The sequence below is a fragment of the Melospiza georgiana genome, chromosome Z (genome assembly GCF_028018845.1).
Source record: "Melospiza georgiana isolate bMelGeo1 chromosome Z, bMelGeo1.pri, whole genome shotgun sequence".
Taxonomy (NCBI): Eukaryota; Metazoa; Chordata; class Aves; order Passeriformes; family Passerellidae; genus Melospiza; species Melospiza georgiana.
Window position 1 is genome coordinate 28536849 of NC_080465.1, and position 288358 is coordinate 28825206.

The following is a 288358-nucleotide window of genomic DNA, read 5'->3' on the forward strand; positions in this document are numbered from 1 at the left end:
GCAACGCTGGTGAAAAATTATCATGATAATGATGATGATAAGCTAGCAGCACTCTTACCTCTCACAAAGATCAAATTTCATCAGAAGAGTAAGATTAGGTTATGAGGCCTGTTATCAAAATTATCATTAATTATTTGCCATAATAACCCTTCTTCATCTTCCCTCAACACCTATACACATGTACCCATTTATATATATACTGTCATTATCCTGTTTAAATTTAAAAATATTAGCATCAAATCAAAATTTTCAGTCCTCTACTACTCTCTCAGCATTGGTTTATAAGAAAATCAGCAGTAGAAGAGCTTCTTACAGCTAGAGAGTGTTGTATTAATTTCTTCCACTTTGTATGTCTTATGTGATCATTTCACTGTGCAAATTTTTTAGAATTCCTCTCTTTACCCAACCACATCCATCAGAATTTTTTTTAACCAATGCTTTCAGCAAGGTTTGGTATGTCACCTCCTGTCTGTCACAGAGCTCCTGCATCAGAGAGAGTGGGGGCCTTGGCACAGGGCTGTGGGTGTAGCGTGTCACTCACTCACTCACTCACTCACTCACTCACTCACTCACTCACTCACTCACTCACTCACTCATTCACATCTCTTCCTGCAAAATCCAGTGGCATCAGCTGCTCTGATCTCTTACCTGTCATAATCTAACCTTCCGGGCATCCCTTGATTTGGTAAACACGCTGTGATCCAGGTGCTTACCTAACCCAGTTCACACGAAACTGTACCCCTGCACTGTGCTGAAGGCATAATGGACCACAGATGCATACACTCTCTAGCTCTGTGAGAACAGCCATCAAAAAGAGATGCCAAACCTGCTCTTCCTGGGACTGGGTAGAAAATGTAAGTACATAAGTACACTTCCTATGTGGTATAAATTAATTCTGTACAAGTCATGTTGCTTATTTCTACCTGTTTATATTCTTTTAGTGTTTTGCTTAATCCCATTGAGAATTACGTACAAGCTATGCTTTTAAACCATAGCTTCAGTTGATTCCTATGAGTCATTGTCCTGAATAAACTTTGATTGGAAACATAAGGGCCACATAACATACCTGATGTGCAGTTCTAGTGAACCATATTGGAAAAGTGAACAATTTTATGAGTCAATACGCTGATTCTTTAGCCAGAGACACTGTCAAATCCCATCTAAGATGGATGGTAGATCAAAGAGATTGAAGGCTCAGCAAAGTGAAGGTTAACCACACCTCAAAAATGCTTTGATAGTACATTAGTTGCTTTGTTTAGTTTTTCTAGCAGAGATTATCTTACATAAACTCAATTAAAAACACAAAGATAAATTATTGTGAGGATAGTATAAATATTTGAGAAGTTATAAAATAGTTTTTTGTCATTAGGCTATGCATATTACACTAATAATTCAGAGCGATGTTCAAGAATATTTTTTCAACTAGAGGAATCACATTAATTTTAAGATGTAAAATAACAAAGACAGAGCTCACTGTTTCAACTGTAAGGTACACTCGGTTAAAATCACACATATGTGATCACACCTCTTCTACAAATGACATTTCTTGATGAGAATGCATTAAGTTTTGTATAGAATGTGATTTCTTAAGGCTTATGAATTCATCTTTTCCATCTCAAGCTAATACCCTGGGATAGTTCAGGTACAGAGTATGAGTTCATGATAACTCTCTGTGCACAGTACCCTGGGTCATGACATAAAAATCATGTTTTCACATATGATGCACTTTGGAAGAAGAATGTGCTCTGAAGGATGAGTTTAACTTGCCAGATTAAAGGAAGACTTTTTGTAAGAATCTAGGAGAATAAAGCAAAATAATTGGTTGCCATTTTATTAAACAGAATAAGCTTCCTTATTTTTAAAACAATAACTTCCCCTTTTTTTCCCAAATACTGACCTGATTACAGGATTTTGCAAACTTTGAACAGAACTTCAGAATCTGAAGTTTCTGTTGGGAAAGCTTACATGAAAAATTTTAGTGTGTTGAACCAGGGAAAAAAATCTTTCATTTGGAAGCAGTTCGACAGCACACTGTGGCCAAACTCTGTGGCTTTCAGAAAACTGTGTTTTAGTTATATCTGTTTTAGTTATATGACCCATCTACTCCCACACAACAACTGTATGTCTGTGCTACAATACCTATCACACACACTAATCTGACTGGTCCCTCATGGCATATCACAGAGGGATTGTATCCATTATGCATCCCACCAAAAGGTCCTGGCAGATGGGAGAGGATATGTGGCAGCTGAACCACAGTTTCCATGAAGCATCATAGCAATGCAGAAAGTTTTTAATGTTGGATGGAGCAATAAGGTTATGTTTCCCATAGGGAATGTAGAAAAAATTCCTTTTGATTAAAAGTGTTTTGATACTTCCAAACTGAAAGAACTGAGCCAGACTTCATCCCAACCTCCCAGGCTCAAATTTTCACTTTTGGAACAAAATATTTGCTGAAAGTTAACTCTTGACATATTTTAAATAACTTCATCAAATACCAGCTTCTCTATTAAAAATGTTTCTAAGGTTGAAAATCCTAGTTCTAGGTTAGAACTCACCTTTCAAGATTTAACCTACATTTTTTTAAGAAATTAAGTTGAAATGTGTTAATGTAGTTTACTGGTCAGTGTGTGCTAATGTTTTGGGCCCATTAATGCTGGCCAGTTCAGCCACTTCGAAACTGCTTTATTCTGAATTAGTGCTAAATCACAGTACATTTGAACAACCTCAGAATACAGGGTTTGGCCCAGTAAAGATATTGGTTAATAGTTTTGTGGTGATGTAAAAGCCCAAAGCTATGCTCAATATATATACCAGTGGATTGCTAACATTAAAAATGCACAATCTCTCCCTTTAATGTAAGAAAACTATGAAAAAGCCACCATTTTCCTAAACCTCATGAAGATGTGAGAATCACTGAAACTGTTTATAAGCACCACAGTAGCCACACTAGATTTTGTTGCAAGGCATCCACGTGGGGCTTTTTTAGAACTGCTGGGAAAGGAAAAGGAGTTCTTCTTCCAGACCAGGTCTCAATCAGGGTCTGCATCAAAGGGTACTTGTCCAAAGCCATGTCCATAGCCTGATGATATGAATCTCCCCAGGGATGGAGGAGCAGCCCTCGTCTTCAGCCTGCTAAAATGTCTCTCCTTAACCAAAGAACCTCAGTCTAGAGATGGGACACATTTAGGCCCTGATTGACCTCCACTCACAAGGCACCTTCACTGGTCAAGAGAGGACTCCTCCAATTTTTGGCAGTATGGTTACACAGTGCATAGCTGAGATGGGGAGAGAGCAACTTGAATTCTGGGTACTTTATTTCATGTCTCACTATAGCAAGCAACTGTGTAAATTCCTGCAGGGAATACATGGTAGGCTGACTTGGTCAATACAGCTGCATTTCAGTTTGCTGAGCCTGACCTGGTGCTGTTCACTGGCTTGAAATGTAACAAGAATGATTATGCACAGAGCCAGCCTGCCAGAAGCAGATCCTGAAGTTGCTTTGCCAAAAAGGCAAAATATCAATTCTATGAAGAAGCTCAGAACAGTAGAGAAATACACTGCAAAATTAAGTCTATCAATAAAATGCATGAGGCAGAGGGGGAAACTATCTGCTGTAGCAATCATTGAGAACTAAATGCTTTACAGTCTAGGGTGCTGGATTGGGCTTGTTCCTTCTATCTCACAACTCCTCTCTAGGAGTTTTCTACATCAGGATCTCAGCTGATTGCATCTAGAGTCAGCAGAGAACTTCCAACTGGCTTTAACATGAGCTGAATCAGAGCAAAGGGGAACACTGCAGCACTGTCAGGAGCCACATGATCATGATCTATACAGAACTGCACCAACCATCATCATCTTTTTTTTCAAAGTAAAAATGAGATATTTCAGAAGTGATTATCTTGCACCATGTAAATCACCCATCAAGAGGGCATTAATACTGCACAGGTACATCCTGTTTATATCTGTCTCAACACAGTCAAGCAGAGCTGATATCTATCCTCTCAACCTATAGATCCACTCAGATTTAGACATGAACATCCACATCATTCTGCACCAAAATTAGGATCAAGGCAGAATCATCAGCTAGGCATTCAAAAACTTCAGTCAGTTGTTTTTTTCCATTCCCTTCAGTACATAAAGATTTTTTTATGCTAAATTGGCTTCTCCAAATATGTAAATGAGAAATGTGAGATATTTTAGCCTACTTTAAGATTTTTAAAACAACAAGAATTTCTTATTGACAAGAAAGGAGGCTGCAGAGGCTTATAATTTCCTTGTAAAGGGACATTATTTTTACTCATGTAAAAGCAGAAAAAAAATACAGAGCTGGACTTCTCTCTGTTAAAGTAAACAGGCCTAAGTTTACAAAAAAGGAGATCAACAAGGGCTTTGATCTATCCCCCAAACAATGTCACTTCTTTTAGTGTGAAAAGAAGCTATAAAGCTATAAGGCAATGAAACGTCTGCTGTGGGAGCATGGACAGTTTATGCAAGACCCCATTTCTCCTTCTTGCATAGGTGCACCTTCCTTCCAGAAACCTGGAGTAAGTCTAGAGTGTTGCAGAGTGCACGTGTGTCTCTGAGCGTGTGTGTGCACGTCCTGTGTCAGACATGCATGTGGCTGCCCTGATGCATGGCCCATCCTGCAGGGCATGCCACACTGTGTACTGCTGATTTCCATTCATGTCTGTCTTTGCAACAAGGAACTGACAGATAAATAAATCAATCTAACATTTCTATTTAAATGACAGTACAGTGCCAATAGGATCTATTCTAACACTCCTTCACTACTGCAAAGTGCTTTTTTGGAACAAAATATATACAAAGGATTGATGGAGAATATGAAGTGTATTGTGTTAAGGTAAAACACTACAAACAAAATGTTCCTAAAATGGCTGGTTGTTAAATTGTCACTTTTAAAATAAGACACTGTGATAGAAGCTGGTCTGAGGCAAAGTTCTGCGTGACAGTCAAGACCATTTGAAACAGTGCTGCAAGTGTTTCATGCTCAGTGATGAGTACAGAGGAAAGCAGAGAGACACCTCTGTGACAGATGGACACACAAGTCAGTGCTCAAGCTCTTCTACTAGACAGAGTGCACAGGAGTTTTATGACCTGAGCCATTTTTAATGCAAGAACAGCAGATGTACTAACAGCATTTTGGTGATTCCAAAATTTAGACTTTAAATTTTACTCCAGTTTTAATTTTATTTAATGGCAACAAAAATTTTAAAAGAAGGGTTGAATGAAGCACCTCATTCCACAAACAAATCATATCTATTTTTTCACCTACCCAGCTTGATGACAATCTTCAGAGTTGGCAGAGAATATTTTTTCTGTTTTTACTGCTGCATGTTAGTCACAATCATGGAATGGGTAAGGCTGGGATAGACCACAGGATGTCACATAGTACAACCTCTCTGTGCAGTCAGGGTCATTCTAGAGATTGTTAATCATGCTTGTGTTCAGATGGTTTTTGAATATCTGCAGTGAAGAAGCCTCCACTGCTTCTCTGGGAAATCTGTTCCAGCACTCACACTCAAAATAAAGAAGTTATTTTCATATTCAGACATGTCCCAGTTTCACAAATCCTGCACCAAACTTGGTGCAAGACATGCATCAGTAAAAGGCATTACTAGACAAGTGGAAAGGGACAATTTTTTAGGGCTTGGATGAGTAAACTGCATATTTTGAGTTAGAAGGGTGTCAGAGTGGCATAATAAATTACCATGCAAAGACACCCAGGGTTGTTGTGAAGGAAAAACAAAGGAGAGCTGGACTGAGTAGAGGAGGGATAGATTACAAGAGATGACTCTGAGCAGTTATGACTATGCTGCTCTTAATCCACAAACCACTTCATTAAGAGCCAGTCTGGATGGACACTGAGATGTACAGAAACCCATGGTGACATGAGGAGAAGATTCTATGGTGATTTAGGGGATGTCAGCAAAGACACTTAAGGATAGATTTTAGGTGATGAGAGTGGCAGGAAAGGAGGAGAGATGTAGCATGTCCAGAAGCCTATCCCTAGGCATCTGTGCAGGTGTGGGGACATAAGGAGGCAGCAGGCAGCACAGCAGGAGCCAGGGAAGGCCCTGACAACTCTTTGCCTGAGAAGAGAATAAAGAGAAAGGTGCCTCTTCTGGTGTGAAGGAAGATTCAGGGGCTGAGGTACAGTCCCAGGGGTTACAAGTCAAGACAAAAGTAAGACAAAAAGCAGAAGAGAAGATGGAACCAGGATATTACTCAATTCACAAACTGCTGTGCAAAGAAATGGTGGTGACATCATTAATGGCAGAGCAGAGAGGAAAAGCAATAGCATGAGGTCTCTGCGCAGATGGTATGACCCATCACTGTACTTTGTCCAGTGACAAGGAAACTACTCCACCCTGACAGTCAAAGGCCATAGGAAACATAAACTCTTCACAGTAATCAGGGCAGGAACGTGCATGCAGTCCTCTCCTAATAGCTGCCTATCAGTTAATCCTGCAATTTAGTATGGGGCCCACAAAACTGAGAAGATGTTAGCTATATGGGTATAAAAAATGATCTTTAAATCTATGTGAGAAAATCCTCACCCTAAAAATACATCCATTTCCATGCCACTTTTTATTCCAATACAATAGTAATACTTTCATGAGATTTAACTTCCTGTAAATGAAGATAAAATTAGTCTTAGTATTTGCAGCCCATCACTAAGGCAGTAAGAAAACAGACGCACAGCCTTGCCAGAACTGTTGGGGGTCTGGCTATCCTGGGCAGGCCTAGAAATCCATATGCAAGTGGGTAATGCTCAGACATGTGTGTTACCCCAGTAACAAGTTACACAGAATTATTATGAAGTCCTGGAGACTTGCCATCTTGAATATGTAAAAACTGAAAAGGCATATTTTCTCAAAGTTTGCATTTGCGTATTTTCAAACTCAGGTAAAAATATGCCAGCGAGTATGTGTCTGGGTTTGAGACCATTGTCCGCAGTAAGATTGAAAGTTTGCTAGGTTGGAAAATACATGTTTCTTTGTCTTCCTTCCAGATTTTCACATCATTCTTCTTCTAATAGTCTCCTTCCACCAAAATTCCAACAGAAAATTTTCCAAATATTTCAGTCCAAAATATCTTCAGAGCAGTATTTTGCACAGCTCTAGCCAAAATCCACATTTCCCAAGGAAATTCTACATCTTTAAGTTCCTTTGCCAGTCATCTAAACATGAAGGAGTTAACTCTAGACCCATTTCTGTGTCTTAATTCCATTTCAGAGAAAATGCTAATCCTTTAATTATATAGCATGTTCAACTGACAAAATTACTTTCCTGTTGAAAATCTCCCTGTTATACTGAAGGCTTTTGATAAAACTTGGCAATGGGAAAAAATATAGATTTTATATTGACATGAATTTTATATAGAAATTTAAAGAAACATGCAATATTTTAAGGGGATTATTATGTAGCCACAGTGGTTTCCCACTATGTATAGCTAACTTCCTCCCTTCCCAGAACCACAAACCTCATGGTAAGCAAGCTCTGCTATCAGAGTTAGGGATTTTCAATCATGAAATGGGGAATTTTCAATTAAATTGAAGGAATTTAGCCTTTTGTCTTTAGTCCACCTCTTTGAAAATTGTGTCCTTTATCACGATGGTAAGGTTATAAGGGGCTTTCAACAGAGGAATAGGTCCCTCTGAGGACAGATGCCTGGGAAGCACATGGAAGAAACCACTCCATTCGATTTGCTGAAATTGTGCTCTAGGGCTTCAGAAAGAGTTCACTGAGAGCTTGGTTTTTTGGGGGATTGTTTTTGTTTTTGTTTTGGTTGTTGTTTGGTGTTTGGGTTTTGTTTCTTTTGGGGAGGGGGGGGGTGTTGGTTTTTGGGGGTTTTTGGGGGGTTTTTCTTTGGTTTGGCCGTTGTTAGTTTTGGGTTGTTTTGGTTGGTGGATTTTGTTTGAATTTTTTTTAGGGGATTTCTGGGAATTTTTTTGTTCATTACAATGAGATACAGATAAGAAGAACTGGCAACATGGAACACTGTCTCCAACAAAAACTGAAGTTACCTGCCCATCATTTCTTAATCCTGTATGCAAGGTAATCAGATCAAACCTCTCAGATCTCAGGACCTTACTGAGTCTTGTCCACTTATGTTGTCCAACCATTTGACACCCATTTATCCTCTTAAATTAAAGAGCCTATATCTGGGTGGAGCAGCAAAAAATGCAATGCACAAGAAATAATTATTTGCAACTGGTTGCTTTTGTGAAAAATAAAAGTGAGTTTCCTACTGTTCACAAACATGTAATCAGTTTCCAGTCTACTAGCTCGTATTCCATTTTCTAAATGAGGGAAAATTTGTTAAAAAATAGCACTGGCTTAAGCTCCTGCTGTCTAATCTTATTACATAGGGCTGATTGTGTTTCACACTAATAAGCTAAGAGGTTAGGACATTAATGTACTGTAAACTAAATGCTCCAATGAAATGTGAGAGAAGAGATGGTAAAGAGCTTGCTGTGCAGCTGACTTGTATTGCACATTGTGCTTTTTTGTGAAGACAAAGTTACAGATCATGTTATCTGTGCCTTAAAATTGTTGTTCAAGCTCTTGGGGTTTTCCTTCAAAATGTAGGGACTTATCCCTGAGAATACTAACAATTTCATTAAAAAATAACTTGCAACATCTTTTTGTTATTTACAAACTCATGATCTATCAGAGGGACATCTTGATCAATGACAGAGATAGACAAAAAATAAAAGCAAAAAGACAGAGCAAGCTGCATGTGGTTTGGGGCATTGATTCTTGCAGCATGAATGTTTGATTGCTATTGAGCTATTTATCAAACCTGAGTCTGCATTAGGTCCGAATTCACAAGTTACACACTGATGTGCATTGTGCAAACACAAGCATTATTTTCCCCTCTGACTCAAAACCAGCACCTTTTATTTTAGGCTCTTTGAGATGAATAGATGATTGCCTTATGGGTCAAGAGTGCAGGTAAACTGAGCAGGATCATTAGCATTCAGTTCTTTGTAGACTTGAGAACAACTTAAAAACTGGGATTAGCTAATTTAGATGTTGCTTGGTACAATGGTGCCAAAGTAATGCTGGGAAAAGCACTTTGAGCTCTTTTTATTGATGATCACTGCTGGTGCATAATATTACCATTGATCATCTGAAATTATTTTAATAACTACAAATCTCTATGATATCACTTTGAAGAATAATCATAGTGTTTAAATGGAAGTGCTAGGAAAGTGGTAATTTTCTAGCTAAGCAGAACAAGTAGTATTTATTGTCCTTAAGTTTCTGTGATGTTTAACTCATTAGGAAGATATTTTCTTATCAATACATAACTCAGCAAAGCAACCTGTGTCACCAGTAAAAAAAACCAATCCCTCCTTCCTTATAAATGATGCAGCAAGAGGTATGCTGGACATGATTCAAATTGAATGAGATCACAGAAAAACTTGAAATTGGAATAGTACTTCTTGTTCTTAAAAACAAAAATTCCCCATGTGGATGTTAACTATGGTCCCAAGAAATAAGCCAAAAATTAATCTCCAGATGTCACAGCAGTACATTGCATAACTTGGTCCACACCAAATATCCAGAGCCAGAGCCACAGCCCTTCTGAGGTCCCCTTCACCGTGCTCCAGAGGGATTTAAGCTGATGTTCAAGGGGACCTTTCCTGCACAAAAATAAAGCAGATAAAGCAGATTTCCTCAGCAGTGCATACTTTTCCATCACCTGCTTGTCTTAAAGGAGTTGTTGGGGGACCTCAGGCTGAGACCAGATGCAGAGCAGCCAGGGATGAGACATATCCTGGGAAAGACACTCTTCTAGTGGACACAGAACAGAGAGGACAGGAAAAGACCCTGTGAGAGCAAAGGATTTGTGTAAACTCCTGTCCAGGTGATGGGTTAGTGGGGGTATAAGTGCAACCTTGCCTTCCCCTCTGGCCTTAGTAGAAGGCAGAACCAGATCATGCTGGTATATACTCAGTACAGTTACTTATGTACTTCAACATTCTCCAAACTAATGCTCAGGCTGTTTGAAGGACATATTCTGGTGTTTGTCAGTAACATGAACTGAGATAAGGAAAAATAAAGAATGCACAGCCAGGGAATGATCCAATAATAACTTATGACTTAAAAATCAAATCCACCCAAGCTCATACCAACATCGTTTTAGCATGTCGGTGGAGCAGGCACAGAGATTTCAGTGTTTATATGTGGTACTCATCATATCTGCCTGCTACTGCTTCATTTTATTGCTTCAAAGGCATGTAAACCTCTTCTTGCTACATAGATAAGCAAACCCTGGATGGCACTACCCAGAGTGATGGGAAAGGAATGACTTAGCGGCTAACCTTACCACAAAACCAAAAGCCTGTGGTACAGAGCAAACAGTTTCTGAAGTTAGGGCCAGTCAGTCAGATAGCTGGTGAACAACCAACTCTTAAGATGCAATCCCAACCTCAGAATAACCCTCATCTACACCCTTTAAAGTTCATAAACTCCTGCAGCCAGAGAGCTGCAGTAAGCAATGCCTCAGTAGCAGGTGTGTGCTTCCTGCCACCTAGAGGAATCCCAGAAGGCTCCTGACGGCTGGAAAATTCATGGCGCTGGAATTTCTTCCCCCCAAAGGGCACCTCAGCAGCTGGTAAAAAGAGCGGCCACTTCTGCCACTGCCAGCCTCAGACTCCCAGGGGACTGTGGACTGCTGAGCAGAAGCTTTCCAGGCACAAAAGAATTTCTGTGACCTCAACAGCAGTGCCAGGAAATAGACTCTAATCCCTGGCAATTAAGTTTACAAGAAATACACAACCCATGGGGAGATGTTTAAGTGCGGCCAGCAAGTTTTGTGTGCAGACTGGTTATTGCTCCACCCTGCCCCAGTTCCCCAGAGATTTACAATGCAAAAAGAGCTATATACCTTCTAAATCTGGACACCAGTTTGAATGTACCTGCCATTTTTCTGTGCCCCACAAGACTAAACTGGCTGTTCACAAAATATAAGAAAAGCAGAATTGTTTTCACAAGGAACCTAGGCAGGTTTCTGGGAAGAAACCCCAGCTCGTGGTTCATGTTTGGCAGAAGTGATACAAAAAGCTAGGTAGAGGAGCTGGGGTGTAGATTTCCCATTAGTTAATAGAGCTATTGGCTTGAGGGCCTCTGCAGTATTTTTCTGACATGCACCCAGACCTGCATGTAAATCTGCCCTGGTGGAAGACATGTCAGGGCCTCCTCCCTCCTAGTTAGATGGTGATGACAAAAGGATTTAAAACCATCTATCACTGCTTGCAGAAAGCAGAACTTCCACAGAAAGGGTGTGCTCATCTGCAATTACAATGGCCAGCTGTAATTCATTGCTGCATGTAGTTAAAATGTCAGCTGAGACTTGGCATGTCAAGTTCAGGGGTGTTTCAAATGGGACAACCAGGTGCACCTGGCAGTGATGCTGCAAGCCAGAGTGGGAAATGAGTGATGTTCAGCTGTGTGGGTTGTGACAGGACACAACCACAGGCCTGAAACAGTGAGGGAACTCAGGCAATGGGGGTCTGGAGCTAGAGCTATGCAGGCATGGAGACTGGGCACGAGGATTTAGGAAAGCCAGTGATCTAGTGGGGTGGGGGCTCGGCCAGGATTGAGATAAAACAGAGGGCAATGGAAGAAGACTCAGGAAAACTCAGCAAAAAATTAACTCATAGATGTGGGAAAAGCCCTTGCTCATCCCACTGGCCACTCCAGCTCCAGAAGACTGGGGAATTGCAGCTTCTGCTGCTGAACTTCCTTTGCTGGCAAACCTGCTGGAGAGAGGGTGAGCAGTGTGAAGCCAGGGGGAAACTCACAGCTGTGAGAAGGAGGGCATGCTTTCTTCAAACACCAAATTCCCCATATCTTCTCATCCCGTCATTTCTCTTCTCTCTGCTAGATTCATCTTACTTCAGCATGGGCTCCACAAGGGAGAAAAATCTGCAACTGCCATCAGTTACTTAATTGAAAAAACTGGCAGCGGTTTTCAAGCACTTAGAGACATAAGCTTTTTACCTAGAAAAAGCTTTTCAGTTTCATTACTGAGTGCCATGATATAACTGCCCCAAAAGTCTGCAAAGGAGAGCATCTGAGTTCTCAACACCCAAAGTACAATTCAAGTTCTGAAGCAGAAGGTGCAGCTAATTCTGAATTAGTCTTAAATAACATAGAGAAACTATTTCACCAAGATAAGGACTCAGGCCACAACAAGCAGCAGGCTGTTACATTTAGGTTCTACACCCAGGAAAGGAACTGGAAAGAAGCAATATTTGATAATGAGGAGACTTCACTAAAACTCAAGGCTAGTTACAAAAGACAGATAACTTACAGGGAGTAAAACCCTGAAAAGTAGTTTAGATGTGAAAGATGACTACTGAGACTCAGAAAATGAATGTACAACCAGGAAAGGAAACCAGACAGGCAAAGGTCTTCCAGCATAATGAAAGCAGTAGGGCTCTTTGAAGAGAAGAGAAAGTCTTCATTATTTAAAAATTTGACACAGATTAAGTCAACAAACAAGAATATAAATTAGAGGAGGAACTATGAAAGAAAATGGCAAACAGCATAAAGCCTTAAAAGAAACACTAGCAGATCAGTTAGGTGTACCGGACTCAGCAAACCCATGAAAGAAATGAGCAATGTCTGATACCTATTCATGAGATGTGCAACTTCTTGCAATAATCTTTACTGCTTCAATAATGTCAATAAAATATCTGTAAAGTCGGAGGTGTCAGAATGAAAAATGGAATGAAATTTACCATCTGAACAGTTCTAGATGACATACATCAGAGGTTTATGACAGCAATCAGGAATAAAGGTAATGAAAAAAGTAAGACAAGATAACAAAAACAGCAGTTACAGTCCTGGAGGTTGAAGACTATATAATATATCTGTATTTAGGCCATAAATGATAAAATATGCTTATCCTAGCCTTAACCACTTGCATTATATCACTGCTAACACAGCTAGAAATAGTTTGCTTCTTTTTGTATGCATTTAGAAGTCTGAATCTAGATTCCTTCTCAATGTAAGGATGATCTTGATTTATGAGAATGATGTGATGACATTACAGAGGTAAGAAGAACCTTCCTCAGGTTGAATTTTCCTAGAGCCCATCATCCTCTTTGGGACACTGATGGAGACCCAACTTTTGAGTTCCCTTTTCTTTCTACTGAAAGGAAATGCATTCTACCTTCAAATTGCCAGAGAGAGAAAACTTGTAAAAAAGTGTCTTCTATTAGGATTCCATTACTTCTGTATTAAGTTTTTTCTCTCCTCTCACCATTCATTTTTTCTTTAACTCTTAGTCCTTTATTACTTACTTGGTGGTTTATTGTCAATTTTTTTACCATATTGTCTCCACTTCCCTCTTTTGCCTTTCCTTCTCTCCCCTGACAGCCTCTTTCCGTAACTAAGAAATATCTTTCTTTGCAAAGTCTGGTACAGTACTGAATAGACAACTCATGAAACATCCCACTCTTACTGTTTGTCCCTGGACTCTTGAGGTGCTCCAGCATGACCATCACTTGGGTAGTAATCTGTGGCATCATACTCCACCCTTCCTTGCTCTCTGCTGCACCATGCTTCCCAGGACAACATTCCAAGCAGAGTTCTCAGACTTCCAATCCCCACATCTCACCCAGATTGCTGGCATGTCTTCTTCTCAGCTAAACTATTACATGTCCATCTAGCATTGCAATATCCCTACTGACTCCACCTCTCAAGTCTTCCATGAAGCCACATGTGTAGCCTAATTCTGCTGTCAGTAGGGCTCATTCAAAACAAACCCCCTTGGACTCCTAAGGGGTTTGGAGCCAACTTTTGTTTATGCTACAGCTCAGTGTAAGCCAGAAGCAGTACGATTTTGTGCAAACAGTAATGCAGTTGTGCAGATACAAGCTGTGCTAATGTGCTTATCTGTGTGGGCCTCGCACATCCCGTGGGAAACTCAGCTGGGCAGCAGCCAGCAATGGCAGCAGCAACTGGATGCAGGCAGGGACACAGCAGTGGGAGGGGGCTGATGTGCTTCTCCCTCTGCCTTGACTTTCAATGCAACCAGCTAGGGGACCCTAGGCACAATTTAATCCTTCCAGTACACACGAGGGCTTGCTCTCTGTTTCCCTGCAGTCATGTTTCTGAGGAGTTATCCTTCTCTGGTAGCAGGCATTGAAACCCGCGACTTGGTTCTGCAGGCTTTAGGGGAATATGTCATCACACCCACATAAAATCCCAAAATGTCAGAGGAACAAAAGGACACAAACAGCAAGAGCATTCTCATGCCTCCATTCCAAGCATGCAGTTCTCATTCACAGCTTTGGATCTGAAAGCTCCCTGGCAAGCATCCTTTTTACATTTTACACCCACAGATTATGGGTGTGAGCGTGTGTGTGTGTGTGTGTCTTACTGCAAATACCCAGTGAGAGCCCTTTTTTTTGTATGAGAGAAGCCTTCTGAACTAATATTTTGGAAGCCATCATGTGATGTTAGCCAAACGCTAACATTATTCTATTTCGCCCACATACTGCTGGAAGCCAGAAAATGAGGCAGCTGCCAGCTGCTGCTGTAAGTTTGCCAGGTTGGCACTACAGAACTTGCAGCCTGCCATCAGCTCCAACCAGCTCACAGGTAGCAACAGGCACATAATTCACATTTATGTCTCAAGAACAAATTGAGCTCAGCAGTTGTAAGGCTTTCAGCAAAATTCCCATACAGTCTTTTGTTTCTTTGCTGAACTAGAAAAACACTTGTAGAAAGAGCATCAATTTAGGATGAAATGTGTACGCATTTCAGGATGAAAGGCTCTTATTAAAGCTGAAAAATCACTAAGTGGGATGACCTCCCTTTTTACCAAATAAAATTTATATGTATGTTTCTCTTCTGCTTTTAGTCTAGCCAGGTGTTTTGGGCTGTCAAGATTACATGGTATTTAGTACCCTTGAGACAGCCATATTTCCAAATTGAGCAATTTACTTGGAGCACCTAGAGATTCCAGCTTTTTTTTTATTATTATTCTTACCAAAAAAATGTTTGAATTACAAATAAACAAAGCCATTTCCCCACTATTGCTGATGCACGTGGCTCACTTGGTATTTGCATTTCTGACATGATTCCATTGTTGTGCCTCTTCTGGGCAGGATATTTTCAAAAATTAGACAACAGGAAGCAATCTAGCGAGGTTTCTCCCAAGATCTCAAAGACTGGAACACAGCTTTTTAATGACTTTGAAACGAGAATTTCTAGATATCAATCATGCTGACAGTTCTTTCTGACAGAGAGTTTTAATAGTCCATAAGGTTCCAATTTGTCTTTTTTTTTTTTTTTATCCTTCTTTAAAAAACAAACTTAGTCATTTTGGAAATAGTTGTGGGTAGTACTGAAAAACATTTCCAAGAGAACATCTTACCTAAGAAAACCAACCAAAAATGTGAACAGAAGGAGAAATCATTTCAGTCTTTAGTTCCTTAATAGCACATTTTGGAAAGCAAAAAAGCATAAGCCCCAAACTGCTGTCACTACCGAAAGGGGTAAGAAACAGCTGAACAGCATATTTTGAGACAGAATTTTCTGCACATTTTTACAGCCATGGGCCAAGCTCTGAGCAGACACAGTCAACCGGAGCTTTCATTCCTATAAATCGGCCCAGCTGCAGACAAATCACCAGAACTGTCCCAGGGCACACAAGAAGAGGTCTGGAGCCTCAGTATTTCATAAACATGTATTTCAAGTGTGAGATTATTGTGTGCTCTGAAATCTGAAGGACAGGGAGGAGTATTTGGGGGAATGACAGAAGGAAGGAGTGATTGTAAAATAGAATAGCAGCATCTTCCAAATTCTCAGATTCAACTGTCTTTCATTCAGATTAGACTTCCACCTCTTGAGTCTGTCCCATGCAACTGCAGTGAAGGTTAACTCTTGATGCTCCTTCCTTAGAAACCTTCTGGGGCCACCTGACTACCTCTGCATGATGAATTACAGCTAGCTGTTCCCTACAGCACTGTAGTAACAGCAACATAAATCTGCTGACTTTCAAAGAGCCACTTCAGCTTTACACAGCCCTATGGTGGTAGGGAGGGAGAGATTCAATGAGTGATTTATTTTATTTAAATTCACCCTTTTCTGCACTGAGACAGTGCTCCAGGATAAAGCATCTTCAAACATCATCAAGTTTTTCTTCATGCATCTCTTCTCTTCATGAAGAGATGAACAGGACATGGAGGTTGGAAGCAGGGGGGAAACAAAAGAAACATCCTCCAAAAGGAAATATCCCCAGACACGTGCACACAGACCTAAACTTGAGGACTGTGCTTCTCTCCTGCACACTGCAGCCAGCAGCTGAAGAAGCACAGTGGCCTTCCAGATTTGCTCCCAGCAATTTAAAAATAAAGGTGAAACCTAGCAACTTTATTTATTCTTTTAAGTGCCGAAAACTTTCTTCCTTTAGCAAAATCAGTTCTTAAGCCATTTTTACATTTTCATTTAGATATTGATCTATCCTACTCTCAAGACCTTGGAAAGATTTCTCTTGGCTTGACTAAGAGTTAGATCATGCCTTTAAAAATGCATCAGTGAGAAAAAATTCAGGGGAAAAGAAAGCAGAGACACACAGGAAGTAATTTCACATTTTGTTGAGTTTTGAATTTAAGAAAAAAAAATTGTCTTCAAGAGCAGACAGCTTTCCAGCAGATTCCCTTTTCAAAGAGGGCTTGGCACAAGCTTGGAGAAGGGAGCACAGGGGGAGGGCAATCACAATACTGATGCCAAAGGCCCTACATAAGGTGGTGCTGCATTTCAAAATCCTTCTCCAGATGATAGGACACCAAAGAACACTCCTGTATTCCTTGTTTGGGCAGCTGTTGGTAAAAACAGCAAATATTGTGACTGGACAGTCATTCACAGAGTTATGGAATCACAGAACCATCTAGACTGGAAAATACCCTTAAGATCATTGAGTTCAACTGTAAACCTAACACTGCCAAGTGCACACTAAACCATATCCCCAAGTGCCATATCTACAGGTTTTAAATACCTGCAGGGATGGCGAGTCAATCACTTCCCTGTTCCAATGCTCAATCACCCGTTCAGTGAAGAAATTTTCCCTAATATCTGATATAAACCTCCATTGGCACAACTTGAAGCTGTGAATATAGATATATATATAATTTCAATTCTCAGTGACAACTAAAAACTGGTAATGATAAAGGGCTGGAAGATGGTGTTCACCTGTCTACACTATTCCTACACCACTCATGCTTAGTAGGGCACATTCTCCATTGATAACAAATCAACAGAAGTTTGAGGAGGACTTTCTTTTCCACTACAAGCAAAACATATGACTTTGTGTGCCTTTAATCCCACACCTTAGAGCAATGGGATACTCTGGAGCAAGTTATCTGCTTGAGCTTCTCATTTTCTGGACAGTGGTGTAAAGGCAGCATGAGCTTTTAGATGGATGTGAATACCACATGCAGCCTTGACAAAAGAAACATGACAAGCAGTCATATGGACACCAGACTCAGAGAAGCTATAGTAATTCATAGTTTACAAAGCTATTTACATTTACAGGATGAACAAAAGGCCTGAGTGTCTTTGTGTGATTTACTGGTTAAATAATACCTGTTAAGTACCTGTTTGCTAGAGTAAGTAGCCAGTGTGATCCTCAAAAACCAGAAGTGCCCTAGTTCTAAAAATCTGAAAACTAACCACATTTACACTATTTTTAGTACAAGAAATGCCATTGTGTCTAAATCCACTTAACTACCTAAGTAATATTCTTGAACTTGAAAATCTAATTCATTTTACACTTAAATAGGTAGATGCAGTGAAAAATTCAGATATAGAAGCAGACATGGCATTTGTAGCTAATTAAGGAAAACTGGATTGAGCCCAGATGTGGATTATGCAAAGTGATTACTGGTGTTCTTTAGAAGCTGATAATTTTGAAAGCATTTCCTTGTGTTTGTTCACTTTTTCCAGTAAACCAAGATAAAAAAGATTCTGAAGGGAGTAAAATAGGTTTCTACAAAGTAAAACTGTCAGTGGCAATTATTTCCATCATTTCAAATTGACATGTATGGTAGTTAACGATTGGGTCACAGCCATTCTTTCAATCAAAACTTGTTGTTTAGCTGTAATCCAAAGTAAGAACTGCATATAGCTTTCAAAAACGGAGTGACATTAAATGTGGAAGTCCACACAATAATAACCACTGGAAATGTCTGTGAAATAGTAATATTTCTTTTGTGTTGGGAAAAAACAGGCAAGATAATAAGCACTAATTGTTAATGCTTAGAATGTACTATGTTTAATTCCAAAAGGTGTTGAGTGAAGATGTTTGTCAAGTAAGAAGCCAGTCAGCCTGAGGAATAGAGACAGAAACAGAATTCCTAAGAGTGCCAGTGCTGTGCCAGGACCTTTGATACAGCATTAAGAAATACAAAAAATGTGTTGCACAAATAAGCAGCAAAATACTTGTAAATCTCCTTTTGAAAGAGAATTTATTATAATATTTTCTCATGGCTCATCAAATTTCCATAAGAATATTGGGGTGGAAACTGCAAAAAAAAAATTTAAATAATTTGGAAATCAATTCATGTTGATTTTTCCCATGTGCTTCATTTTACAAAGCTGAGAAGTGGTTTGGCAGTATCCATAGTAGCTTCTGCTTTCTTTCTTTTTCTCCCTGTTTTTAAGGTCTACTGATCTTATTGTTAAATACTAGCAATTTGGCATAAATGAGCCTTAGAATTGAGTAAGAAAGTTTCCAAAGATAAAAACTGCCATTCTGCAACGCAATCATTACAAATTAACATGATTTTTAAAACATTCTCGGTTTTTGCAATCATTGGTTGAATTACTATCCTCTATTTGTTGTAGTTATGTTGACAAATATTGCGGCATAAGTATGAAATATATTTTGATTACAAAATAGATGGAATTTTCCATTTCCATTCTGCCATGGTGAACTAAATTGGACTCTCTTATATTTTCTGCTTCTGTTCCTAAAGACATGTAAGATGATTACTGTCCTATAAACAGAAGGAGTTTTAACGCTGCTCAATTTTCTCAGGCTACTGTCCCTAGTAGCAGAAAATAATTTGCAATTCTCATTCCCACCAGTCACCTCCATCCTGTTAAAGCCCCAGGACACCCGTGCAGCACTTTGCTCACATTGTATCTGAGACTCTGATAAAGGATGGCATAACCAGATGTGCACCTGTTTCATGCCATGTATAGAACCAACCCCATGGGCCTGGGCAGCGTGAAGACAAGCAAGACAAGGGAGCAGACTTCCATGAGCCAGTAGATGCTCCTTCACTTCCCACTGCAGTGGGAAAAGCAGCCTCTGAGTTTGCAGTCAAGCAAACAGGTTAGAAGCAGATGCAGACAATCTGTGAGTGCAGTGCAGCAAAAACTCACTAGTAGTCTCAATATCCCAAAGCTCAACTGCTGTCTTCTTCTTGGAGGAACTACAGGAAAAGATGGTTTTAAAGAAAACAAGTCTGTTTGGGGAGTGTTTCCCACAAGTTCTTTCTGAACAAGAGAAGAGCATCATGACAAAAACCACAAAGGCACTTGTTTGCCCCTTAGGGAAGTGATGAAAACCCAGTCATCTGGGGGATTTTCAGCTAGTTCTGGACAAGCTGAATGTAAGGGCAACTGGGTCTTGGGGAAGCAGGTTGGTGGATGACAGTGCCTACTTCCTTTGGTATTCTTATTAAGAGCAACAACCACAGGCATGAATTATGAAAAAATTGCACACTGTGGACATTTGTTAAGATTCAGAGCAGAACTATAGTGTATTAAAAGACTTGTTAGGGAAAGGGACCTTATCATGTTATATAAAGCCAAAACACAGACATCTGGGGAAAAAAAAAAGAAGTAGTGACAGAGTCATAAATAATTATCTCACACAGGATTGACCTGTGCTTAATCAAAGTAAGTGTGGATGGAAGAACTGGAGCTTTAACGAGCCATATTTCATTTGTGAGCATAACTATTGTCCTCACAGTGCTGGATTCACAGAACTGCACATATAAATTACCATTAGGGAAAACAGGAAAACTATACTCTATACTCATTAGTCTGATATAGAGCTCTTTCCTAATTCACAGACATATGCTGTTTTTCCATGTACTCATAAACCATCTGCTCTGTTCTTTGCTTACATTTTGGCCCCAGCACAAAACAGCTTTTATTTTCACAGTTAAATATTCCCATACAGAGCAATATATGTGGGAGAATGGTAGCTGTGTACGATATCTGTTTATGAGATCAAGAAATAAACTTGTCTGTATAGATAATATTGCATTTTAATCATATTATTAAAACATTGACTATAACTTTCCTAGCCTATTTTCACTTCTTGCAGGGACAGAAACTTTTAAAGTGATAGCAGGAGAGAAAGCTAAAGGTAAGGTTTTAACATTATTTAACATGGTTTAAAAGTCTTACAGTTTCAATAATTTACAGTAGTATTAGTATCAGATAAAGACATTTCTAGGAATGCACAAGAAAAAATTCTGCCCTGATATCTATCCTTGCAATACCAGAATTTAGTTCATAACTTTTACCTTGATAACATCTTAGAGACGGAGGCTGCAGCGTCAACTATTTGACTCATTCCTATACAGAGCTCTTTTAAAAGTGCACAGTTTCATCATAGGTGCCAAGTATTTCTTCACAGTCTTTCATTTGCTTAGTCAGAGAGATTTCTGTAACTAAAATAAAGATGTGTTTTTGATGTGGATGCAGTGATATCCACATAAATCCTACAAAATGCAGTGTAGTGATGAACACAGTCTCAAAGTATTCAGGGTCCCTTAATCTTTATTCTGGGAGTACATGAGAAGGCACAGCAAAGTGTCCTTTGAGGGGTGTGCACGATATCTCCAGGATCTCCTGCTCTAGATGTGAGCCACATGACTTTCTCACAACCATTCCTGACTACAGTTCACTACCTCTGGAGACCCACCTACACTGTGTTTGTTTCCTCAGCCCCAAAGCCCCTGACAGTGGCCTTGCCCCACTCCCCCAGCTGAGACCTCACGTCCCCTCCACTTATGTCCCATCCACAGCAAGTTTCCCTTGAAGCATCAGTGAGATCAGGCCTCAAGACTTCTACCGAGAACTTGCCAAATGCCAAATTTCAGATGTTTTCAACTCAAAACCAGGAATCTGACCAGATTTTCTTGAAAACAGGCCCAGTTTCATTTAAAACGTGTTACAGACTTCAACAAACAGAGTCTGGGTTTTGACTTTCTTGTGAAACTTGAAACCACATGTGTTCTGCATGGTTTAGGTTTTTGTTGTGAATATCTTACACAGCTCTATGGGAATAGCCTTTTCTTGTGGGCTTTTAGCATTTCCTATCCCAGCCAGAACCATAAAAAGCAAAGGCTGGAAAATATGAAAACTTCAATTATGTGGAAAAAAGGGGACTTAACTTTTTAAACCTCAGACAGTGTTTGTGTTCATTTAGAGTGAAGAGTGAAGTTTTGAATTTATTCATGTTTTATTTTAGCTGTTAGCCTTAATTAGGTACATTCAGGGGAAATCACTTCCCCTCTAATATAAAATCATGGAGCCTGTGACACATGGAAATTATAAACACTTTGAGTGACTTGGGAGATGGGTGTTGGTTTTGCAGCAGCCAAAGAGCAAATATTTACAGTACATTATGCTTCACTTCTAAATTATTATCCTCCCCTTTGGAATAATCAATTTGCCAAAGACAGATTTCTACTAATGTTAGTGCCCTCTTCATCCATTTTGTTGCAGACAATTATTTTTCCCACATTTATATGTTGAAATTTCTTGCCCTAGTTCTCTGCAGAGTAAAATGAAAACTGAGGAAATTCTTAATTTGTCATCTCTTTTGTCCCTGATTCACACCATGGCTTCTGACAAGCTCTTCCACTTCTGTGAGTCTGTCTTTCTTTTTTCACAATAAAAACACAAATACTTAATTTCTAAACAGAGATAATAATTAATTCATCTCCATAATAGGATCTTAAAATAAAAATTTATATGTAATGTTAATTAGTGGTATCATAATTACTTATTCCAAAAGCCCAAAGAAGCTGTTACTTTACAGATTACTTAAATTAATGCTAAAATACCCCCATCTTTGGTCTCACAGGGTTCACTTATGGGAAGTTGTATACAAGAAAAGTAATACTATGACATAAAGGAGAAGAAATAATTACATATGCCATTTTTATTCCCCTGATATAACTTCTGCAGAGCATGATGTGCTATTAGGCTTTGCAATAAAAGTGCAGCAACCTGGCTTGGCGCTTACAATAGCTAAAACCATCTGCGTACGTGTAAAACCTTTGCTGGCAGGTTTCCATGTGCGGTTCATGCATTCCTTCGCCTATGCAATTTGAAGCTGTCAAAAACTAATTAAATAATTATGTGGTTGTTACTGCAGCTGTGTGTATTCTTCATTACGTTATAAGGCTGTGGTTTGAGGCACTCTCCTGCTCTAGGTTTCAAAATATTAGTAATGGAAGGTGTGTTGTCACTGCATGTTCAGCTGCTGCCAGAAAAAGCAGAGAGGGAAGGGAACAGCCTTTCATGTCAGTCTATCATTACACTTCATACTGTATGTTCCCTTCATACAGCACAGAGGTGAAAATACAAATTGACTTCTTGCAGCCCCTTCTTGTTGGTCAGAATTTGGCATGGCCTGTCCTGAGTAGAGGACAGAGAAAAGCCTTTGCAGTTCTACCACAGGGGGTGGGTGCATATCTGTAGCCTGTAGGTTGTTCTGTAGTGCCCCTCAGCCTAGCAAGGTGATCTGGAGGCTGACAGCAGGAGAAGAGAGAGGTTGTGGAGAAGAGCACTTCATCGCCTCCTTGGCCAAGATGGACACTGCTGTCAGTCATGCTCTTGACTCACTCCCGGACCCCAAGGAAAACATTCCATTGGCCCAACTGCCCTAACAGTAAATCATGGATAACTTTGTATTACCTCCTCCAAGAACGCAGCAGAGCTTGTTAATGACAGTGATTCAGCTTGATCTAAGACTGAGGGTGCTACCTAGATGCAACATGGTATAACAATATTCTGCCATTGTCAATGATGCTAGATTACCACATCACCACTCAATAGCACTAAATTTTTAGTTGAAGAATAAAGAGCTGTCACTGCAATAAAGTAATCACCAGTCATTCCCCCACCTTCTGTCGGAAATTATTCTTGTACACATGGCTACTATTTACATTGAAAAGAATAGGGTATATGAGTACTGAGAGCCAGCCCCGCCTCATGTCTCCTGCCCACAAGGGGAAAGAGGAGGGTAGCAGTCCCAGTGAAGAAGGGATCAAATCTCTTCACAGAGGAAGACATTTCTCAAGACTGCTTGATGAGTCCACTGAGGCAGCTAAATCCAGGTAACACTGCTCTTTCCAGACAAAACCAGCCCATATCAAAGATGTTTTCCACTACTACAAAAGATATGCCCTGTTTGCACATGCACTGTATAATTTACATTCATCTTTTGGAGGAACAGTGGGCTACTGCAGCAGCAAAGCTGCAGCAGTAAAATATGATAAATTGGAGACATTCTGCAGCAAAGCAGGATGCCTCAAATTTATCATATTTTTGGAGCTACTTTACTTTTGGTAAGTTTTTCCTCTAATTTATGGAAAGGTCTCATCATCTGCAGTTGTTTGCTTGGCTGAATGTTCAAAATACTAATAAAGGGAAAATCCAGATGCTAATTTTCTTAGTATTATACCTGCAGTATAATACATGAGTGAAGATCCCTTCCTTCTAACGTCTTCAGATAATTTATTACTATCAGTGCAGATGCTACATTGCCTTCCCCAGTGCACTTGGCAGCCATGACAAGGTGGCTTAAAATCATCTGTTATCTCTAGCAGCCTTTTTTCTAGAGCCTTTCTCATACTTTCCTTCAGAAAGCTTATAGGTGAGTCATAGTAAAATTCCTGAAAGCTAAAATTAAAAGAAAATAAGCTACTTTTTCTGAAAACCAAGCTGGAAGCTAATGACCCTTCCAGTTTTCAAGGGATACCAGGCAGCAATGCATGTCTTTGGGTCCCTCTTGTGGTCTGGAAGCAACTAGCTGCCATCATCAGCATGATCCCAAACACACAGCACACATGCTCCCAGAAACATGGCCAGATCCAGCACAGATAAAGAAAGCGAAAAGGTGCCAGTAATCTGTGATCCATGTCCGTTCGTTATCATTACCAAAACTATTGAAATTCCAGGGAAATATATGTACTACAGAGCTACTCCCTTTTTTGTTGAAGACTTCTTGATTAATAAATAATAATTATTATTTATGAAACTATTGTAGATTACAACACAACATGTATAAAGGGCATCAGAATATGACTGTGTTTCAGATAACTTCCAGATGTACATCCAAGATAGTATATTTGAGATTTTGAATAGATGTACACTCCAGATTTTGTGCATTCAAGACCTGTATATGGTATATTTCTATACTCAAGATTTTGTAGGCACTCTTCATCTGAAGCATAGCCTTTGGGATTACTACAAAGAAAAGTCTGTTTGGGGCAATATAAATTTAGTTTTGGGGACATCTTTTCAATTATTAAAACATGAAAAATAAACTTACCCACTTTTCAGAGCTCCAGTATGTTGGTAGGATAACCTCAAAACCAGCTTCAACATCTAGGCTATAGCTTGAAATCACAAACTTGGGAAAGACAAGAGAAAGATGGAGTGAGAAAATTTTCTTTAAAATGGGTCGCCCTGGCCAAAGCAGCAACCCCATTTTGGTACCTGGCTCTATCCAAGCACTAAGAGGCAACCAAGCACCAAGAAAGGCAAATAACATCAAGTCCTGGGGATAAGATGCTCCAAAGGAGCTTCAGTAGCGTTGGCTCCTCCCTTCACTGCTCTTGCTACTACTACAGTTACTCAGAAGGCATAAAAGGGTCACAGAGACATAAAGCAGCATCTGGGCAAAGAAACCAGTGCAACATCTGAAGTCATAAAGCACAGCAAAATGTAGGATCAAAGGAAAGTGTGCTTATGAAGGAGGCTAATTCCAGACAAAAGGCTGCTTGTTGCACCCTTGTTTTCTCCATCATCCAGCTGCCTGCTCTGGCCATACCAATGTTCAACCTTGCTAACTAATGGGAAATGTGACAACTTCACATCCTTTTTACTGCCCAAATCCCCATCACCTCAGGGCCTCAGAGGTCTCCCACACCCCCCAGATATAAGTGCGCAGTTTTGCCCATATTCCTAAAAAAAATTATAAATATATGATATGCCACTCTTCCCTCCTTGCCTCTGAACAGCTCCCCAGAACTGCCAGACACTCCTCTGAGCCTCCTTCTCCTAACTCCCACTGACCCCTCCCAAATTTCTTCACCTACCTGCACCATCATACCCACCATCAGGTCTAACACTACCACAAAACCACACTTGTCTGCCCACAAAGAGTTATCTTGCTTTCATCCCCAGGGAAGTAAAATTCAATTTTGCCTATGTCACACAGAAGCCTTTAACTACCCAGCGTTTATTTGTAATGTTGGCTCACTTTTACTTGCCGCAAAGGAAACTTTAAAGAAAAAAACTATTTTCTCCAGACTAAGGGCAAATGTACTAGTACATATATCAAACATCCATCAGTGTAGTGTGGAACAACTTGCATCTCCAATTTTGCCAACCAAACTCCCTACACGCTTTCTTGGGAACTATAAACAGCAATATACATCAATATGTTCAGACAAAACCTCATTGTTTCTTTGCCAATAATCCTTTAATCCACATATCTAGTGACCCAACATTAGAAAGACAATCTTAAAGCTTTTGGCTTAAGACTGTCCACTTTCCTAGATTCCCCATTTCAGAAATATTTACATCTTCTTACATTCCTCATGTACTCAAGGGGCTTTTTAAACTTGCCTAAATACAAATAACCTGATGCATGTGAAAAGATAATACAATATATTTCTAACACTGGACAGTCTGTAACATTGGACAATGCATATTTTGAAAGGAATAAAAACAAAAAAGCAGAATTAGTCTTTTATGCATTATTGTTGTCCTGCTTCCTTTTAGAGGAAAGGCAGATCTTTCTCACATAAAGATAATGTGCCTCCACTGCTTGGAAAACCACACCATAATAATGCTAACAATTCCTTAAATGCCAGAATTATGTAGTCAAGGCTGACTGGAACTAAACCTGAATTTCCTTATGTCCACTGCCCTCTTAAGAATACATATGCTTGGAAGAGGAAACTAGTCCAAAAATGTTACCTTATTTCTCTTCATTCCTTGACATACTGCTTGTCAAGAGAGTGGATCTCATAAGTGAAGTGAAGACTGGCAAACACCTTGGCCACAGACACCACAAAGTGATTGAGTTTAAAATCTCTGTTGACAGGACGAAGAGTGCCAGCAAACCCTCAACTCTGGACATGAGGAGAACAGACTTCAGGCTGCTCAGGCAATTAGTAATCAGGTCCCAGGGGAAAATGTTTTTGAAGTGTTGACATCCATCAGTACTGGCCACTTAAACATTGCCTCTTTTAAGAGCCATTCCCAACAGTCACCGGTCAAGCTGGAGAGGCAGAAAACCAGCCTGGCTAAACAAGAACATTCTCTTGGAAATAAGGCAAAAAAGGAAGGTGTATGCCCAGTGGAAGCAAGGTCAAGTGACATAGGAAGAACAGAGAGGTGCTGCTTGCCACTGCAGGGAGAAAATTCATGTGGCCAAAACTCAGCTGGAGTTGCAGCTGCCAAAACTGTGGGGAACAGTAGAAAGAGTTTTTTCAAACCCATTAGTGGCAATATGCAGTATAAAATAGCATTAGCCCATTGCAGGATGAGGATGGTCACCTCACAAACAGGGGCATGGACAATGCAGGGGTATGTAATGCATTCTTTGCCTCCTGTCTTCAACACAGATGGACTGTTCTGGCTAAGGTTTCTCAGGGAATTTCTTCCCATTTGTTGCCAGAGAAATGGTGACACACTACTGAAATGATTCTGTGGAAGGAAGGAATGGGGGTTTGGCAGTTCTCTGCTGGAGGTAGGCAGTCTTTGCCAGCTTGGTGAGGAGACGGCTGTGGTTCTGGGTGCTCGACTGCTCAGGGGCTCGGTGCTGCTGCAGCATTCTCCTTGCTGCCGGTCCGTGAGCCCGCTGCTTACAGGAGCTGCTGGCTGACTGGGACCTGCCATTCCGAGGGGGCGCTCACCATCTGTGTGAGTGTTTCAGGGGAAGATTGGGCCCTCCCCTCCTCTCTCTGTCCAAAGAGAGGGTCCCTGCTGTTGGTTGACTGGAATGTCAGCAGCTGCCTTTGCTAGGATACTCACACTGTACACATGGAAATTACTCTTACTGCTTTGTTGTTGTTGCTTGCTCTGTCTTCTTACATACATATATATTTTCTAGTAAAGAACTATTGCTCCTTTTCCCATATTTTTATCTCAAAGCTCCATAATTTTGAAATTATAATAATAATTTGGAGGGAGGGGATCATCTTTCCATTCGAAGAAGGTTCCTACCTTCCTTGGCAGACACCTGTCTTTTAAATCAAGACATAGACAAGGAGGGTCTCAGTGCCCTGAGATGGAGGACCATAACTGCAGGAATGATGAACTCCCAGTCAACCCTGAAATTGTGCAGGATGTCCTGCTCCAGTTGTATCCCTACAAATCTATGGGGCCTGTTGAAATTCATTCAAGAGTCCTCAAAGAGCTGGCTTATGCAATTACAAAATCACTCTGGATGATTTTTGAGTGGTCTTGGGAAACCAGAGAAGTCCCAAATGATCGCAAGCTGGAGAACACTGACATGATTTTGAGGAAGGGCAAAGAGGACCCAGGAAACAACGGGCCTGTCAGTCTCACTCCAGTGCCTGGTAAAGTTATGGAGAAGCTTATTCTGGGGCTACTGAAAAACACCTGAAAGACAACGCAGTTATCAGTCACAGCCAGCACAGCTCATGAGAGGGAAGTCCTGCTTATCAACCAGGTTTTCTTTCATGACTGGGTAACCCACCCAGCTGACCAAGGGAAGCCAGTGAAGTTTTTGATGCTGTCTCTCACAGGATCCTTCTGGACCTACTGTGCAGCCTCAGCTGGATAAACACATCAGGGCATGGGTGAGCAGCTGGGTCACGGGTCAGGCACAAAGGGTGACAGTGAATGGGGTGACATCAGACTGGGGACCTGTCACTACTGGGGTTCCACAGGGCCCCATCCTCAGCCCTCTGCTCTTCAACATCTTCATAAATGACCTGGACACGGAACTGGAAGGGATACTGAGCACGTTTGCAGATAATACAGAAATGGGAGGAGCTGTTGACTCTTCCAGGGCAGGGAGAGGCCCTGCAGAGACATCTCCACAAACTGGGGGTCTGGGCAATCACCAGCCATAAGAAGCTCAGCAGGGGAAAGTGCTGGATTCTGCATCTGGGATGGGGCAGCCCTGGATGCATGGACAGACTGGGAATGAGGTGCTGTAAGCAGGGCCATGGAAAGGGACCTGGGGGTCCTGGCAAGTTGAACATGGGTCAACAGCACCCTGGCAGCCAGGAAGGCCAACCCTGTCCTGGGGTGCATCAGGCACAGCATCACAGCTGGGCAAGGGAGGGGATTGTCCTGCCCTGCTCTGAGCTGGGGCAGCCTCACCTCCAATGCTGGGAAGAGTTCTGGGCAACAGCAAACTATTAGAGAGTATCCAAACATGGTGAAAGGCCTTGAAAGGTAGCCAAGGCCACTTGATCTGTTCAGCCTGGAGGAGACTGAGGACAGACCTCACTGCAGTTACAACTTCCTCAGGAAGGAAGGAGGAGGGGCAGGATCTGATCTCTCCTCTGTGTTGATCAGTGACAGGACCAATGAGAGTGGCCTGAAACTGTATCTGGGAGGGTTTAGGTTGGATATTAGAAAAAAAGTTCTTCACCCAGAATGAAGGGTGGATGGGTGCTGGAACAGGATCCCCAGGGAAGTGGTCAGAGCACTAGCCTGATGGAGTTCAAGAAGCATTCAGAAAATGTAATCAGGCACATGGTGTGGCTTGGGGATGGTGCTGTGCAGGGCCAGTAGGTGGACTCGATGATTCTTGTGGGACTCTTCCAATTCAGCTTATTCTGTAATTCTGTGGACTTGTGACCTCCAAAACAAGCTTTCTTCAATTTTCTTAGCTATGTCCTCTTGCCCAATCTGAAATCTTTTTGGGGAAGAGTTGGGGGACTTTGCATATTTACATTAGATTTTCAGGCATCCAACAGCCTCAGCAGAAAGCAGTGCTGGTTCACACCAGACACTACTGAAAATCCTCCATGTTCCACTCGGGCACAAGAACAGCATCCATCCTCCAAGAGGTCTGCAGAAAAAAATCCCATCTTTCCTTGTTTATCCAGATTGACCAGAGACAGAAGGTACAGCTGTAGGGGCACAGGGAGTGTGCTGTCCCACCACAGAGGCTGAGTGCAACGGGACAAAGCACAGGTCTTCTGTGATCCCACAGGCACCACTTCCAACACAGCTCTGTTCATATGTACCTGCACTGTGCAGCTACACAACATACTAAAGATACTGTCCAGAACCAAGTAATTTTCTGGGTCTTGTCCTACTGTGTAACTGTTATTCTCAGTGCTTCAAAAGAGACTTTTGGAGGTAAAACATGGGAAACTTTTCCCCAGAAAGAACATTATTACAAAGTCATATTCTCTCTCATCTGCATGTAGCTTTTCACTTTTAACAACTCATATTACAAAATCACAACTATAACTAATTTACCTTAAAACTTAAGCAAACATTTTCAGTTTAAATACATAAAGATAACACATGGGTCTAAAGATAACACATAAGCAGCCTGATTTTAGAGAAACTAAGGACCATCACTGAATTGAAGGAAGATCAATATTTCTGAGTACACAGAGTGCACAACTTGGGAGTTTTACTGCCCAGTTGTTACAGGCAAGCAACTTGAGAAAATCTTGGTGTAAAAGGGACTTTGGCCCATGCTGTTTGCCTAATTATGGCTATTTTCTATTTTTAAAGTCAATAGAAACATATCTTTTCTAAAGAACTGAGTATCTGACTCCTCATGTTTACACATTCATATATATACACATATATGTAAGTACATGTACTTAGCCTATATTTACTGAAAGCATTTAATTCTTTTTACAAAGCAATGCTTCCTATAAACAGTAAATTAGAGAAACCAATACTATCTATACAACAAGAAATTTGCACAATAAGCAATTTGTCATGTTCTGTACCTAAAATTTATTCTAATATTCAAAAAATCCATTAACCTGGGAACTAAAAAACATGTGGGGGTCGTAAAACTATCCACTTAATAAAAGACTTACAATGTTTTTAGCTAACTGAGGAACTGGGATTTTGGTTAATGGAAAGGATTATTGCTTAATATTTTCCGTAACGTCAGCAACCTTGTCAAAATCCCCTGGTTGCTCTGAGAGTAAGAGACATCTGTTTTACAGGGTGAGCACATATCCTGGAATGTCTGCCATCAGGCAGCATCACAAACAGGATTCATTATACCTTCACATGTTGAGCATGGTTTACACTTCACAGTGGCATGGAAAAATCCCATAGTCAGCTTATTCCCGTATAAGCTTTGTTGTAGACACAGTCTTACAAAGTCCCCCTGCCAGCATCCTTTAACTTATATGGTGAAAAATTGCAGGCTGTATCAGCATGCAAACCATTTTGCCTTTTTCACTGCACCACAGGTTTGACATGTAACTTCCATCAGGAGGATTTGCCTGTGTAGCTGTCTCTCTTGCTCTAGCTTGAAGGTTGTGATCAGTGGTGCAGTCCAGTTGAAGGTTATTTTCTGGTGGCGAGCCCCATGGTTTCATACTGGAGCCCCTACTGTTTGATATTGTCATGAATGGTACACAGTGTGCCCTCACCAAGTCTGCAGACAGTACAAAACTGTGAGGAAAGGCCAATATGCCAGAAGGTCCTGGACAGCCCTGGAGAAAGTGGGTCACAGGAACCTCATGAAGTTCAACAAACAGAGTGCAAAGTCTTAACCCTGGGGAGAAACAACATCAGGGGCAGGTAAATGCTGGGTTCTGAACTGGCTGAAAACCAGCTCTGCAGACAAGGGACTGGTGGTCTTATGCACACCAAATTTACTACGAACCAAACATTTGAAGAAAAACATGTCAGAAGCTTCTGGAAAGGACATTACAGGCAGGCTGAAGGATGTGATCCTTTCCCTCTACTCAGGCTTCATGAGTTAAATAGATGTTTGGCCCAGTTCTGGGCTCCTCAAATCAAAAAGAAGCATGGTCAGATTGAAGCCAGTCCTACAGAGGGACATAGAGATGATGAAGAGACTTCGGCATCTTTCATACAGGAAGAGGGTGAGAGAGCTGGCCTCTTCATCTGTGGAAGACTCAAGGGTATTTCATCAGTGTACACATGTACACAATGTGATAGTGCAGAGATGACAGAGCCAGGCTCTACTCAGTGATGTCCCCGAGAGGACAAGGACATGAGGACAAATCAAAATACTGATTTCCATCTGAAAGTATTTTTTACTGTGAAGACAGTTAAAGTCTGACAGGACTGCCCAGAGAGGCCACAGCATCTCAATTCTTTGAGATACTCAGAATCCAAGTGAATGTGTTCCTCTGTAACTTGTTCCAGGTTACTCTGCTTGACAGAGATTTATAGACTAGGGAATCTCAAGATGTCCCCTCCAAATTCAGCAATTCTGCGACAGTAGTATTGACAAACCTGTGGAACTACACTGAAGTTTACAGATCCATGTTACTGGACAGACATGTATTCTAACTCTATCTATATGAACAGAAGGTATTACCCTTTCAATTTATGAGATTTTTTCATCAGGACTTTTATTTCTCAAATTCTTAATTGTATAACAGATATAGGCATATTTTCTTTCTGAGGGAAGTGACTCACTTCTGAGGAAAAATCAGATATAGAGGTCTTCTAGAGCTTTTTAAGAACATGATAGTTAGCTAAATATGTTTCATCTGCCTCTCATACAGTCTCTGTACTTCAGAGTAAAGAAATTATTCAGGTGAAATCATTAGAATAAGAAACTCTTTCACAGAATGGTAAACTATTCTAATATATTCTGTTAGATGCTACTGACACAGAGGTCTTGGAAGTGGTACATGCTAGCTGTAATCTAGTGATCCAGAGGAATGGCAGAAATCTCAGCCTGGGAGGGCAGGCAAAGCAGAGATTGCACAGAAATTGTGGCAAAAGGCTCTACTTACTGGACCAGTCTGAAGCTTGTGCTCCCATTTCCCCCTGACCATGCACTGTCCTTATCCAGGCCAGTTAAGTTTGTAACTATGTTTTATTATATTAACCATGTTTTATTGTACTTTTATTTCACTGCAAAAGCATGTCTTTACATCACATATTCATGGGTGGTTTGAGCTGTAATTTTTCAGCAATGTTTTGAATCTGCTGCCATCTAGTGAGCAGATAATCAATTTGAAATGTGTGGGCTTTGCGGACAGCAGTGGTCTTAACTTCAAGAACATGCAGGATTTTGTTCTGCTCTCCCTTCATATTAAGGTGTAGCTTGACCAACCTGATCTCCTTCTATGAAGAGGTGATGCACTTAGGATGAGGGAAGAGCTGTGGCTATCTATGCACCTTACTAAAGACTTTAACACCATTTCCCAAGGCATTCTAGCTGATGTCTTCGGTAAGTGCACTTTAATGCAGTTCACTGCATTAAAAACTGGCTGGGCCCATAGGGTGTTTGTGAGTAGAGTTATATTCAGCTGGCATCCTGTCACTACTGGGCTCCCAAAGCTCAGGGTCAGGGTCAGTCCTATTTAATGTCTTTGTCAATTATTTGGATGAGGAGATTAGCTGCACCCTCAGTCATTTCCCAGATGACACCAAGCTGGGTAGGACAGCTGACCTGCTGAAGGGCTGGAAGGCTCTACAGAAGGATGTGGACAGGCTGGATCATGGGCTGAGGTAAACTGTATGAGGTTCAAATAATGTAAACTACCAGGTCCTGCCCTTGGGTCACAACAACCCTATTCACTGCTACAGGCTTGGGGCAGAAAGGCTGGAAAGCTGCCTGGTGGAAAAGAATCTGGGGCTCCTGGTCAACAGCTGGCTAAAACACAGGCCAGCCCACACCCAGGTGGCCAAGAAGGCCAATGGCAACACGGCTTGCATCAGAAATGTTGTGGCCAACAAGGCCAAGGCAGTGATTGTCGCTCTGTACTGACACTGGTGGTGCTGCACCTCGAGTACTGTGTTCACTTTTGGGCCCCTCACTGCAAGAAAGATACTGAGGTGCTGGAACTTGTCCAGAGAAGGTCAAAGGAGCTGGTGAAGGGTCCTAGCACAAGTCCTATGAGGACTTGAGCAGCTGAGGGAACTGGAGGTCTTTAGCCTGGAGAAAAGGAGGGTCAGAGTAGATCTTATGGCTCTCTACAGCTGTCTGAAAGGAGTATGCAGCCAGATAAAGGTTGGTCTCCTTTCCCTGGTAACAATGGGATAAGACAAGAGGAAATGGACTCAAGTTGCACCAGGAGAGGTTTAGATTGGATAGCAGGAAAAATTGCTTCACTGAAAGGGCAGTCAAGCATTGGAATGGGCTGCCCAGGGAAGTGGTGGAGCGACCATCCCCAGAAGTATCTGAAACACATGTAGATGGGACATTATTTAGTCGTGAGCATGGTGGTATGGGTTAACAATTAGACTTGATGATCTCAAAGGTCTTTTCCAAATACAAGGATTCTAAGACTCGTTTCTCATTAAAGGGGGAAGGTACCAGTCTACTCACACCACCACACACAGTGTGCAACCCTGTAGTTCTTCCTGCATGATAAAGAGAGAGAACATGTGGAAGTGGGACACTAAACCTACTTGGAGACTTCGGGTACTGGAAGGAAACGCAACAGCCAGAAAGCATTCACCCAGAACAATTACTGTATCTCTGTCTGTTGAGCCAAGTAGAAGGGACTTCCATTTTGCAGTTCCAAAAATCAAGCAATAAAGACCCCAACCAGGAATAGAGGGGCCTTGTCTTCAGCCAGGCAGAGGACTGGTTTTACTGGACTGTATGCATTCGATGGCCTGTAACATCAGCCCCACAGGAGTCTAAAGATCTATTGGACACTGGTGCACAGTATACACCAAAACCACCATTTACAAAGAGGCAGAATCTGTCTCTGCATCTGGAGTAATGCAAGTATCGTCAGAGCTGTCCATGTTGGAGGCTGAGGTAACCCTATCTTACAAGCAGCAATTGCGACCAGCCCAGAGATCCATGCGTCCTTGCCATAGAATACCAAAGGAGAGAGTATTTCAAGGACCCAAAAAGGTACCAGTAAGCTTTTGGTATAGCTGCCATGAGTACAGAGAGGATTAAACAGCTCTCTGGTTTGCCTGGTCATTCAGATGATCTTTCCATTGTGGGGTTGCTGTAGGTAAGAGAACAGCAAGTGTTAGGACAATGCATCAGCTGCATACTGAACCAACAGAGACTCTGCAGCTCCCATACATAACCCAATCCAGTGACTGGAGAGTCAAGGAATCATCAGTAAGACTCATTCACCTTTTAATAAGTCCCTCTAAGTCAGAGCAAAAATATAACAGAAAGTAGAGGCTAACAGTGGACTGCTACGTCTTGAATGATGCCACACTGCCACTGTATCAGACACACTAGAATTCCAATGGGAACTGGAGGCAATGGCAGCCAAATGGTATGCAAACACTGATATCACTAATCCCTTTTTCTTGATCCTTTTGACAGCAGAGTGCAGGCCATAGTTTGTTTTCACATGGAGGGTTATCCAATACATTTGGAATCAACTGCTCCAAGGGTAGATACACAGGCCTACCAGTTGACGCAGAGAGATCCAGCCTGGACTCAAACAAAGTGAGACTCCTGAAGACTTGCAATATATTAGTGACATTATTATGTGGCGCAACACAGACAAGGAAAAGTATGAGAAGGGGAGAACATTATTGCCAATTCTCTTGAAAGTGGGTTTTGCCATGAAACGAGGTACGGTCAATGTACTTGCACAGAAAATCCAGTTTGCAGGAATGAAATGGCAAGATAGGCATAATCATGTCTCAGTGGATGTGATCAATAAAATAACAGCTATGTTTTCACCAACTAACAAAAAAGAAACACAAGCTCATGGGTGGTGGAGGTTTCTGGAGAATGCATATTCTAGGTTACAGTCTGATTGCAAGCCCTCTCTATCACATGACCCATAAGAAAAACAACTTTGAATGGGGTCCTGAGCAGCACTAAGCCTTTGAACAAATCCAGTAGGAGACAGTTCATGCATTAGCACTTGGGCCAGTCTGAAGAGGACAAGATGTTAAAAATGTGCTTTATACTTCAGCCATGGTTAATGGCCATACGTGGAGGCTCTGGCAGAAAACTCTCAGAGGGACTCAAAGTTGACCCCTAGGGTTTTGAAGCCAGGGATATAGAGGATGTGAAAGCCATTGCACTCCAGCTGAAAAAGAAATACTAGCAGTCTGTAAAGCAATTTGAGCCACCAGTTGCTAATGAAGCACAGTTCCTTCTGGTGCAATTTTGATTGCCCATGCTCTTCTGAATGTTCAAAAGGAGACTTTCCTCTACATGCAACTGATGTGACATGACTAAGTGGGTCACACTGATAATCCAATGAGTTCACATGGGAGGCCTTAACCAGCCAGGAATCCTGGAAGTGATCATGGAGTGCACAGAGGGACAAAATTTTGGAGAGTCACTAGAGGAGGTGGCCCATGCTTAAGAGACCCCACTGTGTAAGAAGTTATCAGAAAATGAACCAATATGCCTTGTTTACAGACAGATCCTGTCATGTTATAGGAAAATATTAAAGGTAGAAAGCTGCTGTGCTATATATTAAGTTGAAGAAACTGCTGATGGACAAGGTAAACTGAGTCAGTCTGCAGAAGAGAAAGCACTGCAGCTGGCTTTAGACACTGCTGAAAGAGAACTGTCTCTGGATTGTGGCAAATGCCCCAGGGGTGGCTATAGCAATGAAAGCAGAGCAGGCGGCAGAGCAGAATTAAACCCATCTGGGCTGTTGAATTTCAGTGAGTTATTGCTGCTCATGTGGTGAACCTGGTTGTAAAAGCACATCACATAAGGGTTTACGTAGCAAAGAGTCTGCCATTGAAGAATATCAAAACAATGAGCAGGCGGACCAAGCTGCTAAAATGAAAGTGACTCAGATGTATCTGGACTGTGAATATAAGGGTGAACTATTAACATTGGGCTGGTATGAAAGTAAACCAGTGTGAGAAATTAAGACCACCCAATTACCTTAACAGACATTTCAGGTCAAGGTTACAATTTCATAGAAAGATTACAATAATGCAATAATACACATTAGAACTGGCTTAGATCCATAAAGTCAGACTACAGCCCAGAATCCTGTTGGCCTGTGGTCACAGTCCTATCAAGTGGTGACTGCAGTCCTGTTGAAGTGATGGTTGCAATCAAAAGTGGTGGTCCTCCTCTGGATCTACCCAGGGGTCGTGGGGATCCCCAAACACCAGAATTATACATAGTCAGGTTCAGATGGGAATGCTCTGTACCTCCCCCAGGGCAGGCAGTTTCACAATGGAATGATGTAATACTTTGAGTCATTGCAGCTGCCTGTTCTGCTAGTGCCGTTGAGTCCATTATGGGCCACTGGCAGACATGATCCCTTCTGGATCGGTGGGACTGTGCTGGTGTTTCCCCAGAAGGAGTTAGTACTGCAGTCATTTGTGAAGAAAAAGAAACACTCCCCTCCTCAGAGGGTTTGGCTCTTCTCCCTTATCTCATTTAACACCCAGCTTGTAGCCTGAGGTGTCAGCTGGGCAACTGCTGGGCATCTACTGCAAACCCATCATTAACAGTTTGTCAGAAATGGTGTAGAGGGCACACCCCAGTGCTAAACTGGAATTCTTCTCCAGTAATCAGGACATACATTCAAGCATTGTGAAATACTTTTAGCAGAAGCCACTTGGCTAGTTAACATTAGAGCATCTGCCACTTGACCGGCTGAATCAAGGTCTCTGTGCACTGCAGAAGAAGAAAGATCCAACCAGTACGTATGAGAAAGTGACTAAAAGAAACAGTTATTCCTTCTTCAGGAAAGGGTAAATCTATTCATGGTATGGTTTTGGTTGGACTTGGTAAATGCAGTAAGATGGGCAAGTGCAATGTGCACCTCAAGGTGATTTAATCCTGAGTGAAAATAATTCACTATTTGAGTTGTAAGATGGCAGTGTTACTCAACACTGTATATCACCACTGCTATGGCTGCAACCTATTGAAGGTATTATAGCAAAAACCTCTTGCTGCTAGCAAAGCTAGAGACAAGAGCAGGAATTCATTGTCTTGTTAAAATTTACAGCCTAGTCCAAAGGGACCTGGAGAATGGATGGATGTACTTTTAAATGATTGTAAAACGTGACTTGATCTGGTTGTTACAGAAAGCCCTACAGCAGAAACTACTCCAAGGATGATGAAAGAATGAATACAATGAAGGATGAACATCATAAGAAGCAGTTGACAGGAAAAGATGTGTGATAATGTCTTTGCAAACAATTTGATGGCTGAGGATATGGTTGTTGTGTCTTTGAAATGGGTCTCAATGTTTCTACCAACCTCAAGCAGCGGGTTTGTTACATAACCTAGACAGATTGACTCTTGAATTTTAGGATAATAGATAAATGGGTCCACACCGAGTGTACTGCAGAACCTAGAAAACTTAAAATTTTGAATTTTGGAGGAAAATCACAGGTTCGAGGGGGGGAATATGTGGTAAGTGGTTCAGGAAACCTGTGCCTTTGTAGTTCTTCAGCCAATGGGGATAGAAAGAGGGCAACATGCAGTTGGGAATCTAGGACAAAAGGAGGTTTCATCCTCTAAAACCTCTAGAGAGAAACCTGACGGGGGTATGCCCCAGTGGGCCCTTTCCCTTTATAAAATAAAGTTGCAGGACTCTTCTCTCTCCTTTGCGGACACTGGCTTTCCATGGTGTGATTTTCCACACACAGTGTGAGTGCAGCAGTGACCTAACCAGAGCTGCCTTCAGTGCCAAATGACTCCAGGCAACACACTACTTCTCCCATCCTGAGTGACCACCATAACAGATGGAGCACAAAGTCAAACAACAAATAAACACAGTGAGCATTTTGCTGATAATTATGGACATTTCACAAACATTTTAAGGGGAAGCTGGTATTTGATAAGGTGGGATCTTAACATGACATGAATTATATGGAATAACTAGTGGAAAATGTTCTAGTTTGGGCTGGGGTAGAGCTAGATTTCTTCATGGTAGCTGGTATGTGAACAATGTTTTGGATGTATGTTGAGAAAAGTTTTGGTAATACAGAGTTTTAGTTACTTTTAGTTACTGCTGAGTAACACTTAGCATCAAGGCCTTTTCTGCTTCTCATACTACTCCACCAGCAAGTAATCTGGAGACACACAAGAAAAAGGACACTGTATTTGGCCAAGTTCTTTTGGGGTGTAAATGGCTATATCCACTGTCTTCCAGAAAAATCTCATCATAAAGTATCAGACAGGTTTTCTGATTTATCTGCACGTGACACAGTCTATCACCGATGAAGACAAAAAGCAACATTGTCTTCATCAGTCTATCACTGATAAAGACAAAGAGCAACACTTCCAACATTCCTTCTAGCAGCTTAGTAGCTTTTTAACATGGAGAGTGTTCCAACACCAAAATGCTGAGGTGACAAGGCAAGTATGGGGCGAGGCTCCAAGAGCTGTCTGAGTCACAGTCAAAACAGGAGTCTACCTCTGCTTCCTACCAACTCTGTGCCTGGGCAATCCCATCCACATTAGCACTAGTATGGCAAAAGTGTAATCCCAAACTGGCCCAGTTTGTCTCACAGAGTCACATAAAAATGCAATCCTTTATTCCTGGGTGAACAAGCTTTCATAAAGGAAAACAGTATCTTTTCCATAACAGCAAAATGAAACAAAACCTATTTAAAGGATATATAAAATATTTGCTTTCTCAAATTGTAGAACAAAATGTCTGCCGCAGATTCAAGACCAGTACTCAAAAAATTCCAGAGACTACATTTCTTAAAAAAAATAAAATTGTGATGCCCAATTCTGTGTTTGTTCTTTAAGCTCAGTCTTATAATTTATATGCATCTGGCTAGTCTTACTTTATTTAGTGAGTTGTACTCTTTTACTATTTCTTTATTTCTCTCTCTTATTTAATTACTGATTAATTCAGAAAGAGCTGCTAGTTATCTTTCTTGTTTCAGTATAGTTGTATTCCACATGCTAAGTTTACTTTTTTAAACAAAAACTGACTAATTGCACCTTCATGATACCTATTTAGGAAAAAAATCTCACTGGATCAAAATTTAGGCTTTCCAAAAAAGCAGCATATGTGTTTAGGACACATGACACTTTTAGCCCATTACCTCTTATTTTTGTCTGACCATAGAAAATGCTAGTATTTGAGTATACAATAATCCATCTAATTGAAATTTAAACGTTAATCACTGACTTTTATAAAAATCATAGGTATTTTAGCATCATAAAAATCACAGAAACTTTAGATAGTCTTGCATGGCTGCATTAGGCAGAAGCTTTCATCAGACCAAAGATTGTTTGACCCACCATAGCCACTATGACATAAGCTGAGCCTGACATATGCTGAGCTATGAAACAGGCTGAGCCTGCAGCCACTCAACAATTTTATGGAAGAAGGAGGCAAGACAGGGTTCAGAAACATTTTCATGTCATGTTTTGGTATCTCAGCCACACCTGCTTACAGCAATTGTTTTGGTAAGATATGCTATCCTTCCATGCCAGGCCCTTTCCAGAAATACGAATGCAAAAGCATGGTAGAAGAAGATCCTTCTCAACAAGCCAGTAAATTAGGCAGTAAATTAAACTTGTTTTCTGGGAGATAATTGCAATGTACATTATTCACCTCTTCAATGACCAAGAAGATCAATGGCTTCCTAGCCTCTATCAGCAATGGTGTGGCCAGCAGGACCAGGGCAGTGATCGTCCCCCTGTACTCCACACTGGTGAGGCCGCTCCTCAAATCTTGTGCTCATATTTGAGCTCCTCACTGCAAGAGCATTGCAGTGCTGGAGCCTGTCCAGCGAAGGGCCATGTAGCTGTGCAGGCCTGAGGCAGCAGGTCTGGAGTCCTTCACCACTCCAGGCTGAGAGAGCCTGGTGTTTAGCCTGGAGCAGGCTCAGGGGAGACCTCTTTGCAGTCTACAGCTGCCTGAAGGGAGGGTGCAGCCAGGTGGGGGTCGGCCTCTTTTCACATCATAAGGTGCCACGACAAGAGGGCAGAGCCTCGAGCTGAGGTAGGGGAGGCTCAAGCTGTACACCAGGCGTAATTTCTTCACAGAAAGGGTGATTACAGCGGCAACGGCCTGCGCAGGGAGCTGGTGGAGTCACCTTGACAGAGGTTTAAGGAAACACGCAACACGTCGGCGCTGGGCCACGCACGTCCTGCAGGCCCGCCGGGCCGGCTCCACCGCCGCGCCCGGCCCTGTGCCCCCCGCCCCGCGGAGGGCGGGCCCGCGCTGCCGGAAGCCTCGCGCGAATCGGGCGCGCCGGGGGAGCAGCGCTGCTTCCGTCGCGCCACAATGGCGAGCTCTGGGCGGCGGGCGGCCCGGCGGTAGCGGGCGGTGAGTGCCCTTCTCTTGGCGGCTGGCGGCGGGCCGAGGCCTTTCCCGGCGGCGGCCTGTGCCCCTCGCTCGCCCCTTTTCCTCCCTCTCTCCCTCCCTACATCTCTGGGTCCCCTCGTGCCTGGCCCTGCCGCCACCCTTCTGCTCGCGGGCTGTGTCCGGCCGAGGCGGCAGGTTTGGGTTATGCTGCGCCGCAGTCCCTCCACCGGCGTCGGGGCTCGACAGGAGGGGGCTGGGGACCCTCGTTAACCTGTGGGAGGCGGAGGAGGAGCGAGCCGGGAGCTGCAGCGTGGCGGCAAGGGAGCCCTGGCCCGCCTGCCCTAGTGGGTTCCCTGCGCCGGTATCCCAACACCTGCGCCCGGGTCCCGCCGGCAGCCTGGGCGACGCTGCCCGGTGCTGCAGGCCCCGCTGGCAGCCGTGTCCTGCCCGTCTGCGACGCCGCTGGCCCCCAGGGCAGCCCCCTGCCCACACCAGGCTCGCACCTCCAGTCGTGGTCGGGAGCTGGAGGCGAACGTAAACTTTGACTTTTCTGTTTCCTTCCCGTGCAGGGACCTGTCGCCATCCAGCCTAGCGGCAGGGTGTGGGCGTTGCTGCTGGGGATGACTCTAAAACAGGCTGGGTTTAGGTCACTCAGGTTTGAAATTCAGGTTTGACAGCGTTTCTTGCCTGAAATGGGAAGCAAGTGCACTTCGTGCGTTTGAAACTTTTCTTTCCGCTCTTGGCTGGAGCAGCTGCATTTCCAGAGATGGACATAACTGGGTAAAATACTGTTCTTTAGGACAGGAATCCTGTTCGTTTTGTTGCTTGTGTGGGACCAAAAAACTACCTTCATTTTAAGAGGGTCATAAACACTAAAAGCCTCAGATCTGTAAAATGCAGACACGGAGATTCTTAAGAGTGCCTTTGTGGCATGTAGAACTTTAAAAAAATTAAAATGTGAAAAATCATGTACCCTACTCCCATATTAATGGCAACAGAAGGACATTTTGTGATATTTAGGTTCTTGCAAATGCTCTTTACAGTTTTATCTGCATCCTTGAGAATATATGTGTGTTTTGAGAAAGAGAAAATCTGGTTTTTTTGGTTGTATGTGTCTATATTTAAATCATAAAATACTCAGTGTTGAGAAGACCACTGCCCCTTAACATGTTTTACACAGTCTCTTCCTGTAGTTCCCTTTTCACAGTCCACATGGTTTATTTGACAGCATTGGAGTTAGAGCTCTGGGGGAGTGTTTTGCATTAAGAAAATGGAGGTAACCAAATGTCCTGGTTTAGGGCAAATTTGTTAAAGAATCTGCAAAGGAGGGCCCCTCCAGAAAGCAAAACCCACATGGCCCCTCCCCCCAACCGGTTCAGGAAGAAATTCCTTGGAGAGAAGTGGAAAGAACCTGTTTATTGGACAGGCACAGCACCCCCCAGCACACAAAATGAACAATACCCGATGACACGGCTCTGAGAAAGATGGCAAAATCAGAGTCTCTTTCGGGGCTGGTGGCTCTGTTCTCAGTCCCTCCAGCGCTGGGGCAGCTGCTGCAGCCACACGGTGCAAACTCTCGATGTTCCCAGGTCCCAGTCCGGAGCAGGTTCGAGATGGTCACAGAAACAGGAGAGGAGAAACAGTCCAGGAAGGAATTTGGACTGTTTAGCTAAACTAGCTAATAAGCAGAAGCAAAAGCGAGAGCAGAAAAGAGAGCAAGCAAAGCAGCAAGCTGGAAGCAAGAAGCCAAAACAGCCCTGTGTACTGCCCCTCTCTGTGTCCCTGATAAGAGAAACCCAAACAAAACTTCCACTCTTCAGAGCCGGTCCTAAAGGCACAGAACAGATGAATGGGGATACAAGCATCATAATGTCACCCCAGGACACCAGATAAAGGGGGATGGATGTGCAAGCAGTTCAGTGGTCTAGATGTTTTAGACAATGCTAAAATAATATGAAATAGGAGTGCTTAATACTGAGTGATGGTCTGCCTGAAATGTGCAGGAGAGCACATTGTTTCTAAGTCACTGTATCGTACTTGCCTCATAGCTAGATTGCAACTTAACTTCGCATCTCTCTGTCCTCTGATGATCACAATTTTCATTCTTAACAAAGTGAACAGTGTCTACTGTAGGCAAAGAGGAATATTCTGATACGTAGAATGGCCTTGGGGACATCCTTCCCTCCTTTTTTGCCTCCTTCAGCCATTCTTCCAAAGCTTTCCTGTGTTAAGCTGAGGCTGATGTAGACTCTTAAAATTTTCTATCTGTCCTAAAGACCCTAGGTCCTGGAAAAGTCATAGGCCATCTCTGCATTTTACAAGCCACCCAAAGGTGTTAAGACATACTGAGAGAAGAGACCTAGCTGAGTTTTGGAGTGCCTTTTCTTGCCTTGGTTTAATCCAGGGCTTAGATTGTTGAGATTTCCATAGCAGTTAATACACAGTGTTCATTCATTGATTGATTTTAAAATACAGCTTTTAACTTTTTGATTTCTAGGTCGGAATCAATGAATTGAACAGCAATAACCATGGGAGATGCTGCAAAACCTTGCTTTGCCAAACAAAATAAGGAACAGGAAATTTTGCATCCAGAAGAATTAAAAGAAAGTCCCTTACAGATAGACTACCAAGTTATGGATGAATATGGAAGTGGCTGTAGCAATAAAATAGATACCAGCCTGCAAAAGAAAAAGGGAACTCCAGGTCATTATGGAAGCAGTCCCAGGCGAGGGCCACGAAGTGTTTTGAGTAGCCCAAATTCGCTTAAAAACACAGCTTACTGTCAAGGGTCAAAGTTAAATGATATCCAAAGAGACCACATGAAGAAGTGGGGATCTGATGATCACCATGGTACTTCTGACACCTGGAGAGAGTACTGTTCTATTGCCAGGATTCCTGGGCATGGCAGGACAAGAAAGGACTCTTTTCACGAGGTTGAAGGTTCTGGACACAGAAATGTAAGACGACAACTTCAGGAAGATTTAATGAGCAAAGATGTGCCAGACATGCAGAAAGGAAGTTCTGGTAATCACATGTTTCTTTGTTTTGCATAGCTATCCAGTAAAGTAGCTTACTACATGTGTTACTGAAAAGTAAACTTTCAAGATTCACTATTAAAGCAAAAAAGTAGTTTTCTTCTGTCATGTATTGCAAACTATTGACTGCTCTGTACTTCTAGCACTTCAGACAAATTATTACAGCAAATAATATAGAACTTGTTTTATAGATTGTGTTGTCTTTATAGTTTAGCCTGTGAGTGATAGGAGTAAGTAGATTGCAGCATCTGTGTAATGTCCCTGTTTATTGTTTTTCCCATACAATCTGATGGATCTGTCAAGGCTGGTGAGAGATCTTTCAATTAAGCTGATAACAGGGTCAGATTTTTGGCGCTACCAATGAGGTCTTTAACAATGTGTTGAAGATTGAAAGCAATGCCGTGTCAGTACTGTGAGAACTCAGTACAGCAATAACTTGAGTCTAGTTCTTCATATATATTTAACTTCCCTGTGAGCAGTTGGTACTAATACTCAGAGTACAAACCCAAAGCATTGAAATGTCAGGAATGACAGCCTAAGGGAGGGTGAAGTGATTGATACAATAGTGTTTTCATTGATTGCAAGTAAAGCAGAAAAAGGAAGCTTAAAAGAATATAGAGAATAAAACTTGTGTGTGATGCTGCTAGCATGGAATGCCGGTTGACAAGAAACCTGTCTTATTTTATTTAAGAGTGGAAGCCAAAGACAATAGTGATCAGACCCTCTGCTGAAAAGAAGAGCTCTGGTTGGTTGACACTAGGAAGTCCAGCAATTAAATGTCCTTTCCTGTGATACTAGCTGTCACTAAAAAGAAACTGCGAACAGGTGTGCCCAGTGTCTCATTGTTGGAAGTAAGCTTCACACAGCTCAACCTCACTTTTCTCATGAGGAGAGAGCAGGATGTTTTCACAAATTTCTTCTTCTGTTAAAGTTTTCTTTAGTTTCTTCTTTTACTGGATGTAATGGACTTTTTTCTGTGAAACTTCAGGAACTCACTGAAATAGATTTTTGGAACAACTGGCAATAATATTGGAAAACTTAAAAGAGAAGTGAGCTACTGATTACAGGAATGGGCATGTGTCTCTTAAAAGAGGAATTAAAATAATAGGTGTGCAGTTTAAATCTTGGGGGGTCAGTTTTGGAACAAATAATATACTGTAAGTATTTGAAAGGTAACAAAGATAAGAAGTAGTAAGTATGCATTTTTTACTAGAGGTATGCCAAGCCCTAATTTAGTTATTTAAAATAAACATCAGTCCCCTGTGGACATGGGAAAGGCAGTTGGTAGGTATTGCTTGTACTAGTACTGTACTACTTTGGATACTCTTATGTGACCGTTCTGTAAGTAAACTAGTGGAAAATTATCTGGATTAAATTAATGTAAGAGAGAGCTAATAAGGTAACTATACCCAGAAAATACTAAAGATTTTGTCAGTTAAAGAAAGTAGTGAATGAACATCTAGTGAGTGAGGATTCTATTCCATTCAGTGTTTGTTATACTACTGCAATGATGAATGAAGACAGAGACCTATTAATTGTGTGCTCTGAAAATTGAATATGCTGTGGAGCTGGTAGGAATGGAATGCAGGACAGCAGGAAGGTCAATTAAAATAACTTTGCACAGTTGGAGAAATGACCTACATATAGGATGAAATACAAAGGATATGTAAATGCCATTGTTTAACGAGGAATATTAGCTGTGCAAATAAAGGAGGAAAAGTTACCATAAAGTAATACTTTTTTTTTGGACAAGAATCTGAAATGATAGTGAATCAGAAGATGATAATGAGTAGTCATTATCATGGGGTTGTGAGGCATGGAAAAAGGCTCACAGTCTGAAGTACCCCTTTTTCTGAGTAGTCCTCCATCTAGTTTTGGCACCCCACTTGTATGAATAAAATGGAAGCTGTGCAAAGAAAAGCAAGAAGGTTGTCAAGATATGTAGGAAACAGAAGCTATTCAAACTGTAAAGAATGCCCAATATTTCTCAAAATGAAGAGGGTAAGGAGGCATAGTAGCAATCATCTGTGTAGGAAGCTGTAAAAAGCTGATTAGTAAACTATATTGTTTCTTTCCAGTAGATGGGGCACAAAGCAATGAGCCTAAAATTGAGCAAGAAAGATTCAGATAAGGAATAAAGGTCAAGTTTCTAAAGGTAAAGCTAGGGAGGTTCTGGAGAGGTTGTCTGGACAGCTCATGGAAAAGATACTTGAAGGCCTTTAAGAACAGGTTAGCTGAGCATTGCTCAGATTTGACAGAGTTTGTTTCATCCTGCTGTGAAGCACAGGCATAGCATAGCTCACCTCTTGAGGTCCCTTCAGAAGTTCTGTGTCAAGTAGCAAAATTACTAAAAATGTTTCTTCTAGCATTTACTTGAAATATTTTGCGCAGTTTTGCTTTTCATTGCCTTCATGTCTTTTTTTATTGTAGCTCATAAGGAAGTTTACGAAATCTCTGAGACACTGGTCTTTAGTACTTTATTTAATCATTAACCTGTAATTAGATTGTCACTGTTGTACCTACCAAATATTAGAAGTATTTATTTAGTTTGTAAATTTTTTAGAGTAATTTGTTGGCTAGTGAAATAATTGATAAGTAGGTAGTTGTCACGAGCTTTTCTGTGAAAACATTGATATACCTCCAGGTTCTATCCACACCGATTAGTTACAAAATGCAATGAAACAGATGTGGCACATCTTAGGAATTTGAGCAGAAATGTTGATGCAGAAATGTAGGATGGATGTGGGGAAGGTTCAGAAGTTCAGACTTCTATTTCTGCTCCCTGGAGATTCCTTCTACACCCTATTAGGCCTAAATTCTCTTTATTGCTGCTTAGCTTGTGCTGCAGCTGAAAGAAAGAAATTATATTACCATCTTTGCCCTGATGCTGTTTACACCACTAATACATGCATGCTGCATAGTGAACTGAATCAAATAACTGGTCACAATTACACAACTCTGTTGCTACCCTTTTGCCAATCAGAGACAAAAATTGTGGTCATGAGAAAGAAATTTTTTAAGGTATTTGGAAGAGGAATTTATCTGTTTGGGTTTTTTTTTTCTTTTTTTTTTAATTACTACAAATTAAACCCTCATTCTATGATGAAAGTTTGGGGAAAAGGGAGCTTTAGAAATCCCAGGCATTGGGACGTCCTGTATAGCTGTAGAAGTGAAAGGCAAGGTGTGAAAATCTGATGTGTATTTTTATTCCTGAGATGATTTTTACAGGGGCCAATAGCAGCTTCTACTTCAAAAATTTGCTTAAAAGTAGAAGTGGTATTTAGCTTAATTTGTTCCAGACCTTTTGCTGTAAACACAACAAGCTTTTAAGCTTTATTATTATGATAATGATGACAGTTTTGCATCTTTCTTAAAGCAATGTGCACATACTTAGCAAGTCCATTCTTTAGTCTCTTTAGCCAGCAGTGGTGCTTACTTTTTTCCACTTGTTCATTTAATATTGTGAAGGTAGTACTGATCCATATACTGGTTTAGCTGAAAGGCAAATTACATTATCAGTGGTAATATTTCTTTGTTAATAAATTGTCATATATGAGCAAAACCACAACAGTGCCATACCAGAGTGCTGCTAGGTCTTACAAATCATTCAGATTGGACTACACTTTTTAATTCTGTCATACTTGTAGTCTAGCTTATTTGGCTACCAAAGCCTAGCCAGGCATCCCAAAATCTTTGGATATACTCTGTATTTTCCGTGTAATGACATACAGGTGTATCTATTGCATTTAGTTCTATTCCCTTTTTTTGCCAGTTTTAGCAGAGGTGTCTAAATGAGGGAATTTTCTTCAGTGGAACAAATAAATTAATTTATTTGTCGTTTGGGACAAAGGTCCTATAGATTGTGATACTAATATACACTTATCATTATCCAACTTGCACAGGACAAATTGTGAAACCAAACCAGGTAGGTGAATTGTGCTTTCTTTGACTCTCAAGTTAGGAATCAAGAAAAAAAATTAATTAAATGCTCTGTGGCAGTTTGCAGTTATTTGACGTGTTTGCTCTCATAATTCTCTATAAGAAATGAAGAAGCTTAGAAAACCAAGAAGACTGAGAAGAACTAGAAAAGATGAGTGCGATCACGATGAAATGGAAGATCGAGTCATAGATGAATCTGTGCTGTCAGCAAAAGAACTTCTGGGACTGCAGCAAGCTGAAGAGCGCTTGAAGCGAGACTACATTTATAGACTGAAGAAGGTGCTGCTCTCTTTACTTGGACAGATAGACCTCTCCTATTTTTTTGTACTTTTGTGTATTCTAGATGGTACACTTTGAGCAATATCTGTGGTTGTTGCTAGAAAGTTTAGCTACAGAATTTAAGTAACGATATTGCTGTTAATGAATGGTAGAAAGAGGAGGGTTTTTCTTTTTGGTTTTTTTGCTAAAACATTGATAACAGTTCAAGCTCAAAAAAATGGCTGCTCCTTTAGTTCTTGAAATGACATCAGATCTTAATTTAATTGCTGGAGTAGTTGTTTCTTCAATTAATATATTCTTCCATGGGCATTGAGTATTTTCTCCTGTAAAAGATAAGATGTTGGGTGTGATTGACATGATATCATTCTTCTGACATTATATTTGATGTGCAAACTTTTTGATGGCAAATAACAAGTGAAGAAAGCTAAAGTGAGTGAGTATACGTTTCAGAGTTAATCCATTGAACTTAGCAAGAGTACTGAATGAAGTGAAAATAATACTTTTATATATATTTTAAGGGTGGTTTTTTACTGTCTTTATTTTAGCAACCTCGAAGCTACCCATCAGCAAAATATACCTGCAAGTTGTGTGATGTTCTGATTGAGTCAGTGGCTTTTGCTCATAAGCATATTAAAGAAAAAAGACACAAGAAAAGCTTAAAGGTGAGTTTAGAACAAGAAAAAAGTATAAACTATAGTTTAATGAAACCTTCCTTGCGCCATTAAAAATTGTGAAACTGCACTACTTTTAAAACCATTCCACATTCAGTTTTTACCTTGTTTCAATCTTTTTAAAATCTATTGTATAGTGATACTAATGAAAACAATAAGCTTGGGACCTGGACTTTGCAATGAGCAGCAGGAATAAGCAAATATAGTTGGTATGGAAGAATTAGAAGTTATAACCTATATGTGAGAATTAATATTTCAGTTCAGAAATACTGCAAAAATGAAGCACCTGTGGAATATTACAGATTTATTTATATGTAAAGGAAAAAGGTTTGTTTTGAGCATAAGCTTCAAAATAACTTCCAGCATAACATCAATTTTACCTTTTATTTTAACATCTTCTACTTTTTCTGCTTGAAATGGACAAAAATATGTCTTATGCAGATTTTCTGTTTCTTCCTCTTGAGCTCCTGCCTTTTCACACTTCATAGGTGATGAAAGAATTGGTGATTTTTTTTTAAATGTGCTAAGTACATGTATATATATCTCTGAATGTTACTGAAGTCTCCTGGAGTATCAGATTATTTATTGCTTCCAATTATCTACATTACCTGGAAAATTTGTGGTGGTAGTATTACATGGGATGAGTTGTTGACATTCATTTTAGTATGTAAAGCAACTCATGAAACTCATTGAAACATTGGTCTTATCTTGAAAGGAAAAGCAAGAAGAAGAACTGTTGACTGCTCTTCCTCCTCCAACGCCTTCCCAGATACAAGCTATCGGTGTTGCTATTGAAAATGTTGTGCAGGAGTTTGGCTTAAGTAATGAAGATCTAGAAGAAAGGCTTAACATTAAAACAATGATGGAAAACTTGCTGCGTCAAAAATTGCCAGGTATTATTTGCAATATGCCAACTTATTAAAAACAAAATAACAACAAAAACTGAACAGAAGGGAAATTGACCAAAAAAAAAATCCCCAACAGCTTATGAAATGAAAACTGAATTAAAAACCTTGGCTCTCTAAATTCTAAAACAGCATGTGTAGTTACTAGTCAGTTGAACAACTTGATGTAGCAATACAAATCTGTTCCAGAATTAAATTACAATGGTCTTCATGGCCCAAACAGGCCTGTAGTAAAAAGTGAAGACAAAAAGGATGTGGGAAGGATTTGACCTTCATGATAAGCCTTTACCAACAGCAGCACTGGAGGCAGGATTTAGTAACAGTTCAGGGCTGCTGAAGACCTTTTTTCTTTGCTTACCAAAACCAGGCGTAGGTTTAAGATCTATTAGCAGTGCTGTAAGTAGCTACAGACTTAGAGTTAGGCATAGTGTAAATGAAGTATAATTCTTTTTGTTGCAGAGTGTTCATTAAGATTGTATGGCTCCTCCTATAGCAGATTTGGCTTCAAAACTTCAGACTTAAACATAGATACCCAGTTTCCTGCCAATGTAAGTAAGGCCATTTTATTAAGTATGTGTTAGTGGTTTTGAATGTGTTTTTTTGGTGTTTTGCATCTTCATGTAGACTATATTGTAAATATATTTTTATAGTGTGGTAGTAACACTTTTTATAAAAGCCCCTTGGGTAAGATAGACGCAGTCTGGTCTTAAAATAACATTCTTCATAGAGCAGTAGTCATCAGGCAGTGTAATACATCTTTGTGTTTTGTTGAAACTTCTTCTGAAAACAGCTAAAACATCTGTACTCTAGCAGTCCTCTGAGACAGATGATTATTTGTATTCCCTAACAGCTGGAAAAAATAACACTTCTGTGATCTTGTTTCAGTACTGATCCTGGTTTTGTATTGATATATTCGCATATGCACATTTTGACTGCTAGATCATATCTGAGCCATGAAACCTCATGGTTATTTGTATGTGGAGTAATTTAATGTTTTTATTTGTCATGTTAATTTTTTTTATGTGTCTTTGTGCTTGAACATTGAAAAGGAATTAAGGACATGATTCCATACTTAAACTTACTCCTTCTGAAGTTGATTTGGCAGTCACATTGTTAGAATTTAACATTTCCTTTAGGAAACCAAGAATGACCTAAGTTCATAAAGTGCATAGAATTCTAAAAAGCCGTAATTCCAGTCTTTAACATGATGTAAGTCCACTGTGTCAGAATTCAGTCATATTTAAGCACACTGAAACAATAATTCTGTTGGTAGGGGTTTTCTTACCATAACCAAATCTTTGATAGAGGTAAAAATAACTTGAGGAACAATTTCCTTCAAAGTAAGCAGAGCTCCTGTTCCTTTTGATACAACTTAATAATAGTGAAGTACAGGTAGAGGTGGTTTTAAATTTGAGCTGTAGAAAATCACTTTCTTGACAGGTGGTTGATACAAAACCAGCTTTATTCCTTTTATTGACAGATGACTCAACCAGATGTTCTCTTACTTGTGCAAGAAAGTCTCCAGAACAGTGGTAAGAAAAAATTGCTGCCTTCTCAATTTCATTAAACTATTCCTGTTTAGTAGTGTTGAATTTCACCTTGCTGAACAGGTATATCACATGCTATTCGTTTTTTAGAAAGATAGGAGACTGAATAATACTGCAGAAAAGAATACATTATGAAAACTACTTTTGGTTTGACATTCAGTATTACAAGGGCTGAAGTCCTCTTATTTTTGATGATGTGAGACGTTTCTAGGGACGCTTTCTTCTACATTATGAGTGAAGATGTCATTGCACATGAGGTAGACTCTGCTGCCCACGTGCTCTATTAGCCATGCCTAGTACAGAAAGTAGCCAAAGTTCTTTAACATACGTAACAGAAACCCAGTAATGTACTTTCACATTGTGGTCTCTTTTCCTGTAATTACCTGCACGTGTCTGTCAGTGCACATGATGGCCTTGATGACATACAGGCACATAGTGTTTTTTCAGATAGCTTTGCGCATTAATACAAGGAAGTAAAGTTTAAGATCCTTTAAGAAACTGCACTAACTCAAACCAATTCAAGCATATGCAGACAAGAAAAAAAAACGAAATATTGGGCAGGGAGAAAGAAAACTCTATTCTTTTTAAATGCAGATTGCTAAAAGTAGCTTCACTGTTTTCTTGCCTTGCTTTAGGCCTGCAGCTGGGGAACCACACCATATGATTCAAAATATGTCTCTTTACTGATACAGATTTTTGCAGTGGCATCCCCATCATCATTGTATGTGCATTTTATTATCTGGACCATTAAGGTCTTTGACAATGGGGTTATTTTAAAATTTCATTAGAGGAAGACTCAGATCTCATAAGAAATTAGGATCACCGTTGTATCACAAAAGCAACTAATATTTGCATTAACATGTTGTGCAGAGTCTTCTCTCTGAGTGAGAAGATACAAGAATAGAGTATTAAGTGTTTGACGTACCTCAGGTGCAAAAGCGAGATAATTTTCAGTGAAATTAGGTGTCCAATTGGCTAAGTAATACCACAAAAATAGTGTCATTTCAGAATTTTTGAGTAAAGTATCTAAAATTGTATGACAGTTTCCTCCCCTCCTGGCCCAGTGACACTGTAGTTTATCAAGAAATAAGTCTAGTTTGGATCAAATCAGCATCACTAAGAGAAGGGACTACGGGGGCTGACAGCTGAATGATATAAAGAATAAGGAAAACAAAAGAAAAAGCATAGCAAAAGGATATCATGTAGGAAAGCCCATTCTGTATTTACATAAAAGATTGTCAGATAACCAGGGGAAAAAGTTACTTTCCATATAGAAGTGATGTAACGCTGGGGTTTTTTTCATTTTTCACACTAATATTATTCCATAGTTGTTGTAGGTCTCTCTGCATGCCTCAATTACTGAAGCCACCGCTTAACCAAAATATACCTCCTTAATTTTACCTACTGTATATATATGAATTTTGAAAAGTATTTTCCTAACAGTCTTTCACGTATAGACCATATTCTTCTTATCCCATGTACTTTATTTTTCTCAATATTAGTCATTATATTAGAAGCTGAAATTTTGCCTGTACTTCTCTAGTTGCATCCAGTTCAACATATTTTTTATCACATCATGCTTAATGTGGCTTCTTCTTTTTCTTTTTCCCATTTAGAATCTTTTACGGAAGTTGATGCAGATTTCCATGCTAGAGTACCAGTGGTGGTGTGCAGAGAAAAGCAAAGGTCTCGGTTGTCACTTTGTGTGTTCTAATAGTATATAGGAATGTAAATTATATTACCACCTGATAAATGACGTTTCTGTACTAAATTATTACAGTTCCATGGATCTTGAAACACAAACTAACACTCATGGGCAAGTCATTCCTAGCCTAGAATAAGAGGGTAAGGGTTGTTCTGTCCTCAGCTGTGTATTTCCCAACCCCTTCAACCATTATGGCTTCCAGCATGTACCCTTACCCTTCCATTTGGGATTATTGCTTAAGCAGAAACTTTCCTTTCTTATAGGTAGAGTAGATACCATATTAAATTATAGATTTCTGTAAGGATAGGAACAGTTTGCTTAGCTTCGCTTGTATTTTGAGAAAAGTGAAAAATATTTTATTTTGCCCATTTGATGAATGTCAATTAAGATTCATGAAACATTCTATAAACAGCTACTAATAAAAATATTACCAGTTATTTGGTGCTACCTTGATTTTTCAGTGTTTAAAAATATTTTATGTTGTGTGAAAACAGCATAGAAACTGTTTGATGGTGGGAGTGGTGTGGGAAGACATTTTTGTTTAATGAAGGAAATGAATACTGTAACTTTTTCAATTCAGTAAATTAATATTAGAAAAATACATAAATTTGAATTGTATCTTAAAACACTTGTACAGAAAATTATAATAATATATTCTCAACCTAATTATAAATCTAATTAGTATTGCATGCTGCTTTTCACGCAGAGATGCTGTCTTTGAGAGGCTGTCAAGTCTTTCCCTACAGCCTTCTGCTACACTGTTCTGTGAGGTGTTTTCTGACCTATGGGTGTTACAAAACCTTAAAGATCTTTCATTTCTTTTTGGATTTTAGTGGCCTTATTTGTAAAGTGAGTGCAGGGAATGAGAATGCTTGTCTGACAACAAACCATTTGGCTACACTTGGAAAGCTGGAACCTACTATCGTACCTTTAGTGATTGCCTTCAGGTACTGGGCAAAGGTGAGAGTCATTTGTACTCCCTTATCTGTGAATAAATATTGAATTAACTTTGATATTGTGCCTGTAGTTATGGTTTAGAAAATGATTGTTGAAACAGCCCTTGGAAAACAGTTAAAATAAGGACATAAGTTTTTATAAATCAATAATAGTATAATTTATAAAATCTACATTTTTGTGTGATAATGTTCCAGTAAATTTCAAAAATGGAATTTTAAGCTTCATTCAGTGGAATGCAGACTGTAAGTATCCTGCTCCATTACCAGACTTGTCAGAGGAATGTATATGAGATGGAATTGCTAGTTTCTCATAATCTTAATCCATCATGAAAAAAAAGAAAAATTGTTTGTCTCTATTGTAGATGAAAACAACCTTGGGAATTAACATAACTTTTGAAATTTATGTGTCTGCAATTAAAATATCAAAAATTGAAATACTACTGTATCTATGCAGAAGGAGCTATCATTTTTTGCAAATGTGGTCTATGTTGTCTGTTTTGCCAGTCTGTGTCCTATGGCTCTTACACCGAAAATGTTATGGTAGCATGGTGTACCATCACTGCAGTAAATATGCAGGCCTTGAGAAAAAATTGCATTGGTAAGAGCTCAAAGATATCTGAGTTTCTGTAGTATTCAATTTGACTTCTGAACAGTAATTAAAACAATATTTTTCATAGTATCACTTGAAGCTTTAATGTCTGTACAATTTGTTTTTACAGTTATGCTGTATTGATCGTCCTGAAGAGGGAGGCTTGTCGCCTTATGTATTCGCTTTAATGGTTATTTTCTTTCTACAACAGAGGAAAGAGCCCTTTCTGCCAGTCTATTTGGGATCATGGGTATGTGTATTAATACACTGAATAGTATAAATGGGAGGATCAGTTCCCTGTGGTGGTATATTATCTGTCAGTTCTATGCTCCTCTGAGCAAGCCATAAGCAAGCCATTTCTGCAGGTTTTAAGAGTGTGAATTCATCCTCTTTCAATGACTACACTTAACTTTATTATGCTTGACTGTAAGTTTGCATTTCACAATCCTAGTCACTGGATTAAGTGCTCTGTTGCCCCTTCTGTGAATAAGGGGAGGTGGGCATTGAATAATGCATTTTACAACAATTTACTTCCTCATTTTTTTCAGCCTTTCCTCCAGACTGTTGAGAACTCAATCCACATAGCTACATCCCAAAACAACATCTTGGAATTTGCCATCTAATTCTCCAAAAATTAGACCATGGTTGGGTAACACACTGGTGCACTGATACCATCAGAAGGGATCACATTATGAGTTTACAGCATGTATTTCTTTGGTTTAGAAACCAAAATGCATCTTGATGTCAGGAGTTGTATTACGGATGCCAATAATGAATCCAATTCTGGATTATGGATTGACATCCGTAATACAACTCCAATAATTCAATTCTAATAATTGAATTCCAATTCAATTATATTCATTGCACCCATTTTTATACTTACAGTCTCTTGTTATGTTCAGCACACATGTTCCATTTCCTGTAACTAATTACAAGAACCTTTCAGTTGGCAATTATATCTACTACGTTCCTGACTCATTCAAAAGCACGTGCACTTTCTGAACTGGATGAGAAAAATGTCCTGTTGTATATGGCCGTATAATTATACATAAAGATACATATTTATGCTTGTCTAATGTGCGAAGAAATGGTTACATGACACAGAATTTTCTGCCAATCAGTTCCAGTGTTTGGTCACCCACACAGTACATGGACACAAGTTCTTCCTCATACTCAGGTGGAACATCTTGCATCAGTTTCTGCCTCTGCCTCTTGTCCTGCTCAGCACCACCTGGAACCATCTTCTTGACACCCTTCCTTCCCTCAGACATTGATGAGGTTCTCTCTCAGTTACCTCTTCTCAAGGCTGAACAAACCCAGTTTCCTCAGCCTTTCCTAAGTGAGGGGCTCCAGTCGTTTAATTATCTTTGTAGCCCTTTGTTGGACCCACTTCAGGAGCTCCATGTCTCTCTTGTCCTGAGGAGCCCAGAACTGGACACAGTTCCAGATGTGCCTCACCAGGGCTGAGTAGAAGGACAGGATCACCCCCCTCTCCCTGCTGGCACTGCTTTTCCTAATGCATCCCAGGACACCATTGCCCTTCCTGGCCACCAGGACACACTGCTGGCTCACGGACAGCTTGCTGTCTACCTGGACTTTCAGGTCCTTCTCCACGGAGCCGCTTTCCAGTAATTCAGCTCCCAGCCTGTGCTGGTTCCTGGGGTTATTCCTCCCAAGGTGCAGGACCCTGCTTTTGCTTTGGTTGGATTTCAGACAGTTCTTTGCCCATCTCTCCATCCTGTCAAGGCTGCACTCCCAACCGTATTGGCCGCTGCTCCCAACTATGTGTGATCATGACCTGCTGAGGAGGCCTCTGTCTCTTTGTTTCAGTCACTGCTGAACAAATTAAACAACACTGAGCCCAGTGTTGACCTTTGTAGGACGCCCCTAATGACAAGCCCATGTTTAGACACCATGCCACTGATTACAACCCTCTGGGATCTGCCATTCATCCAATTTTCAGTCCGCCTCACTGTCTGTATTTCCTGAGTTGTGGACACCAGCACACTCTTCCAAGAACACTGAGCTCTTGGGAGTTTTTTTGTAGAGAAGTATTAGGACAAGAGAGGAAAAGGTTGGGGCATATTCTAGATGTGGAGCAGCTGTTTTTAAACTTCGGTCTACGGCAGTGTGGGGACTAAAATTTAAAGTTCACATGATGTTTAGCTCTATGTTTCTTTTTTTGTTTCCTCTAGATTGGAGGATTCTCATTAAACAAATTAACTAATTTTCATCTGAGAGAAGTCAAGAACGATGCTGTGGTTTGGGAGCATAACCCCACTGATGAATCTGATTTGCCACAAGAAACTTCCCCTAGAAAGGGCAAGGTCTGAACTTCTAAATTTGTTTCTGTAGTAGTCTAGCAGACACTGCTGTTCTCAGAAAAGAACAACCCTCCATTTCAGTTTTGTGCTTATGTTTCAAAACCATGAGCTGAATTAAGAGATTGAGTATCTGCTTGCTTCAAGGTCTGTTGTGCTGAGCTCTTGGTGCTAAGGAGCTGGCAGGAAAATAGATATAATTGCAAATTCTGTGATAAGACCTTGAATTTTAATCTATTCGGGAGAATCTAGTTTACAGAGTTGGAGCAGTTTTATCTTGGAATTAGATTAAGCATATGAAAAATATTTTGTCTTTGCTTTGAACTGTTCTTACAAATTATTCCTCTTATAATAACTTTGTAAGAAACAGTATCACAATGTGATTGCATGTTGTGAGAGTTAAAAATTCAGCCTAGACTTGGCTGAAAAATAGGCTGTATAATCCATTCTGTCCTGTGACATGAGATACGCTTCTTTCTTTGAAATCTATGAATTATGGCATAAACACTTAAAGATGCAATTTTTATTAATCGCTGATGCTACTCTTTACCATTGCTGCACTCTTCCATTTTGAAGCTTTATACTGTGTCTTCCAATTCTTTAATTGCAGTTTTTATTGCAATTGCAGGAGTCAAGAACCAATGATAAATTCTGCCACAGTAGATTGCAGATGACATAAAGGAAGCGTAGCAGTGAAACAGTTAAACACCTGTGTACTAAATATTATTTAAAGTTTTCTTCTGTAATTGACAGGTTCCCTTAGTGTTTGATGTAGGTCAGCAGTGTTCAGCACCTATTGGTCAGCTGTGGCTTGAACTGCTTCGTTTCTATGCTTTGGAGTTCAGTATGGCTGATTTGGTTATTAGCATTCGACTCAAGGAACCAGTGTCTCGTGAATTAAAGGACTGGCCTAAAAAGCGCATTGCTGTGGAAGGTATATAAATATCTCTCAACAAACTTCAAAGAACTGTAACTTTAATTTTTATAAGGTGCTGACTTGGCTGTTAATGTTGAGTGTTACAACTTAGAAATTTTTAATATTGGACTGGTTAGAATATTTTTTTTTAAAACATCTATTTGATATTTCTATTGAGTATTATTTTAAACATTATCAGAAATAATTAAGTGAACTAAAAGATTGTTTTCAGCACAATTTGTAGATCTTGTGTCTCTACACAATGTTTAAGAGTTACTAGCAATTCAGTCTGTGTAAGGATGTAAGTGTATTCTTCTTTTAAGAAATTAACTCTTTCACTGGTGGCTCACTTCTTCTTTTTACTAGACCCATATTCAGTCAAAAGGAATGTGGCAAGAACTTTGAACAGCCAACTAGTGTATGCGTATGTTCTTCACTGTCTGAGAGCAACTTACAAGTATTTTGCCTTGCCTCACAAAAAAAGTGCAAAATGGAGCAAAATACCCTCTTCAAATGCAGATGAAGAGAAATCTCAAATGCTGGACTATGGAAAAGATGCTATAAAGCGTGAAGATTCTGACTTGCAAAACTTGGTTGGTAGAACAAACACAGCCATAATAGAAGATAGCATAACAGAAGATACACCTATTCCCAGGGAACATAAAATTGGTCCTTCAAAACTGTGTGATGGCTCAGAAAGTTTCACAGAAGAAGAATTGGCTGATGATATAAGTAATCTGGGAATTACCCATGAAGACTCAGACTGCATAATTGAGGAAGTTATTTCTGGAGATAATGAGGATTTTAAACCTAGTTGTGAAGAGACAGAGAGTGAAAATGAAGATGAAGAAGAGGAGGAAGAGGAAGAACATGAACAACAAAAAAGACAATGGTGTACTATTTTGGCTGCTGAGCAGAGAATTGATGAAGACAGTGACAGTGGAGAACTCCCTGTTATGTTGAATGAGCATGTAGTAGATACATGTAGGATTTCAGACTTAGAAGGTTTTCAACACGCTGCACTTACAGAGAGTGATGAATTTGGCTTGGAGTGCAGTGGTATAACAGATGATAAGATTGACATTGATGAGTATAGTAGCACTGAAGGTACTGATGAGTTGGATGAATCCCCACAAAAATTCCTATGTTCAGCACAGAGCCAGATATCCCAAATTATTAACTCAGATGATGAAGAGGAAGAAGAGGAAGCACAAACTCTTCTAAACCAGAGAGAATGCAGTGCTACCATTAGAGCTGGAGCTGAACTAGATAACACATATACTGGAGATGATGATGCAGTGTCAGAAGATGATTTTTCCATCCCCAGTAAATATGAAAAAAAACAATTCAAAGAAAGTGTAGGTGGACCTCTGAGGAACAATTTGAGTCAAGAATATCATACTGAGAAGGGAAGCCATTCTGAAGAGACCACAGCAGTAGAGCAGTGCTTAGAATCTGAACTTTTTTATGAATTCAGTAAACAGGCATTTACAAAGGGCAAGGTAAGCAAGCTGTATCAGAGCATAAACATATTGCTTGTGTTCTGTTAGAAGTTATATGAAAGTGTTGCTCCAATTTATTAAAGTACCATAGTTTTTAAAACTAATCTTTCTTCTTGTTCATGCAGTCTCCTACAGTAGTATGTAGCTTGTGCAAACGGGAAGGTCATTTAAAGAATGATTGTCCAGAGGACTTCAAGAAAATTGAGCTTGACCCACTGCCACCACTGCCACCCAAGTTTTCAGTTATTCTAGATGAAGTTTGTGTCCAGTGTTACTGTAAGTTTTTTCCTTTGAATATTGTGCCATAGAAAAAGAATCTGAAAAAAAACGTAATGCCCACAGACTAGTAGTGTTATAATGTGACAGTTTATTTCCTACATTGCCTCCAACTCTTAGATACAATTCTACAATTTGGCTTAATGGTAATGGCTCTTAAAGAGCTGCTGAGTACTTTTTATCTAGAGAACTAGAAAGTGTTTAGATTTTTCTTCCAACTGGTTGGTAGATTACTCATACAGGAAAATACATTTTCTGAGAATTTGATTTTGGGTGGAGTTTTTTACTGATGCTTTTGTATTTGTCTGATTTGAATTATGTTGACTGTTCCTTAACTTGTAGTTTTCATAAAAAAACACTTCAGTATTCTAGAAAAAATTGTGAAAAAATACAGTTTTGTAACATTTCTCCACTTTTGTTCTTTTCAGAGTGACCCAACTTTCCTCCTTTCTCTCTCGCCATTTCTGACCAGACAAAATGCATTATTTGTCTAATTAATGTTTTTCTTTGAGCAGGTATTTCTCTTCTACTTCATCCTTGCTTTCTTTCCTTCACATGTGAATTTTCTCTTTCCCTTCCCCTGCCCCACTGTAAACCCCTCTCTATTTTCACTTGAATCTTTGCTCTTCGTGAAAAGTAGTTGCCTAAATTGTTGTCTTTTTTTTGTTCTTCTTTTTTTAAAGATGATTTTGCTCCAAATATAGTAGAAGATCATGCTCGAGAGCATATAAGACAAAGCTTGGAAATGTTCATTAGACAGGATTTCCCAGGTAATTAGGCCATTTTATCTTTGTATTTATATTTTTGATTGTTCATACTTGAGTGTTTTCCAAGAAAACATAATTTCAATACAACAAACACTTAGTTTTGAATATTTAACCCATATTGTTGCTTAGCATTGGAATGCTTCATTACATTAATTTTTGTTCTAAGTCTTTTCAGGCTTTTTTAAATTTGAATTTTTTTCATTTATTCATATATAGCACACATTACTAGGAAGGAACAACAGCAAGTTAAAAAAGGAAGAAACAATCAAAGCAGAAGTGGAATAGTTTTACATTTGTTATTTTAACTATTAATCAAACTTATTTTTGTAACTGCTCTTACAAATAACAAGGTTATTTTAGTACTTCCTACTGAAACTTACTGGCCTTGGAATATTTTAAAATATAGCCACAAGATCTGGCCTGTTCACAGAACCGAGGCATTTGATTTGTTTTTCCTTTGTTTTTTTCTGGAGTTCTTACCTGTAACACCTGAACTTCAGTTCATGGTCTTTTAAAATACAAAAAAATTTTTTTTTTGCTGGAGCCAGGTATATCCCATTCCCTGAGAATCTCTGTACAAAACATTTTTCAGTCAGATGTCAGCTTGAACCTACATGCTGATGATTTAATTACTGGAAAGCCTAACTTGTTTCTGGATTTGTCAGACTGCTTATTTGAATCAATAACAGTAGATATTCTTTTCTCATAAGCAATGTTAATCAGAAAGTTTTCATGTACTACAAAAATACAATGTTTTCTTGCCTGTATTAGAATACATGCAGTGGTTTGCAGCTACATACAATTTGAGATTCTGTGTTATATATAATTTGATAATTTTTGTTGATATATGGCTGTAATGCAACCCATGCCTTACAGGAACCAAGCTGGATTTGTTTGGCTCCTCAAAAAATGGCTTTGGCTTCAAACAAAGTGATCTTGATATCTGTATGACAATAGATGGTCTGGAAACTGCTGAGGTAGGTTCAGATTTTGGTTTGTGGTTAAATAAATGCAGAATTTTCTTATATGGTGTATTTAGCATAACCAATTCATTATTTTATAAAAGGTTTTAATATTAGAGGGAAATACTAAGGTACCACTGAGGCAGATTATTTTGGGGGTGTTTACTGTTGCCCTAGGGAGGAGTATGAGAATGAAGTAGCTAGTTTTTTCCCACATTCTGCATTTCTAGCTTTATTTGTGCCGATAAGTAACGTTCTTGATTGCATGAACTACTGGAATGCAAAGCAATGGAAGAGCATATCAGTCTCCTTTCATCTCGAATATCAGCTTTTGAAAAGTTTCCATTATTACATTATCAGCTGTTGATTTTACATATGCCATTTTGAAACAATTTATTGTATTCGCATAATTCTGTATAACGTGAAACATTTGATTATACAGCTTTAAGCTTAAGGGCGCATAATAAAAGGTTGCCTGAAATACTTGCAGCAGATACAGCTTTCAGCTTTTTTTCTTAATGTCTTAGGGACTCGATTGCATCAGAATCATTGAAGATTTAGCAAAAGTTCTCAAGAAACAGTCAGGTAATTTTCTGGAAAATTAAAATAAGTTATTATGGTTTCGTTACTTCATTTGCTGTAGTGGCAGGATTCTGGGGCACTGTGGGTGAAAATCATTAAGATACAAATAACATAAAAAAGTTTGTTAGTTAGAGTGAGGTTGAATATTGTGAACATTTGGATTTACTTTTGTTTGTATATATAGGTATTCAAGGTTATTATGTTATTGGACCACATCTGATCTGGACAGATAGTATGTTTATAACTTACACGCATAAAAATAATGATTTAAGACTTGAGGCTTCAGTTTCATAATTATGTACTTGTCTGTGAAGTTGATAGTAAAAGATATTCTGATACAAGTCTGCAGTGTGAATCTTGTTTTTTTCTACAAGAAATCATGAATTTTATAGTGCTCGTTTTGGTGTATCTCCAATGAGTTGAAATGAACTGTCATTTATGTCTTAAGCTTATTTTTCTATAAACAAATTCTGCACTCTTATTTAGACTGCTATTTATTTTTTGAGGGGGCTAAACATAAATTTATACAAACTATGTTTATCAGATTGATGATATTTGATAAATTTCTGAAATCAGTGTTAAAATGTAACTGAAATACAAATTTGGTGTCAACTAAGATTTTCTTTTGTAGCCTTTTGGCTACAGTTGGAAGTTAAGTGATACTGTGTAGGACTGTATTGTAGCCATTCAGTAATAAAACATTTCATCCTAGGTTTAAGAAATGTCTTGCCTATAACAACTGCTAAAGTCCCAATTGTCAAATTTTTCCATGTCAAAAGTGGTCTTGAAGTAGACATCAGTTTATATAATACTCTGGTAAGGTTACCTCCTTTTTTATTTTATGTTATGTAACAAAAAACTGAGAATCTGTTTCTTGAGACTGTGATTGTTTGATTGAGTTTCAAAAAGCAGCTGTTTCCAATTACCTGTTGCAGTTTGATGTTTCAAATAAACCTTTTTGGTTTTGTTTGTTTCACTATGAATGAGTCAGCTGCACAGTTGTCATTTCAGAGTTGTCCTTCCTGAGAAAATCTACTAGTAATAGTAAGAAACAGTGAGTTAAGTATTTTAAGTCTTTCTCAAATGAGAGTCAAAATAAACTAACTTAAGATTTTTTAGACTCTTCTTAGCATCATGGCTCTTGCTTAGCCTTGAGAACTGAAAGAGTAATTTTGAACCCAGCTTGCCTGAACTGTAACATATTAGAAAGTAAAAAAAAAAACAAAACCAAACCACAAAGAAAACCAATCCATGTGTTCTTGGCCAAACTTTTTAAAAACAGATTTAGTTTATTTCAATGTCACTCATTTTCTAAACCCTGTTCCTTGAAACAGCAAAGGAAAGTTAAGCCGTAGAGACAATTTTTAGGCTTTCTGACAGTTTTTTTATGAGCTCAGAGGGAATCTTGAGGAGGACAACCACTAAGTGTGAAAGTGTTCTCCTTGAAGTTATGCTTTCATATGTGTCCGTTGGTAGCTCTCACACATCTGGACTGAAATCTCTGGGTTCAAGTAGTTACCTTCTACCAAATTTTTTGAAACTGTAGTAGGAGATTAATGCTTCTTGTTTTGAAGTCTTATTCTGTGAATGCTACTTTGTACCACTTCCATACAGATCAAGGAAGTTGATAGGCTTTTAAAAGAACAGGTGATAACATCATTGTTGAGTGCTTCCTTTCTCAATATATATTCCTACACAGGGCTTCACATATGTATTAGTTGATGACGCACCTTAGAGTTTTTCTTTTTCATGTTTTCAGCTTATTTTCTTCATAACTTCAGAGCTTCTTTATTTTCTACATGACTTGCTTATTTTTGTAGGCCTTGCATAATACCAGACTTCTGTCATCATACGCAGCTATTGATCCTAGAGTAAAATACCTGTGTTACACAATGAAAGTCTTTACAAAGGTAAGTATGTTTCAGGCATTCTGGAAGCAGTAGTTCCTTCAGCAAGGGATGATCACCATGAAAGATACAAATCACGATTCTTTTTCTAGATATGTGACATTGGAGATGCATCTCGAGGTAGCCTGTCATCTTACGCATATACTCTTATGGTGCTTTATTTCCTTCAACAGAGAAATCCACCAGTCATCCCTGTTCTTCAAGAGGTACAGTATATTGTAAAGAAATTAGTAACTGGACATGGTATTGATCAGAAGAATGTCAGTGCTGAATGTGAAAGGCTCTTCTAATGAGTTTTAATACTACTCTTTCAGATCTACAAAGAACCAAAAAAGCCTGAAATTTTGGTTGATGGCTGGAATGTATATTTCTTTGATAAGCTAGAGGAGTTGGTGAGTAAATCAGGCCAATTGGAAATGTTATCTGTAGCTTGGCAAATGAATAGAAATTCCTTTTAAAGACAGTCTTCCCTAATATAGAGTTTGAATATTGTGGTTTAACCCCAGCTGGCAATTAAGCACCACACAGCCACTCTCCCATTCCCCCAGACCCCTCCCTGGTTGGAAAGCTAATTAAAAGAGGAAAAAAGTAAAATTTGTGGGTTGAAATAAAGACACGTTATTAATTGAAACAAAATAAAATAATAGTCCTCATACTCTTAATTGTTACAATGATGTTAATAATAACAGTAGTAGTAGTAATAATGGTAGTAATTAAAAGAGAGGGAGTGGACTAAAACCCAAGAGAAATCAGAGATCCCCAACACAAGTGCTCAGCAGCTGCTGACTGATGCCCAGCCCATCCCTCAGCAGCAGTAAGTACCTCCTGGCCACTCCCTCTGAGTTCCTGTACATGGCATGGAACATCCCTTTGGCCACTTTGGGTCAGCTGCCCTGGTGGTGCTCCCTCCTGGCTTCTTGTGCTCCTGCTGGCTGGCAGAGCATGGGAAACAGGAAAGTCCGTGACAGTAGGGTAGGTACTACTGAGCTGCAAATAAATATTAGTGTGTTATCAGTGTTATCAGCATTATTCTTATGCTAAATACACAACACAGACTATACCAGCTACTGAGGAAAAAAATTAATTCTATCCAGAACAAATGCAGGAATGGAAGTGGAGTAGCTCCTGTTTTGAAAATCCTATTCCTGTGTCGTAAAGCTTTAGGAGTATGGTCGGTCGTAATTCATCTCTGAAAAAAAAACCTCCAAAATCTGAAAAAATAGATCACAAAATTATTTTAAGCTGTTAAGGATCATTAATTGTTCTTTGTCTCTTTGGATGAACATAACTGCTACCACCTGTATATCTGGTCATATCTGGTTAATTCCCTTGAATAATTTTGTTTTATACAGACTCATAAAGTGAATTGATAAATTCTTTTCTTAAGAGGCAAAGCCTAGTGCCAAAAGTTCTATTAATTGTCCACTTTGGTTACTAATAGACTAAAAAATATACTGTTTAAAATCAATATTGGATTATGAATAAAAGTCATGAAAAGAAGTATTCTAGTGTAACTCCATTGTTTTTCTGTATAAAATAAATGTTGAAAATACATAATGAAAATCAAGAAAATGCTTAATGTAAGTACTGAATGTAACAATATTTTTGTCATTTTAGTCAGTTGTTTGGCCAGACTATGGGAAAAACACTGAATCTGCTGGGCAACTGTGGCTGGGACTTCTCCGATTCTACACAGAAGAATTTGATTTCAAAGAGCATGTCATCTGCATCAGGAGAAAAAATCTGCTTACAACTTTCAAGAAGCAGTGGACCTCCAAATATATTGTAATTGAAGGTAAAACCATATAAAATACAGGAATATACAGAACTTCTTTAACGTGAAAATTCTGCTTTTTTCACAAGGCTTATTTATTTTTCTTTTACTAGATTATAAATATTTTAATGCCCATGTTTTGAAAGCATCTCAGAATTGCCACTGAGTTTCAGTAGTGCTAAGCATTACTCTTAAGGGGTTTTTGGCTATTGAAAAGAAGTTGCAAACAAGCTTCACACTTTTCATTATTAAGTAAATGGCAGAAAAATAGATTCAACAAAATCCTTTGGCAAAGAAACTAGGTGTAATTCAATTGAGATGTTCTCAAAAATACTAGGTTTAGCTGAGCCCATATTAAATGATTCAACTCTGTATGATTATTGTTTATTATCGCTGCTTATTATCACTATGCTCTCTGACAGAGAAAATGCAGTTAGATATTTTAGAAATAATTTGTAACCTGTTTTCTGGCCCATTTCATTTTCATGCAAAGATTTCTACTCTTTTGTCTGCACATTGAGGAATGCCTATCATGTTATTTTCTACAGATCCCTTTGATTTGAATCACAATCTTGGAGCTGGATTGTCAAGAAAAAGTATGTCTTCTGTTAACAATTTCAATTACAAAGTGAAGATCTTGTCTTCAATATTATTTTACATTCTAGTTTGATATTTAAATGATTATTTTGGTTTGGGTTTTTTTTCTTCCACAGTGACAAATTTTATAATGAAGGCTTTTATCAATGGCAGAAGGGTATTTGGTACCCCTATAAAAATATTTCCTAAAGAATACCCATCAAAAATGGTGAGTTACTTCTAAGAGGAGTATGTGTGAGCTCTTTGGCATATAACTTAGCATTTGCAGGACTATGGCTACATCACTGTAAACTCTTTCTCTTAAATTTCCACACTACTCTAAATATCATGGGAGTTACTGCTGAGTACTGTTTTGATGTTACTTGCATGTAAAATATTTTGGTATGCAGAATACTAATCAAGTCAGAGTTTCATTGTACAGATTTATGTATTTTAATCCAAATGAAAAGCACCTTAGCATTTCTTAAAACTGCAGTTTTATAACAGTGTGCAGACCTGGTGGTGAGTAGGCTGCCTGTCAAAGAGGTCAGTGGCCAGTTAATTCATTAGATCTTTCAGGGTTCAGCTATAGACCCCAAGAGTATTCCTTTCTGTAACTCTTACTGCTGTTTTAACACTTTTGTATCCGTCTTGGTTTCCTGGTGTTTGGATTTTCATTTTAAATATATGATTTCTTCTACAGGAGTATTTTTTTGATCCTGAGGTTCTAACAGAAGGAGAATTGGCACCAAATGATAGATGCTGCAGAACTTGTGGTAAAATTGGCCATTTCATGAAAGATTGTCCCCTGAGACGACAGTGAGTATAGCATTGGCATCTGTGTGTAACTTTTTTCCTTAGGTTTGTTTAGGAAAGATTAGAATAGTAATGCTAAACAAAACGTGTACCTGCTGCAGATTATTTCATAACCTGAATTAAAATGTCTCTTTTGGCAGTAGTGGATAGTGTTGCTGCAGAACTGTTAAAGTATCAATACTGACTCTCCATTTTGTTGTATAGGAAAGGAGAAGTCACAGAGAATCTAAATATTCCGTAGAGCTGAGTAACTGTGTGCTGTGAAAAGTACACATGGATATATTCGGTATTTTTATTTATTTAATAGCTTCTACTACCTGAATTTTGCTGCTCCTAGCAAGGCATGAGTTTGTCAAATTCACAGAATCATGCAATTCCTATCAAAAGCAAGGCAAGAATGTCACAGCATTACTTTTCATAAGCACACATGTATAAGAACAATATCCTGTTTTGGATCCAAGAGAATACTTCCTGTCCCTGAGGAGCCAAGTCCAATATACAACTACTCTCTTCTGGCAACAGATGAATGGCTACGTGGCTTTTGCAGTTCTTCCTCTTATGAAATGCCTAAACCTAAAACTCATCCTTTAATTTTTATTTTAGTTTATTTTATTTATTTATTTTATTTTATTTTATTTTAGTTACTAGAAAGCTCTTTAAAGACTTCATGTCTAAAAAACAGTGAAATCTTAAAAACCTTTATGCTCACTTTTAAGGTGGATGGAAAAATCTAACCATTGTTTAGAATCTATTTATGTTAAATGCTGTCATTAGAAATCATTTACACTTTCCTGTAACTAAGTTTAAAAAAAAAAGCTACTAACATCATGTTGGTTGAAGTGGCTGTTCCACCACACATTAGAGACTTGTGAATTACATTGTTGATACTGTTAATTTGGCAATTTACTCAGCGTTAGCAATTGCAAGCATGGCAGCTGATGATAGTTTGAAATTAAAGAATGCTGAAGGTGGTGTGAAAGTCTTCTCAGCATCCAAACTGCTGTCTTGGATCTATGGATTTTTAATCTTGCATTCTGAAGTGAAACACCAGTTCATTGCACATACTCAGCTACATTCTATACAGCATTAGAGGAAAAGTAAATGGAATTGTGCATCTAAGAACAGAAATGCCCTGTGAGGTAAAACCACTGATACATTTGAATCCTCAGTTCAGCCATTTATTGCAAAAGGGAGTGCTGTCTATGAAAGGAAAACTAGTTGTTTTCTGTAGTCTCTTCTGATGCATTCCCTCAGCATCTGGAGTGGCTGTATAAGAGATGTTAGAGCACATACCTGCCCTGCTCTGCTAATGCTCATTTGTGGATTGGACTTGGATTTTGTCCTTTTAGTTTTGGTTGGTTTTTTTTTTCCTGAGCCTGATTGTCTTGGTGTCCTTAGCAGTCTTCTATGGCAACTAGTTCTCTAAGTGCTCTGACTGATCTGCAAAACAGTGCTTTTCTGTATCTGTTTAAAGCTAATCTTAATAATCCAAGAACTTGCTGAGTGTGCATTTAAATCCATTTGCCTGTGTCCCTAACAAAGATGTTAAATAATATTGGTCACAATACAGACCCCTGAAGAACACCAGTCATCACTAGTGTTGACACAGACATCAAGAGATTGACCACAATGCTTGAAGTGAAACTATCCAGCCAATTACATATCCACTGAGTCGTCCACCTATCAAATCCATCTTTCCATTTTGTAGACAAGGATTTTGTGTAAGACAGTGTCAAATGCTTTGCAGAAGTCCAGGTACATGTTATCAGTCACTTTCTTTACCCACCATGTCTGTAACCCTTATTTATAGAAAGCCACCAGATTTGTGAGGCATAATTTGCTCTTAGCAAAAGCATGTTGGCTGTCACCAATTGTGTCTCTGTTTTCCACGTGCCCTAGCATAGTTTACAGGAGGATCTGCTCCATGATCCTACCAGGCAGAGGTGAGAATGACCAACCTATAGCTCCCCAGGCCTTCCTTTTATGCCTTTTTTTAAGAAAAAAGATGCGCACCTTGAAGCTCGTGCCATTCTTTTGCCTTTCGTTCAGTTTTGTGAAGTATTTGCCAAGTTTCTGGCCATTAGCAATACATCCAACTTGCCAAAGGAGCCTGGTATCACCCTGAGATTTGGAGATTTCACTCCTGTCTCCTTTTCTAGTCATGTATGACCTTGTTAGATGAAACAAGTCTGATAGTGGTGGTGTTTCCTCACTACTAGACCTTCAGGTCACATAGAATGTTAGAAGCTTCTCTCAACTGAAGAGACATTTAGAGTAAGTATGCAGTTTCAGAAGGAAAGAACTGAGTTCTGGTTGAGTCATACAAATAGAAAAAACCCAGAACTGTAGCCCTATGTTTTTGTACTTCTTTAGCATTTTGCTTGGCGTTTCTTCTCTTCCATTGTATGCAACTGGAGCAGACAGATTTTCAGTTGTTTTTATATTTTTTGAGTTACCATTATTAGTATTTAGAACTGTATTATCATCTAATTGTAAATTTAAATTATTAAATACATGTAACATCATGAGTGATGAAGAGCAGCACTGTTTGGTGGAAGAGTCAAAGTATGGCAATTCACTTTATTGGTCCCACTGAAGAATTATTTTGTCTAAGGACAGCACATGCGTTTTCTGGGGGTTTTTTGTATTGAGTCTGTGTGTGAATGTAAGAAATCTGAATTTTGCAGACTTTTCTGCTCCTGCAGACTAAGACGGCGTCGTGATTATGAAGGTACACAAAGGTATGGAGAAATCAAGGAGAAAGAAAGCAAAGAGGACAAAGAAATGCAGAATAAACCAACAGAAAAGGAGAACTTAATCAAGGAGGGAAAGCTGCACCTATGTACACCTCAGAAGAGAAAACGAGCAAGGGTAATAGTGGAAACTGGGAGAGAGAAGACTCCCAGGCAATCAGCAGAGAAATGGAAGCGCCCGGAAGACAGAGACATAAGAGAAAAACGTTGTTTTATCTGTGGAAGAGAGGGTCATATTAAAAAGGAATGCCCACTATATAAAGGAGTTGCAGGTATGAAACTGATACAGCTGAGTAGTTTAAATAGCGCTTAAGGGGGTTTTTTGTATTTTTAACATGGTTGACTAACCGGTAAGGTTTTTGCATCATGTAAATGTGGGGGTTTTTTTAATGTAGTCACATTTAACTATTTTTCCTTCATCCTCACCTTCCTTTCAGAAATGTGCTGTATCCTGGGAGATTTGGCATGGTCTCTCTTAGCAGATAAGATAGTTGTAATAAAAAGGGTATGACTATCAAACATGTTGAAATTGCTTTCATTGTTATCACAATATATGAGTATGCCAACATTTCAAATTACTGGAAGCTTCTCTTCCAGTTCATCGTAATTGCAACAGAAGCTAGTGTTACAGCTCTTCACATTACCTAAACCAGAATGATTCTATACAACCCTGAAGTCAATAGGAAAAGTGTACAGATTTGCTCAGATTGAGTTTTGCGAATAAAATTAAATAATGTTTTTGATTCAGCAGTTGAAGGGATACAGAAGTTCGTCTTATAGATCCTGACTGACAGACCTGAATGAAACACTGCTAAGCAAAAGTATATAATCATCTAAATCATCTTTCATATATGATTGATCACTCATCATTTGTGTTGTGAAGGAATACCTTTCTAAGATAAAACTGAGACTTAAGACAGTAGGTGGTATTTGTATTAGCTTCTAAAGAAGCAGAGTATCACTGTTTCCCTGTAGGTAAACCTGGGTGCACTTAAGTTCAGGCTGGAAAAAAATTGTTTTATAAATTAGTCATAACTTGACCTCTTAAAGGAACAGATTGGAGTCTTTTATATAAACATATTTTTCAAACCAGCTTTTCTCTACTTCCAGAAATATCTTGTCTGCCTTAGATCAGGAAACTCTTCATAGTCAGATGCATTTAGTGGAAAAGAGCATAGGATTGTGTTAAAATACTGGAAGAGGGAGGAAAATGGTGCAAGTATATTCAAAATTGTCAATATATTTAGAAGTATTCTTACTTTGATAGACTACTAGAAGTACTGGAGGGACAGAAGAGCTGATTAAAAATTGAAACCATGCTTCAATCAGCTTCTGACCTTTTGAAGGTTTATGTCAAGTCTAAATTTAACTTTTGAGTTTGTTCATCTTTGACCTTGTCTCACTAAACTTCTCTTTCAGCCATTCTGTTTGCTGTGATACTGAGTCTCTTAAGGTGGAGGGGAATATGCCTGACTGTTTCATAGTCAATCATATTTAGCATTCATCACAGGAGAAATATTATTAGGCTGTACAGTATATATGTCTAAAATAGTACATTCTGCAATAGGTGTTTTTATCTATGATTTGTATTTTGGGAATCAATATGTTTCAATTTGAAAGAATTGCTGTAGGTTGGGCTTTGTCTTTTATTGCTTGCTTAGTGCCTCAAGAATTCTTCCTAGTTGAATAAAGTACTACAAACAAATGGATTGACTCTTTGCATTGCTACATTTTGTGAGACTATGGACACTTCGCTTACCACCTTACCTTCATTCATTCTAAGTTCCCCATCTTCTGCTGATTCTGGAGGAGGATACGAAGATTAATTTATTGTAGGTTCCTAGCTTAAATGTATGTCTCCACATTATGTGAGTTTTCCATGTTATAAAGTTGAGGAAAATAACAATGTCCCACAGTCTACATTTTCTGATTCTAGATAGAAAATATTTTGGTGGTTTTCTGTTTTATGATAAGTGTAATGGAAACTAGTTTCCAATTAGCAACTCCTTCTTATGATTTTTTCAGATGGCTCAAAGTCAGAAGTGTGCGGGTCCCCTTTACCCACTGCTGTCAAACATGCTGGTAGATTAAATCAGGTAAACACCAAGTGCCACTTTGGTTTCATCTTTTACGTTTTATATGTTTTAAAGCCTATATAAAGTAATTAAGAGAAGCTTTACCTAAGCTTTCAAGGAGAAACTTCTATGTTGTGAAATCAAATACTTCAGTTTTGTTGGTTTATTGATACGTGTATGTTTTTATAGGGAGTGCTTATGCATGAAGAAAAAAAGAAACAAAAAGGAAAAGTATTTTTGAGTCCCCAGTCAGGTTTGTATATCTTCATTTCAATTCAGAACCTGTGTGTAAAGGCCTGGCCAGCAGAGTATGGGAGGGGATTCTGCCCCTCTGCTCTGCTCTGCTCTGGGGAGAGCCCACCTGGAACCTGCATCCAGCTCTGGGGTCCCAGCACAGGAAGGACATGGAACTGTTGGAGCCAGTTCAGAAGAGAGTCACCAAGATGATTAGAGGGATGGAGCACTTCTATGGAGAGGCTGAGAGGGTTGGGGTTGTTCAGCTTAGAGAAAAGAAGGCTTCAAGGAAAGGCTATTGTGGCCTTTCAGTTATAAAAAGGGGCCTTTAAGAAAGGTGGGAAGAAACTTTTTAGCAGGGGATAGTAAGGGGTAATGTTTTAAAATAGAAAGAGGGTCAATTTACATTAGACTAAAGAAAAAAGTATTTTACAACAAGGATGGTGAAACACAGGAACAGATTGCTGAGAGAGGTGGTGAATGCTTCACCCCTGAAAACATCCAAGGTCAGGTTGCATGGGGCTCTGAGCAACTTGATGTAGTTGAAGACATCCCTGCCCACAGTGGGAGAGTTGGACTAAATGACCTTGAACCCAAATCGTTCTGTAATTGTATGATTATTCATCAGTCATCATAGAAACTCGAGCTAATTTGCTGAACACAGTGGCAGCTTGAACAGGCTGAAGCCACCTAATTTTTTAATCTGGAGAAGTGTAAAAATTTTGAGTCTTGGATTTGAAGCAAAACTTGGGCATAACAATTCTGTGCCTTTATATCACTGACTCTGGTGGATTTATTTTGCAGCAGAGTATGGTGGAGTTGTATCAATCTCTCCTGTTTCAGCTTACATGGGGTAGATTCTCTGATGTTTCAGAGACAAAACTTGGAATGCTTTCCTGTGAGGATTTCTTGCAGTAATTGTCTAGAATTATACATGATAAACTAATTTAGAGATTATCAAACCACATCCTTGTTTGCTAAAATGCAAACAAGTTAAAAATTACATTTAGAAGTAGCAGTGAGATTGTATTTTAAAGGCCTTTATGTACTCTTTCTGAATCAGAAATGTTTTGCTTTCAATGCGTGATTAACAATGTAGCTTCCTCACTGCAATTTCACATGCTTATTAGCAAGTACAATGAAGATTTTAAGAACGGCTGCTTTTGTTTTAATTACAATTTCTAGTACAACTCTGCAAACCTTCAGCACCATGTGTATGTATTATATACACTAATCTCTCTGCAGTTGGAGGAGGACCTAATTAGTTTTCTGAAGTTTGTGAAGACTTGACTGCAATTAAGTATCTCAAATTAAATTATCAGTTTTGTTGGGAAGACACATTTTTTTGTCATTGCTGGAAGGCGTTTTTAAATTTGGTTTGGGGATTTTGTAACCCAAAGTGGTTTGTCATTAGGTGTTTAGTTCAAGAAAATGCTAGTTATCAATTTTGTATCTGATTGTTTCCTACTGTCCTTTATCAGGTAATGATCTTAAGTTGAACTGTGTTTCCTTTCATTGTAGTTTGACTTGACAGTAATTTTCTCCTGTCTTTTTGTTTCAGTTCATTTATGTCTTTCTGGGTTTTTTGTGGGGTTTTTTTTTGGGTTTTTTGTTTGTTTTGTTTTTGTTTGGTTTTGTTTTTTAAAAACCAACAAATAATACCTTTAAAGCACTGTGCTTTTTTCCTCCCAATTTAGGCAGCCTTTCCAATAAATACATGACTCAGGGAAAAGCCTCACAGAAGAGGACCCACCAAGAATCATGAGGGATATTAAGCACTGATGAATTGCCACACAGGCCCATCGTTCACTTAAAAGAAATGTCTTTGGCTAAAGCCTCTGAATTCACAGGACAGCAGCATAGACAACCTTCAGCTTAAGTTCAATGAAATATGGGTGTTTTCTTTTAGATTGCTAGTACAAGCAACTGTGGATTTTAATACAGACCCCTACTCTTTATAATAGATTGTTTGAGCATTTTAATAGAAAGCCATGATGTTTTGTATTTGTTTACTAGGTAATGCATTTAGAAAAGGGCAAGTACTAAAAATGAACTATTTTCAGGGTTTTATTGTTCCACCTGACCATTTAAACTGCACTAAAACTATGTGCTAGCCAAATAAATTATATTTTCTTCAAAAATGAATCTTTTGAAGGAGCAAATGATATTTATTAATGTTAATTGTTTACTGAATCCTTGTGTAAGTGTTTGAGATGTTTGTAGACTGCTATATTCTTGTTTATTTCTCCAGAGAACTAAAAAGATAGACACTAGTCATCATATGTTAAACAATCTCTGGACAAGCAGTGCCACTGAGATTTTGTAAGGTTGTTTTCTGTTCTGTGATTTTATGGGAGTGTATTTGCTGCTGTGCTTGTGTTCAAGAAAGAAAGATTAGGTTACAGGTCAGTCCTGTTTTGTTGCTGCTAAGAATCTTTTTCAAGGCCTTGGGGATACAGACAAAAATGCTTTAAGAAATATGGCAACTGAAGAAAAATACGTGTCCATTTTCATAGAATATGAAGAGGATCCTTGTACCAGTCAAGAATTTACATTCATTAGTAGTACGAACTTGAGTTTTACTTGAAATCCTTCCAGAGGTGGTAACGCACCATCTTACCTTGTTCAGAAGAGAAATAGTTATGTGTTAAAATTGAAACCACTGTTAATTTATGAATCTGAAATAAATTTAAAAATAAAGTGAATAAAATGAAAATCAGACTTAAGTTTCTCTTTTTTTTCCTGAGGTTGTAGTTTTCAATATTCCGGACATGTAGAAATGTAGAATTAATGTTATTTACTATAATTATCAGGATTTAGAACCATCATGTTCAATTTTTTTTCCCTACCTATTTTTATGGAAGCTGAAAGCTAGAATTGCCAAAGGGCTCTTAGGGAACTACTATCCTAAGTCTTGTTCTGGTTTTCACCCATCTGAAGCCAGCTATCCATGAACTTCAGATGTGTTGCTTTCATAAATAATTTCTTCTGTGTTCTTTCCTAAACACATTTTCAAGCCTATTACCTTTGTGCTTTATTTAGTTTTAACAGAGTTACATCCAATTTTGCTGGTGAAATTGAAGTGTATAAACTTTTCTGAACCAGGTGCATACTCCGTCATTCTTAATGGTATGGAGGGACAGGCAGTTGTTTATTTATGCTGCCTTTTTTATTGGAAAAAAGTGCTGTCATCATATTTCACAGGAATTTCAAATGCTTTCGGTGAAAAAAAAAGCTTTTTTTTTTCAAAAGCTGGAATATGTTTTATGCTGTGAACAGTAGGTTATCAGTGCTGAGAAATTTAGAAATATGAAGGCTTTTCAGGTTTGCAACACAGTTAACTGTCTTAAACAGGTAACTCAATGTCATTTAGCTGTTTAACTATGAGATCACACACATACATTTTCCCTAATGTAATTGTTCTGGTGAGGTTTGTTTCCTAGCTATATTTAAAACTGCTTCCCCATCTGTTAAAATTTTACTTAAAGCTTCCAGGGCTTGAAATAGCTGCTTAGAATGGGAGTTTTTTAGCATGGAAAGTTGTTGGCTTTTTCTTCCATACTGATAACTTAACAATATTTCTTGAAATCTAACTTGAAATAGTTAGATTTTAAAACTGATTTTTGCATTTATCCTGTCTGGGAGAAGGCAGTTTTTCTAGCCCTTGTTCAGTGTTCCATGTGGACATATATTCAGCAGGCAAGGGACTAAGGATTGATGATTGGAGGCATCCTGAGGAAAGTTGTGCCTGCATGGTCGAGTGCAAATGATGAAGGAGGTATTAGCTGCATTCATACATGAGCTTTCCCCCCTCAAGTGTACTGACTTGAGCTTTCAGCCCAGTAGAGCATTAAACCCCCCTTGTTCCTGAGTAGTTTAGTTGAGATGCGTTCTCAAGGTGCATGAATTACGTGTGAAAAGACACACTCTTTGTAACTAAAGAAAATACAACTTTTTTATACACCTGCTGTCTTTATATTTGAAGTAGTAGTACTGTGCCTCAGTAAAGAGCATAATTATGTTTGTAAAAAACACCTAACACATCTGACTTACTACCAAGCTCTTCAGAACTACTAAGCCCGGAATCAGGGAAGTAAGTGAGATGATGAGACTCAAATGTGTTTCGTGTGCTTGGACTTCATTAAGAGGGATTTAAGGTATCATCTAGCATATTTAAGGATGCTGGAATGTGGAAATGAAAAATGAGTACTTCTGGCATAGCCATCATTCAACTTAAAGTAACAGCATGAGTCTCCCTGTACCAAGGCTGTTGGGGTTTTTTCAGCATGAAGTTGCTGTAGCCACCAGGAGTTGGGGAATGGCAGCTCAGTTCATCCAGCAGCTTTCACGCTCTCTTCCCACACTGCCTCTGCACCAGGCAGGGATCAAGAAGGGCAGCTGGGCCCTTAGCACTGCATGGCCATCCCCTCACTTGGCCCCAGACTGGCATGAACCCAGAGGAAAGGGCAGGATCCTGCTCAGCAGGAGGGCAAACACAATGCATTGTCTGTGAAGGTTCCAGGTCCTCTTTGCTCGGGGATTTGTCCAAACTGAATTACTCTACACATGCATTTTGCCCTCTGAGCCAAAGCTTCCTATTGAATAGCCATATGCATTATTTTAAAATGTTTGCCAGTGTGGCAGTCAATAAATATTCACATTCTGTGCCTACATTTTGTAGGTGGGAAACTATGCACTCATGGGCCTCCATTGTTCTCTGGTGTGGGAAAATGTCTGGGGGTAAAAAAAATAACTTTATGGAAATTGTAGAGGGAAATAGGATTGCTGCTCCCTAGATGGAATGTTGCCAGCACACCTGACTTCCCACTCACTGTACATGCTAAAGGTGGGTGGAGTAGAGTACACTCTAGCCAGGCTCTTGCAGAGGCTTGAACTTAGTGGTCCTTCCTGGCTGATAAGCTGCACAGCAGCTGAAAACCAAGGGAGATAAAGGAAGGTGTCCTGTTGATGAATCAGCAGCTGTGGTGGAATCACTCTCCTTGGGCAGACACATTATGTATTCTGAGATAGCCACCCCCAACGTACAACCACTCCTCACAGGGTAAGCTATATGACTACAGCCACTCAAGCTCCATCTAAACATAAGCAAATAGTACAAAAGTGAATTCAGAAGGGTGAGAAGTTAGGAAAGACTCCATTGTAACTTCTGGAGTCAACTGACAGACTCAAACTGTCTTTGCCCCTGTGGGGACAACTATGGGGTAAGAACAGTGTTCTGTGAATGGTAAATTATTGTCTTGAGCTGACTTTTGTTAGGGATTAGAGGTTTTTAGTATAGTGCTTTGAATTAAAATGCTCTGAATATATTTTCGGGGTCAGCTACCGTCACCAGCAATCCTTGAACCTTAAAATGTCAGAATTCTAGGTTGCATACAAAGCAGCAGGACCAGGGAGGGGATTCTATCTCTCCTGCTTGCCTCTTGTGTGTGCATCCAGCTCTGGGGCCTCCAACTTAAGAAGCATATGAAATTGTTCAAGTGTGTGGCCTTCACTGATAAGAGGACTGCAGCCACCTCCCATGAAGACAGGCTCAGAAGGTCGGGGCTGTTCAGCTTGAAGAAGAGAAAGTTAACTGAAGACCTCATGGCAACCTTCCCATATCTGCAGGGGGCCTACAGGGAAGCTGGAGACTTCGTCAGGAACTGTAGTGACAGGACAAGAGGGTGATTTAAAGGAGGTATTAGAAGACATTTGTCACTGTGAGGCAGGTGAGGCACTGGTTATGGATTGCCTAGGGAAGTTCTGCACGAGGCCTTGACCAACCTAGTCTAGTGGACAGTGTCGCTGCCCACGGCAAAAGGGTTGGGACTAGATGATCTTTAAGCTCTATTCCAACCCCCTAGCACTCCAAATTAATAAAGATTGTTATTCCGTAACCTGTTAACTTGGACTTTCAACGGCGCTGACAGACTAATCAATCATTAAAGGCTTTCAGGAAAACCTCCCCTTTCCACGTGACACTGGCCGGCTGTTTTGCCGCGGCCTCCGCCAGGGCGGCTGAAGGGCAGGGCGTCCCGGCTGTCTTTGCCGCTTATCTGGGCGCGCAGCCCCGCCGCCTGCGCTGCCCCGCCCTCGCGGAGCCGTGGCCGCAGCGGGACCGGGCGCCTCTCCGGGGGCGGAGCCGCCGCCGCCCGTCCCCGCCCGCGGCCCGTGCGCGGTGGCGTCACAGCGTGCGGGCGGCGCTGCCCTGGCCGAGGGCGCCGGGCCATGGCCTCGTCCGTGGTGCGCGCCACGGTGCGCGCCGTCAGCAAGCGCAGGATCCAGGCGACCCGCGCCGCCCTCACGCTGGTCAGTGCCGCGGGCGGGCAGCGGGCGGGACGCGGGCACCGCGGCACCTCGCGGGTGCGGGAGCTGCGCCACGGGCAGTGAGGCGGCCCCTGGCAACAGCGGGGCGGGCGCAAGGACGGGACGGGCCGGTGTCGGTAGTCCCAGCGGGGCGGCTGCGGCGGGCGGGCTGCAGCGGGCTCCTCTTCACCCTGGCGAGAGCTGAGAGGCGGGCGGTGGCTCCTGCTCCGCGGCGGTCCCGCTGAGAGCAGGCCCCGCGCTCCGCCGCTCCGTCTGCGGAACCGCGGGGCCTGGTCGCATAGACACTCCAAAAAAAGTATTTGATGAAATTTTTCAGAAAAGGGTAATGCGTTACTTACCGAGGCTGACGCGTAGGATCTTTCCAAGAAGGCTTTACATCCTGTTGTTAATAGTAAAGTGCGTGCATTCTGTACTAGCGGCCGTGCTGGAGAGGCCAAACTTGAAAACATGGTGTTTGGTCGTAGGTTGGACTCGGTGATCTCAGAGGTCTTTTCCAACCTCTGGTTCTGAGAGCACCGCAGAGGAAAGTACAGCCATGTCTCCGCAGGAGCAGGGGCAGATCGAGTGCACAGAGCTCAGTCGCTTGTCAGAGCGCGTAATTCCTGCTCAGGAGTGGGTCTCTAACAACAAGAGTGGTAGTGGTAATTAGAAAGGATTTTCTGCTTGCAAGTCTGCTTGAAGTTTGCTTTGTGTGTTTAATTCGGCTCGTGGTAAGAACTTCACATTACTAAAGCTTTTCTTAGTGTCTTAGAAACTTGTGGGAATGTAATGGAAATTTCGACATTTGCATTTAGTTCTTGCATTTCTGCATCAACTAGATCTGCATGAATGGTGAATTTTAGCTGCTGATAAGTCAGAGGTCCCCTTAAGGTTGATGGGGAGAGACATGTAGGCTATAAGCTCTCTATATCTAACTGATTTTTATCTGTAATGGATATGTGACAAAAGTTTTACAAGAAAGAGTTACTTGATTGAATTATGATGGTGATTTTGGAGGAAAAAGTTGCAAAGAAACAACATGGATATTGACAGGCTTGAGAGGTGGACAAACTTCATAAAGTTCAGCGAAGTGAAATGCAAGGCAATCCCAGGCACACCAACAGGTTAGGTGGAGAATGGATTGAGAGCAGCCATATCAAGAAGGACCTGGCTGTGATGGTTGATAAGAGGCTGGACATGACCCAGCAATGAGCACTTGTAATCCAGAGAGCCAAACGTGTCCTGGGCTGCATCCAGAGCTGCGTGGGCAGCAGGGGAGGGAGGGGATTCTGCCCCTCTGCTCTGCTCTGCTCTGCTCTGGGGAGAGCCCACCTGGAACCTGCATCCAGCTCTGGGTCCCAGCACAGGGAGGACATGGAACAAGTCCACAGGAGGCCACAAAGGTCGTAAGAGGACTGCAGCCACCTCGTTTATGAAGACAGGTTGAGAAGGTTGGGGCTGTTCTCCTTGAAGAAGAGAGGGTTGTCTGGAGACCTCACAGCAACTTTCCAGTATCTGCAGGAGGCCTACAGGGAAGCTGGAGAGGGACTTCTCAGCAGGAACCACAGTGATAGGACAAGAGGGAGATTTAAATGAGGTATTAGGAAGAGCGAGGTGTGACACTGGAATGGGTTACCCAGGGAAGTTCTGGATGTGTTCAAACCCAAGCCACTCTGATATTCTAACAGCCAAAACCCCCACTGTTACGGATTAAGGATTGAATTTTTGAGGTACCTGTTTGCTGGCAGTGCGGGTGAGAAGAGGTTGTGTGCTCTGTGTCAATTGGGTTGAGGAGACATCTGTTTTACAGCAGTGTGTGTCTTACAGGCATCAGCTTTAATACATGCAAGCACTCATTGCAAATATACAAATAAGCAACAAAAAAAATCAAATTTATATGTATTCTTTTGTCTTTCAGACCCCTTCTGCTGTCCAGAAGATAAAAGAGCTTCTGAAAGATAAACCTGGCCATGTAAGTGTAGATAGAGTCAGTCTGTAGGGTATGCTAAGGTATTAGTACAACTCATGATTGCAAAGCATTTCTGGCTAACTTAGAAGTTTGAACTCAACACTGAGGTATTTGTTAGAGATGCTGACATATTTTTTTGGTGAGGAATGCATAAGCTTATTTGTATATCCAGCTTTGTTTTGTTATAAAACGAAATGCAGGAAACAACTGACTGTAAAGACAGTTCACTGTACAGTTACTGTTGAGATTAATGAAGTTGGAAAAACTTTAAGCTTCAGATATTTTTGAGCTACATTTTAATGAAACTCTTTAGTATGACCTAGTAATGATTTCTGATAGGGATAGAGCTCTTCTGCTGTTGTTATTTAAGTTCTTGTAGGAATTCTCATTGTGAAATATGCAGTAATAAAGTAATACTCATATGCATTGGAGAATATCCAATTCTTAGGAAACTTGCCAGACAATGTGTTTTTTTAAGTAACCAGTGTTTCACCAAATTATGAGTTTGTCTTTTCTTCTTGAGGGAAAGACACACATAGGCTTCTTTTGTAATCATTGTAAAAACAAGCATTAGGTTTTTTTTACAGTAAGTATTGTTCCAAGAAGAATATTTCTTTTATTAACCAAGGCCATTGTTTGTTTTGCTTCCTGCATGTCTGTAACTAGACTTATTTGTTCTAATGTTTTAAACCATCCTAAGGAAGCCCTGGGCCTACGCTTTATATGGTCATTCGTTTCCTGGCTTTAAATGGTGTCTGTGTTTTCCAACCCATTATTTGTAGCAGTTCCTGTAGAGAAAGGTATTTCGTCTGAAAGGATCAGATGCAGTTTGTCTTGAGAGCCCATTTAATGAAAAGTGTTACATTTTGATACATTTTTATCACAATATATGACATGGAGAGTGAAGTTTGGCTCTTCAGTTAGGAAGCGCTGGTGCGTAGAAGGTGATGTGGATACTTCTTAAAGATTCTTGCACACAAATAGTTTTCTACTTTGTTAAAACTTCTTGATTTTCTCTTTACATGGATGCTCTTCTTGTCCGACTTGTTGAATGCTGTGAATGTTAGAAACGTTGGCTTTTAAGGCCAGTTAAACCAATACACATATACGTACGTTGATTTAGGGAGGGGTTTGCTTCTTGGCAATAGAGGTAATGAAAAATCAATGCATGTTTTTCAGAACTTTGGTTTAAAGTGAGTTTTCTGACGGTGTCAAAATAAGGGCAGTTACTAGATTATCACAGAGCAAGAGTTCTGTGATAATCTAGTAACTGCCCTTATTTTGGCCTCACAGCTTCATAATTATGTTACTGTCATATGACCTGAATTACCATCTGAGTAAACTGTAATTTGAAGTCACAAAATACCTGTCTTTGAAATTTGACTGTCTTTTTGGGACTGTCTTTTTGGTTCGTATATGACTGCCTATGGTTCATTACTTCAAAAATTGAGCATACTGGAGGGCATGATCCACTCCAGCAAGGATCAGATGGGTTTTTTACCTTGGCAGTCAAATTTATAAAAGAAAAAAGAAAAAGTTACCTCTTATCTGTTTACAGTAATTCACTTTTGCATTTAGGCAGTAGAGAAAAATAAATGTCAGCACTTCATTGTTCTGCATACTTTTTACCTTGATGTTCTGAATAGGTTTTAAAAAGGAAGTCGTGTGTGTGGTGGTGTTTTTTGTTGTTTCTTTTTATTTAGGTAGGTGTGAAAGTAGGTGTTCGTACAAGGGGATGCAATGGACTTTCTTACACATTAGAATATACAAAATCGAAAGGAGACTCTGATGAAGAAGTCGTTCAAGATGGTGAGTTTCTGGTGCAGCAGCACAAGATTCTGTTGGGGAGGGCATAAAACCTGGTGATTTTGAGAGAAGACATCTATATTGTCAAAGTTTTGTATCTTCCTGGATTTACAGACTTTAAGAAGGGTATGGAATGGGTTACTGTCTGCTATGCATGGGAATTGCATGGGAACAAAGCTGAGATTTGTTGCTGTGTTCTATAGCTTATTTCCCTCAGCATCATTTTTTATCCCCTGTCAAAAAGCAGATATTCGTCTGCACACATAAGTAACAGTTCCAGACCTCTGCCAGACTTCTATTGGTAGAAAGAAAATAGTGATTGAAGTGCCCCACATCAGGCCAGGGAAACCAAGTTGTACTAGTAGTCTTTATACTTAGCTTCCTCTTTTTTTATTCCTGGTCAAAAGTGAATTTCAAAGTGAATGATGGTTTTGCTGTATGTAATTTCTGGTTTTCTGTTCTTTTCAAGGGGTTAGAGTGTTTATTGAAAAGAAGGCACAGCTGACACTTCTAGGAACTGAAATGGACTATGTAGAAGACAAACTGTCCAGTGAATTTGTCTTCAATAATCCAAACATCAAAGGAACATGTGGCTGTGGAGAAAGCTTTAACATCTGACATCTCAGGATTACTTCTTTGACTTTCAGCAGCCCAAAACACTTACTATTATGACTTTCAGATGCAAATGCATTTTCTTCAGGTTTGTAGGCTGCGTAAAGTGGGGATACTATTAAGAAAAATAAAGTTACATATTCGAAAATATAAGCTGTGTGTTAAATTCCACCCTGATGTAGTTACACTGTAATTTCTGATGAATTGGGATCTAAAAGGTAAGAATAGTGAGTGCTGCAGTAACATCTCTGTACTTCCACTTGCCAAGGAAATAAAATTTCACTGTTCTTTTCCTCTGTCATTTTCTTTGTCAATCCTACTCGTACTTCCCCATTCAAAACCCATTTGAAAGAATACATTGTGTTCTGCTTTGATTTGGGGAAAACAAACAAACCAATGGACAAAAAATCATAACCATTTCTGTGTGAGTATTTATAAAGATTTATATATACAAGCACACAGTCCTTGCTTACCTTGTACTTTTCCAATGCTTTCATCTTTTTACAAGTGCATTTTCTGGTGGTTTATTTTCCCTTAAATTCAGGGAAATAAAAATGTTGTTCATGTATTAATATAGTGAATACATTATGGTAGTGCCTGTTGTAGAAATGCTTGGAAGAGTGCTAGCCTAATTTTAATTATTTTCCTTTCTTTGTTGAAAGCATAGTCCCTGCTGTACTTGGTCATTTTCAAAGCATGAAGTATCTAGATACTGGAGGGCTAAAAAGTGATACGCATGCCTTGTTTTTCACATTTCAGTTTTTTATCTTGCTTCAATTAATTTGCAAAGGTGGTAAAACTGCTTCCACATTCTTATTCCCCATGTTCGCAGAATGTGCTATGTTTGCACCAAAATCTGTGAAAACTTATTGAGAGACAAATCTCAGATTTCTCATTACTTTTTTTTTCTGTAATCATGCATGCTACTAATTTAGAGTTAGAGTTTGAACTCTTTTTCATAACTCTAAGTAGTAGATTTTTTTCACCAAAGCTTGTGGTCCCCTGTGTTTAACTCCTGTCTTGGATTTAACTTGATAACAGGAGAAAAATCATTTTTAATGATGAAAAACCCTTAGTATTTCATATTACTTTAAAATTAATCTAGGCAGTAATTAAAATACTGTAAGAGGCCATTTTTTCTTTGGAATTTACTTAATCATAATTTTGGTTTTGTAAACAAGTGTCTTTCAAGCTTATACAATCTGCAGCAGTTCTTCACTGGTGCTGATACAGAACACTAAGTCTCTCCAGACCTTCCCAACCTGGTATGAGAGAGAAACTGTTGCACCCTTTTATCTCCTCATTGTCCAGAGATGACATTGTGCAGCTCAGGTGCTCACTTGTGCAGAATAGAAGGTGACATGTCTGCTTGAGCAACAGATTCGAACAGCTGGTGAAAATAAAAAAGAGGGGGCAGCAGGAGTCTTGTAGGTGTTGAGATGGGAATGATCTGAGAGCATTAAGGCTGTGTGTTGAAAATCCAGAGATCATCTTGATGTGGACAGTTGTACGCCACATATCTGCACCAACTGCTGTAGATGTGGCATTGCACCTACATTTTGGTTCTTCCCTCTACACCTTTTCCCAGAGCAAAGGGAAGAATAAAAATAAAAAATAAAAAATTACGCTTCATCTGCTTTGTGTAGTGCACAGGAACAGAAGATCAGAATTACTTACAGTCTAATAGTAAACACTTGAATTTTAGTTGAATATCACCTTTTGATGTAAAGACACTATTTCCTTCAACAGTCAACTGTTGCACACAGTTACTCCATATAGTGATTCAGGAATTAGTGGTAATACACTGGTGAAGTGCTTCTGTAGTGATGTAACTCTTTCACTCTTGCCAAACAAAAACATGGAGTTCATGTGACATAGTTGCATTACATCTAAAACTCCAAGCTAAGGGCATTTCTTCAGATTGCATTTCTTTGCTTCTTGCTAGAGATAAGACTTTGAATGTGGTAACACTGATGGTTGCTAAGAGTGCTGGTACTTACTCATTTAACTTGTTTTGGGGTGGAGAGCATTGGTTTGAGGTTTATTTTAGACCTGTGGCATGTATAGTAATCCTTTTTGTGTATTTGTGTATGCCTTGAATGAAAGTTTGCACTTTTGTACTCCCGTGAAGCAATCATCTTAAGTTGTCACCTCACTAAGACAACTAATGCACAATATGTTAAACTGCTAAAGTGCTATTTACAGTTGCATTCAAACTGTATGGTTTTTTTGTTGATTGGTCCATTATAATTTTGTGCAACAATGTATGTAGAGTCCTCAATTACAATAAATATAGCCTGTTGGTAACCATGAAATATTCCTATCTTGAATGATTTTTTAAAGTAATAAAGCACTGGGGGAGAGAACATGCTTGTATGCTGGGGTTACAAAGTAGACACAATGCTATTGTTACCTGACTTAGTATTTCCCCAAAATATTAAACATTTCCAGATATTAGCAGCATTGAAATGGCATAGAAATATATGGCAAAAAAAATTAGTTAACTGTGTACACAAGATATTTATGCATCTGGGAGAGTGCACTGTTAATGCACAGCCTTCTATTAAAATTCATTACACACTATTCTCATGGTAAAAATTCTAGCAGACAAGATGAATGTATCTTGAAGGCTTTCACATACCAAAAATGTTTATGGTATGATTCAATGTAGGATAATGATTTTGATTGAAGTAACTGCTGACATAAAAGGTTTTTGGAACTGGTTAGGCATTTCCAGGATGAGAGTCAAAGGGTATTCTTCACTGTTGCACTTCAGTGCTGTATCATGGCACTCATATTCTATAGTGTACTATGTCCGTGACACGTTTGGGGCTTTCTCTTAGATACAGTCTTTGCAGCCCTAAAGGTTCCTTTTGCTGTTAGATGAAGATTCTGAACAATAGAAGGTGAAGTAATGAATTCTGGAAAAATGTCAGAGGTCATTGATACAATTGCATATTCACGATTCTAGAGAGAGAGACAGGAAATCCTTCATACAGTCAGGAGCCTTTCTGTTGGGAGTTCTCTAAGAACTTGTGAAAAACCACTTGCTTGCTCAACCAGATTGATATCCCTGTTCAACCAAGTTTTATAGCTCTTTTTGAAAGGCTCAGGAAGAATTTGTTTAGGAAAAAAATGAGTAGCTCAATATGCAAGTCAACTGGACATGAGGTGATGGAACAAAATTAAAAGGAGCTACAAAATAAAGATTCAGGGGCTTACTTTTTTATGCAGAAGAAACTTTTTTTTTAACTTAATTCCAATATGCTCTATGTTGCTTCTATTGTTTTTGTTGATTTTTTTTATAATTGTAATTATTATTAGCCCTGTTTCTTTAAATCAGCACCTTCATTGGTGGAAAAAATCTCCACCTATACCACTTTATGCTTAACACTGGCTGCCTGGCTGTTCATGACACAATTTTTTTATGATGCTAAAATTTTGCAGTTTCTTCTTGCAGAAGAATTCCATAGTTGTCTGATATGTCAGAATGTGCACCTCAGTCTTCAACCCAAAATAACCCTCAAAAGAGTGCTTAAATTTTAAAATAAAATCATACTTTGAAATTACTTTTTCTGATGACCCATACAACTTTTTGTCTGTGAAGTAATCTGCCAGCCGCTGAGCAGTTTGGGCTGCTGTGCACGTTACTGCCACTTTTAACACCTAAGAGATGTCCTGCTTCAATATGGTGAGGAAAATGTACATACTTAGTGCAATTCCGCATGCATTTGGGCTTGAACAGCATTTGAATAGCAAAATTTGTATGCAATGTCTGGCGTTTTTCTTAAAGAGAGGTACAGCAAGGGAAGGTTAACCACTCAGTTTTACCAGGGTCTTTATTCTCCCCTCTTATGCTCCCTTTCAGTGGGCTGTGCCTCAGCCTGTCCGTGCCTTAGCCAGCAGCCATGCACCCCAAGCTTCTCACACGAGAACCCAGGGGCCCCAGACCCTATCTGTTTAGGGAGAGGGTGGAATTCCAAGGGCTAGTTCATGGGAATAGATACCTACTGACACTGGGTGGCAGCAAGTTTCCAGTCCACACGTTTCAAAAGGCAAATCGCCTCTTTCCTCATGTCCGTGTTCCAATTTTCCTATTAGATTTCCCAAATACCAGAGTACTTCTGCCTATACAGGTGGAAAGCATTGCTCAGCTCAGCTGTTTGTCTTTCTTGCATTTTTTTCTGTGCGTTATGTCTGTTCCTGACACCTGGCAAATGACCACAGAAATCCAAATTGTCAAACCATTTCCAAGATGGAAAGAAAGCAGAGCAGCTTTCTGACCAGCTTTAAGCTTTTGAAGCATTGGGTTTTTTCACCATTCATGTTCATTTTCACAACTTCCTGCTAAGAGATAGGTTGGCATTTGGCTGACTTGGGTTCTGGACATAAACTCAGCAGAGATATACACAATGTTAAAGCTTCCTAAAGCTCACTTCTTCTTAGTGATCTGTTTTATACATCTACACAGTGTTCCAGGCAAACTACATTTTTTAATTACTTTTGGGCCATTTTATTAACCAAGGCATAATGCAGATTTTTTTTTCACAGAGAAGTTGACATCCGCAGTCTACTACAAATATTTTAGGATATGCATACTACATATGTGTTCAAAGGAAATGTACTCATCATTATTGTGGACTGTTTGGGAACATGGTTGTCTCTCTCTTCTGTGATTTACTTTTATACTCAGCCTGTGGTTATTTTTTGTTTAGATTTTACAGGGTTTTTTGCAAAGATGGTTTGTTTGTGTTGTAAGATGATCAATTGCTACCGAACTGCAAATTTATCAAAACTGCTGGTCTTCAAAAAATTTAAGCAACAGAAAAATTCGGAGTCATCCAAGTTATATATTTTTACAGTCTTGCACCATCAATGTGAAGATTTTCCAATATGCTTTTCAAGAATTGTCATCATCCCTCACAAATACTAAAAATCAGCAGCAAGGTACCCATGTTTTCTGCAGCAAGCACACATCTTTTCTCTATGCTACGTTATTAGCAGTAAGATCTAACAACTGCAGTGCTACAGCATGTAACAAACACAGCTTGCTTTCTAATGAGCCTGTTATTAGCAACTGCTCACAAATAGATGCTGAAGAGCAAAATGCTGAATCAGTAAGAGCAGGAATAAGAATCCCACACAGTTCCATATCTGAAGATGTCAGTCAGCTCTCTTAAAGTGAAAAGTACCTGTTGCTGGAGGACACAGAGAGGTTCGTCTGTGAGCCATTGAAAAAACTTATACTTCCTTAGATGTTACTGCCAGTTTATTTGATCCAAGACAAGTATTTCAGGGCGAGAGAGGGGAAGGAAATGTTGTGCAAAATAAAACACTTTAGGAAAGAAAAAAGGCTCCAGTCAAGATTCAAGATTTCATTCATGTCTGCATTACACAAGCCTGATGGTGAGCAGTCTGTACTGATAATTATTTATGGATGTTTCAGAGTACTACAAATCAAATTATTCAGGAACCACAGAAGGAAAATTCTGATGGAAAAGAAGGAAAGTCTGAATTTGAAAAGTCAGCTAGGATATAGGAGTTCAGACGTTAGACTCTGAAGAAATTTGTCAGTAATAGAAGCATGAATATCTGGGATATGAAAAGATATTTGTCAAAGCAGAGGTAGGCAAACAATCTGCTACATTTTTTTACACAAAACAAGATTTTTTTTTCTACAAAATCATTAAAAACAAATATTAAAAACATATGCAACCCCTACAGGCGTTTGGGAGCACTTTCAGATACATGTGCATACAGGTAATTGATTCCTACAAAAAAAGCTTGTGAGTTGCTCCTATTGCTGAATTCAGTGGGAAACTTGTAGTGGATTTTGGTGGGATCTGGGTTAACCTACACAATTTTCTCCTCTTAAAATCATGACACAGTACACCTATTGTGAAATGTATTAACAGGCTGTTTTTTATGAATCTGCTATAGCTAATGGCTTGCATATACTGTGACCATTTTGTGCAAAGAGGTTACCATACCAGTGTATCTTTAGTTCTACTTGAACAACAAAGGGAGCCAAAGCAATACTTTCCATATATCTTCCCTCCTCTCCACCTTCATTACTACAAAATACTTCAGGGTTGCATATGAATTTTTCATCTATTACCCTCTCTCTGTGTGTGTGTGCCTGTGTGTATGCATGTCTAAGCAAAACACTATAGCTCTGAGTGGCCTTCCTGCATAGCTTGGGAAAAACTAACTAATTGTTTTATCTCTTGGCTTCTCAGATAAAGCATCAAATCCTCAAGGAATGATTTGATGGAGGCTGTTGCAATACATTTGGGTAGGAGAGCCATCATTTGAAGACTGCCATAGCATCCACTTCCTTACATCTCCCAGGGAGCTGACAACTGTTCATGCAGCTGGTTTTGGTTGGTTCTCACACTGTCTCGGCCTAGATGTTCCTTAGAGGCCAACAGCAACAAAATCAGTACCTAGATGAAAAAGTAGGCTTTAATATGGGGACAGACTGAAAAAAGTTGAAATAAGATCTGGTTTTTGCTTCAAATAACAGATGCAACATAGGCAGCATCACTTCAAATCTGTCTTGGACCTGCTAGCAACACACTCTTATAGCTAGAGCACACTCTTGTAAAAGCGTGCAGCTGTTAAGTGCTGACATCTAGCCATTGGCTTTGTGACTGAGACTGGAAAGATGAGTGCCAAGCAGTGATCATGTATTAATTATTTTACATCATGACTTTATAATCAGTAAAAATCACTCCATTCACCCCAGTGAAAGCAGAAGTAGGATTGCTTTTTCTTTTTTTCTGCTTTGTTTTTTTTTTCCTTTGTTTTTTTCCTTCTAAGAAATAACAATAACAAATAAGGTAGATACTTATCAAGTGTAGGTATCTCACTGAAAGTGTTGGGTCCTGAGCACTGGTTTAAATTTCAACATACAGAGGTCATTGTTCTGCCTTCTTACAATGTACTCCCACTTATTATTGGGAAAATGTTGTATTATATGTATGTGTTAAAATAATACTTTTTTTGCCCATGTCACAAATACCTATGTGATTTTCCACAGTCTGAGAAGATGCAATAATTTTTTCTGTTTATCCTTTATATCCTTTTCTGCATCATGAATTTAAATGGAAAATACTGCACTTCAGCAGAGAAAGCAAATAAAGCTGAAGTGCTATAGGCAATTTATAAAGTTACCATTATTTAAATTATGCGTCAGACCGTAGTAGTAGCTGGAAATTGAGTGGGAAGCATGACCTTCTCATGCTGTACAAACACAGCAGAATAATATGACTCTCCCAAGTGTTTTAGTGTTCCTCAATGCAGAGCAGCTGGAGGGAAACATAAGCCTTCAGAAAAACAATATGCTTATATTTCTTTGTCTCTGCTGGAACATAGTATAAATAAAATGTTGTACGCATTTTTCTGTTCAATGTAATTCCTAGTCTAGAGAGACTAGCTCAGTTCACTGCTGTCTGAGACATCCCTGGGTCAGATGTGGTCCTGAGAGTAGGCGTGTTCTACAGTAAACATCCCACTTAACAGGTTGTGCCCTGCCCAGACTAAGGAACTCAAGTCTGCCCTTCCTCTTCTCTCATCCTTTCATTTCTCTCTTCTTACTTTTTTTTCTATTCAGCTCTGTCCACATATTTATTGTCTTCTACCCTCTTTACAGACAATATCTTAGTATTTTTTTGATCACTTTTCCTCTCAATCTGCTCTTACTGGTCATGAAGAAGAAGTCCTAGCATTCAATGCCCAGGGAACAGTCCTTTACTTTTTTTTTCAGGAATACATATCCCAGTTGTATTCCTCCTTCTCTTCAATTCTCCTTTAACTCATCAGACTCTCCTGTTTTATGACATAATTCTCTCAGTCCTGATTACAAAGGAGGTTTCTCTGCCCGATCCACAATATGTCTCCAAGTGTTAGCAACATCTTTGGATTTCCTGGTTGCCATGGCTAACCAATTTGTACAGAAGTGTTGCCTCAGCAGAGCCTCTCTTCTTGCTAGGGACCCAGAAACAACTTCAGGCTACTGGGAAGTTGATCCATTGCTGGGAGCTTCCTGGTAAAGAGCTTCCTGTGCTCTTTATTTCTCTACACCATTCAAATTATTCCCTGGAGACACATATGGAGAGACTGTTCAGCACAGTGATGAAAACAGTTATTTCAGCAAGCATGGTCCTGGCTGGTGTTTATGGAGATACCTGAGAAAAAAAATGCTGAGCTGCCTTAGCTGCCGTCACTAGCTGTTCTCTCAGAAATCCCACTGGGTAGAGCTGTGTAGGAACTTCTCCAGAGAATTACTATAAAACTATAAAGCATTCTCCTCAGATCCATAAGTGGTGTGGTACAAAGCAGACTGAAAACCTCAGCTGGTTCTACCTTGCTCAACTTTAATACTGTCCCCACACAGAGGCTGGCAGCTAGGTGGTGAAGTGTTGCTTTGTGATTTTTTTTAGTTTAGGCTTTTTGCTTTTTAATGATCAGACCTTTCATTCAAAGTTAATGAAAGCCCCCAGGCTTCAGTGAACTTTTGGATTACAACCATGAAGTGTGGAATGGATTCCTTCTGACCTAGGAAAGATAACTATTCAGTGAGTATTCTGGCTATTTTCTGATAATATCTGTTCCTGCTTTGGAATTATAGTTTGTAAGGACACACAGCTTGATTTCCCAGATATGTGTCCTCCCCAGACAAGAGAAGGAGCTTCCTGCAAAAAAATAAATGTACAAAAGAGTTCTATCTGCAAGACAATTATATACATTTGCTGTAGAAAATACTTATTTTAAAGAAGGAGGTGTTTTATTGCTGCCCAAAGGAAAGGCTGTGCCTTAGCTCCTGCAGACTCATGTCTCTCCCTGATATTGGTGTAGTACCGGAGAGTACTTCCCTTGCAAAGTGATCTAATGAATCATAAAGCAAAAAACCTCTGATTCCTTCTGTACATAAAGCCACACTCAAAACATGAATCTTACATGTCTTTGGATGGGTCCATACTGCTGGACTAAAATATGTAACACAAATGACAGCTTTTGCAGATCCTTCAGCAAGTGCTTATAAAACAAAAGAAAACCAGTGCTTGTGTTTCAGTAGTAGCACTCTCATACTTGATCACAGTCTGTAATTTGTAGGACAGACTTCCTGAAATAAAACAGAGATTGTGTAACTTCCAGGAGATCAGCTCAAGCTGTCTTTATTAATAATGTTTAAAATTCACAGACAAGCTAAACCAAATAAAAGCCTTTGGAGAAGCTACTGGAAGGAAAACAAACAAGAATTAGGAATGCACTCTAACCTGTGTTTTGTATGAATGTTTTCATTCATGTAGTATTTTTATAGTAAAGAATTTAGTACAAATTTTTTTTTCTATTATTTTATGTCAGCAACATCTTTGCTGAAACTGAGGAACTAAAATTTTTTAGGAGACACATAGTCTTATTTTTTCAAATTTTCAGTATCTACTACACTTACTGAGGAACAATAAGAACTATTATGCCTCACCTCAGACATGAGACTTCAACTTTCAGTGATGGTTGTGATGCTCAATGTTTAATTCTGAAGTGCTTTATTCTACACAGGGTGCTGGAGCTGGCTGAATGCACTCTGCCTGCTCACTGCAGAGGAAACCTTTCTGTCTATTGTGAGGCTGAATTCTGCTGTGCAGCAAGATGATTAAAGATGATATCTTAAACCTGTCCTCTCTGTTCCCTCTCCTCCCCCAACTAGCTCCAGTTGGGTTTTCTTTAGCTCTCTGATATTTCAGACTCACAAGTGTGGATTCTCGTGAAACAAATAGAATCTGTAAAAAAAAAGGTATGTGGGGGAGGTCCTTTTATGTCCTTTTATGGCTGCCACTATCTGTAATCCAACAATGAAATCACACCAGTGTTATTTGCTTTGTGATCAGTACTGTAACAGCTTGAGTTGCTAGAAATGGCTGGGTTTCAGTGGGTTGTTTTTACTCTCATCTGAAGCACAGCTTCACTGTGCAATTACCATGGAGTGAACAGACCAGTCTCTTTTGTGAATTATTTATAAAACATATAGAAACAGGGGCATTTCTTACATTGGAAAGAAATGGTCCATCCCCATCAGGGGTTTATAATCCTCACTGATGTCTTTCTTTATCATTATGTTTTAAGAGTAAGGTGTAGCAATGGTGTGATGCAGCTGGAGTTTCAGTCTGCACAGAGCAGAGCAATGGAGCCAGTGAAGGGTCTGGAGCACAAGTCTGTTGAGGAGCAGGTGAGGAAACTGTGCTTGTTTAGCCTGGAAAAAAATGCTCAGGTATGACTTTATGACCTTTTACAGCCACCTGTAAGGAGGGTGTAGCCAAGTGGGGATTGGCCTCTTCTTCCAAGCAGCAAGTGGCAGGACATGAGGAAATAGCCTCAAACAGCACCAGGCAAGGTTTAGGCTGAACATCAGGAGGAATTTATTCATAAATGAGATTGCTAAGCATTGGAATTGGCTGCTCAGAGAGTTGGTGGCGTCACTGTCCCTGGAGATGTACAAGAAATGACTGGGTGGGGCACTTAGTGCCATGGTCTAGTTGACAAGGTGCTGATCAGTCAAAAGTTAGGTGTGATAATCTCAGAGGCTTTTTGCAGCTTAAAAGATTCTGTGATTCTGTGATTTTTATGCAGTAGAATAATTATTTGCCTAGTACAGATTTGCTACAACGTCTATCAGTTACAGTATTCAACAATTTATCCTAACATATAACACATTTCTACTGTTTGTTAGTTTGTGTCTAAGGTAAGGTTTGGCTGTGGCAGTGCCTGACAGTGTTCCCATACATTCATGCATGGATTTAGAAATCTGAGTGGGTGGTTCACTGGCAGTCCCCAAGCTCTTGAAAAGAGACACTTGGTGATTGTAGCTGTGATCATGAAAAGGGCAGAGTAAGAGAAAGTTTCAAAAATTTTTACAAGGTAATATAATTTTGTTGTTGTTGTTACTGCTTTTGTTGTTGTTATTTTTGTTTTCCCACTGTGCAAGTCAACATTTCTGTCCTGTTCTTTTAAGCTTGTAAATTTGGATTTTCTATGATGTGGTTTGATGTTTCTCTTGTGTCATATGTTTGGTGCACATACACACACTGGACAACTACCAGTTTAAAAGGATTAGAGCCATTGTAAGGAACAAATACATGCATGGAAGCTCAAATATAGACACTGCTATCCCAAAGTCACATAGATGAAGTAACACAGCTGAAAATAACATTCAAGAGCTATTAACTTTAGTCTCTTTATTTGTGCCTTGTAAATAAATCATGCATAGTCCCAAAGGAAATACAAATTTTCCTTCTCTTGTATTTTTGATTCTGAAGTCCGTGTGCATTGCCAAAGTAGCATGAGCAGAACTATATGTCAAATTCACAGTTGTAAATTCTATGCAATGCAGTTGCAAGACCTTGACTGTGGTTTCCCAAGGCACTGTAGACAACAGACTGGGAGGGTGCAGCCTGTGGAAAAAAACATGAAGAAAAAGTCAGGAGATGGAGATGTGGCATAAACCACAGCAGATACACTGAGATGTGACAAAGAACAACTGCTTGGCAAGTGCTTCAAATTGCATCATGGGGTTTATTTAGAGGGGACTGACTAAATTTGAATCAAGACACCTCAAGACAGTCTGGATTTTCCTTCCCATGACAAATGGCAATCTCTCAGAGAGCAGACACAGAAAAATGTTACAGATCATTCTTGGAAATCCCTATTTTCTCTAAGTTTCAGAGATTTTTTTTTCCCCTGACAAGATGGATTTGTTATAACAGAAGATTGTGAAAATTTCCTTCTTTCTGTGATAGCAGTGTAATATCAGCAGAATGAATAGCACACAGATCATTCTCAGTAGTAAGGCTGCAGGCTTGGAGTACTGCTGAGCAGCCACTGTGGAGAGAGGAGGGGAAAGTGAGTGTTCATGCTCTCCCTTTTTCCCGGAGTATATTGGAACAGGCAAAGTTCTGTTGGCAGCAACAGATTGGGAAATGGTTCTCAAGCATGTAATTGCTTGTACATGCAGCTGATACCAGGGTATTAAAAATCAAATTCACACAATTTGGGAAGAGAAACAATCAAGGCAATTAGTTCCTGCTTACTGTTCCTCAGGCAGCAAAAGAAACAGTCTGTACTGAGTTATGCTCCAGTGGGTTGTCACAGTCTTAGCTGAAGTATATTATTCCAAACACATTATTTTTAGACCCTTCAAGTCTATAAAGGCCTATGGATGTTGTCTCAGAGCCAAGTATGACTGCACTTCTAAAAGTGGTATCCACAAAGAGCTATTCAGGGCAGCGCAGTGGGTGACATGCAGATCTGATGCAGCTCTAGTCTATTTTGGGCCAGCTGTGCTTTTCTGTGCTGCAGAGCTGCTAGCTCATGAAAGGTGCTTGTTTATTGCTGGACCTAAGGCAGTCCATGGCTGTGCAGAGGACTGTGAATTTACTTCAGGAATTATCCTTGGCATGCCATAAACAGGCAAAAGGTTACAGATTTTGTACACATAGTTATGTTTCAAAAGTTGCACAGACTCCTTTTCCAAGATACAGTAGCAGGATTGCATCACCGTGCCAAGGGTGATAAATTTATCACTGCTGTTCCAAACAGCCTTTTGCTGTCTGTTTCCTATACAAATTCAATAGTGGGATTAGCACTGCTAGCATTACACTTTCCACTACTTCTACTGTTTTTATAATTAGTCCCCATGAAATAATTTAAACTACTAAACAGTACCTCTTCTCAAGGAAAACTGCAGCCACTGGTGAAGAAGACAGGTGCAGATACCTGTTAATTTCTGTCATCACAAGGAAGGTAGTAGAAGCAGGAGCAAGGGATTATCTATAATAAGGTTACATCTTCCCAGCTGTCAGAAAATAAAAATGCAATCCAGACAGAACATTATTTAATGTAGAGGCTTTGATGAGGTCTTGTCATGGTGGATGCATACTTGCCCAACTGCTCTACTGGCTGCCTCAGGAGTATCAAGGGAGGAGGTACAAAAAAGGCATCCAAAAAGCATAAGGACCAAAAAAGAACTTGAAGACAGTAATTTTGCAACAATTTATCCTTATATATAAAACCCCAAATGGTTGTTTTCACATGTTTTAAAAAGCAAAGGATCCAAAACCATATCCCATGGTTCTGACACAAAGTATTTTAGAGGCCTGAGACACTTGGAAAATGAAGTAGCATTAACATCCTTTGTGTAGAGATAACAGCGATGTTGCGAGCTCTCCAAAAGCTATCATCCTCTTTCCCATCAATATCTCAATTTTTGAATCAGAGAGTTCTACAAACAAAATAGCATTAATTTTGTGGTGTTGATGGCATAGACTGGAGTGGGGTTGTCTTGTTTGTTTTGGTTTTTGTTTGTTGGTTTGGTTTTATTGCTTTGGTTTGCTGTGTGTTTTTTTGTTCACATCTGGTGGTGATAACCCCTGCAGATGTAAGTTTTGGCACTTCACTCAGAAACAAAGGGCAAAGGAAGCTCCCAAAAGGCCTCATGCAGTCTACCTTATACATACACTCAGCTTTGGAAAGACTTGTTTCTTAAATGTTATGTTGTCTTCATGTCTAGGGGGATTAGAACCACAGATGTACCACGCAGTCCCTGTAGCTGTGTAAATCAGGGTCAGCAGAAATGTAATGAACTACCCTTTCTGATTAGGAAGTCAGTATTTATTTTTCTATGAGAAAGGGTAAATTCTTATATTTGTCTAGAACAGTCTAGAGCCTAGGGTCTCACTGCTGCTTTGCTGAACAGATGGTATTAGCACAGAGTTATGTTTGAAGATCCTGAAAAGGTTTTTTTTCGCTGTACATTATTCACTTCTACAATCTTTATGCAGAAGCGGTTAGGGAGTTAGTAAGCACTGGAGTCTTCTGAGGACAAAATTTGACAATTCAACAACCAGTTGTCTGAAGACTACTGTCAATCATTCTGCTGAATTTTGCAATCATTTTTGTCTCACTTGTCAGAAAGAACACTAAGGATATGTTCTGTTAACAGTAGCAAAGTAACCATGAAGGATATAACTAAATGGTGGGTTTTATGTAGAAAATTTTGAGTGGTTGCTCAAAATTTTATTCATATTTTTATAGATCAGCTTGTTGAACTCAAATGTTTAAACATGTACATGAGTGTTTTCTCTTTCAAGAAATCCAATATAATTGAGAACATCTGACAGACATCTACACTACATGTTTGCTACCATCTGGTGGCCATCTCCACACTCTGTATTTTTATTTGCTAATTATTTTTGTCTCTTCAGGTAACAGTATTGCAAAATTTATTTTTAATGTGCCTGTTGTACAGTAATACTTGTAGGTTTGCAGAAGGAAAAGACTGTCACAGAGGCTGTGTCTAATCTGAAACTTCAGGATTTGCTGTGGTACCATATTTTTGGGTGCAAAAGGTGCAAATGCTGTTGATGTGATGGATTTCAAAGGTGATGTATTCTTATTCCTGCTGTTACGTTGGAAGTATAGAAACATTTGTTCAACTTCAGTGGCATCCTGTACATACCATCTTTGAACTGCTGACAAAAGGAGATTTGACACAGGTAGCCAGGGAGTTAATGTTGGGAGCAGTCTCAGCCCAAGAGCGAACAATTAGCTAGCAGCCCTAGTGGAAATACTTTTCTTTGTCTTGGTACTAAGCCACTGGTAAGGCTGTCACTCTGTACTACCTCCCTGTTGTGATCATAAGGTGACAGATCTGTTTCACACACAGACTGTTGGGCCGCTCAGGCACCAGTCCCAGAAACACAGCATTACCTTCACATAAACAAATACCACTGTATGAAACCTATGTCTGAGCCTCCAAAATTAAACAGAATATACTTCTCCTTTTGTCTTACTGTGCTGAATTTATAGGTAGATTGCCTTGCTGGATACTTCTCAATTTCCCACCTGCATTTCCAAAGTAGTTCTAGCAATTCCCACATAACCTTTATAATTGTTTTCCTTTTTGTGCTGTACCTGCACATGTAGCAGGTGTTATGTACAATGTAATGCAGAATTCATGTAAAGAGGTGCAAATCAGCCTGCGCTTTATAGACACCTGCAGTGGTGCATTCCCCCTCTCCCCTATTCCAGGCTGTACTGCAGTCTAAGAAATGTTCAGTAGGCCTCAGCCTTGGAAACAGCACCTGGGCTTAGCTCTTCCTAAGCTTACCAGAAACATGGTCTGCTCCCAGGAACTGTTGTCTAAGGAGCTCCTTTTTTCCTTGTGAATAACCTTGGAAAGTATTTTTCTTGCCTCAATGGCACAACATTCCTGTTCTCACACATTCAAAGAAAGAGCTGATCCAAACTGTGGCCAGGATGAAACTTTATGACTAAAGCCTAATGTCTTGAGACCCTATAAACAGCAGTCCAAACGAAACCCTTTGAGCTCTCAGTGGGCTGTGACCAGCAGCCTCCCTCTGAGGGGGAAGCCTTTCTGAGACAGCAAACTCTCAAATTTGCTATACTTGGAAGATCGCCAAACAGCAACAAGTCTTGGTCTATGTCCCCACTCCTTGAGGCCTGATCCTTCATCTGTCAGGAAATGCAAAAGCATCTGAAGTGAGTTTTTCACTGATCTCCAAGGGGAATTTTTCACAGGTACCTAGCTTGCACTGACTCTTTCTGTCTTTGTTGCATGCATGTGCGCATGTGCAACATCTGAGAGAAATGCTGCTTTCTTAGATGTTTAAGTACCCTGTAAGTTAGGCCTGTAAGTAAGCTTGTGACTTAAGACTTAACCTTACTTAAACGCTGCTAAGTGTTGCTCTTTTGCTAAGTTGCTAAGTATAACTTTGAAGTTATAAATTAGGTTAAATGCCACTAAGACCTATTCTTCTGTTAGATTATTAGTTACATTATAAATTAAGTTTAAAGTATCATTTAAGTTAGGTATAATTTAAGTTGTTGTTCCAACAACCTTAAATTATTAAGTTTAAGGTATAAGTTAAGTTAAATTACTATTAAGTTTGAGTGCTGTTAAGGTTTTTGGTTGTGTTCCTTTTTATCCTTGCCCTCACTGTCCTTTGTCACACATATCTAAACATATCCACACACCCACCCCCACACACACCCACACACCCAACCCCTGGCCATATACACATCCTTAGAGAATTCTCCATCATGTCTCTTTTGATTTTGGATTTTGTATGGTTTTGTTGTTCTTTGCTGTGCCTTAACTGTCCTGTAAGTAGTTGAGTGAATCTTGCCAATGAGCTTTGTCATTTAATATTAAATCTGGCTTTTGATGATACCCTCACCAATGATTTTTTAAGTGATCTCAAACATTTGTTCGTAACAACATCAGAGCCCTGTATCAAGGAGCTAGAATACTGTGTGCCACTGGAGCTAGAATACAGTCACATACAGTCTATCATTACATTACCATATCCTCTTATGTAACGTGAACTCTGGCACTAAGAAGTGGAAAAAATGATCCTTATATGTTTTATCTTCCTATAAGCTAAGTGAGGCAAGTTAGCCAAAACTGCACTCAGTTACCATGTCAATTAACACTGCCCTTTGCTGCAGAATTGCGGTTTTGTATCACTGACAGTTTTTCTAGAAAATACCACTGTTTTCTGGATAGACATTCATGACCCAAAGAGAATTTTTTCAACTTTAAACTCTGTTTTATGTATTGGACTAGCCATGTGCTATCCCTAATAAGTTAAGCCTTTCAGCACTCTCATTAGGTAAAAACAGCATTATTGTTCTGACTCACTGAAGAACAGAGAAGACTGATTTGCTCTGTAATTGCACAGCAGAGGTCAGGCTATATCCTTCACTTTATGAATTCCAGTCAAATAGTCCTAAGTTTTACAAATACCAGCCCATGCTCCAGGAAAACCAGGTTTAGCCTGTAACCCATGCATGGGACTGTACTCGTATACACAAGGTTGTAGCAAATGCTTGTAAAACTGGCATCCTTCATTGCATATGCAACTGATATAATAGAAGGCTGTCCATCAATATAACAACTAGAGAAAATAATGTGCTCCATTCCTCTTACTGGCTTACACATATGGAATTATGTGTAAGCCAGTAAGAGGAATTATTTACAATTTTTGAAGAGAAAAGGTTGACTTAATTCTGACTCCATAGACATCCAAGGTGAACCACCAAGAGTGAATACAGCCATTGCCTGCAGGTAAATACTTTCCCCAAGAAAATGGCATCAACCAATACCGAAGATTAACATCAACCAATAAACCTCCTAAAGCAACATTTAGAGGCATCTCATGAATGAAAAGCCTATTTCCCAGGACAGGACAAGTTAGCTGCCAAAATACCAAAGACACAGAGAAGAAAAAGAAGGAAAAGAAGCCAATCAGTGAAGCTGACAGGTCATCTGGTAAAGATCCAGCTCTCCAAGTCAACATGTTCTTTTCTAAGGTGGCATTTTATTGCTCTTACAGTAGATGTTGATTTTGTCCTAGCAAGACTAGCCTGCCTAACTGTAATTCCTACAGCTTGTCAGGATTTTTCATGAAGCTCTTTGTTTGCATATCAGAAAATGCACATTGGGCATTTTCTCTGAATGAGGCAATGTAATTAAGCAAGAGAACTGACACTGAGGCAACTTCTGCAGACCTGAAGAAGCCAGAAAAGTGTTGCCATTTGCACAAGTTAAGCCCAGGGGCACCATTCAGAATTGCTCAGAGAAAGCACACAGAATCTGTGACAAGAAAAGAAAACCCCTTATCATTGTCTGGGCTTCAGTAAAGCATGACTGCAGTAAGATTCCATTTGATAGCTTGTTATTCAGTGTTTCAGCCTGCACTCATTTTACTTCAAGATTTTTTGGATATATATTTTCCAAGGCCAAATGACATCACTAAAGTGCACATCCTGAAAAATGTAGGCCATAATTTGACAATCAGTAGGTGGGTGGCCTATAAGGTTTTTTTGATGACAGGTCAGACCTTCAATGTGCCCAGAAGTCACCACACACTACAAATGGACATGCACACATGTTGTGCAGAGGAAGAGAAATCCCGTATATTACTTTTTGTCTGCTATTGAGAAAGTTGTTGCAGATGTGATCTTTCAGATCCTGTAATATGCTCAGTACCTCTGAAGAATGTAACATGGATTTCAGATGTCCACCTTTGAAAACAGAAGACAGCAGCAGAAGACATCATCCATCTTTCAGCTGCTGTCTTCAGCATCCCAGCCCTCTTTGGTTTTGGTGTTTAGCTCTGACTTAGTGAAATTTGAAAAAAAACCAAAACAAAAAATCTCCACTGTCATTCTTTCATGATAATTCAAAGGCAGGATCCCCAAACTCTACAATGCATGACATTGCATGGATAAAGTAGGTCAACAGTAGACAAAGATGTCTGGCAATTTAAGTTAGTGCTATGTAGAAAAAGCAGAATGTGTTAAACATTGAACTCCATTTTCACTATGGGAAGTTAGACTCCTGTTTCTTGGGATCTTTAGAAGTAATAGTATAGTAAAACACTTGACTTTACTCTCACCAACACATGACTAATGTCTTTCTTGAATAGTTTGAATTTTAGTTCGTCTGCTATCTGAAAATGATTTTCTGAAATTAATTTTTACATGGGTGTCCAGAGGGTAATTTCACAACTGAAGAAGGCAGAAGTAGAGGCATAGTGCAGATCAATGTCTGGCTTCATCTCTGGTGCCATCAAGAAGGCTTTGGCTTTTTTACAAATGGATTGAACATCAATGACTGTAGCCTGTTAGGGAGAGATGGGATCCACTTGTCTAAAAAGAGAAAGAAAATCTTTGGCAGCAGACTGGTCAGTTTGGTGAGATAAGCTTTACCCTGAATGGCTTGTGGGGTCCAAAGTAGCAATGCTTATGCCTTTACTTCTTCCTGGAGAGTGGGCCATGCCAAGCAGTGCTACCTTGGCCTCCTCTCAAATGAGAATCATAAGGCTATTCAGATCAAGGGTGTGTACTGTTATGGGGAATCCTGTTACACCTCTCCTAGGGACCCTAGGTGCTAGATTACCTCCCTGATGTGCCTGTACACAAATGCAGAGAGTGTGGGGAATAAGCAGGAACTAGAAATCTCTGGGCATGTGTGGCAGCAACTCTCTGGACACAGTTTGGGTTGAACTGGATGATATCCAGAGCTCTCACAATTCTGTGGTTCTGTGAACTGTTTTAACAATTATATTCTACCGGAACGATGTCAGTAGTTATGAGGGAAAAGAAGTAGTATTGGATTTTCTAGTTAGATATGGTTTTTAGTGAAAGAGTAAGAAGAATTTGATTTGTTTAGCTTACCATTTGGAAAAAAAAAAAAAAAAAAAAAAAAAGGCAGCATGTTATTAAATAAAATATAGTTCAAGGTAATCTATTTTGTCCACAAACTTTTGAGAGTTGCTCCTTCTCTTTCAGATATAAACAACTCAGGAGATACACCTCCAGAAGACTTCTGCTAATTGCTTTACTTCTAGACTTTTCAGGGGCTGTAGTACATTGCTTCTAGTACTGGTCCCAAGAGACCATGCTAAGACCCTTAATTTTTCTGCAGGGTAACATATGTAGATGTGCCCTTGTGTTTTTGTTAGTTCTTTGTTAAAATGCATGGCTATTTATTTTTTAAGATAATGATACCTTTTTTATAATATTTCAGATCCCTCTTGGAAGTCAATTAATTCCCTAACTAGTGGGATGTGATCCATTGTGTACTTGTAAGAAAATTTTCCAGTTCTGGTCTAGACAAAGCTATTGTATGAGTTGTTTTAAAAAATAAATATATAATATACCTTGATCAACTTTTAAACAGTCTTCAAAGACGAGAAGAAAACCTCATATTTGGCATTATGTTTTGAAATGTAGCAGGTTGCTTTTGTTAAGTTTGTGGTCTTTCTTCAGGTAGAAATTTACACACATATATATATATATATATATATATATATATATATATATAATTTTGCTTTTTTCACCACCTAGAATCTAGTGCTGCTTCACTAGATTTTCTATACTGCTTAGATTCTGCTTTTTAAACTTCCACTTGCAAAAGCTGAAATGCAGAAGCAACATGCAGATTGGGTTGAAAAAGCTGCGGCTGCAAAAAAGAAGATTGTGTGGATGTCATAGCAGCCTTCCAGTACCTGAAAGAGGCCTACAGGGAAACTGGAGAGGGTCTCCTCATTAGAAACTGCATTGATGTGACAAGGGGAATGGCTTCAAACTGAAAGAACGGAAATTTAGAAAGGAAATCCTCACAAATCATCAAATTATGAAAGAAATGATTTACTGTGAGAGCGGTGAGTAACTGGAACAGGTTGCCCAGAGAAGTTGTGGATGCGTCACTCCTGTCAGTGTTCAAGGCTGGCTTGGAACACGGCTTTGTGCATCCTGATCTAGTGGAAGAGGTTCTAGGCCCATGGTCTAGAACTAGATAGTCTTTAAGGCTCCTTCCAAGCAAAACAATTCTATGATTCTACCTAGATGGTGGAAACTCCAGCTGAGTTAATGGCAACCATGTAATAAACAGACTGAATAACTTTTCTTCTTTCAAAATGAAGAAAATACTAGCATCATCCATTTGGCTGTCAAAAATAGGTATTGAAACAGCCTTCCTGAGTTTTCTGCCGCTCCACCTCTGATTTCGGACACTCAGCTTCGCCTACGTGCCGCTTTCCAGAACTGAAGCTCCTGTGGTCAAGACAGGAAATCTGTAACTCAGCAGAAGCGCTGCTGAAGGAATGAGCGGCTCGGGCGCAGGGCGGCACAGGCCGGTGCAGACATTCAGCTCAGGGCACTTCTCGGCCGGAGACGCCAGCGGGACGGCGAGGGGCTGGATGGCGAGGGGCGGGATCGGCCCTGCGCCCCGCCCTGCCGGCCTCCTGCCGCCGCTCTTCTTTGCCGCGGGCGGCGGGGTGACGAGAGGCGACGGAGTGGCTTTCGCTGTTCTGCTTGGCGGGGCCGCAGCTGGCGGCACAGTCAGGTGAGGCCGCCGGGCGGGCTGCGAGGCGCCGGGCCGCGGCTGTGCCGGCTGTGCCCCGCCGGGCTCGGCTCGGCTCGGCTCGGCCGGCGGCGGTGGGGGACGAGCGGCGGCCCCGGCGCGGGGCGTGTGCGGCGGGCGGCCGTGGGGGCGGTGAGGGGCGGCCCCACGCGGGCTCCGTGCCGGCTCCGTGCCGCGGGCACTCGCCGTTCGCCGCCGGCAGTGCTCACAGAGGTACCGGGCCGGCGTGGCAGGGCTTAACTGGCGTGCTTGCCGGACACTGATCGCATTTCCTTGTTTCTTCAGCCAACCTTCCCTCTGAAGGGTCTTGAGCTGGAAACATCTCTGAATATTCGCAGAGGAGGTAGAAATAATAATATTCGAAATCAACGCAGGGGTGAGATACCTCCTCCCGGCTACCTTGCCCGGGAAGGGTCGGACTAGGTGGCCTCCCCTGGTTTGTCGCAGCTGGGCTGGTGACCTGAGATTGCTGACCATCCTCGTTTTGCTTCCGAGCTAGCCCTGCTTTCCCTCCCCGCGGGCAGGGCTGCGGAGGCCTTACCGCTGCTCAGGGACTTGGAAGAGTTCGTGCCTCCAGAGGCCTTCCCGCCTCTGCTTGGAAAAGTGTTACCCCTACCTCTTCAGAAATTTTGGTTCGGATATTGGGTACACAGTGGGCGCTGTGTTTATCGCCTACACGCAGGAAGTTTGAGTTGTTTTACTTCATAGGACTCCCTTGTCAGCATGAAGATAGGAGTTGATCAGGTTTTCAGAAAATCTTGCTCTTGAATTGACTTTTTTTTGAATGGCCTTTCATCTTACATCTTGACAGCACTTTGCTTTTGAAGAACTATTTATATAGTGGAATTTTTTTTTTCACTCTTACTGGGAGGTATCCATGTTTTGCAGTTAAACCATATGTGTAGTTTTGTAGTGGTGGGGAAGTGGTAGCAATTTACTGAGTTTTTAATCAAAAATCTAAACTTACTGTAACTCTGTTTCATAATCTCCATTTAAGATACGTGGGTGTCCTGTTAATCGTGATGTTAAAAAGGTGGTTCATGTTGTATGGGAAATATACCAGCAACAAAATATATACATAAAAATAAGTGAGTGGTCTGACTAACTCTTGAGATAGTTCAGGTATATAAGTTTGCTTGTTTAATTTTGTTTTCGTACACATTATTTTCAGTGGTAATACTGCTATCAAAAACTTCACCTGGCCAACATGTCCAGGTGTTCTAGAACATTTTATCAAGTTATTTTTAGTTAGCCAACTTCTGTCATTGGGATAGATACCTACTTTAAACCTCTAGCTTCCGTTTTGCCGCATACCTGTTTGGGAATTCTCTTTAATCAGATAAAGGGCATTGAGGGTATTTGGCTGTTAGCTTCTTGTAAAGCAGTCATTTGAAAGAGGAGAGACTTCTTGAGCTGAAATATGATTAGTGAACAAGTGGTAACAATGACCCTATCCTTGGACAGATAGTCTATTTTTAGGGTTTTCATAGTTTTCTAATCTGTTACTTCTATTTTAGAATGCTTTAGAAAAGGAAGACCTCACACCTGAATTGGCTATCAAATAAATGGTTATTCCTGAGCAGGATGAGAGTGGAGTTGCTGAATGTGTTGTGGTGAAAATGCCGTTCCCTTCTTGTAAAGAGTGTAGCTTGATAATTTTGGTGAACAGTGACTCTGTGATATTCATCCAAAGTATAGAAGTTTGAGTAGCGGCTGTTGCTGAATGTCTCAGAGTGTTTTTTCTTTTCTTTTTTTCCTGCAGTTTGTAAATCCCTGTGAAGGGCATATAGGAAGTTTGTGGTCAGCCGGCTTGAGTTCAGTGCCCAAACTTTAAATCTCCAATGGAAAAATATTTGTTTGATTTTTTTTTTTAACTTGCATATTTGAAAGGAAGAACCTCTCAGACAGTGTTGCTGTGGAGGATGATAAGAAATCTGTATGCTCTGTTTTGTGACCGTGTACAGTTCCTTGAGCCCTGTGTACAGGGTGTCTGTGCAACTTTGAAAGCATAAAGGTTGCTGCTGGCTATAGCTGGTTCTCTCCATGGGGCTGTGAATAGTGGTACTTGTAAGTAAGATCCTGCTGTGAGTAAGAACAAGCTGGATTTACCTTTTAAAGATAATCACTACTGTGTATTAACCATTTATGAGATGAAAACTGAAAGGTTTTGACTCACTTTTTTTCTGCGCTCCATTTCCACCCACTCAAAAAAATGGTCACCTTTATTTTTGGAAGACTGGGCACACAAATGTTTGCTCTCTGATTCACTCTTTTAAGAATTACTTATCTTCCCAGTTTCATGTATTTATTTTTAAAATAAAATTCAAGTTCTAATACCTTTTAGTCTGATTTAGAAGTTTTGATTAACTTTTTTGGTTAATACACTGTGCTTTAATTCAGGCAGTCAGACATAGGAATTTCATGATAATAGCTGAAAAAAACCACAGTGATTTCTTCCAGAAGTTCACTGGGAGGTTGGAAAAGAATTTGCAATAGGTGGGGAAAGCACCACTGTCTGAGGGGCTCCCTTGGTATGGAAGAAGTTTCCCTGTTCTGGTCCAGTGTGGTTGGGACAGGATTGTGTGACCTCTATCCTGTGCATTAGCCCTTAGGTCCTTGTTGGGACTTTTTCTTTTTTTCTCTTTTTTTGTTTCTTGTCTCTGGTTTTTGCAGGGGTTTCAGTAAGGCTTTGTCCTTACTCAGAGTTGCAAGTACTCAGACCTCCGAGAAGCTGTGCCTTCAATTTTCGGTGGCTGCTTTGGCTGTGGTCTGTCCTTAGATGCTGCTCTGGCTTATACTGGCTTTGTACCACGCAGTGGCTGGATGGTGGAGGAGGTGGTTGGTAGGCAGATGTGCTGGTGGGGGGAAAGGGAACATTTTTCCTATACTGTCTGCTGTGTGTCTATTGAATTTTTCACCTTTTCTGGTTGTTTCTGCTTGGTGGGTCTTAAGAAAGTACACAGAGCTGAACCCTGTGAGCAGAGAGACTTGGCTTTCCTTCTGGGAGTCTGAAATGCACCATTTTGTTTTGTCTTTAGAACTAGTGTATTGGTCTTGAGGCTTGGTTGGCAACGTTGCTGCTTAGCTATAGTAAAAGATTGCTGGATACCAGATATCCTACTTCAGCGGAGTACCTGTGGTGGTTTGACCAGGAAGAAGTGGGAATTCTGGGATGCTGTGGTCAAACCAATGGGTGCTCGGATTTTGATATTGGCACCTGATGTGGCCAGTGGGATCTGGACACACCTCCGAAAAAACACAGGGGTTAAAAGCAGAGCTTCGGCCCTGCGAAGTTCTTCTTGGGCCTTCGAGGGACGGAGCTGGAATCTCCCCTGTCAGCTGCTGCTGCTGGGCCGGGGAGGGGCAGCCGTGTGGTAGGCCTGGGCCTGGACAGAGATGGGGGGTGAGGAGGCCCTGGAGGATGGAAGGGTGGAGGAGCCCCAAGAGACATCGGGCAGCCATCCCCCCCCAGGAGAGAGGGAGGGCGAGCCGGCGACGACGAATGTGATAGTAGCCGGCCCAGGAGGAGAAAGGGGGGGAATGCAGCGAGGGAGGAGGTGCCCGGCCAGCCGGAGCAGCAGCGAGTGTGGGAGTGCTGGAGCTCTGGGACAGGCAGAGACTGAAAATTTTAACCCCTTTCTTTCATGATTGGGATCAGCAAAAATGCTGATCCTCCTCGGAGCTGAATAAGAAGGGAGATAAGAGATAAGATAACAAGGACCTGGCCTGAAGGATGTGGAGAAGCCTGGCTGAGTGGGGAGAGGTGATTGGAGTGGCCTTTTGGCTGGACTTTTCTTGTGTAGCCATAGACTCACCCAGTTTTATTCCTGTGACACAGAGACTGCACTTAGGGGGAGGCAGTGCCTCAGAACCAGGAGGGTTCATTGTGGGGACCCCTCAGCCCCAGGGGGTTGGATAAAAATGGGGGGGACAGATGTCCCAAAGCAGAGACTGTGCCTTTTTGGAGTGAGACAAGGCATCCTTAAAAGACAACCCTAAAAGCAGCTCTGGTCCATGCACAGTGGTGAGAGCATTGGCATGGAAGGAAGATGTCACAAGTGGCAAAAGGACTTTCCAGGCGGTGCTGAGTAACAGGGAAGCACACGAGGTTCCAGCGTGTTTCAGGGGAAGCCTATGGTGCAAGAAAGACTCCTCTCCTCTTCATGGACTGAAGTTTGAATATCCAAAAGGGTGGTGCCAGACTGGGCAGTTGGTGATTTTGGGGGAATGTATTGGATTGGGAAATCTTGGTGGTGGGGAGGAAGAAAGTGCTTTTTTGTAAGGTTTTCAATTTTTTTTCTCTTATAGGTTTTTTCTTCTTTTCTTGTAGTTTAGGTAATACAGTTTTCTTTATGTTTAAGCTGGAGCCTGCTTTGCTTATTCCTGGTCACATCTCACAGCAGACGCCAGGGAGGAAGTATTCTCATGGGGGCACTGGCTCTGCCAGGCCCAAACCATGACAGTACCGTAAAAAGAAAGAATTGCTTACTGTGGGAAGTAAAAGTATGCTGTGTGTTAATTTGCTTGAATATCTTGGTCTAAAACATCTCCTTCTCAATGAAGCACCACTAGATTGGAAAAACAGAAGGATGGAATCTTTGTTCAGAAGTCAGGAATTTTACGAATATCCTTGTTTTTACATCTGCCACGGACATTGTTGGATTTCATCTTCAGTAAAATTGCTTTCTTACCCATCAGATCAGAAACTTACTTGAAATCCAACTCAAATAAGCTGTGCCAGACCAGATGTTTCCTGCAAAACAGCATGTGCAGACAGGTTTGCATGTAGATGTGCTTATTGAGCTGATTTGCTTATCTCTCTTCCAAAATATGTGAGTATGTGTACCCTGGCAGAAAGTTAAACAATTTTTATTTTTTAAACTAACAAGAGAGGGAATATTGATATTGCAGCTGAGGTAAAGTTTTGGGTCTGCAGTATGTGAACAGAAGAGCCTTCTGTGTCTTTCATGCCTTTCTTCTTGGTTTTGCTGTTCCTTCTGTTCAGTATAAAAATATATTCCTAATTAATATAAATGATTTATGGGTAAACAACACTGCTCTTTTCTAGAAAGAGCAATGTACTGAAGTCAAACATGCTTTAGTGAAACCAGCACTTATTTGCCTTTTTGTTTTTAACAGGTGGAAACAGCAGAAAAGGTGCTGATGCTGCTGGATTTGTCTACTATTTAGGTGTATTGGCATTTTTTAGCATGGTTTTGTGCCTGTGCTGTAAGCTGCATGGAGAACTCATCATTCTTTCCTTGAACAATATGGTTGCTTTACCTCTGAAAATTTTTGAGCTAAACAGCTAGTCCCATATATTTATCTAGTAGATAACTACAGTGCAAGCTCTTACTGCTGATAATGTGAACTGTTTTCTCTATTTCTGACAGCTATGAGGAAAATATCAGTTATTTTATTCAAGTCACACTTAGAATGAATCACTGCATCTTGGCAGTGCTCTTTGTAGTTTTTCCATCTGTCAAGTGTACCTACTATTACAGCAGACAACAAGATACAGATGACTTCATAATGGGTTCTGACAGACCTTTTTTGAAATATAGTATTGTATTCTGATATGCAAAAGTAAATAGATTCTCTTGTTCTTTGCTGAGATGGCAGTGCTAACTCCATCATGCCCTTTGTGCTCTCATTTTTGCTGCTCTGGAGATTGAGGGTTCTTGGTTTTCAGGGGTCATATGTAAGACATGGTGGCTCTGTCTTCTCAGGTGCTTCTTTTAGGATGACGCAGTAGGATAATAGTCTGTGCAAGATGTATGTGTTTCTGCAATTCATAGCTTTCTGCTGGAAATTTGTGCATGTCTCTGTGTGTGTTTTAATCTACTGCGTGTTAATTTTTTGCATTACAAGAAAAAAAAATCCAAACAACATGGTTCCTTTCCTTGCCTTTACTTCTTAGTGTTGACCTTGCTTATCTGTATGTGGCCCTGTGGGTGTCCTCTGGAGCTGTGCTGCATGTGTCCCTTTGTGCCTTAGCTGAGTTTTCCTTTAGGCAAGAAACTCAAGTCTCAGGTGTTAGACTTCTTTGGATTGTTTTGTGGTGTGCGTGGATGTTTATGAAGAGGCAACGCTTTCAGGAAGCTGCATTTTACTCTTATATGCTCTGTATGTTCCACCCTCAAATTCAAATTAGGAAACTTTTCAAATGAACACACAGATTTGAAACCTTTGTGAATCTGACAGTATTATGCACTGTCTGCTGAGAAATGAGAAGTTATAATCTATCTTGACTGCAGAGAGGGAATTTTGCAGAGAATGCATGTGGACACTGAGGTATAGGTGAGCTGTTGAAGGACTTAAGTGCTGATGTACAATAGAATTTGCATTTCTGGGACCTGCGAAATGCTGGCATCACATTCTTCCCCTGTGCTTACAGTGTCTGTTCACATGTAAATCCTTTGAGAGTTGCTGCCATTTATTAATTTTTAAAACATTGCCACTTGTGTGTTGCAATAGTAGGGAAGAGGTTGCTTTGCTTAAAAATATGTACCTTGAGAGCTTGTACAATATATTACTAGTAAATGTATACATTTTGGATTTAACTAGTGTCTTATGATGCATATATATTTGCTGACTGCCTCGTCTTCTGTGCTTATTTTGTCTGTCTTTTGACTGCTGGAGTGCAGAAAGAAAAAAAGTTAATCTCAGTTTACAAGGAAGCAATCTTCTACAAACTGCAGCCAAGATTCCTTGGAGTTTAAGGATTAATGAAGCTAGGTGCCATTAGGCTTATTAAGACCAGATATCACCACACCATAAAATCAATGTAGCTTATTTCAAAGAGAATTGCAGCTACCCTTTGCCCCTGCCTATCTTTTAAGATGGTCTGTTTCACAGAAATAACACAAATCTCAATAACAACCAGTAGTATCCCTGGTACTGCTAATTCGTGATTTATTTTCTGTAGGAGCAGAGAAAGCAGCTGGGCATCAACATGGAGAACACTTAATGCCATGTAACATTGAAATCAGTGGAGTGTCTGCTTATATTTATAATAATTGTTATTTTTAGGTTCTCCTTTAAATAATTTGGTTCAGTCTTATTTGCGTATTTATTTACAGGCTCAGGAATAAGAAGTTAGAATAGTAGTGCCAGATGGAATAAGTTGAAATAGTCCAATTTTAGAAAGCAAATTACTCTTCAAAGTGAATTACTCTTCAAACAGCAAGACTAAATTAATTTTCTGAGTAAAATAGGTAAAAAGCAATCTGTTCTTTACCCCAGTGTTGTCTGCATGGATTTTTGGGTAGATGTATGATAAAAAAATGGCTGGTTCTGTTTATTGCAGATTTGCATTATATTGTTAGGAGCATTCAAGACATCTCCCTCAAGAACGCGTGAGGCTTTATGTACAAGCTAATAGTGTATATGCTAAGATGACCTTTCTTTGTCTTTCAGATGCAAATATCTAGACAGGTCAACACTAGTACATTTACCTTCCTTGCTGGGTGTAAGCCTGTCAGCTGACAGCTGTTGCATTACTGTTTGCAGTCAGCTGATAGGCTGTATTATACATTATTGTATGTATAAAATAGCTGTAGTTTGGGATGCAGCACAATGTGCCCTTTTTAATTTGCAGGTTTCCCTACTTGCTGTGATTCTTCAGATTTGTTCTCTTCTTGAAATGGTAGGACTTGGAAACAGCTGTCGCGGGATGAAGTCTCCACCACTCCTCGTGGCTGCGCTCGTGGCGTGCATAATTGTTTTGGGTTTCAATTACTGGGTTGCAAGTTCTCGCAGCATGGATCTGCAGGTAATGTTTCTTTTGATCTGCATGTCACTTTGTACTTCTGCAAGTAGTAAACGTAGTTCATGAGAAGGATGATTCTCCTTCATGTGGCGAGCCAGGAACTTCAGCTTGTTGTAGGAACTTCCACAAATTTTATAGTCGTTGCTTATCAGTAGTGGGGAAATGGGACGAATGCCTATTTGTACCTGAGAGGAACCCAAAACTTGAACACACCTGCATGTGTGATACTTGTTACTTCTGCTCTCACAAAACGTTCAGCTGTCTTGTGCTGTTTCACGTTAAAGATGTGATAAATGCCATCCTCTTTTGTCCCCTCCCAAGCACCCTCAACTTCCTTGCCATCATGGCAGTACACAAAGCAGAAAAGACCTTTGCTTTTGCAAGACCTGCTCAGCAATAACAAAAACATCTTTATGTTATCAACCCTGTGTTCATCACAAATCCAAAACAGAGCCCTATACCAGTCACTGTGAAGAAAATTGTCCCAGTCAAAGCTAGCACACTGATATTCCTAGATTTGTCTTTATCCATGACCAATAGCATTGTATGCATACTGTACAAGGAAATGTGGCTATTTCAGAAACGAAATCTGAATTTGTGTTTCTTAGTCATCTTTCTGAAGAAGAACATACAAGTCACATGTAATAATTGCCTTGTCTGATGATAACTATATTTTTCTGATGATAACTGTATTTTTTGTGGCTGTTGAGCTTAGGTTTTAATCCTTTCTGGACCATCTGTTCTGATATAGGATATGTGAGTCTAATTTCTGGTTTGTGACAATCTCTGCAGGAGAGTTTTTCCCCTCTTTTTTTTCTTTTTTTTTTTTCCTTTTCTTTTGTTAGTGTTTTTAACAAGCTGACCTAAAAACTAACAACATGTTGATTAAACGTGGCTCATGAGAGCTCCTTCCCAGTTTATCCAGTGAATTTGTATGCTCTTTGTAACTGAGCCAAATTTTAGTACTGAGTGGACAGCTGAGTACTGTCAACAGAAGGAGTTGAACTCCTGTTTCTTTCACCTCAGAACTGGCAGTATTCAAACAAGGGCACTTGAGTCTGGCCATGTGGTTAAGGGTGTGTCTTATGTCTTCTGAGACCCTGGTCATCCCTTGCTTTCCCTTAAGTCAGTGGCCTCAGGGTGGTGGCTACCAATAGGTAGTAACTGTGTCAGTACTACTGAAGTGTTGCTGCACAGCCATGAAGCAGCTGATAGAGAGAAAAATATGCCACAGATTCATTTTGATCTCCATAACCTAGAGACACAAGGTCCTCAGGTACTACTACAGGTACACTGTGCCATCTTACACATTTCTCCTAAAGTTAGCCTGAAAATTACTTCAGTTTGGCATGGTCACACAGTCTGAATGGAATAAAAGCATAGCTGAACATGGATGGAGCTTCTGAAGCTCTCTCTAGACCCATTTGTTTGTTGGCAGGATTTTGCAGGTGTTATGACTGAAATGGAAGGAGTGTTTTTCCTTGCTATTCCAGCTAAACTGCAAGTAATTTTCCTTTTTTTTCCCTCTGACTCCTCTCTCTTTTCTTTATTTCTGTGGCAGAGAGGCAGGGTAGGTGGGACATGACACGCTACATATGTGGTGTAAGGAGATTTGGAAGATTTTCTTGGAGTCTTGGAACATGTGCAGTTTTTATTATATTTAATTTTTAGCCCACCTGGAATCACCAGGTCTTTTTTCATTCTGTTGATATCCCCAGCCCCCTGCAGGTTTTTGTATTCCTAGTTGCTGTGAAGAACAATTTCAACCCAAAATGTTTGAAACAACGTCCTGCAAAACTAAATTGGTACTTACAAACAAGAGGGGTGGGGGGAGGAGGAAAGAATGCAAAAACATGAGGCTTGATTCCTTAGCGTATGCCTCTTACAGGATGTGATGGTGTTGAATTTTATTCTGACTGTAGCTGTTCTTTAAGCAGTCAAGAGGAATGATGATTTTCTGTTTATGAATGAATGGATTTTTCTCATATATGTCTTTGTATAATAGCTATATGTGAATTGTTCATGTAAAAGTTGGGCAGTGTTGTCCTCCCTCTACTCTTTTCTAGATCTTTCAGGGAATCAGATTGGTTTGAGAACTGAGTTTCCACACTGAGTTAGTTTGGGGTCAACACTGAGAAGTGTAAAGCTGTCAGAATTGTATGGGCTAAATTTAAAAAATTGTTTGACCTTGACTTCAGAAAGACTGTAGTTTCTAATCTTTCTAATGTTTATGTTTTGGGTGGTTTTTTTATGCTCAAGTACTGAGCTTTTAATTTTTCTCATCTTTAACAGAAATTTTAGAGTCTTTACAAAATATGCACTCCTGTTAATTTATGTAAAACCATGGAAGTGTGTGTCTGTGTGTATGACTAGAATCCCTGGCTGACACAGGACTTTTGTGATATCTGCATTGTTAGCGCTATTTGCTATTCCTTGAATATATTGGACAAGATTCGGGCAAGGGGGAAGCATTTTTTGATTGCTTTGGCTAATCTGCTCTTCCTCAGGGTCGCGTCATGGATCTGGAAGGCAAAGTCCGCAGGGCAGCAGCAGAGAGGGGTGCTGTGGAACAAAAAAAGAATGAATTCCAAGGGGAGCTAGAGAAGCAGCGACAGCAGATTGACAAAATCCAGTCCTTGCACAGCTTTCAGATGGAAAATGCGAACAGAGCACATCAGGAAGAGAAGGTAGGACTTTTCCTAGCCACAGTTTTCTGTGAGACTGTAGTTTACCAAGACACACTCTGCAGTGGGAAGTGGTGCTCACATGTTGCAGCTTACAGACAATGCTGGTGTGGCAAAACATTTTATATTGATTGATATTGAGAAAATGGACCTTGAGTGGACATTTTAGCATTTGTTGTATAATTTTGAAATACTAAAAAGTGCAAGTAACAGCAGTTCTGAATAAAACTCTTATCCTCTCTATAAATTGTTACCATACTTGGATTGTCCCTTCACTTTCTTTCCTGTACAGTAATGTTTTAAAAATTAGGAAAAATAGGAAGATGGACTAAGAGATATATTCCCAAATATATTTGTAAGCATAAATGGTTGACATTTATTTCTAAATGCTTTAAAAATTTTGTGGCATCTTGGCTTTCTGCCTCAAAAACTTAATGGTATTGGGAAGATATGAGAAGGTGCGACTTTCACGGCAGTGCTCCTAACAGTTCAGCTTCACCAGGGGAATGGTATTCCTTTGTGAAGAATGTGAACAAATCCATTTAAATAGCAGTGTGTATGATTCCTGCGTGTAGTATTTTGCAAACTGCTTTGCTACGTATTTTGCTTGTGTTGCAGATACCGCTTTGATTGCAGTTGCTAGTCAGTAATATCCATTTTCTCCCTATTCACAGAAGCATTTAGTTGAGAGTATTCAATTGCTTCTCTCATAGAGTCTCGTGACTGAAGTTTATAGATCAGCTTTCCAGGACTATTACCTTCAGAAGGCACATCTTGTCATGGTGATAGGTACTCTTCAGGTAGCAGGTTCACTGTAAGGGAATGGTTTGTTCCTCGAAATGTGTTGCCTGAGAAAAATATAACCAGATTTATCTTTGAAGAACTTAGAGGAACGAAAATTGATTAAAAATGGAAGGTAAAATGCTTGCATCAATGTCATACATCATTAGTTTATTTTGAAATAATCTTTACCCCAAGTCTTCCAGGAAATAATAAACCAATTCTTTTTACCTCTTTTGAGACAAACCTGTATCCTTGATAATTTCTCTCTTCTCCCTGTGTTCAGTCCTTCCATATACTTTTAAAAAGATGAGGTATAGTTTATCTATTTATTTTTTTCAATGTGTGCATTTTTAAAAAAAATATCTCAGAATATTCAGACAGTATTCAAGTAAGTAATCAAATCTTGTCACTTCTGCCTCCTGTTATTGGGTGTTGCTACTGAATGCTGTGGCATTTTCTTGCTTTCTGCTTCAGTCCTACAGGGAGTGAAAACACATGCACGAGTGGAAAAAATAAAATTCAAAGGTAAGAAAAGGGCAAATGTAATGGAGTATTATGCTTCCTTTCTATAGGCAGGTATTGCCAGAGCTACTAAAAGACACTGAAAGGGCTGGCCAGAGAATTTTCAGCACAGGCTAGCAAGAGGGGCAAGTGTTGAGAGATGGTGACAGGACCTCATCCAGGAGTTCTTAGAAAAGTTTAGTGAATGAAATGTTGCTTCTGCCAAGCATGATGTGCCATCTTTTTGCTTCAGATTTCTGGCATCAGATGAGTGTTAGGTGGCAGCACGCAATCCACTTTCCTTGTGGTGTTTTTGAGCCTAGTGGGCATACGGGAACTGTTCATAAAATGTGGCCTCCATGCCAGGAGAAGTAGTAACAGGGGTTTTACAGAACTGCTGTTGGACATGGGGTGGAATGTGGTGTCTGGGGAAGAGTCAATGTGGCTTCTGGAAAAGAAAGTCTTTCTTCTGAGTTATCTTGGAGTTTTCTCTTGAAAGAGCTGGTGATAAAGGCGAGGGAGAGAAGTGAACACGTTCACACCTGGAGTTGAAGTGGCTTGTAGAGATATTATGCAGCCGTGTGGTCAGACAGTGATATTGCAAGGGTGAATGACAAGGCAAAAGTTACAAAGCAACTTAGAATTACACTGGGTTGATTGTTGTACTGTGGAGAGGGTTACCAGTGGAGTTTTGAAGTGCTGTGAAATGCGTTGAGGGGAGCAAAGGTCACCAAATCTGTGCAGTAGTTTCTCTACAGGAATCCAGAGTGCAATTTACAGGCTGTACAAGGGTCAGCAGAGGAGAATCATCACAGTCATCTTCAGGATTCCAAATGGTACAGAAAATATTTGTGGCTGGAGAGGAAAGGCAGGGTTGTCCTGCATTCACTGATGTGCCTCAAATGCCATGATCAAGTTGTAATTCAGACTGAGCAGAAGGTAGTGCTCTTCATGCAATAGGTGGTGTGGCATCCATAATACCCAGTTACAGTGTGTCTGTGTAGGTTAACAAGCAAATGGATGGCCTTGGACAAACACCTTACCCACTTCCAAGGTGTTTGCTCTATCTCCATGTGTTCCTCAGACAGGCAGCTGCTGCTTGGAAAATACTGTGCTTTATGGCTGCCTTGGAATTCATTTGGCTTTTCAGTGTTAGAGGTGGGATGCTGGGAAAGGTAGATTGTGGGGCCAATGAAGTTGAAATTCCTACCTCCTAAATTCTTTTCCCTCTATCTCCCTAAAATACAGTTGTTCAGTCTATAAAGCTTGCTTAGAAACCCCAGGAAGTTATACCCTAGGGAAGTGGTGCATTGGACTAATTTCCTGACTTCTGCTTTCTGTGACTGGAGAAGAGCATGTGTCTCACTCAGGAGCCTCAAGTGGTAGGGTGAGCAGGTATGTGCCTGTGCACCATTTTGTATCAAATTCAAAATTTGCTTTTCTTGTGACACACAGCAAATGTCCTGTGGATATGCTGTTTGTTTTCCAACTCTAGTTTAAGAGTAGGGAGAGCTGTTTTGCTGGAAAGCTGTGCATTTGTAAAAAGAAGACATCAGCCAAGTTGCTATGGATTCATCCACTGTAATTCAGGAATGCCTCGGATAGGGTGGCAGGGAAGATAGGGAAACCTTAATTCTGCTCACTAATGACCTTTATTGGAAGAAGCTGTCTAGGATCAGAGGTTATTTTACAGAGGGATATGGAATATAAGAAAAGTCAGCATCTGAGTGATTTTTTGTTTGTGTGTATCTCTGTCCATGTATAAATGTATTTTGTATGTTCATATCTTGAGTGTGTAAGATATGAAGGTATATAAAGGATATAAGCATATATCCTTGTTTTTTGGCTCCATAGATTCCAGTGGAATCTAGGATTCCTGGGAGGCAAGTAATGAATTCACCCTTTCTGATTGTGGGAAACTTTCTCCTTGAACTGAACATTTACTCTGTGAGAATTAGTGGCCAGTATTTACCTAGTCAGGAAGAATGAATGCAAATCTGAATCCTGATACTCTCAACCCACTTTACAAGCATTTTACAGACTATAACTAACTAAAGTCGTTTTAATATAATATAATAATAATATAATTTGAGTCGTAAATAAGAGTTTGCATAGTTCTTGCTGTTCTTAAAGAAAAATAAAATGCTTTCAGCAGTTCTGTAGGAATGACTGGTCCCTCTCAAACCTTCCACTTTTTGAGGAAGAAATTACGGTTCTTTTGTCTGTAGAGGAAGCTCACATATGAGAGACACACAATCTGGACTTCTAACCAAGAGCAAGTCACAAGTAACATTTGAGACACATCATAACTGCACTTTATCTCTGCTCACTGTGTCTTATTACTCTGCTGATAAAACCCAGAATAATTACAGTTCTGATTTACTTTCATACCAAGCCAAAACACCAGTAAGATGTTTTGCTCAGTTAAAGTCATTGTCACTAGCAGTGCAGTAATCACTTTGAGTTAAATCTGCTTTCTTTTGTAGTAGAACTGTCTCTGTGCTACTTGAAGGATGAGGGCATAGAAGGTTGGTAGTCTGAGCCTGTTATACTGTAATGGAGTATTATGCTTGTGTGGGCTCACCATTCACTGGGGCAGTGTAGTTCTGGAAAATTACTGTTGTAGTTATTTTCTTAGGTCTGAGTGTGTATGAAACACTATTGCCCCCAGTCTATTTTTAAAAACACCTGCTTGAATTTTTAAGGATTAGTGTAGATTTAGGAAATGGCTTCTGCTATTCCATGCAGAAGTAGAGTGATGAGAACAAGTAGTCTTACTTAAACACTCAATAACAACAGTTCAGGAGTGCAAAAAGGCTGTTTCTAATCTGTATATTCTATGTGGTTGTTATTCAGGACTTGCAGCTTCTGGGATTTGCAGAGCCACAGAAGTCTCTTTGAGGAGCATAACAGGGCAACAATGTGTTTAATATCTCTGAAATGCATGAGTATGATTTTGCAGTTGGTAGTTTTCTTTGGATTTACATAAATCTTCTCCTACCCAAATCTTGTTTTACTGAGAAGGGCCAAGATTTGTATGTTCTATGTGAAGCATGTCACTGTCCTGTTGCTCAGTATCTTTTAACACTGGCCACAGCTGCTCTCTGGTCCCCTCCCTCTGGGAAAATTTCAATTCCTAGCAGTCTTCTGACACAAAGTACCTATTGGTATGCAGGGAGTCGACTCCACTCAGAAGGAATTACAGTAGTCTGTAGGAGAGAGTAGAAAGGTACCTTTTCTTTTTCACTGAAGTCTATATCTATTTTGGGTTTTGAATTTTTTTTCCAGCCCAAACAGTGCTGCATGTTCTAGTTTTGGAAAAGTTTTGAGGTAGGAGAGCACTGCCTCATGTCCCATATTTGCCGCAGCACAATATTACTAGATTATCAAGGGAAGTCAGTATGCTTCCTCATAACTGGTACGCAGAAGTCTAGAAGATCACTTCTGTTCAAAATATATCTTCACGTGATGGAAAGAAAAAAAGGGTGGTCTGAGGCTAGCTAAACTAGAGAGGGGGAATTTAGTGCATATGTAGTTTGAAGTTAACTCTTGGAATGTTGCTACCTCTTCACAGCTAAATGAATGGATAAAAGTCAGAAGGTGCATTAGATATACCTGTGGAAGTTTTTAATTAATATTCTCATATCATATTATTTTGTTTTGCTTACATTGCCTACTATTTGGGTTTTTGTTAAATGTAAAATGAGGGGAAATGAATAAAGTGAAGTGAAAGTCCTGTGGTTTCATGGGGCTTTTTTTTCTCCAATCTACTTGCTGTTGCCCAGTACCTGTAATAGTAATTTTTATTTGTGTGTGTCAAATACCAACCCTCTTGTGCTTAAACATTAAGAAACTAACTTTGCAATTTTGGTGGTTTTGGAGGCAGAACTGCAACATGTCATGGTATGCATGTCCTTGTGTCCTCTGCGACTAAACAGAACCTAGATTGCTTTTGTCACAGGCTGTGATACAAGGTTGAGTCTCAGATTTTTGGCAGAACTACTGTACAGAAGTGGTTTTTTGGGTTTGGGTTTTGCTGGGTGCGTGGGTTGTTCATTTGTTTGGGGTTCTTTTGTTGATTGGGTGGGGTTTTTTTTATGTTTATTGAGGAAAAGTGCAATTTCTGAATGGAATTCCTTTATTGGGACATAGGTTTCAATGAACAATATCTCCTCCATTTTGAGCTTGAAGTTTGTTCCAAGGCTTACTTAATTGATGTGCCTCCACTGAAGTATAAGTGAGTGTGCAACACAATGATCAACTTTAAAGAGAAATATTTCCTTAAAACCATATTTATCAACTTTTTCCCCATACACTAATACATAGTTTGGCTGTTAGTCTCTTGGCCTGGAACCAATAAGACTTTTTGTGGTAAATTCTCATGTTTTAACACCAGCTGGCAAGTAAGTATCATGCAGACGCTTCCTCACTCTCCACATCTCCCTCTAGATTTTTGAAGAAAACTCTGTGTTGAGATAAGAACAGTTTGATAACTGAGAGGAATAAAACCCAACAGAGCAAGATATACACAATCCAGTTGCTCAGTGCGTGCTGTATGGTGCTGCCCAAGTTGTCCCCCAGCAGCTATCAATGCCTCCTGGCCAGCTCCCGCACTTTGTCCCTATGTTCTGTGGTAAGTAATGTCCCTTTGGCCAGTTTGGGATGCCTGACAGAGCTTCCTCCTGGTTTCTTGTGCACCTGCTGGCTGGCAGGGCATGGGAAACAGGCCAATCCTTGTCTTAGTGCAAGCGATACTGAACAATAACTAAAAGATGAGTGTGTTGCCAGCATTATTTTCATGCTAATGCCAGGGTAGTGTGGGGAGTTGTGGGAGCATACAAGACAGAGCCGCTCTTTCTCTTTGCTGGAAGGACTTAAATCAGTTTGAGTTAATAATTAAATAAGTGCCCTCCTTTTCCCTGGTTAATTATAAATGTATGTTTCTGCATGTATAAATTTTACCTTCCCATCCTGCTTTATTCACAGTTGGTTTTGTTCTTACCAGTTGAGTTACTGATTCTGTGGCTTATCTTTTTCTCCTTTGTGCTATATTTGTGTATGCAAAGCCCCTTTTTTCTTAAGTTTTAGTGTTTATGCTTATCAAACTATTTCCTTTCTCTTTTTCTGTTGCAATTATGCTTTTATATACATACTAATTATGCTTTTACACCCACCACATACAGTCAGTGTTAGAAAGGACACATGGCAGTTCAATGTGCTTGGGTTAGCTTGGTTCTTGACAGTAGCAAATGCTGGAGGAGTTACTGAAGTAGTACCTCCAATGAATATGTGTATGGAGAATACTGTTCAGCATTATTCAGATCAAATGAATTTACATAGTCCAAAGTATGTGCTCAAAAAAAACCCTTCAAATAATTTATCTCAAAGCTTCCTCATGCATATTTCTGCATTATGCTCGATTATTTTTAAACAGTAGCTTTAGCTTTGTGTCTCTTAACTGGAATAATACTTATGTAGGCATGTTCTGTGGTGAATAATAAACAATTCAGCTGCTATTATTAAAAATTTGCTGTACAGCTGGAGCAGTTTGTTTCCCACACTATTGGTGGAAGTGTGACTTTTGAGTTTTGATGTCTGAAGTGCTGCTGTCCACAGCATTGTCTTCAATCAAAAGATTTGGTTTTTTCCTCTTTGGTAGTCATAAAGACTTCTGTGCAAACATGTTTACGAGTAGAATAAGCTGGAGCTATATTATAGATTTACTGTATCACAGAATATCAGATTTTGGTGTGGTAATAGGGGAATTTTTCCAAAGCTGGATTTTTTGCTCCTGGGGATTATAGCTATTGTTTTCTGGGCTAAATGAAGTTTAAAATGTGATTTTCTTTCTAGAACTGAGTATTGGCATGTGTCTGCTGAGTACTTCCCAGCAGTTTTCATTCTTGACCAGCATAAAACCCCAAAAGTAAATAATGTTTGCTTAATTTACAGCCACAAATTGAAAATTCGTTAACACTTGAATGATAGGAGGAAGAATGGAAAGCCTGATGTTATTGACTTAGTGTGATTGGAAGGTGGCAGTTGCAGTGCTGTGCTGTAAATTATTAAACAGTGTTTCCTGCTCAAGTTAAACAGCTAACTAGGATTTAACAGGTTTTTGCCTGGACTGTTGCCCACATTTTCAAGGAGATAGGTGTGGCATTGCCAAAAGGAAGTTTTATATGCAATCCATGGAGGCCAAGGCAGACTTATTTTTTTCCCTGCTGTGATTCAAAGAGACTTTTTTTTAATGTGGAAAGTAATTTTTCTTACTTCAGCTAATCACAGTTATTATTGTCCTAATGTTCAAAACATGTAACACTTGTATGTTTTACTGTCACATAAGTGATCCTGGCATTTAGGAGTTTGATTTTAAGGACCCCCCCCATTCAGTCCCACTCGTCCCTCCCCTTTCCCCCCAATAAATAGAACCAAAACAAACAAAGCCCCACAAAAAACTCTAAGAATATACAATTATAAATTGCTCTATCATGCTGATTTTTCTAGTCCACTGATAGTTTCTGGTAGTGGCCAATGCTGTATTATCCTGAAGGTAGTAATCCTGGAACAACCTGGCTACATTGTCCACACAATAGCAAAACTTGGAATTTCCAGTGAAACATTAATTTCCTTTTCCTAATAAACCAGTGAAAAAGAGTGAATTTCTTATTTACCTATCCTATGAGAAAGGAGAGGGAGAGATAAACGATCCTACATACAAGTTGTTACTGTTTTTTGAATTTCTTTTTGCTACAGCATGACCTTTTTTTCTTGAGGTTTCATGGTGGTGTTCACAAAACAGCTGTACATACAGAATGGTGTAGAAATACTTAGCAACAGCTGAATGACCACCTCTGTGAAGTGTGACTCTTTAAAGGGTCATTCGAAGACAAATCTACTGCCCTGCTGGGTCCTGTTCCACTCAGTTTTATTGAACGCTGCACTCATGCAATCAGCTGGCTCTTACTACTGTAGCCTTGGGAAGAAAGGCACCAACAATGCTGTCAGTGTTTCAGGGTGACTTGGGCAGACAGAGTGGATGCAGCAACTTCTTTTTGGGTGTGGACATACACACACATCAATACTAGAGCAGAAACTTTGGGCAACAGAGGAGTTGATTTCTGGGACCATTGAAGAACCCTGAGGGTTCTCAGGACAAGGATAGTAGGGAAACTGACAATGAAGCCTGAGAAATGCCTTCCTAAGGCTGGACTGGATTGTTTCTGAAGAGTCAGTGGATCTCTTTTTGTATTCTTAAGAACTCTTGTGCACCAGACTTGCTAAATTATGCATGTGAATCTGAGTTATCCTGGCATCTGCCTCACAGGAATAATTTCACTTAGCTGTGACTTGATTCAGTTTTCATGTGTTTTGGGGGATGTGTGTATATGAAATGGTAGATGGAGATTGATGAAAGAATAGACGAAACGTGTTCCTATGTTGACTGCCTCTTCAGAATGAGAGGGCGAGCAAAGTGAAGGAGTGGAGGAAGGCCACTCCAACATGAAAGCAATCGAGAAGAAAGGTACAAAAGGGATACAATGCAAGGGTTTCACATTGCTTTCATGGAGTTGCTTTATGCTGAATGATGAATGCTTTCATAGCTTATTTTTGCATGCCTGAATACATGTGTATTGATTCCTGAGTGAGAGGGTAATTGATTGTGAGCTGTGATGTTGTGTTCTTCCTTCAAGAGATAAATAAAGTCTGACTGTGACTCCAGTAATGAGATGAAATTAAAATAAAGTGACATGCAATTTTAGTATCTATAAATTCCTTTACATTTTTCCTCTTTTCATTTGTGTGGTGATATCTTCCCTCACTCCCCTATACTGGAAAATCTGGGTTAAAGTGAATGTTGTTTGCAGTAGGAGATCTCTAAAGCAGCTAAAAGGTTTTGTTCAACTGTGACACTGTCAAAACTGTGGCGCACAAAAGGTAGATCTTGTTACAAGTGCTTTGATAGGTGTTGTTTATAATGGTAATACAGGTCCTTTGCAATTAAAACACTGGACTTTTTTCTGCTTCTTTCAGGCAGTGCTGATGAGTAACATCACAGTAAATGATCGACTGATTCAGAGTCTACGAGGTATGTTGTGGTACCCCTATGACTCTCTCATACTGATTTTTAGGCTCCCTGTTTTTAAGACTTGGATTTTTCTGTGGTTTTAGGTGAATGCTGCCTTTCTTCAAGTCATGGGGGTGGTACAGAAGCTGCTATGACTTAGATATTTCATCTGCAAGGTTCCAGTTAAGTGTCAGTCTAATCTGCCACAGTAGTAGGAGGATTTGCCTATGTAGTGCTTGATGTAGTACTCCTGACTCTTATGATAGAATATAAATAGAACTAAGTTACATAATTTTTTTCTTCATTTTACCTGGCAACATATTCTTGCATTCTTCCCTGAGGTGTGGGGTCATGCATTTTAGCACCAGAGGAATTCACAAATCCTATATTAAATTTAAAAAGTCAGTCTAAATAATTTCTAATCATGGTAGTGTTTCAAAATTGTTGTTAGCAATGTATTCTGGGGGAATACATTGGGAATGAATCCTATGAAGTATGTATGTTGTGGTGTTGTCTTCTGATGCCATCTCACAGAGGTTTCTATCAGGAAGAAAACACTAAATCATAGATGCCTCTGTTGCTAAGGAACATGGGTATACATTACATATTATTCAGGGAAGCATTGCAAGCTTGATAAATGTGAATGCTGTTTTATATTGTGCTGTGATTATGATTTCACAAATGTAAAGGTTTTCCAGACTGCAACTTAGCAGGGTTTGCATATCAGTTCTGTGTATTCCTTAAGAGGAAAAGTAGGTAAAAATATGTATTATACTGTTTTGCCAATATATTATGCTGAAAGGTTATTCTTACCAGATCCCATGCACCCTTGTTGAATAAATTCAACAATTATCTATGCATTTGTTTATGAAAAGCAGTTTGCATGACAGATGAATAAATTTAGCATTGTTATTGCAAATTTGTTTCTTGATGTTTCTGGTTTAGAATCTATATGTATATATGTATCTTAATGTGTATTTTAATCCTGCTTTGACCAGAACACTTGAAAGAGTTGCAGACGGAATATGGAAAGCTACAGCTGGATGTTTACTGGTTTCAGAAGAACCAGACTAACCTTCAGAGGAAGTTCTCATATGATCTGTAAGTATGTTCTTTAGGAAATTTTGACTTCCCAAATTGTAGGTGACTTGGTTATAACCCAGAGTACTCCTGTGTTAGCCATAGCTCTGTTAGTAAATACATGTTTTTAAAGAGACCAGTAACATCTGACTCATCTAAAATTGCTCACAGTTGATCTTGGAGAATAGCATTAACTTTCCACAGTTTTTCTTCTCTATGCCCGGAAACTTCTTGATATTCCTTTTATTGCAAGAGAATAAAGGTAGCAATATTATCACTTAAGAATTGTGTGGGAAAATTGAAACAGCAAGAAGTTAAACTGTGAAGAAGTTTGAATTGAGGTAGGGGAATACCTGATGAGAAGCTGTACCTTATTGAACTGACAGAGGTCTTGGGAATTTCTGGTACCATCAAACTCATGTATTCTACTTTACATGACATACCTAGTTATGGCTTTTTCTTAATATTTCCCACTGAATTTTAAAGCATGGATAACTGAAAGTTACTTATCAGTATCCTTATACTAAACACACATTTCTGGTATTTCTAGGAATTTCTCCTCAGTTCTTTCTGCTCAGTAATATTCTTGTTTCTTCTACCTGCCTTCACAATCTGTAATATCTTCCCCCATGTGCATAGATATAAAAAATCATTAGAATTTACTGTTTGTATGTTCTCATAATGATGTTCCATCAAGAATGTAATTGTTGTGATAGGTATTTTTTCAGCAGCCATTATTTAGCCAGGTTTGTAGGAATTATAACTGAAAGTGGAACATGACACTCAAATAACTTGAATTCTGCAGGCTACACTTGAAGTAAATATTTTCTTATTTTTATTTTTCCCTCCACCTTAGAATTGCAGATTAATGCTAGTGCTTCTGTGATACTTACTGATTACCAGTTGGTTGTCACCTTTTTTTGGATTATTACTCATGCAATAAAGATTACCTGGATGGATTACATTAGTGGAAAATTTAAGACTTCTAACAGAAAAGGAAAAGGAAGAAACTTTAGTTTGTACCTGCCTTTCAATAAGCTGTGTGTTAAGGGGCCTCTCCCCCCGAGTTTGTTGTGTACCCTGGTTGTTAAGCACTGTCTGTTGGCTGTTTAGCTAAATGACAGACCTGAGACCCATGGACCTCTGTTAATCGTTCTGTGCTAGTCACTGAGTCTGTTTTCCAGTGTTGTCTTTTAAGTCTGAGATCAGCAGGAACTAATAGATCTGTATATAGCACAGATATCTCTATCTGCTGGACAGTCATGCTCCACATGAGAGGTACACCTGTTAAGCACTGGATTGATATACACGTACAGGGAAGTGCTGCGTGGCAAATGTCGTTAGTCTGGCTTACGAAAACTTGGAGGTTTATTACCCATATCTGGTGAAGTGTTTACAAGCATGGCTGTGTTGAGGAAATCACTGACAGAGCACCCCTTGCTTGTGGTAGTGTACCATAAAGAATCCCTTTTGTTTAACAGAGGAAGTTTGTATTCAGACAGCATAGCTCCAAGGTGTGGTCTGGCTCAAGGTGAAGAGCTAAGCATGATTCAGTGGTAAAAATGGGTTTGCTTTTATGAGGGTAAGTATAGAGACAAGTGTGATAAATCAGCCATGTGGTAGTTGAACAGAGACTCAGCTAGCTGGTCCGTTTCTGGCTGGTCTTGAGGCAGGTGCACCATTCCCTGCAGAGCCTCCATGGGAGTCTGTAAAGGCAGTTATCTCAGCCAAGGAGCAATGCTGCCTTCACTAGCTTTGCTTCAAAATACTTAAATGTTCATTTTCTGTTTCTAGACTTTTTTCCTAAGAGTACAAGTGAGGAAATTTGGAGTCAAATTCTCATAAAATAATTTATAGCTTCAGTACTGTGCAGTACTCACACAGTTCTAGGAGGAGCATGTAATTTTAAAACATTGCTTGTTGTTTACCTTTAGGGAGGATGTTGCAATGTGAATATTTCTCCGCTAAACTAATTTACACAACTAACTTTACATTGTTTAAGTAATTGCAGAAATGGATATGTGGTGGTGCTTGGCTACATATGTTCCTCTTTGCTACATGCTCGCTTAATACTGTCACTTTAAATGCTTACAAACAGCCTTTTCCCAATGTGATTGTGGGCTTAGAAAAATAAGAATTATTGGAAAGACTCCAAATGTTATTTTTAATCTGTCTTCCTTCCTCCCCTCCCAATTAGGAATAAACTGCTGTGTTGCCTCTCTGTTCATCTGCCTTGCCAGGAAGTGGCATTAGACCTGATTATGTGCTTCGTTTTACCTGGATTTGCATGGATGAAGGTTTTGCACCTTAGGTAGCAAGTACACTGTGCCCAGTGAGAAAATAGAGAGACCATATTATTTGTATAAAAATAATGAAAATGTTATAAAAAGATGACAGAAGTCAAATGTCTTTTTCAAGTGGCACATTGTAAATTACTCTTCTTAAACATTCAGTTACTGTTCTGTAGAAGACAGTGGTAAAAGCAGTTGTGCATGTGGAATGCATAAGAACAAAAATCTATGAACTTAGAAGGAAAAAAAAAAATCATTGTGTCTTTTTGTACTGGAGTCTTGAAGTTTCATCTTAGCATTTTTTGGAGCAAGCTTAGTGTTTTCCATGCAGAAGTCAGCAGGAGCTCTCTTGCCTTAGTGGTGTTGTGTGCAAAAGGAGTGCACATTCCTCCGCAGTCAGCTTCACAATGTACCCTTGGTGTGCACTGTGCCCAGTGCTGTCTGGTCATGGTTAGAGCTGCTACAGCAAAGGCTCACTGGCGCACTGACCCTTCTCTCCTGCAGCAGCCAGAGTGAAACAGAAGCCTCTGGACTCATTTTTTGAAATTGTTATTGAATACATTCCAATATTCAAATGCATTTTTGTTCCTAAAGAGCTTTGTTTGTTACATAACTGCATGGATAAACTAAGGCTATCCGTGTACTCTAGAAGCTGTTGTAAGCATGAGTAGAGTGTTCAAGTCTCATTTAAAAGAAGGGAATTCTGTTACAGATAATAAGCTTAAAATGCTGAGGGTTTGTCACAGATGTTAACTGAGCTTTATTTTCATGTGCACTGTGGGATCAAAGTGCAAGCTTTCTCAAATACTCTGTCTCTGACATCAGGTTGTCTGTGTACTGCATCTTTTTCAAACTTGCAAATTGTTACACAATTAATATGTTCTTTTATTTCTTAGAAAATAGTGAATGTGAGTATAACTCAAGCCTACTCTGTTTTACTGTCTTTGATGTTCACCAGTTTAAAGCATGGCTTATTTCGTGACTCTTCCATGTATTAGCACTGTCAAATCAGATGTTAGAATAATGTCTGGTCTACAAGAAGTCATAATAAAGGTAGTAAGTCAGTTAGCATATCTATCTGCTACTGTTCTTCCTTTCTGGTGTGAACTACAGAAGGGATTTTTTGCCTTTGAAAGGCAGGGATGGAGAAGGGTGAAAGTGCAATAAAAATGAATCATTTGCTGTGATAAAGTGCACGTAGCCTGGAAACTCCTTTGGATTACACAGTAGTTTATTTTCAGCTTGAGAAACTGCAGCATGCCTCTCTCAAGCAGCTGCTGTTGCGCGGAGGGTATTGACAGTGTTAGACCAGTGTTAGAATAAGACTGGTCAGAGCCAGAATAAGGAGAAATTCACCCCCCTTCTTAGTCTTAGTGATGGGGATGAGAAACTTGCAGTATGTTGACCATGCTGTTGTATAAAGGTTGCTGGAAAAGGTTTTGAATTCAGAAAGATGTGTTTGCAAGGCCTGTAGGTGATTGTATATATAAAAACTGGAAGTTATGTTTGAGTGGAAAAACAGATGAGAGAGAGAAAGGAGAAAAGGTTTAAAAATCCCATGAAACTTCTTTGTTGCTAGATTAGATTAGATGGAAAAGAAAATGTGGTCCCCAGCCAAGAGCCTGCTCTTCCTTGGGCAGGCTGTCCAGGGCAGTGGATACTGAGGTTGATGTGTTTTCCCCTAGTGTGACACATTTGTTATTGGGATCCACTCAAATTGCTGTTCCTGTTCACAGTGGGGTCAGAACATACTTGGGGTCACATGATGACTAGTTTCTAAGGCTTCTGCGTGTGTATTATGGGATAATGCTTGTCTTGGTTTGTTATTCACTAGGTCTTGTTCTACCTTTGATATAAACTGAAAGCTATAAAATGGCTAATGAAAAGAGTGGGAGAGAAAGGATGATCTTGCCCTGACTGCAGCCTCTTGCCCTGACTGCAGCCACTTGCCTTGAGAAACAGATTGACGAAACTCCTGGGCTTTGCACAGAATCTCCAGCACATCCACAGAAGGGGAGAACACTGCCCTGGCAGCTTTAGGAAAAGCACTGCTGCAAACAGCAGACCTTAGCTAGGAGTTAGGGAGCTGTGAGGGAAAGGCAGGCTGCATGGATGCAGATAGAAGACTGCTGTCACAAAGGTTGAGATCCTGATGGTGCTTTGTAACTATTAAAAGTTTGTTAAAAGATACACAGTGCTTGCATCTTTAGAATATATTCCTTCTGGAACTTACAGTAGCTACTAGTGAACTCCACATCTGTAACATATGTTTTGTTACAACTTGCAGCGCTGCACTTCGCTGAAATACTGAGGAGGTGTGTTCAGTTTGCTAACACTAGATTACATCTGTTTTCTATTTCAGCTGGTACTTTTCTGTTTTGTCTTTCTGGCTAAAATCAAAATATGAATTTCTGTAATCACACTAGAAATGCTTCGAGAATCAAAATTGATTTTAACTTACCTGGACTTGACCGGTTAGCAAACACACAATGGAAAAATCATGTAGCTTGTTGAGCTGGTCAGACAAAATAGTTTAAATTAATTTCTTCCAATAGAACTTGCCTGCTCTATGAATTTGTCCTTAGGACTTAGGTCAGTGCTTCATTTTTTCCTAGTGACTTCTCAAATGTAAAACCAGGTAGTAGAATTAAGGCAATAATAAAACGTAAAGAAAAGCATAAATATATGAAGGAAAAAAAAATAGATAATTTTACAAAATCACCCTATAGAAGAGTCTTGATGAAATTTAATCTTCTTGTTCGTGTTTTTTTCAGCTCACAGTGCATCAACCAAATGAAAGAATTAAAAGAACAATGTGAAGAAAGGATAGATGAACTTAGAAAAAAGAATAGTGATGTACCACAAATCAAAGAAAACAAAGATGTCGCAGAAGATAGTCGGGTATGGTTTGGATAATTTCTTGAAAATACTTTTTAAAAAATTCTTAACTGATTCTTCACCTTTCTGCTATGTCCTATTAGCATTTCTCCATCTCATTAAATTTTTCACTTCTTCAGCATTTGTTGAATGTTTCTGATCCGTAGGAAATGGGGTGATTTCAAATTCAGAACAAAGAGATGTCCTGCAAGAGATTCCAAATCACCGTGTCTCTGAGATGGTCAGAATTTGAGAGGTGATGCCAGAAGTGGTGTGGGTTCCATTAAGGAATATTTACACAACTGAACTTTAGTTAATAATACCTTTTGACTTTGTTGAAGTACTTAGTTGCTTTGTGTGTTAAGGATGAGGATAAGCTGTGAATCACTTCAGAGAAGCAGCAAACCCTGAATATTGTAGTCCAAAGATCATCAGCTATGAATTTTCACAGAAGTCCTTTATGTCAGCATTTTACTGTAGGAATAAAGAGATAATCAAATATTGTAGCTGTTTGATGTCAGATATTCTGAGCCAAAGAATCATGAATTCATTGCTGAACCTAATGAAGGTTCAGCAATGCAGTAGGTCAGGCTTGGCAAATAGGTTGGCTGCGTGTTAGCTGGCTTTTTCTCCTGGGGTGCAGAGGGTGGCAGAAAATCCTGAGAAAAGGTAATTTCAGTTCATTCTGTTGTCATGACATGTGATTTATTCATGCTTCTTCACTGATACGGGATTTCGTCAGGGATAGGATTTATTAAGCTTGATATGGATGGCCCTGGAGAGAGGCAGTCAAGCTCTTGGGTGGGAAAGTACCCAGTTTATTTCTGTACCAAAATAGCTCTTTCTTCAGGATTACTGAAGAAACAAAGGTTTTAGAAGTTAGACTTTTCACACGTGACTGCAGTGGGGCCTTTCACGCTACCTGAGTGGCCTACTCTCATTACAAAGGCAGTGGAGGTTTAGTGGAATATACCCTTTTTTATTTGGCTAGGAAAAGGCTGAATTTGATGGCTTCAGAAGTGAAAAGGGTAAGGCAGTGAGGAATGAATCTTGGTTTTACAAAGAGGTGAAAAAGCGTGTGAGAAGACAGCTAAAACATCTGCCCACAGATTCCCATAGGTAATGGTTTCAGTATGTGTCCAGTCCTTTATGTAAAATGGGGGAGACAGAACTACTCAAGTGTTGTACTGAAGTGACCTTTTATTCTGGGAACCCGCACTATGTGAAAGCTGCAACATGAAAGAAGCATTAGAAACAGGAAGTGCTATCCAGTTATACCTTAAAATAAAAGTTACAGCTCTTGTTGATAGTTTTTATAAACAGTATCAAATAAGTAGATAAAAAGTAAATGATAAATACATCATTGTAAGTAAATAGAACTTGCATCATTTGGAGATGATATAGTTAGTTTGTCAAATATATCTTGTTTAAGAAAGTTTACCTAGGGAAGACCCTAATAAAGAGGTGGTCAACGTAATTTTTAGTGTGGCTTTGCAATAGGTTTTAGTTACAATTACTTGCACTAGATTCCTTTGTTTGTTTCTGCATTTTGGGGTTTTTTTACCATTTCCAGTTTGCAAGATAAATTATCTGAGAAGGTACTTGAGGAATTTTACTGAAGCCCCTCTGCAGGACAACTTCAGTCTCCTGCACAAAATGAATAGTTGGAGGCAATTTTTACTCAAAGCAGATTATCTGTGAGGCAGAGCAGGTTCTCTCTTATGCTTTTTATATATAAAATGGGTTGATCTCAAAAGAGCTAATGGATAATATAGGTATTGCCTAAATAATTTCTGTCTGTTTGTGTTCCCTACTATGTGGCAGTGTTTCTTTGGCCAAGCTGTAACTTTCTCAGTTTTTTGCTTGCCCAAGAGTATCAACCTTTTGCTTTTACAAAAGCATACTTATAGTTTGTGCAAGATGACCCTGACAAATCTATGTATGTTTTTGTCCAGTGTTTTAAGCTGGAGTAATTCCTATTTTTAAGATGTATGTGCTTATGTAATAGAAGGTCTGTCTTAAGACAGAAAAAAAAATGGAGTGTTGGTTGGTTAATAACTAAACAGCTTTACTTAGAGCTCTGTAATTTGAAGAATGATGTATACTTCTTGGCTGAAGAAAATACAACATGTTCAATTCCTATCTTTTTATCCAACGACTTAAAAAATCAGCATATACCCTTTGAATCTATTTGACATTAAGAATTACTTAGCTAGAAATTTAAGGTAAGTAAAGGGATTTTGCATGTGTAATTAAGAGGTAACTTCTTGCTATTAAGTCCAGGCTCAGTATTTTTGCAGAATAATTCATGCCCAACAAAAAGCGAAAAATGGTCTTATGCTCATTTTCTGATGACTTCCACTACAGAGAGTGATCTTAAGGAGCTGAATTATTTATAGAATAGAACCATGTTTAAATACAGCATTTTTGTTTTATTGATTCAAGGAAGATGGAGTTCTTCTGAATATCTTTATTGCAGTAACCAAATATTCTGCAGTACCATTTGCTTATCACACATCAGTAAGAGTTAATGCTAGATTAGTTGCTGATACTGGGCTTCATGGTGTTGACACAAAAAGATCTTGTTTTGCCTGGCTTTGATGGAAATTAAATGCTTTTCGAAACAACCCAGTAGTCATGCTGCAACTCTGGCTTCTTGGTGACTTAGCTACTTCTTTCTGTGTAGCTACTTCTTTCTTTCTTCTTTCTTCATTTTTCCAAGTGACTGAATGAACATTTGACAACATAGTGTTTTATTGCCCTTGTTTTACTGCCCTCCTTGGATAAATGGGAAGCTACACTCTTGACACTACCAATGACAACTGGTAACAGAAAACAATTCTGTCAACTGTGAGACTTCCTATACCATAAGACTGCCCATTCATTTGTATGGTACCTGACACAAAGGTTTGTATCTCTGAATGTGCATATGCTTGTTCTTTCTCTGCATATTTGGCTTTTTTTTTAATTTATTTTTTTAAATGAAGCAAAACCAAAAGTGCAACAAAAACAACCCCACAGAACAAATGGATTTGTAACACTCTGGGTTTTTTTCACCAAACTGGTATAAGGTATAGAGCAAAATGGGTTCCATGTATATTTCATGTTCAATGTTCAATGTTTCCATGAATTGAATTGACATAGTCCTCTGCCAGTTATAGAATCATAACATGATTAAGGTCAGAACAGACCTGTAAGATACTCTAAGTCCAACCATTAACCAAGCAATGCTGGGTTCACCACTCAGCTATGTCTCCAAGTGCCAAATTTTTGTGGGAGACCTTTGGAAAACTTCCAGGAATGGCAGTTCCTCTGCTTGGACAGCCTGTTCCAAAGCCTGACCACACTTTTAGTGAAGAAAATTTTCCTAATATCCAATCTAAAACTCTTCTGGTGCAACCTGGGGCCATTTCCCACTGTCCTGTCTCTTGTTACCTGGAAGAAGCTGATCCCTACCTTGATACAACTGGCTCCTTTGGGGTGGTTCTGGAGAGCAGTGATGGTAATGCAGTGATTTGATGATGACTGGGAGATGATTGGTTTCCAATGTCAGTGGAAGCAGACCTTTATTTGGAGTTGTAGCTTCTTTGTCCCATTGAAGTCCCTGATGCAGGGCTGCCAAGCAGGTGACCCCATATCTGAGCTTATATTTTTGTTTTCTTTTTCTGTCTTTTTCCTTTCAAGTCTTTCTCTTTGCTTGTTCTCATAAAGTCATCTACAAACAGCTCAGCTCAGCTCCTTCCCCACTGGCCCTGGCTTTATACCCTCAATTTAGTGTTTTTGAGATGACAGTGGGGAAAGAATAACACCAGATATCAGGGCAAGCAGGGTCTTGACTGCTTTAGCAAAGACCATGAAGAGAAGAGCCTGAGTGCTACAAGGGGTACCATAGGAACCATGGGACTACGTTAGGGGAATTGTAGCCATCCCATCTTTTTAAACCTCTTCTACCTCCATTCAACTCCAGAAACATGCTGTAGCTGCTGTAGCTAGAGAATCACCATTCTCTACAGGCAGCTTTGGATTCCTGTCCTAGAGTATGGGTGTTCTTAATTTCATCTGTGTGAAAGCCCCTGGGTACATCCCTCAGTTCACCGACCATCTTTCATTTTCACCTGGAATTAATGGTGAATCATAAGTTGAGTCCTGTGTTTCTCAAGAGGTATAGTACAAACCTACATCCCCAAATGTTTAATTAATTTAGTCTAGGAGTAATTTATGGAGAGGTGGTGGCATGGCATTCCTGAGCTCCCTGTTCCCCATGCTATAGGTGAGGGACAGGGATAGCACCAAATGCCGGACTACTAGCCATTAGATCCAGAGATGGGGAGGAGATGGAAAGGGGCCTCAGGTAGGCAAACATGCCAGCTCTGTCGTACAGGGCCATGTGAGGGGGCCAGTGCCAGTGTAAGTAAAAATCATACATAAAATTTTAATTGCCCAGTGGGCAGATCTTCAATATGGTGTACATCTTAGGCTGGATATCTAAGTGGGTCGGATGTTTACAGCAGTCTATCACCAGAATTTAGTGCATTCTTAAGCAAGCTCCATCATGTTAAACAGGTATTATTTTCTAGTTGGTTAATATACACTTTTCTTAATCCTGCATTTAATTTAGTTACAGACCAGTTCTATACAAGCCTTACTCAGCTGAAGTCTAATGATGACCAAATTCAGTTTTCTTGCCCTGTAGACTGTTAAGAGTAAATGGCATCTGCTTATTTGCTCAGCTGACCCTGACACAGTAGCAGAACAACAGTGGATAAATGTGTGGTGTTACTGTTCTGTAACACTCCGAGAATAATCAAGGGCAGTAATCTCATCATTAGCTGCAGTTAAATAAGATATGTTAAAATTCTCCTGATGTGCTATGCTGTTACATAGAAACACTACTGCATAGACAGAGTTGTACACTACATCTATTACCAATAAAAATCTCAGTCCAAATATTTCCAAGTGTGTTGGGATTTTTTTCCCATGCGAAATTCTTACCTAAATTCTACTTCCCTTTCAAATCCATGTGCAGTTATATAGACCAGTGCTTATCTGCTGTATTCACTTTACAGGTTGATACTCAACTGCCAGCATTGAAGCAAGCAGGGTTCAAGCAGGATGACTTGGAACAGCAGAAAATCAATGAAAATATTCCTAAAGCAGTACCTACAGTAAGAAAGACAGACCTGATGCAGGTTAAAGGTGAGATGGAAATCCTTGTCTCACTAACAACTGTTGTTGAGAACAGTTCTTTTTCAACTGAACATTTAGGAATGTTTTTGTACACCAGATAAGGGTGAAAAAAGTGACACCAACAGTCTGAACATCAATCAGGTTTCCAGCTGAAGGAAAACTTGCTTGGATTTATTGGTTCTGTTTTGTTGTAGTATGGCATGTTGCACATAACAGAAAATAGAAATATTTACAATTCTGGAGTCATTTTCCTAATTTAATATGGAGAAAATACCCAACTTTTGGAAGGAAAAATTGTAAAACATACTTAAAATTTGCTTTCTTAATAAGTTTGACATATTCAACCTGGTACCCCTCCTCCCTGTGGAATAGTTGAAAGTTAGGCTTACATCAAACACACATCCATACTTCCCATATGTTGTCATTGAGCAAAATGCAAGTGAGAGAAATGATACACATGGGTTTAGGTTAGTTAGCCTAATGGTTCCTTTTGGCCTAAACTTTAGATAATATTTATTTGAATGGATGCATTCCTGTGTGTCTGTTTTGCATTGTAGTGTGTGTGATAGAAATTAAATTCTTAAATTTAATTACTTTTACATGCTATCTTAAATTACAGTCTTGTGAGCATGCAACTCTCATTTTAGAGGGCTAGCAGCTGAAGACGGTGTCTACATATAGCTTAGTTGAGAAATCTAATTGGTTTTTTAAATTAAAAATGCAGATATGAGAGAAAAGATATATGTTAATGTCAACTAAAAATTATAGCGCTCCTGCACTTAAACAAGAACAGGCTTGGATACTTGCAAATCTGCCTGTGATGCATTGTCTTGAGCTACTTTTGAACACCAAATCAATTTTATTGTTGGTAATAAGATGTAACACAGAGAAACCTAATGCTTATATACCACAATTTCTATTTAAACTGCTCTGTTTCACTTGCCCAATTTATTAACCACACATAGCAAAATTTTAAGGATATAGAAGCATTAATCTGTTGACAGTAAATGAAATTCCCTTATTTAGTTGTTCCCAGTTAGGAATTGGGAACAATAAGTTGTCTTATCTGGTACTGGTGTGATTGGAAGATACTCTTTCAGAGGAAAACCAATAATTTAGTGAGAAATACAAAGCATTCTTTATTAAAGGTTTTTAACATGTGCCACTCTGGAAGGCATTAGTTTTTAAACTCAGAATCATTTTTGTTTTCAGAAAGAACAGACAGCCTAACTGACATGAGAAAACAGGAGCCTAAGGCAGAAGAGGAGCAGCTTTCTAATCAGTTGGAAAAACCTCAAGAGTTGCTCAAGGCTGCTGCAGGTCACAAGGAGATGCTGCCTGTGTCAGAGAAGGAACCAAATCCACCTGAGAATGAGAAACATGTAGCTGGGCAAGATATGTCAGAGCCAGCTGCAGAGCAGGCTGCCAGTGAGGAAGTTGAGCGGGAACAGTTCCTAAGTTATGATGATAAGCAGGATGACTTGCTCCCTGGAAAGGCTGGTTTGTAGCATGTCATGTATTGTTAAAAACAGTAACAAAATGAAAAAGAAATTAAAGTGTGGAGTAGGACATAATTTCTACAACAGTGGTAGAAACTGGCCAGACTTAGTACAAGTTTTCTTAAAAGTCAGTGTGGTGTGGAAGGTGTCAGTCCCAAGCAGTCACCTACAATCCATGCATTAAAGATGCAGGCTTCTGACTGTGCAAAATGAAGCTGCCAGGCTGAGTTCCTCTGCATCACCGTAACAGCCCTACTGTCTCTCCAGTGGCTCTACAAAGTGTTTAGGGAAATTCACCCCAAAACTTTTTGGTATTGGGGCTTTAAAAGAATATGATGCATCTGAAAAGAATAAGATGTTAATCATCCAAAGCACTGATGAGTAGAGCACTTACACATGGATGTTTTGCAGTTAGTCTTTTTACAATGTCAGTGTGTAGCTATTCCTATTTCAAAATAAGCTACCATGAGTAAAACTGGTAACTCAGACTTCAGGTATCTGACATTGACTGTTGTGAGTCTTCAAAAACATGGATGTTTCAATTTATATCTGAGTCCTCTATCTAAAGAAATCTGATAGTCAGTAAATGTTGCTTGAGAGGAGTTAATGACTGGGTGAAGAAAATCTGGGAGAAAAAAGTACTTTTGTGACAATTTGCCACATCATATAACACTTTACGCTTTAGTTATAGCATTCCGCTTGCTGGACAAGCTAAAACAATAAGGGGTTTTCAGCAATTACTTCAGGTTTTGCCCTTTCTTAGGCATTCATTTAATACATTCTGAAATTGTGTAATTTTTCTTTATATAAAATTATATAAAATAATCATTTTGTTCATCAGAGGGCTAGCTGATTTTGCTATGCTTTGCAAATCCCAAAATATTGTATTTTATCTGCTTCTTTTGACAGGATTTACAGCCAAAGTTGCTCTGAAAATTAACACTTCAAAGAAAAAATAATATAAAAACCTACTCAGAACAGCAATTCCTTCAGCAGCAATGTAATTCTGTGGAAGATGTTTACAGTCACTCTTCTTGTGTGCAGATGGTATAGCATAAAATGACTTAATTTTAATCTTCCAGACAAACAGGAACGTGAAGAAGTGAACCAGGACAAGGATGTTGATTACAATTTAGATGTAAATGAAGCTGAGTCTGAAACTGACAAGCAAGCAGCACTTGCTGGGATTGAAAATGGTACAAAAGAAAAAACCCAGTTTTAACCTAAGTATCACATGCTTAAAATGTTAAGATCATATTTTGCATGGTATCCTGCAGCAAGCTGTACCTAGCTAACTTGTTTGTTTTTTGAACTTTCCCTCATGTTTGTAGTGTTACCTGTTTTCTGTTTAGCACCACTAAACCTACTCATTAATGGGCTGTGGTATCTGTAACTTTACCGTACTACATAGTATTTAACACAAATTTACAAAATTTCTTGTTGTTTTCTAGATAGAACTTGCTATATGAAGAACTTCTGCCTCCTAAAAGAGATTTCTGTACCTTTTCTTTTTTTCCCCCCATTAGTTCAAAACCATGAAGATATGAAGAACCACTTACCTGACAATGGTGAAGGGCTGCAGAAGTTGTGAACAAAGGAAGTTCATGATACAACTGCGTCACCTCTTCACCTAAATGCAGCCATGATCCAAGCAAAGTGATCTTAGAAGGTTTTGATTATCTTCTAAAGGCTTGACTAAGGACCCAAACAAAGTAGTATTTTCTTGTGAAGTTTTAGTCCTGTTGCAGTGAGGAAAAGAGGTATATCTCTGGAGGCTTGTTTCAAAGCAGTTTGGCCTCTGCAATGACTTTCTCCTTCCTATCAATTATAAAATTGCAATCAGGTAGTAATAAAGTTAGTAACTTTGAAGTTGGCTACCTTGTATGGTCATACTGCGGTAAGCGTATGTGTGGATTAGTGGTAGTTGATGAGCAGTCCTCTGCCAAGCATGGATCTCTCTGCTGATAAAGAGAGTACCTGATAGTCCTCAGATACTATGCAGAATGATATATGTACCTGGGAGATGTGTTCTTAGCTTCAAAGTTAAAAAAAAACCCAAAAAGGATTCTGACAATAGAAGCTTCTTGCTAAGAGATTAGCCAGGAAGATTTTTCTGAAAGCTTCTTTGTTTGATTCCACATGGTCAGTACTACAATTTGGTTTGGTTACCACTACTGGGCACAAGTTTAGCGTAAAAATTCAAACTCACAAACTTCATGACAGAAGCCCTCTCAAATGTGTACTGCAACTACCCTTTATTCCACCCAGCCACTTTCTTTTGTGGAAACAGAGGAATGCAAATGCTCGCCTTGTACAACAGCAATCTCAGCTGTTCAACATGACTAATCTTCTCTGCTGGACTTCTGACAGAGGTAACCAGACTATGCCTTCAGAAGACAAGGCAGTCTTCCAGAGGTAACGCTTTAGTTGCTGTGAAGTTGTATGTTAATTACAATGTATCATCTTGTTAATGTTCCGCAGTCTGTTAAATGTAAACTAAAATGCAAACTAAAAACTATTTTACTATTTTACATCCTTAACTGCAGTCCAACCACCATGTATAGGCAGCTGGTTTGAAGAAATTTTTATATTTGTGTCTGCTCCCAAGACTGACACCTGTGTTTGGAGCATTGTTTGTGAGTATGAAGCAACCTCTGTGAAGACAGCACAGCTGCCAGACAGCTGTGACTAACTTGCCAACCAGCATTCTATTTAAGAAAACATAAATTTGTCTTTGCCTTCTGTTAAAGCACTTCACTTTGTAACTCCTTTTTTGGTGTGTTGTTCTTCAGTGTAGTAGTATATCCTGTACCTTAAGATTAAGGCTGGTTTTTTTGTGTATGAAGAGAGTATTAGTTGTCATCAAGTGAAGGTCAGAGTTAAGTCAAAAGATGCCTGTTAAACCTAAACACAGAAACAGTTCACTAACAGTTTTTCACCATTTAAGTAAGACCTAACTGGTCTGGGCTACTACAGTCAACACAGCAGGGAAAACATGCTTGTAAATGGGATAGAAGAGGAATGAGCATCTGTTCTGACAAGTATTGGTAAGTATATCTGGTTACTGGGATAATTTTTGCAAATAACAACATGTTTGACCATCAAAGTGTTTACCAATAATTTGCATTAAAACATTTACCATTCTTCTGACCATTTTCCTAGGATTTAATCTGTAAACAATTATGCAGCTGAGATTTAAGTTGATCAGGAATTTAATATTGATTGTTAAAAAGCATATATTCTAACAGTAAAAAATATACAGTGAAACACCAAAATCAAGTTGTATGAATAGCTTTACCAGTACCAAGTTAAAAATTCCAAAGAATCAAACACTTAAGGATAATTAATATATTGCCAGAGGATTATTTTAAAACTAATTGTTTTGGCTGTGCTTCTGTACATTTTTGGGCTTCTCCTAGCCAACTGAATGTTGTCCTTCATAAATATGACCACATCTGTACAAAGCAGACTTGTAAACCTCTGAGGGCAAAGGGTCCGACAACATGCATAAGAGCAGTGTTCAAAATCAAGGACTACAGTTTTTTCACAATGACTTCAAGTGCTTCAGTCTAACTCGGGTGGTAGATTTCTAGTAGGCAAGAGGCCTGTATGTCTACTGTACAGAACTTTAGAATTAAAAAACCTGCAGCTGAACAAGAGATTAATTTGGAACTGTGGTGTACATAGTGTTGTCTCTCACTAAAGTTTTTAGTTCTACTTTTCTCTAAGCATCTTGGTGTTTTATTAGCACTTTGGTTTGGTTTTCTTTACTTTACAATTAAACTTGATCCATTTAGGTAAGCATTTAAAAGTAATCTTTTCTGGTGTACTGATGTTATTTTGTACAATTCATGTAGTTCTAATTGTAATTAGAAGGGGAAATATTATTATTGCTATTTTCTTGGTTCCACAAATCACATGTAATTTGCTTTCTCTTTCACTCTGGAGAAATAACAAAGGCTGTCCTTGAGCTACTGTCATGTAATTCAGAATCTTTAAGATGGGGAAGATTTTGTGACTGTTTACAAGAAGCCAGATGAATGTTCTGTGCCATTTTACCTCTGCATATTCCAGGTTTTTTATTCCTTTGGCAGCTATATGGAAGCATTCAAGTGCATTAATCATGATGATAAGCAAACATGTAATGTGATATGCCATCTCTTTAGCAGAGAATTTGGAAAAAAAAACATGTCTTCAGGACAGTACTTCTGCTTATTTCAGGAAGCTGCAAATTGTTGGAAGACAAGTGGGTGTTCCACTTCAGAGGTTACTCACTGTTTTCAAGCTCTACTTCTGCAGTGCTGCTGCTCAGGGGATGAAGCTGAAGTGATATTAATCCACAGAAAAATCAGGTTATAGGATTAACACCAAAAATGTTTTGTATGGCCAATGTGGAGTTACAAGCTCATCCCTACAGTGGACGTCATTGTACACCAAAATGAAGATTTGTCATGTCCAACAGAGGATTTGCTTGTATGATCTAAGTATGACTTGGCCAGGGCCTGGTCCGCTTTTTGAACATTTTTTCCTTGCTTGTAGCAAAGGAAAAACATTTTTCCTTGGTTGCATTTTTGCTACAACACAACAGCTTACCTCTGTTATTTCACATCTGAAAGCTTGGAAGGCATAACTATTCCAGGAAGGCAGGGATAGGTTTGGGGCTTCTCCTGTCTTGGAAATCTACCTGAAAATTACTACAGAAGACAACAGGATGGAGCAGCCCCATTGCAGTCAAAATGGAGAATAAAGATCATGCAAATGTAGCAATCCCTTGTTTGCACCAGCAAATACTAGGATTGTAACAAAGTTGCAGAGTTGGTAAAATAGTCTTCAGTGTCTGGTGCTATTGCTAGTGACTACTGGAGTATCTGCTGTGCAGATTCCTCAGACTTGGAGAACAAAAACTAACAAACTTCAACTAGGAATCACTCACTCAGTTACTCAATGACTAATTTGCATCTCCTCTTGTTCTCTATAAAGATCATTTTAGCTTGGAGGACATGGTGAAAAAAAAACTCCAACATTCCTCTACTTGCAAAGTGAGCAATTCTGATACAATTATACAAAAATACAGGAACTCAAAATTTCTCCAAGTGACTGCAAATGCAGAATTGCAGTAGCTTAGCTGTGCGCATCAGACGAGAGGCTCTATTGCATGATTTTTATTCAGTTCCTAATGCACCACTTTGTCAGAACTCAGTAATAAAAATTATTTATGATCAAAATCTGTAATAATATCCACTAAGATACAGTGTTCTTTAATACTACAGTTGATTAAAGTCAGCTTCACGCAGAAAATCCAATAAACTTTATACAAACCACTTTAAAACAGCAGTTGTCATTCAAATCACAAAAAGGCAGCAGTACAGATATTCCACATGACACTATTTTTATCCTGGACGTCCCTCGTAGTCCGAGTGCAGCACTAGTTATTCCCCCTCCTAGAGCTGGTATCTGCTATGCAGGTATTCTTCAGGTATTCTAAAAAAACGTCTTTTACTTCAAACAAGCTTCACAACTGGGAAGTATTTGTGAGGAGAGAAGTCGAATTCTGGAGGAACCTATAAAGAAAAGGTTTAAGATTAGACATTAGAACAGCAGTACTACTGCACTTAATACTTACTACGAGAACAACCTGCAGACAGAAAAAAAAATTTAACAGCAACAGATTGAACAGTCTTTATGGCAGCCCGCATTCCCATCACTTTGTTCATACAAGCTGCTGTTATGCTTGCTAGTTCCCACTATGGAAGAATACTCTGTGTGTATGGAAGAATAGTCTGTGTTGTCCAACATGTTTTTCCCTTTTTTTTTTCTGAAAACATTTACAGGTCAGAATTTTCCATATTTGCTTAACTACAACAAACTATTTCCAGGGGAAAAATAAGTTACTTTCCTTCTTCTTAGAGTAAATACAGCTTGAATGTGTTCATTTGGCTCTTAAGAGATCTGTGGTGGCTTTACACAGAATTAGATGAACTGTTCATGTTGAGAAATCTTCATATCATTGCATCCAACCTTAATGTATGTGAACCTTTTATGTTCAATTGAGCTGGCATTTCCTTACCTTAGAGTCTTTCTTGTGGCCTCCTGCCAGCAGCTTCATGACCACAATATTTGGTTTTGCAACTTTTAGAATTCGATTGACCTAAACATAAAACAGAAAGCAGTCTTCAAGGCAAAACATTTGACCTCACAATTATTTCAAAGATAATACTGTAATGTAGATATTCTATTAGCAATACAGGAGTTCTCTTACAGGATCAGTTTAACAGAGATCAGACTGTTTTGGATTTGTTTTTAAATACAACAGCTGAATTAATTAAATTTAATGAAGGGTGCATCTATTTTAATACTCACTTTTCAAAAAATTCAACAGGCCACAGAAACCACAGCTTTAACAAGTCTTGAACAAAAACATGGGAACAAAAACATGGCAAGTTCTGTGGCGCTCACACAAATAAAGGTATACATAGACTCTAGGCATCTTATCGTCAACATTGTAACACAATGGAAAGAGGAACTCATGTATCAAACTGGTGGCTTTTTGCATGGAAATGCTCTGAGTGTGCTCAAAGCTACCTTTTAACTATCTTGGCCTCAGTTAGCTCATGTGTGAGTACCACCATGATCCAGAGAGGAGACAGTCCTAAATTCTAAGGAGGACCTAATCCTGTAACTATTCTTAAATCTGCTTAGATTTGACAGAAAAAGCATCCTCCTTGCTCCAAAATACAGTCACAGACACTTAAGGTTTTAGGCTGTGGACAAAAAGGGAGAAATTCCTACCCATGTTTACAGCTCAGTGCTGAGAAAACTGCTCCAGGGAACAAGTGCCAAAACCAAGACCAATACTCTTTTCATCCTAATGGTATCCAAACTTGTTTTCCCCACCTCTCAGGAGTCCACCTGAATTACTAGATGCCAACTAAGTGCGACAGGCATGTTATCACTGTCTGATTACAAGTGCTGTGCTTTCAGAAAGGGGCTAGAAGGCAGCATGCAAGGAAATAAGCTGCCATCCAGCATCTCAGGTCCTCAGCAGAGAGAGCTTTTTTTACCACGAGCAAACCTTCTGCTAACTGCTGTACTGACACAGACCACTGTCTAACCCTTAATCAAAGCACTCAACTTTGCTCACCATTTCCATGAAGTACATTTTGGATCTCAAGGAGGTCCAGCTGAAAAAAAACACTTTCTCTATTTTGAGCAAATACTTGTTTTCCTAGTATTGCAGTCTTACCTCATTGTCTGGATTCGGAATATTCTCAAGAATCATTTTAGCTTGCTGGTAATGCTTGCTAGCTGCCATGTAGAGATCTGATGACTGAGGAGGTGGGCTATACTTATTTAAATCAGACATTTCCTAGTGTGTTACAGAAATACATAAATACATGTTAAAATACATAAAATTGAAATTTTAAATTGCCAGGAGATTGTTTCTATCACATTACTGTATTAAAGAGAAGAGTTATGTCAACTAAATACTACTTTAAAAATCAAAACTGAAATTGAAAATATTTACTTAAAATGGCAAAACCCAAGCAACAACACAGTGGTCAACTATTACACTGCCACAAAACATAATGAAATTCTCACAATCTTTATAAAACAGTCTCTCTTGAAGAAATTGACATTCATTTGCTTTAATAGTGGCACAAAACAGGGTATATTACAGGAAAAAAGTAGATTAAAAAAAGTATATTGTTTACTCAAAGCCATAGCAAGTCAGATGCTGAAACTGTACAAAACTTCATTTTATACAATTTTGATTCTTCAAATTTTTTTTTGTTCTTGATTACAGATTTAAAAAAACCTTTAATGACAAGACCACAATAATCGCTTAATTTCCACTACAACAGTTCGTAACCTTAAACTGGGGAGAGTAACTGGAATAGAAAATAGCACTGTTTCAGTACAGACTAACCTCACAATTGCTGCTGGGTAAGCAGCAAACACCTAGTTCAATATGACCCGACAAGGTGGTCTCACTACAAATCAGACAAGCCTCATATGGGATTATACAAACAGGAGTATGGTCAGCATATCAAAGAATGTTATCATCCTGAACTCGGTATTTGTGTTCTGTTATCTGAAATACTGCATCCAGGGCTGGATCCACTCAGTTCAAGAAAGATGTTGAGATGTGGAGATAGTTGGGGGCCTAGAGCATATAATCCACAAGGAGAGGTCAGTGGACCTGGACTTTTTCAGTTTAATAGGAAGGATGCTAATGGGTAATTTTAATAGCAGCCTACGACTACTTGAAAGACAGTTATAAAGCTGTCAGAAGACAAAGATTCCTTGTTCATAATGGCAAACAGCATAACATGAGAGGCCACAGGTTGTGGCTTGGTAATTCACGTTGGGCATTAGGCAAAAAAAAGGAGTAGTGCAGCCCTCAATCAGTTTTCCTGTGACTTAAAGGACCAGAAAAAAGTAACTGGATCAGGTTTAACCAAAGAGGTTGGAAAATCTCCAACCTTGACTTTTTTCAGATTTGGCTAGACAAAGACACAGGTAATGTGATTTATAATGCTACTTCAAGAAGGAGACTGGACAAGACAAGTCTCCACTGGTCCCTTCTATACACCACTCAAAATTAACTTATTTATTTTTCCATTTGCTTGCTGCACTAATAAAAACATGCTGCTATTATTAACTGCAGCCGAGAAGTCTTTCAGTAGACTTCCAAGAGATTTGGTTTTCATGCAACTCAACAGAATCATCTTAAACTGCCATATCAGACCGATGCTAAATGTCTAAGTTTATAAAGACTTCAATACATCTTTCACAAAACTAAAGCTAGGAAGTCCTTGCCATTGTGACATAGCTTCAGTGTGAACTCTGACGTTCTTTTTATCATGACAGTGATATTTAAAGCAGGTGAGCAAATTACTTCTATAAAAGCATGGGCAGCATCATGTTTGAAGATTACTCACTTTAAATTGCAAGTAGTGCACTGGAGGTGGTGTTATAACACTGTTGAATGGAGCAAATCTGTGCTCATATCGAACTTGCTCACTATCCAGTTCAAACTTAGGTTTTCTTACTTTGCCATCCATGTCAAAGGCAATCATTGTCTGAACGAAAAAGATAAATATAGTGAAAATATTAGCTTTATGTCATACTTTGCTGTGAGAAAGATCAAAGTTATGATGTAGGTATAACTGGAAGGATAGAAAAACTGTAGAGAATTCAGAATAGAAAATTATAAATTTGAACTTAATATTCATTACCACTACAAAAAAAGAAGGCATGCAGTGGATGCAGGATCCCTATTACAAAAAAATTTGAAACAAATAGAACACAAACGAGTTACCTTGTACATCCCAGCGCACATATTTTGGTATGCTTGACTCATGGTGATCTCTCTGCTGAGAGGGCGAACTGCAAATTTTACATAAAAATACATTTTCTTACTTCAGTGTAAGTACATATATTAATTTAAGATAGAGGAGTTCTTCCAAATTTCTACAAAGTCATTTAACTCTTAATTATATTTTAAAATAACTGAAGTATACAAAGCCTAGACATGCATTTCTGCTTCCCTGACTCCTGGTTACATAAAAAACCTCAGGACACCCCTACCAGTCACATGAACACAATTCTACTCTCAATGGAATAAAAACTGATCAGTGGTATTCCCATGACATTATAAAACACCGAACAACACCCTCAAACTTACAGTCTGTATGCAAGAGGCCTAGTTCAGGGATCTTTTTGACTTCTATAAGGATAAAAAGTGCTTTAACTTCTAAGAAGTTACAGCACTTTTTATCCTTATAATCCTGAGAGCATTCTTTTAAGTTTCCCTTTAGTTTCCAGTGTTTAATTAGTGTCAAACTGCCCAACACTTGGCATCTCAAGTACATTAGTAATTTTCTGAATTTCAAGAGACAAGGGAAATTAATTGATATGATCCTGAGCAATATCCAATTAATTGTTTGTTCCCCTTGAAAAGGTGGCAAGGAAAAGAAAACAGAAACTCACCACTGTATAATTAAGAAACATGCTTTAAGACCTCTAAAGCCAAATAAAAATTACAGAAATATGCTGAAAGTCTAGTGTTTGAACTTAGTTACAGTCACTAAAAGCATAATTCTGCAGGAATTATAAACTCTGAGAAGGTCCAACACATAACACAACTGAAGAAACTATATACAGTGAATATAAATGAGTTTGTGTTTTTCTGAAAGATCTATCTGAAAGTAAAAAACGAACTAAATAAATAGGAAACATTTTAAAAGTTTTACGTTCAGCCTTCATAAACATGAGGATATTTTTCCTACTCATTTCAGTGTTCCCTGTTTAAATTTTGAATTTTAATTCTACATAGCTGCATGAAAGGGAAAGAGGTGTTAGCACTCTACACCTAGGTACCTTTCTTCTTTTTCTTTGTTTTCTTACTACTGCGGCCTTTCTGTTGTTCCTCCATTATCCTCTCCTCTGCCATCTGGGAGCTGTCGGCGCGGCTCAGCGTTGACATCAGCCAGGCATAGAGGAACTCGGAGAGGTACCTGCGCAGAGGCCGCACACAGGAGCGGTTACGGCGGCAGCACACCGCGCACTCACACTGCGCGCGTCCCGCCGACTACCGAGGCGCTTGCTCCAAGAGGTGAAGGACATGTCCTAGCAAAGGACAATTCCTATGGGCCATGAAAACTCTTTGTTTTGCACGGCTGGAATCAACACATTGGTCTACGTTCATGTTTTGGTTCAGATTCAACCACTAACAGCTCAAGGTATGCAAGCTTCTTACACATTTACTAAGTGAAGTCTAAGCTTCTTATTTCAAAACTCCTGTAAGACCAAATTTTTCTAGAACTCTTCCCCCACCAAATCAAGTGGGTTTTTTTAAAGATACTATGTTAATTAATACCTTTTCTACTTTTGTTCTGACTTGTTATTCTGAGAAACAATATAACTACTGACTTTTTCAAGCATTAAAAAGTTATGGATTATTACATAAAGGGGTCAAGCCCACAGACCCAAAACATCCATATGCAGTTCTTTCAGAGTTAGAGACAACTTTAGGAACATTTTTTTAGAAAGTGGAAGCAAGTCAAATAAGTATCTTACTTGATTTCAAATCAAAAGGAATAAGGGAAAAAGAACATAGAAAAACTTTACAGATTTGGAGCACAATAAAAATGTAGTAACAGCTACTAAAATGTTGTAATCAGAAGAAAAATTACTGAGAAATTTGAGTTTCGTTTGCACATTGCCTCTCAGAAACTGCTTCTTTTTTTTCTCCTCAAGTAAGAAAGCAGTTGACATGACAATTCCAACTAAGAGTGGTTTTATTAAATTTGCAGAGGGAAATAAGGGCAGGTAGAAAATACTGTGTCACAAAAGTTGTTATTACTTATTGAGTTACTAATTGAAAAAGATTGCCATCTTCTGGTGTCTTCTGAAATATTATTTTTTTCACTTAATACTTAATCCACTGTTGAAACAACATAGAAAAGCAATGCATTGAAGTTTGTGTCATTTGCACTCTTTTAATCTTTCAGTAAGAAGGCTATGGCTTACATAGAAATCTCTTGGTAGGTTAAAAAAAATTGAAATTCTCTTTTAGCACAAGCCATTAACTATAAAAAATAATTAATGTGAATGGAAGTGGAAAAATAAAAGTATTCTGTTTCCAGATAATGTGATCATTTTCACTAAAGGTGGAGGATATCTCTTCAAATATATCCCAGATAAGAAGTTAATTTTATCTAGTCAACTTTCAGATTATAGTTATGACTTAAAACTTCACAGAACTTTTCCCAAATACTAGAGATCAATAAGACTAGTGATCCTGGTACTACAAAGGCAGAAAAGAATAAAGGAAATTGCTTTTCTCCTGCATACCTCTTGTCTACCAAAATTAGCACACATTTCATTCATTGTCAATAAAAGACCCTCTGCCAAAAAGCTAAACAGAGTGAGAATTACTATTTCAGGAAAAAAGATACGCTATTTAATAAGTTTAAAAAGCTAGAGACCAACAGATTTTTTTCTCTCCTTGTAATATTATAAGTGTTGATCAAGCTTGAGATCATAAAATCATATTGGAAGTCCCCCCTTCGAATATTATAGCTCTCTGGAAACATCCCTCTTCAGAGAGCTATCAATAAAGCATCTTCTTACCAATAGATGTAGTAATATTCATGCATACTGTAAAGTTCTAACTCAAAGCCACTGAGAAGATACTGTATCATAATACGAAGGTTGTGGTATAGGACCCAGGTGCCCAAGCAAGCCAGATGTTGCCTTTGTGGTTCCTGCTTCAGTAACATGCTATGAAGCGCTGCATCTACTTTCTCTGCCTGTTGAAAAGAAACCAAAGGACCTCAAAGTAATAGACAGAGGAGGAAAAATATTTGACTGAAACAGCGGAAATAAAAAAAGCCAGAAATAAAATCTTAACAGATTGGGTTGGTAAATTTATGCTCCAGATTAAAAGATGGAAACAAGTCTAGAACTGTCAGAAAACTGTAAAGATACTCACTTAAGTAAATTCTGCTGCACAGAATAAAAATATTCTACACAGTATTATAGCATAAACATTAGATACATAAAATTTGTACTTTTTAAATGTATTTGTATATAGATCATTAGCAGTCACATGAGCACAAACTCAGAACCCATTACATGCTAGTGTTCATTGTTCTATATTGGCAAGAATTACTTTTTTTTTTAAAAAAACTAGCTGTACTGAAAAAATAAATTTATAAGCTTCATATGCAAGAAACACACTATGTTCCACCAGAGTAACTAAAATATTGCCAAGGCCAATTTTGTCTTAAGAAGCAAGCTGTATGGAAGACAAAGTCTCTCACTGTTGGAATACCGTCAGTAAGCCTAAACAGAACAATCCATATAACCTGCTACAAAACGAAAAAAACAGTGCCTCAGCTACAATGCTGCAACAAACTCAAACCATCTTGAAGAAAGCTGGAGCACACAAAATCTCCCCCAAGTTCCTCAACTCCTTGCCATATTGGGAAATATTTTATTATTATATGGCTCTCAATGCTGAGGAAACTCAACTTCCAGCAATAGAGAATGTATTTTTTCTTCTCATCTCTCCCCATTCTTGAGAGATGTCCAAAAATCAGTCAGAACACATATTTTTAAGAGTTATTTTTTTACTTTATTTTTATTAATTATAAAATTTTGCAGTTTCCATCTTACGTAGGTACAAGGCTGAGTTTTCAAAGGTGTCTTGTAAGCACACCTTGTGTATCTCCCCCTGGTTTCATCTTGCAGACTGATAATTACAAGCAGGATAGAGACTAAAAGCTGTGCAGTTACCATTAAATTACATTGCAACAGGCCATTCTGAAGTCTACTTATTGGACAAAGTTAATATTAAAAAATGTATGTTTTTGTTCAACACATCTAGCATAAAGTTTTTGGATGCATCCTAAAAATTTCTTGTTAAATGTGATAAATTTTAGGAGTCCTTGTCTTAAGGATTTTCCGTCATTCATTGAGAATTTAGTACCATGCTTCACTCTGCCATTAATATACCTGGACAGAAACTTTGCTGGTCTGCTGCCTAGGACATTACCTCATCTTGTAGTGTGGCAAATTCCTCAAGGATGTGACCTAGTTTATCTCTCTGGCGAGCTCTGTTGTGTCCATGGATTTGAATCAGACTACAGAATGGCTGAAAGAAGTAAAGTGTAATTTTAAATTACCAATACAACTTTGAAACTACAGGAGAAGTACTATGATGTCTATTTAGGCACCTGGTTTATACATCTATATTAGAAAGTGGGTTCCTTACTACTCCCTACAAAGTGCAAGTTAGCAGGAAAGCAAACTCTATGGAGTGATGCAAGAGCCAAATTCTCTGCACACAAGCTGATGTGAAATTAAGTCAGCATCCTTTAGGAAGTCACCAGAGTAAAATGCTTAGGGCTAAAGAGGTATTTCTTATACCTAAATCCATGTGCCCAGGTGGCTAAGGTGGCCAATGGCATCCTGGCCTGTATCAGAAACACTGTATCCAGCAGGACCAGGGCAGTGGTTGTCCCTCTGAACTCAGTACTGGTGGGTGAGGCCTTGTCTCAAACCTCTTTTACTTCCGGGGCCCTCACAACAAGAGAGACCTTAAGGGAGCATGTCCACAGAAGAGCAATGGAGGTGTGAAGGGTCTGTGTCAAAAGTCATGTGAGGAGTGGCTGAGGGAGCTAGGGGTGTTTTTATTTTACCCTGCAGAAAAGGTGGCTCAGGAGAGGCCTTATCGCTCTCTACAACCACCTGGAAGGAGGGTGCAGCCAAGTGAGGCTCATCTGTTCTGTCAAGTCACAGGACAAGAGGAAATGGCCTCAAGTTGTGCCAGGGGAGGTTTTACTGAATATTAAGAAAAATTTCTTGACAATGAAATTTGTCAAGTATTGGAACTAGCTTCTCAGGAAAGTGGTTGAGTCATCATCTCTGGAAATATTTAAAGGATATGTAGTCGTGGCACTTTAGGGGTATGGTTTAGTGATGGACTTGGCAGTGCTGGTTTTGGACTCAATGAGCTTGGAGGTATTTTCCAACCTAAATAATTCTGATTTTGTTAAGATTTTCATCATGCCACATTCAACAACAGAATCCTAAAAAGCTGAAACTGAACAGAGTATTAAAATAATTTTGTTTTTATTGATATGCATTCGTGACATGAAACTACTCTATAAAAGATGTAGTAGATGCAGATTTCTTAAAAATGCTAAATAAAAATCTGGAAGCAGAAGAAAACCAACAATAATTACACCAGATTTTTAAAAGGCATTACCAAATTAAGATGGCCAACTTCTTCAATTTTCCCTTCATGTCAGGTGTGTAAAATAATTTGTCTCATTTTCAAATGTATGTACATCTGCCAAGTTCTCACATACAGATACATGTTATAATTGGAAAGAACACTTACCCGAACACAATGTGTGACAAAGGAATCAATGTAGTCTTTTGCCTGGTGGTTATTATAAAGACAACACCTAAAAAGGAAATACCCATGTACATACATATTTTTTATAAATGCCACCATTTATAAAAATCTATGCAGCACAAAACAAAAAAGAAACATGAGTGCAGCAACAGCAACTGAGTCCTTCATACATAAGCACTATGTACAAAATGTATGTTTTTTGTACAATTGTCATTGCTCTTGTAACAGAAATACCTTTTCATCAGACATGTAAACACATAAAAGTACACTCAAGATCCACTTACTTTGGAGAAAGTACTGGAGGACTGACAAAAGATCTTAAGGCATCTTTTACCATGTCTTGCATGAGATGAGTGCCAAACACCTTCTTGTTATCTACTAGGAAAGTTGTCTAAAAGTAAAGATCTGTTTTTAGAAACGTGTTTTAACATAATAGTAATGCTCTAGAATTACTAATAGAAAGCTCTGGCAGTACCTTTTTTATATAATAAAATTGTAAGATTACCTGAAGAATTAAAATGGCTCAACTAGGTTAAAGACTCAGAAATATTGAGACCTGACACTTCTTTGGTATTCCCAGGACACCAAATGCAGCTCTATTACTTGCACAATAGAGTGCTTGCAAAATTGTTCAATTTCTTGGATGATACAGGAGACATTTCTGAAAATTAGCATAAAATATGTGCCTTCTCTGGACAAAGATAAGGATATATTTCCAGAGTACTGCTGATGTTTTTCAATCCCTCTGGATGCTACTACTTACATCAGTCATATCTGATACTCATTTAACTTCCCTCCATGAGTGCTATGTCCCCTTCTTACAGGGTTCTTCAGCAGTTGAAGAAAAAACTCTGCTGTCAGGCACCCACAGGGATTACACAAACACATGTAGTGGAAGGTGAGAACACACATGCTAGGAACACATTTCACTTGCCCACATTTATTGGCTTTACACATGGTTTAATAGGGATCAAATGTAAAGAAATTCTGGCATCTAGGGGCATCCTATTATTCTGCATCAACCATCAGTTTTACTGTTGTAGCAATAGAAGCAGTCTGTACATTAAGTTCTGTCCAAATAAGGAGATGAATACAAATACCAGCCCCAAAATGAAAAAGCACATGAAGAGCAGCATAAAAATATGTGTACAGGCACAGCTTTATGGTGGAGAAAAAAAAATATTAAATGCTTTCTGTTTTAATTAGCATGTACTAAAATGATCAAGCAACAGTGTTTAAAAATTATTTTAGAAATGAGATCAAAACATAAACCTATATATATAGAATCACAGAATGGTTGGCAGTGGAATGGACACTAAAGATGATCTAGTTCCAAACTCCCAGCCATAGGCAGGGACAGCTTTCTGGCCTTGAATGCTTGTGGAGCATCCACAACTTCTCTGGGCAGCCTCTTCCAATGCCTTATCATCCTCATAGCAAAGCATTTCTTCCATAATACTTAAATATCACCAGAACATTATTTGCCACTTAACTATTATTAACTTACATGCAAATTATTGAAATATTAAAGAAAATTAATCTATAATGAATACGGAAGTATTTTAATAGTAGACATAATTAGGACTTGCCTGTAACAGGGATCTTGAAAGAACACAGGGTGATTGCTCACTAAACTCACAGAAAAAGTCCTAACATATATGTAGGAAAAGAAAAAAACACAAATCAGGTTAATATGCCAATTTATATATGTATAAATATACACCAAATCATTTTTACACACACACACACCTTTCCTAAACAAATATATACAGCTGGGTAAATACACCTACATTTTGTCTAAAGGCATACACAAACAGCATAGCTTACACAGCTTGTAAGAAACAGACCATGAATAGTTTGAACAGAACAAAATATATTATGAAGACTTTCTGCAATCACTCGTTTCCTAACAAAAAGTGTTTTGAATTTTCCAATGCTACAACTAGAAAGATAATAGTACAGAAAAAAAAAGTACTGTGTGATTAAGATAATGATGTAACTATACTAGGTATTGAACAAAACTAAGAATTTATTTTAAAAAATTGATTGAAATCCAGGCAAGGTTTAACTGGTACCAGGCGCTTCATGCAAACACTCCTTTCATTAATTATCAGGAAATAACAAGATGAGAGGTTTGCTGTAACTGTATCTCTTTTATCAGTCAGTGAATGCATGGATACCAAAAAATATTTCAAGCATTTAAGTGTCTTCCATAACATCTAGGCAGTAACTAAGAGTAACATCATTTATTAAGGAAAGAATATAAGCTGGTGCTTAACTTTATGCCTATTTAGTGCCCTCTTGTGTTATAGGCACATGTGCAGAATACTGATTAATGAATTTGGAAAAAAAAAATCAGACACATAGCAAAGAATTATATTCTGTTGCTGTAGACACAGCTCTTCAACCAAAGAAACTTGCTTGGCCTTGGCTAGTAGTAAGACACAACTATTTAATGAATTACAGGAAAATTGAGATGTTTGAGAGGAGAAAAGGTCCTTATCAAAAGAAGAAAAGTAGTAACTATCAGGAAGGATAGTAAATTTTGAAATTGAGCCTAACAGTTAAAAACACCAAATATATACATAGTGCTCAGTTTTCTGTCCAGTGAGCAAGAGCATGCATATATGGAATGATTTTTTTGCAAGTCACATTTTCAGATCTTATTTCTGGTAATAAATAAGAAATATTCATGCTTACCAGTATACAGTGCAAGTTACTTAAGTTGACTACTTCACATACAGTTTTTATTCGGTCTATTAGTTTGGAAAAATAATTGACCATTTCTTCCCTTTTAATAATTTTTGCATATCGAGGGAAAGTTGGTGGCAGCAATCTCTGATTAACAAGTGGCTCAAACCCCATCATAATAGGATGATCTAAAGAAGGAGGAGGGGAGAGAGAGAAAAGCTGCATATGAGTTGTGTTTTCAGAACCCCCTTCAATAATACAAATTATTCAATTAGCCAAAATGAATTCTAAAGTGACAGTTAACTTCCCGAGACTCCAACAAGACAACTACTATAATGTTTACTCTTTAAGAAACCCGAGTCCTCGTGTACAAGCAATGAAGTACTGTTCCCTGTTTTAAAATGGCATATACACTGATTCCAAGTGTGATGCACTTAATCAAAAGTTCACATTATCTCTGGCTTTGAAATGACAGTGCTGCTCTCAGGAGAGCCACCACCTGGTAAAATAAAATTAAAATCAAACAATGCAAATCTGTAACAACTTGTATAGCAAGTGTTTTAGTTCAAAGTAAATAGTGATTTCAACTTTTTAAAAAAATACACAAAGGTATTTATGTTTGTGAAGGGATCATATCCAGGAAAGGAAAAAATGGCGTAATTTGATACATACCTCCTTTAGTGGTATCATTCTGTGCCTGCATACCATGATGCAGTGAATTGTGTATGGCAGAGAGCAAGTCAGCTGCCTGAGTCATTAGTTTCTGAGCTTCTGCAACTGCACTTGTCTGAAAGCCAGGAAAAAATTATTATCATTACAAACCAATATATTTTGACTATCTAAATAATGTTAGTATAAAAAAAACCCCGAAGGGCATTAAAATTCTGATATTCTTATATAACCCAAGTTCTGAAAAAAACCCAAACAACCCAAGATTTTTGTGTGGTAGCACATTTTATATATCTGTACATAAATTCAATGCTGTCTATTTTGCTGTATAAGACTTTACAATAGTTACAACTGAAAGTCTTGTACACAATGCATGAGAGTCTGCTTGGGGGAGCATGTAGTTCTAACCCTTTGCCTTAAAACATGAAGTTCCTTCCCCTCACAGTAATTAGGAAATCTTACATCAATCCTCAAAAAACGGGCAAATTGTATGGAATGCTATTAAATTCCTCTTCTCAGACCAAAGATATCTAGATATAAATTCCCTATCACATGAAAGGAAAAGCATACAGGTCTTCTAATATGGACAAAATAGTGCCCAGCATCAGGTAACTCCACAGGAGGGAACTGAACTTAAACAAGAAGTTTTGCTCATGTGTGAAAAGAGTAATTAGAAATCCATAAATATTTTTAAACCTTTTGTAATGAATATTCTGTCCTTCTGCAAGGCCATAATAATGTCAGCTACTAGCCTTCCCTGTTTGTTTCCCACTTGGAACAAAAACTGAGTATTTGCCGCTGTAAGGCTTTATTCAAAGCTTTACCTCCATCCACATCAATTCAAATCTCATGAATCTACACAGTAATTTCTGGATCTTAGCGAATGAAAAATGGGTATTTCACAGCATCCCGATGCAAACACAGAAATGCCAAATGAACGTACCTCTTTTTTCGTAAAAGCTATCAGGACGGTGAGTAAGACGCGGGTAAACTTGACTCTGCTGAAGACAGCTAAACACTGTTGATGCTGTAATAAAGTAATACTGCTAATTACTTAGTAGTAGGTATTAGATAATAGAATCATAGAATATCCTGTGTTGGAAGGGACCCAGAAGGATCATCCAGCCCAACTCTTGGCCCACCCCAACTGCTTGAGTGCGGTCCAAATTTTCCTGGACTGAGAGTTTTGGTGCTGTGACCACCTCCCTGGGGAGCCTGTTCCAGTGCCCAACCACCCTCTGGGTGAAAACGCTGCTTCTAATATCCAACCTAAACCTCACCTGACACAACTTCAGGCCTTTCCCTCAAGTCCTTTCACTGGTCACCATCAAAGAAGAGATAGTGCCTGTCCCTCCTCCTCCTCACAAGGAAGTTTTAACTGCAAAAGGTCTCCCCTCAGTCTCCTCATCTCCAGGCGGAACAGAGCAAGTGATCTCAGCTGCTCCTCATACAGCTTCCCCTAAAGGCCATTCATCCTCCTTACGGCCCTTCTTTGGACACACTCTAATACCTTAATGGCTTTCTTGTATTGTGGTGTGCAGAACACCCATAGGACTCCTGCCCTCCCTGCACAAACTGACGCACAAAAAGCCTTGGCATGCCCTGCTGTTTTCCAGCTCTTCTCCATGCTCCTGGCTGGTCACACTTCCTGGCTGCTTCTTATATGCATGGGTGTGGTTATGCCATAATTAAATCTCCCATTTACATCCATGAAATCCAGGAAAAAAGCAAACAATTCATTACTTCAAGTTCAACTTCTGGATCTCTCTCTTCTCCTTGTCGACTTCGGGTGCTCTGCAAGGTAAAGAAATGTCAAATAATTTACTAAAAATTGCAAAGGGAAGCTACTGATAAAATCCCTTTGCCTTCTCTAAAACATCCACCTGTTAAATAACCTGAAAAATCAGTTTTCAAATTCAAAATTTCTTAAAATATAATCCAGACACTTGAATGACTGTCCTATAATAATAAGAACTATCTCAGTAAATTCTGCAAATAAGCAAGAAAAGTGCATGAACGCTTTACATTTTAAGCTGTAGTAAAGGAAAATTAAGTAACTTCTTTAACCTTACATGTTATATCTGCCTAAAACCTGAAAGTTAAATACCTACATTCTGTGTCCTAGCCCAGTGTTATCTTCTGCATCACAACTCCAGCTTCTACTACTACTGAAGCAACTACTAAGGAGTTCACAAATAAAGTGAAGACTTAGCTAGAAGGCAAACTAAAAGCATGATACAGAAACCATTATGGCTGTCCTTCAAAAACCCCATTACAATGACAAAATCCTCCTTCAGTCCTCATAATCCAACTCCCTACCCCAAACCTATGTTAAGTACACCTGAAATATAATTGACAAGACAAAAATGAAAATACCTTCACTCGTCTTTGCAAGTCATCTTCTACATCTTTCAGCATACCTGGAAAAAAATCACAGCATGATTAAAAGCTGAGAAGCATTTCTAGGCACACCTATACCACTCAGGGGAAAATAAATTTTATGGGGAAAATCAAACTTAAAAGTGCTTTACATATCCATTAGCCAAAGACTAAACAAAAAATAATCTTGTGAGGGATGGTGGGGATGTCTTGGAACAACCAAAAATCAGGATACAGACCAACTGATGCAAACCTAAAGCATGCATAAGCTTTTCAAAAATATATCAATGAAAAGCTCAAATACACATAAAAAAATAGTGCATTATTAACGTACATACTTATGTATGTACTTAAAAGCATATGTATTCATAGATGTAGAACTACTAGATTGCTTTTTTTCCTAAAGCAGCCTATTTAGAGGACAACAAATTATGAGGCAAAAAAGCAGAATTCAAGCAACGTACTTTCTATTGGTCTGTATCTTTACCATGTTGAGCTCATGCCTAGCCACTTCATTGGTGCATTTAAAAGCACTTTTTCTGTCTCTCAGGGACATAACAAGACAACTGAACCTTTTTTTCCACGGAAAAATGATTTTATCTCTCTTTTACCAAGTCAGCAATTTCCACAGTAAAAATAAAAACTTAACAGCTGAAACTCCTAGCAATTAATCATATGTGTCTGAAAGCAATCACATGCTCAAAAGAGAAAGAGGCTGCTGGACAGATATAAAGCAAGCACACACTGTACCTGTAACTCTAAGATCTGTCACACTATTGGCCATTTTAAATCCATAAGTCATTGACTGAAAATCTTCCTAAAAAGAAAAATCAAAGAAGCAATATGTAGTGAAATATAAAAGCTGTAGTTACATTTTCAGATTGGGGTTTGAGATCTTCTTTTTGGTTTGGGTTTTTTAGGAGTTGTTTTCTTAAAAGGTTTTGAGTCTTTTTGCTGTTTTTTTCTCTTTTGGAGGAGTGACCGGGGGTGTGCTTTTGTTTAATTCCATCATGTACAGAGGTCCAGATTTATTCTATATAGCTGAATGCACTCAGAATGAATACACTGAATGACTTTCCCACCCAAATCCAGTTTCAGGTAATCATTTTCTGCATAAATCCTTAATATGCCCTTCATATTTTCATCATGTGACACCTTACCAAAAGGTTACAACTATAGCTGCAAAGTAGTATTTGATCCATTTTAGATACAGTCAGGAAGAGTGATTTGTCCAAGCTCAGAGGAAACAGATTGCTCTGAGCGCAGAAAACAGGACTCTGATCCCACAGCCAGATGGACATTTTAGGCAAAATGCAATCATTACTATCTAACAGAAAAATTAAAAAATTAAACAGTTTCACAACTGAGATACATTTCAAATGGTTAACCACAAGACTTGCACTGCTTCTTGATTAAAATATTTATGTGGCTCCAGTATTCAAGGAAAATAGAGAAGAGAGCATGAAACATCTTCACTGGGGAAAACTGCATTTTAAAGGTATCCAGTCTAATACTTTTAGGATGGTGAAGTGCTATTTCTACAGTATCCTCAAATCAAACACTAACAAATGTCACTAATACATTGTTTTACTTGCGTTATGGTATAATATTGCATATTTAACCCCACAGGAGATGGGAAACACATACCTCCTCAAAAACAGCTGCTTTGTTAACCTTTTCTCTGGCAATATCACAGATTTTTAGGATTCCAAGAGCAAAAGCCTTCATAGCAGGATCTTCTATGAAGTCTGGATTATGAATATAAAGGCAAGTGAATACTGTCTGTGCCAAGGAATGTCCTTCTAACCATGTTATCTAGGGAAAAGGAAATTAAATATTTAACTCATGACAGCCAAGTCCTCATTTTCATAGATCCTTTCTTTTTCCATTTTACTGTGCTTCAAAGACTCATTAAGGAACTAAACATTAAAATTAAAGTCGCCTTATCAAGGCAACCTTCCAAGTACCAAAAAAGAGGAAGTGAAGGTGCTTCAAGCCTAGAATTCTGGCACTGGATAAACCTCTTCTATAAAGTTCAGGTCTAACCCCTGTGATTTAGACATGGCATTATGTTAAGAGAACTCAACATTTAACAGTTTAACATTTAATAAACATTTAATAAACCTCTGCATAAATAGTGAATGGAAAATGCAAATGACTATGAGACAAGTCACAAATGCTCTTCATGTTCTCTCTCTTTACAACATAAAAGCTTCTTATCACAATTCTCTCTCTCTACCACTTCCATGTTTCTTTAAGCTACAGGGAAAGTTTCACTAAGTTAAATTTCTATCTTGAAATGGTAAAAAACTAAGTAGAACCATATTTATAATATGGTCCACTTTTGGAGACCAGGAGTAGAAAACAAATGATGTTATACTGAATCAGATATACTATGATCTCTACATGTCATTCTGACTAAACTGATTGGAAATGTTTTTTAAAACAATATTTTTGATGTAATTTTGAAGAATAAATGAAAATAATAAGTATCAGTCACTGAGAAAATTAAAGCATATACACAGAAAAAAAATTGCAATTAATAAGTAACTGATATTCAACTTATTTTTACTAAATAGATTTATTTTCTTTGTTCAAAATGCTTCTGTAAGCTCAGTCAATTCTGGCTGTACATAAAGGAGCAACAGAGTGCTACCAGTTACTGCACACTCAGCTTCCAACACAGTCAGACACCAATACACAGCAGGCAATCAGATAACATGCATTTATAAAACCAGAAAGCATAAAACCTTTTAAAGCTTTCAAGGCGCTACCAGCTATCTTCCATATTTCTTATAGAAAAAAATTAAAAATCAAAATTAAGCCTTTCATTATAGATAATAAAAATAACTAAATGGAAATTAAAATATAAGTATGTATTTTCTCCTTGGTAAATATTTTTTTGAGTTCTGCTTTTTTTTTTTTATTTTTTTTAAGATGGATTAATGGATTATATTTTGAAAGCAAAACCATCTAACCTAAAGAAAAGAAAAATGCTTACCAAACAACAAAAACATGTGTCCATTATTCCTACCAGCTCAGGTGAAGTGAGATCCTTTATTTTAATGGTGCCATCCTTTGAAAACAAACAAACAAACAAAAACAACCAAAGTCCTAAATACTATGAAAGCATACAGGCAAAATACAACTTATTTGTACCAAAGACAAAAAAGAAATTAATATTTGTTTAAAACTTCAGAATAATTGTATGCCACTAGCTTTACCAACCAGCTTTACAACATGTCTCAAATTCTTAAAAACTTTTCATTCCCATCAGTTAACACTGATCAAACATAAAACGACCCAAAGAGAAGACTAAAGTAAGAATTCTTATTTATTACTAGCCAAGAAAAGTTTAAAACTAGTTAACTGCTAACAGTAAATCATAATAATAAAGTACGTATCATCATAATAAAGATGGAACAAGAAATAATATGCAGGATCAACTCTTTGAAGACTGCTTTTTAAACTTGTAGTATTTTAATGCCTTAAAGGTCAACACCAAAAAGGCTGCAAATTTGATCATTTAATTTGCCAAATGTATGCAATCCCAGATACATTCTACATAACTTAGCTAGTGTTTAACAGAGTTCTCTGTCTCAATTCCAAATGTTTACCATAAAAAAATTCTTTTGCCTCTGAGTGCATTACTTTTTCTGAAAAAACAGCAAGTCTTTCAACATCTGTCCTCCAATTTACCTTGATCATAAATCAAAAGTTAATCATTATTGTCGATGTTGATGAATTATCTGGCTTCTGTTCAATGCTGATAAACTCAAAGAATGATAAAGTGTTAATTTCCAGCTTTTTTAAGGAAGCTGGTTTCCATCCAGGTTAAACAGAAGCTAACAAATACATCTTCATATAAAAGACACATTTTGGGGAAGCATAGATTTATCTGCAAAACAATGTTGGAGATATATTTACTTAAGGTATCAATAACCAATAATTTCATATTGCTTTTCACTGGAAGAGTTAGCATCATTGTGATAATGCAGGTAACAAGAAAGGTAAACATTACAAGCTATTTTTTTACTTAATTTTCCAGAAGAAAAAAGAAAAACATAGATTTCAAGAGAAACACTATTTATGCTGTATTGTGCTTAGCTGTAATTTGACAAAAATGTGTATTTCTACAGACAGTGTAGGTAAACCCAGGAAATTCATACAAACCTTAATAGCTTGCTCAAAGTTAAGAACCTTTCTGTTAACTTGGTTTCCAATCATACCAGCATCCATCTTGGGATCCATCATTTCAATGGCAGACATGGCTTCAAAAAGACCAAAACTAGGAACACAAATAAAATAAATGTGCTCAATGTATTTTTTTAATATAAAAGTCTTTGCAAACTAACCAAAAAGAACACAGGATGACAAACCAAGTACACTATATTCTGACCACGGACAATAAGGTATATGAACATTAGTATTGATCTTCAGAGATCATGGTTTTCAGGAAGTTAAGAATCTCTCAACAAATTCATAGGAAAAGAGATGGCTAAAAGTAAAAGAAAATTATTAAACTTTCTATAAGGATGAAGAACACTCCTGAGTGAAATATCCCACTACCATATCTTTGCACACTTGTTTTTATAAACTTCATAGCATCTTCTTAAACATCATGCAAAATCATAAACTGATATTAACTGAACAAGCTGTTCCTTAGTACACCACATCCAAAAAACCAAGTAAGATATGTCCCCCAAACACTAATGACAATATACATAACATAGATTAATATATATTGAAATAACAGGTTTATTTAAAATAAGCATGTTAACAAAACTGATGCAAAAAACCCAAAAAAATGCAGCGTGTGATAACATATCACTTGTAGTCAGGGCAGAAGAAAAAAAGCTTGCAGAAGAGCCACACTAAAAGACTTACCTATATATGAAGAGATACAGTGCTTCACTTTATCACGACATTTGTCAGAACTTCAGGCTTTATATACAAAAAGTTTACTGAATGTGGCACAATTAAATTCTGAGAATGTAAATTCTGTATTTGCTGTATTTGCTCTGAAATGCTCTTATGTATAAAACTACACCTGAAAATGCGCTTTGATTCAACTGACATCCGTGCCCACATTTTTAAGCAAGTTTTCATTTAACAGCATGCTTCTGTTTTCTGAGCTGTTAGTTTCAAATTCAGCAAATCTATACCAGATGCTTTTCTTTGAAATATACTTTCCATGTGTAGAGTTCTCACTTTCTGCTTTAGCATGATATTTATGTTGCATTAAGGCATACAATTGTTTATCAAATATTTTATAGTGACACTTGGGGTAACCAGGTTTAAAGTCTTTCTGGCCTTTTTTAACAAAAGCAAGTCCCATAAGATAGTGCAGTAATGTAATCACCACAGATCGTAAGATATGCTATGAACTTCTGGAACAGAATTTCAATCACATTGAAAAATGTAATTTTATACTTAAAACATCAGATATGTTCAGCATTCATACAAGTGCAGCATATACACACTGCTAAGAATGTATGATATTCTATAGACTTCAAATACTTCATTTAAAGTAAAAGTCTAAAAAAGCTTGGTTATTAGGTAACATGAACATGTTTGCAGTAATCTTATCTAAAAGCCAGAACCATCCCACACACATACTTACAGCTTGTCATGAAGCAGTTCTCCTAACTTCAGTTCTATAAAGGAAAGGGACAAAACAAACAATTACAATCATCCTATTAGCACAACTTTTCCAGGGTAGTCTTGTCACGCACCAAACTGCCTTATGCCAAGATACAACAAGCTGCAGGAGGCAGATCAGGCATTTCTACTTGTGCTGCATTTGCATGGCCTGGGTTTTGTAGCTTGTGGGGGGATGACTACAGAGATGGCTTTTGTGAGAAGGTGCCAGAAGCTTCTTCCATGTCCAGCAGAGCCAATCCCTGGTGGCTCCAGAGATGGATGTGCCACTGGGCCAATTAGAAACAATAATACCTTGTGGTGAGAGATTTAAAAAGAAAATCAAAAAACCCAAAATTGCACAGTTTCAACAGCAGATGGAGAGCCGAGTGAGAACATGGGAGAAGAAGGGCACTGCAGACACCAAGGTCAGTGAAGAAGGAGGAGGAGGAGGTGCTCCAGGTGCCGGATCTGAGATTCCCCTGCAGCCCATGGTGAGGCAGCTGTGCCCTGCGGCCCATGGAGGTCCATGGGCATGCAGAGATCCACCTGCAGCTGGTGGAGAGACCCACACTGGAGCTGGTGGATGCACAAAGGAGTCTGTGAACCCAAGGGAGGCCCCATGCTGGAGCAGCTTGTGTTTGAAGGACTGCACCCTGTAAAAGAGTGACCCAGGCTGCAGCAGTTTTGGGAGGCCTGTGTGTCCATGGGAGGGAGTCACACTGCAGCAGGTCACTGAGAGCTGCTGCTCATGAGATGGACCCGTGCTGGAGAAGCTCCTGGAGAACTGTCTGCAATGGGAGGGACTCCATGGTGCAGCAGGAGAATGACTCTTGTTCCTGAGCAGTGGGAGAAGCCTGGCGTGATGAACTGGCCATAACCCCCATTCCCTGTCTCCCTGTGCTGCTGGGGTAGGAGCAGAGCTGGAAGGAAGGAGGGGTAGCAGGAAGCTGTTTTTAAGAGTTTATTTTACTTTCTCAGTGTCCTGCTCTGATTTTGTCAATAATAAATTCCCTTCATATGTCTAAGTTGAGCCTGTTTTTCCCATGATGATATTTGGTGAGTGATCCCTCTCAGTCCTTATCTCAACCCATGACCCTTCATTAAATTTTCTCTCCTCTGTTCAGCTGCAGAGGGGAGTGAGTGGTTTTGGTGTGAGCCTGGCATCTGGCCCAGGTCAACCCATGACACTACTGCTTTTACCTACAGAGCACTTTCAAGACTGAAAGACTAAAAAAAACACCCCAATGGTTAACAGCATGCACCCATCCCTCTATTATTCTAGGAATTAAAACAGTTTTAGAATTACTAAGTACACAGTGCACTCAAAGCACAAAAAGCTGATATATTTCTGCAGGGCTGCAGGTCAAGGGAGGGGATTCTGCCCTCTGCTCTAATGGGACTCCAGCTGGAACACTGAATCTGTCTGGGGTTCCAGCACAGGAAGGACATGGATCTGTTGGTGCAAATCCAAAAGAGGCTAACAAAAATGAATGGAAGGCTAAAGCACCCTTCCTGTGAAGACAGGCTGAAAGAGTTGGGGCTGTTCAGCCTGGAGAAGAAAAAGGTCTATGGGGACCAGCTAGCATCCTTCCAGTTCATAAAGGAAGGCCAGAAAACACCTGGCGATTGACTTTTTACAAGGACATGTACTGACAGGACAAGAGAAATACTGTTAAACTAAAAGAGAGATTTAGATTAGATACTGGGAAACATCTTTACTATGAGGGTGGTGAGTCACTGGAACAGGTTGCCCAGAGAAGCTGTGGATCCCCCATCCCTGTCACTGTTCAAGGCCAGGCTGAATGGGGCTTTGAGCAACACAGTCTGATGAGAGGCATCCCCTGTCCATGCCAGGGGAGTTGGAATGAGAGGATCTTTAAGGTCCCTTCCAACACAAATCATTCTGTGATGATTATTCTGTGAAATATTAGCATCTGAATAGCCTGGAATACAGCCGTTTCCTCTGCTCCTTTATTCAGGTGTCTTAGTCTCTTCCAGGGGAGACTACTGAAAGGCTTGCTTTCCCTCATAACTTTTAAAGGAGTCTCTAGATATATTTGATGGGTACAGGTATAAGTAATCTATTACAGATACAAGTAATATAGAGAAATAATTATTTATAAGTAATTTAGAGTAATACAGAGAAATAATATGCAGAAATTGTGTTTATCATTATGTAATATTCTGTGTGGTAAGACGCAGTTTTTATACTTATCCTTCCTTAGTGTCATCATAAAATCAGTTGAAAAAACTGTAAACTAGCAGTAGCACCTGGCAGTAATAAAGGTACTGTTTAAATGTAAGCAACTGCTTCCCCATTACTGAGATGCACTGTATCAATTGAAAAACTCAGACTTGTTTCAAAGATGAAAAATGATGCACTGATGAATTAAATTACAGGACCATGGAGATCCAAAAATATACAAGAAAGAAACAGAGCGTTGACTCTGCATGCAGGAATGACATCTCCACTCGGCAGAAGAGAGAGTAAGAAATCTTCGCTAAGGAAAAAAAGCAGATGTGAAAATGCGTAAGATGAAAAAACTTTGATTAAAGAGGTATTTATGTAATCCGGAAGAGAAAACAAAGTGAGGTGGTTCATGACAATTCCAACCTCAGAGTTAAGAAGGAATCAATGCTTGTTCATCTGAAGCTTGAACCTAGGACAAACTATTGCTCAAAAAAGCTCAAAGAACTACACAGAGGCCTCCAAAGGATTCCAAGTTTTCTCAGAATGAAAGGACTACAACTCACCTCTACAAGCTTCTTCAAAATCCTGGGTTATATCTATCCAGCTGGTATTACTCTTTTCCATCTTGTCAGGCATACCGAGTTCCCATCCGGAATCATCATCCTCTAGTGTAGCTTTCATAACCATGATGCTGCACCTTTAAATTCCTGTCAGAGACACCATATATTTGCACAAATCAGAGAAGGTGCTTTGGGAATAATTTTTTTCTTTTCAATAATCAGGTGAGAATGGGAAATGAACTAACATTTTATTTAAACAACTACTGTTATAGAAGACCAACAGAAAAACCCTTATTAAAAACAACTCTTTAAGAAAAAGCTTTTCTTATGCGTAATTTCTTTACAAGTAGCTTTTACACTGTGAAACCTCAAAAACTAGGGACATCAGAATATCGGCTGTTCAGACCCATACTAAGGTGTCTATTGTCAATTGGAAATAAAATCAGAAGCATAACAGCAGACGCAGACATTACAATTTTCTATTTGTTCTTTTACACTGTTAGACTATACGTCCTCCTACTGCTCTGCAACAGAAATTAAAAAGATGGTACTGTAAAACTGAAAAAAAGACTTATTTCCTACGATTTCCTCAGCAGAAAGCAGTATCAAGATTGCAGCACTTAAGTTAAGCAAGTTCAGACTGGATTATAAATTTTAAACTCCACCGACCAGCTACTTCGAACTGGTTTTGTTCTTTCGCAACCTCCTGACACGCGGGCAGCCCTGAGGACTCCACGCTTCCACAGTCAGCCTGCCCGTGAGGTACCAGCAACGCTGAACTCCCCTCTGCTGACGGAGCAGCTGCTAGCCCGGCAAGCCCTGAGCAGCTTAACCACAGCCGCCACGGAAGCTTCAAACAAAGGCCCCAGTGGCAGAGGACCTCCAGGGCATCGGGAATTAACAAAAACAAAGGGGAGGATAAAATGGCTTTCGAGCAGCAGCCCGGGGGGTCTCCCCTTGGCCGAGCCACGTTTACTCCCCATCGGGGGCCGTCAGGCTGTCACCAGTTCTCTAGCGACCGCAGGGACTTCCAGGCTCAGTGGGCTGTGATGAGGAAGTACGTGAGAAATCTGTTGAAATAAATTAAATTCTCCCTTGCATCCCGGGACAACCAGGCCCTTCGGGATCTCCTCTTCCCACAGGTCACCCCAACTCCGGCGCTGCTCAGCGGGCCCCGCGCAGCCTTCCAGGGACGCCGGGCACCGCCGCCGGCCCGCACGGCTCCTCCGCCCCGCCGCAGAGGAGGAGCCAGCACGCCGCCCGCCCCGCTGCGGGGCAGCAGCGCCGCCGCGGGCTCCCCCTTCCTCCGTCCCTCCCTCGGTGCCCCTGCGGGCTCTGCCTGCGCCCTTCGCCCCGCACCCTCCCCGGGCCTCACCGCTGCGTCCCACGCCGCCGCCCGCCCGCCGCTCCAGGCTGGGCCGCCGCCGCACACGCGCAGACCCGCTGCTGCTGCTGCTGCCGCCGCCACCAGCCCGCGGCCCCGGCCTGAGCGCCCGGCGCAGCCGCACACAAGAAGCTCCGCCGCCCCACCTCGTCCGCGACCGCGGCTTACCGTGAGCGGCGAGGCGGGGCGAGAGAGGCCGGGGCGGCGGCGCTCGGCACCCGCTGCGCCCGCGAGGAACGCGGGGCGGGGCGGGCCGGCCCTGCGGCGGCTCCGCCCAGCGCGGTGCCGGCTCGGGCGCCATGAGGCTCCCGTGAGGGGGTGGGGACAGGGCGAGCAGGGGCTGGGCGGACGGTGCGGGGGCCGCGGGGCGCTGCCGCGCAGCCGGAGCTGAGGCTGTCTCCCGGTCTGTTGTCAACGCTCTTTCAATATCTAAAAAGCGCGTGTCGACAGAGACAGGAGACAGGTTTTTCTCAGTGACGCCCAGCAGTAGGACAAAAGGCAGTGGGCACAAACTCATGCACTGGAAGTTCCACCTGAAGAATTTCCACGAGGAAGAACTTTACCGTGCAGGTGACCGAGCTCTGGAACAGATTGCCCAGAGAGGTTGTGGAGTCTCCCTCGCGGGAGATACTCAAGAACTGTATAGACACAAGCCTGTGCCACATGCTCCTGGATGGTTCTGCTTGAGTGGACAGGTTGGACAAATGGCCTCGTCTCTTGTAGCCTGACCCTTTCTGTGACTCTGAATCGCTGCCGGCGCGGCCCCTGCGTTCCCGGCCGAGCCCGCAGGCCGGCGCTGCCGCTGCCCGCCCGGGCCCGGGTGCGGCGCTGGCGCCGTGCGCTGAGCGGGCGGCGGCTGAACTGAAAGCGCACTCCGAGCAGGTTTCTTTTGTCCTCTGTCAGACGTTCTCTCCCCTTCCCTCCGCACTGCGTTTTAATGAACGTCATGTGCTAGAGAGTACGTAACTCTGTGTTCTGTACAGGGTCTACGGAGATGTGCTGATTATTTCTCTTGAGAGAGAAGCCAGGTGACGTGAGATGATGTCCTAGGGGTTTTAGTATGACTGAATGCTTGCAGTTTCAGGCCAAGATCACCAACGTAAAAGACAGTGGCTAATATGCTTTAATGACCTAGTAGTGGGTATCTTAAGTTGATTTTATGTCCAAGGTTTTGGGAAAAAAGTTCCAGATTAAAATAAAAGCACTAACTTTATCTATCATCCGTTCTATTCAACATGCAAAATACAGAGCATTTATGCTTTGTGGGAAGCAAGAAGAGAAATTTCAGTGAGAGCTCCTGCTAAACCAATGACAGCAACCTACTTTATCTGAAAGAATAAATTATCTTTAGTTTAATGGCTGTTGAAATGTCTGATGGCTCACAACTGCGCTGTACTTCTACGGAATTCCAGGGGTGATATAAAACAATATAGCAGCCATCTTCTAATGATCCCAATGTTATGGTAGAAAGAACAGATCGTTATTATTGAACCTGATGTTGGTTCAGGGTGCATCTGTCTGTGAAAACTACCTGTCTTTAATACAGAATATAGTGATGGCTTGACCACCACTCTCTTCTGTAGTTGATTTTCAGGGGAATTCTATTTTTAGTTTCAGGACAGAAGGGCTGTAGTCCCTAATAATAATTTCACTATGAAAGTATATTTTTTTAAAACCACAATTTTTAACAAAAATTACTTTCTGAAGAGGTTTGAAGTTTGTCAGAGTATTCCATTAGCAAATACCTGTTTGTGTTTCTGTGCAGACCTTATGGTTGAAATGATAAGCTGACTATTGTGAAGTAATATGGCAATGGATTCAGCCTAAATAAATATAAGCAATTATCACTTCCCTTGACAAAAATACCAAGCATCAAAAATGAACAGCAGGTTGGTTATGTGTGTGTGAAATGACCATAGCAGTTAAAAAAGGTAATACATGTTCACTGCAATAACCTCCAAGGTGAGATCAAAGCACTTCAACCTGAAATTATGCAATAAAGTTCCTTGACAAAATGCTGTGAAGGGCTGATCTAACTTCTGTACATGTGATAAGCACATGGGAAAATCCAGAGAAGTAAAATCAGTTTTTATTTATTTTATTTATTTTTAGATTACGCACACAATTATTATTTTTTATGGGGATAGTTTACCAAAATCCCTAGTATTTAAAATGCCCTGAAGTTTATTACAAAAGTATCCCTTGTTTCCTACACCACAAAGTAGTCCACAATGTTAAGCAAGACAGAAGAAAAAAGCAACCTTCATATAATACTTGCTGGTTATGTGCAATGCATGTTTTGTGCTTCTGTCTTGGTGAAGTGGGAGTAGATAAAGTATTGTGAGGAACTTGCTTCAGTATTAATTATGGAGTACCTTTGTTCCTGTAATAGAGTTAGAACATGTCATCATATACTTGACTTAAATAGGCTGCTTTGTTTAAGAAAACTTCAGCTAACCATGTGACAGTTTAGGGTGCAGTCATTTGACTGACTGCTATTTTTGTCTTTCCGAAATGATGTTACAGTAATTTTGAAAGTACTGATGTATTTTGTATGAGTTTTTAACTCAGGGTGTCTATTTTTACACAGCAAAAACTCATACTAAAGCATTATGAATTTTTTAGGGATGCTTAAGAGAAGAAGTGAGCAAACTTGTCCTCTACTTTTTGGCTTAAAAAAAAAATCCTGTAAAAGAAATTTTGACTGGCATAACCAAAAAGGCGTCTCCAGTCTTTCAAATACTGTGTGAAATGAAAATCAGATATAAGAGATAAATCTGTTTTGTTTGCTCTAAATAATTTGAAGTGTGTAGAATTACTTATTGACCTGTTTGTACAAAATTACAATTGTTTATAATTTTCTAAATAGCAGAGATCTGTCCTCTCCCTCAACAGGTGTCTTTAGTCCATTGTGGAAATGGTCATCTGCTGCAGGATATCTTTATAGCCTTGTCCCAAGAAGGAGGTGTCTCATACTTGTTTCTGAAGATTATTCTTTACCTTTTACCTTGCTTAAAGTACTGCTGATTTTTCAGGAACTTACCATTGCTTTAGATGTCCTTCTTAATGGAAGCAATTGGTGCAGGGAGAAAAGGGAAAGTGAGAAATCTCAAAGTATGCAAATACCTTCATAAATAGAAAGAAGGTGATCTTCAGGTAGGCTGAAAATTATACACATTTAATTTTTTTTTTACACTGCGAGTATGGAGGTTCCTGATAGACTGAAACAGATGAGATTCACTCTTGGTGTTGGTTGGGTCATGAAGGGGGGATTATGTTAACATTCTGCATGTATAAATTAAATGTGATTGTCAGTAGGCATATGGAAAAAAGTGGCTGACTTGGTATGAACCTGTGAAACAGTGCATCACTTTAGAAACTTGTCCTCTTCATGCTCTGAAAAAGTGCCCACTCCTTCCCACCCCCAGTCCCCAGAAACTTAGATGAAAATATCCACTAAATCTATACATTCTGAATTCTCTGTGAAGAGTACTGATGTGCTATTGCATTTGTAGTATTACAAAGGCTAAAGAAGCTGAATGAAGCACAGATGTGAAGTTGAACTAAAATGCTTTTTTATGCTCTGAAAGCATGCATAACAGAGCACAAAAGATCATCTCAAAATAAGTATTCTAACTGATATGATACATTAGAGATAAAGAGTCAAAACCAAATTCTCCAGTGCACATGTAGGCAAGTGTTAGCTTCCAAATGAAGGAGTGATTGTTTTTAAGAGTGATGGAGAGTTGATAGCTTCATTATCTGGAACTGACTGGATCTGTTCAGTAAAAGACATATAGCAACAGGCAAGGCAGATTTAACTAGTAGAGGTTAAGTTTTAATAGGAAATAATAATTATCTAGTTGATAATTACAAGGAACAGGATGTGATCCAGAGATGCTTATATGTTGCTACCCGCTAAGTTATTTTGAAGAGCTTTTCCTTATTCTCCTTGCTCTTACCATCAAATCAGAGAATTTTTAAGGTTGGAAAAGCCCTTTGAGTCCAGCCACCAACTCAGCACCACCACCATGTTCACCATTACACCACCTCCTCAAGTGCCATATCCACACACTTTTTTGAACATTTCCAGATGGGGAGACTCCACCACTTTCTTGGGCAGTTTGTTTAATGCTTTACAACCCTTTCCTGCTTCCAGAGGGGCTAAGCATTATATTTTAAATTTTTTTGTGATTATTTTAGTTGTATGGTCCGATCCTGGAAGTCATGTTGTACAATGTAGTTAGTAGTAGATACTTTTTTAGTAGCCTGTAAAAATGCAGGACTGAGGAGCCTATCTTTGTCTGAAAACCTGTGTCTCTGCATAAATGTCAGTAATCTGTGACTCAGTTTGTTGCTTGTATTGCCTTGCCAACAATACTAAATGAACACAACATGGTTTATGTAAACTTAGAAACTTACTTTTTTAGCTCACGACACTTCTGATGTCCTTCCCTTTCCACACAGTGTGTAGATTGGTATATACTTGTTACCTTCTCTAAGTCCATGGATTGCCCCATTAAAAGGTATATTCCTAAGACTGAATTTTCTACAAATAATAAAATTATTAAAATTGAAAAAGACCTGTAAGTCCAACCTCTGACTAATCACCACCATGTCAACTAAACCATAGTCCCAGATTGCATGTCTAGTCTTTTATTGAACATTTCCTGGGATGGTGACACCACCGCCTCCCTGGTTAGCTTGTTTCAATGCTTAACCAGTCTTTCAGTGACAAAATTCTTTCTCATGTCTAACCTGCACCTTCCCTAGCCCATCTTGAGGCTATGTGTTGTTCTCCAGTTGCTCATTGCCTGGGAGAAACTGCTGACCTGCTACACTCTCAGGTAGTTTAAAGAGAGGGATAAGGTCACTCCTGAACAGCCTTTTCTCCTTTTTCTCCAGGCTAAACACTCCCAGCTCCTTTAGCTGTCCTCACGGGACCTGTGCTCCAGACCCTTCATCAGCTCCATTGCCCTTCTCTGGACACACTCCACACCCCTCAATGTCCCAGGTCAGGATCTGCTGTTGACCCCTAGGTCCTTTTTGGCTGAGTGGCTTTCCAGTCTTTCTGCCCCAAGCCTGTAGCAGGGAATGGCGTTGTTGTGACCCAAGGGCAGGACTCAGTGCCTGACCTTATTGAACCTCATACCACTGGCCTCAGCTCATCAATCCAGCCTGTCCAGGTCCCTCTGCAGAGCCTTGCTGCCCTCCAGCAGATCAACACTCCCACCCAACTTAGTGTTGTCTGCAAATTGAGGTGGTACTCAAAATAATTTATTAATCAACATTAATAATTTATATAATTAATTAACATTAATAATTGATTAATTGTCATTAAACAGGATCAGCCCCAGCAGTGAGCCCTAGCAAACTGCAGTGGTGACTGACTGTCAGCCAGATAACTCCATTCACTAGCACCCTCAGCCCAGGCATCCATCCAGTTTTTTACCCAGCAAACTGCACCTGTCTAAGTCACAAGCAGCCAATTTTTCCAGGAAGAATCTGCGGGAGAGAGAGATCAAAGGCTTTACTGAAGTTTAGGTAGACAACATCCACAGCCTTTCTCTAATCTGCTAGGTGGGTCACATGGTCAAACCTAGAGACTTAATTTTGGTGGAATCCATTCTGCTCCACAATCTAGTATTACTGTTGCTGCAGTTTTCAGAGTTGCATGCCTGGCTCCCCATCAAGCTTTTACTTGATGGCTCTATAATTTGCCATAACCTTATTTTCAAATTTATTATTTGCTCTGGTTAAATTAAATGTAGATAGTTTGGAATAGTTTTGTATGTTTGTTAAAGATTCTACTTGAAGTGTTAAAAATTTTGTGAAACCAAAAGAAGAATCATTATATTAACTTTCTATAAAAAATTCAATGGATAAACAATTCACTTTTGCACACAGTATTGTGTTTGAAAACAAATAAAGCTAGGGCATATTTCTGCTGTCTCATATAAGTAAAATGCATCTGAATTGATGAGACTTGTTATGTAAATAAGATCAGCTACTCCATTTGTACACCAGAGTCAGGTTTTCTAAAAGTAAAGTTGTTGTCCTTAGAAATAAATTCTAAACTTGGAACCAGTTTACCTGTCAAAAAAACCCAATTTTAGATTCAATCGTTCAGTGACCTTTAATTTCCATAAACAAATGTTTAGCTAGTAAAAATAGGAGTTCTGCATAGAACAGTCTTTTGGGGGAAATAAGATAAATGTAGCACTTACATTCAATTATGTTCTACATTTTTTGTTTCCATGGAGTGAAAAAAGTTAATAGATTTCAGTAACTGATTGGAGTATCTTAATTAGGCCCATTACTATCATTTATTTTTTCTTAAACGAGATCACACTTTTTGCCAGCCTTAAATTAATGGAGCTGCTGCTGGGTCCTCTCTTTTCAGTAGAAAATTCTCATATTTTTAACTGATTTATTTTTGTCATGTGCCAGGACACATACAGAGCTGTTTTAAAACATTATTTTCATAACTAACTTAAATAAGCTGACTCTGACTTCAAGACATTTGAGAGGTTTTTATCTACACCCCCTTTATTTGTTCTTTACTTGCCAGAGCCTGCCTGATACTATTTTTGTCTTTGCCTGAGTCATACTCAAGTACTTCCATGTCTTCTGCTTTGCTTTAGACAGAGCTATGCATTTTAAATTATTCCATTAATAGAATTCACAGACAACTTGTAGCTGTACTGAATTCTGCATTACGTATTCTCTTACCCATTTTCCAGTGTGACCAGTGTTAGGGAACAAGTGACACTTGTTCCTACCCCTTGCCAGTCAACTGGCAAAGTTCTGCATTCTGATAACCTCCTCTTTTTGTTCATGGTAGATAGCCGGAGAAGCTTGTAAGAGAAGGAGAAAGGTCCTTTCCAATACATGTATGTTTTGTGATTATAACCCATGGGTTTACAAGTCCTAGAAGCGTAATTAATGTTGAATTATTTGCTGGAGAAAGACCATGTGAATAACTGAATAAATGGACATCTGATATCCACTTTTGTTAATATGGTGGGATGAGGACTTAAAATGTATATAAGCAGTTATGCATAAATAGGAGGTAGGAGGCCCAGGATCTCCCATCTGTCATACTTCAACAAAATTAGTTCATTCCTCCTCACTTGCATTGGTGTCTGCTGCCTTGCCAGTAAAGCAGCTTTGTTGTGTGTCCATAAGGTATTGATGTGTATGTGTGCTGTGCAGATCATCTGTGTACCATTGCATGGATGATAAGCAGAATTCACTTTTCTAACACTGTAACACAAGTTAAAGGACTAACAAATAGTAACTATTAACCACTCTTCAGGTGAATCAGCCCTATGGAAGAGTTGCAAACTGTCACACAAATGCACAGCTACCTCCTAGACAGCAGAAAAGTCGTGGCTATCTTTATTTTTTTGCCTTTGTGAGTAGATTGAATGATGTGTGTAGGACGGGAGTTGCAAGAGCTGTAGCCAGGTATCTGTACTTTGAAATGGAAGATGAATAAAAGTATAGATTTAAAGGATCCAGAATCTGCTTTTTACTGAACAAGAATTAGAATGGGTAACTCCATGGTTACACAGTGTTATTGGGAAATTAACTTGCATCATTCTAGTAGGGATTGTGCCTTTATAATGGGTGTAAGTGGGATTTGAACTTGATTTCAGTTCGCCAGCCTTTTATTAAAGGGTTTCTTTTCCCATATCAGATCTGTAAACACAGTATAAAGGATTTGGCCACAGATTCTTAGTGAACAGATCCTCAGTTCATTTGAGGAACTTAATGAGAAAGAAATACCTGGTTGTTCCAGTTTAACAAGTGTCAGAGAGATTAAATTACCCCGTTTTAGAAGTCATCAGCGATACTAACACATGGTTCAAAACCAGGTGCTAGGCACATGGAGGTTAATTTGCCATAAAATGTTTTGTGAAGCATATGAGGTGTATTACTTTTACAAAGAGTTTCAGGGGAAAGGGCAGGGGGGCGCGTGTGAAGTGGCATACAAAGTCTTTGACAAATGAATCACTATGGATTTTCTTACTTTCTTCTGTGGCACCTCAGTGCCCTGGGCAGTGGCATTCTTTGGGTTCAGATACTTACCTGCCACAACAAACTGTGTATAAAGGTTGGGCTGGGGGGACCGCCCCATGAACGTATTGCAGAATCTCAGAATCGGTCAGGTTGGACCAGATAACAGTGGGTTACTGGTCCAACCTCCCTGCTCGAGCCGGGTCATCCTAGACCACACGGCACAGGGGGTCCAGAGGGTTCTTAATTACCTCCAGTGAGGGAGACTCCACAACCTCTCTGGACAATCTGTGCTACTGCTTCGTCACCCGCACAGCAAAGAAGTTCTTCCTCGTGTTCAAGGTGGAACTTCCTGCGCATCAGTTTGTGCCCATTGCCTCTTTTCGTACTGCTCCCGAACCACCGAGAAAAGCCTGCTTCTGTGCTCTTGCTACCCCCGTCTCCCATTAGATGCTCGTGTATCTCACAGAAGTACGGACAGTTCAGGCGCGGGTGGCTGGTGCGGGGGCGGCCGGCCAGGGAGATTCACACGGCACACCCGAGCGGTGCCGCTCCACCCGTGCGGTCGGGCCGGGCCGGGCACGGCGCTGCCCGGGCGGCGGCGGCGCTTGCGCGCGGGCGGGGCGCGGCGGGGCCGGTGACGCGCTGCGGTGCGGGCAGGTCCTGCCGCCGCCGCCGCATGAGCACGGCGGGGGCGCAGCGCGGAGCCGCCACCGTCGCCCGGCGCCCCCGCCTGAGCGCCGCGGGGTGAGTGGCCGCCGGCGCGAAGGTGAAGCCCGGGGAGCGGGCATCGCCTTGGGCAGAGCGGAGCGGGCCGCGGCGGGGGCAGGGCCGCAGCCGAGACCGGGATTGGGATCGGGACTGGGGCGGGGCGAGGCGGGGCTCCTCTGTGCCGCGCTCTGCGGGGCGGCCGGGCGCGTCCCTGCGGGCGCCGGTGGATGCGTGCGGGGCAGCTCGGGCACGGCGGGTCTCTGCGGGAGCCGCGCCCTGCGCGCTCTCGCCCGCGGAGATGGTCGCAGGCCCTACGGTAGGAGCGGTGCTGGTTTCCGGGCCTGGCGGTCGGGTCTGCCCGCGGCACGGGGTGGAGCCGCCGGTGGCACGGAGCCCCGCGCCGGGCGCGGGACGCTCCTGTCCCCGCGCTCCGTGCGGTGCACAGCCGTCCGTGCGCGCCTCCCGCTCCGCTGGGCGGCCCTGCAGCAGCCGGGGCTGCCGTGAGCCTGGCCCTGCCGGCCCCCAGCGCTGCGGCTGTGCCCCCGCTGCCCCGCCAGAGGAGCAACGCAGCATGGGCAGGGGGTGGAAAATACGGCGGTTGGGATAGCAACATTTGCCTCATGTGCCGTGCCACTTGGCCTGCCCAACGTCTGTCTGACTTAACGCTCCGTGGGTAGGAGTTTTTTAACCTTTGGGGTTTGGTTGTTCCTTTTCTTTCTTCTTCTTTTTTTCTTTTTCCTGCTTTTTTTTTCTTATTTTCTTTTTCTTTTTTTTTTGTTTTCTTTTTGCAGTGGTGGAAGTCTAGCACAGCAAGTGTTTCTTTATAGGTACCGGTTCAAATGCTCGACAGAGGTTTGAGAAATAGGTTGCACATCAGGGTGGGGTGGTGTTTTTCTTCAGTGTAAACTGCCTTCAGGCCCCAAGCTTTGTGTGAGATGTTTAGAAATCTTCAGCTGGACGAACTGTTATGGTTATTTAGAGCAATAATCTGTCAATAGTGTGTATAGTGGAAAGTGAATTCCTTTGTACCTGTATGGTATAAAATCACTGTGAAACTTCTGTATAGCCTTGTGGTGTGAATGTTGTTTTTTGTGTATTAATTTTTCCAGCATTAGGAAATTAGTTCTCCAATGAGTGTATTCCCATGAATGATGTTTCTTAAAAAAAATATGTATCTGCACTGCTTTTATAGGTTACATTTCATGAAAAGGCTTCTCTGTTTTGCAGGTAGCTTTCAGTGTGTATTTTGTGTAACCCCGAGTGACTGGATGTTGCTGATGGAATAGCCCCACCTTTTGGTTAATCCTTCATTGAAATTATACCTTTGACCAAAGAGTTTTTCTGGAAATTATAGCTCATGCTGTGTGTTGTGAGTGCAAGTCTGTGTTGGAATGTCTTTTAATGTCTTGGACTGGGGAGTGAAAAAATTATCTCCCTTCCTGAAGACCTTCCTGAAGACTAATGTCAAGATAATTTTAACAGGTAGTTTCTGATGTTTCAGTTCATTACTGTGATTTTTTTTTTTTATGCTAGTATAAATTAAGCAAAATACCTTTTTTTTAATAAGTTTCATTTAAAAAAAGGATTCTGTCCTTATTTTTTTTCAAAAAGGGTGGAAATGATCTTAAACCAAGGTGTAGTCGTGGTGTGCGAAGTGACACCTGATATATGTTTGTGTGAAGTGATACTTGATCTCAGGCTTTACTTTCAGTTCAGGTGTTGGAGGTGGCAGCGCTCATATTTTGGTTTTCATGTTGAAGAACTTCACAGATTATTTTCCAAAATTAAGGATTTGAGCTTGAAAAATATTCAGTTGTCTTGGCAGAAGATTTGTATTAGCTATCTTACTGCTGCTAGGAGCAACTTCCCTGAAATTGCATGTAAGAAGCTACATGTAAAGAGAAAAAGATGAAGGGCTCTCTAAAGTCCTTTTAGCTTACAGAAGGGGTTTGCTATTTCACCTTGCGTTGAGGTTTTAGTTTAGGAAAGACATTCAGCTTTTCACTCAACAGCTTGTCAGCAGTGTGTCACATGATTAGAAACTTTGCTGTCTTTAAAATTCATGGTGATACTCTGCTAGCTAGACACTGTTGGGGATCACCTGTTTTTTGGCTCTGGGTATGTTATTTGAAACCTCTCCTTGAATTCCAGTATCTGTGAGCTGCTTGCTCTTAGGAGATTGCTCCCGTGATACAAATTGCGAATGTTCAAAAGCGCTGAGTGCTGATCAAGTTGCCCTGGCTCTGGAGTGTAACTTCGGTATTTGAAGTGTGGAAACTCCTTAAAGAACTTAGAGGGGAAGGTTTCTTCGAGTGAGTGTGAGAGTGCTGAACAAGGCAGCTGCTTGTGTGAGTGCTTAGCAGAGATTTATAACAGCAGTGTATCTCTGGATATGTTTTCAGGCCCTGCCACTATCCACAGCTTAGCTGCCCAATATCCTGTGCTAAGCATCAAGATTATTAACTATCCAGTGTGTGTCCTGGATACATGGATGATTCAGCATGGTTTCCGTTTGGAAATGCAGTAACCATAGAAAGACTGGAAGTAGCAGAGTGGAGGGAGCACCCAAACATCCTTCTTTTCTTTTGCAACAGCTGCAGAGGCAACAGTCCTGCAAGTGTCACCCTAAAACATTTAGTATATTACAAGGCACATAAAAACTTTCACTACATCCTTTATAAAACTTAAAATTACTGAGAAACAGCGTGCCCAGGGGTTGCACACTGGAGATAGGTAATATTGTTTTAATTGTTCCAAGTTTCATAATTCATAAGCTAAATGGTTACAAATCAAGATTTTGAAAGGGAGAACAGTTGCTGGGAGTATTATGGGTTGTTATGATTGTGTTTCTGTTTACCAGTGAGGTTTGAAGGGTTTGAGGTAGATAAATCAAAAGTGTTTGAATAGATAAATCTGCAACAGGGAGCCATGGATTTTTTTTTAATATAGATTAAAACCAATCTATATTAAACCAATCTATATTAAAATTAATATAGATTGAAGGTTTGCTTTATTAAGTAGTGAACTAGGAAGTTTAGAACTTTGATTTTTTTACAGACTGACCCTAACCATCAAGGCAGTGTAACCCAAAGGAGCAATCATTGGGTTAGGTGCTAGAAAACACCTCTGACATTTACCACTGTGTTAAGCTTTTCCAAGAGCTGGCAAAAGTTCCTGGGTTTCCAGTTCTAGTTCAGTTCTCGGTGTAGGTAAATACCTAGTTTCTGCTGTGGTTGTCCTTTTCCCTCTGGCTATTTTTATTGCTTCCTCCTCCCTCCCTGTGCCATTCACCTCTACCTGATGAAAGGGTTATGCCAGCTGGGCAAGAAGTAGCTGACTTTTGCAGTATTTCTGTCAGCTTAAATCACGTACGCTTTGAATGTGATACTATGTGACTCTGATGACAGCAAGTTTGCCATATCTTGAAGTAACCCTATGCCTGGAGTGCTAGTAACTTTCTAGGAGCTTCTTTCCAGGCAAGAAATAAAGTACTGGTGTTTTATTCTTCTCCTTTTCCAGCAAATGCTTTTCTTGCTTGCTTGCTTAGCTTTTTTGGCTACTTTTGTCGGACTTTGTTTTTGCAGTCAAGTGGACTGGTGCTAATTGCTGCATGACATAGTTGGCAGCTTGCTGTAAAGGATTTTGGTGCTTTGGTCGTCTGTGAAGTTTTATGTATGTCATTTTGAATGTCTGGTTATGTGCTGCAGTTTATCTATCACGTCAAAAAGTCGGCACTTTGCTATAATGCAGCAGTGGGTAAGCTAATCAGCTGATTTTTGTGTTCCCTCCTATAAATATTTATAGTAAATGGCATAAGGGAAAGACAGTAACTGATTTTCAGAAGTATTTTTTTCTTTGATGAGTAAAGGTTGTTAGCCTTTTCATTTTGTTTTATATTTGCAAGTTAGGCTCTCTTCCACCAAAAACTTCATTTCTTTTTCTGTTTAGAGGACTTGGGTAGCCATTAGGTAAAGTTTTATTTTCTGCCATTTCCACATAAAGTCTTAAAATTATATCTGGAGGAAATAGTTTTTCTACTATCTTGAACAAACCTTTTCTCATGGAAGAAACACTTCTAAGGTACTTTTAGGTATATTATAATACTTTGATGGCAATAAGACTTTTGTACTGCTGTATGTTAAATCTTAGGAAGAGATAGCTGTTCAGTGTGTTCTCAGTGCCATTCCATCCTGTTTTACAGTTCAATTAAAAAAACAGTTGATCCTGATAATTGACTCTCTCTGGGCTATTGACTAGGACTTCAATTCCTACGAAACACAGAAACGCAGTGTAAGGTTCGGCATGCAGGGGTTTTTGTTTTCCAGTGCTTGTAAAGATTCAGGAACTGGGCTAGGAATAGTCAACTTCAGGAAACAGATTCTCAGTACCACATTAGTTATCATTCTTTGTGTATATGATTCTGTTTACTGGATTGTGATTGAGTGCAATGTAGTGTTTGCCTACATGAAACTTTACTGTGAAGCTTGAAGGATTTCCCCAGATTTTTAGTATGGTTTATAGGTAACCACAGCTTTTATGGCTTGTTCTGTGCATTGAGCTTTTAGAATATAAAGCAGTTTGTACAAATAACTCTGCCATCTCCAAATTGCTTGTGAGATTTTTTACCTAACATTAAGTATTACATTTTTATTAAGGAAATGATTCATATGCATCATCTTTGCTGGCTTGTGTGACATTAAAAAAAACTGCATTCTTGGAAAAAAAAAACCAAAAAACAACCCACAACTAACCATTTTTTCAAAAACGTAGTTGTCTAAGTTGCCATTTGAGACACTGAACTTGAAAACAATGTGTTGGGTATGAAAGAGTAAAGGATTAAATAGAGGAAGGAGCTACTTAAGGTACAATTGCTGGGACTTTTGCAAATGCTCAGTCCTCCTTATGGTGCAAGAGGATGAGATGGGGGAGACAGCACCACTGTGTTAATAGCAGTGGCCATTTCTTACTGCCTCAAAGGAAGACTACACTGCTGTCCTAGTGAATAATTCTGTAGTGTAATGCTAGGTAACAAACTGCTCATTTCTCTATGGTGGGATATTTGTGTGGTTTTGCCATATTTAGAATGCTGGTTATCATGGTGTTTACCTGCTCTCTACAAGCTTTTTGGGTAGGTTGCTGTAGCTACAGAGACCATGACTCTTGCTGCCATGTATTGCTGGTTATCCTAAATTTTTAACTCAGAGTGTATTCCTACAAGTGTGAATTCACTTAGGTAAATAGTCTGTTCTTGCAAACAATTTACTTCAATGTTTAAAAATGTAAACACAAGTGGTATTTTGGAATTAAGATTGCCTAGAGCACAAAGAATGCAGAAATCTTTTTATATGGTTCTGTTTAAACAGACTTATAAGTACTTTGAAAAAGAATATTTCGACCCATGAATAGCTTCTGAGACTTTGGTGTACATGAAATGAGATAATATGAAAAGTGCGTTTGCTTGTGATTTAATCTGCCATGGACTGGGGGAACTCACATGTACTTCTATGAGAGGTAGAAGTGCTTTTGGTACCCCAGACTATAACCAGCTTCAGGGTTTCAGTATAGGTTCTCTTCTGCCTAGCATTTGTGACCTTTTAAATAACTACATGTTTTCTCAGTTCATACCTATAGTTTTTCTATTTAATTTTTAATGCATTGCATTTTGACACTATTCTGTCACCTGAGATTTTGTACTCCTTCCTTTTTTGTGTACTAGTTTTTCGGGTTTTTTTGTACTGTAGCATTTACCAAAGATTTTGTTCAGCTACTTACTTGCAGTATATGATAAGTAAGTACATATCAAAGTAATGACGTAGTTGCTGGAGACTTCTTACTTTTTTTCACCTTTCAAATCAATAGCTCCATGATGATCAAAAGTGAAGTCTGAGCTTTAGCTTTGAAAATATTTTGGGTTGCACCAAGCTTTGGATAGAAAGAAAAACATGGAAATATATATATATATGTATAGATGAACAGTCTTACAGGTTTTGCAGAGCTATTGTGGTAGACAGACATAAAAAACTTAAATTTTGGTTTTTCTCTTGTAATTTGATATGTGGTTTTAGCAACTCCTGGGTTTATGATAATAAGATATCATGTTTTAGTATATGCTTAACAGACTCAAAAATATACGTTTCTATATAATATTTATTAGGAACAGACGTTTCTGGAAAATAAAAACTTAATAGAATATAGTGCAAGTAGAACAGATTCAGTAGTATTGATAAACTTTGTATATCCATACTTGGTGTTGATTTTTCAGGTTTCCCTTGAGAAGAGAACTGTATTTTTTGGAATGTCATTACAAAGCACTTTACAGGAAGATCCTAGTATTAGACATGGAAAATTTCAGACATCTCTGGCTCTTTGAAGTAGTCTATTTTCTGGTTGTGGAGTTTTTTATTGTTGTTGTTGGGATTTTGTAGTTGGGTTTTTTTTTTAATTATTTGGGTGATGATGTTATTAAAATAAAATCAATGATATTAAAATATGATGTTATTAAAATAACAGATATGCTCGGCACTAAACTGTTGTAATAGTGACTATGTGTTTTTTCTTCCTAGTGTCTAACCTAAACCTTCCTCCTTTCAGTTAAAAGCAATTGTATTGCCTCTTGACATATCACTCCACACCCTTGAAAAAAGTCCCTGTCCAGCTTCCTGGTAGGCTCTTTCTTGGTGCTGGAAGGCTGCTCTAAGGTCTCCCCAGAGCTCTCTCATCTCCAGGGTGAAGAGTCCCAACTCTTTCAGCCTTTCTTTGTACAGGAGAATTGTACCATCGCTCCAGTCATTTTTATTGCTCCCTTCTGGACTCGCTTCAGCAAGTCCACATCCTTGCTACATTGGGACCCCCAGCACTTGTGTCAGTAAAATCTCCTCTGAATCCTGTTACGACATCTGACCAGAATTATTGCTGCCTTAGAGTGGCTGAGCATCTTGCCGTTATTCTCATAAATATATATATATGTGTATCAACTTGGTATTCAGGAGGATGGAGTTCATAGAAGTCCTCTGTAGGCACTCCCAGTAATGCCTAATAGACACATCTGAGCATGAGGTCTGAATGATCAGTGCAAGTTCATTTCTTTAGCCATGGTTTTGAGAAAAAGAAAACTGCTTTGTAATGGTCCTTGCCATTTAGTTTTGTGGTTACATTATTTATCCAAGAACTAGGAGTTCCATGGACTCTGTGTTATTCTCAATTTTAGATTTTAGCAAATGCCAGAATTTCGTATGAAAGGTAAATAGTGGAGGGGGTATCCTCTTTGCTTTTGCATGAACTTTGTCAGTGAGTATCAAATATTCAGAGTATTGAAAATCTGGATTAGCAGAGAAGGTGACTCACTGACAAGGAATTCACCTAGGTGTGAGGCAAATATGTGCTGCTTTTCTGAGGAGAAAGGAAAGTGTGAAAATTACATGTGACTTCACGCAGGCCGTTTAATTTTTTGTGCTGTTGATAGCATTATTACAGCAATTATTACAGTGCAGCTTTCTGATCTTGTGAAGACTGCCTGTTTCCCCTGTCTAGATAGGAGGATGAATGAGATAACATTTAACAGGCAAAGTGGAAAGGCAAGGGAGAGTGCAGAGAATCCAACATTTATCAGGTTGGAGTTCTACTTAGTCATCACTTCTTGCCCTCCCCTGCTTCCCTCCAAATTGAAGTGCTTTCATTCAGTTGTTGTTGGTCCTTTGCAAGCAGAACTAATGCTAATTTTTTGTCTGCTTGGCTACCACTGAAAGGCAAGTGGCATTGTTTAAAATATGTTAAATTCATTCACCTTCTGCCTTTAGCTTTCTATTAAGTGTTTATTTAAAATAAGGAGAGTATTAAAAGTTTTAAATTAATTTGGAAGGGGTTTTTTTGCATTACCTAGTCAAATGTTAAAGAGAATTCTTTTTTTCTTTAGTATGCATAGATGTCCCGCCACATCTCTCTGGATTGCTGCTGTGTGCATTTCTCTCTTCATTTTTTCCTTGCTTCTTCACAGCTGTTAGTTTTGTTGGGTTTTTTTGTTTTTTTCTTGTGCTTTTTCTTTTTTACTTGACCTGGAGCATCAAGTAAGCACTTTAATGCTTACTGGCATGCTTTGTGGTGAATTTAGACAAACAAAGACCTTGCAGTTCAAGATGGTTCAGCTCAGTAGCTGGCTCCACTTGTACAGCAGTTCAGTACACAATAATATATAGACACTCTTGGCACTCACTGGCAGACTGTTCATCATCTGTATGACAGCACGTCCTACTTTTGCTGGAAGCAAAACAGCTCTTGGTTACTTGAATCCAAGGGTCTGATTTCCACCTAGTAGGACCTGCAACCTGGTTGGAATAATCCGGACTTTGCAATTCATTAAATTGTCAGTAATGGGGGGGACACAGCTCTTCTCTTGTAACTTTTTGTTTTGTTTAAAGGATTTCAAGATAGTGTACACCTGAAGAGTGCTTGGAAAAAGCTAAGACACCTGTTAACTTGAGTCAAGCTGGAATTCTTGTGAAAAGTTAAGCATTTTCTTCCTGGCTGCTGGGAGAAGATTCTGCTTTCAGTAAGTCTGGAAATCATACTTCATCTGCTTTAGGCTTTTAGCAGTGGAGTGGAATTTACCAGTAATAAAAGTCTGTTTATTTTTATGTGCTGAACAATTAGGATTTTTGAGAGGTTTTACACATTTATTTGTGGAGAAGGGGATGGGGGGGGAGGGGATGGTGGGCAGCTGTAGTGTGTAGTTGGCTGAATTTCTTGCTTGCATTTTCCAAGAGAAGAGTGCTTTATCTTACTCATTCACAGCACTCATATCTTGGAACATCCATTTTCCCCCTTTCTGTCTTCTACCTTCAAATTAACCACTGAGCTCTTGGAGAACAATTTTTTTTTCACAGTGGGAGTATTTGTCTGTCATTCATGTTATGTCTCAGATGGAAGTGCTGGTGCTCAGCTAATGGTCCTGTAGGCTGCAACCATAATTGCTTGGAGGCACCATTTGAGGAAGCAGTGTGCCCTGAGGACACTATGTCCTTAGATGGATAGGAAAATTGAGTCCTTGGCATGATATGGTTTCTGTCCAAGGAATGTATTGAGGACTTGCTTAAATAAGAACACCAAATACTCCATGTTTCTCACTGTGCCTCTAGCCTTAGTTATTCTATAGATACATAAAATCTGAGTCAGAAATCAGCATGTTGTGGCATCTCATAATATTGTCAAGTAAGTTTGAGAAATGTATTTACTGGCTTCAGCAAAAACTTTACATGATAAAATTCTGTCATTGGCAGGAAAATAATGTCTAGTAAATGACTGATACCGAAAAGTCTCTATTTTATTGTCATCAGACTTTCTGAACCTTGGTAGGCCTGAATTATAATGCAGAATCATACTCCATACTTAAAAAGCAATAGTTTATTTAAAAAAGCTGGATCAAATAGTGTGAAGGGAGAAGAGCTTGTGACAGTGTGGAGAAATGCAATCACTGTGAATTAATTTAGCATTTCTAGTGAAGGGACATCCAGTATGGTGTCAGCATTTCTTCTCTAAAGAGCAAAAGATGTCAATAATATGTAGTTTTTTAATATCTTACAGGTTGTCAGAGATGGTGATTTGAAGAATCATACACTTCCAATATGAACAAAGCAAAAGCATCATCTGAAAAAAGGTAAATTTAAAACTACAGTCACCTCTTAACATCAGGCTATTTGAGATTTGTGAAAAAACAATCTTTATCTTAGTAAGAATATCTTTTATCTTCTTACTAAGAAGATAAATAAAATACACATTGTGGGTCTCTAGTTGGGAGATGCACGTTGGTGTCCTGAAACACTGAGGGAGTCAATACTGATTAACACAAAGTATCTTCACATTAAGAAATAACTTCTTAAATATAAATTTTCAGTTAATGATACATACTAAATTTAATTGAAAATTTAATTAATTTCATAATTTTATGCACATATTGGTAAAACAAAAAGTTTTTTCTACTGAGGGAGTTAAAGAAGGCTATAATACTGTATGAGAAGGCCTGAATTTGTCATAAGATGTATGTCATCCTGCAACAATCTTGCAATCCAACACACAGCTAGGATGAACCAAAGTGGGATGCAGAAGATGCCAGGTTGGAAAGTTGTGTTTGTTATTTTCATGTGAACTTGTCTTAGCTAGCATTTGAGAAATGTGTGAGATCCTCTGGAAGGCTGTTAAGCATCAGGAAACTATTTAGAGGCTTTCTGTGCTTAAGGTAGCACAGATTGAACCACCTTGTTAAATCAAATCATCTAATCAGATTGAAAAAAAAAGTGAAGTCAGCAAAATTGGGAATTCTGGCTTCAGTTTTAGTTTTTTGAAGTACTAGTTATTTTCTGTGTGAGGAGGTGAATTTTCATTAAGAACATGCTCTACTGTGAATTATGTTTGTATGTTGGGATCTATTTAAAATTTGACTTGAAATTCTTGTATGTAGAATCATCCTTACTTTTGCTGACTTTGGGTGGAACAGGGTTAGGGTTTATATCTGGCTGGTTTTTCCTGTTTTTGTGAGGGGTAGATCAAAAGAAATGGTAGAAAAACTCTTATGTTTTGTTCTTGTGGTAGACTAGCCCCTTAGGCATTATGATAAGCAAAACAAGCTCTCTGTCAGCAATGAGTATTCTTGAAAATTATAATGCATAAAATATATTATCACAAAGAAGATTAGGTATTTGCAGGGTTGCTACTTAAGTGTCGTTTATTCTTCTTGACTTAGAGACAAAATGAAAGTTTCCATCCCTGCAGTTCAAAACAGTTGTTCCCTAAATCATGAACAAGTTATGGTGCCTCTGTGTACAGAGATAGCTATGAACTCTAATCAGAAGTATCAGCTCTCTAACCATTACTTGATAACTGTGGAAGTTGTTGAGGAAAAAAACCTAAACCATAGTTTGAAATTATTTGTGTTAGAACAAAATCCGAACAAACTCATGAGAAGCCTGCCTCTTTTAAAGGCTCATGGTAACGTGCTAAAATGCAGATCTGTTTTGTTTACTGTGGGGGAAGAAGGAACTCCCTTATACATCTGTGTGCTGGCTGACTGCAAACAGCAGTTTCAGGGGAAGTAGGTGTAATTGAGAAACCTATGACATCCCTCATTTGACTATTACATTTTGTAAGGCTTCTTGCAAGGTCAATAACTAAAAAGCATTCTAAGACAATTGAATTTTTATGAGCAGCTATGGCTTAGAGTTATCTTTCTCATTGTGGGTAGATGTGTAGAAAACTGCAATGATGTGTTTTAGCATTTGTGTAGTGGAAGTGGCATACAGTGAGTAATGGAGGATTGTGAATCTTAGCACTTCTTCATTATCAGAGTTCAAATGCTCAAATCTTTTGGGAGTGAAAGAAGTATCCCTGTAATAGGAATCTCTCTTTGAGAAGATGTTTTCTTCTTGAGGAAGTTCTCTTTCAAATGTGAACCCCTTGTTGATGTTGCTCTCTTTCAAGTGTGAAGCCCTGAAGTCCTGGGTTCTGGGCATGCTTCCTTATTATCTTCTTGTGGCTTTCCTGACCAGAGAAAGGGGAAGTCTGCAAAGCTCCCTGGTTAGCTAGAGTCATGTCATGTTCTAAGTTTTGGTAACAGTTGACATAAGGACAGGGGTGCTTCCTTCCAGGCAAAGTGATGGTGTGAGGGGCATTTTGAACTGTAACATTTGAATGTGGAATGAAGAAAGAGTTTCCTGCCTGTGTAGATATGAGCTGTTTGAGATCAACTAAGCCTGGTAAACTTCACCTCAAGATGCTTAAAGAAAGTGTGAAACTATCAGAGAATAGTAATTATTGGTTGTCTTTGGACAGGGTAGAGCATTGACTGGATACAGGATCAGTCGTAGTTGATGACTGTCAGAAGGAAATGGTGCGCTATTTACTTCTGGATGTGCTCTCTTTCTGGTTACAGCTAATGGTAGCAAATATTCTGGTTTTTTTACTAATGATCTGTAAGAGAGGGAAGTTGTTGAAATTATGGACAACTTAAAGCTCGTAAGATCTGCAAAACTACTGGAGGACCAAATTATTTCAAAATACTCTTGTAAAATGCAGAAAATGGTTAAGAATATTTGGAAATGGAAATATGTGCAAGATACTATGCTTAGAGAGGTATGTCACTGGAACAGATAAAGGACAGTTACATTTATAGTAAGAAGTGCCTAAAGTCACAATATTAAACTTCAGGGAGAAAGCCATTCAAATGAAGGGATACAAAGAATGAGATTGTCTTTGGTTATTGAATCATTTTTGCAGGTCATCAGGGACTGGTCTGGCATATATGCGTCATGAAGAGCAGCTCTGGTGTTTATCCAGATCTGAAGAGAATAGTTTTTATGGTGCTATGAAGTTTCTTTTGGTGCTCTTTAGTCATGTTTTTTAGGAATTAAAGATAACTGAGACTCTATGTAACCCTCAGTGATGTAGTGCTCTTATGAGCAGGCTTTAGAATGGACAGGGTGAAAAATGTCACACCTAATAACAAGAAGGGTTCTTCACCTTGTGGGAAAACTAGTCTCTCATTGTTTCTGTGCCCCTCCAGCATCAGTGAGAAGCTCAGGTGCTGAGCTCTGGAGAGGTGCATATTGGTGTGTTAGGTCTGAGTCATCACATTCTTTCTGACAATGGCTTTTGACTGAGTAGAAACCATAGTTAGTCTTCTAGTTTGATGGGTGATGATTCAAATTCATGTTGGATACTCCAGTCAGAATTCTTGAGACTGGTCTGCATTGGAATTGTACCAGTTTGACCGCAGATTTCCCTTAGCAATGTCTCATTCTGCAAACCAATATACTCATGGTGCAGTAACATACCTGGTATCTCCTAGGAGCGACCGCCAAGAAAGGAAGCCCTGGGCTTTTGTGCCTTCACAGTCCAAGAACAGGAAAGTCTCAGCTCTTCTCCCTGAGTCTTTAGCTCCTGCTGTGTCTCTGTCTGGTCACCACAAGAGTCTGGGCACAGTTTTCAGGGTATTCATTTGAGGTTCTGCAATGTTGGCAGCTTGAGAGGAAACATACATCGTACAGGACAGAGTCCATTCTGAATGTTTCTTGTTGTGGGATTGAAAATACTGAATTCCATGGTTCCTCACCATTTTGGAGAACGGTCTTCTAGATTTGGCTGCTGAAGGGTTTACTGGTCAAAACATATGTGTTTGCATTACAAATAGGAGATAGTCTCATTATAGCTTGTGCTTTCATTTTGTTCTGAGGTCAAATGGGTGGTCCCAGCAATATTACCAACTCTGCTGTTTCATGTCTGTCTGGCTGCTGTAGTTCCTGTCCTGTGGTCTTTTTGATGTACTGTGCAGGCGTTGAAAACTGTCAAATAGTTTTATAACCACTATGTAGATTAGTGTAGAATATTGGTAAATAAGAGTATAATTCTTGTTTTAAGAAGAAAACTCAGCCATAACTAAGAGGAAATCAAGACTTTATTTGCATTTCAGTGTTGGCTGGTGTTAACTTTTAGGGATGCTTTATTGTGTATGCTGAAGACATGAAATGCAGATAGCTGTATTTATGTTGGCAGACTTTATACAAGATGAATAGCCTAAAGCCATTTTAAAGATATCTCTGCTGTAATAAGCAGTTATTGCTGTTGGTAGAAACTCTGTCCCCAGGAGGAGATTATAACTCTAAATCTTAGAACTTAAGTTGTTATACTGCCCAGTACGGAGAATTATTTACCCTACCTAAACCTTTTAAAGCTTTTATTAACTATAGAGGAATTGTGTTAGATGGCAGCTTCTTGTACATGGTAAATTGCTTCCATATGTCAGTGTTGCTTGAATTTTGCAGGCTGTAGCAGTCAAAAATCAGGTTTTCTCTGACATTTTAAAGCCTATAGGTGAATTCTATCTTTGCAAAGACTTTCTTGAAAAATTTTTGTTGTTGTTATTATTATTACTTATTATTCCTGAGCGCCATCTTTGCTTTCTTGGACTTTTTTAGTCTTTCAAATGACATTAATTTCGTTATGGGACCAATGGTGTACCACAATGGAAGTGATGTGCACACACACCAATTGAAGCAGCAATTCTCTTACATATCAGCTTACAGTGGATTGGCTGGACTCTTACTTCTTTTGCTTGTAGAGCTGGTGAAGATAGCATCCTATATAATTTGACCAGTTTGTGTATTGGAGCAACAGAGCTTGTGGATTGCATTACAATCTTGTGTCAATTTTGGAGCATTTCAAGTTCAGCAGATAAACAGAGAAGCAGAGATAAGGAAAACAAAGCTTATGCAAATAATAATGGCTTTATGCTATATAGCATGGTGTTAGATGGTGAGAAAGGATTGGAGTGATTATGCTTCACTTACACAAGGGAATTAATGTTTCAGCACCCAAGACAGATTTAATTTAGATTAAAAAAATAATTAAATTTTGATAATTAAATTTTTTAATAATTAAATAAAAAAAGTCTATCAAATACCTGAGAAGTTGATAGGCTTACTTCACAATATAAAATGACTCCTATTTAAGTGCTATAATTAATATAACCATTTCTTATTCTTGTTCTTAGTAGCTTGCAAGTATCATCTGTAATCTGAAATTGATTTTTGGCTATGCTTCTCATTTAGATGTCTGTGTGGAAAAGTGAGAGTGGTGGAAGCAGTTTCCTGTGCAGCTCTCACACCAGTTTGCCTTCATGGCAGTATAACTTTTGCTCTCAACTAACTTTTTCCCATAATTTTAACATTTTAGTAGAGTGAACTGTAAGCATGAGACCTTTACACAGATGTAAGATATAATCAAGAAGTAATAATTCCTCACTGTATAAACAAAACTGACTGGCTATTCATAAAGCTAGTATCGTAGACTTTAATTTTATTGTAGATAAAGCTATGTGTGTGTAAAATGAATGATTGTTCATTATTTGGGGACTCTAATGTTGTGAACGAAAAGCCAAGTTAGTTAATGCAAGGAAGTCATAGTTCCCTGTAGTTAATTGCATGATTGCAATTGAAATGTTAAATATCTGTTTAAAAATTACTGTTGTGTAGGAATGTGAATCTCAAAACTATTCTGAATAATTTTTATGATCTAAAAGTATAGACCAAATAAAACAGTTTCTATAAAACTGACTCTGTTTAGAATAAACAGTTAGACCAGTTCTTTCTTTCTACTTACCTATATAAATGCCTAGACTGAAGTGGTGTCTTATACTAAAATACATTTTCAAGGCAATTCTTTGTTGGCAGGACTGTTTGGTTTACTGGTTTTGAATGCAAGGGGGAGGCTACAGGGCTGGTTTCTGTGAGAAGCTGCTGGAAGTTTCCTCCATGTCCAGCAGAGCCAGTCCCTGGTGACTCCGTGACAGATGTGTCACTGGCCTAGGCTGAGCCAGTCAGAAATGGTAATAACACTGCTGTGATAACAGATTTCAGATGAAAGGAAAAAAGATATTGCACATATGTAGTTGCAGTCAGAGAAGAGTAGGGTGAGAACACGTGAGAGGAACAACTCTGCAGACACCAGGGTCAGAGGAGGAGGAGGAGGAGGTGCTCCAGGCACCAGAGCTGAGGTTCTGCTGCAGCCCCTGGTGCAGCCCCTGGTGAGGCAGCTGTGCCCTGCGGCCCATGGAGGTCCATGGGCATGCAGAGATCCACCTGCAGCTGGTGGGGGAGACCCACACTGGAGCTGGTGATGCACAAAGGAGTCTGTGAACCCAAGGGAGGCCCCATGCTGGAGCAGCTTGTGTTTGAAGGACTGCACCCTGTAAAAGAGTGAGCCAGGCTGCAGCAGTTTTGGGAGGCCTGTGTGTCCATGGGAGGGAGTCACACTGTAGCAGGTCACTGAGAGCTGCTGCTCATGAGATGGACCCATGCTGGAGAAGCTCCTGGAGAACTGTCTGCAATGGGAGGGACTCCATGGTGCAGCAGGAGAATGACTCTTGTTCCTGAGCAGTGGGAGAAGCCTGGGGTGATGAACTGGCCATAACCCCCATTCCCTGTCTCCCTGTGCTGCTGGGGTAGGAGCAGAGCTGGAAGGAAGGAGGGGTAGCAGGAAGCTGTTTTTAAGAGTTTATTTTACTTTCTCAGTGTCCTGCTCTGATTTTGTCAATAATAAATTCCCTTCATATGTCTAAGTTGAGCCTGTTTTTCCCATGATGATATGTGGTGAGCGATCCCTCTCAGTCCTTATCTCAACCCATGACCCTTCATTAAATTTTCCCTCTGTCCAGCTTCAGAGGGGAGTGAGTGGCTTTGGTGGATGCCTGGCTTGTGGCCAGCATAAACCTACAACAGCTGGCCAAAATGCCCTTGTAGTCAAAATGAATCCAAACTTGTATAATACTTTTAGAAACCTTCCTAAGTTTTTTTCTTCAAAATGGTGTTCTTGTTATTCAGCTGGTGTATGCTAGTTTGCTCACTTCACAAATGAGATTATTTTCTTCCTGTTCTGTAATGCCATCTTGTGAGACAAGCTGTCTTTTGGTCTGTTTGTAGCCAGTTTTTCCTTGAATGGCAGGTTTGATAAGGTATCCTGTCACTTAACATAAATTATTAAATATAAGTCACTCTAGATGGCATAGATGAAGAACATATGTACCTATAGCTGCATTTTACTTGCTGTAATTAATTTCCCTGTTCACAGTTGCTCATGGAGATGCTGTTGCATACAATTAGTCTGTTACAGTACAGGCTTTGCAAAATCTGTAAATTTGCCAGAATTGAGAATCAAGACTGTTTTCCAATCCAGATAAAATATGGAAGTAAATCAGCCACAACCTTTACTCTAGCATCAGGTTTCTGTTGTTAGGAGCTTTTTTCTCTGATTTAGATGGAAAAATCATATCTTTTTTGTAGTGTTTCTGCCAGTTCTCGGACTATATCCCTGCTGTCACAGCTGGAGAAGATAAATTTGGACCCTGTGTTAGGAGAATCAGACAGTGCCAGACATGTTACCTCAAAGATCCTTCATCTGGTCCAGAGTCAAGGTAATTATCTAAACTTTGTGGTTTTAATAGTTTCTCTTTTGACCCTTGCTTCTTGTATCTCTCTTGTTGGACTTAAGTTTTGACTTAGTGAACTTGATGATACGTGTGCTTTTGTCACTGATTGTTGAAAACGTCTGTTTAAGAGCATGTTTAAAATATCTCCTATAGTATTGGTAGTGCTGAGTCCATTTTGTGTTGTCAAAAAGCTGTAATTTAAGTAATAATTTGCTTCATATGTATATATGTCTGTGTGTTATATATGTGTAAAGAGTAGAAGTATCTGGAAGGCAGCTTTCTTACTAATATTTTACTTCACTTTTTTTCTAGGTCATCACAAGATTGTTGAACAATTGAAAACAAAAATTAGTTTTAAAATTGATTAAGTCTTTTACTTAGTTCTTAGTATATACATATATGCATTTTTTAATAAGTTTTATTATTTGCAGTGTAAATTCTCTTGTCAATTTGTGGATGATGATATATATTTTTTACTACAAGCCAGTATTGATCTTTTTCTCTAACAGAAAAAACCAGGAAGGAGATGACTTCTAAGGGCTCCACTGGAATAGAAATTATCCTGTCAACCCTAGAGGTAAAATGTTTAAATTTTTTTGGTTGTGGGTTCATAGCAGTTTTGCATTTTATCATAATGAAATGTATATATTTCTTATTATATTTGTGTTATGAAATATGTTGTTATCCTATGGAATCTTCAAAACTTGTATTGGTTTGTTATAAATAGATACTACCTTTAAGTAATCTACTTGTGAGTTTCTCTCCTTTATATTTAGATATTTTGAGAAATTGCTTGTCACCTATCAGTTCTAATTGATGTATCATACTACAAAGTGTGTTCTAATTGGTTTTGTGGTTAATTTGGGTTGCATAGTGGGATGATTGCTATGTGGGTATATCCAAAGCTCTATTTAATTTTGTGCTGGTAATTCCTCCTGTCTTTAAGTATCCAAACCATTATTAGACTGCATGCTAAACACAGATCTTTTTTTTATTGCAGAATACAAGAGATCCTCAAACGATTGTAAATATATTGAATATTCTCATTGAGATAGTCTCAATTGGTAAGTTTTCATTAAAGAGTAATATATGATTATATTTATGCTTGCTTTTTTAGATATCTTTTGTTTGTTTTCTCTGGTTACTTTATTGTTGTTATTTTTGTTGGGTTTTTTCATAAAGTATCATTATTTTGGTTTTTGTTGTTGATTGCTGAAGCATATGCAGAATTAAAAGAATGTAAAGACTGAAGTTACTTTTCTAATAATCCTACACAATAGTTTACAGTAAGTCTAGCATGTTCTTGCATAGTGCAGTCATATATAAAGAAAATATTGATGTTCTAAAGACTAACTTCATTATATCTATATCTTAGATATTTAATTGTTCTTTTGCTTTAGATGTATCAGTTCAGTTTTAATTTCTAGGTGGTGGTCGGAGAGCAAGTGTCTTAGTTACCAAAGGAGGGACACAGATCTTATTACAGCTGCTTTTGAGTGCCAGCAAAGACTCTCCACCGAATGAAGAACTAATGGTGCTTCTTCATACTCTCCTTGCAAAAATTGGTCCAAAAGGTGATATTATGGCTTAATAATTACAGTTTTATAATTGAAACTTAATACTTAATAATTTTTTTTCTGTAATTGTGTAAGCATCCACATACTCAGAACTGGTAGAGAAGAAAAAAATTAAAGTGAAGTAAATTAGAGGGGAGGAAAGAATGGTGGAAAGTAGATAAGCAGAGTTGACATTGGTAGAAAGAGTTCAGTAATTTAACTTCTATTTTTTTAAACAATTTTAAAATCAGTGTGATTAGTCTTGTATTTCTCTGATGTCAGACAGGAAGATTGGCGTGAAAGCAAGAATAAATGGGGTCCTAAACATATCATTGAATTTAGTGAAGCATAATTTGCAGAACCACAGACTAGTATTGCCATGTCTTCAAGTATTAAGAGTTTATTCAACCAACTGTAAGTATTGCAGAAAGTTATTTTCTTTCCTATGTAAATAAAGCTTTTTATCTAGATAAGGTTAAAATAGCAACTTGGAGTGCTTGTTTAATGTTTGTCATTTAAACTATTTTTTCTGAGAATTTTCTCCTTATATCCTCAAAATGCTTAAATTCTAGAAAGAAATATTTTTTTGATCAGTGGTATTGGGTGTGTGGAATTTTGAGCCATCTAATTTGCATAAATGCTGATGTTTAAAGCTCTAAACCAGAAATGCTAGCGATTTGCTGGCAGAAGCACTTAGAGATACATAAGTACTCTATTATTCATTCTCATGTTTTTTATTTCTGATGTTATATTTATTTCTTTCTTACCAATTTAAAACTTGGTTAACACAGAAAATATTTCAATTTAACCTAATTATTTCTTAATTTAACCTTTTCCTTACAGCTTTTGTTCAAGAGCTCCACTCTCCACTATTGGACTAATATTCTTTCACAAAAGCCTAGTTGTTTTGGCAGGCAGTAGGAAATTGATGAAAATAGTGAGGTTCTTTCTGTATCTCTACTGTCAGTTAGATGCTCCTAATTTTTTTCATTTAAGCTTGAAATGGTTGTTAATCTTCTTATTTATGTGCAAGAAATTTAAAACATGGCTGTGTTCCCCCACAGAGAACTGATTTGGTAATCTGTAAGATTATCAAATCAGGTCATTCACATGAGCAGCAATAATTCATAAAGCCTTAATATTTTTAAAACATGGAAGCTTTATTTCTGTTGAGCTGTCTGATTATGCGGTGAAACACTCCTAAAATGAAAAGTCTAATGCAGATAGTTATGTTAGTTGCGTTGCTTATCCTGAAAATGGGACTGAGTCTCTAATTTGAATTCTAAGTTCAGTTCTGTTTTTCTGTATTTCTCACCCTTTATGAAAATAAAAACTACTGTAATTTTTTGTAATTTGTAATTTTCTGATGAGTAGTAATTCTTCAAGTTTCTGTACAGTTACTTCCAGAGTAAGTCCTAACTTGATTTAGGTTCTGGTATGATGTTGCTGCTTATAATGATAATATTGCCACTTGGGTTCACGTAGTAAGTTCTACAGTGATAACAGTGTTTATTATATTGAAGTAAATTCTTAGCTGCTCTCTTCCTAGTTTGTTAGGAGAACATATTGCTAAACTCAGTCAAGAATGGAATTTCTGTGTCTGTGTCAGCAGTTTGTATTTTCAGTTGGCTGTTGTACTTCAGACATATACTTTAAGCACATATTTCTCTAACATGGGTCTTAGCATTATTTCTTTTCATTTGCTCCCATTCAAATAGATTACTTTTTTTTTTTCCTGAGAACATGTATTCAGAGCCTGTAGTTCAGGAAAGCTATACCAATTGGCATTTTAAAATTTTGTAGCAGATTCTTGAATTTCAAATCCTGATGAATATACCTGCTTGTCCAAATACTGAAGGGTCATAGTCATGTTTTATGACAAATCATAGAACCTGAAATTTTAGAATTCCTGCTGTTTCAGTAAACTGTGAATTTCTATAAAGAAAATTGCTTTTGTGTTGTATCTTAGTAACAAAGAAAGCAGAAGCCTGCATTGGAAGTAGTATGTGGCTTTATTTGTAAAGTAATAATTAAGTTTTCTTCTTTTCCAAGTTTTATCAGGACTGGGTCATCATGCTAATTATGTGTAGAGTACCATCTGCTTGTCACTGTATGTCTTAAAGAACTAAAATGTCTAGCATTTTTTGTACTTCAAAATTAACTTGTGTGAATTTTAGCTTTGAGTATATGGATCTTTTTCTTTTGCCTTTCTTACTACATTATGTTAAAATGGATTACTTTTAACTTCCAGCTGTAAATGCAGTATCTCTGGGAAAGAATGGAGTAGTAGAACTGATGTTTAAGATTATTGGCCCTTTTAGTAAAAGGAACACTAGCCTTATGAAGTAAGTAAGATTTCTTTAATATACTATATGATAAAACCTTGTATTTTTTTTCAAAACTTACTTGTAAATGGAAAACAATATTGGAGAAATCAAATACCATTAATATTTGAAGATTAAAGTGAAGTGTGATGGGAAGGAGTATCACAAATATGAGAAATTTTATTTTTTCCCAGTAGAGTAACACGAAATGCTTGAATGTCTAGTTGCAGTACTGGTACAATAATATACATTATTTTTTATCTCTAATATTCCTGCATGGAAACTGTACAGTGGTTTACCCTAAATCATAACAAGTAGATCAAGACAATCCCATCATTTTTCAGTTTGTTTCTACAGCACTAAGCCTGACAGAGTTCAAGAGCATTAGACAATGCTCTCAGGCACAGGATGTGACTCTTGGGAGTGGTGCTGTGCAGGGCCAGGAGCTGGACTTGATGATCCTTGTGTCCCTCTTCCAATACAGCTTATTCTATCACCTGCTTTGTGATTTTAGTGTGTCACTGTCCCTTTTGTTTGATAATAGAATTTTTTGCCATTTTTCTGCAAAGCAAATAGACATCTGGAGCAAGCACATAAAACATAGATTAGGAAGCCCCAGCAATTACTGTCTTGTGGGCTATTATGTTAAAAAATTGAAATTCACTGTGTAGGTGAAAGTGGTGACTTTAGATTCTCACTCAGGTGGTGGTTGTAGATTTTGAGCTTTTTTGCTTTGTTGGGTTTTTTAAATTTGGATTGGGTTTTTTGGGTGAACTAAGGGTTAAAAAGTAGCCAAGTGCATGTAACTGAAGATAGTCCTTTCTTTATATACCTCCACCTTTTCAAAGTACATACCAGTGGAAAACTAAATTTTTCATCTGATTAGCAAAGTATTAATCTCATATTGTGCATATTCTAATTTTGTTACAAAAAGAAATAGTGTTATGTGATCAAAATCTGGTGTTGGTGATCACAGGAGTAGGGTTCAAAAAACAAGTCCTGTTCCTTTAAGGCTCAGCTAAAATTCTATATATGAACGTACTATTTTATGATGTGACTAATCATGATATCCTTGTTTGTGGTCTAACATCAGATGCATCAAATCTATCTTCTCAAAAAGATGAAAAATAAGTATATATGTTTTGTTGTTCCATGGTTGAATTGAGGGAACATCTTTGGGTACAAGAAAAATCTCATGCTGACCGTCTTGTGTTGTAGTACAGATTGATGGGCGTTGCTTCTCAGTATATTCATATACTGCCTGTGGGTATTGACCTACGCTTTTCCAAAATAATGTCCAATACTTTGTGGAAGCACTTGTTCTGCTGCTAACAAAGACATGAATTTAAGAGTATCACAGCCAGTGCGTGTTGGTCATAAACATTACTTTTTCGGTGTTTTTGCAAAAGCTGGAAGCTTGTATAGCTGTTGCATTGATAGTTTTAAGTTTGTCATCAGACTTCAAATACATGATCTTGTAGTAATATAAAAGTGAAGTCTGTGTACAGTGCAACCAGGAAAACATGAAGTTAGACTCTTTATAAGTCTGTAAGCAGTAAATATTTTATATAGTTTTACAGTGTTATAGATTAAGCTTACTGGTTGGTTGCTGTTTTGACTTTTCTTGTTATGTTGACAGGGTTGCTTTAGACACACTTGCTGCATTGCTAAAATCAAGTAAGTGTTTGACTACAAGAAAATGTCTACTTGAGCTATAATGTGTGTGTGTATATATGGACACAGTAAAACTAAGCATTAAGTTGATAGCCGAAACAAAAATAAGGCTAGGAAACCTATAAATAAGTTTCATCTGCAGTTTCTGTTGCTTTATTTATGTTGTATGTACAGGAATGTTTAATACTTGGTTAGTGTTTTGTCAGTTATGCAGCAGAAGGGCTGCACTGCTTCTGCAGGACTGATCTAGGTCCAAGGTGGACAGATATGTTTTTACATTCACTCACCTCAGCCATTCAGTGATAGATGTCTGTAGCTTAACTCCTGTACCTCTTTTTTACACATACATCTGGAAATATCTGTTGGATGCCTAGGGAAAATACATATATTCTTTAGTACCTGCCTGAATAATTAGGACTTGGGTCCCAATAACAAATCTGTCAGTGACACATGAAGTGGAATTAAAGGTAACAAAACCAATGGTGTGTTTCCAGACATGGACTGTCTCAACCAGCAGCAATCGATCCTCACAATGTCATCTCTGCAGATTTTGAACCAGCATTGTAACTAGCAAGGAGTTAAAAACTCATTTTCTCCAAAGAGTTGTGTTAAAGTGATAGCATTCGTAGTAGTTTTAGTGGAGTTGAATAAGAATTGAGACGTGATGAGATTTGCAGAAAACCATTTCACACAAATGGTGAGAAATTTCTGTACTGACTATCACAGAGTTTATTAATGTTTATTCAATGTGATAGCTTTATCTTACACTTTGTGTATTTATGAATTTTGCAATTTCTCCTTGGGAAGCTAAGAAAAAGAAATATTTCCAAATTGTTGTCAGTATTCCATTCTGTAAATTGGCAATTAAACTTTAATATTGAGGAGGAAAATGAGGTGTTCAAAAGGTGTGTTTTAAAACAGGAGGTCTTGTTAATTTATTTAGGGATATCTTCTCCTTAGTGGTTGTAACTTGTAACTTCATATACTTTATATGATTAAATATTTTCATAACAACATTAGTCTACTAAATGTATATATTCCAGCTGTCATACTGATTAGCCAGTATTTGGAGCAGAATTATTTTCAGCTTATGAAATTTGAGTGATAGATGTAAAACTATATGGATTGCAAGCAAAAAAAAGTTTGTTTCAGGTCTTATATCTGGATAGTGTGTGTAGATAGTGATAGGTATGCTTGGTAGAAATATTTTTGATTTTTAATTTACTGGGTGGTGGCATCTTACAATTGTCTTTTAAGTGCAATGCATGCCGTTCTTCTAGTGAACCATGAAAATTATGTGAAATGTTCCAAGAATGAGTTTTAGGCTACTGGTCTTAATTTTCCAGTCATTTTTGTTTAGGTTGATGTAAAACTCTGCTAAGGGTGGCTAAAATACTACTCAAACTGAAACATTAATTTACTTGGATAAAAAGAATAATTTAAACATTGAAAGTAAAATTTGAAAGTAATATCAAAGTCACTGGGCAATTCTAATTTTCTTTCCTAACTTTTTTTGCAAAGAAACAAATGCCAGGAGAGCAGTAGACAGAGGATATGTGCAGGCCCTTCTAACCATTTATGTTGATTGGCATCGTCACGACAGTCGACACAGATACATGCTGATACGTAAAGGAGTGTTACAGTGCATTAAAAGTATTACAAACATCAAACTGGGAAGAAAAGCATTTATTGATGCCAATGGGATGAAAATTCTTTACAACACTTCACAGGTAAGTTTATCCTGATAGGGTTTCTTTGTTGTTGTTTTTGCCTTTTTGGCTATGACCTCAAGTTTGTCATATCTCTTTTATGAGATTGATGGTCATTCCTGATTATGGGAATAAGGACTATATTCTGTACCCCACTGAAACATTGAAAGAGTATAGAATTAAATTTGTGTTTGCTGTCATTTTGCTGTGGCCATCTCTGCGAGGGGCGGTAGAACTTAGTTTTAAAAAAGCAGGGGTAAAAATGCCTTTCTGTGGCAAAGTTTGGATTTTTAAAGAAGGTGAATTTGAGTTGGTAGAAGTTTTTCTGTCCTTTGAAGAAGACATGAACCAATTTTTTTGTAAATAATATATAAATGCAGTTTGACTTTCAGTTTGAGAAATACTTTTCTTTATTTTCCTGTTAACAGGAGTGCCTTGCCGTAAGAACTCTTGATCCTCTTGTCAATACATCCAGCCTAATAATGAGAAAATGTTTTCCCAAAAATCGTCTTCCGTTACCAACTATTAAAAGTACTTTCCATTTCCAACTCCCAGTTATTCCTGCCAGTGGTCCTGTGGCTCAGCTATACAATTTGCCTCCTGATGGTATGGTGATTTTGTAGTACTTTGTCTTTGAGTATGTCTAATTTGCTTTCTGGAAAGTGGAATCAATTGCACTTATTTGTGTTCTCTGCTAAAAGGACTTTGAGACACTTCTCAACGAGCAAAAGGTCTGTGACTATTGGTGTGGAGTACCAATTTCTAATGTTAAGTTTAAAGTGATAGAAATTTTGTCCAGACATATGTGGTTATAAAATAAAAGAGGAAACAAGGACTAAAAGGTGTTCACCAAACTCTGAAGTGTAAAGAACAGGCTGTATTCAAACTTAAATGGTCTTTTCTTTCAACTCATGAAGCATATACATTCTCCACGTGGAATGTGTTGTAGTGTGCATCCTGTCTTACAGGAGCTTGTATACCTTCCTTTCATTTTGTTACTTTGGTAAGTTAGAATGTGACGAATTTAGATTAACTTTCTCCATTTGAAGCACTGCCTTTTGTATGTTATTGTGGTTATTCCTTCAATTGCATAAGAAAGTAGAGCTGCTTCCTTGGACTGTTGCAGTCTCTTGGAAAACACTGTACTGCAAAGCATTTATATGGTTCTTTGTAGAAAATTGATTCATCCCATTGTGAACACCTTTCATTATTTTCAGGTAATTAATACATATTCTAATAAGGTATAGTATCCGACCCAGTAAGCAATGAATGAAGTTGTTGTCAGAAGGTTAATCTGAAATGAAGGGTCAAAGTCAGCTTATTAATATCTTTTATTCATGATATCTCCTGAAACAAAATGTAGTCATAGTCTGAAAGTAAGCTATCCTATTGGGGTTCATGTGGGTCAGACTCCAGAAGTTCAAAGATTGTTTATGTTTTGTCTTCAAAGTAGAAAATAGATTTAGAAGTGTGTTTCAAAACCCACAGAAATTAAATCTCTGCTTAATACAGTAGATTGTTTAGAAATGTCCTAGTTTACTATAAAGTGAGGTAATGATATGATTTTTAATAGGTTTTTTACCTGTTATAAAAAGAAGCGAAAAGCCTAAAGGAAATAGGATACATAGTGCTTTAAAAGGAAGAAGTTCTATATTAAAAAGCATGTGGAATGTTGCGGGGTGGGTAGAGGTCTGAGTTTGTTAAAAGTATAATCTTTTATAGTCAGTATTGTAAAAGCAGTACATGTAGTCATTCTGAGTACACTAAAAAATCCGCATAATTTGTAAACCTCTGAATGAGCCTTTTAATGACAACCAGCAAATTTTCTGCATGGAAAACACTATGTGAAAACTTAGCTGCCCAGCACTAGTTTACTAGTTGGTTTTCACATTTTTTTCAAGGAGTACATGAAAAAGAAAGTAAACCCGGAACATCAAAAATCTCCTTTGAGCATGTATAGTTGGATTAAATGTATAATCTGTCTTTCAAAACCTTTTTGTATTGTAGTGGATGATGTAGTAGATGAAAGTGATGATAATGATGATGCTGAAACAGAATCAGAAATTGAAACTGAAATTGATGATGACAAGGACCAACATTTTAAGGTTGGTAGAGACAAAATTAATGGGCAAAAGTCAGGTATAGCGATTTTTTATTTAAATTGCTTGAATCTGATGAATAAGTGCATTTTAAATGTTAGAAGCAGTTTGAGGAGGTTTTCAGGGCAATTTCTAAAATTAAAAATGCTTCAGAAACTTAAAAAAGGTGGGTGCTGCTTAAAAATATCAACCATTCTTGTTCAGGTTGCTTCAGGATTTTTGTCAAATTTGTCTGCTTCACACTTGATGTATCTGGAGTGGAGTGGAACAGAACCACAGACTCCTTTAGCAGTGTTGTCTTCCCAACTTAAACTTCTCTCAGCCTGCTTTTGTCACATAAGCTGGTCCACATGTAGGAGCTGCTCTAACCTTTTCCAGAATTCTGGACTGGGATTGACTGGATCAGTGTTTCAGCAAGGTAGCTGAAGTTCAGCCAGCTGTAGAGGTAGACATCATACATCTAACTGTTGTACCACTTAGGGAAGACATGGATGAGTATTTGGTCCGAACTGCCTTACTCTGTATTTTTATGTTATGGTAGTTAGGAGTTAATAGAATTGTCAGTCCATGAACTGGAAAAACATATTATATTCAAGGATCTCGTGAGCCCTGATGGAGGGAGTGTCTTCCATAGAAGCAGTATTGATTTGTCACTGCAATCGGATGAAATCTTCAAATTCCAAGTTCTGTACTGGGAATATACAGGAGATTTCATGTAAAATTTGATATCTGTGTATAATAAGTTTGGATGAAAGCAAGAAAATTGAGATGTTTGCAATATTGCTGTTGAAATAGAGGCTTAGGCATACTAATAATACTGAGCAGTCTAAATCTTCATGGTGAAGGCTGCGGTTCAGCTGCTTTTAAAAGAGTGGTATTTTATCTTTTAAAGCATGGCTGTCAAGAGTAAAGGTGAATGTTTCAGATTAATGTTGTAGAACATCATTAATTTTGGATGCAAGATTAATTTGTTCTGGTGATCTTTCAGAATGATGATATTGAGACTGATATTAATAAACTGAAACCTAGACAGGAGCTGGGAAGATCTATAGAAGAACTGAAAATGTATGAGCAATTTTTCCCAGAACTTTCAGAAAACTTTCAGGTAAAGTATATTTTTCCCAGGACATTTCTGGCCATGTCAGGTTGACTCTGGAATATACTTTGATGTTCTTTTTTGGGTGGATAGTTCTTCTAGGCAAGAATCAGGAGTCTGCAGTTCTGGACCTACATATGGGAGTACTTTATCGTAGGTTATTTAGTTAGGTGTTATGGTTGCTTCAGTCTTACTGAGAAGGGGGAACTTTGAGTAGCCGTAAAGAAAACTGTTTTCTTTCTGATGACTGATTATTGTATACAGCAGAAAGGAAAATAGAGAAGAAGGATGTGAGATTCCTGAGAGTGCTTAATTGTATTAGACATCTCCTCAAATGCTGTACACCTACTTAAAATAAGTAGTTAAAATATCCAGGCAATTGCATTGACTTTATACTTTGTTTTTAATGAGCTGCTCGTTATTGCTTTAAAGCCTTTTTGTAAAAGACAAACTTCATTGCTCCTATGCCTTATAACAGCTGTCACCTTTTAATTACATTTAAAACAAGGAAAGACAAGTGTTCCTAATGTACATGAAACTTAAGAACTGTTTACTTTTTTTGTTAATAATTTTTAAATTATTTTTTTCACCTTTGTTTTTTAAGGAATGGGACTTAGTTTCCAAGGAACCAAAGCCTTTTGTACCTGATGCAAATTTGAGTGGACCTATTGTTGTTCCTACAGCCAGTGAGGAGCACTCTGCTGTAGCAAACCCATCAACAAAAGGAGTTGCTTTAAAGGAGTGCAGTCCTTTATTGACAGAGGAATGCAATAGAAGGCCAGTGTTTCTGGAACTACCAAAGAAAGATAGCGTGAAAGGTGGTAGTTTACATCAGCAAAATGATCAAAGAAACATGCTTCCATCATCCCAGTGTCTAAGCCACGAAATTGTGAAAGGCTTGGACAGAATCAGTCTCCAGAACAGTGCAAAAAATGATCAATATTCTGGTACAGGGTGTGTAATAGAGAAGGAAAACAAAGCTGGCATTACCACACTTGCTTCTAGTAAACCTTGTGAGCACGTTGCACCCTGTGGAGGTAGTCTCTTTGAAGGATCATCTGTCCAGCTGGGAAAACTCTGCTGCACTGGAGTGGATTCAGAGGAGGAGGAGGATTCCAGATCTAGTTCATCAGGAGAACATGCTGCGCTTCAAGTTTCTGAGGTATCACCAGTTCATGACTGTGATCTTTATCTTGAAATGGTGAAGAACACAAAATCTATTCCGGAATACTCAGAAGTGGCCTATCCAGATTATTTTGGACATATTCCACCCCCATTTAAGGAACCTATTCTGGAACGGCGATATGGAGTGCAGAGGTGAGTTACTAGAGTTACCGAACACTTGGAAACAGTGTTTAGGATGAGATTAGCCGGATGATCTCCAGAGGTCCCACCCAGCCCTAGCTATGGCCGTGATTAACAATCAATGTTGCACTATTTACTTGGGCATCTAAAACTGTTTCCAGTGAAAAGCAGTTTGAAGGTAGGTGAGTATGTGTTGATCAGCGCAGAGCCATAAAGAGGAACACAGTCTGGTTCTGTAATTGCTAATTCTGGAATTCAGTTTCTAAATATGAAATTCAGTTTATATTTTCCCTTTCTGGCTTCCCCTCATTTCCCATGTGAATCTTGCAGTTCGCAAAATAACAAGCCAACCTACAAAACCCACCAGAACCAAACTAAAAAATCCTCACCTGAGTGCTCCTTTCAGGTCTTAGCAAAGATATGGCAGTTAATAACTGAAAAGATTCTTCACCTCTTTTCTCTGCTGAACTAAAAATCTGTCTTTCAGGTAAACATAGTGGAAATAGTTAAAAAATTAATACATTAAAGTGTTTTGCTTTAGTGTTCATAGTATAAGGGAATTTAGACTTAACAAATGCAGAAGATCCACTTTGAGTTAGGTCCTGCAGAATGACATACAACAAAAACATATCAACACACCCTTTTATTTCTTCACTGAGAGATAATAGAAGATGATGAAGAGTGATGATATTTTTCAGAATGATTTGCAAAAGTGCTATGAAAAGCTAGGTAATATTACATAGTGAGTTACTGTAAAGACATGTGAGTACGCTAGCAGAACATGTAGAGCTATGAGACCTTGCCACTTGCCTAAAAAATTATGGGACTGAGTGCCTTCATCTTTATACTCATAACTATAACCAACTTAATGAGTTTCTTTTTATTTATATTTAGATATTAAAATGATTAAGAGATTAAGTGTCTTTAGCTGGTTGAATGAAAATCCTTCAGCTGTTTTACACAAGTAACAAAAAAGTGATCTTTGTAGTGAAATGACAAGTTCTGGAACACTAATGGCAAAATGAACATATTATTCAGTGTTGAAGGAGGAGAATCTTCCCCAGCAGATTATTTATTGGCTAGATTCAGCTGATTTAGAAGGGAGATAGTATTGAGTCAGGAATCACCTAAGAATTGCATTTAAGCAAATCTTGCAAATCCTTATGTATGTTTTTGTAGTAATTAATAATTCTGAATTTCCCTGAATAAAAAAATTGAGTGAAGTCAGATACAATTTGTCTCATTGTTAGATATATAACACTGGAAAAATAAACCTTGTACGATTGTACACAAGGGTGATTTCTAGATTATGAAGATAATTTTAAGGTATATTTTGACTTGAAATGTTCTATTTTTGTTGTATTTTTTATGTTGAAAGTAACTTTTTGAGTTCTTGTGGGAACAAGAATGAAATACCAGGTAATATGGCTAAATTTGAATCAAAATCATGCAACAGTTTTTTAAGGAAAACTGTTTTAAGAATTCCATTTTCTACAAACAACTCAATCTTGTTATTGCAACATAAAAATCTTCTGATAACTTGTTTAAAAAGGGTATAATAATCTTTTCATGCTTTCATAGTTTATAGCAGATTGTAAAAATTGTTTGGTAAGGGATATGGAAAAGCTTTTAAGTCTTACAAAGCTGTGTCCTAACTCTTGATAGTCAGTGTGATTTATGTTCTGTGTCCTGTAAGCACTTAGTCACTCCTCATTGGGTACATCTTACTTAGAAAATAAATAGTTGTTTTAATCTATCCAAGTAATTTGAGAAAATGTTGTGTGGGGTCTAAGGTGTGACCTAATGGATTTTCTTCTTATTTTTATTAGAACAATGTAAGATTTAGGGCTTTTTTTACTCTTGCAATGTGCCAGGACATTAAATGTTTTTGAATTTGTGCTTTGGAGTGCTTTTTCTTTCTCTTTTAAATTTAGTAGCATGTAATTACCACCAAATGTCTCACCAATGTATTACTGTTAGGATAATTTCTATTGATTATAGTTGAAGTGTTTTATACTCTGTCTTTTTAGGAAGAAAATTATTATATAGTAAAATACCCTATAAATTTGGGCATTTCTATTCCTTAAAAATTTAGTTGGGTTGGGGTTTTTTTCCATACATTTTAGTGTTTTCTAATCAGCAGGATCCTCAAAGGAGTAGTCTCTAAGCACGGGGCTCACATCAACAGTGTTGGTTCTAGATTTCTTTTTCCTTGAATTTTCTTTAAATAGTTTATCTTCATTTTTTGGAACATGAAAATGTCTGCTACTACTTCTCATTCTCCTGAGCATCTTGAATACATTCTCATGAGCATCTTCTTTGCTTTCATCTACACTGGTAATTATAATGGTATTTAAATGATGTTATTATTTATAAAATACTTACAATGGATTTTCATTGATGGATTTTGTCTTGGCAAAACTGTGATTTTAGGAGGTGTTAGGGCATTTTAGAGCTGAGGCATGCCAAGATCAAATGAGTTTTCTAAGATCAAGTGTAAGGTCAAAAATCTGTGAATCTTTCCTGAGCTGAACCTATTCAGGTGGATTCTGGTGAGTCAGCCTTGTCACAATATTGTCAGATGAACTTGAACTTGTGACTTCTTTCCTTTTTCAGTTAATTTCGATTTAATGCAATGTGCTAGAGTTGTGCATTTACCTTCTGTTTCTCATTTGTTAAGAGAATTTATTTTAATTCAATTGAGAATTTCCAGCCTGAATGTACTTTACCATTCTGTTTCTGTATTCTTCATTGTTAATCTACCTCCTTTTCTTCTTATTGCAGGTGCTGTGCAAGCTTTTCCACACAGCTCTGCCACTAGTTTTCATGCTTGAACTGCAGCACATTCTTACTTTTCCAAGCCAGGACCTAGATACTGCCAGTCGTGCAATGGTTTTATGATCTGGATAAGCACACACCTCATATTTGGCTGGCATCCCCAAATTCTTTCTTGTTTGTTACGTAGTCAATAAATGAACTTTGATCTCTAGAGGTGAAAAGCTAGTTCACTAACACACTCACTGTACAAGCTACTCCCTAAAACTCTTTAATTTTGGTTATAGTAGGATTCATTTAAGTTACTAATGTTATCAAGTGTTGTCATGTGTTAAAGCATTAACATAAGTAATGTTTGAGTAATTTCTGCTTCTATTATAAAGTGAAACTGCAATTTTTCCTTCAGATAAAACCTAGTGAGTTGTGTGAATGAAAACTCGGTCCCTCAGATACAAATACTGGATTCAGGCAGCTCTGAATGCAGGTGTTTAAACTTTAGTACACCTTGACTTTGCGCGTATAAGTGGCAGTGAAGCTGAGGTCTGTCTGAACTGTACCCTGTCTTCATGTCAATTCCATTAGTTTTCCTCTATGAGGCAATTCCTCTTTTGTGATTGGAAATGATAAATGACAATTTAAGTGAGAACTCTGCTTTTCTTTTTTAGGACAAAAATCTGTCAAGATATTGAAAGGCTGATTCATCAAAATGACATTATAGATAAAGTTGTGTATGACCTTGATAATTCGAGGTAAGTTTCTACCTTTCTGTAAACAATATTCAAGTAATACTCTAATACTCCAGTTCTGCTTTCTCTGTGATGTGACTCATAATATTTACAGCAGATTTCGTACAAAGTTTGATCTGACATAACAGTGCTTTTGCTATCTGGGCTGTATTTGGAGGAAGGATCAAAATAGTTTCTGAATTGACAAGTGAGGACTAAAATAAAGGTATTTGGTTTAGCTAAGTTTGTTTTATTCCTTTTGGTCCCTTTTTCTACTCATAGCTTTTCTGTACCAGAGGAGGCAGATGTTCTGAAGTTTAATTCCAAGTTTGAATCTGGAAACCTGCGCAAAGTTATTCAGATCAGAAAGTAAGATCTTTCAACTCTACTTTTCATGGTTTAGGCCTTTTATTTCTGCTTTTTATGGTCATTGGTCTTTTTTGCTAATTTTCAGAAATGAATATGATCTAATTCTGAACTCAGATATAAACAGCAATCATTATCATCAGTGGTTCTACTTTGAAGTCAGTGGAATGAAAACTGGCATTGGTTACCGGTTTAACATCATTAACTGTGAAAAGTCAAACAGTCAGTTCAACTATGGTAAGATATGTTTCCCATTCTTTGAGAAGAAATATCTAAAAAAAATACCTGTGGCTGAGTTACCTCAGCTGTTTCCTTCCCTCCTCCACAGGATTAGCAGTATTCATGTTGTCAGTTTAAATTCTTTATTTTAATAGTATTGCTAGAAAATGTTTTGATAGCTGTGGTTAAAAAGAAGAAATGCATCTTAAACCAAGGGCTGTCAGTTTTTTAAATAAAGTTTTGTTGTAAGTGAGGCAGAAGCAGAAGAAATTTAGTGGGAGCTGCAACTACAATTGTCTTAGGACCATTGTGCAGGGGAGGACAGCAACAAAGCCTGTTGATTCACTCACATCAATAAGAACAACAGTTGTCATCCTTAATCCATTTCTGCATAGGGGTAGATGTGAACGTAAGTGGAGTTTCCAAAACTTGTCTTATTGATGGTAAGGAAAAGTAAATCTGCTTTGAAATACTGGGGTTCTTAAATGAACATCACTATCTATATTAAGTAGTGTTTGCATTGTGTGCCTCATTCAAACGTTTACAAATGGCTGAAAACACCTTTCTTCCTCTTATCTGGGAGTGTGTATGTCACTCAGCTTAAAACTGTTTTTTCCTGATATATGTTCTGAAATTTGTCCTTTAAGAAGGAAAAAATTCCTCCTCCCACCTCGAGCTTCAAAATTATGTTACCAAATAATACTGTATTCTCCTTTGTTGTACACTTTCCTCCACACTGATAAAGTCTCAGAACACTAGGTAGTTTGACCAGTAATAAGATGGTATTAAGTTACTTACTAATCCTTATCAGTCAGGTTAGTTTTTTTTTTATGTTGTGCATACTTAATAATTTCTTTTGATTTTTTAATACACTGATTGAATCAGTCAGTGTGGTTGGCTAATAATTAGATTATAAATAAATTATACTCAATTAGTATGTATTTTTTCTCCTCTAACTTCATATTAAGTATTCAATGTAAGTATACTATCAAAAAATAGACTTTAAAGAGTTACTTGTTAAAAAAATTGTCCTGAAATATCAGTTATTTTTCAGTTATTTACATGAATAATTGATAGCATCAATTTTTTGTGTACTCTGTGATGCCTTTTCATAGTATGAGTTGGATGGAGTGGAACTGAACACTGCTTGTAATCATGCTTTGCTTTCATGCAAACCTCAGCTTTCATTTAAACATTCAGTTGTGGTCTTCCACAAGTCTTGCTCTTTTCTTTAGTTGTTATTTTCTGAAAATCAGCAATATTTTGTCATCTGGTTTAAAAAGCACACAGTACAATACCCAGATATTAATGAAAATACACTTATATAGTGAGTGAATAAGTAATTTGTGGACTTGTGTGTAAGTGGTGATGTTAATAAGTTTCTGCTAATAAGTTTCTGTTTAATGGTAAGGATTAAAGTGAGATGCATTTCTTCTTTCAGGTATGCAGCCCCTCATGTATTCTGTTCAGGAAGCACTGCGTTGTCGACCGTGTTGGACTCGTGTTGGGACAGATATTTGTTACTACAAGTAAGTACACACACAGACCAAACATACAGCAAATCTTCCACTGAAGATTAACATGAGGTACAGTTTTTGAGCAGAAGTTCTTTTTTCTGCATTTAATTGTTCTGTTACTCTGTTGTGAAAAGGGGTTTTTTTCTGAGTCACTACCGAGAGTAGTATGTGTGATAGAAATATACAAGGTCTCATTTTGTAAGCACACCACTTAATTAATATTTTATACTTTTCTTAGAAATTGGACACTGTTTCTGGGAAGCTTTTAAGGAAATGTATAGATGTATGCTTACTTGAAATTTTATAAGTAACTTCCAATAATGCTGGTCTCATAGTCCTTGTGATGAGCCTTCTGTAATCTGTGGTGGAATTATTGTAGAGGAGTTCTAAAACCCAGGATCAGATGGTGCAGCATATCAATATGTAATCCTTCTTGGTTGGTAGCTCTTTGCTTGCTTACTTTTTCTGGTTTTGTGTTTTATTTTGTTGCTTGTTTTTGTTTGCTCACCTTTTATCAATGTAAATGAATGTGTGTATCACTGTTATAATAAAGTATCTTTAAAGTTGGTGGGAACCTGTATTTAACCTGTATGTACATAGGAGAGAAATACAGTCACTGAAAGTCCTTCTGACTCTTAGAATGTATGTTCAGAAGAATAAATAGTATGAAAAAGAATTACTCTAATGTGTGTATTACCTTCATTTTTTGATTTAGGAATCACTTTTCAAGAAGTTCAATTGCTGCTGGAGGCCAGAAAGGAAAATCCTATTACACAATTACATTCACTGTGACTTTCCAACACAAAGAAGATGTATGCTACTTTGCTTACCATTATCCATATACATACTCAACTTTAAAGGTGAGAAGCTGTATCTATTGCATAAATGAATACTTATAATATTAGTGTAATATATTGCATTAGTGACTGAATTAATTTAGTTTCTTTTTTTTTTTTTGAAGTTCAAAATGCTCCTTTCAAGGGAGAATTTTCATAATATTAGTATTTAGATTGACAAAATGTATAGGTTGTTCTAATGAACAGTCCCAGGAAAAATAAAATTGATGCTTACAGGCTTAGTGGGTTTCCTGGGTATCAAAAGATGATTATGTGACTGGAGCATCTCTCAAGAAAGACCTTGAGCAGAGATGACTGAGAGGGAACCTCTGGAAGTATCTGAAGCAGGGTTGTCAAGAGGATGGAGCCAGGCTCTCCTTGGTGGTGCTAAGAACTGGGACCAGAGGGAACTGGCGCTTACTGATGCACAGGAAGTTCCACCTGAACATGGGAAGGAATTTCACTACTGTGCAGGTGACCAAGCCCTGGAACAGATTGCAAGGAGAGTTTGGGGAATCTCCATCCTTGGGGAATTCAAGGGATTGTCTGGACACAATCCTGTGCAATGTGCTATAAGATGGCCCTGGCCCTGCTTAAAACAGGGAGGTTGGACCAGATGGCCCACTCTCATCCCTTTCCACCTTATGCTTTCTTTGATTCAGTAATAATTGAGTGAAACCATGCTAATTTGATGGAATATTTGTGTTAAATGACTTATATCCTGTTGTTCTACGTATACTTTTTGATAACTAAAGCAGCTGTAACTAAGATAATTAGAGATCTTTTTAGATGTATGAATTGCCTAAATAAGTCTTCTGAGCCTTTTAATGCTAAACAAAATTCATTTGGCTAGAATGTCTCTTGTTTTCCTCTGTTACAGCAATAAAAGCAAAGCAGAGGATTCAGTGGGCAGTCTTTAAATGCAGCTTTAAATGCAACTTTTCACTTTTAAACTATGCCAGCTTTTGAAAGAGGTACCTGTTAAGAGCTGTCATAAGCAACTGCTGCTTCCAGCAGCTCCTGGTCCTGGAGGTTCCTCCTGCCCAACTGGTGGAGGCCAACCAAGGTACCTGGGATCTCTGTCCCAGGCTGATGGACATGGCTCCTGCTTTCCTGTTTGCTTATATATTCACTAGCAAGTCTGAGTATGTATCCCAGGGAGAGAAAGAGACTTATGCACACATACTTGTGCATGCCTACTCCTGCTGGGCAGGGCTGGCTGCGCAGACTGGCACAGACAAGGCACACCCCTGTGTAACACTACAGTGATTTGCACAGCAGGTACAGACACCCCATCCTCTGCAGTTGGTGTGGAATGCTGTTCACTAGAAAAAGTACAAGCTGGCCTGCTCTCTAGAATTAGAAATATGTTTGTGGAGCACTGGCATGGCCCGTCTGTGCCATAGCTCTGCCTCAGTCCCAGGTCTCTCTTACCTGCTGTGCAGGCCTCCAGTTTGCAGACTAGTCCAGCCTGATGCTCACTAGCAAACAGATGCTTGCACTTGCACACTCATCTCAGAGACATTCTGCACTTGTGTCCCTGCCCAGATGCCAGCGTGGACTGTCTGCTTGCTAGATACCCCTCCCTTGACTGGGGCCCATACTGTCTGGGTAGTTTACCTTGAAGTTTACTAGCAAGTTTCTCATGTGCCGCCACTACAGGCTACAGGGAAAATGTGTATGCTTCCCCCCCACCCAATCCCTAACAGCTGTTACCAGGCACATGGTCGTGCAACCCATTTTCCTGCTTCAGGTGTTGTCACTGAGAAACTCAACACTAATTGTCCCATCAGATGTGTTTTGATGGACACACTGTCCTTGCCTCAGTGGTTGGACACCAACACCTTTACCCATTGCAGTTACCGGCCGTGAGACATCCCCTTGCTTCTTTGCTGACACCACTGAGTGAAGAGTGCTTACAGCTCCAGCTGCTGGAGTCTGCTTTGATTCCAGCAGTAGCTGGGACCTGGGACACATAGCCTGTGGTACCCACAGAGATGCTCCCAAGAGGTTGGCTTCTCCAGCTTCTGCTGCTGAGACCCTTGTGCATTCCAGCTGTTGACCCCAAATTGACTTACACCTGTCCTTTTAGTTGCACAAGTCCACATAGCACTTGGATGCACAGGGTAGAGAGTAAGGCTGCGCAGAGATGGCTAAGGGCACACTGTAGGAATCAGGTGCTTGAGTTTTGTTTGTATGGTACCACACCCCCCTCTTGAATGCCCCAAATTACCCCATTCTGCTTGTTTATCAGGCGACTCTCTCCAAGTCATTGTCTGTAGGTTCTTAATGACCTGTTCAAAGAGAGACTGGTGACTGGTCTTTGCTATGGTTTCCATTACATCTCAGCTCTCTGTTCGCATGTATTGGTTCTTCCTTTACTTACTACCTCTTTTTGCAGCATAAAGGTCCCTGATCAGATAACCTTAATGAAGGAGAGGTTCTTACCTTCCATATACCTTTATAGTACCATCTGTGTACAATAATTTACCCTCTTTTCCTTCCTCTTTCTCAAAGCAGTTGGAAAGCCAGACTCTGTAAAGAGAAGTATTCAATCAGTCAGAGATGTAGAAAGTGGTATTTCATGGTCAAAATTATCCTGGAAACTTGTATATTGTTTAGAACATCTAAAAGAAAGATCTGTTAAATAGTACCTTTGAAATACGCTGTCATATGTGACTGCAAAGAATTTGAAGTATTTTTTCATTATTTTTGGTATGAAGATGCATCTTAGGAAGCTGGAATCTATGCACAACCCTCAACAGATATATTTTCGTCATGATGTTCTCTGTAAGACCCTGGCTGGCAACAGCTGTCCATTAGTCACTATTACAGCCATGCCAGAGTCCAATTACTATGAACATATCTATCAGTTCAGTAAGTATAACTCTTCTTTCTTATCAACTGAAAATAATGTAAAACTAGGTATTTGTAGAAAAAAAAATTAGTCTTAACTACTATGCAGTGTAAAAATAGCAATGTAAAATAAGGTTAATAAATTTCATGAAGCTGAGAGGCATCAGCATTCAGGATTTGTTTTGTATTTAATAATACTTAATTGTGGTAGTGAAATAAAGATATAAATATCTGTAAGAGTAAGAGTATATATAGTGTATATATATGTAAGAGTATATATTAATGTATTTTAAATTTTTGCTGCTAGGTTTGTACATTCCATTTTGCAGACAGCACTTCTTGGAAAACAATACTGGACAAGTAACTTTTTTCTTAAAATGATGAGGTTTTTAGGTTGTCAAAAAAGTCTTTCATAAAACTAATATCTAGCTATTGTGATTTGAATTGAGCTTTTGCTGTTTCCTGATTTGTTTGTCCACCTCAGTATTTTTCTTGGCTATTGGGAAAAAAGTAATGAAAGTTGAATCATAACTGCCACCTCAAATTGGTTGTGTAATTGTCGGATCAAATTTAAAGCTCCATTGAGATAGTTTTGTAATTAGCAGTCCTTTCAAAAATGTTGTGGCAAGCTCTATCAATAATACCCATACTTAGTAACACTCAACTTACAAATGTTTTTGTGTTGTTATAAATGCAGTGGGCTATTGGCTCTTTTTCTAATCAACAAACTGTTTACTTAGCTTAAATCATATTTTGCAATTTCTGTGGATATCTCTTTTAGGGAATCGTCCTTATATATTCCTGTCTGCTCGTGTGCATCCTGGAGAGACTAATGCAAGCTGGGTTATGAAGGGAACACTGGAATACCTTATGAGCAATAGTCCAAATGCACAGTCTTTACGGGAATCTTATATTTTCAAAATTATTCCCATGCTCAATCCAGATGGTGTCATCAATGGAAAGTAAGCATATATTTAATCACAAATATTTAACCTGTACTCTAATTCTTTACATCAATATTTAAAAAGAAATAATCTAAACTGATCCTGCAAAAGTGCAAATGCAATATGTAATGTGATAAAAAAGCAATACTTGCAATATTGCTAGGATTTTTGGCTTCTTAAAAGGCAGTTACATTCCTTGACAAATTTCAGTTTTACAAAAATATTTCCAGTTGTTCATGGATGATAATCATTCCTATGCAATTTGACATGAAATTTTAATTGTCTCTCTGTCTTGGATTTCTCTAGGAGTTTTATGAGATCAGACCTGCATTTAGAAAAAGCTAAACAAGTTCATGGTGTGCATAAAAAAAAGGAAGTGCCTTATATTTAAGGAAGTCTTTTGCATAATTTTTTTTAAAAGCTGGGAAGTTAATAGGTGTACAAGAGAGAGGGTAATAGAGTATCCTGGTTTGATTGAAGTTATTAATAGTAGTTATTTCAACACTTTTCTTAATAAATATAAGGGGTATTTCAGAACTTGTTGAAACTGCTATGAGTAAACATTGAGCAGTTTACATTTACTTGGTTGCAGGAAATTTTGCAATGGTGAAATTACAGTTTCCATTCATCTAATATAGGTACTATTTTAAAAGGTTTTGTGAACAAAATAATAAAAGTATAACTAATAATAGATTTCATTAGAACCTTGTCTTTATATATGTGAAAGAATGTATATATTAGAATACTTGTAATTAAATAATTCAGGATACAGGGACAATTAAGAAGGCTGCCCCAGCAGACACAGTCTAAAGGCAAATGTAGTGAAGATGTCTGCATGATCATGAAATCCTGCAAGTTTTAAAGTTCTTGCTGATAGCTGACTGAATACAGAGATGATCTTTTTGTTTCCTGGGTTGTTTCAGTTTTTTTTTGTCCTTGTTTTTCTCACAGCTCCTTATCTCCTAACAACTGCACATTTCAAGTATTAGATTTCTAGTTGACATTAGTCTTTAAATTACTGAAGACACCAAATTGTAAAGAGACCATATGTATGAAATTACTGATTTTGAACTAGAATTTGGGTAGAATTGTAAGCCTTCAGTTTCAACAGCAAATAAGTAATATTACATTTGGCTTCATCTAAGAGGCTACTTCTAATTTATTTTTAGAGTTTCTGTAACATAGCTTAAAGCACCACAAACATTTCTATTATTTGGCATGTTAGAAAATTGAAGTTTATTTCTTGCCAGACTCCTTCCAAAGAAGCAGTGTTGATGAGGAAAACTTGAGGTGGGGGGGGAGGCTTATTTAAAAGTATGATAATACGGACTACATCATGCGTTTTTCCACCCCCCCACAATAGCCACCGTTGCTCTTTAAGTGGAGAAGATTTAAACAGACAGTGGCAAAATCCAAATCCAGATCTGCATCCCACTATTTACCATGCTAAAGGGTTACTGCAATATCTGGCTGCTATAAAACGTTTGCCTTTGGTAAGTATGTGTGTGTAAGCAATTCTGAATTTTTTTAACTTTGTCTATGTAGCTAGTCTATAAATTAAACATTTTGAAATGGTTTTGTAAACCATGTCACACTTAAATTTGACTTGGAGAACTGGTCTTCTGCAAACCTGTAGATGTAAATCTGTTACATTGGCTAGGCTAGAAGGTTAAACCTTCCTTAGATGAATCACACACTTTTTGTCTTAATGAGAGTTAATTATACAAGGGATTGTGTTGCTTAATTCTTTGGAACGTTCAACAGTACTAATAAAAAAATTGTCTTTCTGTTACTTTCTTAAAATTTTGATTCCATATGCCTTGAGTTTATTTTGCCAAATTATTTATTATAGGTCTACTGTGATTATCATGGTCATTCTCGTAAAAAGAATGTATTTATGTATGGCTGCAGCATCAAAGAGACAATGTGGCATACAAGTGTTAATGCTGCCTCTTGTGACCTGATGGAAGACCCTGCTTACAGGGTGAGTTTGACCTTTTTTGTACCTTTTATTTGGTGTGGGTTTGGAACATCCTTTTCAAATAGTATCCTGATCCTATCCTGTGCAAATAATGACTCTGTAGCATAAGCAGACTTATTTAAAATCACCTCTGTTTAGTTTGTGAGTGTACTTCAAAGTACACTTCATGAAGCTTTAAACATTATACATAGAGTGCTTTATTTTTTTCTGTTTCTTTACACCAATATTTACTTTTTTTTGTGTTTAATATTACTTTTATAGAAAATAGATGGAAAATTTGCTTCTGTGCATTTATAATTGCTAGATTGAAAAACAAGTCATTGAGGCATGGCAAACAATATTCTAGCAACAAGGCAAAAAAACTGGATTGTTCTGAGAGATACTTATTTTTGTATATGGAAATATGCAAGATACCTTTTAATTTATTCCTTTATATATGGATGTGTAGTTAAGATGTGCCCATAATTAGGTATATATAATAAACTTGCACAAACACATCCTCCGCATTGTATAAGCTTTGAAAAAGGCAAAAAATTTAGAGAATTATGTGGTTCTTGGAGTGTTATCTGTTTCTTCTGTGTGTCTCCCTCCATTGCTGCCTCATGGGAACTGCAAACCTGTGTTACCTATAGGTGTGCAGGCTCTGGTTTTTTTAAAGATTCAGAGTTAAACTTCAAAAGCATGTGAATGCATGTTGAAACACTTGTTATGCATCCTTGAGTATAGATGCTTTTTGGTTATTTTTTTCTCTTTAAATCTCCCTCACTAAAAAAAAAAACCCAAAAAAACCAAAACCTATGGCTTCTTGATTTTCTTGTGTGATTTCCTGGATATTGAGCCAGATGCAAATCATGTCTGCTACTCTTGACACATGTATGTGGGGTTTTGTCACTTCAGTGTGCACTACTGTAGTGCACAAAAGACAGTAGTCAATAAGGGCTGTTGGAAAAAGCATTTCATTTTCAAAAAGGCGGACGAAAGTATTTGGGAAAGCCTGCACTAATGGGTTATGTATTACTACTGAAATAATAAATTTGAAGCAGTCATGTGTTTCATCTTAACTGACACAAATAAAAACTGGAAAGAACAGTCATTTAGCAATAGTCAAATATGTATATTTGTGTGACCTTTTCACTGAAACTGTCATGTAAACAGAACTGAACTTTGATTCACATGCTTGAAGTGAAATATGCACTTAGTGCTTTGCTAATACAAATGAATTTTATGTGTTAACAAAATATTGCTTTTGTTAGGTCTGTAAATGGGATTTCTGAAACAATCTGCAGTTGAATTAAATACTTACATGGAGTATGTGGTACACTTAATTTGAGCAAACTTAGCTTGGTGAGTTAGGAGGGATGGTGATTAGCTGGAGAATTCTGTATTTAATGTGTCCTGTATCCTGATCCTTATCCACATGACTAACAATTTTAGTGACTGAACCTGAAAAAAGGGATTTTAAAAACTAGGAAAAGGCCTGAAGACACTATTACTTGAACACACTGAGTTTTGAAAACTCAAGATGGAGAATTGTTTCTTTCTTATTTTTTTAATGCAAACTGCACCAAATTTTCTGGTAAAGGTTTGTGATTACATGGTCCCTTTTCACCTCCATCGATATGGGAAATAAAAGAATGACTGTTTGTTTTTCAAATTGCTGTCCTGCAGGCACTCCCCAAGATCTTGAGTCACACTGCCCCTGCATTCTGCATGGGTAGCTGCAGCTTTGTAGTGGAAAAGTCCAAGGAATCTACAGCACGAGTTGTTGTCTGGAGAGAGATAGGAGTACAAAGGAGCTACACAATGGAAAGCACATTATGTGGATGTGACCAGGGCAAGTATAAAGTAAGAGGATACATCAGATAATATTTCTTACTTTTTAATTTCTTCCCTTTGCATTGGTATCTTCTTCTGTAACCCTGCTTGCTCAATTCTTGCTTGCTTTAGGCTTTTGAAAACTTTCAAGGTCTGAGTATGCTAATGTTAGGATGAAATGATACAATTTTCAGCTTTGTAGGTTGCATAGCAATTATGCTTATGGCTGTTTTAACAAGATTAATATTAATCATTGCTTGTAGCACATGTGTATGCATGCAGTTAAAAAAAACCCGAACTATTCTGCCCAACGGATTATTAGGATTGGGTAGTAGTATATGCCAATACTATAATAAAAATTTCCTTTACATTTGGCAATTTCAGACTTCACCAAGGCAGATCATGGTTCTTCAACAGATGTTTAGCATCGTCCCTTACAGAATTTTCCTATATAGCTGGGGAAACAGGCTTACAAACTGAACCACTTTCATACAGGCTTACTAGCACTACAAATTACACATCATCTCTGAACTCACATAGCTGTGTGGCTTCTTGAAGTAAAATTTGTTTTAATTTTCTCTCCTTGAAAAGTGTTAACAGGGCTGCATACCTGAAAACAAAAGGTGACTGACTCTGTTGGTAGTGTCTCACTGCAAAACACCATGCATGGAAGGAGTGGATTTCCTCTGTTTGAAAGTTGAGTTTAGGCATCCTAATCAAGAAAATGACCACAAGCCTCAAATAAGGTGCTTGACAGAAAGAGGATCAGAAGGCTGAGTGGGACAGAAACAAAAAAAAAAAAAGAGTTGAACAAGATATATTTAGTATATTTAGTATGTTAATGTATGCTCCAACATCTGTGCTTATATCCCTATAGAGTAGGAAGGCAGATGTTTTGTGGAGAATTTCAGTAGGCCTGTAAGCACTACATTTTGTCAATTAACAACAGATGCATTCCTGCTGTTGTCAGAATATTCCTCAGATGATAAAGCTCATTATAGAGCTTTAAAAAAAGATAGCTCATCCAATTTGCTTATTTTTAAATTTTGAAAATATTCTTAGACATGGACCCGCACAGCTTTAGCAGTGTTGCTGCAGGAAGTACTTCAGAAAAGTGAATTGAAGATGCTTTGTGGACAAACTTTCAAGATGCTTAAACCTCCAAAGCTGTTCTTCAGTAAGGAAAGAGAAAATGGCTGAATTTTGTGGAAGAGTCATTTACTCAAGGGAAGAGCATTCCTTTATGTATGTAAACTAACTGATGAGACTAAATTACTCTTCTGCCATTCATTTTATGGAGTAAAGCAATTTGTGAGCACTTAGTCATCTTCTGAATATACAGGAAGATTCTTAATTTTTTCTCACTATGATAATGCTCAGACTTATTAAGAAAATATATCTAAAAAGTCAAGGTGACTGTACTTATCGAAGAGCTGCATTTCTGCAGTGAGAAGATGAAAAAGATGAAAAGGCTTAAGCCCAAGGTTTTTGTGGGCGCTTTTGTTGTGTTGTTTGGTTTTTTTTAGATTTATTTGGTTTATTTGAGATTTATTTTGTGGAAGGAGTAGGGCCAGTAAGTCTGTCAATACACTTACAGTATAAATTAGATTACATATGTCAAAATATGTTATTTCAAAACAGAGAGAAGTTGAACTATAGAAATTCCCTTCCCTCCTACTTCCCATCCTAAAGGACATGAGAGTTCAGATCTGAGGGATTGAAACATAAAGGTCTGAAATGCTTTGCTAGTCTTATTGTGGTTGAGCATCCTTGCTGAATTTTGTTCAAAGCATGAAAAAGATTACTTAACAATTTGGTTCTTTGTGGAAGAAATACTGAGTCTTTGCCAAGATGAACATAATTTTTCTTTTTATTCTAATTTATTTTATTTGGACAATGATGAATCTAGACTATTTCCGGCCAAGAAGCTGTTGAGCGGAAGTTAGCGAGTCTTACCTCTATTTAGGATCTCTGGTGTTAGAGTTGTCTCTGGAAGCAAAGTTCTTTGAGCTGATCATATGGAATCTTTGTAGTCTGCTGACAGTAAGTGCTGCAAGTATAGGTCAGTCATCTGTGATTCAGAATATGGAAAAACAAACTTTCAGGTGAAATAATTCTCCAGGATCTACTATGGAGCATAATGTAGATGCCAGACAAAATAACAATGTCTTCAATGATTCAAGCCACTTTGCTGATTGAAGATTAATACATTAGAAAGTATTGCTTGACTTTTAAGTTAATTGAAAAGGTTTTGTTATCTGGCAGTCTTACAACGCTCATAAAGAGAAGACTTCAGGAAATAAGGATTTGGTTAACAAATCTCTCAGTAACTAAGATTTTTCAGTCTTTAGAATTTGAGTTCTCAGAAATGATTATGTCTTTGTAACCTCTGCTGAATAAGAAATCAGAAGATCTACATGATATTTTACTGACCAATTGACTTCTACAAATCTTTATATGTCTGTTTTCCTTTTACTAAGTAGGTATTATAGGAATATTCTTCTCCATTGAGGTCACAGTCTGCTGTGCCTTTGTTTTTTGTTGTTTCTTTCAAGTGGCAAAATTTAATCACTGAGACACTCTATTGATATGAAGGTACCTTCATGACACGCTTAGTAAGGAAGACTTCAACCCTCCATCTAAAATTTTACTGTCTAGAAGAAAGATAGTTGTATAAGATGTAGAGAAAAAAGAAATTAAATTTAGTTTAAAAAAAGAAGCTACGATGAGGTGGCTTGAGCTTAAAAGCAATGCCTGTAGCACATAAGTAGCTTAGCCTCAGTTAAAGGTACTAGAACAACAGTTGAAGATCATTAGAAGATAAAGAAAACAGTGCAATCAAGGCTTCAGTGAAAATGAAGTTGACCTCAGGTCCCTTAGTAAGGGCACAATTCATGGTGGTGTTGGTGACTTCCAGAACCAGACTTTGGATCTTGTTTCAGGGAAGTGAAGAGGTTTGGCTGATGGAAGAATCAATTAGGAAATTTGATATTTGGCATTTGTGTAATATTACATTCTCCCTTACGATTAAAAGAAATGATGGAAGCAAAGGAAGATTTGGCATCAGGCTTTTAGCACAATTATGTAGACCCTTCAGTGTAGTAAGTTCAAAATTTATCCTTCAGGTGTTTCCCAGTTATCCATCTCCAATCTGCTCCATTTAGGTTTCTCTTTAGCTACATCCTCTTTCTGCTGTGCTAAAAATAGCAGCCACACAACATGCACACGCTATTTATCTTTATAACAATTGTCTTTGCACTTTTCTTCATGCTGTACTCTTGTCCTTTTTCAACGTAGAGACACTCTGTTAGACATACCTTGTCTATAAGGAACCTGCCAACTAACGATAAATTCTTCAGCAACAAATGCAGATGATAACTGGAAAAGTTTCTGAACCATCAAATCGTGCACATTAGTAACCTGTGTAACAGTGAGATGACTGTTACCTTTCCCCTTCCTCTTCTAAATACTTTGTTGCCTCTTGACCTTAATGTTATTTTAATCTCTTTGGGGCAGGGACTGTGTCTTCCTGTGATTAGCGTAGTGGAGCCCCAGCTATGATTGGGGTCTTCGAAAGTTAATGATGTGCAAACAAATACAAAACAAAGCCACAAAATTGGTCTCTGTGGATAAGGTACTGCACTGAGTGAGGAGAACTGATTTCTGTTCCCAGCGGGGTCAGTGACATGCTGTGAGACACTGTGCAAATCGCTTCAACCCTCTCTGCCTCCATTTCTCCATCAGTACAGTGAGGATAATTCTTCCTTTATTAATAAGTGCTTTGAAACCTACAGCACAAAAGCATTATAAAAGAGGTAAGTAGTATTACTATTAAGAATAATACTCAAGTATTCAACTCTTGTTCACTGCTAACAGGTTTCAGTACCATTTGGCCGGAGGATGGCACTGTTCAGAATCCTGGATATAGATTTATCTTTCTTGTTACTAAAAAGCACCTTGTTTATGAGTACTATCAAGGCAAAAAAAGAACTCAGAAGAAAAATCAAACTTTTCTTCTATTAAGTATGTTCAAATCAGCACATGGAGAATGTGTGGGCTGTACCGTATCTGGAGCAACATACTTTCTTTTAAAATGCAGTGTCAGTGTGGCAACACATACAAAACTTATGTGTTTTTTCCCTGGCTTTTGGTAAAATTATTCCTGCTTCATTCTTTTTGCTTCTTTCATACCTGATGACTTAGCTTACCACCAATTCCTGGCTCCTCTGTTTCCCTGTTTGTATTGTCAAAGCTTCTTTTTAACTATTCTGTATGTTAAGGGGTTGAGAAGATCCAAGCTAAAGTCTTTTTAGATTCTCCAGAGATATAGAAATTGCAAAGGGGGAAATTGAGTGGAGTTGTGCCGCTGAATTTGCTAGTGTCTATACAGTTAGTACTAGCCAATTACATAACTCTTGAGGCTCCGTCTAGGTTACTCCTTTTATAAAGTAGTTGAGGTCAGATGTTATGTCCCTATATACTGCACTTCTGGCTAAATTAAAAATGTAGAATTACCTGATGGGAGGATTTATTAGATATGTAAACTTGGAGAGCATTACATAAGTTCTACCTTTAAATAGTCTTTGCAGAGGAAAATGCCTGGCTATGTAATTCAAGTTAGAAAAGAGCTATCGCTTTTGAGAATTTGTTTGTTAGTTTTAATTACTAAATACGTGAATAAATGCTTTCAGAATTAACACATGTAGCCTCTAACTTATAGGCAGGGAAGAGACATCTGTCTCATGGAGTAACTGCTGCCTTAGGTAGTCTTACCTATGTGTCAAAACATAGCAATGAATTTGATGACAGCTATGCTATTAATTCTCTCCTTTTTAAAATTCTGTTTGATGAAATTTATATTGAGGAATCCTGTATTTCAAATTCTTATTTTAAAATAATTTATACTTATGAACCTAGACATTATCTCTGCCTCTTTTCCAGTACTACTAGGAAAAGATTTGTTAATTTTGGGGTGCTAGGAGTGTAGACTAGGAAGCTCCCAAAAATGTGTCTGTTCAGCCATGAAGGAATCATGTAGGTATTCCTGAGTCTTCTCTGATACTCTAAGCGTTTATTCTACAAATTTGATTTGTTCTGTCTTTAAAAGCAAGAGAATATATTAAATAAAGTAAGAAAATATTAACCTAAAGAGCTATTCTACAGTATGTGTGTGTCAATCTGCCTGTACCTATTTTGTATTTTTAAATCTTGTTTTGAAATTAGGGATTGCAGATAGGTACAAGAGAACTGGAGGAGATGGGAGCAAAGTTCTGTGTTGGCTTGCTGCGTTTAAAAAGAATGTCCTCACCTTTGGAATACAACCTGCCTTCTAATCTGTTGGATATTGAAAATGAGCTAATTGAGTCAAGCTGTAAAGTGACAAGGTAGTACACTTTTATTGTATTCTCTTTTTATTTTGGGAAAAAAATGCTGTTTCTCAAGTGGTGTAAAGATTCTTTCAAAAATGTTCTTCCACTTATCAAAAACAATGCTGATGTGTTGTGACATTACTGTAACAATAATCTGAATATGTTGGAGATCTCTTGTGTTAATTCAGTTGCTTCAATGTTTGAAAGAAAACAATACAGACAGAGTTAGACTATATTCCACATTTGGAGATGGGATAAACACTAGCAATTTTAATGTCATTTGGTAGTTACTGTGGGCCATAAAATTCAGTAGTAGGTCTTAAGTCTCAATTGTCTCTTTCAAAGTGGGTTTGTTTTTTTGGTTTTTTTTTCTTTTTCTTTTATTTGCAGTGGTATTAAAAATGTTTTTAAACAGACCTAAAGTATGTGAGGTAAAGCAGTAAGAACTGTAAGTATTTCTTCCTAACTTTATTTTTCTTATTTCTCCTCTGGTGGAGACATATAATAAGACTTGAAGAATTTAAAATTCATTAAATAGTTTGGGTCACTGAAGAAATTTGTATGCTCAGTAACCAGGTTACTAAGTTGCCCATTCTTAAAGCTGTAGATAGGCTTGCTGGGTTAAAGCTGAGTTCGTGATTCCTGGAAAAGATAGTGTCAGTGGGTTTGGGGTAATCAAAGAACTTCTGTAAGTGTGTAAGTAGTAAACGAAATTTTAGGGGAAATATGGGCCTACAGGTAAATGGGACAGGAGCCCTGGTGACACAGGACATGTGAAAGGCTGAGGTACTGACTTCATCTTGGCGTTTACTAGAAAGAACAGCTCTTAGTGTGCTAGGGACCCAGACACTGGGGAAGGTTCGGAGTAAGGAAGGCCTGCCTATGGTGGGAGAGGAATGGGTTGGAGAATACCAAGCTGTTCTTACCTAGGTCCAGAGGTCCTCATAAGATGCATCCACAAGTACTAAGGGAGCTCACTGATGTCACTGTGAAGCCACTCAATAATTTTTGAAGGATCATAGTGATTGGGACAGATATATTCAAAGGAAATCAGATATCCTGCCTGTCTTCAGGAAGAACAAGGAGGAGAATCCAGGGAATTACAAGCTGGTCAGTCTCACTGTGATCCCTGATAAGGCGATCAAGCAACTAATCCTGGGAAGTATTTGCGGCTATTTGAAGAGGGAGTGTTCATGAGTAGTCAGCATGGGATCCTTCCCCTCTCCTCAGCACTGGCAAGGCCTGCACGCCTGGAGGACTGTGCTGTTCAGTACTGGAGTGTCATGGACCTTCCAGAGAGAGTCCAGTGAGGAGCTCCTAAGATGTTGAAGGGTCTGATGTTCCTCTCACAGGAGGTAATGATGGGAGAGCAAGGACTGCGAGTATGGAGTAGAGGAGGCTCAAAAGGCCTGCATTATCAATGTATACAAATACCTGAAGGGAGGTTGTGAAGAGGGTAGAGCCAGGCTCTTTCCAGTGGTATCTGCTGACAGGCTAAGAGAACAAACCATAGAGGAAATTGCATTAACCATTTAATACATAGAAAGGTGCCCTAGGTTTGGCCAGAACAGGGTTAATTTTTTACCATAAACAGAAGGGGGCCTGGCCAGACCCTACTGTTACTTGATACCATCTCATCACTTGTCAGGGGCTGGAGTAAGAGACTCCCTCGTTTCTGGTCAGCCTAGGGGGAGAAAAACTGTGGCAGGTGAAGAGTCTGGTAATGCACTTTCTATATAAATTATTCCATTGTGTTTTACCTTTTGTTATTAATGTCGTTGCTTCCTTCCTTCTCTCACTGATGCTTCCAGTAAATTGTTGTTATCTCATCTTTTAATTTTTACGTTTGCTCCTCCAGTTCTTGACGCCATTTTCAGAGAGGGGAAGGAGAAGGGGTAGTGGTGGAGAAAGCGAGCAGCATATATGTATATACATATATATATGGTCATTGTGAGGATGCTCAAATAGTGGAACAACCTTCCTGTGTAGGATAGTCTTATCCCAGGTGATACTTGAAAGCTGTCTTGATGTGATTCTCAGCAAACTGGGTGGCCCACTAGAGCAAGGACGTTGCACAAAATGGCCTCCTGAGTTTTCTTCCAAAAAAGAAAATCTTTTCACCCTGCTTTGTGAAAAGGACGAAAAGTCTACAAGTCTTTTTTCAAAAGGTACTGAATGCTGGTGATTTGGGAACTTCAAATTTAAGCGCTAATGTAGGTAATTAGAATACAGGGTTCTAAAAATCACAGATTAGTTGCATTTGTCTCTCTCAGAACTTAAGCAGCCAAGATCCTGTTCCCTTGGCATTTCTGTCATATATGCCATCCTGGTTCCATCCAGGACAAGTTTAATTTTTGCAGTACCTAGGAGGGATGTTATTCTGTATCACCTCACATCATTGTCAGGCACAGGGGGAATGGAATAAGAGGTTCCTCACAGTGGAGAAAACATGGCAGATGGAGCAGTCTGGTATTCTGTGGATCATTTATTTTCTTATATTTTTTGTTATTAATATTGTTGCTGTTACCCTTCACTTTCTTATCCCATTGCTGTTTCCAGTAAATTGTTCTGATCTCAACCTTTTGTGATCTCTGTATTTTGTCCCTCCAGCTGGCAGGGAGGGGAGGTGGCACATGGTTTTGCGGAAGTACTGAATTGGAGAATACTGTTCCTCGACCACAACATATGCTTTAATAATTTTTTTAATAGTAATTCTTCCATAAATATAGGCTGGCTATTAAGCTGTTTCACTTGACAGCTATTGTGGATGGCATCTAAATTATAGCCTTTCAGCCAGTACATGTGTTTCTTGAGTTCCTCATGTGCAGCATGTTTAACTTGGAAATTGTGCCTACATGTTACACCTATTTATCATACTTTTTTTTTCATTTGCAGCTACAATTATATGTTAATAAGACTGTGATATTTTTCCCATTCATGTTATGTCACTGTCAATTTTATTGGAACTAAAGCTGCACCATAAATAGGTCTCTGAAATACTAAATTTCAGTTACAGCATTTTGGATCAAGATGTGGTTGTGAGAAATTAATCCATGAGAGTGGCATTGAAAAACAGCTCCAGATTCCCATGTAACTTTATATTATTGGCTGCCTCAGGCATGGGTAATTTTCTATTGCATCTTGGGTTTAAGTGAGCATCCTAGTTCACAGATAATGGCTATTGTCTGGAATAAAGTTTTCTGGAAAAACTAGCCATTATCTGCTGTGAACTAGCCATTATCTATGAACTAACCATTATCTGCTGGATTTCTGTTTGTTAATGTAACTTACCTTGGATTTTCCATATGAGAGCATCTGTTGAATTGAGTAAAGTCATATCATACACAAGTCACCTCCCCTTAGAATCTGCTAGGAAGTTAAAGACCCATCAAAACCACTTTAGTATCAGAATAGAATAAAAAAGGGTGAGATGGCGTGTTTGCTTTCTCTTTGATAGCAAACTTCAGTAATGCTAGATGACAAGAGGAACAAATGTAAATGCATAGCTCGTTTTAATGTTATGAAATACAGCAAGTCATGGTATTTTAATAGATGCACATAGTCTGAAATTCCTTTACCAGCTAAAATACTTAATTGATCCAGCTATCTCTAAAAAATTATTCTCTGTGTAAACTAATTGCACGTGAAGTACAGCGATGCTGGGGACAGGGGAAAACTGCCTCTGACTTGGTTTACATTTCATTGCTGGGAAATGAGAGGCACAGGGACTGTTCTAGCCTGGATTTTCAGAAAGCACTGATAAAAGACTTAGTTCTGCATAATGTTGTGGGCTACATATGAGCACAGGTAAAATGTAACATTAGGCTCATGATAAGCTTACTATTACTGAGACTCTATGTGGAAATGTTTATAATCCTGATCTGTGAAAAAAGTAACCAGTACTCTGGAACTTAAAAAAACCCAGCAGGTTCAGTTCCATCCAAAAGACTAGATCATGAAAATCACAAAAATAATTTTACTGCAAGATGAAATTTTAAATTGGAGAGAGATGGTTAAATAAATTCATTCAGTGTATCAAAAGTGAATTTATACCTAGAAATTTTTTTTTTAAATGGTTTCCCCTAACATGACATTTGGGTGTTACACAGCTAACGATGGTGAAAGGTGATAACCAAGTGCTTCTGCACTAAAGAAATTAGGAGAGTGGGAAAAAATCAGATTCTATGCATGTAAGAGTTAATCTATATGGAACACTGACATAAGAAATGTTGACGTTTATTGGAGGAATCTGTTAACAACTGTTTAAGTCCTGATGGCTTTATTTCTTAAAGTCATTAAATGTAAATCTAAGAACGCTAAAACATAAACCAGAAAAGTGCGCAGCATGAAGTGAGAAAATAGGTACAACTGCTCTTAGTGTTCACCTAGCAATACTGTATAACTTGGTCAGAATCTGTGATGGAAAAACTGAATGTGTGGCTTCAAACTATTTAATTTAAAATATGACATTAAGACTGAAATGTGTTGTGTATTTGTACCTGGGTTTCTGAGCAATCTGATGTCCCTGACCACAGCAAGGGAGTTGGAACTAGATGATTGTTAAGGTCCATTCCAACCCAAGCCATTCTATGATAAATAAGAAACTACAATTTTGTTCACAGAACCTCCAATATTAGCAATAAAAGCGCTGTATATTATTCAAGTTTGCACATTATCTTCTTTTATTCTTTGCCAAAGGGATCAATACTGGCATAGGTGAAGTTAAGAGGTGGTCTCATTCTTTTGTTGCCAGAGGCTGAGAAGCAGAGTTCTGCTGTATATCTTAGGCCATATTTTAAAAAATCTTTTCAGCCAAGGTGTGCATTTATTGTTCAGTTCAGTGGTAGAAATATACAAAGAACCTCTGTCAAGCAAAGTTTATAAAGCTTTCTTCTTTTCGTCTTCAGAGATAGTCATGGGTCAGAATACAGTCAGACAGCTTCTTGTTTTATATGTCCAAACTTCAATTCTCACTTTTCTAGTACAACAAAGAACTGCTTATACTTTCTTTATGATTTGCTGCTTTTTACTTGTGATTAGAGACAAATTAGAAGCTACTTACAGGAAAAGCAGGTTAAAAGTTCATCCATAGGAAGTATAAAACAGAATATTTTTACACAGCTGTAGCATTCCTGTAGGGTTACAGTAGAGTAATTACTAAGATAATAGTTACTTCTTTTATTTTTGGATATTATTAGTATTACTTTATACCAAAGCATAGTTTTAATGCTTTCAAGACTAAGCAGGCAAGTTTAAACACAGAAGCCCTGATTTTATTTTTTGCAAATGATTTTGAGGGTTTGTCAAATTCTTTTTGGTTTTTCCAGGTTGCAATTATAATGACCAAGTACATGTTAATATTTTAGAACATATTGCCAGTATTTCATTACACATAGGCTGAATTTGCATGAGTTTATTTTGAACCATGTCTGAAACAAGAAAAATAAAGCAGTAAGTAGATTTATTTCCCTCTGGCAATGAACTTTAACCTTTTGTGTGATGAATAAAACACTTAGTTTTTCTTTAATTATTTCCAACCCATTTGACAGTGTTTTCATCCCAGTTCCAAATGGAAAAGATTAGACTAAATGTAATACTGGTCTTGTATTGAGAATTGTAGTTGTTGTGCTGACAGTTTTGATAGGGTCTATATGCAATGAAAAAAAACAAATGACCACATTCATAACTGTTATGACTTACTAGACTTATGCTCTGCTCAAAAATTTTTGGAAATTCTAATTCACTTCAATGATTCTTTTGAGGCTTATTGGTGTGTTCTAGAACATGGTGTAGTTGTGTTTGTTAATTTTGATTTAATTATAGCAGAGAAGCAGACTGAGCTTTGGGACCCAGCATGTCTAGAAAATGTTAGAAAAAGCAGACAGCCAAAAGGAGCTGTGGGAAGGGAGAAACTTGATGAAAAAATCCATTTCCTGCACTTAGTTTTACACTTGAGAAAAAAATATCAGACTGCTTAGGCAAGGAGTGAGTGGTATATGCAGTGGGAGTGTGTACAAAGTCTTACAAGGGATTTCTGTATAGGCTGTCAGATAAAATCTGTTTTTGCCCTATTTTTCCCCCGCTCCTAATAAGTCTTAAACTTTTCCCAGACATTTGGATATTCCTGATCTTCTTCACCTGGGACTAAAGGTTTTTTCCTTCTTAGTGTCCTGCAGCATTGAAGCTTTTCTTGGCCTTTCTTCCAGTACCTTGGGAGTACGGCTGTGTTGAAAAGAAGGCATCTTATACTGCAGCTTTTGGCTAGTCTGTCCCATTCTGAATGTTGGAAGAAAAAGCTATTAAAAATCAGATTCAGAATTCCACTTTGGGCTTGTTAGCAGTGCCCATGCACCAGGCCCCTGCTCTGGCCTCAGTGAAAGTGATTGCTTTTAATTCTGTATAGACTGTAGTATTCAGAGCACTGTTTGTCATCTCTAGGCAAAATGAGGAAACTAGTAATCAAGGGAAAAAACCCTGAAGAAACAAAAAACCAGTAAATGTGCTGAACTGCTTATATGTTCTTCATACCATTCTTTAAAGTTTTCTTCTACTCTTGATGGTATGACCCAAATACTAGTATGGCCCACAGTAAATGATTGATGAATCCCAGCTGATTTGATTCAGTTTTGAATTTCATAAAATATATTTTAGGGTGAGAACACATAGAATGTGTTGATGTTACTTGTAATTAAACTGTGGAGTAAAATTTTGTAACTCTAAATGTGAAGATACCTAAAAAAAAATAATTAAAGAGGATTTGGATGTCCAGCTTCTTATGGCTTGGAAAAGCATTGGATGCATCCTGTTGAACCTTGGAAATTCCCTTGAGAAAATTTCCTTATTGCTTACAAAAACTACATAGGTTAAGAGCAACTGAACTGGACAGCACTTGTAGTTGTTTATGTGATGTTGCCTCCTGCAGCAGGATTGCTAATCTCCAGAAGAGAATATAGACACTAAAGAGAAATTAGAAGGGAAAGTATGGAGAAACAATTCCTTTGTGATACTTTATAACTTGTCTTTCTCATTGAAGATTTTTTTTTCCTCCCATGACAAAGCAGTTTTATAAGAGATCATTAGTACTTCAGAATTCCCTCTCCTTCCTTTCCCAACTCCCCAGGTAGCTGCAACTCTCCGTACTTTGACGGGGAATATTTCTTAATTTTTTGTTCCGAAGTTGTAAAATGTATACACATCCCCTGGAGTGTCAAAAAACTGCTGATCTCCATGGGGTTCAAATTGGTAATGGTTACGTCTACCTTGTGGATTAATTTTTCCATAATTGAGTCTTGTGGATAACGAAAAATCCCAAGTATCTCTTTTATGGGACAATAAAAATATTATTTTGAAAAAAATATACCATGTTTGTGAAAAGGTTTATTAGATTTTAATATGTTTTGAGCATTAATGTAAATGAAAAACACATGGTGAGTAAGATAGTTTTTAAAAATAATAGAGTCACAACATGGCTTGGATGGGAAGGGACATCAGAGATCATCTAGTTCCAACCCCTTCAGCATGGACAAGGATGCAACCCACTAGATTAGATTTCTTGGAGCCCCGTCCAACCTGGCCTTGAACACTTCCAGGGATGGGGCATCCACAGGTCCTTTGGTCATCTGTTCCAGTGCCTCACCACCCTCACAGTAAATAATTTCTACCTAGTATCTAATCTAAATCTCTTCTCTTTTAGTTTAATAACATTACTTCTTGTCATATCCCTTTCTGACTGTGTAAAAAGTCATCCTTCCTCTGTTGTGTAAGTCCTGTTCAGGTAGTGGAAAACCACAGTGAGGTATCACTGGAGCCTCCTGTACTTGAGGCTGAAGAACTCTAGCTCTCTCAGCCTGTCTTCTTAGGAGAGGTGCTCCAGCCCTCTGAACAGCTTAGTGGCCTCCTCAAAACTCACTCCAAGAGGTCCATATCTTTCTTGTGCTGGGGACCCCAGAGCTGGATGCAGCACTCCAGTTGGGATCTCCCCAGAGCAGAGCAGAGCAGAGGGGCAGAATCCCCTGGCTCACCTTGCTGACCGTGCTGCTTTGGATGCAGCTCAGGACAGGGTTGGTTTTCTGGGCTGCAAGCTCACACCAGTGGCTCATGTCCAGCTTTTCATCCACGAGGCTTTGCAGGGCTGCTCTCAATGACTTTTTTTCCCAGTCTGTGCTTTATCTGGAATTGCCCTGATCCAGTTACAGAACCTTGCACTTGAACTTGTTGGACTTAGTGAGGTTCTCTTGGGCCCACTTCTTAAGCTTGTTCATTTGGATGGCATCCTGTCCTTCTATTGTGTCAACTGCACTGCTCACCTTTGTGTCATCTGCGAACTTGCTGCAGGAGCACTTGATTTCACTGTCAGTGTCCTTGCAGAAGGTCTTACAGGGCACCGGTCCCATGACAGAGCCCTGAGGAACCCCACTTGTCACCAGCCCCCATGTGGACATGGAGCCTTTGACCAAAACTCTCTGGCTGCATCCATTCAGGCAATTCCTTGCCTATCAAACAGTCTACTCGTCAAATCCGTGTCTCTCAAATTTGGAGATAAGCATGTCACATGGGACACTGAAGACCCTAGAGAAGTCTAGGTTGGTGACATATGCTGACCTGCCTGTGCTGGCTGTTGTAGTCATCTCATCATAGAAGGCCATCAGATGGGTAAGGCATGATTTGCTCTTGGTCTCCAGGTGTGGAGAGAACACTGTGTTCCTGATCCCTTCAACGTCTTTCCAAGAGACATGAAATCCCTTTTGATATTTCACAATCTCATAGTTGCAGCCTTATTCAACCCTGCATGAAAGCATAGGAGCGGTTGATAATCCTCTGGTTTTACCAGTCTTGGTAACTTCTTTGTGACATGATGAAGGTGGCCCTGATAGGCAGGAAATCTTGCTAGAGAGGCTGGAGGGTAAATGGCTGTTTCCCTGTGTCTCAGTGAGAATTCTCCAGTAATTGCCATGCTTCATGCACTTTTGGTGGCACTCATTCTTGTATGAATTGTTGAATGCTACCAGATTTGTAGCATTCTCCTTTTCTTGTTCTTGACTACATATTGTGGAGTTTTCTCCTCCGAACCTCATACTGTCATATTTGTTATGTAGGGGTGCTTTGGTAGCAAGAGGGAGACTCTTTCTTTTGCTCCAAGCAGAGATGAGGTCCAGTCTCCCTTGCCTTACAAATCAATAAAGCCTATCTCAGGGTTGGATGCTAATGTACCTTCTGTTTCCAAGGTCTTCTGAGGCAGCAGCTGCCTCTCTGCCTGTGTCAGTGCATAATCTCATACCTCAGTCTCCTGCTTGGATTCCCAGATCATATGCTGCCTGATGAGCTTCTCACACAACATGGCAACCTGCAGAAGGCAGGTTATCTATCTGGGCATGGTTGCACCCATGGCAACTACCTCTGCCTTCAGGGTCCAGGGGGACTCTCAGATTATGGAGTTTCCTGCAGCTGAAGGTCCAGGTTCTTTTAGTCTTCAGCAAGTCTGTTTGGGTCTAGACATATACCCAAGGTGGCTGTGGTCTCTTGGTTTTAGCCTGACAGCTTGATATGTGGATGCCATTTTTGTTACAGAAGGAGACTGCGTCCTTTTCCTCCCAGGTACAATTACGTGGCCTTTTCTGGGTGCCCTTCCTGGGGAAGTGCTGTGCCACGTCCTGGCCATGGCACCACGCCCTGGTCACTCGCACTTTCCTGGGCCATTCAAATCTGCTGGCAGCACTCACGCCGTGTCAGCCTCACTCATAAGAGCTGATGGCTCCTGGTGGGTCTCTCAGCTCTTACTCATGTTTCTCTGACTGTGGAGGCCCTGCCCAGCTTGTTCTAGTGCTCAGCCCCCAGAACTTGCCCTGGCTGCCACTGCTGTTGCTGATATCACTGCTGTGTGCGCCTGGCTGACCTTAATAATTAAAGTAGGATTTACTTAATAATTAAAATACATTTTAGAAAAATATTGTATTAATTCCTAAATTCAGTGTATTCAGTGGCAGATGATGAAGAAAATACTCTTTTAAATGAAAGAGATATTCTTAAAGTTCTTCATAAACTTGAAGACCATAGTATTATATCAGGTGTATTAATCAGGCATTTAGGAATTCATCTTTTTACCCATAAAAGATATGCAGAACTTCAGAATTTCATATAGTATTCTCTTTCAACAGCCATGACCTCAAAGAAAATACACAAATCAGGGCATCCTTTGCATTACAGTACTGTAGGTGTGGGATAAACAACCTCTGCTAACCTGAGCAAAATAATAGTTTCCTTTAAAAGAAAAAGCAGGAAGTGTAGAAGTAGAGGAAGGATTATTAAGCAAGTTAATTAGAAAGAGCCCAAGGGAAAAGTTAGGAAATTAAAACCCATAGAATCAGCATGACAGCAGCTAAAAATATATCGCTACAAGATACGCTGAGGGTGGGGAGCAGCAGGGAGGCAAATAAAGAATTTGATTAAACAGTAAGACATTTTTTCAGGTATTTGATTTCTATATATCTTCTGATCCAGCCTCAGTAAAACAGTGGAAAAATAATTACACTTCTCAGATTCATGTAAACCTTTAGAACAGAGATTACTGAAAAGTTAAATATTCAAGGCTAACATTTGCTACATCAAAAGACTACATCTCGTGGGAAAGCAAATATACAAGCAGTATGTGACACAGTTTGAATACAGTTTTATGAGGAATGAAAACTTAGAAAGGAAAGTGGAAAAAATAACCTTAGTAAATATTATAGTATTATTTGAGTAGTACAGATTTGAGAAGTCGTGTTGTTGTGCTGCTCTGGATGGTATTAGAAAGCAAAGACTATTGTGCAGTAGATTTCCGAGACAGTTTTTATTTTAAAGTTTTATATAGCTTTCTAAGTAACATCTGTTCTAATCTTTGATCTATTCTAATGGTACTTCTCTTGAATAGAGAAAATAACATATAATGTTGATTTTTGCTTTATTAAATGTGAGACGTATCCCTCAGTTCTGGATGTACATGTGCCAGAGCAAATGTCTAAAATGTGTTAGAGCAGACAGGTTGGCTTTCAATGACTGCTCACAGTGCCTGAATTTTCACAAGTTAGGGGCATGCCTACATGTTTACACATACATGAGTAGGTAAAATAAATCAATGCAACTATTAAAAAAGTATATTGAATAAGTATACTTGTGTATTTTTCAAGACGATATAACACAGGACATATTATGTGAAATGAGAAGACACTTTGAAGAGCTGAACTGTGTGATTTCCTTGTGTGCCCAGTTCTGTGGTTTTTTTTCCATAAGGTGGGCTTTATTGGTTGCTTTCTCTTAATGAACTATGTTAGTTTAGTATCCAAATAATGACATTAACTAAAAAAAGTGGATAGAATTTTTCAGAGCTTTACTGTTCTATGTACCTCACTAAGATGAATTTTTATAAGTGATTACTCTAATGCCTTAAACATCCCACTGTCACTGGTAGAATATTTCTCCTTGACATAGCTCATTGTAGTTTTCTGTCAGTGTTCAGAATTTTGACATAATATTGGGTCAATATTCAGATTTAATGGCTCCATTTCCTGTGAATTACACAGTCTATTCTGTGTGGATTTAACTGAAGTGTGAGTTCCTTGCATATGAAAATTAATTAATCGGTACCTGTGTTAAGCGATAAGAAGCACAGATTGAAAAAAATCTGTGGACTTGTCAGAATGCGATACATCTGAAGTCCCTTTGATTTGTTTCTTTAAATAAATGAAACATTTAAACTTTTTTTTTCCCCAACTTCTTCTTTCCTTAAAGGAATTGTTGGTGTGTGGTGACTTCCTAGGGCAGAAAGCATCACAGGATGAAAGAACAAAAAATTTGTATTCCTTTGCTGCTTCTCCCACAGATGCTTCATGCAAAACATGTATCCTTATTGTATGTTGGGTTCATCGTATGTGAAATTAAAGAGACTTCTTAGCAAACATCCTGGTTATTTTCTTCACTCTTTGTCTCTCCTAAAATGGAAACAATTATAAACACCCAGTTCTTTAACCATCAGTGGGTTATTGCCCTAATTACAGCTTAAATAACTCATAAAGTGTTTTGATTTGTGGAGCTTTCTGTTTCGTATAGCTAATAGACAGGCTTGTTTAGTGAACAATGATACAGATAGTTTTGAATGCAAATATTTCCCCCCCCCCGCCCCCAAGCTAGGGAACAGTTTTTCTCCCAGTATTTGAATTAACTGTCAACAGTACAAAATGCTACAGTGTGACATGTCATTGAGGTTACAGGTAGAGGAAGAATATAGTGAAATTGATTTATATTGAATAGAGATAACATTTTAGATTTGAAGTGGTGCAGCTGAGCTCCTAAAAGGTTTTCAGAAAGAAGCAGTGATTAGTCCCTTTAATTATAAAGCCACAGACAAGCTAGGTTTTGTGTATCTTCAGAGAAAATTAATTAAAATTAATATGCAAATATTTCTACAAGTTCTTTATAATAAGTTTCTCAATAAGAACATTCTCACTGTTTTGTATGAGTTATGTGTGATTTGATTATTAGATAAAATGCATTACAAAATCTTTTTCAGGCTTAAAATTAATGTAAAAATACTTATGAAATATTTAGGAGCACGTAGTGCTTATAAGCAGATAGCTTTTTATCTCCCAAGTAAAAGTGGATCTGGAAAACACTTTTCTGCCTCCCCCATCATCCCTGTCTCTGTTCTAGGGAGGTGAGAGGATCAGAAAGTTGTATTTTAACCTTTTTCCAGTTAACACTAAAGTTCTTCGATGCTGTTAGTTAAGTGCATAGACTGTTCTGTAGGCAGAGCATCAGTTCATTAAGTGCATTGCCTCAGAGTTGCAATGCTTGACAGATCTTAAGTTTTACCAGGATACAAATGTGTGAGAATCCAATGAGAGTTAAGTGATTTGTGTGGGAACTTAAATGTCGGTGTAACCACGATCCCTTGTTTTGTCATCTCTGATATGTATAAAGTAATTGGTTACAGTGCTTTTCAGTAAAGTGTGTGTTTCAGTAAAATACAGGGGTTTGTTTATACCCTACCACAATGGCTTAGGTGTCCTTAGGTAGTTGGATTCTTCTTCAGCAATTTCTGATACTGCTGTATTTACATTAAATTCTTATGGGCCATTAGTGGAGCAGATTTGTCATGGCACATTTGGATAATGAGTTGTATATGACTAAGTAATTAGTTCAAGGCATTACAAGCATGGGTTTGTCTCTCAGTTCTTTTACACTCTTCTAAAAAGCCAGTCCCATTTCAGGTAATCTGCCCCTTTCCTGAGGTAATTTTTGGATTACTGTATGTTGGGAAAGGGACAGGGCACATAGTCTGAATGTGTTAATCCAAATAATACTTTTAACGTGGTTCATGGAGCTTCTTGTTGTTATAGCCCCACTACATATGTTTTGGATGAAGATGAGCCTCGCTTCCTTGAAGAAGTTGATTACAGCGCAGAGAGCAATGATGAAGATGTTGAACTAGCTGATAATGTGGGTGATTATGAGGCAATTAATCAAGATGATGGACTTTCAGACCCAGATTCAACAAGGATACACCTTTCTTGAACCAGCTTTGCTGCCAGTAACAGAAAATAAAGTATCCTGAATTTCCAGTCATATACTTCCTTTATGTTTTCTACAAAGGGGATAAGCTTCAGTTAACACAAATAACTGGGGCCTGCATAGCTCAAGGACAGTAAATATTTCTGATAAATTTGCATTTGTTTTATTTAAGGAGTTCTGTGTATTCTTTAAGCCCTAAATAGATAAATTTATTTACCAGTTCATTTTCTACTAAATAGTACTGCATGGCATTTTGTGTCCTTAAACTCTATCTTCCAGGGAAGATTGGGTTAAAATCCAGAGAAATGGATTATAATTTTTAGTGCGTCAGAGTACAGAAAATAATTTTTTGTGGTACAGTTCTTTGAGTTGCTTCCTGAAAAATACATATGTACAGATTTTCTAAATTAATTTGTGTATGTCTGTGTATATGCGCGTGTGTATACTGAGGTGAAGAGGTTATTTTTCGACATTATTTCAATGATACTTGATTGTGTTTGAAGCAATGCAGTGCCTGCTCTGAAACAATTCAGTAATTATTAAATTAAAAATGAGAACATGATGTATGAACTTTTGCACTTGTTTCTTGCTTCTTATGATTATGTGGTTTTGCTGCAGTATTAGGTGAAAATTCTTACTAATGTCTGTTCAGAGTTCAGGAATTTTGCACAGTGACCAATGCAGCCTGTGCTTAGAAGAACTAGACTCTTGTATAAAACTCACCCATAAGATAGGCATGGTTTAATTTGAAGAAGTTTTCTTGTTAAGTGTACCTGTCTCCGGGAAGAGGTCGGGTATGTACACTCTATGTATATTCAGCTACATGACTGCTCCATTTTTCTTGTTGAATATGCATGTAGTTAAAAACTGTTCACTTTACCGGAGGCACATTAACTCTATACCTAATCCAGCTGCTCTAAGGGGGATAGTGCATTTCGGTATAAACCTTTTTGCCTGATTGCAACCTAGTGCTAAGTCTGCTCTGATAGGAAGATTGGACTGTAACTTCCTGAGGTCTCTTCCAGGCTGACTAATTATTCTGTTGTTCTGTATTCTTCATGTTTAAAGTCAAGCTGTCAGGTACGGGATTTACACTTCTTCATCTTCTGCTGTCGTCTTCTGATTCTAATTGCCTCTTGCCTCTGCTTAAAATAAGATATAACAGAGAAATGAGGAGAGTTGTAGTCTGTGGTTTACAGAATTGACATGTTTTGCAATGAAAAATACTTTTCAAAAATTATTTTTACTTGATGTGACCCAGTTGTGGCAATCATTTTCTTCTCCATGCGCAAGGGCTTTAAGAACATGAAGAATAACATTTCTAACTTATACTAGGTTTTTAACTGATGAGGATTTCCTCTATTTGTTGTTCCAAATAAAACTGTATTTCAGAGGGGAAGGGCATCTTCAGTAGAGGGATTTAAAAAGAATAAAATTTATGAGAATTAACTGTATCAGTGTTTTTCAGCCAGGGGTTGGATTTGCACCAGGATCTGTTCTTTCAAATTCAGCATTGTTTGGTAATGCCTGTCCATACTATCCTGATTCTGAAACTGGGGAAGGGGTTTTGATTCCTTGTTGTTATATGTGACTGTATTTTTGTTTAATGACTTAAATTTATATTAATAAAGATATGGAGAGAGGTGGGGATGGAGAACATGGAAAAGTTGGAAACATTTAGAGTCTTGTTCCTTTGTAAGTTTTTCTCTGTGGAAGTTATCTTTCCTTGTGTTCTGTGAACTACATACTGTAAATAAGAAAATTTATTTATTACCCTGTTGAAGAGGAGTCCTCTGCATTGAAATTAGAGGAATTTGGGAACCTGTCAGATGGAGGAATTAACCTTGCCACAGAATTTGAATTATTTTTCTGTCCAATGACAGCAGTTCAAAATGCTCATATTGCCCTGTCAGTCTTATACTAGTTATCTGCGTAAATAGATTTTCATCCTTAAGGGTTCCTACTTCAGTGGGAGGAGTTTTCATAAATAAAAGTATTCATAAACGATTTCACTTAAATTTCAGAGAATGCAGGATGCCACATGTTTGTTAACTGCATTGTGCATGTCTTCTTAGGTTTCATTTCAATTTGTATTAATCTTGGAAAACTATTTTTATACTACTGGCAAGACTAGAAATATACTTCATCCATTTAGAAAGAATTGTGGCTTAGTAGTACAAAATTGTCCTTTTCTCCTGAGTATGTATGTATATTTGTTCTTCTCATGACTCCTACCACTTTTAATCTGTGCAAAAAAAAGAGTTATCAATTATATAATGTCTCAGGAGAACATGTTTATACATTAGATTGTAATGCAGTTATGCATTAGATGTCACTTAGGTGTTAGATGTCACTATGGCAGCTGTTGGTCTGAGCTTCTGCCAGTGTAATTCTAATGCAAGAGATGAAACTTTGTCCCTATCTTACACATTGTTGAAAATGCAAAAAATGAGAATAGTTACCTCAAACATTTTCCAGTACTTGCCTTTTGAAAGGTAAAGTCTCCATTTGTGCTCACAGGGATGCCAGTTCATGGGAAGAACTGCTGCAGTGAGAACTGCTCCATACTGTTTATTCCTTCTTCAGTACCTGTTGCCATTGTTGCAGTGGTGTTGACAGACATGCTGGTGCCCCACTTATGTTTTGTTGGGAAGTGTGGTGTTTGGCTGAAAATGTTACTGTGGCATTTGCCCTGAAGAAATGGGCAGAATGATAGCAAAGAATGGCAGCATCTTGGACTGTCACAAATCATGCAAATCGAGAGTGGTCTGTTCCACACAATTGACTGTCTTTATTCTATGCAATGGCATTTCAATGTGGCTTTGGTTTTAAATGATGTTGTGTGCTATAAGCATGACTGGTTCTGAATAGGCAAAGAAGATATCCCTAGATCTTCCTCCATTAATAACAACAAATAAGACTATAAAAAATAATTACACCTGGGTTATTTACTGTCTTGCTTCTAAGTAATTGCTGGACGATGAGTCACTCCATTCCCTTTCCAGAAATAATTCAAGTTGCATCACAAATTTTGGTACTTTGTCTTCACTGGTGACATCCCCTGGTGTAATATAACTTAAAGCAATTTGTGCCAAAATCTTGCCTGGTCATTTTTTGAGGTGGATATCTTTATCAGCCTGACTTACCAGGGAGTTTGGTTTGAATCTCAAATAAGACTGCAGAAGCAGTAAACACTGTTCACAAAATGCAAAAATACAAGGTTTCACATTATTTCTGTTGTAATGCTGTGATGGATATAATTGTTGCAGTGTTAGTGTGCATGCCCCAAATACCAATACTTACAAATAAAAATGCGTAATAAAGGATTACTTACAATCTTTTGCTTTCCTATTATTGGTTAGTGATAATTAAGGATTCCTCATCCTAGCACTTGCAGGAATGTTCTTACCTGCAAGGACAGCAGTGTGCATAGCATTTTAAAAAACATATTTTGTTTTCTGTGAAATTAAACTCAGTGTGCTACAGGCTTAGAGTAACATTTGCATATTAATTGACTTAATTATAACTATCTAAAAATTTTTGAGAATTTAGTAATGTTTGTAAAACTCATGAAGACTGGATGAAATACAATGAAGATCTTTGCAGAGCACACAGAGGAGCCTTCTGGTGAGACTCTTTCCCTCCCACACAGAATATTAATCTGATCTAGGAAAGGCATAAGATTATTCCTCAATAAGTCATCCCTTTACAATTCAAGTCAGACAGCAGTAGAGTTATTTTTACTATATATGTTTTTATAGCAGCAATTTTTAGATTTCAGCAATTTTTTGAGGGAAAGCTCAAGATAAAATGAGATTATTAGTTTCATGCAGCTGTCTGAAAAGAGCAAGTGATTACTAGGAGTCATCAATGTAACTTTAGTAAATACATTTGCAGTTAATTCAACTACACCTGTCATGTTACTTTAAGTTGAACAGCTTCACAAATTTTGTTGTCTAAATAATTTTAAGTATCTACAATAGTCACAGTGTCAAATTAGTCTTAGGATATTTCTCTTTTATTAGTATTTCTAAGGGCATCAGGGTGCAAGTCACATGAGATGTGAGCTCACATCTTGTTGGCTTAAGTAAACTAAATCTAGGTTGCTTTTAAAGATAGGCTTTAAATACAAAATGCCAAACAGCTGTGACACCTAGTAAAGAATACATTGTCTTGGCTGTTTTTAACAATATCATATAAAGAACTCATCTAGTCCCCAAACAATACTTCATAACTATGAAAGACCTTCCCTTATTTCTTGTTATTAGAAAAAGCTAGGTGCTGTATTTCTTTTTGTCTTTTTAAAAAACAAACAAACAAACAAACAAACCTTGAAAAACAAAGAAACAAAAAAAACCCCAACAAAATACAGTAGTGTTAGTGCACTCAGTACAGCTCTTATTAGAGCTTTTGTACAGCTTTTGAAGCAGTTCGGAAAGAGTCATTGGCACAAAATATGGGTTTATCATCAAAGGAAATGATGCATTATAGGATTGCCTGATCCAAATTATGTGGTTATGAAATATCAACCAGATTCTGCCTCTTGTTGTCCTTGCAACATTCTTACCACAAGATGTTTGTGCTTAGAGCGTGCGCTTCTTTCTGGCATGGGGGTTATTTCTCATGCATTTTATTTTATTCTCATGCATGGGGGTTATTTCCATGGTAGATTAGAAGAATATATACTAGCAGCACCTCATTATTGCATAACTACTGTCAATTTTCACTGGGCTGAATGCTAACAAATAAAAGAATCTAACTAACAAAATTCCACAATAGTACTTCCATACATCAAATGCTGCTGTGAACATCGAGAGGGGATATTCACTTTAAATGACCTGAAATAGGACTTTTCTTTACGCTGTCGCTCCGGACATATAAAAATAATGAATTTCTGTGATAGCATAAAATGCTCTTAGCTGATAGCATTGCATTCATGCTTATTTTGTTCCCAAAAGAAAATGGACATGAAAAGATTTCAGTACAAACAAGACATGAAGCACAGATTAAGGAAGACAAATGATCCTTAATACTTTGTATAGTATTTGCTTTATGGTATTGTATTTATATAAACCTTAACGATAGTTCAGCTGACATCTCATTAAAATTGTTTGGTTGTACATTTTATGAAATCAAACTGAAATGTGCTGCACAAACCTTCAGCCAACAGGCTGCCTTACTACTTGGCCTTGATCATCATCCCACACAATATATTGCTTTGGAGTGCCAAATGAAAAGTCCTAAACTGGGTCAGACAGTATTCCAAAATAATAAATTATTTGGGTTTTTATCCTGTGAAGGTTGTTGCAAAATGTTCAGATTCTCTGCAACAATCAGCCTCCTGTTCTGGCTTTTGTGTAATCACAAAAGACACAAGTCCAATTTAAAAGTACATTGTGCTTATGTGCACTTTTACACCCTCTCAGTTTAATCATGTCTGCTCTAGGTTACTTTCCTCTTCCAAAGCACACAGTCTAGTCAAGTCAGTCCTTTAGCTTAAGTGATGAGCCAGTGATGTCGTCCTCTTCTTTGGGTCTGGTCTTACTGTTGTCAAAAGCTTTTTGCTAGGAATCCCATCAGTCAGTATTGCTTGAAAATGCTACTGTTATCAAATGTACACCTGATTGTGTTCCAGAATGAAAGGAGACTCCCCAAATCATCTGTTTAAGTACAGTAGCTTATTTGTCAGTATGTTAGGTACTTGTTCCTTTTTTCCAAAGACAAAATGTTTAGAACATAAGTAGACGGTATTTTGGAAGAATAATTTTTCAGATCTGTGAGTGAATTCAGAGGCATATTAACTCTAAAAATCCCTTCATGCTAAGCACCTGGCCCCAAAATCCAATAGGGAGATGGATCAAATCTGATGTACTTATGCAGGGGGCCTCATGGTCAGCTAATTCTACCAGGAATCCAAGTCACTTGGTGTTCCTTCTCACACAGTTTCCTGTATTGAGGAGAAAATGCTGTCAGTCACAGCAGAGGAGGAGGTCTTCATTGTTCACCTCGTGGTGTCTGCCTCACAAGCTCTAGAGATTGGTGGACACATTTTCATTTGCCTTTAAGCTGTGCTCTATGGTGGAGTGAGAGGGACAGAAAGATAAACTACAATTAGTGATTGTTAAGGGTCACATCGACAAGCACTTAAGGAGATGCACACTCCTCCATGACTTGTCCACCAGGGCAAGGTGGCTATGGGGCGAAGTACCCCTGTCAATGGAAGAAAATGTAATCAGCTAAACACAGTACCTTTTGGTTTGTAGATGTGAATAGCAAAGGCATATGGGTCCTGACTAATGACTTGGCCACCTGTGAAACTCCCTTTCCACAATCTTTGGATGAGCTTCCCACCACGCCATAGCAGGATGGGACACTGCTTGCGTACCTGGGGCCTGGCTGCTGGCACAGCTGTGGGAACATCCCCAAAGTGGTATGAAAGGTAATGCTGGAGGTGTGAGTAGGGTTGTCAAAGATGGGATCATTCACCAAGCAAGGATTCAAGAAAAAAATACCAGCATAGAAATCTTAGGGAAGACCCGGGAGCAGCTGGATAGGAGTCACCGGCTGAGCCATTGGTGCCAATGTGTGCCAGTGGGTGGGAGGTGTTGCTCTGTCGGGCTGAACATTGCATGGAAGCCCACCCTGCATGTAGGACCAATGCCCACCAGAGCCTCCGTAGAGTGATCAGCAGACTTGGACTTTGAATAGCAGGTCACAACATCCCAGCTGCCTTTTGTCCATGATAGGCAGTAACTAAAAATGCAGAATCATAGAATTGTTTCACTGGTAAAAGATATCTAAGATCTTTGAGTCTAGTCATTAACCGAACAGAGCCAAGTCCACCACTAGACCATGTCCTCCACCACATCTGAACACTTTTTAAATTGCTCCAAGGACAGTGACTCAAGCACCTTCCTGGGCAGACCATTCCAATACTCGATAATCCTCTCAGTGAAAAAATCTTTCCGAGTATCCTATCTAAAAACTTCCTGGTGCAACTTGAGGTCATCTCCTCTTGTCTTGTCACTTGTTACTTATGAAAAGACATTGTCCCCCACCTGGCTGCAACCTCCCTTCAGGTATTTGAAACCAGGATCTAACTACATCATCATCCTTGTGAAATTTAGTGATTCATGTCCCAAGGTTTAATGTTCACCCTTAGCAGGTGTTCATACAAATGGAATAATATAATTGGAGTCCAACAACAAAATTTTAGAAGTATTTTCCAGTTTGAGGATGGAAGGCATGTGTCTGAGATCCCTGCTTTATGTGTGGGAAGCCTTATGTGTTGATGGAACTCTGGGGTTTGCAGGAAGAGACATTTAAGTCAAATGTGTCTGCTGGAGACTGATTAACTCTTGGGTAATTTGAGAAGACATTTTCTTACTCCCCGCTGAAAGGTTTGATATGTCTCTAAGTTCTAAGGATTTAAATTATTCCAAAGGAGAAAGAGAAGAAGTTATGGTATGGCAAAGTAAAGATACGGAAATGGGGTTTCAGAAGCTTATATGTACTTATTTTTAATGCATAAAAACAGGAGGGAGATGGGGACATGACACAGTTCAGGTAAAACAAATTCAGTATAATTTCTGCGATCACTAAAACTCTTTTCTAAAATTCAGTTACTCAGAATTTTTATGGTAATTAAATTTTGGTATTGTCTTGATTGGAATAAAGAAATTTCCTGGTATGCAGGGAGAAGAAGCAGTACAATACTGTTTCCTGCAAAAGACCATTTAGCGCTTCAAGGTTACAGCCATGTACAGCATGAAACCTAGCTTCTGTTTTCTTCTTTTTACTGACATCCTTGAAATCTTCTTTCACAATGTAGGTCAATGCACTTTCCAGACCGAGGTTTGTAAAATGGGATGAGCATTTATATTACATCCTTTAAGGATACAAAGTATTGATTGCTATAATAAAAGCTATGATGACTTGCAGTACACTTAGAATGCATTGCCTGATAGTATTATATATGTAAAATAGTCACATGCCTACATGATGCCAGTTATTAAAACAATCCCCTCCGCGTCTTATTTTTAGGCAGAGTTCCTGTTTATGCATCTGAAATATCATTATTTTCACCATATCCCTGGCTGCCAGTAAATATGTTATAATAAAATAAACAGCAGAAGGATGCACACCAGTGCTGTGGAAGTGCTGGAGGAGAAAGCCATTTTTGTGGACAGTAGACTTTCCAAGCAGCACTGAGTGGCAACTAAAGATCATATTTGTGTTGTGTTTCCCTGGCGGCTCTCCTTTTGAAAGGGTGTCTTTAATGATGAGGCAAGCCTTGGCCTAATGGAGTGGAGAAGGATGTGTCTTTCACCAAGTATTGACCATGAAATGCCAGCAGGAATCATTAAATAACACTTAACCTTCTTTCTCTGGTTTGTTTTAATTTACTCTGTTGTATTGAACAGTCAGCAATTAACCCATAAATGAGGTGATACCAGAGGTATCTATATGATAGCAAAAAATATCCAGTGGGTTTCTTTATACTGACACAATTTCCATGTGAATATATTTCTATTCTCATAGCTTGGAAAAGGTATAGGACCTGTGCTATTGAACCAGGGAAAGAGTTTGTAACTTCACTCAGCAATTGTCGACAGATCTAGGAAAGATATGAGGAGCTACTTAATCTAGCCACAACATTACTGCCCCTAGCAGAAACAGACTGTTTAAAACCCTGCAGCAAAAGAAGCTTGTTTTGTTTCTCTTCATTAATTGACATATTTACTCCGTGTATGCAGATGTTCCTGTTTTCAGTATTGTTTAATATCTTCAGTTAATGAAGTGCTGTGGCAGTTTTATCTCAGTGAAAATCCTGTGCTACAATCTTTCTGTCCTATTAAATATTCTCTTTTTGCTGTGTCTGAGATTATAGAGGGCCACAATCCTCTTGTATTTTTAGGCAGAAAGAGTTACAGACACAAGCCAGTGAAAACCCACGATGCCTGTTAGGACTGCTAATGACACTGTTATTGTGAGGTCGACATTAACAGGTACAGGTACATTTAACAATCTAAACAAAGGAAAGGCAGGACAGAAGCCCATCACTTTGACCTTGTTAATTAAAAATACAATGGTAAACATCACTGCATTAAAAAAAAAAAAAAAAAAAAAAAAAAAAAAAAAAAAAAAAAGTTTCTAGGAGTCCTGGAGGATTCTGGTTTCAGAATAACCTGAATAGCATGAAGTTAAGAAGGCAGGAGATCCTGCACTGAACAATAGGTACAAAACAGCATACCAAATACACTCATTCAGTGTACAGAGTCTCTTTCATGCAGTGAACAAGGCACAGATTAAAGGGAAAAAAAGTTTATACCTAAAGATTGCATCACACTTTATAAGAATATGAGGCCTGAGGAGAGTGTACAGGCAACTTTCAAGCTGTTAAATGCAGCTTTATACTAATGTAATTTTTTATGGACCACGCAGTTAGGTCTTTCAGGAACCACTCCAGGAACCACTAAGTACTGCTTCAGTCTCACTATCTTCAAGTGATTTCATCAAGTTACATGTGTTGAAAAAAGAAGAAAAAATCTGACAAGAGCTTTTTCATCTCTGTACTAACATATGTAGAGCACACACAGACATTTTGACAGGGTAACTGTCATACTATTAATTTATTTGCAAAATAAAAAAGCTCAAAATTCCATAAGGTATCATCATATAAGAATTCAAACTTCTTTTTAAAATCTTATTTCTCTATTTTATCTATTTTATCTTCTTTTTTTTTTTTTCATCCTGATAGGAAAGAATGCAAAGAAATCATGTTTCTAGCAGAATGAGAAATAGTAACTTGAAAAAAACAGTCTTAGCTCCATTGTTAGACCCTCCATTTCTTCAGAATAAAAATTGCTTTTATTTTAAGTTTTTTAAAAGGTCTGTTATTCATGCTTTTGTTTGCTCTTTATGTTAAGGCAAAAAGAGATAATTGCTCTTCTGTTCTACAGACCTTGGGAGAAACAAAGTTCCAAAAAGCAGAAGGAGGATTGCGAATTTGAAGTCTGTGATGTTTGGGATCATAATTGAAATTATGAAAGTAACTCTCTTTAATGTCACAAAGAGATTAAAAAAGATATCATTCATGTCCTTCTCATTAGCCTAGAAATGGACCAAAGAAAGAATTAATTTTGAGATGTTTTTAATGTAAACATGCAAAAGAAAAATCCTGTCTGCCATTTAGTTTTTCCCTATAGTAATTGCTAAAGATTGCCAGAGAATTACAGAATATATATGATATGAAATGCAGAATTTTGGCGATTCAGCAAAGAAAAAAAGCTTAAAAAAAAAGACTGGATTCATTCGTAGCTTTATAAGAAAAAGTCACAATAATTGCTGTCTTCAACTTCCCTCAGTTTTGCATGGGGTTCAACATCCTGTTAAATGTGTTCTGAGTGGAAACAGAATAAACTGTTTGCCTTACGTTTAGGTTCTGGCCAGACATTAAAAATTCTGTTTTAAAAAGTTGCTCTTGCTTTACTTATGCTGTCTTCCAAGATCTAATGGATTTTAATATGGGCATTAAACTAAAAGAGGAAGATTTAGAATAGATGATAGCAAGAAAATCTTTACTGTGATGGTGGTGAGGCACTGGAACAGGATGCTCAGAGAGCATCCCCATCCTTTGAATTGTTCAAGGCTAGGCTGGATGCAGCTTTGTGCAAGCTGGTCTAGTGGGAGGTGAACCTCCCCAAGGCAGGGGGTTTGGAATTACATCATCTTTAAGGCCTTTTCCTACTCAAAACATGCAGTGATAATACCATCAACCTAATATACAATGTGAGAATTGAAAGAATGGAATTTGTGAAACTACCAACCTGTATTTCAGAGAGTAGATGTTCACTTGATCAAGTTCCCCCTCCTTTAAGATATTTCATTAAGTTTTCCTTTCATTAAAAAACAAACAAACAAACAAACAAACAAACAAAACAAACAAACAAAAAAAAAAACGAAAAAAGAAAGAAAGAATGGAGACTGCCTTGGTTGAAAGATGGCAGTCACACACTGAGCCTTTCTCTCCTCTGCAGACCTTGAAGACACACTCTGTACCATGCTATCCCTCCTGAGAGAGGACACACCAGCTGTGGCTGTGATGTGCAGGGACACAGCACAGCAGGCAAATGCTGTCTGCCCACAGACAGGTCCAATGCACAGCAAATGGATGTGAGGAGAGAGAGAGAAGTATTGGGGAAGTATATTCTGGGGGCTGGGACAGAATAGGAACTTTGGAGATAGCAAGATTCCCATGCCAAGGCCAGAGATGGTACCAGATGGACCCAGGTGTGCAGCTGGAATGGGTGGGAGAGCAGAATGGGGCGAGTCTCTGTGGGCAGGCAGAAAGCTGCGAGGGCAGGCCAGGCACCACCACCCTGGGGCTGCACAGAGGAGCTGGAGGAGAGTTCACAAGGCACAGGATCTTTCTGGAGACTCCACAATGCATGAGAACAGCCTCACTTTGGGGATCTCATAAGTTCATACCATGCTTCTCAGGCTCAGGAAGAATTCATATTCACTCTCATGCAACCTGCTTCAGCATTCTGAGATAAAAATTACCTGTCTGGAGGGATTGGTATGCCTTCTCTTTCCATTATGCTTGTGTAATATGAGAAGACAATATTCCCTGACACATGCACACCTTTACAAAAGTACTGAGCTTTGAGACCTTATTGTAGAGAAGTATGGGGAGAAGAGAGAAGCAGATTGAGGCATATTCTAGGCCTGGAACAACTATTTTTAAACTTTATTCTCTCTTTGTTTGCTCTGTTCTCATTTGGCTTAGTACCATACGGGAAGAGGGATAAGATTTAAAGTTCACATGATGTTTAGCTCTATGTTTCTTTTTCTGTTTCTTTGAGATTGAAGGATTCTCATTAAACAAATTAACTGAACTTCATCTAAGAGAAGTCAAGAATGATGCTGTGGTTTGGGGGCATAACCCCACTGATGAATCTGATTTGCCACAAGAAATTTCCCCTAGAAGGGGCAAGGTCTGAACTTTTAAATTTGTTTCTGTAGTAGTCTAGCAGACACTGATGTTCTCAAAAAAGAACAACCTTCTATTTAAATGTTGTGCTTATGTTTCAATACCATGAGCTGAACTAAGAGATTGAATATCTGCTTGCTTCAAGGTCTTTTGTGCTGAGCTCTTGGTGCTAAAGAGCTGGCAGGAAAATAGATATAATTTCAAACTCTTTGGTAAGACTTTGAATTTTAATCTATTTACTCTATTACAGAGTTGGAGCAGTTTTATCTTGGAATTAGATTAAGCATATGAAAAATATTTTATCTTTGCTTTGAACTATTCATACAAATTATTTCTCTTATTATCAAGGTTCCCACAGCTTTTGTAGGTCTGTGGAATCTTATTTCCTCTATTTCACAAACATCCGTAAGCATACATATAGTTTGAAACACTGAGGTCATGCATCTTTTCATTAACTTCTCTGTCTTCGCTTTCTTATAATTCTGGCAGCATGTGTTTAATAGTCTCTTTAATAATGTTTCTCCTTCTGACTGACTGGTGCCTAAATATAGGAAAGTCACACATGCAGGTTGAGACATTGCAGCTGTAATGCATTTTGATGAAAAATGAAAAAGAGAAAAATCTTATTCATTTGCAGACTACATTGTAATTGTCTGCAATATAATGTGAGTGGATGAAAAGGCTCTGTCCCTCACTTAGCAACTACTTGAATATGGCCTTGGGATAGGGGATTCCAGAACAAACTACATCTGATGCCAGGAAGGAGACACTCATAAAGTAGTTTTGAAGCAGAGACTGGCTTTTGTACCCAACCACTTGCAGGATTTAAGTACATAGGTGCAGTACATATCAATAAAGAATCCATTCTGACTAAAACTGGCTCTGCAATTACAGCGTTGATTACCATCTGACATTCAGGCAAATCACTATCCCTTTTTGATATTTCTCTGTCAGCTCATTAACTGAACCAAATGATTCTTAGCTATGCAAATCCAACTGAAAAAACTGCAAGACTGAGGGGCAGGTTAAAATTTGTGTGATGATAGGTATAGCCTGTGAGTCAAAATTTATCTCTTGAACTATTTTGTTTATTTTACAGCAAATGAAAGCTACACATTCTCTCAAATGCTTGGGGAAAAAGTGCCTATGGCTCACATATATGTGATGATTAACCACCTCTTCAGAGACCAACAGAAGCTGTTCCTTCTCCCCATGTTCACAAAGGCAAGTCAGGAGTCTGCAGCCTTGATATTTTGCTGTGGATATGATTCTGACACTGTTCCCCAAACCAAAGAATCAGTAGTGTTGATAATTCTTGGGTTCAAATGCCGATATTAACCTTGCTATGCCTCAGGACTCTTGATCTTGACAACCAAGAAAACTTGAAAAATGTCTGCAACATCTTTTGTGTAGGTGAGTTTGGACATGCACAGGTGTGAGGAAAGACAATAAAAAGAGCATCTGGCCAATAAAACAAATTTGAAAGTTTGATATCCCAGGTGCAGCTAGCTATCAATCTACCTGACACACTCACCAGCACAAAATCAAGAGCTCTTGTCATACAACCATTTCTGTTAGACATCCCTCCATTTTTCTCTCTTTTTAGTAAATATCATGCATTCATCACTGCCTATTTTAAATAAATGGAAGCAAGTAGTGGAGCATGTATTTACTTAGGAAAGCAAATACATCTAGTTTTAAGACTTACAACTGTATATACAAGAGAAAGTAGAAAGAAAATTAGGTCATAACTGCAAAGAGAAGCTGACATCCCTTTAACTGCAGCTGTGTGACCTTCTTCACCATATTCTTTAGAGATTATTTTGTCTGTTTTACCAAATCAATGAACAAAAACCATCCTTCTGTGCAAGTACTCTGTTATAAAAAGTAGCTGAGAAGTATCTTAAGATATGTCAAGCAGTACATCTTTTTGACTTCACAAGTTTTATAGATATCCAGTTTCTCTGCAGGCTCCTATTATTCAGTTCTTCATACTCACAAGAAGCAGTATTTTAACTCACTGGGATGGCTCACAGGCCTAGACTAACATACTAACATACTAATTTGATTTGATAAGATACAGCCACAAACAACATCTTTGCAGAATTTTATAAATTAAGTAGAAAAAATTAAAATCACACGTGTTTGCATCTCACATAAAAGCAGTCATGTTATCGTATTAACACAGTGTTTGTAGGATAGTTATGCTCCTTTATCTATGTGTTTCCAGCCATGGATTGAAATGCAGTTCACTCCTTCGGATTGAAATGCAGTTCACTCCTTCACAGGACAGATAACTTGAACAGCAGAAAATGGACTTGGTGACAGTGTACAGGAACCAGATTTTCTAATTGGCAGCAAATGTTACAAATTTAACAGTAAATGCTGAAAATAACTCTCATGAAAAAAGAGATAATTTTTTGTGATAATCAAAATGAGATGCCAAAAATATGGAAAAAAAAATTAAAGTAAGGCTAAAATTAAATGATCCTATTGTTAACTTGTTCAACACGGTAACGGAAATTTCTTTCCCTTTCTTCATGAAAACTGACTGTGTTGTCCATACTGTAAAATGTTGTTGTTTTAACCATTGATATCTTCAGGGTGGAGAAACACAGCTGGTAAATGTCTGATCTTCTCTGAATAGTTGGATTTGCACATGAGGAGTAGCAGCTTGTGGGGTACAATGTAAATCTACATCAGCTAAAATAAGAATTTTCGTTCAGGTGTGGTTTGAAGAGAAGATTTGGTCTAGCTTTTATTTTAGTAATTATTTTACTTAATTCGCATTGATTTTCTACTCAGTATTCTCCACTGTAATAAAGAGCAGCTTTTTAGGCTGAGGACAGTTTTGTTTGCCAATGTTGTAGAACAGTTACAGTTTTTCCTATGCAAGTGAGCTGTATCAGTGCAGGGAAGCATTACAACATCCTTCATTATAAATCAACAATGTCACATTGCTGTGTGAGCTGTGTCATCTTTCCACAAGCTCTGGCACACCAGAAGAAGCTATGGGTAGTTCAAGGATTTGTTAATGGACTAAACCCTTTTTACATAGTTCATTGATTTGGACAGCTGGCTCTTTCCAGGAATTAAATATAATAAGCTGATATGACACATTGACTTGTTCGTAATCCCCTTCTGGGAAGCAAACTGGTGGTCTCAAGTCAAAGGCCAGTTTGAAGGGCTGCAGTAACAAAATCCACCAGACAAACAGCAGTACCCTGGCACCTGCAGCTAAGGGAGTGTAGGCAGCACTGCCATAACAGGGCTGTCTGCAGGAAAGGAGAGCAAAGTCCATGAGTCTTCCAAGAAGGTGCTGTGACCCCCAGGGGATTGAGGGAGAGCTAGTGAAGTACCCCTGGGGTCAGCTTGGAAGGTGTAGGAAGCTGAAAGGTTTGGGAGCTGCTCTGCCTTGCTCTCACAAAAAATTGATAGCAGAAGCAGAGAAACATCTCATGTCTGAACTGTGGGGCTGCAGTGGAAGTTTGAGGGTTTGTTTTTTCCATTGAGGGTTTGTTTTTTCCATAAACTAAACTAATGTTCACCCAGACTTCGTGCAATTTATTTAACCTCCTCCTTGCTAAATGTTGACTTTTGCCCATTTAAACTATTTTGGTTTTAGTTTTTTTTTTAACCTTCTCAGTCAGAAGTGCTGCAAAATGAATCTATGACTATTGCATTGAGGAAAATGCATAGCTTTCTACTTCCCTTTTGTTCTAAAGCATGTAGGACGATTTTTTGAATTCATGTCCTCCAACAAACTAACTATGTAGTACTACTCCAAAAGGCTATCTTGGAAAATTTCTGATTGAAAGGTAAAAACTGTAGAATGCCTTATATAACTGAAAGCAAGGGTTTATTACAAAAACAGTTCAATAAACTTAATTCTTTATGTTGGGGTTCTTGGAGGTTCAGCAGTAATGCAGTCCTCTTCTAGTACTCCATCCCACTCCTGAGCAGCTTGGAGAAGAAATCATCAATACAGTGTTACAGTTGTCTGTGTATCTCTCATAAAACAGCCACAAATTAATCCCTAGGATTATGACTGGAAATTAAACAAGGTAATTAGTTCTCATCTCCATTTCTGCTGGAAGTTGCATGTTCATAACCACTTAGTTTATCCTCCTGTTTATCATCCACTGCGCTCTGAGTGCAGTATGGGTGTTATCTTCACATGGCAGAAGGAGAATGGGATCCTTGTGTCTGCCACAGAAACCTGTGCATGATCCCTCTTGTTTGTGGGCTAGGTGTTTGGAAGGCAAGTTGCAGCCGGGTTTCAGATGCCTTAAGGGAAAAGCCTGGGATCTGGATCTAAAACAGACATTCAAGAAAAAATGCATTTTAAGGATCTTGTTGTCAGGCAAAATTATTTTATTCAGAAATTGGAGCTTTAATGAGGCTTGCAGCATTGAGTGTACTCAATGAACTAACCTTCACAAAACAGGCAATAAACTTCTTGGACTGCTTAACTGTAATATATCTGAACCTACAGCTGCAACACTTACTCCACCCTTTATTAACCTGGAGGTGAGTGAGAAGTTTTTAGTGGATTCTGTGAATGCTTTTCCCCATAATAGAGGTAAAATTACCTTTGTTTTTGTCCTGAACAAGATGCACTATAGTTTTCCAAATGTTTCACTCTTCTCTTCTGTCAAAAAAACATTATTTAGGTTGTTCCAGCCATGAATAGAAACATTGACAATAAACCACTTTTCACTGAAAACTGTCTGTCAAAGTGAATCCTACATCCTTATCCATATATCCTGTAGTTTGTATTGATTAACGGGGCATAATTGGACCCAAATTCCCTAATGCAACCTGTATATTTTTAGATTTTTTGAAAAAGTTGTTATTTGCAAACTAATACCTCAAGCTATATTTCTCTAGTGCTATGCACGAGAACATCCTATTTAATTTTCTAAGCTAATTGTGTGGCTAATTTTCTAGGAGAAATATGACAGTAATTGATTGGTTTTTGTATTCCTGCAGGGATACTGGAGTAAAAACCCCTGTGTACCTGTGGGAAGAAGGAATGCGAGGAAACTGTGCTTGCTTTTTCACCTGTTGATTTGCCATCTTGATGTTTCTACAAGGCCAGATGAATAATCTGGACCTGTTTTAGGAGAAATTGACGTTTTCTTTGTTTACTTGCACCACAAATTCAAAAAGACATGGAAAATAGTACATGGAAAAAATATACTTTTGTGTTTCTTGCCAAATGATTCCTTGAAGAAAGGGCTTCTTAGGCCACTGTAATCTCAAAACTACGCACAGACAGAAATAGAACCTTTGTGAAAGAAAGGAGTGCATCAGTGCTGAGTTAAAGAGAAAGGCCCTAAAAAGAAAAGATAATTAAAAAACTTACTGCAAAATGCCACTAGTTCATTTGTCTTCAAATGAAAATATCTTGCAAAATCAAGATGTTTTCTTTGCTTTCTGCTTATAGAAAACTACTTAAAAGGCAAAGAAAAACAAAAGAAGCTAAATTAGCAAATCACACAAAAGGGAATCCAAGACATGGAGAACAAAGTTTCATCCCTTTTTTATAGACTGATTGATTTAGCTTCTGATGATTTGTATGAAAAGCAATTGGAAACATGACTTTCATTACTGCTTTGTGCCTTTGATTTCTCTTCTCAACTGTTACTTGCTTATTTGTTTAAGCTATTATGACTCTGAGTCACTTATGATGTGTGGAGCAACACAGCTGAGCTGACTGGAAATAGTTCCTAAGAGATTTTCCCTAGATGAAATCAGAATATGTTTCTCCTGACCATAGTGTTCCTTGCGTGGGATCAGCAGAAAACCTGCATTTTAGGGGACATGTTTTTTGTACCATGTTGATTCCCACAGAGAGACAGCAGAACAGACAGATCAGATTACTCCCCAGAAAATACTATTTTCTATTGGTTTGGCCTTCTGGGATTTTCTGCCGAGCAAGGATCGTGATTTCCCTCCTTCCCTCCATCTTCTGTATCACATCTATCTTTCACTTTCTCCTTTTCCTACCATAGCCTCTCCTGGGATAGTACTCAGCCCTTCTCTGCAAGTAGGATCCTTGTCCTCTGCATGCCTCACTTTGAAAATTGCACCATGGCAAGCTGAGTGTCTTTTTCCAAATGTCTTTGCTACTCTGTGTTGTGGCTAAGGGGTGTCTATCACTGGACTTTTTAATAACTACTTAATAAAACAACTGATTATGCATGCTTAATACAGAAAGGACACCAAATATTACAGTATCAGGCAACATTTCTGTTGGAAAAAAAATTATAGCTGGCAACCCCTCAGATTATTTCTTCCAGCATGTAGGAGGATGATGGCTCATATGGTACCAGGTTTGTTTTTCCCTCTGACTGCAGAGAACTGAAGTAGTCCTTCCTACCTGATGTTTATTGATCCCTCCAAAGGCTGGCTGCTGGTAGCCAAGTTGTGGTAGTTACTACCAGCAATCCTGCCCTTGGACATGGTAACAGCAATCACAGAAGGAGAAGATAGGGCAATTTCAGATTTTAAATTTGTAAATTAGCAAAATATTTAAAGTTATGGTGGTAGTTAAAAACTAAGGGGAGTGAGGCAAACTGGGAACTACTGGAAAGGAAAAGTAGGTTTCTGGTTGCAGTGTGTGTAGAGTGTAAGAAATTTCCTTCTCTGCTCCTTCCTTTTTCTTTTGGAGGTGATTTCTAGATTGGAAAATACCTAGATATCTAGAAAGGTATCTAGAAAGGTATCTAGATTGGAAAGACTGGAGATGAGGGAAAAAAGGTGTTCCTCTGGGAGCTCTGGAAATAGCAGAAGTCTGACATCTGCTGGTAAGAGAGTTCTGTATCTACTTCTGGCTTTCTGCTCTGAATTTTGCTATTTTAAAGAAGTTTTGACCCTTTTGGTTGTTTAAAGTCTGAATTTCATTTTGGTTTTGCAAATTCTACAGAATAAGTGGTGGAAGGTTTCTCACTTAGTAAAAGTTATGAATGCCTGGTAGCTGAAGAAGTGTCTTTCTCAGGAGAGAGACCGTTCCCTTGTAGAAAATACCCCATATGTAGAAAATACCCATCTAAAGCTGTCATCTTTCTGACTGAGAAGGAGCTAGAGGTATTGCTCCTGACACCCTCTCTAACATGTTCTTTGGGAGAAAGAGATAGTGCATGTCCTTGATAACTGCTTCATAAGAGCCACATGGAAGGGAAATTCTGCTTGGCTACATGTGGCTTGACTAGAGTGGAGGAAAAGTCTCCCTTCTCTCTTTCACTTGAAGTCTGAGGGACAGTCATGTCCCAGGAAAATGAGAAGCATGTTCTTATGGGGATAGCAGAGTTGACCCCTTTCACTGGGTGAGTGTGTGATCCTCACAATGATGTCTTAAAACAGATGTGAACATTTAATAGCAAGGGTTAGTAATGCATACCTAGCTCATGTAAATCTTGTCATTAGAGATGGTCTAAAAAATTTCTTCATATTTATTGGTGCTCCTATATGTGAAGGAATAGAAAACATCTGCTCCAAACAAGAAAATCTGGATACTGTGTTTGCTACAAGATTCCTGAGCACCAACAAGGCTGAAATTCTGCAGCCAGACCCCTTCATAATTTAACTTAAATTGATATCTCTTTGAATGATGACAGATACAAGTTTCTTCTGTAATATTTTATGACAGTATTGTTAGTGGAAAGTTAGAGACATACCATTTTCCCAAAGATTTTAAACAATTTCCTGCTTTTTGGGGCAAGTGCCTTATTACTGAATACATTAAAACATCAGAGGGCCTAGCATCTGAGAACAGATGTTAATAGAAACAAAATCAACACTGTGATAATCTCTTCTTTTCACTCTCTGAAAATCAGTGACAGAAAAATAGAGATAAAAAATTTAAATTATGATACCTGTTTTATGCATTTGGAAACATGGGCTTCAACACATTGCTGGATGTCTGTGAGTAATGACATAAATTGGAATACAACCTGCCTATCTAAAAGGAAAAGTTGACAATGAGAATAAGGTAAAAATAAGTCAGATTATTCTCTTTTCAAAATTGCTTTAACAGTAAGATTAGTTTTTGTAATAAATGCATGATCAATCACTTTGCTTAAGAAGATAAAACTGGTTCTGAAAATTTTAACTGTGAATTTATCTTTTGGCTTGTAGAGCAAAACAATTATCTTAAAATTATTAAATTTAAAATTAAAATTAAAATTTAATTTATTTTATTTAAATTAAATTTAAATTTAAAAATTTAAATTTAAAAATTGTTGAAATCAGTTGGAAGCTTTCTTGATTTTAATTGTGTACCAACTTATTTAATGCGATCCTCTTGGGTTTTTTTGCTCCTTTTCCTTCATTCTATTTTCAACATACACGTAGGAATAGAAGGAGAAATAGGAGGAAGTCTTAGGTGGTATGGCATGACTACCACATGTTTTCCCATGCTCTACCTTCCTTCTGAAATACGAATTTTTGTTCAGATACTTCATATAAAAAATAACATTAAGTTAAAATGCTTCTGACTTCACATCCAAACAATAGCATACAGATATTTATGTCTTTCAGATCACAATATATTTTTCTTTGACAATAGAGAGGGATAGGTGATGGCATTTCAAAAACCAGTATTCATGGCTCTGTACACAAAAAAGTATATCTTATGTCTCACAGCAATTTAAATATAGCTGATTCTCTGTACACAGCGACAGGGAAACAGAAACACAGGAGAACTGAAGGATTTGTCAGAGGGATTTCTATCCACAGCAGATCGGAAAACAAAATACTTCCTGACTAAGTACTCTGTTATAACCAAAATGTATAACTTCTCCCATTTTTGAATGCTGATGTTTCTGAACTGACATGTCAAAATCACCATAAGAGAGCACTACAATAGATCAGGGTGATGAAGGCCATGACCTTTTGAAAAAAAGATTCACCAAATAAAAGTAACTGGAATGAATTTTGGCTTCTAAGGCAGAATTTAGGAATGCATCTGAGCAGTTCTTTTTATGTATTTCTCACAAAATAACCTGCTTGTAGTCTCCTCCACACCCAAACAATAACTTCTCAGATCAATGGGAGCCGTATTCCACATTTAAGTATACATATATCAGCTTTAGTTATTCATTAGTAAAATAAATGCAGAGATGATCTCTCTTGGTAGGATGTGCTGTCTGCTTAGTGCTTTTTCTGATGGCTGGGCTTTTTCTTTTATTGTGTCTGTTTCCTCAACTTTTATTTTTCATAATCATAAGAATAGCTGCTCTGTTTTCTCAGCTGAGAAGCAGACTTGCCTGTCTCAACTGCAAAACAGCCAACTGGGGGTAGGACGTTTCTTGCAGACTTAACATGGTCACTGCATTGAATGTGATTTCCTGTTGGCTTATCTTCTCCCCAGGCATGGGAATCTCTCCGGGCTGGCTGCAAAGACAGAATGCTGATGAGTGGCAGGGGTCTGAGTGCTGGGTCAGTGGTAGGGAACAACAGGCCTTCACAACCAGCCCCGCAGCACCAGCAGTCACAAACAGGAAGGAGGCCCATTTTGGGAAGACACCTGCAGTAACAGAAAGTCCATCTATTTGGAAAGCCTTTATACAGAAGGTTTTCCACAAAAGACAGAAGGGACAAAGAGAATTGCTGGTCTTTTCCCAGGCAGTGACTGGCAAGACACAAAACACATCCCAGCATTCCTTATCCCCCCTTTCACATCCTTGACTGCAGATCTGAGTGTATGTCTGTGCCTGTGGGGTGAGATGAGGCGCCAATGCACATGCACCTGCCTCACGTGCATGCAGACAGTGCAACATAAGTGTTGCTTATAAATCCAGATTTGCTTGTACCATGGCAAGAGTAAAACAAAAATATAAGATGTAAGGCAGAAGTGGCAGGCCACTGGAAGGCAAGCAAATCACCCCCTGGGACCTGGTTTTGCAGATGGACTGTGAGATGCCCAAACACAGGGGGGCTGTCTGCCTGGGTGCCTAGTTTTTGTGCTTTGCATGCAGGTAGTGGTGCTTATAACAATGTGTAAAACAAGCCTTACTTCTTACTAATTTTTGTTTGTTACTTAAAATATTGGCCTTTTTATCACTAGTATTCTTCTTTAAGTACTCAAAATAAATCAGTTAAATATTAGACAGAAAGATGTTTATTTTCCTTTTTGTCAGTACATGCACATCCCTGCTCTCTTGTGCTCTCTCTTCCTCTCTCTCGTTTGTGTTTACATCCTCTCAGACAGTTCTTGTGCTCACAGCTTTCTTTAACAGGACTGTTTTGTTCTTTGTAAAATTGAGACTTATAAAAGAAATAAATCTTGCTATTGTTCTCTTGGGGTGCAGCTGTGCTAAGCTGCAATCATGGGAGTTGAAACAGGTTTCCTCTCACAATAACACTTACCCGTTTCCTGACACTCTTTCTTAATAACATGAGTGTCTTCAGCTGACCAAGGGGAACAAGAGCTCTCTGCTCAGCACTTCTGAAGCTAAAATAACACTTGTGTAGCACAGAACAGTTACTCTTATATTACAGTATTTAAATTTTTTTTTTGCATTGAATAAAGATCCACTAGATCTCTAATTTCTGAGTTAATACCTCCATTTCCCCCTGTTCCTTCTCTGTCTGAAGTTTCTCCTACTACTGAGACATATTTATGCACAGAGAACTAACTAATCTAGGCCTTACTTCACTTCTAATCTAGGCACTTACCTCACCCTCTTTGTCTTTTTCCTCAAAGATGAACACAGAAAAGTAGATCAAAACATCTGAGAAAGATGCAAAATACAGCTTGTCAAGTCTCATGAGGATGGAAAAACATGACACTTCCAGCATATTGAGGCACTTCCTCTGACTTCTGTAAGGAAGAGTGAAATGGGTATCCTTGCATTTCAGATTTTTCCCTTGTAAAAGTTACTGGAGTAGTAGAATGGTGTTAACCTCTCTATGTCCAAACCTTTAATAAAACATGTGGCTAGATATGTCTGATTTTTATCAGTGATATATACACAAATGTGATACTCTCACTTTGATTGATACCTTAGTTGCTGCCAAAAAGATGTCTTTTCCTCTTTTTCTTTTCCTGACATGAATAAATGATGTTAACAGAGCAACCAAGATATTACAATATTGTTGAAAACAGGAAGGAGTAGTTCTTCTCACTTTTATTTCAGAAGATGTTGCTACGGAAAGTAGTATCTGCTTTAGATAAGTGTGAAAAGCTGTACACGAAATGAATCTTTTTTATGTTAATAGTTTTAACCAATAAATTTTCCTTCTTTGTATATAACAAGGACTTTCAAGCCCTTCAGGAAAACCTGCTTTATAAACACAAAACTGCTTCATGTTTTGTTTGCATCTTCCATGTCTGCCCTGCAAGACCTTATTATTATAACTTTTCTGTTAACACAGGGGAGAGCCTGGACCCAGTACTAAGAAAGAAAACATGAAAAGACACTTTTTCTTTTTTTTTTTCTCCCTTTTTTTCGGGGTAACAAGGTCATGAAAATGACAATCTGCAGGATGCAATGCCTGGGTAAACTGCTGGTGTGGAAGGAGCTGCCAATAGGAAGAACACCTGTAAAGGGCTCTGTACTATCTCATCCTCACTGTGTCTCTCTTACTATACACAAAGAGCACTTTTTGTGGAGTGCTGTCACAGACCTTGGCTGCATGTAATTCTTAGGGGCAACAAAACAGATCCAGGCAGAGAGAGAGGGAAGACTGTTCCACTGATGTCTGTGGTGACATTTGCCTGCTCTAGAGTATTCACAAATGTTGCTATTTATTTAAGCATGGCATTACATGGATTTCTGAGCCTGATTTCAGGAGAATTGGAAGTCTCGGTCCTTGATACACAAAATTTATCCTGCTCAAAAACAATAACCAACAGTGTTTTGAAGGGCTATGACATACTGGAGAAAAATGCCTGGCACTGGAAATCACATGGCCTGACTTCAACTCTCTGTAAAGCTTACTATGAGGTCTTGGGAAAGACATCCAATGTACATTTGATGTGTGTCAAGTTCTTCAGCATGAATAATTGTTTTTAACATCTGTGAACTTCTATGAGATCTACAGTGGAAAAGCACTAGGGAAGCTTGATCTATAACCCTATTCAGAGCCCTCCCACCAGTCATCCACATGTTTCTGGCATGACTCACTCCTAGCTTTGTCCTTCTTCTACCAGCCTTAAGCAAAGCTGCACATGGGTTTTGCCTGAGGTTGAATTGTTTGTGAGGTTGAGGAGAAAAAAATAGAGCTACCCTGCGCTGAAATGTGAGATGAGAGGAAGGAGGAAGAGCCCTAAACAAACAAAAATGAGGGAATGAGTCCTGAGGTTTTTATGTGAACATCTGGTAGTACCAAAGCCACAAGAGGCCAAAGGCTGAATTTCTGAGTCTAAGAAAGGACTTAATGAATATAATAAGCAGTACTGATAGTTTCAATGAAAGATTGTTGAGATTTAGCAAAAATGAACATTTGAAAGCCATCATTTTAGTAGTTCTGACTGCAGCAATGTCTTTAATCATGATTTGCCAACTTTCCAGCAGAAGTTCATATGCTTTGTTCTCATCTGGAAGGCTGATTAGTCTCCTTATTAAAAATACACAAAGCTAAAACTTCTGCCAATGGTTCCACAAAGTCTCTTGCTGCTATTTTAACTTTGTCCCTGACCTTTACCAAAACATAAGGACAAGGTCACTTATATTACAATTACCTGAATAAGGGTAAGAAGGTGTTTGTAGGTTTACTGGAAGGTTCAGATCTTCAACTGGTTATTCAATTACTAGCTAATTCCTGATTACTTAATGACAGATAGTTCACTCGCTACCTATGATTAACAACAGAAATGTCTCATTTTAGCATAAAGGTGATGTAATACTTTCTCTCCCTTCAAACCACATAATCTAATTTGGACTCAAAATGAAAACAAAAAAATGTCTAAAAGTCAAAACCTGCCTTTGCACGCAAGCACAACTCTTGAAGTCATATGGACAAGTATGGCTGTATCTAAAATAAAATATAGCCCTCAGTTTGGGTTAAAATTCGGCATTGCTATGCTGCATATTAAGGTGCTCTCATAGGTTAAACCAGTGATAATCATCTTCCTCAGCACAGATTTAAAAGGCTGAAAGCAACCCCACCCCCTGCACCCTAAATTTATATGGAAAACTGTGTATTCTGAGCAGTACAGTAGATTTGGACTTAGTAAATCAAACTTGAAAGAAGGTACTTCTTGTGCTAGTTTCAACATATTTAATAGGAAATGCTTCTCTGGTTAGAGAAGTACAGAGAAAATTATTACATTAGTACTAATACAAACAGATTGCCTGGACACTCTAAAAGCTGTGTCTTTGTGGTTTTTCCCTGTCTATGCAATCATCCTGCAATATGTCAACATAAATTATGCCTCCTTAATTTGAACCTATCTATCTGGATTGATACCTGCCATCAGTTCTTTTGATGATTATCCATTTTGTGTCAGGACATTTTTCAAATAAAGAACAAATAAGCCAAAACAAAATATTAAAATATACCTTTCCATTTGGTGCTTACGCTGGGCAACAGTTAAATATTTCCAGAGAACTCTGCTGAGTATGTTGCCAACATTTTTGTGAAATAAAAATGTAGACTCCAGTGTTGTTTCCTTCTTAAAACATTTTCTGATTTCTACAGCTTTTCTATGACTGCAGAATAGAGCTCCAAAGACATAAAATATTCAGTCTACTTTCTTTTTCTTTTTTTTTTTTTTTTGCATATGTGCACTGGCAACTTAGTTGAAAGGCAATATACATAAAATATATAGTGGTAGGAGAAAGGTTCATTTTTCAAAATTTTTCTTTTAGCTTTGTAACAATACAGTTAAAAGCACTCATGGGATATACATACTAACAATGGGTAGCATATAGATAATCTAATATATGAGTAAGATGAGTAAGTAAGTAGCTTCACTGATTGAATTCTTCAGTGGATTTATACTGCTTTAACAAAAGGTGAAAGTTTCTTAAGTATTGAATGTGTATTTGAGTCATGTTTATTTGACAGAGTGTGGTAAATATTTTTGTCTTGGAAACAATTTGGACAGAATTACAGGGTTTCTTAGTAAATGGTGTCAGAAGGCCATATTTTGCTTCAGAATGCATCACTCATGGGGAAAGTTCTGGAATTGAAAACTTCACTTTTGCCAATGTGCTTGTCCAGTCGATACCCTACCTCCCAAGTATTTATAGGGCATAATTTTATGTGATCTATTGAATTTATTTCATATTCAGCAACTTAGGATCAAGATAATACACAGGGGAAAAAACCCAGCAAAAGCCACCAAACCCAAAAAAACAACAATCCAACCCAAAATCTCAAAAAAAACAAGGCCCAAAAAAGTCAACACACAAATGTTCTTTCAACACTAGTTTTCAGGAGTTTTGTTAGTGGCAAAAACTCACCACACAGCAAAAGTTTTCCACTGCCTGCAATAATGCTTCTAATAATACTAATTCTAGGCATTATGGGCATATAAACGGATTAAATTATTGGCATGCAACATGACACTTGTGTCTTTTGCAGCTGTTCAGTGGCACATACACAGAGAAAAAGATACAGATACTTAGATGTTATTGACAGCTGGAGAGGGGCTGTCCGCAGCAAGTTAACCCCACACTAGCTAAATGAACTCAATCTTTAAATTTATATCAGGTTTTCTTCCCACTATACAAAAAATAGAGATTGAAGAATATTTATTTGTCCATTGATTATTTTTGTTGAAGCAAAACATAGAACACAAAAAAGATCACAAGAAGGAGGAGCCAGCATGGATTCACTAAAGATAAAATATGCTAGAACAACCTGATTGTCTTATATAATGAAAACAGTATGGCTGAAGAGAGAGCAGTAGATATTATTTACTTTCACTTCAGCAGTGCTTTAGATGGTGTCTCTCACAACATTCTCATAGACAAACTCATGAAGTCTGAGTTAAATACTGGACAAAGAGATGGACTGAGAACGGGCTGAGCAGCAGATCCTAGAAGGTTGTGATGAGTGACACAGAGTCTGGTGGGAGGCCTGTCACTAGTGATGTCCCCAGGGGCCAGTACTGGGCTCCATGTTGTTTAACTTTTTCATCAGTGATTTGGACAAAGAGACAGATGCTTCCCCAGCAGGTCACTCATATGCAAAGCTGGGAGCAGTGGCTAATACCCCAGAGTGCCGTGCAGCCCTTCAGAAGGGCCTCAACAGGGTGGAGAGATGGGCAGTGAGGAACCTTCTGAAATTTGGTAAAGGCAAATGCAGGGTCCTGAACTGGGGAGGAATAACCCCAGGCACCAGCGCAGGCTGAGGCTGGAAAGCAGCTCTGTGGAGAAGGACCTAGGGGTATTGGTGGACAGCAAGCTGTCCATGAGCCAGCAGCGTGTCCTGGTGGCCAGGAATGGCAATGGTGTCCTGGGGTGCATTGGGAAGAGCAGTGCCAGCAGGCTGGGGGAGGTGATCCTGCCCCTCTACTCAGCCCTGGTGAGGCACATCTGGAGCTGTGTCCAGTTCTGGGCTCCTCAGTTCTGGACTCCTCAGGACAAGAGAGAGAGGAAGCTCCTGGAAAGAGTCCAGTGGACAAAGATGATTGAGAGACTGGAATAACTCTCTTGTAAGGAAAGGCTGAGAGAGTTGGGCCTGTTCAGCCTTGAGCAGAGATGGCTGAGAGAAGACTTCATCAATATCTGGAAGTATCTGAAGGGAGGGTCAAGAGGATGAAGCCAGGTTCTTCTTTGTGGTGCTGAGCAATAGGACATGAGGCAATAGGCAGAAACTGATGCACAGGAAGTTCCACTTGAATACAAGGAAGAACTTTACTTATGCAAGGGATGGAGCACTGGAATAGATTGTCCAGAGAGTTTGGGAAGTTTCCTTCACTGGAGAAATTCACAATTTTGTGCCACGTCTCATATGACCCTGGCTTTCTTTAGTAGGGAGGTTGGACCAGATGACACGCTCTGGTCCCTTCCCTTCCCTTACCCATTCTGTAATTCTCCAAAACTAAAAGTCAGCTTTAGGAAAGCTTTGCTCTTTGTGAACAGTTTAATGCAAAAACCCTCTTTGAATTAGAAAGAAAAGACTGCAGCCAAAACTATTACTGAAAGCTACCACCTGAACTGTGATGCAAACCTAGCTCCATGTTTGGATTGCAAGCTGCAATCCAAATAGATAACTATGTGAAGGAAGCAAGCTTAGAAAGGAGAAGTGACTTTTCCACTGATGATTGGAGCAAAGCCCTAGCTGCTAGACTTCCAACAGAAGAGTTATATTCCTGCTGCCCTCAGCCTGGCCAAAAACCACCATGATTTTCTGCCAGATTTGAAGATAGAATAGATACGTCTGAGACAACACACAATCTGTATGTTTTACAGCAGTAAAACTTAGTATGTGCCATCTCATATCAGTAACATATATGTTTTCTTGCACAGTGTTAGAATAGTGTTTCTCAAGCCCTTCTTCATTAGGTATGCACCGAACCCTCCATCCTACTGCTGACCAGCTGTTGAAGAGCAACTGAAGTAGTTAAAATACCGTTAAGTAGATAAACACAATATATCCTCCGTGTGACAATATAATTACATGCATAATCTTATACTGATGTTACTTGTTTCTAGATCTCAAACACTGCCATGATTGCAAACCCTAGTGCTCTTCTTGTTATTTATTTTAGGTAGCCATCACTTGTCCACCAGACAAGGAGATGGCTCTTTTTGCTAGGCAATGTATAAATCTTCTATAAGCTTACTTAGGAAGCTTAAAAAACATTCCTAAAATTTGGATATACACTGACTTCTCACTGTAATAGGTTTCCCAGAAACGTGGTAGAATCTTCCTCCTTGGAGACCTTCAGAAGCTCTCTGGATATGGACCTGGAAACCTGCTGTAGGTAGCCCTGTTTGAGTATCAAGGCTGGACCTCCAGTGGTTCTTTCCAACTTTAACCATCTTGTGATTCTCTGAAACTTTCTGAGAAAGGGAATTAGATTAGTCCTTCCTAAGAAGCATATGACACACAGAAGCAAGACAGAGAAGAGGGCAAGGCAGAAAAAACAACAAGAAAGCAATTTAACTTCTCTTGTGTTTACAGAATAATGACTCATTTAAGGTGACTACACAACATGCAAGAAATTCTAAGATGTTGAACTTGGATTTCTTGAAATGTCATGACAGAGATCAGTCTGATTATGATTTCCTGAGCTGGAGATTTTATCTTCTGTGAAAGCAGAAGTTTTACCATCCAACTTGCAGTTTTGGTTTCCTACCCAAATTCCTTTCTGCCTATGTGACCAAGAAAATATTTGAGCTCACAAGATGCTGAACTCTTTACCAGCCACTGAAACTGAAACTGAATTCAGCAGTGGTGTGAACATTAATGAATGGGGAAAGGTTCTTAACTGTCTCACAGAATCAGACTCAATGACTAAAACCAAATAACTAATTAATAATGAAATCAAATAACTTTGAGATCTCCATTTTTCATTCCTTCTGTTGCAATTGTTTTAGCTGAATTTGGGCATTAAATAAGTGATTCATGTGAAGTGGTAATTTCTTTTACAGTAGATGAAGAATAACCAGGAAACCAACAGTAGCTGAAGGAATAAGAACTGGAATCTGATACCATAAAACGTGGTGTTTGTATAAATCTGATGGGAACAGATCCTTTAATCAGAAGTAGAGCATGAAGAATTCTGTTGGAAGAAGACACAAGGAAGCTATGTTTAAAACTATGTTTGAATGCTCCTGAAAATTTTTCCCTGAAACAGATTTGAAAAGGAAGAGCAGGGAATGACAAGTGATTCCATATGACTTTCTTTTGGATATTACTTTTTTTTCCAAGATCATCTCTGCTGAAATCAATTTCCCTTAATGGAGCTAACCCAACTACTGTTCCATATTAAGGAGCCAGGTGTTCTGCTTGGTCTGTTTTGAATAAATGGCACAGTGTATCTGAAAGACAATTTTTCATTTCTACTTTGTCATATTTATTTGTCTTGTTCCTGTTTTAAATTGATGACTTGGCTAATCTAGAATAAAAAGGCCTACGCTAAGCACTCTCAGCTCTTGTTTGCTTTAATTAGAATTTTAACGTGATGTTATCTTTCCAGTAAAAGTTGATGTTTATAGTATTTGAAATATAGTCAAGAGCAAGAAAAGGACAGATTCTTCTTGGCCAAAAAAGCTAGTCAGGATTTTTAAATGGTTTTACAATATGAAGTGTAGTTTCTAAAAAATTACATTGCATCACAAAGTTTGCCATTTGTCTCAGATATGACACGTTAATACTTCACATAAGGTTAGCCCAATTGGCTTTGAAGTTTTGTTCAAACAACCCCAAATACTTCTGGTCCTATTAAGTAAATTAGGATGAATCCCCTCACTGTGGCAAGCTGCTGCTAGGGAATATTGCTCTGTTCAGCTATCCTGATGCAGCGTTGTCCTTCCCTCAGCTAACAGCCCACTGCTGTCTGACTGCAGACTTCATGAGAAATGCAATCTGGCCCATAAGGACCTCTGGGAGAATCTAGTAAGCCACAACTCATGTGGTCAATGATACAACACATCTATCCCATAAGCATCTGCACAAGTGTCTGAGTGTGTGAGTAAGTGTCCAAATAAAAACAGGGTGAGGTAAATATTCTTGGCATTAGCAGGACTTCTGCATTTCTACAGCAACATGTACACTGAATACACTGTAGGCTTGCAGAATACACTGGAAACAGAGGGCTAGTGTCTCAACTAATTGTGTCACACTGCCTGATGCTGATTACGTAGTGCTGTATCCTTACTGAGACAACTGCTGTAGTAATTTCAGTGCAGCTTTCTTTAAAAAAAATGGATATAAACTGCTCCCACTAAGGACACTTTCTAGTGTTTTTAGAAAAAAAAAGGCCTATTTTCTTTAAAATCAAATTTATGCTGACCATTTAAGTGGTCTATCTTAATGTTATTCAGATGAGCAGTAGAAAAACAGAAGCATTTGACATTCATGACTGTATAACATAAAATCTACATTCTTTCAATGTAATATGGTCCTGGATTCCTGCTATGACAAAAGAAGTAGGAAATTAATCTAGGTTAGAAATTACTCTACATAGGAAAAAGTAGGAAATTATTTTAGATGGTTCTTTGTAAAAAAAAATCTAGAGGCTAGTACAAGACATTTTAGGTTTAGCCAAGTTAGAATCTTTCCGAGCTGCCACTTTTGCAAGATATTTCTCAAAGACAGTTGGAAGATGTCCGAGGACATCCCTGAAAAAAGAAAACAGGTGTTTTACCTGCCCTGTATCGAAACAACAACAGTATTTTTCTGATGGTTCAGACAAAGAGTAAATATTTGCTCTGATGGGTTGACATCTGCTTCTCCATGGTCTTGATCCTGCTCCACCATCTGGACCACTTCCTCCCTCTCCTTCTGCACTGACCTTGGTGTCTGCTGACCTGTTGCTGTCACATATTTATCACTCTCCTATCTCAAAACTAGTATGAGATGCTTTTCACCCCTTCCTACATATATTTTTCCAAAGGCCCTACTAGTTGACTGATGGACTGCTCACCTCTGGCCAGTGAGGGTGCCATTTGAGCATTGACTGGAACAATCCATGTTGGGCATGGGACAGTCCCTGAGCTCTCCTCATGGAAACCACCCCTGAATTCCCTGCTGCCAACCCCTGGCAGCACTTTAGCATAGCTCATTTTGTAAAGAGACTCTTCCTTTGTTTGTGGTGGCTGTAGCAGTGAAGAGTCATAATCCTCCTTGAGTATAAAATTTCTTGAGTTGACATGAGAATTTCTCTTCATATCCAAAGTATGCTAGTCTCCTACATCTCAGCTTGTATCTTTGCTCCCCACGTGAAACTGCCAGAGCACTTGCTGGGACTCCCTGGTTCTCCATGTCATGACCCATGCTGTGTGTCTAAGCCCTATAGCTGTAACTAGCACTGTGCATTGTTTTGTTCCAGGTGGCAGCAGTGACAAGGTACATGAGCTGTGTTTTACGTGGCATGCACAGATTAGATGGCATGGTTTTGAGGTACTATAAGGATGAAGGAATTTAGCGAGTGCTAACCTTTTTGAGGTAGAGAAGGCAGATGCAGAAACAGTGCAAGAGAAGGTATTTCCCAGGGCATCGCAACACTCCGACAATGAGCTCTCACATCCTGAAATAAGGACATTTTCTACTGTTCCTGTGATTCACACATTTTAGAAAACTATCCTTTTCTGGGCAAGTTTTTTGTAAGAAAGAGGACCTCGTGCAGTGGGATAACATGGATAAGTGGCTCACTTGCTACCTGCCCATTCCCACAGCACTAGAAATCTAACACTTCTGCATTGGGCTGCAGTGCACTGGCTGTGGGCAACTGAAAGGGAAACTTCCTTGCGGAGAACAAACCTATCATGGAGTGACTATGTCACTGGGCAAGGGAAAAGCCAAGAACATCATCCATCTGGATTTCTGTATGGCCTTTGACATGGTTTTCATAATACCCTTCTCCCTAAATTGAGGAGGTATGGATTTGATGGGTAGCCTATTCAGTGAATGAAGAATTGGTTGGATGGTTGCATCTAGAGGTCAGTGACTCAATGGATGGAGATCAGTGATAAAGTGGGGTCCCTCAGGGGTTTGTACTGGGAATAGTGTTGTTTAAAATCTTCATCAATGACATAGGCAAAGGGATCAAGTGCACTCTTAGCAAATTTGCAGATGACATCAAGCAGAGTGGTGCAGTTGACATTCCTGGGGACAGGATGCCATCCAGAGGGACTTGGCCAACCTCAAAAGGTGAGCCCACAAGTCTCTCTTGAGATTTATCAGGGCCAAGTGTAAGGTGCTACACCTGGGTTGGAGCAACATCAGACATAAATACAGACTGGGAGAAGAAGTCCTTGAGAGCAGCTCTGCAAAAAAGGACATGGCCATACTGGTGAGTGAAAAGCTGGACATGACCTGATAATGTGCACCTTCAGCCTAGAAATCCAAGCATATCCTGGGCTGCATCAAAAGAGGAGTGGCCAGCAAGCTGAGTTATTCAGCCTTCTGACCCACTGTGATGAGACCCATCCTGAGTGCTTTTCCAGCTCTGGGGTCCTCAGTACAGGAAAGACATGAACCTATTGGAACTGGTCCATAGCAGAGCTACCAAGAGGATTGAGGGCTGGAGCACCTCTCCTGTGAAGACAAACTGAGAGAGCTTGGGTTGTTCAGCCAGGGGAAGAGACAACTCCAGGGAGACCTCATTGCAGCCTGTCAATAACTGAAAGAGGCCTATAAGTAATATGGGGATGAAACTTTAAGCAGAATCTGTTGTGATAGGACAAGGGGTGATAGTTTTAAACTGAAAGAGGGTCAATTTATGTTATATTGTTGATGAGTAATGAGACGGTTGACTCTCACAATTAAGGGGTGAACCTTATTAAGAGAAGTTTTATAAATGTATAGTTATGGTATTGCAAGAAAGTGACCTCCACCACTGGACAGCAAGGAAGGAGTTGACTGACAAAGCTCTAGGAGGGGCTACAGATATAAAAGGTGAAGCATCCATCTTGAAGAGGAGCCATGTGGCTGACAGCCATGGGGCAGTGGGGGGCTCCCAGTGCTGTAATTTTTCCTTATTCAGTACTTTTGTTGTATTTTTTGCTAAGGTGTAATAAACCTTAAAATTTTAAAAAGTGAGCGGTCGTTTCTCACAGTTAGATATAAGTTTTTACAATGAGGATGATAAAACACTGGCACAGGTTATCCAGAGAGCTAGTAGATACTCCATGCCTGGCAATATTCAAGGTCAGACCCCTGACCAACCTGATCTAGTTGAAAATGTCCCTGCTAACTGTAGAAGTGTTGGATTTGGTCTTCTCTGGAGGTCCATGCCAACATAAACAACACTATGATTCTGTGATTTATCTGTCTACCTATAGATACATGCAGATAGTGCATTGGTAAAATCAAGGGTATATTAAATCAGGTTATTTTCAGGTAATGTGCTTTCTTGATATTATGCCATAGTAAATTAAAGTGCCTAGATTTGTTGAGATCACATCCATCAATGCCAGCATGCATTAAAAAATATTGGGGATGGCTGGATTATATCCCCAAATCCTATTTAACATTTCTAAAAGATGGGGGGATGTTGAGGTTTAGGATTTTTCCTTTTGTTTCTTTCTGTCATGGAATTTTGCCCCATCTGTGACTAAGAAATATAACGACTGGTATTTAGGAGAGACAAAAGAAGCTGCCAAGAACAGGAGGGCACCTGGCTGCACTTCTGTCATCTGAGGGGTTTCCCTTGGAGCAGCTGAGATACCCAGAGGTTTGGGCTGGAAGAGCGGGTTGGGTGCAGCTCCTAGCTCTCTTCCCTGTCAGCTTCAGAGGGGCAGACAGGCTGCATTTGCTCTTGGGACAATTCAGCACCACTGTGGGGTTCCATCTCCTGCTTTCTTCTACCATGAGTGGAGCTCTTCTTGTAAGAGCTGCCATTACACTGGGACCTTATTAATACACCACCTCACTAAAAAAAGAACTTTCATCATCTGCTCAGGTGCCTCAGGGAAAGCCCCGGCACTCTGAGCCCCTTCCCCCTCCAAGGGAGCCTCTCCTGGCTGTGTCTGGGAGCCGAGCTGCCACTGCCCAGCCACGCCGTTCCTCTGCCACAGCTCCGGCTTTTTGCCACACCGTAGCTTTGCATCTCCTGCCTGCCGGGACACCCGCGGTTCCAGCTACAGCTGCAGAGTGTCTGCTGCCTGTTGCTGGCAGCCCCAGGTGAGCCCACACTGGCGTTCCAGCCGCTGCTCCGAGGCTCCTGCTGGGCCCCGTTTTTGCCAGCCCGGCCGCCATGAGGGCGCGAGGGAGCCCTGGCCGGGCCGCGCACAGCGCCCCCTGCAGGCGCGGGGGAATCACCGCGCCCGCCCGGCCCGCCGGGAGCCAGCAGCGCCCCCTGCCGGCCGCCACCGGAACCGCACCAAAGCGCTCAAAGAGCGGGAAGAGACTTGCCTGGGATTTCTGCTCTCGCTGGCTGTGCCAGCAGCGCCGCTGTTCGCTTGCCTGGTTATACAGACACACACTGCTACACACACTAGTGCGCACACACTAGCAAAGAACCGGTATTTCTTTTCCCATATCTTTGTCTGAAGGCCTCTTCATTTCAAAGCTATAATAATTCGGAGGAAAGTGGGTCAAATTTTCCATTCCAAGGGATGCTCCAGCTTTCCTTAAATGGCATCTTTCTTTCAGACCAAGACAGAGGCATCAACACTCTTAATAAGGAAAGCACTGGGCAGTGAGAGGTGATTTCTTAATCTTGGCTTAGTCAGTTGATATCTCTGGTGAATTTAGGTCATGCCATTTATTTTATTGTGTTTATCACTTCCCTGTTTTCCCATCTGTTTTTGTTTCTTTTATAACACTTATTTCAGTAATTGTTTGTGCTATGCTGAAGACTGAACTTCAAAACAGAAAAATATTTGTAAGGAATGGGCAAGTACTACATTTGTAAAAATGTGTATTTAATAATTCCTAATATTTATCAGTTCACAGCTGTTCACTTTCACATACTGTCTTAGAAGCTAGTTGCCATGAATTAGCTATCGCAAAGCAGAAATCCATTTTGGGCTGCCATTATATAAAACTGTGTGTTACCATTTATTAAGAGAAAATAAATTCAAAACAATATGGGTGAAACCCATCTCAATAGCCTTTGGACCCCTGCAACAGAAACACAGGACACACACAGAGCTTTCATGTCTCCATTACCAGAAGTCAAATAATGACCATTTAGTGGGATTCTATCATATTACAGGAAAACACCCCACGGTAACTTGAACCCCCACAGTCATTAAAACAAAATTCCTTGAAATATTAGTCCATTTTTATTGTTGATGTGTTGACTTAACTCAGATTAGAAGGTCAGACTGCCCAGATCGCTTTTCACTTCTGTCTTTGTGAAAGATAAATAGTTTCTTTTTCTCACTAATATTTTCAGTTGCATGACCTGATGAAATAGCAGCAGGCTGTCCAACTCTCCCCTTAGCACTGCCTCTTTGTTATATTAATTTCCTGGTAATTTCCTGGTGACCATTTACTATGTCACTTAACTCTCTTGTCTTTCCAGTTTCTCATGCATGGTCATTTTTAAATGCAGGAAGGTCATAACTTTTTTGGTTAAGTGGTGGGTGATAGTGGATCTTTCCCATCCCCCAATTACAGCAGTGATATTGGGAATGCTAGGCTGTGTTCAGGGACTGTCATTTCAGCTGTAAATACCTTCTTCAAGTCAGGCAGTTCAAAGACTTCTGGAATAAATAAAAAGAGCTTGGATTTCTAGTGCACTATAGCAAAAAAGCTTTGGATTTTTTTGTATCTATCTGAGGCATTTCTGCAGTGCTTCTTTCTGCTATGTACAAGATACATGTCACAGAGAAACTGCATGTATTAATATCACAGAAGCAGGCCTTTTAGTTATACACAGCCATAAAATACAGGCATGGTTGCAGGGATTTAATTTCTGATATAAATAACACACATTAGAGATTCTGGCTAAAGACATGTTAATTTCTCAGCAATAACAATCCCCTTGAAAGTATGATCATGGCAGAAAATATAAAGGTAAAAAGCCTGTCACATGTATTTTCACTTACCAGAATACAACAAAGCCTTTTCCTTTTTTTCATCTTTTGTATGCAGTGGTTTTCTTCAGGGTTTGCTAGGTTCTTTGGACAGATACCAGTTTTACTAGCACATACTACTTTAACTGCACACCAGTGTTTTGTTGGGCTATCTACAGTGACCACACTGAATGTTTGGGGTCAACAAGGTTTTTTGAGTGTGTAAAACTGCATTGCATATTTCAAGGTATCTCTTCCCCTGTATGCTTCTTAGATGGCAAAGGATGAGTCAAAAAAAAAAAGAATAGCTGAAAAGTGAAAGAATCAAATGCAAAACCATCTTTTCTCACCTAGAAAAATATTTGCAAGAAAAAAAGATATTTATTTCTAGGCTGAAATGGTGTTCACACCATGTTTACTTGGAAACATCTTGCTCTTTCAATGGCATGCTTTGGTTGGTAAACAACCATTAAAATTCTGAGCAGATCTGCATAGCTTGCAGGAAAACCTCTCAAAACAGCTGCAACCTCCTTTCAACAGATAGGAATTAAAATAGCCTTTGTTCTCCAGGCTCTTCCAGTTTTACCCATAAAATGGGGTGAAAGTTGTTTTTCCTAGACTGCTAGTGGCCACCAGAGTGTGACCACTCCTAGAGACTGGGAGCTGTGGATTGTGGATGAGCATGGGAGGGTGTGCATGGCACCAACCTCTCTTCCCCTTTCCCCTTGCTGGCCGCTGCAGATAACAATGCTGAATCCAGCTGATACAGTGAGATATAGATCTGGTCTCACACCTCACCTCCTCGGCCTCTCCTCTTGGTGTGGGTGAACCCATTGAGGATGCTTTTGGTGCTTGCTGTGTCTCCAGGAGACGTGTTTTAAGGATTGAAAATACAGCTTGATGTGGCAGAAGTGCCACAACAGGCTTGGCATTTCCAGCAATGATGATGGTGCATCGCTAGGATGGATGAAAGGCTTATGTCTGCTGGCAGAAAGAAACTGACAAATAGTGTGAAGCATTCCTGAGCCCTGGCTGGCCATGGAGGCAACCTCTGGCCTCTGTAGGTGCCTGCATTGGTAAGAGGTGTTGGCCTGTGCCAGTCAGTGAGGGTCATTTAGTTTCTTTTTATTGACCCAGAATGTATTGTTTTGACTGCCAGAGTTACAAATTTCTCCTAAAACATCTGGCCAGGCCTTCTACCTTCTATGCTTGATAATTCTGCCCTGAAACTTTTGTCTCTTATTGTGGAGGAATTGCCAAATATGTCTCTTAAGTCTCTTTCACAAGGCCTAGAGGCTGACCTGGGCCAAAGTCTTGAACATTGGGAGTCACCCTTATGCATCCCTGCTGCCTGTACCCTCATGCCCTGGACTTTTGTCCTTACACTCGCTGTGGGTTGTGACCCAAGCTCTGTAGAAGACGCCAGCCCCTCTGAGATGTCTCCAGGCAGCACTGCCCACTGAGACCGCACAGCATTGAAGGCAAGAGAGAAGTATGTGAGATGAAGAGACAAAATGTTCTTGGCTCCCCGAGGAAATGAGAACCTGCCAAAAATCCCTGGGAGACCACAGCATGCTGCAAAATCTTCCCGTTCAGTGGCACTTTCCCACCCTCCCTGCCTGTATGAGAGGATAAACAAGCACTGCTTTGAGAAGGCTGGGGCAGGAATAGGCCTCGAGGGGTCTCCTGCCGGCAGGGAGGGGGGCAGAGAGGAGCAGGGCAGTGTCCCTCAGCACAGGGGAGTGTCCCTTAGCACAGAGGGGTGTCTCTCAGCACAGAGGGGTGTCGCTCAGCACAGGGGAGTGTCCCTTAGCACAGAGGGGTGTCTCTCAGCACAGAGGGGTGTCTCTCAGCACAGGGCAGTGTCCCTCAGCACAGGGGAGTGTCCCTTAGCACAGAGGGGTGTCTCTCAGCACAGGGGAGTGTCGCTCAGCACAGAGGAGTATCCCTCAGCACAGAGGAGTGTCCCTTAGCACAGAGGGGTGTCTCTCAGCACAGGGGAGTGTCGCTCAGCACAGGGGAGTGTCCCTCTACAGGAGAGTGTCCCTCAGCACAGAGGGGTGTCCCTCAGCACAGGGGAGTGTCCCTTAGCACAGAGGGGTGTCTCTCAGCACAGGGGAGTGTCGCTCAGCACAGAGGAGTATCCCTCAGCACAGAGGAGTGTCCCTCAGCACAGAGGGGTGTCTCTCAGCACAGAGGAGTGTCTCTCAGCACAGGGGAGTGTCGCTCAGCACAGAGGAGTGTCCCTCAGCACAGAGGAGTGTCTCTCAGTACAGAGGAGTGTCCCTCAGCACAGAGGAGTGTCCCTCAGCACAGAGGGGTGTCTCTCAGCACAGAGGGGTGTCTCTCAGCACAGGGGAGTGTCGCTCAGCACAGAGGAGTGTCTTTCAGTACAGAGGAGTGTCCCTCAGCACAGAGGAGTGTCCCTCAGCACAGAGGGGTGTCTCTCAGCACAGAGGGGTGTCTCTCAGCACAGGGGAGTGTCCCTCAGCACAGAGGAGTGTCCCTCAGTACAGGGGAGTGTCCCTCAGTACAGGGGAGTGTCCCTCAGCACAGAGGAGTGTTCCTCAGCACATAGGAGTGTTCCTCAGCAGTACGGCCCGCAGCCCGTGCCGCAGCCCCGCCGCAGCCCCCGCCGCGCCGCCGCTCGCCGTTAGAGGGCGCTCCGCCGCCGCCTGTGGCGGGGCGCGGCCCCCGGGCTCCGCCGCCCCCGGCCGCCGGTCCTGCTCCCGCGCAGCCCCGCCACAGCGGCCGGTAACGGGCTCAGCCAATTGCTCTGTTACGACTTGTTAGGTGCCTTAAATATTGTTAATTTGCCTCTACTGCTGTGTTTAATTTCCGTTTGGGAACCTGAAAGTGGTGCTTCAGTACTGTGATTGCCCCTTCTCTCTGCTTTAATACAGAACAAACAAATCTTTATTGCTGACTAGCGGAATCTGCAAAACGCATCTGTGAATGACAATTTCTCTGTAGTGTAAGCTGTAGAGGTCTGCTGAATTTCTTTTGCACTGACATTTGATTCAAGAAGGAGAACATGTTTCTCGGTCCTTTTTAATTTCAGTAATTTTCTTGCATTTTTTGGAATTGTTTAGGCCCTGTAATTTTTTATGTACATGTTGATGATGTGTGTGAAGTGTTTTTACTTCAGCTATTGTCAAATGTCCAACTGCACAAGGATGTGAGGTTCTAACTCAGATGGCAGTATTAGAAATTTTGCAGAGAAACAAGACATTTTCTGTATAGTAAAATCTGAAATAGACTGAATTTTCTCTTCTTGTTCTCTTTGCCTACTGCTGTTCTGATAGTATGCTATTCTTCATAAAAAAAAGCCATGGGATGTAATAATTACTGCCCCATATATCTGTTATTTTTTCCCTTTCATAGTGAGATGAAAGCAAAAAGGCTGCTTTTACTGTTTGATGGCAAGTGGATTGAATAATCAATTTAAGGACAATAGGAAACATTTTTATGTGGTGGCATGACATCTCTTGACATTTTGCGAAATTAGGTGTACTCTGGACTAGCTAGGGCTGTATCCTCTATTTTACTTAGAAGGCAGCCATCTCCACTTTTCGTTACTAGCGTTTGATGTTTTGCAGTCAGCTAAGGAGAGTCTGCAGCACTAGACTTGCAATGTTTTGGGAATGCAAACCTAGTTCTCAAGTAAAACTGGTTTTGCTTATGATCTTATGAGCAGCAAGGCACCAAGTTACCCAAAAAAGTAAATCCCAGTTATCCTCCAAATGCCAAAGTTTCCAGGAGACTGGCAGGGGGGCAGTATGCAATTCAAACTGATCACCATCAACAACCATGTACGACTGCTGCTGCTCTTTTCTGATGACTCATATAATAGCATTGTTTGGTTCCATTTTTTAGAGAGAACAAACATTGCCTCAGTGAAAGAAAAAAGGAAACAGAAGCAAGCTGATAATGATTGTACTTTCTAAAGGAAAAAAAGTCAAGATGTCTTTCAAGGATGACTCCTCTTTGGGTACATTGGTTAAAATGCAATCAGTGCATCTGAAGTGCACTCAAGATAAATTTAATATAAGTTCATGTCAGACCTCAATTTTTTTCCAAATTTGTAAGCATTTACTCAGAGTTTAGACACATCATGTCACACCTGAGTCAGACATAAATTAGGCAGAAATCAAAGAAACAAAACTAAAATATTTGCAAATTCTATCACAAATTCACATCACTGTAAGTATGTATATTATTTCCTTGAAATCAGTTTACCGAGGGGAGAAATATACATATGAAAATACAAAGAGAAGTTAATTTTTTCCAAACAGGAAGAAGATTAGTTTACTGGGGTACATATTCATATTAATTTTATTACAACTCGTTATATGTAAAATACTCATATGATGGTTGCTGCACAGGACATACCTATGATATATAGGCTGTCAGGGACTTATTCACAGTTGTGAAAACTGTTGCAAAACATCTGCTTTGCTTTACTGGAAGAGCCTGTTCACATTTCAGGGAAAAGTCCCTGAAGAAATGGTGAAAGAAGGAAAACGTGTATTTTTTTGTGTGTTTTCCATTCTGCCTTAAAACTGAAGAGAATAGTAAAATATATCCAAAAAGTTACACTAGAAATAATTTTTGTCATAAAATGGAAAGTCTTGAGTCTTGCATTTCAGGATCAAGAATAATAAAATCAAATACTCTGAAGCAGTGAATGGTTTGGGGCAGTATGGAAATCCATGTGTATAGGGTAATTCTGCAACTGATGTTTCAGAGAAAAGATGACAGTTAGGGCAAAGTGAATTGCCTCTCTCAGATACATGAGAACAAATAGAAAGCCTTTTATCAGTGTGCTGGGAAAAGACAACTATTGGTAGGGAGTCCATCTGTTAATAAATCAGGAGGGAGATTACATTAAAAAGGACTTAGCATGGTTGAAACACTGAACTTCCTTTGTTTTCATCTGAAAAAAAATATACAAAGTGGATGGAAAAAAATTACCTGGATTACACGCATCCTTAGGTGTTAAAGATACTGTTTCCTGACTAATTGTCTTCCACTTACATCTATTTGAAAACAGTGGGCAACTGTGCAAGTGGTGAAATATGGATGGAAAGGAAATATCACGTTTCTTTTCTAAAACAAGAAGCAGACCAATTCCAGAGTTCTGCCCAGATATACAAGTCCCAGCTCTCCCCGAAAGTTAGACCCTATAGGAACAGCCCCGCCCTTCTTTATCCCATTATATCTCTCACCTCAAGGGTGCACCTCAGCTCCTCAAGCCCAAATGTATCTTAAATTCTACATAAGCTTAGGTGTAAATGCTTACTTGGATCTGCACCACTGAGAAGCAAATTTCTGAATATTTCTGAGTATTCACACTGTTGGCAATGGAAAATGAACATGCAGATACACAGGAGATGCTGGAGAAAGAGATGAATGGGATATAAATACTATTTTCCTTGATATTAAACATCCGGGATTAGCACAGCAAAATGCAGATGATCTGAAAACTCAAAGAGTGAAAATAAATTCGTGCAACACATCACAGTTTCAAGAGTAAAGCCAAAAATCTGCAGCAGTATTAAAAAAATACAAAAATAACCCTATTCCTCAGGCAGGATGCTATTGATTTTGTCTTTTGTATGCTGAATAAACTGGGGAGGTACAAAAGAAGTAATGAGATTCATTTGCTATTTTTAATATGCAGCAATCAATTTTAGTCCCTAAAGTGCCCCAGAGGGTGTAGATGTGATTGTGGAATAAAGAGATGCATGGAAATTCAAAATGATGAACAGCTCAACAAAAACTTGCAATCTACTGGCATTATGAAGAATATCAGTATATTATTAATTGTGGTAATTTTTTTCGTTTTGAGAGAGAGCTCTTCTCTTTTGGGAATGCAAATATACTCACTGCAGCTTTATTAAAGGGTTTTCATAAACTAAGTTTCATTAAAGGGAAGATCTGCAGCATTTCATCATGCCTCTAATGTCTGATTTGGACAGATCAGCTCCTTGATCTAAGCTTCTGATACTTGTGTAGCCCTGATTCAGGGAAGCATTTATATTCAGGAGCAGCCCTGAGTATCAAACACAGACACAAGTGATTTTCTAAATGGGAAAGGCCTCAAAGATGTATTTAAATTCTTGCTTGGCTCAGGGGTTGCTTGCTGTCTTTTATGATGCTGTGAAACAGAAACAAATGTGACGATTACTGAAGTGTGAGCTGTGAACGACAGCAGTTCCAGCTGAAGAGCCCTCCTCTCTGACTCCAAGATTCTGACTGCCCTTGCATAGCCTGATCCTAAAGTAACTGGGACCATGATTTTACTAGGTTAATTTCTTTTTCTTCCATCAGGATCTAGCTGTACATAAAAAAAACAAGACTAAACCAAAACCAAACAAAAAGCTCACAACCAAAACCAAGGCCATATATACACACAAATTTTGAGTTCTTGAGTAGAAAGGAGTGTCTGCATGTCTGACTTGGGAGAAATTATGTCTTGTGGGAATGTTTTGTGTGAGGAGGCTTTTATTTGTTAGTGCTTTACTCCCATGAAATAACTCAGAGGATGTTTGCAGAGCAAGATTTTCTTGCCTGGAAATTCAAAACTCCCTTCCTTCACAGCAGGATGAGACAAACAGGGTCCTTTGTGGTGAGTTAGGCTGGAGTCTGCCAAGGAGCACCCCAAAGCAGAGGGAGGTTTGACTAGTTTTAGGACATGGAGCAGTATGGAGACATCCATGTGTGGTGCACGGAGCTGCCCCACTGCTGAAGGCCCTCAGGGGAGGGGTGCAGGGAAGGAAAGCACTTCTGCTTCTCCCTCTCCATTTTCCCTTATCTTGTCATCTTCTTTTCTCCTAGAAGTGTTTCTCCCTCAGCCCCCACAGCGCCACAGGAAACCTCACCCACTCTACTTATTTTTGCCTGTTGGCATGTGGGCAGGTATACCTGCCCTGTGTGCTTTAGCTCAGCGCTGCATCACGGAGCAAGCACTTTTGTTCAGAGCTCTTTTTAAAGCTATTAAAATAAAAAAAAATAAAAAAAGAAAAAAAAAAAAAAGAAAAAAAAAAGAAACATGTACCCTGAAGCCTGAATAGCAGCATTTCTATCATCTGTTGTCATGACACACAGCTGACGTGGGAACACGGCAATAAGGCTGACTGCTATATGGGTTTAATTTTGGTGCAGAAATTTGCTAGAAGAAGCTTTCAAAAATATCTCTGGGTGGGAGGAAAGCAGGTGGGTGCTGGTTATGTGTATGAAGCAGGAGGAAATAGTTGTCAATCTTACCTAAGCATTACTCCACATCCATCAGCCCTTTGATACCCTCACTACTCAACAGGGGAAATAAATGATACTGTCTCTCCCTGGTCCTCTCTCCTGTTACTTCTGGAGAAGGTGCTGGTGAGCCACAGAGTGCAGAGAAACTGAACATGGGATGACTGAATAAAACCCTGGTTGTCTTGGTCATGCAGTTATGGTAAAGATATCTATGCAGGAAGGAGATCTCATATCAACCATTGGAGGGAAGAAACAGTGAGAGCTACTCAGGGCAGACTTCTGGGCCAGTATAATCTAAAATGATGACTGACATTGGAGATGGGTGGTGAGTAGTGTGTGGTCTGTGGGGCCTCCCAAGCTAAACCCATTTTCTGTGGTTGTCCATGTAGGTGAGGGAGGAATCAGTTCAGCCTGTTGTTCAAGAGGTATGTTCAGCGTTGTGCTCCTGTGCCACATACACACTTTTGTTTCGAAGGTGTCTCTTCTGTCCATGTCAATGTACCTAGGTAAATCAGTCCTAGTCTGGTTTTTAGACACTTCTGAACTATCACAGCTTCTGCTGGATTTGAAAGAGTGTAGGTGTTCAGAACTATTCTCTAAAAATCGCTCTTCTAACCTGTTTTTAGCTAATTTTCTTTTACCGCAATCACTCTTTATTAGTACATTTCTCATCTGTTAGTCATCTTGACTAATGACTTTACTCATAGTTTACTCACTCCTTTCAATACTTTCCTAGATCACAGGAACATTTTGTGATTTAATTAAATAATCAATTAGAAGCTCAGAGGTCTTTGAATGAAAAGCATTATATTTTATAAGAGCAAATACTATGATTGGATGACTGAAAAACATAATTCAATGTAGGGACTTTTCTTCTCCACATTTGGTGTTTGGACATCCATTATAACTATGGTGGAAAAACTGGAACACTCAGCACTGAGAAGCCTGAAAGAGGACATTGACACTGTCATGAGTTGGTGGTCTTTACTGAGATTGAAGCAGAGGAAAAAAAGGAAGAGAGAAGGTGCACTGGAGTGGAAGGACATTTAAGCCTGTATGAGCAGAGTAATTCAGAATACCTTTTGTGGAGAAAAGCTTGCACCTATTGTAGTCATAAAGCCAAGGAAACCATAAGATTTTATTTTATCCTCTCTTCATTATATTTCAACGCAGTTTGAAAATCTGGCTTTTCCCATACCAGTGCCTCTGTTTACCCAATGTGTGAAATTCTCCCTTCTGCAGTCCCAAAGGAGAAGCCTTGTTGAGTTAAAAATTTGATAGAAACGTATCCTTTGCATCTTTACTTAGCTTTTTTGGGTTTGATCCTGTCTCTTTTTACTCCTTTGATTCTCCTGCAACTTTTAGAATTTCCAGCCTCTGCACTGAATATCTCATAATGTGCTCAATAAAAATTGAATAGTTTTCACTTAGAATTCTAAAAATGGTTTGCCATTTCCAGAAAGTGACAGTATCAATATTATTGTCAGTCTCTGATGCAAATTGCCACCCTGTTGCTACTCACCAAAGTATCTCATATATCTCTAAAACTAGGCTCTATGTTAATCCACTTAAATTCTCTGGAACTCCTGATCCTTCTTCTGGAGATGCCAAAACCATTGACTGTCAACTTGGTGCTGGCTAAAGTAGATCTTAATAATTTAAATGATACTGAACAGTCATCAGCTGGGAAACTGTTCTTGATACTGTCCCTTTGCACATGAAGAGAAACAAAGAGAATCTAGGTGGTTTGTCTGAATTCTTATATTCTCCCTTTCCCTTTCCCTTTTCCTAAATTCTAGAGGACTGGAAAAAAAATCAATTCTGAGTTTGCCTGTGGGGAAACAAAACCATCTGGGAAAAATATAAGCTCTTGCTGTAGGATTGATCTAGCCTCCCATGCTAAACAAAGACATTGATTTTTCCTTTCTCTTTAGTTATTGCACTTCACATTATTTTTTCAAGCCACCTTGAAAAGACAGTCTGGAATAGTATTCTTCCTATATAAACAACTCTTTTTTGTAGAAATATTGCTTTCCTTTACATGAGTAGCAGCCATGTGCTCTCAGTCAGAATACCCTAAGTGAGAGAGGACTCAATTACATTTTTAAGGAGCACATTTTCTTTGTAGACTCTCCACTGCCTGCTCCAGTCTGAAGACAAAATGACTGCCTGTCTGAAGACAGCAGATGTCTCAGAGATGTAAATGTTCACCAACCCTGAATCAAAGCCCCAGCATAGCTGAATATCCCACTGTATAGGGACAATATTGACTGTCTTTGTGTTTGTTTGCTTTTTGTGTAGGGGGTTGAAAATGCTAGTGATGTTTAAACACCTCTTTAGAGTCATTACAAGATATTGTGCAAATACAGTTATTTTTCTCTGTTAAGCAGGCATGAAATGCACATTTGCTTATCAGAACAAAACAGTTCCTGGGGAGGCCCTGATGTCTGTCAGGTGAATCATCTAATCTCCAGATTTAGTGTATTGAACAGGGTAAATAAGTAACTTTTTGGAGATGTCTAAATATACATTTCCCTCAGAGCTTTTTGAGTCTCTAGGGTAAAAAAGTCATTCTTATATAAAGGCTGAGGTATTGTTTAGAAGGTGATTACCTGAAAAAAAATTGTGATATAACCATATAGTGCACACACTAAACAGACTTATTTCCAGCATTCATCCCCGTAAAAGGGCTTATTGCCAAGCTGCATCAGCCATTTAGGATTTAATAATCTGTCACAAGATATTTCCCCCTCCTACTAAGGAGAAAAGGAAAAGCAAAAATAAAACAGATACAAATTTTGCAGTCAACAAAATTGCCGTACCTCTTAGGAATGTTTAAGTTATAATATAACCTGACAAAAATCATGAAATTAAAATGCAAAACCAACCCTCTGTCCTTAATTCACCCCTTTATGCTTTTCCTTATTATCATGCAGAAGAACTGTGCAGTTTCTGCTGTGAATCTTTGCGGCACTAAGCTTCCTCGCTGCATTTTCAAGATGACTTATTCTGGCTGTTAGCTACCTCCAGAACTGTTACAGTAAGTCATCGAGTCCATCTCTGCCATAGTGCAATTAATCCCTACTGCACATTTGCAAGGGCTTATCCCACCTAATGTAAATGTCCTGTATGACCTGGCTTTCTCTTTATCTTTGCTTTACTACTGCATTATTTTTCATCCTCAGAATATGTTAAAAAATATATTTAATCGGAATCTTTTCCCTGACTTAATTAATTTTGTACTTAAAAAAATACTCCCTGCAGCTGCACAATGTTCTTCACTGTATTTTCCATCCCAAAAGCTGATGTCTGGAAGTATTGTCCTGGAAGGACTGCCCAGCATTTGACCTCACATTTGGGAGGGGTCCTTTACCCCCACTTTCCCATTGCGTTGTTGTGTTTTTGCCACCTGCCTGTCTTCATTTGTCTGCCTGGGTGGGCTGCTTCACTTCACAGCACTGAAAGGCTTAGTGTCAAAATCCAGCCAAGGTTTATTCTGAAAGTGATTTTAGGTCAGTCACTGTCCATCTCTTCCTGTTCTTATTTGCAGCTTGAAGATCCTGGCTGGATTTGAAAGCCCTTTGGATGACTTGACCTGAAAGCATGTGCCTTGGGTGTATGTGTTTTGCTCTGAAAAGAACATGTAGGCTATTTACCTTTCCAGTCTCTCCCCAGGACAGGGCATCTAAAGACCCAAACCAACTTTCTCCACCATGCCTCCTCATCCCCAGCAGCATTGTCCCTGCCTGGCCTTGCTTCTTGCCATGAACACACAAGACAGAACTTGGTTATGATTAATGCTAGCAGGGTCTCCACAACAGGCTGGTGCCAGGATTTACATGTTCTGAGCGAGGCACAGATGCTCAGCAAAGCTCAAGCATGGCAGTAACGTGTGGCCATGTCAGAGCAAGACTGTGAGAAACTTCCTGCCTTGCCCATTTTGATGTGTTACCACTTGTCCAGGTCACTTGTTTCTCAATAAGCAAGGGATTTGTCAGATGGCTCTCCGTGTTCTCAGTGTTTTTTCCAGCCTACATTTAATTTTCCCCAAGGTTGGGCAGGAAAATAGAAGGAAGAAGCAGAGAAAGATTTTTCAGAACTTTTATTTTCATTGATGTATGATATGTAAATGATGAAGAATGCTAGTGGGAATGTAGTTATTAAAAGTAAGTAGTAGTATGACAGCCAATCATCAAGGAAGAGATGATAAGGTATCAATAGTAGAGTCCACTGTACTGTTATGAAGCTGGGAATAAAATACAATATTTAGTAACAGCCTTTAACATTTCCTGAATTTTATTTCTTGTCCTAGGGTGACGTTATGATGCTTGTTTCCCCAGTTGTGTGTTCTGTTTAAACTGGATATTATATTCTGTACCTTCAAGACTGGCTGAGGGCGAAGGCGGGGAGAAGAAGCAGCACAGAGTTTGTTATCAGGGACTGGACTCACTCCCCCACAGTCTGCTGGCACACTGTTGTTGTCTGGGCACAGATGGGGCAGAACACCGTGGTCCTTTTGCTTTTTAATTTGTTAGTTTCGCTACCTGAGGCAGTCCAACCTTTCCCTGGACTGTTTTTCTTTCCCTTTTCTTGGAACCTTTTGAACCAGCTCCAGACTGGGACCCGGGGAAACACCGAGCTTGCACTTTGCAGCGTGCTGGGGCCCACTCTGAAGCCTTTCCCAGGGCTGGAGGGACTGATAACAGAGCGACCACTCACTGGAGAGACTTGCTGAATTTGTAGTCTCTTCAGAGCAGTGAAAGAGTTTTGTCATCTGGTATTATTCATTTTGTGTGCTGGGGAGTGCTTTGCCTGTTAAATACACAGGTTCTTTCCACTCCTCTCTGAGTATTCTCTGAGGAATACTACTTGAACTACTCGGAGGGAGGGGCTGTGTCAGTTTGCTTTCTGGAGGGGCCCCTTTTGGAGGTTTTCTCCCAAATTTGCCCTAAACCAGGACATTTCCTTAACTTTTAACTGTGATGTGAGACTGAGCCAGGAAGGAGCTGCTTATTAGCCTTGCTAAATGTATTGTTCATGGCAATTGTGAACAATTTTACCAGAGGATGGAACAAGGCACAGGGTGGTTTTGAAGACTGTGGAGCAGAGTTGAGCTGAAGTTCCTAAATACTGACTGATTCTGAAAACAAGTTTCTGAAGCTCAAATTTTCAATTGCTTCTATTTATAGGGAATTTTGCTAAATTTCATTGGTAGTACAAGTATTTAAATGCTAAGCACAAACGTTTATATTGTAATTAATTGTGTAATGAGGAAAGGAAAGTAAAAGAACTGGCCCATCTGTCCTTACTTAGACAATTGAGCATGGGGGTTTTTTCTGTTTATTCTTGTATATTTTAGTGCCAAACAGACAAGAGTATTTCAAAAAAGTTTTCTTCATAATTTACCCTTTCTAAAGAAAAGTAGCCTCCCCATTCTGCAGGTGGCTGAACCAGAGACAGAATCATTGCATATTTGCCTTGCATTCAGACAGTGGAAACAGGAGCCAGGCTGCTTTCTCTGACACTGATGGGGAGCAGAATGAAATTCATTTCAGAAAACCAGTGCCAGAGAGCATGACAGGAGAGAATATAACAATTTTCCAGCTACTTCTGTTTACACTTGCATTGTGATCTGGGGCTAGTCTTTTACACTTGCATTGTGATCTGGGGCTAGTCTGTGCCTGGACAGGACTTGCAGGAAAATTGATAAAATGTTATTTTAAATGTGTTGGTAAAATTGCATTACCTCACTCAGGTGACTTAAAAAAATTATAATAGGCCTTAATTCTGTTTCTTTTAATTCTCTTTGCAATATAATGCAGTTTGCCTGATCCAATTTAAATCTACACCTTAAATTAGCTCAGCTTACCTTTCCTCAGCATCCCCACATTGCCAGGACCTAATTTTGTTTTCTAAGTCTTGAAGCTGTATTCCCCATGTAGGAAAGACCTAATCTTGTCTTTTAAGTCTTGAAGCCAAGTTCTACCATCTCTTCTCAGTGCAGCTGGGAGACTTCTTATTTCTGTGCTTCCCAGATTGCTCCTAGCCCTGCCATCACACAGTTAATATAACAAGCTCTTTAAAAGGTCAATGATATTAACAGTTTTTTTGATACAGAGTTACTTAAAAAAACTGATGATTAAAAAGAAGGTGTGAAAGAACAGGCTAAGATAATAGTCACAGACTAAAAATGATGAAATGATGGACTAATTACAGCCTGCAAAATAAAAAAAACCCAATATGACCAGCTGCAGAACTTGTGACAGTTTTATTAAGGTGAAGGGCTGAAGAGAGGGTGTGAACAGGGGCTTTTAAAAAACGTTTTCCTGGCAGGAGGATGTGGAGGACCTGGATTTGCACTTGGTGGCAGTGCTCTCCTGCCCTGTCAGCAGCCCTGATGCCCATGCTGTGCTGCTGCCTGCAGAAGACATGGAGAGAGAGTGATGTCTCGCCACAACCCAGGGCTCATAACCTGCCTAATATTGTTTTCTTAATTAATTTTCAATACTATTCCTTTACTCTGATAGAGCTCTCCTGCTTTAGAGCTTTCTTTGCTGTCCAAAGGACTCCCTAAAGAGAAAGGGAGGAAAGAAGTTTCTGGAAATGGGTAAAAATGTTTGTAAATATTGTAGGAATAGTTATCTCTGTTATCAAGAGTCTCTTAAGAGTAAGGATAGGGCAGAAGGAAAACAGTTGTTAGGTCTTAGGGACATACTTGGTATTTAATTTTTGCCTGGGAAAGCACTGACCTTCATGGACTGGCCCTATTTTTTGCTCTCTTACTCCCCTTTCTTTCTCTTTTGTTTTCCTTCTTCCCTTTCCTTTCTCCTTCCTTCTTCCCAAGCAGGCTGTAAGGGAAATGCTGTATCTTCCCCAATCTCGGCTGGCACATGTTGAAAGTAAGGAAACAGACTAGCTTACAGCAAACACCCACGGTCAAGGCATTTGGACACCCAATGTCCTTCAGCTCTCCAAGAGGACAGCAGAACTGGTGCTCAAAGTCAGGTTAATTGCAAGGCTACCTGTCAGTGACACTACCAGAAACCACAGATTGCTTTCAAATGAAGCTCTGAATCCCAGAAGGGATTCACAAAATTATGAGGATTGTACTAGACGTGATCTGTTGCCTCTCCTTCAACAAGATATCCATAGCACCACAGGTGTTGAAGGGGAAATAAAATGTCTTTCAAATGTCCTGTGCCTGTATAATGGGAATTTATTTAGTGTCCTGTCTGACTCTGCTGGTAATAGATGTGAGTCCTCTAGAACCTCTTTAGGATGGGCTCACTGATGATCTTGCAGCACATGATGACACAGACCTACTGACCACTCTGATCAAATAAAGTGGAAATAATGTGGTGTGGTCAAGTCTTACAATTTTATTCTGAATTTCATAGGATTAGATGTGCTTCTCAGTGCTTAAGTCTTCATTCACATGACATGCAGAGAAGCTCATTTCTCTTCTTTTTAAGGGAATGTGTGGTTTTCCTCTTTGTGTG

General features: G+C 39.0%; 5 protein-coding genes across 15 annotated transcripts; 4 read left to right on the forward strand and 1 right to left on the reverse strand.

The window, feature by feature from the left end:
- Positions 1–40620: 40620 nt before the first annotated feature.
- On the forward strand, positions 40621–74481 carry TUT7 (terminal uridylyl transferase 7). Of its 3 annotated transcripts, none has more exons than XM_058043711.1 (29): positions 40621–40699; positions 43176–43702; positions 47756–47931; positions 48477–48593; positions 49318–49495; positions 49967–50055; positions 50988–51039; positions 52671–52740; positions 53593–53719; positions 54435–54554; positions 56500–56631; positions 57379–57559; positions 57908–59043; positions 59169–59319; positions 60003–60089; positions 60963–61063; positions 61576–61633; positions 62343–62446; positions 63451–63540; positions 63630–63743; positions 63852–63929; positions 65155–65332; positions 65860–65907; positions 66025–66116; positions 66591–66706; positions 69391–69728; positions 71482–71552; positions 71721–71784; positions 73463–74481. In XM_058043711.1, the coding sequence occupies exons 2-29, from the start codon at positions 43207–43209 to the stop codon at positions 73528–73530; spliced, it is 4632 nt and encodes a 1543-aa protein (XP_057899694.1). In that variant the 5' UTR covers positions 40621–40699; positions 43176–43206; the 3' UTR covers positions 73531–74481. The 3 variants fall into 3 exon arrangements, with proteins under 3 accessions (XP_057899694.1, XP_057899697.1, XP_057899696.1); XM_058043714.1 differs by having other exon boundaries at positions 69409–69728; XM_058043713.1 differs by lacking the exon at positions 40621–40699 and adding an exon at positions 41372–41458.
- A 3465-nt stretch (positions 74482–77946) lies between these two features.
- On the forward strand, positions 77947–84773 carry ISCA1 (iron-sulfur cluster assembly 1). The gene is made up of 4 exons (XM_058044343.1): positions 77947–78074; positions 79990–80043; positions 81744–81849; positions 82316–84773. Exons 1-4 carry the CDS (start codon positions 77994–77996, stop codon positions 82462–82464), a joined length of 390 nt encoding a protein of 129 aa, XP_057900326.1. The 5' UTR covers positions 77947–77993; the 3' UTR covers positions 82465–84773.
- An 18516-nt stretch (positions 84774–103289) lies between these two features.
- GOLM1 (golgi membrane protein 1) lies at positions 103290–138113 on the forward strand. 2 transcript variants are annotated; one of them, XM_058043317.1, is made up of 10 exons: positions 103290–103390; positions 111009–111182; positions 113687–113866; positions 123182–123236; positions 124214–124316; positions 129361–129487; positions 134530–134659; positions 135863–136150; positions 137232–137345; positions 137676–138113. In XM_058043317.1, exons 2-10 carry the CDS (start codon positions 111054–111056, stop codon positions 137738–137740), a joined length of 1191 nt encoding a protein of 396 aa, XP_057899300.1. In that variant the 5' UTR covers positions 103290–103390; positions 111009–111053; the 3' UTR covers positions 137741–138113. The 2 variants fall into 2 exon arrangements, with proteins under 2 accessions (XP_057899300.1, XP_057899301.1); XM_058043318.1 differs by having other exon boundaries at positions 111061–111182.
- A 1092-nt stretch (positions 138114–139205) lies between these two features.
- NAA35 (N-alpha-acetyltransferase 35, NatC auxiliary subunit) lies at positions 139206–166841 on the reverse strand. 3 transcript variants are annotated; one of them, XM_058043321.1, is made up of 23 exons: positions 166767–166841; positions 165218–165361; positions 162444–162477; positions 160994–161108; positions 159822–159896; positions 158468–158635; positions 157571–157637; positions 156818–156861; positions 156185–156235; positions 155385–155468; positions 154445–154559; positions 153782–153960; positions 152671–152730; positions 151366–151472; positions 151064–151130; positions 149714–149812; positions 148288–148466; positions 146533–146669; positions 145472–145539; positions 145092–145232; positions 143393–143515; positions 142217–142297; positions 139206–141710 (listed from the first exon to the last, which is right to left on the reverse strand). In XM_058043321.1, the coding sequence occupies exons 2-23, from the start codon at positions 165339–165341 to the stop codon at positions 141651–141653; spliced, it is 2178 nt and encodes a 725-aa protein (XP_057899304.1). In that variant the 5' UTR covers positions 165342–165361; positions 166767–166841; the 3' UTR covers positions 139206–141650. The 3 variants fall into 3 exon arrangements, with proteins under 3 accessions (XP_057899304.1, XP_057899302.1, XP_057899305.1); XM_058043319.1 differs by lacking the exon at positions 166767–166841 and adding an exon at positions 166590–166686; XM_058043322.1 differs by lacking the exon at positions 166767–166841 and adding an exon at positions 165884–166104.
- An 8451-nt stretch (positions 166842–175292) lies between these two features.
- Positions 175293–237570, forward strand: AGTPBP1 (ATP/GTP binding carboxypeptidase 1). 6 transcript variants are annotated; one of them, XR_009115973.1, is made up of 28 exons: positions 175293–175367; positions 183746–183876; positions 184908–184980; positions 192152–192282; positions 192807–192874; positions 193298–193361; positions 193725–193871; positions 194136–194267; positions 196105–196198; positions 197817–197854; positions 199373–199581; positions 199989–200166; positions 201568–201665; positions 202648–202764; positions 203360–204072; positions 207501–207584; positions 207843–207929; positions 208015–208163; positions 209587–209674; positions 210378–210522; positions 213222–213375; positions 214136–214316; positions 215662–215791; positions 216151–216282; positions 217948–218124; positions 223318–223478; positions 235230–235349; positions 236837–236916. XR_009115973.1 is itself a non-coding variant. In XM_058044639.1 (27 exons), exons 3-27 carry the CDS (start codon positions 184949–184951, stop codon positions 237009–237011), a joined length of 3684 nt encoding a protein of 1227 aa, XP_057900622.1. In that variant the 5' UTR covers positions 175293–175367; positions 183746–183876; positions 184890–184948; the 3' UTR covers positions 237012–237570. The 6 variants fall into 6 exon arrangements, 4 of the variants coding, with proteins under 4 accessions (XP_057900622.1, XP_057900619.1, XP_057900620.1 ...); XR_009115974.1 differs by lacking the exons at positions 235230–235349; positions 236837–236916 and adding an exon at positions 221768–221909 and having other exon boundaries at positions 223318–223405; XM_058044639.1 differs by lacking the exon at positions 235230–235349 and having other exon boundaries at positions 184890–184980; positions 236837–237570.
- The last annotated feature ends 50788 nt before the right edge of the window (positions 237571–288358 follow it).

Bases quoted from the DNA above. Each gene is read 5' to 3' on its own strand.
- ISCA1 (XM_058044343.1), top strand. From the start codon at position 77,994: ATGGCCTCGTCCGTGGTGCGCGCCACGGTGCGCGCCGTCAGCAAGCGC. The intron at 78,075-79,989 runs GTCAGTGCCGCG...TTTGTCTTTCAG, and splicing joins CCCGCGCCGCCCTCACGCTG to ACCCCTTCTGCTGTCCAGAA. The intron at 80,044-81,743 runs GTAAGTGTAGAT...CTTTTTATTTAG, and splicing joins TGAAAGATAAACCTGGCCAT to GTAGGTGTGAAAGTAGGTGT.
- AGTPBP1 (XM_058044639.1), top strand. From the start codon at position 184,949: ATGAACAAAGCAAAAGCATCATCTGAAAAAAG. The intron at 194,268-196,104 runs GTAAGTATTGCA...TTTAACTTCCAG, and splicing joins AAGAGTTTATTCAACCAACT to CTGTAAATGCAGTATCTCTG. The intron at 216,283-217,947 runs GTGAGTTTGACC...GCTGTCCTGCAG, and splicing joins TGGAAGACCCTGCTTACAGG to GCACTCCCCAAGATCTTGAG.
- TUT7 (XM_058043711.1), top strand. From the start codon at position 43,207: ATGGGAGATGCTGCAAAACCTTGCTTTGCCAAACAAAATAAGGAACAG. The intron at 59,044-59,168 runs GTAAGCAAGCTG...TTGTTCATGCAG, and splicing joins AGGCATTTACAAAGGGCAAG to TCTCCTACAGTAGTATGTAG. The intron at 71,785-73,462 runs GTTTGTATATCT...CTCCCAATTTAG, and splicing joins ATTTTTGAGTCCCCAGTCAG to GCAGCCTTTCCAATAAATAC.
- GOLM1 (XM_058043317.1), top strand. From the start codon at position 111,054: ATGGTAGGACTTGGAAACAGCTGTCGCGGGATGAAGTCTCCACCACTC. The intron at 123,237-124,213 runs GTATGTTGTGGT...TGCTTTGACCAG, and splicing joins ACTGATTCAGAGTCTACGAG to AACACTTGAAAGAGTTGCAG. The intron at 134,660-135,862 runs GTGAGATGGAAA...TTTTGTTTTCAG, and splicing joins AGACCTGATGCAGGTTAAAG to AAAGAACAGACAGCCTAACT.
- NAA35 (XM_058043321.1), bottom strand. From the start codon at position 165,341: ATGGTTATGAAAGCTACACTAGAGGATGATGATTCCGGATGGGAACTC. The intron at 161,109-162,443 runs GTAAGTATGTGT...TTGTGTTCCTAG, and splicing joins GAACTGCTTCATGACAAGCT to TTTTGGTCTTTTTGAAGCCA. The intron at 151,473-152,670 runs GCAAGTCCTAAT...CTTTACTTTTAG, and splicing joins TTTCAAGATCCCTGTTACAG to ACAACTTTCCTAGTAGATAA.